Source organism: Staurois parvus, unplaced genomic scaffold, assembly GCF_062004578.1.
Source record: "Staurois parvus isolate SC_StPar_1 unplaced genomic scaffold, SC_StPar_1.0 ptg000063l, whole genome shotgun sequence".
Taxonomy (NCBI): domain Eukaryota; kingdom Metazoa; phylum Chordata; class Amphibia; order Anura; family Ranidae; genus Staurois; species Staurois parvus.
The window spans coordinates 238,730-494,755 of NW_028317859.1; the positions used below are offsets into that span (position 1 = coordinate 238,730).

The window sequence follows — 256,026 nt, forward strand, 5'->3', positions numbered from 1 at the left end:
ATTGGACTGTCCCTCTGTATCCAGAGCAGGGCTATGAGTCCTGTTCTGTTCTTGATGACATTAGGACTATAGATTGGTAGAGCGTGGGGATGCAGAAGCTGTGGCGACTGGGCTAGCTGCAAGGAGGAGCACAGGATAGGGTAAGTAAGTCTCCCTTTATTGTTCTCCAGGCATAAACAAGCAATCAACCCTTGTAGTGTGGGCAGAGCCCCACTGCAAGGCATATTTTTTTTTTTTTACTCTCTTGGAGTTGGGCTTTCATGATATTTCAATTTCAGTGGAGTTCACCTTTAATACCCAAAGTTAACAACTTTGAACAACTGCTTGCCGACAGCAGAACGTCTCTCATGCGCTGGGTTACATATTTAACACGTGACCCAGCTGTTCCGGGTTGGGGGAGTGCGAGCTCGCTGCCCCAGATGTGTTGTGATTAGTAATATCATTTAAGTAATCATCAATTAGATGATTGATGGCCGGGAACTGCTGATCGGCAAAGAGGATGACAGGACAGAGCTCTGTGATTGTAAACAACACAGAGCTCTGTCCTGCCAATGGGGGCGAGCCGGTTTTTGTTTCCCTGCAAGGCAGGGAATAAAAACTGGCACATCCCTTAGTAAAATCACAACACAGTAAATACACCAAGCATTATTAGGCACACAATTAACCCTTTGACTGCCCAAGTCAGTGTCATTAGTACTGTATCAGTGTATATTATTAGCACTGATCACGGCAGTATTGTCACTGGTTGTCACAAAGTATCAAACGTGTCAGATTGCCCACAGTCCCGCTACAAGTCGCTGATCACTGCCATTACTAGTATAAAAATAAATACAAATTCCAGTATATATACCATCGTATGTAGACGCTATAACTTTAGCGCAAAACAATCAGTATATACTTAACCAAAAATATGTAGCAGAATACATTTTGGCCTAAATTTATAAAGAAATGTGATTGTTTAAAACATTTTTTGGGGTATACTTTATTGCAGAAACTTTAAAATATCGTGTTTTTTGGGTTGTTTTTTTTTGGTCTTTTTTCATCTACATTATACAAAAAAAAAAATCCAGCGGTGATTAAAATACCACCAAAAGAAAGCTCTATTTGTGTGAAAAAATTATATAAATTTAATTTGGGTACAGCATTTCATGATCGCACAATTGTCAGTTAAAGTAGTGCAGTATCAAATAGCAAAAAATGGCCTGGTCAGGAACGGGGTAAAATGTCCTGGAGCTCAGGACATGCACACTAGAAAAGCCCAATCTTTTTTTTAACAGTCAGGGTATGGATTTACCTTACACAGAACAAACATTTCATTTCAGGTCAAGACCTTTCTGTTCATGGACAAGAAGAAAGAGAAACACCAAGCTTTTAGGCACAGGCAACATGTCCAAGAGCCACTATGTTTATTTTATAACCACATGGCAGCCACACAGTACATAACAATACACCTTCTTGCAACATCTAGAATATCTAGACTTGTAAAAAGACTTACACAATACTTATTTTTCATAGACTTTCTTAATGTGCATAAATTGTTAGATATAACATACTGCTTTGCGTACATTAAATGTAAGACATAACCATGCATATTAATAGCACAAGCATGAAGATATATTGATTCATATTTATATATAATCTTTTTTTTCCTATGCACACCATATAACATTTGTTTAAATACATACAAACCATAACATTTAATAAATCCAATGCTATAATAAATCCAACTGAGAAGAGCAAGTGCTTTTATTCTAGCCGTCCCTAACTTGAAATTCTTAGGACCCTACATGGTTATTTTACATCTGTAACAGTGTTGTTCTATGTAATGTGTGAGATAATCATCCTACTCTCCATCCTTTCTTGAAAATTATTCATAAGGCAAAGAGTGCTATAATCATAACAACCCTGCCTCTCAACCTTGCCCAATCAGAGAACGCTTTGCATTTATTCAGTGCTGAATGGCCAACCTTCAATGTTCACAATGCATCAGGCCGGCCACTCAGTACGGGACCCAGAAGCTAGTGGTGATCACTGGAGAAGTGGTGTCTGCTTCAGTGATTTCCAGCTTCCAAGGGCATCGGCCAGGTATGGTATAGGGGATTTACTAAAACTGAAGCACATAAGAGTCTGGTGCAGCTGTGCATGACAGTCAATCAGCTTGTAACTTCAGCTTGTTCAATTAAGCTTTGATAATAAAATCTGGAAGACGGTTGGTTTCTATGCAGAGCTGCACCAAATTTTGCTTGCTTCTGTTTTAGTAAATCTCCACCATAGTTACATTGGTCCAAGCTGGAAATGCAGCTATGTAAAAATATACCATGCCTGAAATTGTTCTTTAAAAAGTGTAAAATCATTACAGAATCTGAATATGAACTATAGAATAAAAGATTGTTCTGTCTAAATTAGTGCAATCTGTCAGTATAAACAAGGCTGTTATTGTGTTGATCCAGTACTAAGAAGGGCTAATAAAAGTGTTGTTCTCAATTAATACATGTGAAAAACTCTCTCCACTGTATATGTTAAGAATATATAGCTGAAAGGAGATACATGATGATTTTCACACCAGGGATCCATTTGTATGGTTTTATGAAATATTGAAGCTGCCCCTCGCCATAACATGTTCTATAGCTACAAAAGATACTAAAAGACCAGTGATGCCAATTTATTGCTGGTTTGTAAAAAAAATAGCATCAGGATTGGTGAGTTGCTTCTGCTGCAAAACCCTAGGTAATAAACATTGAAACCTATCCTACTAAACCCAAGTTGCCGTCCACCAACATGCCCTCAAAATAGAAACATGAGGGGGCTCAGCTATGGTAGGTGATGGCTTGAAAATCTGTATCTTGACATAAGTAGAAATTTACTCTTTAATCACTAAAAGGGTTTAAAACAGTGGCGGAACTACCAGGATCGTAAGGGTTGGACTTGCAAACGAGCCCTGGTGTCCCACCACTATGGAGGGGTCCCCAAGCAGTGTTGCCAGTAAAAAAGGACACTTCTCTGCTACCCGTAAGCTGTCGGCCAGCTCCACACTGAGCACGTGCGTGGCATGGGCTCAGAAGAGATAGGTTTGAGCGGTGGAGGGTAGTGGTCAGATGCCTAGTGACATTGACTTTACAACAAACCTGCATTTATCTGTAAGGAGGGGCTGGGGGGAGAGGAGGACCAAAGCCTGCAGGCAATTACAGGTCAGTGATTGTGTCACTGATGTAAGAGGCGAGTGGAGAACTTAAAGTAAGCGAGGACATGGATATAAAGGTCTCTCCTTATTTCAGTATCTCCACTCCACTCTTACATCAGTGAACCCCTTTACCTTAGTGTATTCACTCTGCAGACTCTGATGTATACTGTATATATAAATATATATATACACACACACACTATATGTTGTAGTCAGCCTGGGACAAGTTTGAGAGGGGTTTAATTGTGCAATTTGACTCTTCATATTTAAGGATCAACGCCAGTTGGTGAGTAGGGGAACAAAGGAGGGGAGCACAGCATGATCCCTGCACCACCAAATAGTCATTGCACCTTGTTTTATGGACTGCACTCACTCGCTTTATTGGATTATTAAGCACATGAACTGAATTTTACAGATAATGTGATATTTGATAGGAAATATATGTTAAAGAGTTAAGTCATGTTATTCCTAGGTTTTGTCCTTTTCAGACAGCAGATATGTGAGGAAAATTACAAATAGCACAAAGATTTAACCACCACTCTACATCACACCTTGAAAGAAGAACTGATGACAATTAGACCTTTCATGGCATGTAATTACAATGTGTGACAAAAACAAAGTGCCCAAAACTGGTTTTGCACAGAATTTTCAGACTTCAAGTTACCAACGGAATGACTGCAGAGGATCCATTTTGACTTTAGCTTTGTCTTACAAATACATTCACAATGAAGTGCCAGAACAAACACAGGGGTTATGAGTGCCAGAGAGAAAAAGCTTAGAATGGTTAGATAATGCAAAAACAGTGCTGGAAGGATATTAGATAATGTCCGTTTCTCGTTCTATACCCACATACTTCAGAGCATCCGCCTGGCTATATCTGAAAAGTAAAGTAGGCAAAAATTGATGTTAGGGTCTACAAACATGCAAGACACCCGATCCCATTTTAGTAGAATGGAAACTTTGGGGACTGCATACAATCAATGCTGGGGTAGTCTACACTCTATACTGCACTACACTGGTCCTAATGTAAAATGTGCCTACACAGAGCAGTCTTTTAATACCGAACGCACACAGCAAAATGAAGATATACAGCTTGGCTCAGGTAGAAAGGAGGATAGCTACTTTACATGTAGGAGTGGGGATGTGCCATCTTGGTGTATATTGGAAGAGGTAAGTACAGGTACCATGTGGCCTGTTTATGCCACTGAAATTGGTCATTAATCAGTTAAGTACTTTGAGTGTACAACCCCAATCCCCAAAAAATTGGGACGCTGTGTAAAATCTACATAAAAACAGAATGCAGTGATTTGAAAATCTCATAAACCCATATTTTTTCACAATAGAAAACATATCAAATGTTTAAACTGAGAAAATTTAACATTTTATGAAAAAATAAACACCTCAAAAAAGCTGGGACAGGGCAATTTTTTCACGGTGTAGCATCCCCTCTTCTTTTAACAACACTCTCTAAACGCCTCAGAACTGAGGAGACCTGTTGCTGGATTTTTGGGAGACGAATGTTGCCCCATTCTTGCCTGATATAGGATTCTAACTACTCAACAGTCCTGGATCTTTGTTGTATTTTTTGTTTCAAGATGCGGCAAATATTTTCAGTTAGTGAAAGGTCTCTTCTACTACACAGCCATGCTGTGGTCATAGATGCAGTATGCAGTTTAGCATTGTCCTGCTGAAATATCTAAGGCCTTCACTGAAAAAGACATTGTCTGGGTGGCAGCATATGCTGTTCTATATCTTTCAGTAATAATGGTGTCTTTCCAGATGTGCAAGCTCTCTATTCCATACATACTAATGCACCCCCATACCATCAGAGAATGCAAGCTTTTGAACTAAGCACTGATAACAGGGGGGTACAACTGGGGGAATCAATGGTGGAGAAGGATCTGGGAGTTCTAGTAGATCACAAGCTTAATAATGGCATGCAATGCCAAGCTGCAGTTTCTAAAGTGAGCAAATTCCTCTCTTGTATTAAAAGAGGTATAGACTCCAGAGAGAGATATCATATTACCCCTGTACAAATCATTAGTAATACCTCATCTGGAATATGCAGTTCAGTTTTGGGCACCAATTCACAAAAAGAACATTGGGGAACTGGAGAAAGTACAGAGAAAGGTAACCAAATTGATACGAGGCATGGAGGATCTCAGCTATAAGGAAAGATTAGAGGAACTGAATTTATTCTTTCTTGAGAAGAGTAGATTAAGGGGGGATATGATCAACATGTATAAATACATCAGTGGTTCATATAATGAACCCGGTGTAGAGCTATTCACCCTGAGGTGATCACAGAGGATAAGGGGGCACTCTTTACGTCTGGAGGAAAAGAAATTTAATCTCGAAACACGGAAAGGTTTCTTCACAGTGAGAGCTGTGAAAATGTGGAATAGACTCCATCAAGAGTTGGTTCTGGCCAGCTCAGTGGATTGCTTCAAAAAAGCCTGGATTGTTTCTTAGATACACAGAATATAACTGGATACTAACATTTATAGGTAAAGTTGATCCAGGGAATATCCGATTGCCTCTCAGAGGACCAGGAAGGAATTTTTTTCCCAGCATGGGCAAATTGCATTGTGCTTTGCTGGGGTTTTTTTTTTGCCTTCCTCTGGATCAACTGTGGGTATAGGATTATAATTTTTTTTTCTATGGTTGAACTGGATGGACTTTTGTCTTTTTTCAGCCAGAATAACTATGTAACTATGTAAGGTCCCTCTTCTCTTAAGCCTGGAGGACGTGGTGTCCATGGTTGCCAAAAAATGTCAAATTTTGATTCGTCTGACCATAGAACTGTTTTCCATTTTGCAACAGACCATTTTAAATTGAGCTTTGGCCCAGAGAAGATGGAGGCATTTCTGGATCATGTTCAGATATGGCTTCTTTCTTGCATGCTAGAGCTTAAGCTTGCATTTTTGGATGGCACGAAAAACTGTTTACAAAGAGTGACTTTTGGAAATATTCCTGAGCTCATGTAGTGATGCCCATCACAGAATCACGCCTCTTTGTAATGCAGTACCATTTGAGGACCTAAAGATCACAGTTATCCAATATTGATGTGGCCTTGTCTCTTGCACACACAGATTTCTCCAGATTCTCAGAATTTTTTGATATTATGTACTGTAGATGATGACATATTTAAAGTCTGCTATTCTTACATTGAGTAACATTATTTTGAAATTGTTCAACAATTTTTAGACGCAGATTTTCATTGGTGAATCTCTGCCCATCTTCACTTCGGAGACACTTTGACTCTCTAAGAAGCCCTTTGTATACATAATAATGTTACTGGCCTGTTGCCAATTAACCTAATTTTTTGCAAAATATTCATCCAGCTTTTCCAGGTTTGAGATTTGCAAATCATTGCATTCTGTTTTTATGTAGATTTTACACAGCGTCCCAACTCTTTTGGAATTGGATTTGTATGATGCTCGTGCCAAAAAAAAAAATTTACTTTGGGCATATTCCCTGTTCCTCTCCTTTCTGTGCTGCCCTCGGCTGCTTTTTCTGGCAAATCATAGCTGTCACTTTGACAGCTGGAACTTTCCCTGTATGACAGCAGTGGTTGCAGTCACTGAACTGTTCCAAACCGCATTCAGAAGGGATGTTCTTTGATCTGCATATGATGTCAGTTAAAGCAACCTTACAAGTAAGAAAAAGTCATGTAACATTTGAGTCTAATAACATCCTTAATAAACCCTAATCAGCCTATTTGACTTCTTCCTCCCTTTCTTCTGCTGATTTGTTAAAAACGGTTTTCCTCCCATATACTTCTTTGCAGTGTGTTAAAATGTGTTATGTTGCACCTTACAGTAAGGCAGCACACTAAAATGAATAGGCTGCCAATACAACAGTACCTCACCCCTTTTTCTATTGTGATGCACTGCAATGCGTGGTAGTGCGTTGCAGTCTACTACAATACAGATGTGTAGCTTTAGTGCATTGGGGTGCTATTCAAAAGTAATAGCACTGCAATGTGATAAGGTATGTCCACAAGGGGCTTATAGGTGCACAAATGGTCAAAAATTTATTTTTTACAACTGCTGCTTTTCTCTATTTCTCTTTGTATACATCATCATGTAATATTTTTGGGAATTTTCAATTTTTAGGAAGGTAGATACAGTATATACTACTTACTGTTACAGGAGAAAATTTATCCTCAAGCAGAAAAAAAATCAATATCTATACTGTCTATGCCAATCCTTTCTTGCCTAGACTATACATTGTAAAGTGGGCAATTAATCAGTAAATCAGATGAGCCTGTTCTATTTTATACATTTTCTTTTCTTGATATTATATTACAGAGATTTTTCAACCTCCCCTATTCACTACAGAGTGCAAAATGATTCATAACGTTATACCCTTAACAGGTCACCTTAGTATCAAACTTTCTTGGGATGCTGGTTTATAAAATAAACCAATCTTTCCAATTAACTCTGTAGCAATCATTTTATTAAAATTTAAGTTAACGTGCCTTATATCGCATGTTACAGTAAGGCAGCCCACTGAAATAATGTTTGTCCTTGAAATTGTCCGCTGACACACCTCCATCAGTCTGTGGATGTCTAATTTACCATAATCTGCTCCCTCCTCCCCCCAAGAAATATGACTGACAGCAACTAGAACCTATTGCTCCACTGTTTGCTCCATTGCTTTTTAAAAAGATTGTTAAAATAGGTCTTTTGAACTAGTATTTTTTTCTGACATGCAACTTGAAATGATCTCATTTTTGATGTTTATGAGAGCAGCCAAAACATGGAGGTAAAATCTGTAGCCTTTATTTGGCTCTCACCTGTAGTCAAAGAACAATTCTTCCCCAGCCTGGATTGCTCGTTTGGCAAATATTCCAATACGATGATCTCCATTTACCATGACCACTGTAAAAAAAAAACCATAATTTTTAGTATAAAATAAAATGTTTATATATGCACTCAAGTGGCATAAAGGATATAAAACTGCCTTTCAACCTAGGATAACTTGCACGCATTTATAATTACATATCACTTTTTGGGTATAGTGAAGTCCCATAAAATTATACTAGTCTAACAAAAAAGTAACAACTGTTGTCTACATGCATAGGAAGCCGGACAAGAAGGTGACTACAGCTCCATAATTGCACTTCACAATCCTACAATAAAAAGCATTTGTGGTTTGTAGCAAACAAAATGGTGCAAATGAGGAGGGAAACAATGTCTTTATTTTCTTTTATGAATGTTTTAATGTAGTGTGTAAGGGTGGTGTTAAACTACACATTTTGTACAAAGGATTTCAGCTTTAGAAGGTTAAAGGATAAGTTCACTTTCATTTTTAGGGTGGAACATGTTCCCGATCCTGCAGCCGCCACCTGCTGCTCCCCTCTCCCCCTGACAGAAGTACGAGAAGAAGTTCCCCGTACTAGCTGTCACTTTTCAAAAACACTTTTCCCATTGCAAAGATGACAAGTTTGCGTATTCAGTTAAGACACTTGCGTTTTTAACCCAAGTGAATTTCCCATATATACAGTTAGGCCCATATATATTTGGACACATTTGAGGGTATGTACATCCAAATTGGAAGAAGGGTTTAGGAATTACAGCTCTTAAGAATAGCCCCCCCACTTTTTTAATGGACCAAATCGGACAACTGAATATAATCATAAATAAAAGGTAATTTTTATTATTTTGTTGAGAATCCTTTACTGGCAATGTCTGCCTGAAGTCTGGAACCCATGGACATTACCAAAGACTAGGTTTCCTCCTTTCTGATGCTTTGCCAGGCTCTAACTGCAGCTATCTTCAGTTGTTCTATGTTTGTGGGTCTTTCTGCATTAAGTTTTGCCTTTAGCAAGTGACGTGCATGCTCAATTGGGTTGAGATCAGGTGATTGACTCGGCCATTGCAGAATATTCCACTTCTTTTCCTTCAAAAGCTCCTGGGTTACTTTTGCAGTATGTTTTGGATCATTGTCCATGTGTACTGTGAAGCGCCATCCAATCAACTTTGCTGCATTTAGCTGAAATTGTTGCTGACAGTATATCTCTAAACACTGCAGAATTCATCCTGCTGCTTCTGTCTTCTGTCACATCATCAATAAACACCAATAACCTAGTGCCACTGGAAGCCATGCATGTCCATGCCATCACACTGCCTCCACCATGTTTTACAGATGACGTTGTGTGCTTTGGAGCTGTTCCAAGCCTTCTCCACACTTTTTTCTTCCCGTCATTCTGGTACAGATTAATCTTAGTTTCCTCCGTCCAAAGAATGCTTTTCCAGAACTGGTCTGGCTTTTTAGATGTTTTAAGGCAAAGTCTAATCTGGCTTTTCTATTCTTCAGGCTTATGACTGGTTTGCACCTTGCGGTGAATCCTCTGTATTTGCTCTTGTGAAGTCTTCTCTTGATTGTAGACTTTGACAATGATACACCCACCTCCTGGAGAGTGTCCTTCACTTGTCTGGATGTTGTGAATGGGTTTTTCTTTACCATAGAGAGGATCCTGTGATCATCCACCACTGTTGTCTTCCATCGACGTCCAAGCCTTTTTATGTTGCTGAGCTCACCAGTGCGTTCTTCTTTCCTCAGAATGTACCAAACTGTTGATTTGGCCACTCCTAATGTTGCTGCTATCTCTCTGATGGATTTGTTTTGTTTTTGACGCCTTACAATGGCCTGTTTCACTTGCATATACAGCTCTTTCGAACGCATGCTGTAGGTTCACAGCAATAGATTCCAAATGCCACACTTAAAATCAACTCCAGACCACTTACCTGCTTAACTGATGAAGAAATAAGGAAGGAGTAGCCCTCACCTGGCCAAGAAACACCTTTTGATTCAACTGTCCCATTACTTTTGGTCCCTAGAAAAAAGGGGGATGGCTACTCTTAAGAGCTGTAATTCCTAAACTCTTCCTCCAATTTGCATGTATATACCCTCAAATTAAACCCGAGAGTGTGTAAGAACAAAAATAATAGGATTTTTGTATTCACTGTAAAATTCGTCTTCATTTAGGGAGAAATTGGATACAGTCAGTGTACACTGCTTCCTATGGGAGGACTGGACACTGGCAATTAAAAAATAATCATAGGCCAGTCTAGAATGACCCTTCCTCAACCCAGCATGCGGAAATTTGTAGCAAGCATTACCAAGAGCATCTACATAAAACACAGAGAAGTGTCCCTCAATGGACTCCAATAAAATTATTTTATAGCAAGCACAAAAATATTATTTTCACATCTCATCCACTGAGGAACACAAGAATTCAAATACATTCTGGAGGTCCAAAAGCAGTCCAGGCTAGGGGTGAGCAACACATCAACAAAAAAATTATGAGGACTACCTGCAGCCCAAGAGCCATCTTAAGGACTAGTGCCCAAATCTGCAACTGGATTTGACCGAGTTCCATACCAGATAGGGGAACCACCAACACATACAGAAGGAAGGCACATAGTTTCACTACCAAAGGGCAATGACTTTACATGGAGCTGAACACTGATCCTGAACTAACGAGCAGGTGATCAACCAAAACCAACCCGACCATGAAGACTGACAACCTAATGTGATCAGCAAGCACTGAGGACAAGCTCATAGAAGGAACAGGTCCTGAGAAGAAACTTTGATCAAAACAGATCCAGGTGAGGAAGATCAACCAGTCTGAAAAAGAAAGCATGACTGAACACCTGATCAAAGGACAAAAACTGTGTCTGGAAGAGACTGTCTAGCCAGACAAATAATTTTGCTAAGCAAGACTTGCAGGACAAATCCTGAACTAGCTAACACACAGCCTGCAAAGGGTATAAAAAGATTCCTGAGTACACCAGGGATCTCAGAGGTCCAATCCTACAAGTTCAAAGTGACTGAAGGGGTATGCACAAGGGGAAATGTTAGTTAGACCTCTGGCCAACATAGATTCAACCAGAAGACCTGCCAAAGGTGGGTTCCCACGATGGTGAAGGAGTCACTTGTTCTGAAAGGTCAAAAAGTAGCACTACAGAAAGGTTTCCAATAAGGGACTACCTGGTCCATAAAGACAACCAAACTGCACAGAAAGTAGACCTGCAATAGAAGAGGAGGAAGCTAAAATTAAAAAAAGAAAACTCTGGGAGGAGGCTTCCCCGGAGCACAGTGCTCCCACAAAAGAGCAGAAAGGGGTAGCCCTCTTTCATATGTTGAGGGGCCTGAGGTAAATAGTTTTTGGACCTTGGTGGCATGGAGCTAGGCTGGTTAACCCCATCCACACGTGACAGTTTACAATGCTGAAGCCTGACAAAGCCAGATTATGCAGGCATTACGTTCTTCGAGAAAAGATTGATCTACAAAACGGACTCTCTTTGAGTTGTTCAGCAGGATGTTGTGTGTAATATTTCAGTAGAATAATTAAAGCGGTATTAAACACAAAAGCAAAAATGTAATATATTACAGCTTACCAATCCTTAACTGTGGTGGCCGCATTAGTTTTCTCTTTATATGCTTTCACCTGGTGATCTGGGCAGTAACACGCCTACATTTTGGGTGAAGAAACAACAGAGATACCTTTGGACAGTAGCATTGTCAGCCTGAAGAAAGGGGACAGATGTACTAGCAGATTTTATAAGCAGTTACAGCAAATTTTGTTTTCTCCATTTAGGATAAAGGTTTTACGTAAATGAATAAAAGTTGACCATTGCAATCACCTCTGTCAGTGTTAAATGGTTTGTCTAAATCCTCTATTTGATAAATCTGCAGGACAGCTTTTTCTGTTGAAAAACAACAAAATTAGGTCAGCGAAAGTATTAATAGGGCATCCTTGCTCTTACAGGCCATCTAACAAAGGCATATACCGTTAGACATTCGAAACGCATTTGACACCGTAACATGGTCCTATCTGACATATGCTTTGCAACGTTGGGGTTTTGGCCCTCACTTTCTGAGCTGGGTTTCCGCTCTATAAGCCTATCCTCAAGCGTACTTGAAATATTCAGGATACAATATAAGTCTGACTATTTCCTAATCAGAAGGGGCAGGAGGCAAGTCTGCCCCCCTTTTTTTTGCCTTATCTACTGAACCTCTGGCACAGAAAATACGTTTTTATCCTGATATCGAATGTGTGGAATCAGCTACTTAAAATCACAAATTGGTGCCATTTGCGGACAGCATGCTTCAATTTGACATGGCCTCCCTCATGTCCACCCCTATCTTCTTCCAAGTTCCGCACCACCATGCATTATTTTCTGGTCTGGACTTCATACCCCCCCGGAACTTCAATCTTCATTTTCTTTTTATGTGGAAGCCTTATAGTTTGCCCTTTTTGGGTATCAATCTTCCCAAAGCATTTGACACCCTTTACCAGGCTTATTACCCACCAATGCTCTGCAAACTAACCTCTTTCTTCATTCAGTGACAGTCCTCTTTGTATCTCTTGGCTCAGAAGAGTGACCGTGGTCAAGATGACCTTGCTACCTAAAGTTCTATATCTTTTTCATGTCCTATAAGTGCCTAGTTCTGTGCATTTCACCAGTTATTATGCCTCATAGTTAGTTCACCTGACCAAATATCATGCTACATGGGAAACCCTGCTCTGGGTTGGTATTGAGGCAATGGATTGTGATCCACTCGCTATTGATAATATCCTACGACTTAATCCTCCTCTGAGCTTGTGCTTGGCAAATCTTATTACTCTCAGCTTTACGCATATGGGATTGCTTGAAATCTAGGTTTTTCCTTACGTCCCTCCACTGCCCAATGCTATCTTTTCTATGCCACCTGTTATTTTTCCCAGAAACTGAAACACCACATGCCTTCACTTCCAGGTCCACATTGCACCTTACTTGCTTATACAGTGCCTTGAAAAATGCCTTTTCAGATATTTTATTTGTAAAAAAATGTAAAACCATTTATCATTTTCCTTCCACTTCACAATTATGTGCCACTTTGTGTTGGTCTATCACATAGAATCTCAATAAAATACATCTACATTTTTGGTTGTAACATGACAAAATGTGAAAAATTTTAAGGGGTATGAATACTTTTTCAAAGCACTGTATCAATTTGCTGGCCCCACAGGGATTCTACCATTTACTACTCTTCAGCAGGATTGTAACCTTCACCGTTCAGAGCTATTTAGGTACCTTCAGGTCAAAACACTTACCTCTCTTTCTTAGAAACACAATCATCCCTAGACAACATTTTGCTTTTCAAAGGCATGTGCAGGAAAGACTTTCATTCCCCAGGCCTTATTTCCAGATTGTATATCCATATCATCAATAAGACCTACCCATATCCTCCATCATACATACATATGTAGGCAGCTGACCTCAATGTAACTCTGAAACCCAAGTACTGGAGGATATCTGGGAGGCCACCAAGTCCTGTTCCTAGACCGCGGCTCCTATCAAAAATTATTTCGAGGTAGTCTTGTGGTGGTATCTGGTCCCTGCACCGATCTCTAAATTTGTTCCCATCTATTTACCTACCTGTTTCAGGGGTTGTGGGAAGACAGACACAAACCTCCATATCTGGTGGACTTGTCTACTAGTATGCAAGTTTTGGACTGTGCAAAGTGCTTTAGATCCTTTCTACACTATTTGATAGATCCCCTGTCCCTGAGCCTACGGTACTGCTCCTTAACAGGAATGCTTATGAGCTTCCCAAAATGGCAGTTCAAACTTTTCTTGTAGGTCACTAAGACTGCTAGACAGACACTAGCAAAGGCCTGGAAAATTCCTAAGTTGTGTATTGTTGAAACAAAGAACAGGTTCAAGAAGGTCATGATTCACAGTAAAATAGAAATCACTTTATCAGACTGCCAACCTACACCAAATTGTGGCGTTCTTTGGTGTCCCACTTTCTATCCTCAGGACTCGACAAATCTCTGCTTGAGACCTGATCCAGTCTACTGAATGCTCACACTAGGTTGGAACTCATCTGGAATTCTTAAGCATATCACTGGGACCTCTATCCCCCCCACCTGTGTTTTCCCTGCTACCACAGTTTTTCTGTTTATGTTATGTTGATGTACTATACAATTAAGTATTACTGAGCATTTTGAATTAGCAATTTGCTCTGTGAACTTTTGTATTCAACCACACTTTATAACATTATTGGTTTAATGGTGGATGTTAGACCCTTGGCTTTCTAGTAAAAAAAACATTTTGAACAAGAAGAACAACATATTTACAGTCTAGATCAGCAGGTGAAAGTAAAGGAAAGAAAGCCTAAAAAAGAAAACTAATGCAGTCATCGCATCTAAGAAATGGTAAGCTGCAATATAAGAAATGTTTGCATTTGGGTTTAATAATATTTTAGGATTAAGCTCACCCTCTACATGTCTAGTAGTATTCCTGTTAATGTGAGTCATTGGAAGATCCTTAGTGGGTATATACCACAGTTTAACAAATCCCCTCTCAAAGGGGAATAGTTTCAGATAGGCCAATGACTTTTCAGACTGCTTCCAGTCTGCATGGAGGAATATTTCAAATAACAGGTGTAACAGAAAGGTCTTTGCAGCTGTAGATGCGGTGAAAGCCCCAAGGCTGGAGACAGAAGGCTGATCCTCAAAATGCAGGGTAATGTGTACTGCATCATTAAGGGCCAGATCTACCTCTTGTAATTTTGAGGCTACACTGTGGTGCCTCAATAACAGTCGGTTCACAGATAGACTATTGGGATTTTGAATCCGAGATGGTCACAGCGACCGGTGCCATTGCCTGTTTTAAGGCCTCAGGAAGTTCAAATATAGACTACACAGGATATGGCCCTGGCCCTCTGTGGTCATTATCCATGAGGAATTACGGTAAGTTAATTTGGCAACAAAGCCTTGAGTGATGGCAGTAGAGACATCTGATGACAAGGTATGGGATTCAGCCTCACCTAACATTGCTGAAGGAGACTCTTAGGTTGTAGAACCTATAACTACAGGACCACTGGATTTCAGATTGCTGGCATCAGTGCCTTCAGAACAATTAGGGAGAATGGGCTGGAGTCACCCAAAGCAGAGAGACCGTATCCTCTGTGTCTATGAACAGACATGTTGCGACCGTGTGGTGGTGATGCAATTAGGCAAAAAACATGACGTAAAGCCTCAGGTGCTCCCACACCACTGATGAGAGCTCAAGTTGACCAGGTCACTGAAGGCGGATAGTAAAAACATACCAGAGATAAGAGTTCCATGTGGTGCTTTGCAAAGTAGGCGTAGCAGGGGGAGACTACCGTGTTTCCCCGAAAATAAGACCTACCCCAAAAGTAAGCCCTAGTGGTACTTTTTGTCGTACCGCTAATATAAGCCCTCCCCTGAAAATAAGACCTACCTCCACCAGGGGAGAACTGACCATTCGGGCACTGCCTGCGGACCCGGGGTCACTGCAGGGCCCCATGAGAGGCTCAGTCCGTCCCTGTATGTGCTGCTTCTGAAATAAGCAGGCATTGAGGGGACGGACAGTGAGGCAGGCACTGCAGACACCTCTCCTCCTCAGAGTTTCAGCAGAGGGGCGGGTCCACATCCCTGCCACGGGTGCTGAAGACGGAGTGCTGAAGGGGCAGGCAGAGTATGCAGCAGGTAAGTATGTAATCACCTGTTCCTGGTGACAGCACTGCAGCTTCATGTAGGAGGAGGGGGGAGAAAGAAGGCAGAGAGAGAGAAGGCAGAGAGAGAGAGAGCAAAGAGAGAGGGCAGAGAGAGAAGGCAGAGAGAGAGGGGGGGGCAGAGAGAGAGAGCGCAGAGAGGGACAAGGCAGAGAGAGAGAAGGCAGAGAGAGAGAGAGAAGGCAGAGAGAGAGGGCAGAGAGAGAGGGCAGAGAGAGAGGGCAGAGAGAGAGGGCAGAGAGAGAGAGAGGGCAAAGAGAGAGGGCAGAGAGATAGGGCAGAGAGAGATATAAACATAAGACCTACTCGAAAATAAGCCCCAGTGCATTTTTTTAACCTAAAATTAATATAAGACAGTGTCTTATTTTCGGGGAAACACGGTAGTTTAAGGAGTAACTCCACTTTAAAAAAAAAACAAAAATATACAATCCCCTCTGGGTGATTAGCATACGCTTTAAGAATTTTAACATATTCTGCTGCAGATTCCTACCTGTTGCTGCTCTAAAAAAAATAGCTGTTCTTCGGATTCTGAATGTGAGTGACTGGCTCATTATGTTTAGTTAATGCTCTCACAGTGTTTTGATGAGCAAAGTTGCAATGTCTGCAACCCTTCAGAAGTAAATAAACCTTATGGAGTATCGCCTAAAAAGATAACATTTCTGTTACAAGGAGGGGCTAAAACCTGGAAAATCAGTGATTCAATCACACAAGCAAGACCTGAATTTTACAGAAATTTACAGTGCTGCAGACTGAAATAGAAAGGTAATTTTTAACAGCATTAAAGTACAACATGGCTTATGTGGCAATTGTATATGCTATTTTTTTGCTTTATTTTCCATGAAAATAGATTTAACCTTTGATGTTGCAATGTACTGAAGAATAGTGATTGAACTTAAAAGAACCTAAAAAATCAAATCAGGAAAAAAAAGATTAGGAAAACAAAATGGTTAGACTTTTGTCAGCAGAACTAAAGAAAAGACGTTCATGCTCCTAGGACTCTAGTACAAAAACTATAGGCATACTAGGTATATGAGGTATTATATTGAGCTGGCCTGTAATTCGGTTGCCAGTGTCTAGTCCTCCTGTAGACAGCAGTATAACCAGACTGTATCTGAATTTCTGTGTCCCTCAACAGCAGATAAAGGAATGTTTTATGCATACCCTATTTCACGTGGACAATGTGAAAAAACAAGCCCAGTCTGTCATGGTCAAAATAAGGATGGGGTGACTACTCTTCAATGGTGTCTAGGCAGTAATAAAGACTTAGCAGGGAATCCAACCCACATCCACTTAGTATAATTTAGTTTGTAGTCAAAATTTAAATATTGGAAACTATGCTTCCATTGTACTGTACTTGGAAGGAAAGCAATAGCTTTTCTACTCCCAGTATATAATACAAACCTTTAGCGTAGCAGTTAGGATTTACAGAGTGATTTGCAAAACGGATTTTATTCCCTTTTCTTGTGGCATCCACAACAAAATCTGTACAGGAGAGATTATAGGAAAACATAATCACATGCATTTTATTCAAAAGAGTAAACTGTTGAGGAATTTAGTGAAAATTGATAAACTAAAACTAAAAAGTTCAAAATAAATTAAACCAAGAGACTTTACACAAAGCAAACAAGAGAATATAGGTATTTGTTTTAGAAAAAGCTTTACGGCATTACCTGAAAGCAAAAATAAGTAGACAAAAAAGAATCTTAAAAACAGAGCCTTCATTACACAAAGAAAAAAACTTATAACTAAAACAAAGAAAATTCACCTAATCATTTCCTAAACTGCCCAAGAATAGTTAAAACAAGGAAGACCGAACAAGACAGAGAACACTGCTCCAGGTCAGCCAGCCACACACTGCCGCAAAAGCACTGAACAGGCGTTGGCCCAGATCAGAGCTGATTATGAATAAAAAATGGACGTCTGGACAGCCGCACTACTGTAGAAATCACCTTCACCTGGAAAATTGCCAAACGGTAAAAAAATCAAGGAAATGGCAGCGGAGTACCAGGATCTCCCTGCTCCTTCCACTGCTATCTCCTTAATTTTTTTTTACCGTTCTGCAATTTTCTAAATAACAGTTATCCAGCTGTCCGGACTTCCTTTTTACTAAATGAAGGAAAGAAATTAAATGGTAAACTCTCTAATTCCACATCCACCCCCAATCCTCAATATACTCACTATTTATAAACATGTAAATCACTTAAAGGGCATATCTATCTATCTATCTATCTATCTATCTATCTATCTATCTATCTATCTATCTATCTAGGATTATTCATACCACCTCTTCACTGATGCCAAGAGTAAGTGCAGCTTTCTGCATCATCCAGTTAGCAAAGAGATGAAGAGGTTGGAGTTTAGCAAAAAAGGCTGTCCTTACCTCTAACAGGACTCTTCTGCATTGATGAAATGTGGTCAAGGACCCTCCATCAACATGAGGAGCACAGCACAGGATTTTGCAGGTTTAATTAAACAGAATATTCTATAACTAGCATGGGCCAAAGCAACATTTGCAGCAACAATGCAAGTTTTCCCCCTTCTAGATTAGAATACATCTTACCATTGTTAAGATTGAACAAAAAGCTTGACATGTATTTATCATAGACCTTCCCTCTTCGATCCGCTTCATCCTGGGAAATCAGCTGAAATAATATAATATTATAGTATTTTTAGTCACTGTAGAGAAAACAGAATTTAGAATTTACCTGTAAAATCCTTTTCTTAGTGTAGAGCTCAGGGCACAGGACTTTAGTCATAAGCATGGGTTATATGCAGCTACTGGACACTGACAAAATAAAGATGCAGACACACTATCCTAAAAAGCCCCAGCAAACATTGATTTTCTACAAAGCAGTAGGAAGATCACCAAGAAGAGGGACCTGGGTCCAGTACTGTACCCCGAGAAGAGAGTTTTACAGATAGGTCAAAACTTCTATTTCTTTGATCGTACAGCACAGGACACAGGACTTCAGTGTTAACCATGGCATGTCCAAAAACAGAGGGTTGGACAACACAGAAAATAAACCTCTAACAGGCCCATGTAACAAAGGGAAAAAAGGGCTCAAAATTTAGAGAGAGCAACTTGAAGCTCCTTACACCATAAACTTGTAACAGAAAGATAGACTGATGAGAAGGAGTAGCAGCAGCAGCAGAGAGATAAACTCAATTAGTGCACACCACATTCCAAAAATGGGCGGGGAGAGGGCAGAAACTGAAACATGTTACATGTTGAACCCTAAATACAGGAGTGCACTTACTGTGCTTTATTGTAACCCAAAAACATCTGTCACAAAGCTGCTCCAGGCTTTGGAAGGATCCCGACAAAAATGCTCAGATCTACCCAGATGCCAGTTGACAGCTTGCTCAGGCTCTAAGAACATGGGGGGAGAAGCTGCAGCATCAAACCAATACTGCAGCAGGGAGGTGAGTATGTAGCCCACACTTCTCCTGTAATCGCTTCTCACCTGGCCGCTGCACTTAAACGGTCAGGTGGAACAAGTGCTGATCTGAGAGGATGTGCCTGTATATCCCCCCACTCCTCTGAGCCACACAGCAGTGCAATCCTGTAATTGCTGTGTTTCTCGGACACAGAGGATCACAGATCAGGAGATCCGCTCTCCGATTGGCCCTCCTGATCATGTGCCCCTTGATGACGTCGGTGTGACGAAACCGGTTGGGCGTAGCCTATTTGATGTGGATGTTAGAGAGCCTTGCTGGTCTGTGCTGTATGGGAGAGATCTGCGGTGAGCGTTAACTGTATCTCAACCCTTTTTTGCGATTGAAGCTGGTGTCTGTTGGACACCTTGTTTGTGAGTTTCCTTATACCTTTTTTATTAAAGAGATAAATGAAAAAAACGTATTGCACCATTATGTTCTCTTTTTTGTCCCTGAGTGTACTGCATGCTCTCATGGAGGTATGAGACAGAGTGGAGAAGTTCATCATAAGAGCTTGGGCTGCAAAGTTGTTTGGCTGTGATTATTATCTGGAAGTATCTGAAACATCACCATATCTATTTGGACATCGGGTTCATTGCTCCCAGAGCACAAGCGCTGTTGCTGGTTTATAATCTGACCAGCCATTAGCTCTGGTGAGTTCATTTAATCTCCTTTGGTGGTGGATTTCTCACAATTGGTTCAAGTCACTGAAGATATATATATTTTTTTGGACACTAATTTATGTTTGGACACTCTAATTTATTTAAAACACTAATGTTTTCTGGATGATGACATACACTTTTGTATAAGTTTGTTATTAGCGCATACCTTTTAATTTGGATTATTGTTGCCAAAATTTATTTTGGGTGGGATATGCTGCTGACACTTTGGTGTTTTTTGTAAGTGGCGCTTTTTTCTTCTTTTTTAATTTGATCCCTGGAGTAGTGTCTAAAATGACCAAACTCACACTTCCGGGCATAATGACGTCTCGTGGCCCTGTCTGATGCGTTTTGTCACGTGATCAGTGACTTAATCATAGAAAAAATAGTGCCAACATCAAGAGATGGTAATTTCAGAGTAATGGCATCCATTTTGCCTAGGCTCAAAATGTAGAGGCCAAACCAAATACAAACAAATACCTACTACTCTCTGAGCCATTTTCAAGAAGACCAAAAACGAATCAAGATCAAAAAGAAACAAAATTAGTTCACAGGTAACAAAAAACCCAAAAAGCAATCCCCAGGGGCAGAACCTTTATAAGTGACCCAGTAAAAAAGTATTTATAACTAATAATGAATAATAAATATAAGATAAAAATAGGGCCCATGATCATACTGCTTGAAATCGCCACTTCACATGACTATCATGAATATCCATTCTTTTACATACATATCTTCAAATAATCTACTTATTAATTCAGCAAATGCCAAAAAAACAACACTATAAATAATAATTTATTACCCATATAAAATGTATAAAAACACATAAATGTGAATAATGCCATCTATTGGCCAAAAAGTATATAACTCCCTCAGCACAAAAATTAATGACCCTAAAATAAATGTTCAGACCCTGAATAATTATAAATAAAAATCTTCCATAAAACAATTTAATCAAAATCTAGATTTAATCCCAAAGGAGCCAAAGTCTTCATAAAATAAATCCACTTTGCTTCTTTTTAATTCAGAACCTTAATTTTATCAGAACCCCTCCAATGTCTCATACTTCTCAATCCCCCAGAACTGAAGGCCAGTCGGATCCTTCTTATGGACCTGTCTAAAGTGCTCAGAGAGAAAGTGTTTTTATACCCAATAGATATGTTATAAATGCATTCTTGTATTCAGTTAAACAGTTTGAACAGGGCACATGCGTGGAGGTTGAAGATGGCGGTCGCACACTAATACCGCTGCGCTTCACTGTTCTCTCTTCCAGCTCCTCCAGAGCTCACGATAGCTCACTGATGCAGAGGAGCATCAGTTCCAGACTCAGTTTTGTCTATAGATCCCCATGGGCAAAATCGGGCATCAGAAGTACCCTCCAAGCAATTGAGGCCTACACATATGCATAAGTATAGTCGTGGGCCGCATCCCTGGCCTCGAGTGATCACGCAACCCCGATGGCAGAACTAGATGATCCGTCAGGTCGTGAAGCAGAGGTAATACACCACTCTACTTTGTCTCCCCCTTCCCCTATTCCATATCTCACGGCAGACATTCTAGATGATAAGTTACACCACCTTCTGCAAAGTCTGTCCCATACTATATATCTGTGGCAGTGAGGAAAATAGCACAGGAACTCAGAGGGGAGATAGCATTGGTGTAAGAATGTACAGACAATTTGATAATTTGGTGCAGTATGTACATGTACTGGAGGAAGATAACCACATTTTCAAACAACAGATGTCCCAGTTACAATCCCTTCAATATTTGGAGAATAGGGAGCGGAGACAAAATCTCCGCATACATGGCGTTCCAGAATCTGTAGAAGTTGATCTGCAAGATTATCTGAAGTCTGTTCACTGTATTGACCCCAGTGGTTCTGTACATAGATTGGCGAATGGACAGGGCCCACCGCTCTCTTGCCCCAAAACCACCACTGGGTGTGAGACCGAGACATTATTGTCTGGTTTCAGTACTATGATAGCAAGGAGTTTTTGCTGAATTCCACACGTAACACCGCCTTGATTGATTTCAGAGGGGGAAAATTCAAATCTATAGTGATCTATCCCCTATCACATGGTCTAAGAGACGTACACTTCGTCCACTTATTCTCCACCTACAGAAGCATCACATTATATACAGATGGGGCTTTCCATTCAGATTAACAGTAACCAAGGATGGTACTCAACATACAATCAAAGATCTTCAAGATGGAGAAGCGTTTCTGTGTAACCTAGGCCTACCTCTTTTCCCGCATGAAGCCTTACCACTACCCCTACCCAAACCTAGAGCAGCAAACACTACTTACAAGTTGCAGACACCGGTAAGATCCAAAAACAAGACACGTCATATATGTTTGAATTACTGCGACATGTGGGAATACAAGGGCCATTTTTTTAATGCTATTACGGCGCTGTATTCACGGCCTACTACACAGGGTAAGCTTCCCTATGCCACATCCGACACTTTTCCCATGCTCAACGAAACTAGACAGGGATGCCCTCTGTCCTCGCTCCTATTTGTGTTATGTCTTCAACCATTAGCAGTAGCAATTAGAGCACACCCTTACATAGCGGGAGTGACTGTTAAGGGAAAGGAATATAAACTCTCTCTTTTTGCAGATGACGTTCTATTGACTATAACTAAGCCTCACTTGTCACTACCCGCATTGCATAAACTTTTACAAACTTATAGTGATTTATCTGGCTATAAAATAAACACTTCCAAGACGGAAGCTATGCCCCTTATTATTTGATCCCAAGATCTCTCACTGCTCCAACAAAATTACTCATACCACTGGTGCATGTCATCTATTAAATACCTTGGTATCCATATAACCCCAACTTATGCTGAGTTGTTTGAAACTAACTACCCCCCACTGTTTCGGGAGATCTAGGCTCTAATAAATCAGTGGGATGCTTATAAGATATCTTTCCTGGGTAGAGTAAATGTGCTAAAGATGTCAATTTTGCCAAAGCTACTTTACCTTTTTGAGACTCTACCAATCGCGATCCCTCATGCTCAACTTCAAACTCTACGAGCATTTCTTAGATTTATTTGGCATGCCAGAAAGCCCAGAAAAGCGAGAACGGTTCTTTTGTCATCTAGAAATAATGGAGGCCTAGGGGTACCAGATATTACCAATTACTATTTAGCCACTCATTTGAGACAAACGCTATCATGGTTCACCCAAAAACCTCAGAACAGATGGGCGGAGATTGAATTAGGCTATATTTATCTGATCCATACATGTTCATTGCTACGCCCTTTTCATCATACATCAACTCTGTCTCCCCTCCCCTCATTGCTTGAATCTATGAAATTTACCCTCAAAGTTTGGTCAACTTGTGTGAAATCTCAGCAGTTACAGTCCGTGTGCTCTCCATTGTTAAATGTTTTATACAGAAACAATTGAATACTGTCTGTGATACTTTTTTTATTTGCACTAACATACAATTTTGAGGACAAGCTTTCGGGGTATGTCCCCTTCTTCAAAGTCCAAGCAGTACTAAACAAATCACAAAATTTCAGCAGAATGTTAGAAGGGATGAAAAAAAAAAAAAAGAAAGGCTAGAGATAAGATACAGCAAAAGGGAGGGGGAATACTACACTCACACAGAGGGAGTCAAGCTTGAGCTGGTAGTCATAATACACTAATACGGCTACAATCACCTCAAGCTTAAATGTTTTATATAATCCAGAGTTCCAAGATAGTCTGTCCTACCCACAGATGAGCCCTTGGGCAATTAATAGGATATTTCAACTCCATCATCTAACCAATCTGGTCTCCCGCAGGATTCGGTCATTTGCGGAGATTAGGGCCTGGAGATCAACAATACCGGTATCAGCCAGATACACTTATTTACAGTTCCATCATTTCTTCCATTCCTTGAATTACTCTTTAACGCTAGATCGCCCCACAGATTTCAAGAGGATAGTTATTAACCATTAGCCGCCCGGCCAATGGCCGTTTGGCGGCTTCAGATGTGTCTCTTCACTCCGGGTGCACGCCATTTGGCGTGCTCCCGCACATGCGCCGTTTGCACTAATGCAGAGTGGCGCAGCAGTGCGATCTGTCACTGGCCGTGCACCTCGGACACGGCCGATGACAGATCCGAGTACTGGCTCCCGTTGCTGGTACCATGTGACCTGCTGTGACCAATCACAGCAGGTCACATGACAGTTGTATACAATGGGTGGCTTCATTCATGATGCCATCCATTGTATACTAGTGCCTAGCTGTGAATGGTCACAGCTAATCACATGCACATGTCATGTGATTAGCTGTGACCAAATCACAGCTAAGCACAAAAAAAAAAAAAAAGCTGAATGAATCGATTTCATTCAGGTAAATGCTTGCTTATAGCAAAATAATTCCTTGCTATAAGCAAATTGTGTAAAAAAAAAAAAAGAAAAAAAAAGGTCACTTCCCCAAAGTAGTACAATGTTACTATGGTAACATTGTACTACTTTGGTCATAGTAAAATATGAAAAACAAATCTTAAAAAAAATAAAAAAAAGTAATAAAAAATTAAATATAATAAAAAAATTAAAAAAATTAAAAAAAAATGTATATATATTTTTTTTTCATACTGTCACCAGTCAGTGTCCCTGCTAACCGCCATGCCAGTTATATGATGACGCTGTACTGCACCGGTGACAGTATGTAAAAAAAAAAAAATAGTGAAAATAATTTTTTTAATTTTTTCATTTTCCGAAAAATTATGACAAAAAAATACAACTTCAAAAAACTCGCCATGCCTCTTATGAAGTACGTCGGACTGTCTACTCTGCAAAAAGGGGTCATTTGTGGGATATCTGTACTGTTCTGACATTCTTGGACCTCAAGAAATTAGATTGGCTGTCAGTACTTCAGGATTGATCAATATTCAGATCTATACCATAGTTTGTGAACTCTATAACCTTCCTACAAACTAAAAAATACATCCTAATTTGGGTTATTTTCACCAAAGACATGAAGCAGAATACATCTCGGCCTAAATTTATGAAGAACAATTATTTATTTATAAACTTTTATAACAGAAACAAAGAAAAATGTGTTTTTTTTTCAAAATTTTTGGTCTTTTTTTGTTAATTTAGCAAAAAATAAAAACCCCAGCGGTGATTAAATACCACCAAAAGAAAGCTCTAGTTGTGTGAAGAAAATGATAAAATTTTAATTTGGGTACAGTGTTGTATGACCGCGCAATTGTCATTCAAAGTGTGAGAGCGCTGAAACCTGAAAAATGGCCTGGGCAGGAAGGTGTAAAATTGCACGGTATTGAAACGGTTAAAGGTCCCTCCCAGCAACATCTTATCACCTCTTTATATAGACTACGTCTCAGTAAAGGTTCTCTTGTTGATAATCCTCACTGTTATATGAAGAGATGGGAGGATGAACTCCAATGCTCAATCTCTTTAAAATATTGGCAAGTGATTTGGGATTCTGTTGCCAAAACTTCCCGCTGTGTTGTGTATCAAGAAAACTTATATAAAATATTTATGCACTGGTACAAGACCCCTATAGTGCTTTATGCGATCACCCCAAATCTGTCTAACAAGTGCTGAAGGTGCAAGGGAGGAGTAGGTACCTTGGCACACATCTTTTGGTTTTCTCCACAGATTGCGGGTTATTGGGCTATGGTTAGAATGGTCTTGGAGCAAGTACTCAATGTTACCCTACCCCTAGACCATCTACACTATCTTTTGGGGCTACCCTTTAGGGGTATCCCTAAGCAATCTAAGAGGTTGGGAATACATATTCTGACGGCAGCTAGATGGGTGATACCACAACTCTGGAAATCAGTTGATATTCCTACACTAAATCATCTCTTAAGAGCGATCTCTGCAATCAGGGAAATGGAATACCTTACAGCTTTAGTGGGTGAACACTCAGGTCACTTTCACTCTATTTGGGCGCTATGGGATCATTCTCCCTTTGGTAGAAATCATTCCTCTCCCCCTCTCCCCCCCTTATATAGTCCAGACACCTTTCCAGGTAACGTGCGTTTGACAAATAATGTAGCCCAATGATGTGCAGGTTTATGTTGGTTTATGCCTTTGTATTGCGCAGTTTACCATGCTGTCTATTTACATTCATATTTCTTCTGTTTTTGTTTTCCTTTATATCTTTCATTGCAACATTTACACCCAACGTGTTGCTGTTTTAACTATGTTCTGAAAAAAAAATGGGCACTGGCCCTTAATAAAAATTTACAATATAAAAAATAAAAAGTTTGCACTTAGTGCGCCCAATGTATTGCATACCACAAGGGCACCTTATACAATATATAATACCCTCTCTGTCACATGTAATACAGTCCCTAATCTCAAATTGTGTGTTAGATTGTGTGTCAGATAACCAATATTTCTTAACATTTAACTTCCTAATATACTTATGCACATACAGTGCCTTGAAAAAGTATTCATACCCCTTGAAATTTTTCACATTATTGTCATGTTACAACCAAAAACTTAAATGTATTTTGTTGGGATTTTATGTGATAGACCAACACAAAGTGGCACATAATTGTGAAGTGGAAGGAAAATGATAAATGGTTTACAAAATTTTTTACAAACAAATATGTGAAAAGTGTGGCGTGCATTTGTATTCAGCCCCCCCGAGTCAATACTTTGAAGAACCACCTTTCACTGCAATTACAGCTGCAAGTCTTTTTGGGTATGTCTCTAGCAGCTTTGCACATCTAGAGAGGGAAATTTTTGGAGGGAAACAGCCATGTTTAGGGTCGTTGTCCTGTTGGAAGGTGAACCTCCGCCCCAGTCTCAAATCCTTTGCAGACTAACTGGTTTTCTTCTAAGATTGCCCTGTATTTGGCTCCATCCATCTTCCTGTCAACTCTGACCAGCTTCCCTGTCCCTGCTGAAGAAAATCATCCCCACAACATGATGCTGCCACCACCATGTTTCACGGTGGGGATGGTGTGTTCAGAGTGATGTGCAGTGTTACTTTTCTACCACACACAGCGTTTTGCTTTTAGGCCAAAAAGTAAAATTTTGGTCTCATCTGACCAGAGAACCTTCTTCCACGTTTGCTGTGTCCCCCACATGGCTTCTTGCAAACTGCAAATGGAACTTTGTTTCAACAATGGCTTTCTTCTTGCCACTCTTCCATAAAGGCCAGATTTGTAGCGTGCACTGTCAAGATCGCGGCGTCAGACCCCAGACCTTCTCACCAAACTCGTGACCGAAGGACTAGCCAATCTAAAACCGCGATGTGACGTGCGTAACAATGACACACCCAGCTGCACCCTGCACAACAATTTTCCAGCTAATGGACAACAGATCGATGTGCCGTGAGCCTGGGCGATTGTTACTGGGTCAGGTTAAATACGCAATTAACCCTTCGCACTGCCACCACCTCCTTTTTGTACAGAGAAAGAGGAAATTCGGCGTTATCAGCTATAACACTATAATATTTGAAATAATCGTCTGCATAACACGGTCATAACACAGGCCTGTTATACAGAGGGTTAAACAAACAGTAGTGTCTCTTTAGAGGCAGGAATTCGTGAGTTGCAATACAGAGCTATAGAAACAGTTCAACACTTTCAGAAAGAAAGATTTATTACTAAAAGGTCAAACAGGAGCAATAAAAATATTTACAGAACAAAGATGTAACTATATATATACATATACAAAGAACCATAGCACAGCAAAGAGGTATCAGAGAGAAGTGAAAGGGTTAAAGTACTTGCCAAAGTCCTGGGTTAGCAGATCCAAGTTTCAGAGCAGAAGGGTGCTTTGATCTCCCTATGTTACGATGGAAAAAATGGGAGAATTCTTCAACTTTTTTCTCTTAGGCCTGACAGTTTGTTTTAAAGTCCCCAGCAGGGGGGTGGCTCTGCAGTCAAGGGCCAATCTCCACTTAGGGTGTGGAAATATGGGTGGATGCCTCAACTAGAGCAGAAATCTCCCATAACTCATATTTGCCTATAACTTTTCATCTGCACAAGTGACATTCCACCCGCGGGTAGATAATCCTCAGACTTGTCTGCATAATAAAGTAGATATGAATTATGAAATTATATACTGCATGGTTCACAAGATCTATGTTTCTGCTTCCCTGAGTGTCCGAGACAAGGCGAGTGACCCATCAAACTGTTCGCCTGCTCATTGGCCATCTGACGATATGTCTGGTTTTTATGTAAGTCTCTCATATTCCAAGATATGAGACATAGGGGAAAACACGGTTTTAACAGAGGTTATCTGATTCTATCACCTACTCTGAGCTAGGTTTATGAGGTCGGAATCTCTTTCAACTCCTGAGAAAGCTTGCCTTATCTCTTAGGAGGTGTTACAATCGGCAGGTTCTGTGGACAAAGAGACTCCAACTCTCTTGGGGGCTTTTACAGTTCCTATGACTCTCCTGTGACATTCTTAACTCACACACATACTGGCCACATGTCGCTGGGCCTCTCAGGAAGGGAGGGGGAAGGAGAATGAGGGAAAAATATATGTCAGGATGGTTAATCCCTTCGCCAAGATGGAGGTTGAAGCCAAAATGGTTGAACCGTGTCCATCTCTGATGCACACGTTTGCGACATGCACGACTAATAGTTGTCCTGTGGACAGACTCTCCCACCTCAGCTGTGGATCTCTGCAGCTCCTCCAGAGTTACCATGGGCCTCTTGGCTGCTTCTCTGATTAAGACTCTCCTTGCCTGGCCTATCAGTTTAGGTGGATGGCCATGTCTTGGTAAGCTTGCAGTTGTGCCATACTCTTTCGATTTTTGGATGATGAATTGAACAGTGCTCCGTGAGATGTTCAAAGCTTGGGTTTTTTTTTTATATAACCTAACCCTGCTTTAAACTTCTCAACAAGTTTCTCCCTGACCTGTCTGGTGTTTTCCTTGGCCTTCATAATGCTGTTTGTTCACTAATGTTCTTTAACAAACCTCTGAGGGCTTCACAGAACAGCTGTATTTATACTGATTAAATTACACCCAGGTAATTTAGTTTAGTTAGGAGTGTCAGAGTAAAGGGGGCTGAATACAAATGCACGCCACACTTCAAAAAATGATGAAAACCATTTATCATTTTCCTTCCACTTCACAATTATGTGTCACTTTTTGTTGGTCTATCACATAAAATCACAATAAAATACATTTACATTTTTGGTTGTAACATGACAAAATGTGGAAAAATGGGTATGAATACTTTTCAAGGCACTGTAAATAAATATATTAGGAATGTTAAGAAATATTGGTTATCTAAAAACACAATCCCTGAGGAGTGGAGTTGGGAATAGGGACAGTGAAATAAAACATAGCGGACTTCACAATAAATCTATTTTTAACCCTCAGATTAATGATAAGAAATTTGTGAATGTTTTTTAAAAAATGGTGATCGGGGACCTTGAAAAATTATAAGTTAAAAAAGCTAAAGACCCTCATTTTATTACTGAAGGCATAAAGTTATTGGAAGAAAATAAAGATGTGATCATCAGGCTGATAAGGGTGGGGTGGGGTATTGTGGCCATGTCGAAAGATGACTACAAGGAAGTAATCAATTATGCTCTTTGGTTAAGAAAGGACAAAAAGGAGAAAATCTTGGACCAGAGGGAGGGTAAATATTTGGTTCCTTATAAACACTATACTGTCAAAAGTATTGGGACACCCCTCCAAATCATTGGATTCAGATGTTCCAATCACCTCCATGGCTACAGGTGTATAAAATCAAGCACCTAAGCATGCAGACTGCTTCTAAAAACATTTTTGAAAGAATGGGTGGCTCTCAGGAGCTCAGTGAATTCAAGTGTGGTACCACTATAGGTTGCCACCTGTGCAATAAATCCATCCATGACATTTCCTTGCTACTAAATATTCCATGGTCAACAGTTAGTGGTATTATAACAAAGTAGAAGCAACTGGGAACAACAGCCACTCAGCCACAAAGTGGTAGGCTGAGTAAAAGGAGCAGGGTCAGCGCATGCTGAAGCGCACAGAAGTTGCCAACTGTCTGCACAGTCAATAGCTAAAGACCTCCAAACTTTGTGTGGCCTTCAGATTAGCACAAACGGTGTGTAGAGAGCTTCATGGAATGGGTTTCCATAGCTGAGCATCTGCATCCAAGCCTTACATCAACAAGAGCAATGCAAAGTGTTGGATGCAGTGGAGTAAAGCACGGCACCACTGGACTCTAGAGCAGTGGAGACGTGTTCTCTGGAGTGATGAATCGTGCTTCCCTGGATAACAATCCGATGGATGTGTTTGGGTTTGGCGGTTGCCAGGAATATTTGCCTGACAGCATTGTGTCAAGTGTAAAATGTGGTGGAGGGGGTATTATGGTGTGGGGTTGTTTTTCAGGGGATGGGCTTGGCCCCCTAGTTCCAGTGAAGGGAACTCCTAAGGCGTCAGCATACCACGACATTTTGTACAATTTCATGCTCCAAGCTTTGTGGGAACAGTTTGGTGATGGCCCCTTCCTGATCCAACATGAATATGCACTAGTGCAAAAAGCACAAAAAGCAAGGTACATAAAAGACATGGAGGAGCGAGTTTGGGGTGGAGGAACTTGACTGGCTTGCACAGAGTCCTGACCTCAACCCAACAGAACACCTTTGGGATGAATTAGAGCGGAGACTGCGAGCCAGGCCTTCTCGTCCGACATCAGTGACCTCACAAATGTGCTTCTGGAAGCATAGTCAGACATTCCTAGAGGGTGTGGCCAGAACGTAACATTCCTTAACATTGGACTCCTGTGGTTGGTTGAACAGCATCCATCCCTTCACAAACATTCCCATAAACATACTCCTAAACCTTGTGGACAGTCTTCCCAGAAGAGCTGGAAGTTGTTAAAGCTGCAAAGGGTGGGCCAACTACAAATATTGAACCCTACGGACTAAGACTGAGATGCCATTAGAGTTCATGTATGTGTAAAGGCAGGAGTCCCAATGCTTTTGGCAATATACAGGTGAAACTCGAAAAATTAAAATATCGTGCAAAAGTTCATTTATTTCAGTAATGCAACTTAAAAGGTGAACCTAATATATGGGATAGACTCATTACATGCAAAGCAAGATAGTTCAAGCCGTGATTTGTCATAATTGTGATGATTATGGCTTACAGATCATGAAAACCCCAAATCCACAATCTCAGAAAATTAGAATATTGTGAAAAGCTGCAATATTCTAGGCTCAAAGTATCCCACTCTAATCAGCTAATTAAGCCATAACACCTGCAAAGGGTTCCTGAGCCTTTAAATGGTCTCTCAGTCTGGTTCAGTAGGAATGACAATCATGGGAAAGACTGCTGACCTGACAGTTGTGCAGAAAACCATCATTGACACCCTCCATAAGGAGGGAAAGCCTCAAAAAGTAATTGCAAAAGAAGTTGGATGTTCCCAAAGTGCTGTATCAAAGCACATTAATAGAATGTTATGTGGAAGGGAAAAGTGTGGAAGAAAAAAGGTGCACAAGCAGCAGGGATGACTGCAGCCTGGAGAGGATTGTCAGGAAAAGGCCATTCAAAAGTGCTGGGGACTTTCACAAGGAGTGGACTGAGGCTGGAGTCAGTGCATCAAGAGCCACCACACACAGACGGATCCTAGACATGGGCTTCAAATGTCTTATTCCTCTTGTCAAGCAGCTCCTGAACAACAAACAATGTCAGAAGCGTTTTACCTGGACTAAAGAAAAACAGACCTCTGTTGCTCAGTGGTCCAAAGTCCTCTTTTCTGATGAGAGCGACTTTTGCATCTCATTTGGAAACCAAGGACCCAGAGTATGGAGGAAGAATGGAGAGGCACACACTGGAAGATGCTTGAAGTCCAGTGTGAAGTTTCCACAGTCTATGTTGATTTGGGGAGCCATGTCACCTGCTGGTGTTAGTCCACTGTGCTTCATTAAGTCCAGGGTCAACGCAACTGTCTACCAGGAGATTTTGGAGCACTTCATACTTCCTTCCATAGACGAGCTTTATGGGGATGCTGACTTCATTTTCCAGCAGGACTTGGCACCTGCCCACACTGCCAAAAGCACCAAAACCTGGTTCAATGACTGTGGGATTACTGTGCTTGATTGGCCAGCAAACTCGCCTGACCTGAACCCCATAGAGAACCTTTGGGGCATTGCCAAGAGAAAGATGAGAGACATGAGACCGAACAATGCAGAAGAGCTGAATGCCGCTATTAAAGCATCCTGGTCTTTCATAACACCTCAGCAGTGCCACAGGCTGATAGCTTCCATGCCAAGCCGCATTGAGACAGTAATTGCTGCAAAAGGGGCCCAAACCAAGTACTGAGTACATATGCATGCTTATACTTTTCAGAGGTCCGATATTGTTCTATGTACAATCCTTGTTTTATTGATTGCATGTAATATTCTAATTTTCTGAGATTGTGGATTTGGGGTTTTCATGAGCTGTAAGCTATAATCATCACAATTATGACAAATCATGGCTTGAACTATCTTGATTTGTAATGAGTCTCTCATATATTAGTTTCACCTTTTAAGTTGCATTACTGAAATAAATGAACTTGTGCACGATATTCTAATTTTTTGAGTTTCACCTGTAGCGAAAGGTTCCCACCTTTTATATATTTCCTAAGATTCATTAGGATAAGGACCATCCCCCAGGACGTCCTATTGTAAATTGGATTGGTTCAGTTTGCTCTAGGATGAGTCAGTACATAAGTGAATTCTTACAGCCAGTGGTCCCCAAAACTAGTGCATATCTAACCTAGATTGTAAGCTCCAAGGAGCAGGGCCCTCCTATCCCTCTTGTATTGAACTGTATTGTTGCTGTATTGTCTCCCATTATATTGTAAAGCGCTGAGCAAACTGTTGGCGCTATATAAATCCTGTATAATAATAAGGGATAGCAAGCATTTATTGCAGCTTTTGAATCAGGTGGATGTCAGTGAGGATCTGATCATTGCTACGACAGATGTCGAGTCTTTATACACTATTATTGATCATTCTGAAGCAGTGGAAGCGGTTAGATGGGCACTTGACAGGGAAGCTGAGTTGTGTGGAAGACAGCAAAGATGTCTTGTGAAATGCCTTGGTTTCTCTCTGGGTCATAATTACTTTTGGTACGGGGGCACTATGATCAACAAATTAGAGGAATTGCCATTGGGGTTTATTTTGCCCCAAGTGTTGCTAATCTGTTAATGGCTAAATGGAAGGTGAAGTGATATTCACCAATAAACCCAGTCAGTTGATTCTATATCGCAGATTCATAGACAATATCGTACTGATATGGAAAGGTGACTGGAAGAGTTGGCAGTGTTTGTGGAGAAATTAAATAGGAATAATAAAAATATTGCATTATCCTGGGATGTCAGTACACATAAGATCACTTATCTAGAATTGGGGTTTTTAATGATTCTGAAGCAATTATCACCAAAACGTTTTTTAAACCCAATGCTTACATCCCTTATAATAATGGTCATCATAGTGCCAGGCTTAACAATATCCCTAAAGGACAGTTGCTGTGAGTCAAGAGAAATTGTTCTAACATTAGTGATTACACCCAGCAAGCTATTATTTTTGGAAAAAGGTTTATTAACAAGGGATATGAGGAGGAGGTGATCATGGATCATATAAAAAATGTGGGGCAAGTAGATAGGAAAGAGCTGATTGAGGACAAAAACAGGACTGACAGGAATGTTGATTTTTCTACGGCGATTGTTTTGGATTTTAATCACCAACACAAAAAGGTAGAAAAGATAATAAAAAAAACATTGGTCTATTCTGAAAGCTGACAAACTGTTAGGGAAAGCACTCCCAGAGGCCCCTAAATTTATTTATAGACATGCCCCTACTCTGAGAGATGAGGTTGTTAGATCAGTAGTGGACTCCCCTATGCATAATGTACCATTTTTTGCCCAAAAGGGTTTTCATGCTTGTGGTATATGCTACAGCTGTTGTAGGACTATAGGAAACCTGAAAAAGATTTTTTATTTCAGAAGTCACAAAAAAATAATTTGAGGTTAAGGACTGTATTACATGTGACACAGAGGGTGTTATATATTGTATAAAGTGCCCTTGCAATACATTGGGCACACTAACCGCAAACTGTTTACGAGAATACAAAAACACGTTTAGAGACAGAGTGTTTTTTATACCCAATAGAAATGTTATAAACACTTTAGACAGGTCCATAACAAGGATCCGACTGGCCTTCAGTTCTGGGGGATTGAGAAGTATATAAGACATTGGAGGGGTTCTGATAAAATTAAGGTCCTGAATCAAAAAGAAGCAAAGTGGATTTATCTTATTAAGAAACTGGCTCCTTTGGGTTTAAATCTAGATTTTGATTAAATTGTTTTATAGAAGACTTTCTTATAATTATTCAGGGTCTGAACATTTATTTTAGGGTCATTAATGTATTTTGTGCTGAGGGATTTGTATACTTTTTGGCCACTAGATGATATTTATTCTCATTTTAGTGGTTTTATGCATTTTTGTACGGTAAATAAATTATTTATTGTGTTGTTTTTTCTGGCATTTGCTGAAGTAATAAATTAGATTATATGTGGGTATGTATGTAAAAGAATGGATATTCATGATAGTCATGTGATGGGCCCCATTTTTATCTTATATTTTCTATTAGTTATAAATAACTTTTTACTGGGTCACGTTTAAAGGTTCTGTCCCTGGGGATTACTTTTCAGGTTTTTTAATACCTGTGAACTAATTTTGTTTCTTTTTGATCTTGATTAGTTTTTGGTCTTTTTGAAAGTGGCTCATAGAGTAATAAGTTGTTTATATTTAGTAAGACCTATACATTTTGAGCATAGGCAAAATGGCTGCTGTTACATCAATTGGGCGAGTGTAGGTGTGTGTATATATATATATATATATATATATATATATTTTTTTTTTTTTAAATCTCTAGATGTCAGCACCATTTTTTATGATTAAGTCACTGATCTTGTGACAAAACGCATCAGACGACAGAGCCACAAGACGTTATTACGTCCAGAAGTGTGAGGTTGGCCATTTTAGACACTACTCCAGGGATATGAATACTTGAGGGGCAATACACTATTGGAATGGAAATTTAAACAAGTAATCTATCTGGTGCACTGGATGTGTCAGGAATGGACTGGCCAGCAATAGTGGGACTCACCTGCCTTATGAGCTGCAGTACCAGGGCTGGCCAGCGGGTGCTCCCAGCAATCAGAGACTCAACCTTGCAGCCAGTCAAACACCTGGAACTGATTATACTGGTGTATTTAAGGGATGGCCAGACCTGCAGACTCTGCCTTGGTGTGTGTTTTTCCTGGGCCCTGTATCCTGTTCCTGCATCCTGTTCCTGTCTTGTCGCTGACCCTGCCTGATCTGACCTCTGCTGACTTCTCCTGCTCTGACCCCGGCTCGTTCCTGACCATCCCTCTGCCTGACCCTCTGTACAACTCTGCCCGCTACCTGCTGAACCTGGCTTGTGACCCCGACCATTCTCCGCTTGCTCCCCCTGTACCTACCTGCCCGATTGATATTGACCCGGCCTGCCTGACGACGCTTGCATTGTATGTACTGTTATCTGTGGGTGGTTGGTTTGGTTTGTTTGCACTGTGTTATGTTTTAGTATTGCACTGCGTTTATGTTTGTATTGTTAGTGTCAATAAATTATATTGTTTATAACATATCTGAAGCCTGCGTTTCCCTGCGTCAGTCACATACCTCTGGTCATACCCAGGAGCCCTGACATGATGTTACAAGTGCACCATACTTGTGTTTTTAATCTTCTTTTAAACACTTGCTTACCAGGCACGTATACCCCCTTCCTTACCAGACCAAATCGATCACGGAGATCACCGGGGCGTGCAGGAGAGAGCTTTCTGGGAGGACGTCATATGACGCCCTCCCAGAACTGACCGGCCGCAGTGCAGCCGTCATTCAGCTATCTGTGGTCAGCAACTAGCTAATAAATGATAAGGAGTTACTCTGATACTGCACCATGTGATCTTTATTTTTTACATTGATTTGGCTGGAGTCTTGCAGTCTTAAAGTGTCACTTACCTATTACAAGCCAATTGGAGGAATATTGGCAGTAGTTACACCCAGAGTGTCGGGAAAGTGTGATGGACCTTACCTTACCTTTGTGTGGGTCAATCCTTGAGGTAAGTGGTAGCATTGGAAGGTGATGGTTCACTTTGGTGTTGCACATCAGCAAATTTATATTGAGCACGCATGACATATGCATGTCACAAAACACGATATTTTGAAGAAAGAAATTTCTCACTGGATATTTTGGGACTCTTTTTGAATTTTGCATTTGTTTATATTAGTTTATTTGTATGAATTTACATGTGGTTTTTAAAGTATTTATAAGTCTATAGGGGGAATATAATTTACAGTGAAGGAAATAAGTATTTGATCCCCTGCTGATTTTGAATGGTTACCCACTCACAAAGAAATGATCAGTCTACAAATTGAATGGTAGGTGTATTGTAACACTGAGAGACAGAAAAGCAACAAAAATTCAAAAGAAATGCATGTCTAACAAATTATGCACGGATTTGCATGTTCATGAGGGAACTACGTATTTGATCCCCTATCATTCAGCTGGATTTCTGGCTACAAGGTGTCTTTCATACAAGTAACAAACTGAGATTAGAAGCTTAAAGGGAGTGCTGCTAATCTCATTTTGTTACCTGTATAAAAGACACCTGTCCACAGGAGCAATCAAACAATCAGATTCCAAACTCTCCACCATGACAAAGAGCTGTCCAAGGATGTCAGGGACAAGATTGTAGACCTACACAAGGCTGGACTGGGCTACCAAACTATCGCCAAGAAGCTTGGTGAGAAGGTGACAACAGTTGGTGCAATCATTCACAAATGGAAGAAACACAAAACAACTGTCAGTCTCCCTAGGTCTGGTGCACCATGCAAGGTCTTCACCTCGTGGAGTGTCAATGATCATGAGAATAGTGAGGAATCATCCCAGAACTACACGTGACGATCTTGTCAATGATCTCCAGGCAGCTGGGACCACAATCACCAAGAAAAGAATTGATAACACACTATGCTGGCAAGGACTGAAATCCTGCAGTGCTCGCAAGCTCCCTCTGCTCAAAAAAGCACATGTCCAGGCCCGTCTGAAGTTTGCCACTGAACATCTGAATGATGCAGAGGACGGCTGGTTGAAAGTGCTGTGGTCAGACGAGACCAAAATCGAGCTCTTTGGCATCAACTCAACTTGCTGTGTTTGGAGGAATTCTGCTTATGACCCCAAGAACACCATCCCAACTGTTAAACATGGTGGTGAAAACATTCTGCTTTGTGGGTGTTTTTCTGCTAAGGGGACAGGACAACTGCACTGCATCAAAAGGACGATGAACGGGGCAATGTACCATCAAACTGTGGGTGAGAACCTTCTTCCCTCAGCCAGGGCGTTGAAAATGGGTCGTGGATGGGTGTTCCAGCATGACAATGACCCAAAACACACAGCCAAGGCAACAAAGGAGTGGCTCAAGAAGAAGCACATTAAGGTCCTGGAGTGGCCTAGCCAGTCTCCAGACCTTAATCGGATTGAAAATCTGTGTAGGGAGCTGAAAGTTCAAGTTGTCAAACGTCAGCCACCAAACCTTAAAGACTTGGAGAGGATCTGCCAAGAGGAGTGGGACAAAATCCCTCCTGAGATGTGTGCAAACCTGGTGGCCAACTACAGGAAATGTCTGACTTCTGTGATTGCCAACAAGGGATTTGCCACCAAGTACTAAGTCATGTTTTGTGAAGGGGATCAAATACTTATTTCCCTCATGAACATGCAAATCAGTGCATAATTTGTTAGACATGCATTTCTTTTGAATTTTTTTGTTGCTATTCTGTCTCTCAGTGTATACCTACCATTCGATTTTTAGACTGATCATTTCTTTGTGAGTGGGCAAACATCCAAAATCAGCAGGGGATCAAATACTTATTTCCTTCACTGTATTAAGCTTTGTATATACAAGAGATGTTGGGATTCATTCCATTTTATCTATTTATATCACTAATTGTGTTTTCTGCATTTACATGAGTTTGTCATTTAAACAAGGGTATATGTGGAATTACACCCCAAAATACATTCTGCTAATTCTACTGAGTATGGGGATATCACACGTGTGAGACTTTTTTGGAGCCTAGCCACATACAGGAGCCTGACATTGAATGACCACTTTGAAAGCCTGAAGGTGCGTAACTTCATTTCACTTCCTCAGTACCTATCACAGTTTTGGACGCCCCAGATGACTCCTTTTTGGAAAATAGACACCTCAAGGAATTTAAAAAGAGGCATGGTGAGTATTTTGCAGATCTCATTTTTTCTCACAAGGTTTTGAAATATTAAAAAAAAAAAAAAAAAAGTTTTTGTTTTCTTTCTTCATTTTCCAAAAACTTGTGGCAACAAACGAGAAAAATACTCACCATGCTTCTTATCAAATTCCTTGGAGTGTCTACTTTGCAAAAAAGGGGTCATTTGGGGGGGTTTGGTGCTATCCTGGCATTTCAGGGCCTCCGAAACTGTGATAGGTAGTCAGAAAGTGTAATGAGGAAATAAAGTACTTTAAAAGCCTGAAAGTGCTTATTGGATTTTGGGGTCCTGTATGCGGCTAGACTGCCAAAATGTCTCTCACATGTGGTACCCCCATACCCGGGAGAAGTAGCAGAATATATTTTGGGGAGTAATTCCACATATACCCATGGCATGTGTGCGCAATAAATCATTTAAGTGACAATTTTGTGTAAAAAACCTGAACCACCTGAAGATCAAGCCTTTTCTGCCACTACTTGTTCACATGGAGAAAAAAAAAAAAAAACGGTATTTTTTGCTAGGAAATTAATTTAAACCCCTAAACATTTTTAAATCAAACACCGAAGTGAATAAAATGGTGGGTGCTGCAATTTTTTATGTCACAAAGTACTTGCGTGGCGATTTTTCAAACGCAATTTAAAAAAAACAAACACTTTCTTTACTTTTAATGTACAGAAACACAAGATATTGGCCAATTATTTGGTAAAATATAAAAGATGATGGTATGCCAAGTAAATAGATACCAAACATGACATGCTTTAAAACTGAGTATGCCCCGTGCAATGGTGATAAACTGCATACGTTTTTAATATCCATAGGCAACATTTTAAAAGCCTTTACAAGCTACCATTTTAGATTTACAGAGGAGGTCTACGGTTAGAATTACTGCCCTTGATCTGACGTTCACGGCGATACCTCACATGCATGATGACTCTCATATGCAGCAGAGTGCCAGTACTAGTGCCACGCTACCTTTTGGTGAACTGGCAATCACCAGCGGCCTAGTACATCCTGGTCTTTCACATACCAGCACTGCAGTGTCACTTGGTGACGTGGTGAGTCCCATAAGTGCAGTACAAGCTGGTGCGGTGGTGAGCACAAGTATTGTCCTGCAACCACCAAGAATTCGCACACAGGCCTGTAGAGCCCCTGGTGTCCTTCCGGATGTGCTTGCAAATCCCGATTGGCAGCCCACAAATTCTGCAGCACCCGTACTTGCTCCATTCACTGCCCAACCCGGAATCAGTAAGTTCGGATTTACAAGGGAAAAAGCTCCCCGGATGTCAAGACTACATGGGGAGTAGTGGAAAGATAGTTTGGGACTTGGTGTCATCCTTTTTCCATATGGGGTACCACTTATACGTGGACCATTTTTATTCAAGTGTGCCACTATTTAGACATTTGTACAATCTTGGAACTGGTGCATGTGGTACCGTGTGACCTAATGTGTGCCCACCATTAGAAGTGGATGGATGCAGGGCGGTTTATTCTAATGGTGGGCATACCACACACTTTTTCTGGCAGAGATTTCTTTTCTTTTTTTCATTCAGCCCACAGGCTGCATACAAAAAAAAAAAAGAAGAACATAGCATATATACCCAACAAGGACCAGCGACGTACTGGTACATCACTGGACTTTGAATGGTTATATCAGGATGATGTCTACAGCTGCAGGCATCATCCTGGTATTGTTTTTTTCAGCCGGCGATGGGCTTTCATGTGAAAGCAATCCTAGTGGCTAATTAGCTGCAGGATTGCTTTTACAAGCAGCGGGAGATGATGCCCCCCCTCCCCCGCTGCCTTTCACGGCCTTTTCAGGCAATCCCGTGCCATCGGGGGAACCTGAGAATGCAGCCAGTGCTTCTACCAGTTGACCATAGAGCTGATTGGAGACCATCTCTATAGTCTAAGAAATAGGAAGCTACGAGCATTTTATCACTTCATTTTCATAGGATATAAACATCACCATTTGTAAATAGGGAAAGCATCTGATCACACCGATCAGAGATTAGATAATATAAGGGCAGAGGAGATATCTAGAGTCTGATAGACCCTAGATTTCTCAAAAAAGAATATATGGCAATGCCCATTGAAGTTATAGGTGATATTTGCATTCTCTGCTATAGCATTAAAAGTGATAAAAAAAAAATGAAAGGGACAGTGTAAAAATAATAAAAAAAAAAAAAAAAAAAAAGCACCCTCGCCCCCCTGCGTGCGCACACCTATATTAACTGTTTAGTGTTTTGTGTAGGGTGGTGTACTAATGGGTTTTTGCCTATCCCGAAATTCTTCTTTAATCAGTCTTACTCTCAGACCACAGCAGAAAAGAACGAGTTAATTACAGCTTGCGCCCACATACAGTATAGTTCCCCAGAGAGTTAACAAATCTGGAAAGCTGCTGAAAGAGAGCAGCAGTGGCTATTGAGCACTAAGGAATCTCAACATATAAGAAGTAATCTTTTCTCAGTAGACATGTCTAATACCGAAGGACACTAGCAAAAAACTGAGGGTTGCTAGGAATGAGAGGGGTTATACTGTGGATGTCTCTGCAAAATTTTTTTTGCCATTGTCCAATCACCAGAAAGTACAGTAGCTAGTCTTAGCCATGGGTTATATGCAAAGTCCTGTACCCTTTACTGTACAATCAAGAAATACCTATTGATTCAGCGTACCTTTTGGAAAACCTACAGCTCAATTTAACCAGTTCCGCGCTGCCCTATAGCAGAAATACTGGTACAGGGCAGCACAGGTGCGCAAAATCACGTATATATACGTGATTTTGCTGTATCAGGTAGGGGGAACAAGCGCCCTACCTGTGCCGCCATTTGTGTGATCACCGAGTATCTCCAACGGAGGAGAGACCTGCATGTAAGCAATACAGATCTCTCCCCTGTCAGTCACAGCACAGTTTTTTATGGCTCTGCATACCAGAGCCATACAAAGCAGTGTGCTTACAGTGAAGCACACAGCCCCCATAGTGAAACAACACACAGTTAACCCTTTGATCACCCCAGAAGTTAAACCCCTTCATGCCTAGTGCCATTAGTACAGTGTCAGTGGTTTATATTAGGACCGATCACTGTATTGGTGTCATTGGGGATGTCAGTGACACCAAGTCACTTCCCCCTAGTATCAGAATGCCCGCCGCAGTCCCGCTATAAGTTGCTGATCACCGCCATTACTAGTTAAAAAAACTCCAATATATATACCACCATTTGTAGATGCTATAACTTTCAAGTAAACCAATAAATTTACACGTATTGAGTTTTTTTTGCAAAGCCATGTAGCAGAATACATTTTGGCCTAAATTTATGATGAAATTTGATTTTTTTACTGGACATGTTTAATAGCAAAAAGTCAAAAAAGTTTTTTTTTCTCAAAATTGTTGGCCTATTTTTATTTATAGTGCAAAAAATAAAACTGCACAGGTGGTCAAATACCAGCAAAAGAAAGCTCCATTTTTGTGGAAAAAAAGAACATAAATTTCATTTGGGTGCAGCGTTGCATGACAGTGCAATTGTTCATTAAAGTAATGCAGCGCCATATCGCAAAAAATGGCATGGTCAGGAAGGGGGGGAAATCCTCTGCAGGGCAAGTAGTTAAAGACACTGTTAAAATTTTTAGGGTTAAATTTTCCCCACAACATTCTAAATAAACAATGTTATTCCTTTAAACAGAGAGGTGAGCACTATCGAATACTTAGGTGCAGAGGTAAAACATTGTGATGGCCTGGAAATCTGCTGTTTTTTTTTCCTTTTAGAAGTGTTTTGATTAAGTAACTAAACGTGTATTATTATGTATTCTCTACAGCAAAAAGTGGGAAGCTAAGATTTTATCCAGTGACATTTTTTCTAGTGCAGGTTGAAAAGGTATAAATAAATCTAGTTGGTTGCTAGTTTTATTTGGTCTCTGGTGTCCGGGATGTGACACTTCTTGGGGATTTTTCCACAGCACAGTTTCAGAAGTTGAATCCTGTTATGGAGTCTATTAAGATCCATAAAAAAGACTGTATACGCTACATTAAACATGGCACAATTACATAACACATGTGGATTAAAGGAAATCTGTGAGCTGCCATTTTTGACCTCATCTTCTAAAAATGCTATTTACCTGGCTATTATACTAGTCCTTTTTTTTTTTCAAACTTCTCATGCTCCTGATCTACTAGAGCTAGCAGGGCAGCAAAAATCCAGATGACTGGCATACAGAGAAAGTATGGTGTGCTTTTAAGTGTATGTCAGGGAAAAAAAATGTGTTGAAAGCAGAAAAATGGGCATTTCAATTTGTGTATGGGGCTACATATTCGCAGATCAGTCAGGGTGCCCATGCTGACCTGTGCCCACAACCAAAAGCTCCTACAACAGGCACATGTGCATCAGAACACAATGGAAGAAGGTGGTCTAGACCAATGAATCATGTTTTCTTTTACATCATGTGGAGGATCGGGTGTGTATGCATCGCTTACATGGGGAACAGCACCGGGATGCCGTTTGAAAAGAAGGCAAAGTGGTCGAAGCAGTGTGATGCTTTAGGCAATGTTCTACTGGGAAATCTTGGGTGCTGCCATTTGTGTGGATGTTATTTTTATATGTACCACCTACCTAAACATTGTTGGTGACCAAGTACACCATATTCCTGATGGCAGTGGTATCTTTCAGCAGGATAATACACCCTGTCACAATGGTTCAAGAATGATTTGAGGAACACAACGTGTCTGAGGTGTTGATATGAGTTTTCTAGATCTTAATCCATTGAATATGTGTAGGATGTGCTGGAAAAATAAGTCCAATCCAAGGACACCCCACTTTGCAACTTACAGGACTTAAAGTGGAGCTATACTGGAGCTGTGATGTCCTGAATCTCCATTCAGCCCAGTGGGTTTGGATATCAACCCCCCAGCCATTCTAACTGGCCGGGTTGAGATTACATAATTCCCGTGCATATGTGAGAATTCAGTCACCTTGGCATTGCCATAATTGTACACTGAGCTGAATGCGTACAGCTCAGTGTACAGTGCAGAGAGGCAGGTAAGCACATAGTATGTGTCTTCTGCATTTTTCTTCATTAAAGTTTCATTAAAGATCTGCTACTGACACCTTGGTGTAAGATACTACAGCATACCTTTAAAGGCCTAGTGGCGTCCATGCCTCAACAGGTCAGGGCTGTTTTGGAGACAAAAGGGGGACCTACTCAATATCAGGTGGGTGGTCATAAAGTTATGTCTGATTGGTGTATAATGTACATCTCTTCTGTACATACACATTTCCCTATATTTTATCCCTTAACCCCTGCCCTCGTTGTCACACAAATATGCAGCTTCACAGAACTGGGCTTTTTCTCGTGGGGCCGCATATTTGCGCACCCGCCTTTGTGCTGGGAGCACGCCGCACAGCACAAATACCAGGGTTCTAACCCGGGACTCCCGATTCCGGGTCACATGATCGCTGTGATAGCCACTTAGGCACAATGTCAGAGCAGCTGCCCCTGCAAACATTTCTAAGTGAGGGAAAATGAACTACTTACCTCACCACAGTACTCAGAAATAAACTCATTCTTCTGGACAGACTCTTTGATGAAGGTGCCCCAACCAGCTACATCAGATGGGGCCAACAGCAAGTGCTAGAAGAAGAACAGACATTTAGTAATGTAAAGAGTGCACAAGGCAAACATAGCAAAATTTGAAGAAAAAAAAAAAGCCTCCTGAAACTTGACACAGAAGCAAAAGCAGAAAAACAAAGTAATTTTGTTTAAATCCAAACTGAGCTTTCTGTTTACAGCCTAATTTTACTTAACCACTTCAACCACAGAAAGTTTTCCACCCTTCCTGACCAGGCCATTTTTTGCTATTCAGCACTGCCCTATTTCAACTGGTAATTGTGCAGTCATGCAACGCTGTACCCAAACTAAATGTATGTCCTTTTTTTCACACAAAAAGAGCTTTCTTTTGGTGGTTAATAATCACCACTGGGTTTTTTATTTTTTGTGATATAAATGAAAAAAGACCACAAATTTTGAAAAACAATATTTTCTACTTCCTGTTATAAAAAATAACCAATAAACTCAAATTTCGTCATACATGTAGTACATGTCTTTGTTAAAAAAAAATTCCCAATACGTGTATATTAATTGGTTTGTGTGAAACTTATAGTGTCTACAAACTATGGTATACATAATTGAAATTTACGCAGCTTTTACTTACTGACTGCCTATCACATTTCTTAAGGTGCTAAAATGTCAGAGCAGTACAACCCCCTCCCAAATGATCCCTTATTGAAAAGTAGACACCCCAAGGAATTTGCTGAGAGGCATGTTGATTCCACGGAAGATTTTTTTTGCCATAAATTTTGGAAAATTAATATTTTTTTGTCACTTAAATGATATATTGCTCACACATGCCATGAGTATATGTGGAATAACACCCCAAAACACATTCTATTACTTCTCCTGATAATGGGGATACCACATGTGAGAGACTTTTTGGCAGCCTATTCCCTCATGCCACTTCCTCATTACCTAGCATAGTTTCGGAAGCCCTGAAATGCCAAGATAGTGCATACTCCCCGCCCCTCCAAATTACCCCCTTTTGGAAAGTAGACACCCCAAGGAATTTGATAAGAGGCATGGTGAGTTGTCAAGGTCCTACCTTTTCCCTGAGGTTTTGTTACTCCATGTGCTGGCGTCCATCTTGGATTCTGTAGTGCATGGTGGGAATCCTTTTATGCCTTCAGGTCTCTGAGGTCCATCCCCCAGAGGGGTGTGGCTGATGACATATAAGCCTGTGGCCCGCACATGCTCTTTGCACTTGTGTCTTGTTCTTCCTACAGCTCTGTGTATACGCTCGTGACTCTTCTAGTATCTGACTCGGCTTGTGATTAAGACCATTCTCTGTGTTTTCCTTCGATCTGACCTTCCGTTGCTGAACCCGGCCCGTGACCTGTGATTCTCTGTCTACTGTTCTGTACCGTTTAGTCCCGTTGTTGTCGACCCAGCTTGCCTGACTACGCTATTGTCATTCTCACCAGCTACACGCCATTGGCGGCGGCCATTACCGCAGCCGGGGTGTCTCGGGGGCCGCGACCTGGTTCCTGGCTGCATCAAGTCCATCCCCACCATCAGGGGCCCTGGTGAAGGGCAGCCTGGGACTTAGACTCCACGCCCTGAGGGACTTCGGTCTGTCGGTGGTGGTTGTCGTCAGCCAGTGCGTTACCCTGCCACTAGGCCTACCTGTCCGTTCCACAGCCCTGCCCTGACACGAGTACTTTGCAGATTCCATTTTTTGTCACAAGAAAAGAAAATATATATTTTAGTTTTCTTTCTTCTATTTTCCAAAAATAGAACAACAAATGAGACCTGCAAAATATGCACCATGTCCATTAGCAAATACCTTGGAGTGTCTACTATCCTGGCATTTCAGGGCCATCATTAGAAACTTATGCCACACATCACACACAATTCTAACCATTTGAAGAATAATCCTTTTCTGACACTTTTTATTTACATGAAAAAAAATAGTTTTTTTGCTAGAAACTTTGAACCCCCACACAGTATATACGTATATATTTTTAAAGCAGAAGCCCTACAAAATAAAATGGTGGGTTTTGCAATTTTTTTTTATGTCACACAGTATTTGCACAGCAATTTTTCAAATGCAAATATTTTTTGGAAAATATTCACTTTTTTTAATTTTAATGCACAAAAACACAATATATTGCCCAATCGTTTGGTATTTATTTACTCGGTGTAATATTTTTTATAATTTTTTTTTTTTTTGGTGATCAGTGTGATCAGATGCTTTCCCAATTTAAAAAGGGTGCTGTATCCAGCAAAACTGAAATGATGAAATGCTTGTTGTTTTCAGTTTCTTAGACCACAGAGATAATTGGAGCTATTCCGGTCTCTAATCAGCTCTAGGGCTGCGCTGGCTGCATTCTCATGTTTCTAGGTGGGACAGGAAAGCCGTAGGTGGTGGGAGATGTCCCTTCCTGCTGCTTGTAAAAGCAATCTAGCAGTTAATTAGCCGCTAGGATTGATTTTACATGAAAGCCGACCGCCAGCTGAAAAAAACAATACCAGGATTATGCCTGTAGCTGCAGGCATCATCCTAGTATAACCACTCAAAGTCAAGTGACATACCGTACGTTGCTGATCCTTGTTGGGCATATATGTAATGTAAACAATAATAAATGTGATAAACCAAATAACCAAAAATAATAGCGCAATCCTAAACCAAATCAATAAATAAATATATGGAGCTGCTGTATGGAGGGCGCTCTTATAGAGCCACCTCCTTCCTAATTGGCCCAATCAATAAAACACCTGAAGGTGTAATGTTGTTACTTAAGCATAATCCGATATATACACACCATTATGCTTAAGTAACAACATTACACCTTCAGGTGTTTTATTGATTGGGCCAATTAGGAAGGAGGTGGCTCTGTAAGAGCACCCTCCATACACTGCTTACCACTCCCTCAGAAGTCATTGGACAAAACGCGTTAGGGTGTGACTAACCGGTGACGTCACTACGCACGCTGATGCACGTGTCCGGACCACGTGATCGCACTATCGCCAACTTGAGTGCAGGAAGGCTGGTGAGACACTGGTTACAGAGCTTGCAGCTCTGAATAATAACAAACGCTGTTTGTATATTTGCTGATTGTGAGTGCGGTTTTTAAAGAGGGTTTTTTTACAATAAATTTGCTGGATGATATTGCACTATGGTGAGTATTTTTTTCATTCACGTGTGCTAATTGGATATGAGAGGATTTCCCTAAGTTGGAGCCTGTCTGGTGGAATGCTGGATATAAAATAATATGCTGATTTATCACCAGCACATGGTGAGCGTGCATTTTGATGGGGTGTTTTGTGCACTGGATATCACATTGGTGAAGGAGGATCTCATTACTTGATCCTCATTTATTGAGGATCATTGATATATGGACTTTTCTGAATGGACTATATGGGAACTTCCTATATAAGATTTAACACTGAATATTTTTGCACATATATGGTGGTGGATATATTTAGTTATTTATATATTTATTGATTTGGTTTAGGATTGCGCTATTATTTGTGGTTATTTGGTTTGTCACATTTATTATTTACAGTGTATTATTATTATTAATAGCAGCACCTAATGTTTTATTTCCATTATCTTACTTTATTGGCGTGATGATGTTGGTTTAAGAACTGTTTTTGAGTGTTATACTCATAAAACACTTTTAGGTGACTGACCTGATTGATTTTCATATATGTAATGTGTTCTTTTTTTTTATGAGAGTGTTATCACTGGAATGTATGAAGCGCATTATCGTCTCATATCTATGTCTGGTCATGGCAGCAGAGAACATGGGCATATAATGAATCAGGTCTATGGACCAATATGACCGCAATTCATTCTGTTTTGTATTGCCCATGTTGGGAGTAGGCCCAAAAAAGTTTAAAATTCGGAAACCGTGTTAGCTCTCTATGCGATTTGTTTGGCAGAGCTGAATTTGGGTGGGTGCTGTGGCCCACAAGAAGTTGATACAACTCTTCTGTGAAAAACAGCAGAGGGGCTGCTAACACCACGTTTTTGGGGACACTATACTAAGGGAGCACTAGTATAGTTTTGATCGTGATCAGTATATTGATTCGTGCAAACACAACACCAGTAATGGCGGTGATCAGAGACCTATAGCGTGATTGCGATAGTGTGCGGGCAGTCTAACGCTAGCTGACCCTGGCTGGGAGGGGTGCTAACTGACCATGACACACTATCTGATGTTGTTGGTGGCAGTAATACAGTGATTACTCTGCCCATCCTCTATTCAGAGATTTTCATTCATACAAACTGCAATATCATCTGCTGGAGGAGCTGGACGGAAAGGGCGGGCATAGTCAGGTACTCTAGATGAGTGCCCGTTAAAGCTCCCTTAGTACCATTAACCTCCACTGCACTGGAAGAGTGCGGCAGTGGGAATATTAACCCTTGCCGCACCAGGAGAGTGTGCTGGGGGATGGGGGGTGGGGGACATCAGACGAATATTTCTGCTATATAAGCAGTACAAGGGACACATCTCACTAAACATAAGCTACAGTGAGGAACAGAAGTATTTGAACACCCTGCGATTTTGCAAGTTCTCCCAGTTAGAAATCATGGAGGGGTCTGAAATTCACATTGTAGGTGCATTCCCACTCTGAGAGACAGAATTTAAAAAAAAAAAATTCAGGAAATCACATTGTATGATTTTTTAAAGAATTTATTTGGCTTGCACTGCTGAACATACAGTGGGGATCGAAAGTTTGGGCACCCCAGCTAAAAATTTGTATTAATGTGCATAAAGAAGCCAAGGAAAGATGGAAAAATCTCCAAAAGGCATCAAATTACAGATTAGACATTCTTATAATATGTCAACAAAAGTTAGATTTTATTTCCATCATTTACACTTTTAAAATAACAGAAAACAAAAAAATGGCATCTGCAAAAGTTTGGGCACCCTGCAGAGTTAATATCTTGTACTGCCCCCTTTGGCAAGTATCACAGCTTGTAAACGCTTTTTGTAGCCAGCCAAGAGTCTTTCAATTCTTGTTTGAGGTATCTTTGCCCATTCTTCCTTACAAAAGTCTTCCAGTTCTTTGAGATTTCTGGGCTGTCTGTCACGCACTGCTCTTTTAAGGTCTATCCATAGATTTCAATTATGTTGAGGTCAGGGGATTGTGAAGGCCATGGCAAAACCTTCAGTTTACGCCTCTTGATGTAATCCCCCGTGGATTTTGAGGTCTGTTTAGGATCATTATCCATTTGTAGAAGCCATCCTCTCTTTAACTTCAGCTTTTTCACAGATGGCATCAAGTTACCATCCAAAATTTGCTGAAATTTTATTGAATCCATTTTTCCTTCTACTCGTGAGATGTTCCCTGTGCCACTGGCTGCAACACAACCCCAAAGCATGATTGATCCAACCCCATGCTTAACAGTTGGACAGAGGTTCTTTTCATTCAATTCTGTGCCCCTTCTTCTCCAAACGTACCTTTGCTCATTCCGGTCAAAAAGTTCAATATTAACCTCATCGGTCCACAGAACTTGTTTCCAAAATGCATCAGGCTTGTCTATATGTTAATTTGGAAAGTTCAAACGATGATTTTTGTGGTGAGGACGTAGAGGAGGTTTTCTTCTGATGACTCTTCCATGAAGACCATATTTGTACGAGTATCTCTTTATAGTGGAATAGTGTACCACAACTCCAGTGTCTGCCAGATCTTTCTGGAGGGATCGTGCAGTCAAATGTGGGTTTTGAATTGTTTTTCTCACAATCCTGCGAGCTGTTCTGTCTGATATTTTTCTTGGTCTTCCAGATCTTGCTTTAACTTCCACTGTTCCTGATGACTGCCATTTCTTAATTACATTCCGAACAGAGGATATTGACATCTGAAAATGCTTTGATATCTTCTTATAGCCTTCTCCAGCTTTGTGAGCGTCAACTATTTTCAGTTTCAGTTTTCTAGACAACTGCTTAGAAGAACTCATGGTGCTGATTGTTGGGGCAAGGTCAGATGAGTCTGGGCATTTAAACCTTTGAGATTGACTTCACCTGGTCTTCCCAGACGATGATTGAGAACAATCCATGACACTGGCAGGTCTCAGCTTGGCAAAGGGGGCAGTGCATGCTATAAATTCTGCAGGGTGCCCAAACTTTTGCAGACACCATTTTTTTGTTTTCTGTTATTTTGAAAGTGTAAATGATGGAAATAAAATCTAACTTTTGTTGACATATTATAAGAATGTCTAATCTGTAATTTGATGCCTTTTGGAGATTTTTCCATCTTTCCTTGGCTTCTTTATGCACATTAATACAAATTTTTAGCTGGGGTGCCCAAACATTCGATCCCCACTGTAAGTATTTGAACACCTAAGAAACAGCAAGAATTCTGGCTCTCAAAGACCTGTTACTGTGCCTTTAAAAAGTCTACCTCTACTCCACTCATAAATCTAACTTAATAGCACCTGTCTGAGCTCTTAAGGGGCACCTGTTCACCCCACAGTCAGTCAGACGCCAACTACTACCATGGGCAAGACCAACGAGCTGTCAAAGACACCAGAGACAAAATTGTGGACCTCCACAAGGCTGGAAAGGGCTACGGGGCAATTGCCAAGCAGCTTGGTAAAAATAGATCAACTGTTGAAGCAATTGTTAGAAAATGGAAGAGGCTAAAGATGACTGTCAGTCTCCCTCAGACTGGGGCTCCATGCAAGATCTCACCTCGTGGGTATCACTGATGATAAGAAAGGTGAGAAATCAGCCCAGAACTACAAGGGAGGAAGAGAGCTGGGACCACAGTTTCAAAGGTCACTGTCGGTAGAACACTACGCCGTCATGGTTTCAAATCATGCATTACACGGAAGGTTCCCCTTCTCAAGTCATCACATGTCCAGGCCCGTCTGAAGTTTGCCAATGACCATCTGGATGATCCAGAGGAGGCATTGGAGAAAGTCATGTGGTCAGATGAGACCAAAGTAGAACTTTTTGTTCTAAACTTCACTCGTCGTGTTCGGAGGAAAAAAATGGATGGAGTTGCATCCCAAGAACACCATCCCTACTGTGAAGCATGGGGGTGGTAACATCATGCTTTGGGGGTACTTTTCTGCGAAGGGGACAGGATGACTGCACTGTCTTAAGGAGGATGAATGGGGCCATTTATTGTGAGATTTTGAGCAACAACCTGCTTCCCTCAGTCAGAGCATTGAAGATGGGTCGTGGTTGGGTCTTCTAACATGACAACGACCCGAAGCACACAGCCAGGATAACCAAGGAATGGCTCCGTAAGAAGCATATCAAGGTTCTGGAGTAGCCTAGCCAGTCTCCAGACCTAAATCCAATAGAACATCTTTGGAAGGAGCTGAAACTCCGTGTTGCTCAGCCACAGCCCCGAAACCTGACAGATCTAGAGGAGATCTGTGTGGAGGAGTGGGCCAAAATCCCTGTTGCAGTGTGTGCAAACCTGGTCAAGAACTACAGGAAACGTTTGACCTCTGTAATTGCAAACAAAGGCTTCTGTACCAAATATTAACACTGATTTTCTCAGGTGTTCAAATACTTATGTTCAGCATTGCAAGACAAATAAATTCTTTAAAAATCATACAATGTGATTTCCTGAATTTTTTTTTAATTCTGTCTCTCAGAGTGGTAATGCACCTACAATGTGAATTTCAGACCCCTCCATGATTTCTAAGTGGGAGAACTTGCAAAATCACAGGGTGTTCAAATACTTCTGTTCCTCACTGTATGTCCCTCGTGCTGATTCATTTTGTTTAACTAAACCTAGGGTTTGAACCAGCTACACACATGGGTTTATTTACTAAAGCTGAAGAGTGTAAAATCAGGCTCACTTCTGCATAGAAACCAATCAGCTTCCAGGTGTTATTGCAAAAGCTTAATTGAACAAGATGAGGTTAGAAGCCGATTGGTTTGTATGCAGTAGTGAGCCTGATTTTGCACTCTCCAGCTTTAGTAAATAAACCCCATAGTTACATAGTTGATAAGGTTGGATAAAGACCATACAATTCAACCTAATAGTGTGTGTGCTTGTGTCACTATAGTTTTTAATATCTCTGTACATTGTTTTCACTAAGAAACAAATCTAAAGGATTTTGAATTAATCTACATTCCCTGCTGACACCACCAGTTGCAGTGGAAGAGCGTTCTACATCTTCATCACTCTGACAGTAAAGAACCCTTTACACAGTGTAAGATTGAACTGCGTCTTGTCCACCTTCATTGTGTGGCCATGTGTCTTCTTTAGAGACCTAAAATTACATAGTTTCTTCTCAATTATATAGTTACCAAGTAAAGATTTGTATATTGTGATCATATCCCCTCTTAAGAGTCTCTTCTCAACGGAGAATACGTTTATTGTTTGTAGCCTTTCCTCATAACAGAGGTCCCCCCCATCATCTATCCCCCCCCCCCCCAGTTTTGATGCCCTTCTCTGTACACTCTCCAGTTCAAGGACATCCCTCCTGAGGACTAGTGCCCATAACTGGACCGCATACTCAAGATGTTGCTAAACCAATGCTCAGTACATCAAAACTAAAAGGTGTGCAAAGTCTTAGGCCCTGTGTTTGCACATTACTGCAATGCACAGTATTAATGGCATGCCAAAGTAAGTACAGCATGCTGCAGAGCACAGTAATGCATGAGATGTGTTGTTTTGCGCTATAGTAAAACAGTACAGGAGTGATTTTCTTACATTTTTTAAAATGAATAGGCTGCAGTAAGGCAAAGCATATTGCAAATTATGAGTTACCACAAAGCATTCCATCATTAATGACCCCTTGCAGTTAATTTTCTTTAGAAAGCACCCAGACCTTGAATAAAAAAACCTGTCCACTACAAGCATGCTTCAGAGAAGGACTCTTGCTCTCTGTGTGGCATCAGTAGCCTCCAACACAAACATTTCTGATTCAGAGCTAGAGATCTCCAATCAGCAGGCAACACCAGCTTTGCTGATCGAAGAGCTAGAGGTCTGATTCAGCAGGGGACATGTTGGACCTCTGCAGAATGTCTACTACTTCCACACATTGGTCTTCACTGCAGCATAGCAGCAGGTGAAAGGTTTTTCTACTCAAGCTGTGGCTGAGGAAAACAAATGGTAGAGTAGGGTTTCTCAACCTTTTGACCTTGGAGAACCCTTGTCAAAAAGTTTGAGATCTTGAGGAACCCCTGAAATAAGGTTCACATCTACTGCTCAAAGAACATTGATGTAATCAGCAAGCTGTTGATATAATACCAATTATTTTTATAAATAGCATTAAATAATAGAATCAATAATTAAACCTACCTAATACCTATTTAATGTGAAACTTGTGCTTGCTTTTTCTGCAAAGATGGGTTCAACTTAAGTTAAAGCTTTGCAGGAGGGTAGCAGGGCAGGATACAGGTGGTCAGGAGGGCACATTACGTGAGAGCAGGGCACATTACGTGAGAGCAGAACACATTATATGGGAGCTGGGCATATTACGTGGGGGCAGGTCACATTTCATGAGTAGGGCACATTACATGAGAGCAGGGCACATTACGTGAGAGCAGAACACATTATATGGGAGCTGGGCATATTACGTGGGGGCAGGTCACATTTCATGAGTAGGGCACATTAGATGGAAGCAGGACACATAACATGGGGCACAAAGCAGGGCACATGAAATGGGACACACAGCATGGCATATTACATTGGGGACATTACAGTACCATTTTCGGTCATATGCAGAACATAGCGTGATTAGTCCTCTTGTGGCACGCTGTTCCCTGCCGTCCCTCCTCCCCTCCTATCCATCCTATGTGATGTCACATACAAGCAACTTGGTTGGACAGGGGGAGAAGGACCAGTGTGAAATGTTACAGCTAGCACAGCCGTTTCTCTGCCTAGCTCTTCATGTGTTGGCAGGGGGATGCAATCTACCTGTCAGTTGCCTTTGACTGATGGGTACAACACTGCGGAACCACTGGGTAACCCTAAGATTCTGCAGAACTCCAGTTGAGAAACCCTGCTGTAGAGTATTACCCACCTTTTGTTTTGATGCAACTGGAATGTATTTAGCTAATTAAAAATGTAAATTCAGGTGGGTATTAACCCTTTGCTGCCACTAATGTGGCTCAAACATCAGGACACTGCAAGTGTTAAAATGCGCTAGAAGCCATGAGTTTGTTTTTACTTTTTTGCACATGGCTCCAGACTAGTTAGTAAAACAGATAAATAGGATGAAAAATGCAGCCCCTGATGTCCACTACAGATCCACCCAACGCATACGTGTTTTGTCATATTGCTTTCCTCTACTTACATGTTTCGTCACACTGGTTTTCTCAAGGATGCCAACACATACACAGGCAGGCAATGAGAGATAGGACGGTCCATGTGTTTTCATACAAGTTGGTTATTTTTATCAAGTCTTGATAAAGGAGGCCACAGCCACTTGCTCCACATCATTTCCAGCGGCTTTTGTGTCTGTACTGAGCAACACACACGCTCTGTGGACCTTCCTTGCATGCCAGTGTAAGGAGAGTGGCCACTTCAGCTTCATGAGCATTTCATCTACTCGGCCTGCTATTAACATCCTCTCTGGGCAACCCACAGAGTACCCAAGAGAACACATGAGGGCTCTCCCTTGGATTTATGATTATAGATGGGTTTTATACAAGGTTTACCCTTCGTGAGTGCATTGGATTATGCTTTTATTTGTGTTTATTAATAAATAGGGTTATCTGCACTAGGGTTGTGCTCTCTTTGTTTTATTTTGGTTTCACAGTGAACTTGTTCCAGCTGGTACTTAGAGATTTGAATTGACCCCAGTTTTTGGCAGATTGTTACCTTTGTAGCTAGATTAAAGAAACAGTGGACAGAAATTATATAATGTTTTGGATATTTTAAGTAATTTTTCAAACCAAAAATGCAGATTTTAATGTGTGAAAATTGGAAAATTTGCTTTGGCAGCAAAATCTATCAGTAACAAATGAAAATCAGACCTTGTGTTATAAATCAAGAATGATCCTAAACCCGTAAGATATCAATCATTTCATGTTTTAATAGCTATGCATATTGAAAAAGTTACACAAAAAATTACTTCAGGACTCACTGAAATAGCTTTATAACCTATTTTAGGTAGCCTAGCAATGCATTTTGATCCCAGATCCCAGCAACAAACCTTCTTTAGGCCCCGCTGGATACTGCAGTTCTTGCAGGACACAATCTTGGAGTCCCAATGCTCAGAGGCACCACAAGTGAGGCATAGATCAGGGTCACACTCACGGACAGCCAGATAACATGGACACTGTTTGGTATTACACTGTGTCTTACATCTGCATCCAGGGAAGCGGTTCTGACCTGTGGGGGAACACAGGAGGCTAACCCAAATATAAAAGACCAGTGATCAGACAAGGTGTCTCATACAAAATGCAGACTGTTTGCATGTTTGTACCAAAGTAATTAACATCAAAATATCTACCTCATATAAAAGAGCAAATGACAAACTAAAAATTCTTAAAGGGAACCTATATAGAAATATTTTAATGAAAGGGAAAACCTCAAAAGGGTTATTGCACGATACACTCTACTCTTGCCTTACTTAACAAGCACTTTGGTTGGGTACCTGCTATTGTTTTACCGTGTAAACAGCACACCTCCAGCTTCATCTAGTGGTTGTGAAAGTATTGACTGGAGAATCTGAAGCATTAACATGTAAGAGCAAACATTTTTATATTGTAACTACTTTTTTTTATTGTATGGAAGTTACAGAATGAAGACAAAAGTATGCTAGTAAACAGTAATAAGGAGTTACTCATGGAGAAAGAAAATAATGTAGTTTCCCATAGAGGTCATAACTTAACAATATGGGGGGAATTAAAGAGTTGCACAAGCACAATGCCTGCACAACTCTTCTAAACATAAAAACGCAGATGCTGCTCTTAAGGTACGAGTCCCTTTGTTAATTAGAATTGACAAGTTCTCTATTCTGTGGCTGTGGCAGATGCAGCACAGAGAGCTGGAGCTGCATTCTCTGATCTACAGTCAGGTCCATAAATATTGGGACATCAACACAATTCTAACATTTTTGGCTCTATACACCACCACAATGGATTTGAAATGAAACGAACAAGATGTGCTTTAACTGCAGACTGTCAGCTTTAATTTGAGGGTATTTGCATCCATATCAGGTGAACGGTGTAGGAATTACAACAGTTTGCATATGTGCCTCCCACTTATTAAGGAACCAAAAGTAATGGGACAGAATAATAATCATAAATCAAACTTTTGCTTTTTAATACTTGGTTGCAAATCCTTTGCAGTCAATTACAGCCTGAAGTCTGGAACACATAGACATCACCGGATGCTGGGTTTCATCCCTGGTGATGCTCTGCCAGGCCTCTACTGCAACTGTCTTCAGTTCCTGCTTGTTCTTGGGGCATTTTCCCTTCAGTTTTGTCTTCAGCAAGTGAAATGCATGCTCAATTGGATTCAGGTCAGGTGATTGACTTGGCCATTGCATAACATTCCACTTCTTTCCCTTAAAAAACTCTTTGGTTGCTTTTGCAGCATACTTTGGGTCATTGTCCATCTGCACTGTGAAGCGGCGTCCAATGAGTTCTGAAGCATTTGGTTGAATATGAGCAGATAATATTGCCCGAAACACTTCAGAATTCATCCTGCTGCATTTGTCAGCAGTCACATCATCAATAAATGCTTTGACACACATACACCTACCTCCTGGAGAGTGTTCTTGATCTGGCCAACTGTTGTGAAGGGTGTTTTCTTCACCAGGGAAAGAATTCTTCGGTCATCCACCACAGTTGTTTTCCGTGGTCTTCCGGGTCTTTTGGTGTTGCTGAGCTCACCGGTGCGTTCCTTCTTTTTAAGAATGTTCCAAACAGTTGTTTTGGCCACGCCTAATGTTTTTGCTATGTCTCTGATGGGTTTGTTTTGTTTTTTCAGCCTAATGATGGCTTGCTTCACTGATAGTGACAGCTCTTTGGATCTCATCTTGAGAGTTGACAGCAACAGATTTCAAATGCAAATAGCACACTTGAAATTAATTCTGGACCTTTTATCTGCTCATTGTAATTGGGATAATGAGGGAAAAACACACACCTGGCCTTGGAACAGCTGAGAAACCAATTGTCCCATTACTTTTGGTCCCTTAATAAGTGGGAGGCACATATGCAAACTGTTGTAATTCCTACACCGTTCACCTGATTTGGATGTAAATACCCTCAAATTAAAGCTGACAGTCTGCAGTTAAAGCACATCATGTTTGTTTCATTTCAAATCCATTGTGGTGGTGTATAGAGCCAAAAATGTTAGAATTGTGTCGATGTCCCAATATTTATGGACCTGACTGTATCTGTCCATTCCTGCAGGTGAGGTATGACCATCTGGTGAGGTGACTGGAGTGTGGTATTCACACTATTAATTCTATCTACACTATAGCAGCACTGCTATTGATCTGGTGGACTATTAGGGACTTTCATATGAGATACTTTTGGGACTATCATTTGGATTTTTGAGTAATGATCTAGCGCCTCCTGGAATCTATGGACTTTTTGATGTCGTTTGACACGTGCTTTATTATTAAGGGTGCAGCAGCCAACATCTCACAATTTTTTTTTATTAGATGGTTGGATGCTATACACATTTACTTTTATAGCTGAATATGTTATAATAGCTCGTGTTTCTCCAACGTGCAGTGTTCAGTGGTGTATATTATTGTTGTGTAATTGTGCAAACTATCATAAACTTATCTTAAGGTCTCCCCCTAAAGGGATTTTATTCATCACCCAAAAGCTCCTAACACAAGCATGTCCATAGTTTCTCAAACTGATAGGTGAGCTATCTAATTATAACCCATTTGACTATACAGGATGTGGGACCATAAGGAAAAAAAAAAAGGGGGTGGATGGCTGGTGACTCCTCTGTGGAGGGTCTCCTCGCCCTGTCAGATGTCACAAAAAGCCTATGATATATTATGATGGAGTTTTGATAATGTTAGAACAAACAACTGTAGATTTAAAGTGCAGCCAACAGATCCATGTAAACATGATTTATTCAACCTATCCTGGGAAGTGTGTACTAATTCCTGTGTTGCAGAAAACCTATAAAGATAAGAAAACCATTCAGGGCCGTTGGGAATGAGCAGATTTCCAATGTACCGGTAAACGCATTCTTGCAGCATTAACAATGTGCATGGCTAAGGATTTAAACTATTGCCTGTCTGGTAAAGAAGTGTGGTGCAGCAGATATTGCACAGGGGTGAAGTCTAAGTCATATGTAGTCACCTGAGCTACAACCCTATGCACTTTTTCCCTGAATTTTTTGAATGGCTGTACACTGCGACCAAGTATGCAGTAATGAACCACCAGCCTGGTGACATCACCAGCAGACTTTGGAGGTAGATAGAAACACTCTATGTAGAAAAGAAGGTGTCTTATACCACCAAGACCTCAGTTTATATCCACTCTCTTGAACATTGACAGAGAAGGAACCCTTGGTAGCCAATACATTTATAAGTTTCCCTTTCCACCTCTAAGAAACTGTATCCTAGGTCAGCACATGCCACATCCTCATTGGCTTTGTGTAAAACAAACATGCTTAAATAGAGAGTAAACATAACATGCCATTACATGGTAGTGAATGTGCAGAGAGAAGAGGGTCATTGAGATACTGTCTGATTTGTAAGTACGTCCACATCAGGATCTGGAAAGTATCTATGGGGGGAGACAAGTTACCCTCGACTTGTTTTATCCTTAGCTAATAATTTTGTGCTGGGCCAAAAGTCAACCAAAAAGTTGCTGTTAGTGCTAGGAGGGAATTCTGGGCTCTGGAGAGGCAGTGGTAGGAGTCCATGTTCTAAGTATCCATCAGCTCTTTGTCAGCTGTTGCATATTCCCCTATTTTACTTTTAATGTGGTCTGTGTTTTCCTAAAGATCATCAACCTAAGACTGCAGTCGAGATATAGACATACAGTAGGTAAGTCTCGCTGCAGCTCTTTATGAAGAGACAGGAGCAGATAGAATTGTGCAGTAAAATATGTGGCTCAATCTCTTCCGGAATTGCTGTATTAGTTAATGAGGTTGAAAAAAAGATACTAGTCTATCTAGTTCAACCAACAAGAAAACAATATTGAAAACCCCCATATACACAAATCCTATACCCACAGTTGATCCACAGGAAGGCAAAAAAACAAATAAAGCATGATCTACAGTCAGGTCCATAAATATTGGGACATCAACACAATTCTAACATTTTTGGCTCTATACACCACCACAATGGATTTGAAATGAAACGAACAAGATGTGTTTTAACTGCAGACTGTCAGCTTTAATTTCAGGGTATTTACATCCAAATCAGGAGAACGGTGTAGGAATTACAACAGTTTGCATATGTGCCTCCCACTTGTTAAGGGACCAAAAGTAATGGGACAGAATAATAATCATAAATCAAACTTTCACTTTTTAATACTTGGTTGCAAATCCTTTGCAGTCAATTACAGCATGAAGTCTGGAACGCATAGACATCACCAGATGCTGGGTTTCATCCCTGGTGATGCTCTGCCAGGCCTCTACTGCAACTGTCTTCAGTTCCTGCTTGTTCTTGGGGCATTTTCCCTTTAGTTTTGTCTTCAGCAAGTGAAATGCATGCTCAATCAGATTCAGGTCAGGTGATTGACTTGGCCATTGCATAACATTCCACTTCTTTCCCTTAAAAAACTCTTTGGTTGCTTTTGCAGTATGCTTTGGGTCATTGTCCATCTGCACTGTGAAGCGGCATCCAATGAGTTCTGAAGCATTTGGCTGAATATGGGCAGATAATATTGCCCGAAACACTTCAGAATTCATCCTGCTGCTTTTTTCAGCAGTCACATCATCAATAAATGCAAGAGAACCAGTTCCATTGGCAGCCATACATGCCCACGCCATGACACTACCACCACCATGCTTCACTGATGAGGTGGTATGCTTAGGATCATGAGCAGTTCCTTTCCTTCTCCATACTCTTCTCTTCCCATCACTCTGGTACAAGTTGATCTTGGTCTCATCTGTCCATAGGATGTTGTTCCAGAACTGTGAAGGCTTTTTTAGATGTCATTTGGCAAACTCTAATCTGGCCTTCCTGTTTTTGAGGCTCACCAATGGTTTACATCTTGTGGTGAACCCTCTGTATTTACTCTGATGAAGTCTTCTCTTGATTGTTGACTTTGACACACATACACCTACCTCCTGGAGAGTGTTCTTGATCTGGCCAACTGTTGTGAAGGGTGTTTTCTTCACCAGGGAAAGAATTCTTTGGTCATCCACCACAGTTGTTTTCCGTGGTCTTCCAGGTCTTTTGGTGTTGCTGAGCTCACCGGAGCGTTCCTTCTTTTTAAGAATGTTCAAAAAAGTTGTTTTGGCCATGCTTAATGTTTTTGCTATCTCTCTGATGGGTTTGTTTTGTTTTTTCAGCCTAATGATGGCTTGCTTCACTGATAGTGACAGCTCTTTGGATCTCATCTTGAGAGTTGACAGCAACAGATTCCAAATGCAAATAGCACACTTGAAATGAACTCTGGACCTTTAATCTGCTCATTGTAATTGGGATAATGAGGGAATACCACACACCTGGCCTTGGAACAGCTGAGAAGCCAACTGTCCCATTACTTTTGGTCCCTTAACAAGTGGGAGGCACATATGCAAACTGTTGTAATTCCTACACCATTCACCTGATTTGGATGTAAATACCCTGAAATTAAAGCTGACAGTCTGCAGTTAAAGCACATCTTGTTCGTTTCATTTCAAATCCATTGTGGTGGTGTATAGAGCCAAAAATGTTAGAATTGTGTTGATGTCCCAATATTTATGGACCTGACTGTATTTCACTTCAGTGGCGGGGAAAAAAAAAATCCTTCCTGATCCTCCAGGGGGCAATTGGATATTCCCTGAATCAACTACCCCTGGTGTTATTACATCTACACTCACCGGCGACTTTATTAGGTACACCTGTTCAATTGCTTGGTGACACAAATTGCTAATCAGACAATCACATGGTAGGAACTCAATGCATTTAGGCATGTAGACCTGGTGAAGACAACTTGCTAAAGTTCAAACCAAGCATCGAAATGGGGAAGAAAGGGTATTTAAGTGACTTTGAATGTGGCATGGTTGTTGGTGCCAGACGGGCTGGTCTGAGTATTTAAAAAACTGCTGATCTACTGGGATTTTCCCGCACAATCATCTCTAGGGTTTACAGAGAATGGTCCGAAAAAGAGAAAGTATCTAGTGAGTGGCCGTGTGGTGGTTACAAATCCCTTGCTGATGTCAGAGGAGAATGGGCGGACCGGTTGCTGTGAAATTCAGATGGTATTGAATTGGTATTGGTTGGTCAGAATTTGGTGTAAACAACATGAAAGCATAGATCCATCCTACCTTGTACCAACGGATCAGGCTGGTGGTGGTGGTGTAATGGTGTGGGGGATATTTTCTTGGCACTGGCAAAGTGTACCTAAAAAAGTGGCCAGTAAGTGTAATTATTACTATCTAGTTATGTTTTGTGCATTTAGGAATGCATCAAGGTCTTTTTTTTTTTAAATCTACATAGCTGGCCAGAACCAGCTCTTGAGGGAGTCTATTCCACATTTTCACTGCTCTTACTTTAAAGAAGCCTTTCCATTTTTTGAGGTTAAATCTATTCTCCTCCAGACGTAAAGAGTACTCCCTTGTCCTCTGTTATGACCCGAAAGTGAATAACTCCAAGTTCACTATATACACCACCTATGTACTTATACATGTTGATCATAGCCTCCCTTAATCTCCTCTTCTCAAGAGAAAATAAATTCAGTTCCACTAATCTTTCCTCATAGCTGAGCTCCTCTACCTCTTATCAGTTTGGTTGCCCTTCTCTGCCCTTTCTCCAGTTCCCCGATATCCTTTTTATGAACTGGTGCCCAAAAATGAACTACATATTCCAGATGAGGTCTTACGAATGATTTGTACCGGGGTAATATGATATCTCTCTCTCTGGAGTCTATACCTCTTTTAATAAAATATGATTATGCTCATTTTAGAAAACTGCAGCTTGGCATTGCATGCTATTATTAAATCTATGATCTAACAGAACACACAGATCCTTTTCCACCATTGACTCCCCCAGCTGTTCTCCTCCTAGTATGTAAAATGCATGCATGTTCTTCACTCCAAGTGCATAACTTTACATTTATCAACATTAAGCCTCATTTGCCACTTATTTGCCCAATTAAACAGTGTATTGAGGTTGGCTTGTAAGTTGGAGACATGCTGTAAGGGCATTATTCCACTGCATAGCTTGGTGTCATCTGCAAACACTGAAATGGTATTTTTTATCCAGACTCATAACTTATTCTAAGAGTAAGTTTCTTTTCACTCACTAGTCCTTTGGTATAGGGAGATTGCAGCAGGGAGCTGGCAGTTCTTTAGTGTGTTGCGGTGAGCCTGCTGCAGTCTTCCATGTCAAGAAAGGAGACTGCGTTCCAAAGAGAGAGCACATCTCCTGCAGCCTGTCACCATCTGGACCTTCTTCTTTCTTCAAGCAGGGGGAAGAAGTCTCTGAGCCTCCTTGGTCCTTTACTCTTATTTCAGCCTCACTACATCTTTCCAGGACTGGTAGGGAGCACTGCCAGGCTGGTAGCGGCAGACTTCTGTGGTCAAAGATGCTGTGTGTTGCTTACAGATTGGATCCAGTCAAGCAGCACTATATCTTGTGGTCATCAAGTCCCATGGCCAGGCGATGTAAAAACTTTTTTTCTTTTAATAACCGTGTGAAGTCTAGAATCCCTGACAGGTTTTATTGCTCTCTGTGTCTCTGCTAGCATTGCCTCTATTTGTATTTGTGAACACTGTCATTGGGACTGCAAGTGAGGGTATATTTTAAATTCTGAGATATCATCAGGACAGAAGTAAAGCTGAAATTGTACAAAAGGAACTTGCTCTGAACTGGTGACAATTATGAGATTCTTCTACAGTCAAAGCTCATGATGCCTTACAATTTCCACATTACAACTGCAGTTAGATCGATCAACAAATACGCTTTACATGGGCCCTTTTAATTGGATACAGATTCTTTTGATAATTTAGTCAGGTCCCTTTATTATATAGTTTTGGTAAATATAAAGTTGGCTGTACCAAGATTGTACAGTCAGAATGCAGTGTGTGAGGACCTGGGAGTTCCTTTCATTTCCTGTTGTCTACAGGACAGGAGGTAAAGGAAAATCTCCCCAATGGGAAACAGATGGCAAAAAAGACAGGATTTTAACTATCCTATCTCCTATGCAAAATATTAAGGACAAGTTTTGGCTTTAGATATGGAAAACACAATCTCCAGGCATAGTGACACTGTATTTAGGTTTCAAGACTGGATTAACAACACCAAACATTGTGGCAGCTATTGGAGTTTATGTGTATAAACTCTTTACCTGTAGCTCAGTACTTTCTGTATAAATCGTTATTCCCACAGGACATGAGCTATGTGTTATTAAACATCTCCCATCAGAATCAGACCTTTCTTAGAAACACATTATAAAGTTCCTATATTGTCAAAACCACTCAATGGCCATAAAATGTTTGTTTTCCTGATTTAGGTATTTATGCAGAAAAAGCATTATGGCCATTAGGTGGAGGCGATGATATAGGAACTACATATATTAGAGCAAAAACAGCGATTTTTGTTCTAAATGTCTGGATGTTTGTCACATCTGCACTAAGAACATTTTCTACATAGACTCCTAAGTGATGGTACCAGAAGTTCAGATATTATTGTATTTTATCATTTCTATAGTAGTTTCCATGTATTCTACAATCAAAAATCAAACCTGCCTACCATTTGTAAACCGCAAGAATGTGATTCTGATAAATCTTGTACATTAATGGTATGTTACTTACAGTCAGGATTGCACTGACAAAATTTTTCACAGAAGTTCTGTGTCATGATGCATGGACAAGTGCTATCACAAGGATGATCAGGATGGTCACAGGGCTGGTAGTTGTACACCTGATTGGCGGAATTGTCTATTAAAAAAAAATTGAGTTTCTTAGTTTTGAAACATTTTAATCACAAAATGTTAACATTTTTCTTCCATTCTGCATCTGTAGACAACAGAACACAAGTGGGAAAACTGCAGCGCTTGTCAGCTACTATGGTGTATTTAAATAAATTTATAATGTGAAACAATGTGTATAATTCCTATGGTTCGCTTACACTCATACACATACCCATATAAATGTGTGATAATTATTAATTGTATTAAATTAGTGTCGCGCTCCACTAAAATATATTAATTAGGTTGTGTGATAAAGTAACAATATTTCTGTGCATATAAAAAGATGCTTAAAATCTCAAATCATTTGTGTGCAATCTGTGCTCTAATTAAAAAGACTTTCATAAATAAAATATATTCGTGATCATTAATAAATTAATTAGAATAAAATATATTAGTGTCCCAAATTCAAATATATAAATATAAAAAATATATAAAAAATTTTAAAAAGTCCACTCCGTGATTACTTTCAGAATAATATTCCTTCTCCTCTATACATTTTTTATATGTATATATTTGAATTTGAGACACTAATATATTTTATTCTAATTAATTTATTAATGATCACTAATATATTTTATTTATGAAAGTCTTTTTAATTAGAGCACAGATTGCACACAAATGATTTGGGTTTTTAAGCATCTTTTTATATGCGCAGAAATATTGTTAATTTATCACACAACATAATTAATATATTATAGTGGAGAGCGACACTAATTTAATACAATTAATAAAGAACACAAGTGGGCCTTGTGTTAAAAAGTGTCCAGAAAAAGAATTTACTGCTTCCTCTCTCCTTCTCTAACAATTAGCTTTTCTCTTGCTTGCTCCTGGGTTAGTAATTACAGAGAGAAACTGGCTAGCTGTCAGGTTGGGGGGGTTGGGGGGGGGGGTTCTTTCAGAAGTCTTGCAACTTGTTAAACTACAACTAAGGTCGAAATATAATATCACAAATGTGATGTAGACTGCCTATTCCAAAGGGCCATGTCTCTGCTTTTCTAAATATCTCTGGGACATTTTGTAAAAATGTATTAACCTGGCAAATAGAACCATTGGATTGGCATTTCTTTTAATTGGGAAACAGAACTCTTACTACTGCCACCCTTGTCACCCTTGCTCCTGCTGTAGCTGCTTACATGTTTGTACCAATGCTATCCCTATCAGGGAGTAGCCACACCTAGTTCCACCTGTAGCTCCTAAGACCAACAGCACATTGTTTTAGCTGCAGGAGCTCTGGCATTTAGCAGGCAGGGTGCATGAGAAATTCAGCTTGCCATCTGCATTTATCATTCACTCCCCAAGCTTACCATCTACATGGCACTGAATCCCAAATGGGCACGTGTAAAAGATCTTTAAAGTTGAAGAAAATCCTAACTATAACTATTCATAAAAATGTACTCCCCACCCTCCTCTCCTACCTATCCTGCCCAACCTGTATAAAAAAAAGATGTGTGTACTTACTTATTTTTAATTTGCTCCAGTCCGTTAACCTGATCCTACAGGTCTGGCTCCCCTGAGCAGCTGCTGCAGGGGAAAGGAGGGAGCACAGACAACAGTGCACTCCCTTGCACAGAGCTGTAGAATAACATGACCAGACCAGAGTGGACTGAAAATAGGTGAGTACACAGATCTTTTTTTATACAAGTTAGGAGGAGGGAACATTTTTAAGAATAGTTATAGTTAGGATTTTCTTCCACTTTTTTTTTTTGACCAAGAAGGCGAAATGTTTTTATTAAATAAAAAACAGGAGATTACAGTTTAAAGCATTGAGTTGTACAAAAGTTGAACAGGAATGGTTACTAACAGCCAAACAAACTAAAAAGAGACAACCCCATGGTGGCAATATATGTAGAACACAGATCATAACACAGTAGTGGAGACCTGCACAAAAGATTAATTTGCCAGTGGCAGAAAATAATCAGCACATCCCCATATGAAGAAGATATGCCTTCCTCAGGGAGATAATAATTGGGAAAGATACATACATCTATATGGATGTTAATAAAAAAGCAAGTGTATGTCCAATATATGAAGTTAATCCAAACCTTCATTATCTAAGTACAGGTATCAGCAGATTGCAGCCAACGATCCCAAATGTTATTATATTTGACAGGGCAGCCTCTATTAACATATGTAATTTTCTTTAAAGGGAGGATGGTATGAATATCTGCCATCCACTTCTCTAGTGTAGGAGGAGGTGCCTGCATCCAATGGTGGGCTATCAATTTCCTGGCACTAAACAAAGTTTTATGTAAAAACGTAGCAAAATACCTATCAGCATCTGGATCAGGGAAAATTCCCAATAAACATGGTCTAGGATCCAAGGAAACAGTGGAGCCCATACGGTCATGCAAGAACTGGATCACCTGAATCCAAAATCCATTTATTCGCGGACAGTGCCAAAGCAGATGTGAGAACTTGCCCAGAGATATATGGCATTTGGGGCAATAAGAATCTCTATCACGGGAAAGTTGTCACTAAATTGAGATGTTAAAGCATGCCGTACCTGAAGGTAATGGAATAACATATAATTTGGAAGGGAGAACTCTTGTTTCAGAACCTCAACATTTTTTAACACCCCACTGGATAGTACATGAGAAATAAGGTATATACCTTTAGAGATCCACAGCCTGTGGTCAGAAATAGTTAGGAGTTCAGGCAATAACCGACTGGACCAAAGAGGAGTGTTTATATGGAACTGTGAGGCATTTATGTTAGAGTTGGAGAGGTCCCAGATCCTTTTATAATGGAAGGCCATCCCTTTGGTAGAGGACTGCGTAGCAGATCCCCGAATACCCCTGGTAATGTCACAGAATGGGTGTAGACTTGCTGGAATTTCTGGGTCATAGACTAAAGCATTACATTTCTTCCTTTCAGTTTTATCAATATGATAAATATGGGAAAGTTGGGCAGCTAGATAATACAGTTCAAGATCCGGTAGAGACGTACCCCCCAGGGTGGTTGGGCCAATTTATGTCGGCAGTTACCCCAGATAAAGGATGTCAGGATCATGTCCATAGTCTAAAAGGTACCTAAGTGAGATGATTTTCTTCTACTTTAAACGTACATTTCATCAACACCGTCAAAACCCTTGTCCAGAACCAATAGAAAAGCACAACGCCTTCCACCTTCACTGAATGGAAAGACAGATTTAACCAAATAGCCCAAAAGGAGAAGGCTCAAAGCGCAATGCACTCTAAACAAGTACACACCTACATGGACTATTTGATTACGGTTTAGATTCACTTCTCTTGGTCCCTGTCAAGCTGAATGAGGATATGTATATACACATACATACAGCATGCATACCGTTACACACCTGTGCCAGCATTGATGCTCCTTTTAGGATCCCCAAGTGTAATGAGAAGTGACTCGCAGGGAATCCCTCTGCCTTCTTTTGCCCTTTGGGGGCAAATTACTACAACACAACACATTTCTGGTGGTCCCTTCCTCCCCTACCTTGCCCTAGCCCAAGATCCCTCATGACACTTCTCTCTTCCTCCATTCCCTTTTCTTTAAGATTTTTTTAAAAAGAAACTTGCATCTGCTATGCCCCCCAGTAAACAACAAGAATATGAAAATTAAGATATAACCACTTGAAAGCATTACCAAAATAGTTTAATGTTGCTACAAATTTAATCTGAAAAAAAAGAAGATATTTTATAAAAGGAGAAGCAACTGAAGCAGAGCACTACAAACATATTACCAACCCAGTACTGAATTCTCTTTTGTTGAAACATATACTTTATGATACATTGGATTTAGTATGGGATACATACCTTTTTTAAGCTGAATCTTTCTGCAATGTGCAGCCCATAATCTAGATCAGAAATAAAAGAAAATCATGTAAACATTTATTAACTTTCATTCCCTATACTTACAGAACAGGTACTGCACTCATATTTGCCAGCCAAGGAGTTAAGTTAAATTTATTTATATAAATACCCATGGGGGTACATAAATAGATCACAGGAGGTAAAGACCAAGCAAAATCTGTCTATATATAAAAAAAACAGCAACCCAAAGAGAGGAGGTGGGAGGGAAGTTAACAATTATCCTAGAGCTAGGCTTCAAAGGAAACTGTACTGATAGAAAATTCCTCATCTTGGAGTACAGTACAGGACACAGGAAATGTACACTATATTGCCAAAAGTATTGGGACGCCTGCCTTTACACTTACATGAACTTTAATGGCTTCCCAGTCTTAGTCCGTAGGGTTCAATATTGAGTTGGCCCACCCTCTGCAGCTATAACAGCTTCAACTCTTCTGGGAAGGCTGTCTACAAGGTTTAGGAGTGTGTCTACAGGAATGTTTGACCATTCTTCCTGAAGCGCATTTGTGAGGTCAGGCACTGATGTCTGACGAAAAGGCCTGGCTCACAGTCTCCAATCTAATTCATCCCAAAGGTGTTTTATAAAGTTGAGGTCAAGACTCTGTGCAGGCCAGTAAAGTTCCTCCACCCCAAACTCGCTCATCCATGTCTTTATGGACTCTGCTTTGTGCACTGGTGCGCAGTCATGTTGGAACAGGAAGGGGCCATCCCTAAACTGTTCCCACAAAGTTGGGAGCATGAAATTGTCCAAAATGTCTTGATATGCTGATCTCTTAAAAGTTCCCTTCACTGGAACTAAGGGGCCAAGCCCAACCACTGAAAAACAACCCCACACCATAATCTTCTCTACACCAAACTTTACACTGTGCACAATGCAATCAGGCAAGTACCATTCTCCTGGCAACCGCCAAACCCAGACACATCCATCGGATTGCCAGATAGAGAAGCATGATTCGTTACTCCAGAGAACACATCTCCATTGCTTCAGAGTCCAGTGACGGCGTGTTTTACACTACTGCATTCGACACTTTGCATTGCACTTGGTGATGTAAGGCTTGGATGAAGCTGCTCAGCCATGGAAACCCATTCCATGAAGCTCTCTACTCACTGTTGTGTTAATCTGAAGGCCATATGAAGTTTGGAGGTCTTTAGCTATTGACTCTGCAGACGGTGACTTCTGTGCATGCACTGACCCAGCTCTGTTATTTTTTGTGGCCTCACACTTTGCGAGTTGCTGTTGCTCCCAGTTGCTTCCACTTTGTTATACTACCACTAACAGTTGACCGTGCAATATTTATTAGCACGGAAATTTCAAGGATTTCCTGCAGTTTTCCTGCCTCTGTAATTCTTACCTCCTTGATGCAGTACTTCTCATATTCCTGTATCCCTTTCTCATGTGTTGTTTGGCCTCTGTGCTCACTTATGGGTGTCACCTGCTATTCTGTGGGTTTATATATCCTTGAGCTTCTAACACTTCCTGGCCCGCTTTCCAGTTTGCTTGCCTATATAAGACTTGCTCAGTGTAGCCTGTGTTGCCTGAGAAACTTCCCAGTTCTCTGAGCTCCTGTTTGCCTACTATTGCCTGTATTCAGTGTCTGACTTCCCGTGTACCAAACCTGGCTTTGTCTACCGTCTGTGCTTGCCTGCCACCCATCCTGACCTTGGCTTGTTTCCTGGATTTCCTTCTGTCTTCTGCCATTTGTACTCTGCACATGTCAGTGGTCTCTTCATGGGTCCTCAGCTGAGCATACCTGGGGGCAGTGACCTGGTTCCAGCTTGCTGCAAGTCCATCCCCACCATCAGGGGACCTGGTGAAGAAGCAGGCTGGGGCTGAGACTCCATGCCCTGGGGAACCCCAAGTTGGTGATCTACAAGCGCTAACTATCACAGACACCTAACAATCCTATTCTTACAGTACAGGACACATGAGTAGCATGCATAGACTAAGGGGCGAGCAAAAAGATAGCAACACAGAACTGCCAACAGGCCAAAAAAGAAACACAAAGGTTAAAAAAACCTAAAACACTCAAACTGAAGCAATTTGAAGAATGCCCTGGAAATAGGTTGCTGATCAATCTAGCAATGCTGGAGTGGGAAGCAGAATGTTCTCTACGAGGACCTTGAAGTAGTACAAAGGTGGACTCAGCGGTGGGAATAGAGGTGACCAGGAAGGCAACCTAAAAATACAGCCATGCTGTTAATGCAAGTGGCTGAGAAAATAATGGAATAGAGGAGGCCTTAGAAAATGTTAGAAATTGGAAATTGTTGGAAAATTTTGCTTCGATCAATGCTGCAGCCAGTGAATTCTGGCAGTGAAGGAGTCTGATGTTGCTGTGACAGGAAGATAGGGATGTGTATATAAGATTCTTGTATGTTTACTGATGCCAGAAATCCCCATTATCTGAGAGAAGCAATGACAGATTTTGTTCATTCTATCTGGAAGTTTGGTACACAAAAGGGATTTGTTAGCAATGTTAAGTCCAGTACTGGGTGGATGGACTATTTGGCTCAGAAAGGGAAATTGTGTTCTCCTTGTACCCAAAGGCATTGGATTCTCCCTGGGTTAACATTCCACATTAATATTCGTATAGCCATTAATACTTTGCTTCAGAAAAGGTTAGAGGTTTTCCTTAATGCACAATCTACAGAGTTGCCTAGATTTGCTCCTGTGTAAATCTATTCCATGTTTTCACAAATCTTACAGAAAGGACCCTGTTTGTGAATGTTAAACTTAATATCCTCCAGGGGCAAAGAAAACACCCTTCCCTTTTATGAACAAAGTTTTCCTGAGTTTATTTTATGGACCTTTTATTTGTAAAAGGTGAATTTATCCCCTTTTAATCACCTCTTCAGAAACATGAACACATTCAGATCGGCAATGTGAACCACAAAAGATGTGTATCTCTATTGTGTATTAAACCATTCAAATAAATATTAATATGGTAACAATAATCAATCACTACAAATATATATATATATATATATATTTATATATATATATAAAACTTAAACCATTAAAAAAGGAGCTCAGCCACACATGGGGAAACTGGACATACAGTATCCATTAATCAATACCCCTTTACAGGATATGGCTCCAACAAAAGTTTATTGAATATTAAACGTGATTGCAATGTTAGCACTGGTAATGACTGGAACTGTTTTTCAACAAAGCTGCCAAAGTGAAATTTCTGAAAGTGAAAAAGTCCAAGAGGTAGTGGTAGAGAGGCACTGGACATGGATTTACACAGGTAATGAAAATGCAGACAAAGTTATTACTTGAGCCAAATTGGCCTGTATTCGGCAGATCACCACAAAGGAAGGGCCCTCAGGAGAGAAAAATTCAACTGCAACAGGTCAAGAGCAAAGTGAAATATATTTAGGAGTTCAAAGTCTTGACAACAAGGAGGTCAAACGACAGCCAATGTGTTTCTGGGGCCAAGCAATGCCCCTTCACCAGGGCTAGTACAGTGCCTTGAAAAAGTATTCATACTCCTTGAAATGTTTAAAATTTTCTTATGTTACAACCAAAAATGTAAATGTATTTTATTGGAATTTTATGTGATAGACCACCACAAAGTGGCACATAATTGTGAAGTTGAAGGAAAATTATAAATGGTTTTAAAATTTTTTACAAATAAATATCTGAAAAGTGTGGCATGCATTTGTATTCAGCCCCCTGGGTAAATACTTTGTAGAACCATCTTTCACTGCAGTTACCGCTGAAAGTCTTTTTGGGGATGTCTCTACCAGCTTTGCACATCTAAAGAGTGACGGTTTTCCCCCTTCTTCTTTGCAAAATAGCTCAAGCTCTGTCAGATTGGATGGAGAGTGTCTGTGAACAGCAATTTTCAAGTCTTGCCACAGATTCTTAATTGGATTTAGATCTGGACGTTGACTGGGCCATTCTAACACTTGAATATGCTTTGACCTAAACCATTCCATTGTAGCTCTGGCTGTATGTTTAGGGTCGTTGTCCTGCTGGAAGGTGAACCTCTGCCCCAGTCTCAAATCTTTTGCAGACTCTAACAGGTTTTCTTCTAAGATTGCCCTATATTTGGCTCCATCCATCTTCCCGTCAACTCTGAACAGCTTCCCTGTCCCTGCTGAAGAAAAGCATTCCCACAACATGATGCTCGCACCACCATGTTTCATGGTGCGGATGGTGTGTTCAGAGTGATGTGCAGTGTTACTTTTCCACCACACAAAGCGTTTTGCTTTCAGGTAAATAACTTAAATTTTGTTCTCCTCTGAACAGAGCACCTTTTTTCACATGTTTGCTGTACCCCCCAAATGGCTTCTCGCAAACTGCAAACGGGACTTCTTATGGCTTTCTTTCAACAATGGCTTTCTTCTTGTCACTCTTCCATAAAGGCCAGATTTGTGGAGTGCACAAATAATAGTTGTCCTGTGGACAGATTCTCCCACCTGAGCTGTGGATCTCTGCATCTCCTCCAGAGTTACCATGGGCCTCTTTGTTGCTTCTCTGATTAATGTTCTCCTTGCCCGGCCTGTCAGTTTAGGTGGATGGCCATGTCTTGGTAAGTTTGCATTTGTGCTATACTCTTTCCATTTTCGGATGATGGATTGAACAGTGCTTTGTGAGATGTTCAAAGTTTGGGATATTTTTTTTATACCCTAACCCTACTTTAAACTTCTCCACAACTGTATCCCTGACCTGTCTGGTGTGTTCCTTGGCCTTCGTGATGCTGTTTGTTCACTAATGTTCTTTAACAAACCTCTGAGGGCTTCACAGAACAGCTGTATTTATAATGAGATTAAATTACTCACAGGTGGACTCTATTTACTAATTAGGTGACTTCTAAAGGCAATTGGTTGCACTAGATTTTAGTTAGGGGTATCAGAGTAAAGGGGACCGAATACAAATGCACGTCACACTTTTCAGATATTTGTAAAACATTTTGAAAACCATTTATCATTTTCCTTCCACTTCACAGTTGTGTGCCACTTTGTGTTGGTCTATCGCATAAAATCTCAATAAAAAACATTTAAGTTTTTGGTTGTAACATAACAAAATGTGGAAAATTTCAAAGGGTATGAATACTTTTTCAAGGCACTGTATGTATGAATGTGAAATAGGGACCTTGTAAGCTCCCTGAGAGTAGGAACAGATGTGAATGCACAGTATATTGCTGCGTAAATTGTAATAAAGTACCTGTAATAAATAAATAATGGTAGAGTGTTAAATGGACTCAAAAGTACTGCTAAGCAGACTGATCTGCAGGTGTAAGATGTTATAAACAACACTCAATATTGGTGTTCACAGTAGAATTTGCCTATGCTACTGTGAACCCCAGCAATGACTGTTGTGTGTAATATCTTCTGCCTGCAAATCAGCACTGACATGGTGCTCACAAGGATTGGTTTATTAACAAAGACATATCAGTAAGCATTGTTACTGCACTACTTTTTTTAAAAGCATTTGTATAAAAAAAAATACAATAACTGCTAAATGTATAGCTGTCCCATTGCGTGCTATTAATTAGCCAATTTCTAAAAAATTACCAATTCCCCAAACAAGCTTATGTGATTTGATAAAAAAACATGTTTTAAGCATCTTTGTGAAAGATATAGATTGAAAAAGTCATCCACAAATCATTAACCATTAGCTCATTTTTGGCTGTATGTCTCTTGTATTTTCTAGCAAAATGGGGAATGTTATGTTTTACACAGTATAATATGTAAACATACAGTGGATATAAAAAGTCTACACACACCCCTGTTAAAATGTCAGGTTTCTGTGATGTTAAAAAATGAGACAAAGATAAATAATTTCAGAACTTTTTGCACCTTCAATGTGACCTATGAACTGTACAACTCAATTGAAAACAAACTGAAATCTTTTCGGGAGGGGAAGTAAATATAAAAAACTAAAATAATGTGGTTGCACATGTGTGCCCACCCTCTTATAAATGGGGATATGTAGCTGTGTTCAGAATTAAGCAATCACATTCAAAATCATGTTAAATAGGAGTCAGTACACACCTGCCATCATTTAAAGTGCCTGTGATTAACTCCAAATAAAGTTCAGCTGCTCTAGTAGGTCTTTCCTGACATTTTCTTAGTTGCCTCCTACAGCAATAGCCATGGTCCGCAGAGAGCTTCCAAAGCATCAGAGGGATCTCATTGTTAAAAGGTATCAGTCAGGAGAAGGTTACAAAAGAATTTCCAAGGCATTTGATATACCATGGAACACAATGAAGACAGTCATCATCAAGTGGAGTAAATATAGTGCAACAGTGACATTACCAAGAACTGGACGTCCCTCCAAAATGGATGAAAAGACGAGACGAAAACTGGTCTGGTAGGCTGCCAAGAGTCATACAGCAACATTAAAGGAGCTGCAGGAATATCTGGCAAGTACTGGCTGTGTAGTACATGTGACAACATTCTCCTGTATTCTTCAATGTCTGGGCTATGGGGTAGAGTGGCAAGACGGAAGCCTTTTCTTACAAAGAAAAACATCCAAGCCCAGTTAAATTTTGCAAAAACACATCTGAAGTCTCCCAAAAGCATGTGGGAAAATGTGTTATGGTCTGATGAAACCAAGGTTTAACTTTTTGGCCATTATTCCTAAAGATATGTTTAGCGCAAAAACAACACTGCACATCACCAAAAGAACACCATACCCAGAGTGAAGCATAGTGGTGGCAGCATCATGCTTTGGGGCTGTTTTTCTTCAGCTGGAACGGAGAGGGAATTATGAACAGTTCCAAATACCAGTCAATATTGGCACAAAACCTTCAGGCTTCTGCTTGAAAGATGAACATGAAGAGGAACGTCATTTTTCATCATGACAACGATCCAAAGCATACATCCAAATCAACAAAGGAATGGCTTCACCAGAAGAAGATCCAAATTTTGTAATGGCCCAGCCAGAGCCCAGACCTGAATATGATCGAAAATCTGTGGGGTGGTCTGAAAAGCGCAGTGTACAGGAGATGCCCTCGCAATCTGACAGATTTGAAGTGTTTTTGCAAGGAAGAGTGGGCAAATATTGCCAAGTCAAGATTTGCCATGCTGACAGACTCATACCCAAAAAGAGTGCTGTAATAAAATCAAAAGGTGCTTCAACCAAGTTGTACAGTTTATAGCTTACATAAGGTGGAAAAAGTTCTGAAATGATTTATCTTTGTCTCGTTTTTTTACATCACAGAAACCTGACATTTTAAGAGGGTTGTGTAGACTTTGTATATCCACTGTACATTACATGTGAGGACATAAATATAAATCCACCTCTACATTACCACAGTATGAAAATGACAAGCTGTACCTGTGTTTCCGTTTCTTCTTCTGAGCAGTGCTCAGTAGCTCTTTGGCAGGCACTTTCAGAATGAGTGAATCTTTAACAGCAAACTGAAAAACCTTAAAAAAAAAAAAATGTACAATTATATAACACTTCTCTTTTTGCAGCCTAAGTGCACAGCTAGTGCTTTCCTATCAAACAACCCAGCATGCACTGCACAATGAAACATGGAAGAACCCTTTATTAAAAAAGTAAAGTTTCTTTTTACAAAGGCACTGTCCTCTACACTATATTGCCAAAAGTATTGGGATACCTCCCAAATCATTGGATTCAGGTCTTCCAATCAGCTCCATGGCCAGAGGTGTATAAAATCAAGCACCTAGGTATGCAGACTGCTTCTACAAACATTTGTGAAAGAATGGGTCGCTCCCAGGAGCTCAGTGAATTAAAGCGTGGTACCGTGATATGTTGCCACCTGTGCAATAAGTCCATCCGGGAAATTTCCTTGCTACTAAAATATTCCAGTCAACTGTTAGTGGTATTATACCAAAGTCGAAGCAACTGGAAGCAACAACAACTCAGCCACAAAGTGGTAGGCCACGTAAAATGACAATGCAGGGTCAGCGCATGCTGATACGCACAGTGCACAGAAGTCGCCAACTGTCTGCAGAGTCAATAGCTAAAAACATCCAAACTTCGTGTGGCCTTCAGATTAGCACAACAACAGTGTATAGAGAGCTTCATGGAATAGGTTTCCATGACCGAGCAGCTGCTTCCAAGCCTTACATCACCAAGTGCAATGCAAAGCATCAGATGCAGTGGTGTAAAGCACGCCGTCACTGAACTCTGAAGCAATGGAGACGTGTTCTCTGGAGTGACGAATCATGCTTCTCTATCTGACAATTGGATGGATGTGTCTGGGTTTGGTGGTTGCCAGGAGAACAGTACTTGCCTGACTGCATTGTGCCAAGTGTAAAGTTTGGTGTAGGGAGGATTATGGTGTGGGGCTGTTTTTCAGGTGTTGGGCTTGGCCTCTTAGTTCCAGTAAAGGGAACTCTTAAGGTGTCAGCATACCAAGACATTTTGGACAATTTCATGTTCCCAACTTTGCAGGAAGAGTTTGGGGATGGCCCGTCCTTGTTCCATCATGACTGCACACCAGTGCACAAAGCAAGGTCCATAAGGACATGGATGAGTGAATTTGGGGTGGAGGAACTTGAATGACCTGCACAGAGACCTGACCTCAACCTGATAGAACACCTCGTCCGGCATCAGTGCCTGACCTCACAAATGTGCTTCAGGAAGAAAGGTCAAACATTCCCATAGACACACTCCTAAAGCTTGTGAACAGCCTTCCCAGAAGAGTTAAAGGTGTTATAGCTGAAAAGGGTGGGCCAACTCAATATTGAACAATATGGACTAAGACTGGGAAGCCATTAAAGTTCATGTGGGTATAAAGGCAGGAGTCCCAATACTTTTGGCAATATAGTGTATGTAGGCAAAGAATATACAATCTTGGATCCTGCCCACCCCCCCCACCCCCCCAAGTAAGAAGTTACAGATTAGCCGAGGCCTCCGTACCTGTTTGCATGTCTTTGTGCCCATGAGTTTAGCAATAGAACAGAAATTGTTGAAATAGGTTCCATGGAAAACCCTGAAGAGAGATTCCTCAGCTCCAGACCACTCCACTGGCTCACTAGGTTCTGAAACATCTGGCAACTCTCCACTCCCACTCCCCTGCCTCTGCCTAGTGGGTGTTTGGCATCGTGAATTACCCTCTGAAAAAAAGACAAGTGTACATCAAAAAATCAAATAAAAAAATTAATTTTGACTTGCCTATAATTTACATACCTTGGGATGCAGTACAGTAAAAAGGCTGGATATTTATTGGCCCTGGTTTATAGGCTGCTAGCTTCAGGTGACTGGACACTAGCAAAGCTTTGTTGGGCGCAATCCATTGAAAAACCTCTGTTGAAATACCCTATAACCCTACCCTACTCTGTGAGACCTCAGTTTTTTAGCAAGCAATGCAGAGTAACACAGGAACATAAGAGAGGGTAGCCAGTGACCTGCACTGTACTCCAAGATATGGAATTTATGGGTTATCAAAAAATTCCTTTTAACGTAATCATGCAGTACAGGACATAGACTGGATATTCATAGATCCTGGGACCTTGCAAAGCTTGGCAAAAGAGGCTTGATGTAGAATTCCCAGGAAACACTTCTGGTGGAGTGAGCACTTAAGAGTGCTGGAGGTGCTTTATTCTTTTGCATGTGAGCTGTTGAGATAAGTTGTATTATTCACCTAGCAATGGGGAATTTTACAGCAGTGTGTCCTATGGGAGGCACTGATGATAAATCAAGAGTGAGTCAGTCAGGAAGTGCTGATGAGACAGGTAAATGGGAATATGTAAATAAATAACTTGGATGTCTACTAATGTTGAGTATTCCCCTTGTCTCAGAAAGGCAATAACCAGCCATCTGGATTCCATGAGAAAGTTTGAAACATGAAGGAACTTGTTTAGAGATCTTACATCCAGAATAGGATAAGGGGAACAAGAGATGGTTCAGGGTGGTTTGCAAATCTGACCATCCTTGAGAAGATTGTGGTTGATTTGAGATAAGAAAATGAAGAGGGGGCTGAACTTTGAACTGTTCTTTTTCCCCTTAAAACCACCAATTGAACGCACAGGTCTAGGACGTCTGGGACACAGAGAAAGGCAAACTGTAAACAATTACCCCCCTGCTCTTTGGAGTGAGGGCACCCCATCATTGTGAAGAGGGTTTTTAAGTCAACCTGGAATTTTTTTTGGTCCAAGTCTTACGCCAAAAGGAAGAACTGAGTTTTGTCTTTAATGATAAAGCCCGAGGAAGGCAATGGGGCACTCTACTTTTTGAAGTGGTAGAAATCCCCTGAAAGGGGGTTTTGGAACCCTCCATTGTGGAAGAAGGACCTTTCCACCTGTGACATGTTTGATGAATTTTTCAACTAATAGATGTCCTCCTTCAAAGGGCATATGTGTGAGGCAACTTTTGAAAGCAACTTCAGCTGACCAGGCTTTTAGCCATACAATTCTGTGCTTACAGACAGAAATGGGAGCCATTCTGGAGATCTGTGCCATGACCTGTTCTAGGGCAGGAAGGCAGAATCCTGCTGATGTTCATTGACCTAGATCAATTGGCTGTAGTTTGGCAAACAAATATAGCAGCAATAGCCGCTTGCAGAGCGTTAAACAGAGTCTTTAAAGGATAAGTTCACCTTTTACCAAAAAATAATAAATACACATTTTTCTGCAGATAAAAAAAATGTGTATACAGCGGCCAGGAGAAGTATTTCTATGTGTTGGTTATCCTCTACTCCACCTTCATTGCCAACTTTGTATAAACTTATTGCCGATGTAAGACAGATGGAGTGTTTGACTGCTTCACATAGTGGTTCGTTTGCTGTATTTGAGATGATCTGGCTCCCGTGGGATAATTTCTCCTCCTCTATGCTGGCCCGAAATGTAAGACCCTGATTATTAACGCACTGTTATTATATGGCTCCATTGGTCTTGACTAAATGTAATCCTTGCCATCGATGTACTTGTACTCTGTTTTGCTTGTCTTTTTTGTTTTTCTCTCCTTTGTTTTCTGTAACATATGATTTCTTTGAAAACCAATAAAAATTGTTAATATTAAAAAAAAAAAAAAAAAAAGTGTATTTATTGTTTCTGGAGTCTGTAAAGCATTGCACCAGCAATTAGCAGATTGCTGGTGCCATGCAGGTCTCCTGCAAATCTGTCAGTGTATCTGTGTGCCCGTATACCTTGTACAGGCAAGCAAATACTTACTGACAGGAAGGCTCAATGAACTACCAAGGCGCTCCATGTGGTAGTTCATTGAGAACTACAAGCCAACAGCTGCAAAGGCTGCCAGAACTTGTAGTGTTCTCATTCAAAGAATGCTGTTTTTTTTACATTTTGACCGCTAGTGGGAGGGAGAAGATACCTCACTAGTAAACGAAGATGAGGGTGGGTGCAGAAGGCCCGTCTATTCGTAACATGTTACATGGTACACCCATATTTTATGTTATGAGAGGTGAACTTAACTTTAAAAGTTCTCAAATTTTCTGTCAGCAGAATCTTTAAATAAAGGAACATCTTCTAAATGTACACTAAAATGTTTGCTTAAGCCTTAGATGGCAGGGTCTACTACAGGTACAGACCACTTGAGTTCAGCAAAGATTCTCAGCAGGGTGAAAACCTTTTCAGGGTTAGCACAATCATCATAAATTACCTATTCTGCCTATCAGTTTATGAATGGGAAATGTCTTTTAAGACTTCAAAGAAAATCAAGTGCAACAATGCAGAGGCTTTTGCACACAGCAGATGTGAGCAAGCACATTGTGGGAAGCCATGCCATGAATTGTTTAGGAGCCTGGGGGTGAGAAATCTTCAGCAACATCCTGTAACACCCTCTATGGATCCTCTTTGTTTTCTAGAGGAGACACTTCACTTTCAACTTTCCACAAAGATCGAGAGGGTGCAGAAGGAGCTTGGTAAGTTCACCTTTTAACAAAAAAATAATAAATGCATTTTTTTTTAGCTTTAGACAGTCTTCTATAGGATAGTAGTTCAATTCATATATACTAATACTGTTACGCTGTGTCCTTCAGTAATCATAAATATAAAAGTACATATGAATTTTAACACTTGTATTTTTGAGTGCAGCTGTTATACATTTTTATGATTTATTTTTGGCACTGAACAGTTTTCTCTTTTTATATATAGGATATTAGTTGTGGAAGAGAGTCTGACAAAGGCTCTGCCTTGGTCAGATAGGATGCCCGTTGCGTGCCTCAGATAGAGGTACAATGAAATGCAGAGACCAGTATTAAAATAGAGGTCTGCCGCTTCTACGCTAAACCAGATCCCTTCCCCGTGGCTCAAGTAGAGGCATTCTTTCAAGATCTCCGACTTCCTGGGTCATCCGAGGCAGCACAGGTGGCACTCAACGCCGGTGTCACTGTACCAGAAGTGCTCCAAGCTATCAAATCTTTACGGTCCACCGCGGCCCCAGGTCCCGACGGCTTTTTCCGGTCTTTATTATAAGAAGTTCTCAGCCTTGTTGGCGCCCTTTTTGGCTGACTATTTTAATGCGTTACGACAGGGCTCCTTGCCCTCTCCAGATGCGCTTAGAGCGCATATCGCCATGATTCCTAAGACGACCGATGATGTAAAGGAACCGCAAGCCTTCCGGCCTATTTCTCTTCTGAATGAAGACCTGAAGATACTGGGCAAGATCCTTAGTTTTCGCATCAATAAATATTTGCGTAGCCTGGTCCACAGGGACCAGGTAGGGTTCGTCCCCGGGAGGCAGGCGGGTGATAACGTTCGTAAGGTGGTCCATCTTATACATTTTCTGCAACAGCGGAAAATCCCAGGATTCGTACTCTCTTTAGACATATATAAAGCCTTTGATTCTCTATCCTGGGAATATCTGCGGTTTGTACTGTCTCGTTGGGGTTTTGGGGATTCTATTCTTTCTTGGATTCTGGCCTTGTATTCTTCTCCTTCGGCCTCCGTTAAATACACTGGGTATTTTTCAGATCCCTTTCCTATTGGGCGAGGGACGAGACAGGGTTGCCCCCTGTCCCCAGCGCTCTTTGTCCTGGAGCTTGAGCCGCTGGCTTTAGCGCTTCGGACCGATTGCAATGTATCGGGGGTTCCTTACGCGGGACAGGAGTTCAAACTGAACCTTTTTGCAGACGATGCCCTCCTGACTCTTACTAACCCCCTGACGATGCTTCCTAATTTGCAACAGGTTCTTGAGCGCTTCTCCTTGATTTCGGGTCTCCGTATTAACTTGGATAAGGCTGTCGCCCTCAATATTACTTTGGCTTCAGATTTGGTTTCGCGCTTACAATCCCATTTCCCTTACAAATGGGCTTCCTCTTCTCTTGAATACTTAGGCATTCGCTTGACCGCCACTTATGACTCCTTGTTTGCTGCAAATTATTATCCATTGCTTAGCTCTCTATCCTCTCTTATGCATTCTTGGCAATTTCCGCACCTGTCTTGGATAGGACGGGTTAATTCGGTGAAAATGACCATCTTGTCGAAATTGTTGTATTATTTTCACACACTCCCGATGCAGGTTCCCCCTCATTTTCTTCGGTTGCTTCAGGCGAAGTTAATGCATTTTATCTGGGCCGATAAGCACCCCAGAGTATCCAAAAGTACGCTTTTTGCCCATAGACTTCAGGGTGGTCTTGGGGTGCTAATGTGACTAAGTATTATCAAGCGAGCCAGATTGCCCCGCTGTCTATGTTGCACGCCTCTTCCGACGTCCCCCTCTGGGTCCTGTTGGAACTACCTAATTGTGCCCCTATCGCACTGTCGACGCTTCTATGGCTTCCCCCTTCCCTGCGCCCTATGGCACGGAGTCCGATTTACTTCATGGCCTACAAGTCTGGGACTCGGTACGTTATTCTGGTGGCCTGATGTCACCTTTTCTGCCTTTGCTCCCAATTATTAACAACCCTCTTTTCCCACCGGGTTTAGATCACCCAGGGGCGTTTTCTTGGTGGGTGACTAATGGTTTTTCGCAGGTGCGACACTTTTTGATTTTTCGGTCCTTTCCCACCTGGAACTCTCTTCGGGAATCCCAGAATATCCCCCCGGCGGAATTCTTTCGATATCTTCAATTGCGACACTGGCTGCTCTCGCTGCGGGGTACTTCTGCTTTCCCGTACCAGAAATCTGCCTTTGAACAGCTTTGCCAACAGCATCCGTGCGCTCCGGGCCTTATATCCCTTCTTTATGCAGCTCTGAACAGACGCTCGTCGCATACTTCTCTTTCATATGTTGTTCAATGGGAGCGCGACCTGGGAGTGGCTGTGGATCCGGAGGACTGGAATAAGGCCTGGTCACTCATAGCTAAATGCTCATTTAATACGACCACACTGGAGGCAGCCTATAAGGTATGGCCGGTTGGCCCGGGCTAACCCTGCCTATAGTGATCAATGTTTTCGGGGTTGTGGCCATCGTGGTGATGTATTGCATATCTGGTGGTCATGCCCGAGACTGTTTCGTTTTTGGTCTCGTGTGTTTGTCCTCCTTTTCACCTTGTTCCATCTCTCCATACGCCGGGATGCTCGGTATGCTTTGCTTCATTGCCCCATACCGGGCCTCTTGGCTCACCAGCAGAAGTTGGCTTCCTATCTGTTTTTATCCACCACTAGAACAATTGCTCAGGCCTGGAAGAGTCAGTTTGTTCCTCTTCAGGGGGTGCGGGATCGTATGACCACTATGATGCTCAACGAACAGATGTCGAGTATCCGCAACGACTCCCAACTTAAATTTTTGAAAATATGGGAGCCGTGGTTGCAATATGCCTTTCCCTCACTCCCCCCAGCTAGTCTGGGGATGTAATGGCGTTCGGTATTGGCGCTCTTGGACCCCTGCTCTTTGCCCCCCCCTTTTTTTTCTCCTCTTTCTTCCTTTTTCTCTCTCTCTCTGTTTTTGGTGTGACTGGACAGCTGAATTTAGTTGTTATAGTCAGTTACATTAATGTTTTGTAACTTATGTGCCATTGATAGCCCCTGCGTGGGCGTACCTTTTGCCCTGTTGGCGTTACAGCACTGTTTTTCCTTTTTTTTTATTTTGCATTTTGTTTATCTGTGCAATTGATAGCCCCTGCGTGGGCATGTTTTATTGCCTCTGTGTTATACTGTTTAAAAAATTAATAAAAACCATTGAAATAGAAAATAGAGGTCTGCTTCAGTGCAATGGAAGCATCGTCAGTTTGAGTGTTTTGCAAGCCTTGGAAAGAGTGAATGTTTGCCTGAGCTTTTCCATGGTTGCCTTGAGCCTTGTTTTCACCATTGTTATTAGGGTATTCCCCTGTGGGATGTTCAAAAAGTAGGGTTCATAAATGAGGTAAGAGTAACCAGTAAGGAATACACAGTGACCCAGGTGTTGACCATCCTGTATCGGATTCTTCTTGGCAAAAAAGGTGGTAGGAAGTACCTATGATGTGATGTAACACCTAATTATCCACTAAGCTCTACATGATGGAATTTTTACTGCCAAGCTTGAAAAGTTTAACACTTGCTAAGTAAATAATTTTCAAACACAATTCATGGTTTCCTGATAGTTTTAACAAGGAAACAAACACTATTTAGGAAAGCTGTTATAAGTGAAGCTACAGTATTGGTCAAATACAAGGTAAACTTACTTACCTGTCTATGTCACCTATCCTTACTTAGGCTTCGGGCTTACCCCCAGAGAGGTTTTAGAGTCTGGGTTTCATAGGGATGGAGCACAGCCCTGGGCCTGTATAGCACACTGCAGCTAAATAAATGTGTTGCACTAGGTGCCAAAGTAAGGGCCCAACCAGGATCTAGTATCCAAAGCAGCACAACAGGCTGTCTCCACATCATATTGTCCGGATACAACTCCCAAGGTTTCAGTGAGATGGTACCAATCCAGATGCATTACTTCTATTGCTGTATCAGCAGGCACTGGAGAGCTGACTGAAGAATCCAAAGTAAGATAAACTAGTTAAGAACAGAATGATTCCTGTGTAAGAGAGAAGACATCCATCATCTAAGGGCACTAGCAAAAAACTAAAGCCTCACAGATGGAGTAGGGTTATAGAGGTACACCCAGGGGCATGTTCAGCAAAGCTTTGACAGTGTCCAATCACCTGGAGGAAGCAGCCTATACCCCAGTGTCTATAAATATCCAGCCTGTGTCCTATACTGTACAATGAAGATAAAAAGATTACTGTTACACAGCACAAATGTATTCAGTAATTATAGAGAGTGTACTTTACATTTACAATGACCTATTTACAAAAGACATATTTCTCATGTAAAGTTGATATTTCCCATAAATACACTATGCTATAAATAAAACCCAAAAATTGAGAGATGGAGAGAGAGAAGAGTTGGGTTAACAGCTCTATCTAGCTTGTATCTGTGATTCACCCTCTTTATTTCTCCTAGTGACAACTTCTCATGGGCAGCACAGTGACTAAATGGTTAGCACTTCCAGCTGGCAGTACTCGGGTCGTTGGTTCGAATCCCAGCCACAACACCACCTGCCTGGAGTTTGCATGTTCTCCCTGTGTCTGCATGGGTTTCCTCCGGGTACTCCGGTTTCCTCTCACACTCCAAAGACATGCTGGTAGGTGACTTGGTTCCTGTCCAAATTGGCCCTAGTATGTATATGAATGTAATTTAGGGACCTTAGATTGTACACCCCTTGAGGGTTAGGGACTGATGTGAATGTACAATATATATGTAAAGCGCTGCGTAAATTAACGGCGCTATATAAGTACCTGAAATAAATAAATAAATAATACTTCTCAAATTGAGAGAAATCAACAATTTTGCACTGTCACCAGAACAAGTATAAATGGGAAGTCTTACAATGGGGACACTTGTGGTGACAACTGTCTAAGAAAGGATTTCCCTCACTTTCTAGAGCAGTGTTCTTCAACTCCAGTCCTGACATACCTCAAGCCAGCCATGTTTTCAGGACTCTATTAACCTTTTTACAGATGATTTAATCAGCATTGCTGGCTATGTATTATTTAGAGCTAATTTATGAAAGACTTTTGGAAAACATAATCAGCTAGATGTGCTTGAGATCTGAGGTACTATAGTTTTATCTATTACCTTCACATTCGTTAAGTGTATGTCAGAGCAACTAAGAAAAAAAAACATTTTTATACTAACTTTAAAATCTTTTTCACTGAGCCAAATGATGGACACCGCTTGATGGTAGTAAAGCCTAATTCCAGATTTTGTGTTACTTCAAGCAGTTTGTTTGGGCCTTTACTAAGAAATGCAGCCACTGTCAGCGCTGTATAACTGTATGTACCATTAGCTACATACAGCACACAACACTGTGTTTCGGGAGCTTTACATGGACTTCCCTTCTGCTGCCGGAACAAAACTGAGTTGAGATGAGCACTACTTATTCATTAACAGGAAGCTTTGTATTTTTAATGATGAATATAAGCATTCCTCTGATTGGCGGAGGTGGAAAAGCAGGCAGATGACTTCAAGATCTTCACCTCAGCCAATCATAGGAAGCCTTGTAATCATTCATAAAAATATAAGGCTTACTGTGAATGGCTGAGCAGCTCTCAGCCCAACTTGATTTTGTTATGGTCAATACTGTTGCCGGGACACAGTCCAGCATACTGTATGTAGCTGATGCTACATACAGTTTATACAACACTGACAGCAGCTGCATTCCTTAGTGAAGGAGTTTTTTTGTCCAAAGTGAGCTTTGTTTTTAACCTAAAGAAGTTCCCCTTCAGACAAAAAATAAAAAAATGCACATTTTTTTGGAAGGTAAAAAAAATGTGCAATTATTATTTTTTGTTGCAGGATTCTGTAAAGCATTGCACCAGCGATCAGCAGATCTCAGGACTCTGTGAATGAATAACGTGGCCACGTGGGCGGAGCCCGCACAGCTGCTCTGTTTTTAAAAAACGGGCTGCAGCATTGGGAACATGTGACATGTTCCACCCTAAAAACGGGAAAGGCTGCTTTATGAGAGTATACCATCAAAGAAATGACCCGAATAGGTTCAAACAGGTGTCTTTGTAACACCAATAAAACTAGGCTTAAATCCCATGGTTGGAGTGGGGTTCTAACAGGGGGAGTAATTTGTACAAACTCTTGAATGAAAGTACGAATTAGAGAATTAGCAGCAAAAGGACACTGAAAAACAGACAAGGCAGACACCTGACCCGTGAAGGTGCTAAGGCCTAAATATTGTTCCACCCACAACTGAAATAACAAATAAGACTCACTGCAGGGTCTCACACCAGCATAAAAAGCCTTTCTATGTGCGATAATAAATTTTGCATGAAGCATCTTTACAGGTTTTAAGCATGGTTGGGATAACTAAATCCACAATGCCTCTGGCTTTTAGAACCTGGGTTTCAACAGCCAGACTATCAGAGCCAGTTTCTGAAAACCAGACTGAAAGATCAGTCACTGGGAAAACAGATCTGGCTGATCTAGCAGAGGTCAAGGAGCATCAATGAATAGGCAAACAAGGTCAGGCCACTACACTATGTGAGGCCCATCTACAGCAGAGACTGGAATGCCATTGTTTTTGATACTTTGAAGCAAATGAAGTAGTAGCTTTAATATAGAAAAGGCATAGATCAGGACATACTGATCCCAAGTCACATTATCTGAGTGAACTTGGAATGGATGACTGATTGGAAAAGGAGGTCCAATTAAATAAATACAGATGAGCCACTCGTTACACCAGAATGTTGATTGAAAGTCTGGATTCTTCCAGGGATCAACGACTCAGAGAGATGGCCCAGAACGTCACCCCAACCCTGCAGGCTGGTAACCATTGTGACAATATTCCATTGTAAATGAAAAAAAAAAAACTTACCAGGACTCTTTTGTAAAGTTCTGGAGTGGAAATGAGTAAAACCAATTGCTTCAACTCAATCCCAAAACTTAGGGAAGACTGGTGTCAGTATTGCAGTTGCTGAACCGGACGTCGTAGTTCAGTCAACTTCTCCTGGGGTACATAAACTTTGGCTTGAAAGGTATTCAGGAGAAGTCCCAAGTATTCCAAGTGACGAGATGAAATCAGAGCTGACTTCTCTATTTCATCTGGAAAGACCGTTCATACAGCAATAGGTCAACTAGATATCCTATGACTGGGGTACCTTTTAGACAAAGAAGGCTCAGAACTGGTGTGAAGATCTTTGTGAGCACTCTAAGGGCCAAGGTAAGAAAGAGCAACAAACTGATAGTGGTTGTTTCCCAACTCAAAGAAAACAAAGGTGACCAGCAAAGATAGGAATGTGTACCTATGCATTGCTTATGTCAATGAATGCTAAGAAATCTCCACAACAAAGGGAGTAAATAACTGACCAAAATGTTTCCATCCAAAACTTTTGAGGGCGTATGTTCAAATCCAGGATGAGACGAAAGCTTCCTTTGGGTTTCAAAACTGTAATCAGGTTTGAGTAAAAACCTTGAAACCATTCATTTGAAGGAAATGGAAACAATAATTCCCTGGCTCAACAATCCCGGAGTAACTGAAAGACTGTCTGTCTGATATTGTTGAGATACTGGAAGATGGGGGACTCTAAATTGTAACCCATGGAATCTGCCTCCCACTCCTAAGTATTAGCTATGCAAGCCTATCAGATCTCTAAGGCGGCCATTGGATGACCACAGGCAGATTTATCTGCAGGGTTTTTAAAAGTTGGTTTACCATGGGCATCTGAAAGTCCTCTGAAGACCGAAACCTGACTTGGAGAAAAGATAGGAATGTTTTGATGCAGGATATGAAGGTGTCAACCTGCTTAGTAGATTTTTATGTTTCCACATTTGGGTTAAGTGAGTACTCTCAGCCCTGTCATTTTTTTAATGATATCACCTATCAAAGAGCCAAAAAGTCTCCTGCAAAAGGTAGTCATAAGAAGCCCTTCTTACACTGTTACTCAGCCAACTCAGTTACTAAGCCAGATCACTCAAGACACCAAACCAAAGACAGGGATGACCAACACAATTAGTATTCACTACCAGATTGCACATAAAACGTGAAACTATGGTTATTTGGTCAACACAATCAATAAAGTGAGGATTAACACCAGCTGCGACTTGATCCTTGCTTAGCCATTTAGACCATACTTTCCTATAAAATCCATTTCTTGTAGTACATCATGGGACTAAGAGCAGGCTATAATCCAGATTATGTGAGTTATATGCCACCTATAGGTGAATGGACACTGGCCGACCAATCAGAGAAAAAGTTCTCCCCTATATAACCCCTCCCACACAGAAAGTACTTCAGTTTTGTAGCAAGCGATGACATTCCAGAAAGAGGAGAGGGACCTCTGCGTCCCGTGATGTACTTCAAGAAATGCATTTTACAGGTAAGTATGTAGAGAAAATCCAATTTTGTTTATGATACTTCACGGGACACAGAGCAGGCTATAATTATGACTATGTGGGATGTCCTAAAGCAATAAAAAAATCTGAGGGGTGGGTGACACCCTGGTAGAGTGCACTCTCACCCAAAAGGGTAGGACTTTATCCTTCAAACCATAGGCTTGAATAATAAACTAGCAGATCCAATGAGAAATAGCTGCTTTGGATGCCGCCTGCTCTTTCCTGGTCCCTTCAGGCAAAACAAAGAATCTTAAGAAGACCCTTGCAGCCCGTACCACATCTAGGGCATGCAAAGATCTTTCTCTTGCTGACTGTGGCCTAGGAAAAAAAGAAGGCAGTACAATGTCCTGATTTATATGAAAACTAGAAACCACCTTTGGCAAAAAAGATGGATGAGGCCACAATATCACCTTATCCTAATGCACAACCAAAAGCAGTTCTCTACAAGAAAGAGCTGCCAGCTCCGACACCCTCTAGAAGTGATTGCGACTCTGCTCCATAATAGCCTCAAATGGTGGTTTCTGTAATACTTCCAAGACCAAATTCAAGTCTCAAGGACACAGAGGCCATCTGACAGGAGAAACTGTTTGCATCAATCCTTGCAAAAAAAAAAAGTACGAACCAAAGAGTGAGACACGATCCAAAACCTGGCCCTTAACAGTATCAACAGCCAACTTCTTTTCCAGACCCAACTGGAGAAAAGACAAAATCCTACCAATCACATATTTCCATGGATGCCATTTCCGGACTTCGCACCAGGAAATATAAGCCTTCCAAGTTCTGTAATAAACGTTCCTAGAAACTAACTTTCTAGCATTCAACATCATGGGAATGACCGAATCTGACAATCCCCATCTCTCAGGATCTGGGTCTCAATAGCCATGCTGAAAAATTCAGAGAACATAAAGCTGAGTGCAATATTGGCCCCTCAGACAGCAGGTCTGGTCGGTTTGGCAGAGGTCATGGACCGTCCACTGCTAGATTCACTATGTCTGCGTACCAAACCTTCCTGGACCAGGCCAGGGCAATCTATATCACTGGAACTAACTCCTCTTGAATCCTGCGCAGGAAACACAGCAGCAGCTGAATGGGGGGGGGGGGTGTAAATTAGGGAAAACAGGTCCCAAGGTATACCAAGGGATCCACCCCTACTGCAAGAGGGTCTCGCATCCTGACCACAAGCCTGTCTAATTTGCTGTTGAACATGGAAGCCAACAGAGGCTGGCATTGGTGGTTACCAACATCCATACCACTGGCAGAAAGGATCTCCCTTTCTCCAATTTTGGGCTTTTAACCACCAATTCAAGCTCCACAGTACCCTGGGGGACAGAGACATGTGATAATCTAGTGCTGGAATCGTCTTGTTCCAAACAGACAGAATGTTCTTCTGCAAAGGTCTGTAGTGAAATTCTGCATAGGGAACTACCTCGAATGAGGACACCATTTTCCCCAGTACACTCATGCAGAGATGCAACGTAGGATAAATTCTGCTTCGTAAACTTTGAATCTGATCTCTGAGGGCAAGACTCTTTCCTGGTGGCAGAAACAACTTTGCCTGAACCATGTCTAGGGCAATCCTCAAATATTCCAGGCTCTGCACCAGCGCCAGGGCCACCTTCTCGAGGTTGAGCACCCAGCCCAAGTGTTCCAAGGTATGAACCGCAAGAGTCACATTCTGTCTCAAGCTTGGAATAGACTGACCCCTGAGCAGTAGGTCGTCCAGATAACCTAAGACCAATACTCCCCTGAGTTCTGAGCGGTCCTAACACTGGAGCAAGAATCTTTGTAAATACTCGAGGGGCTGTGGCCAATCCGAACGGTAGTGCCACGAATTGCAAATGGCAAGTTTCTACTGCAAAACGCAGAAACTTTTGATGAGAGAGAAATATCGGCACATGCAGGTATGCATCCTTGAGGTCTATGGACACCAGAAATTCTCCTTCTTGTAATGAAGCCTGCAATAAAGACTTTCTTTTTAATGGGTTTGCGGGCACATTTGATTTTAGAAAGTGGGGAGGAGGGAAGACCTGAAATTCCAGTCTGTTTCCCAGAGCAACCGTGGATATAATCCACTTGTTCTGGATCAGCTCTTCCCAGGCACCTAAACAATTTAAAAGTCTTCCCCCCACTCGAATGAGTGGGGGCATCCCCTCATAAAGAAATGGATTTTGAATCTGTCTTGGATTTTTGCACTCAGGGCTTTCTCTGACTCTGTCCCTGAGCTCTGTCTCTTGAGGCAGAACACTACGTGCCGCGAAACGACTGTCTGGCAGATGAGGGACCAGTAACCAAAGTGCCCGCTCCTCTAAAGTCAGGTGCTGGGATTTCCTCTTAAAGGATAGGATTGAACTTTTTTCCCCCTGAAATCTTCTGGATATACTTATCCAGATCTTCGCCAAACAGTCGTTCCCCATGAAAGGGAAAACCAGCAAATAACTTCTTGCACGGCAGTTCTGTCGACCAACTCTTTAACCACAAAATTCTACGCATGTGTACAAACCAGAGAGCCATGCGAGAAATCTGCTGAATTTAATCATTAAGGCCATCGACAGCAAAACATAAGGCACGTGCTAAGTCTACAAACTCTTCAGCAGAATCATCCCCCTAAAACGACAGTCTTATAACCAACTGTTTGACACGGTCAGTCAAACTCTGGCAAATGCCAATAGCCACCACTACCTGTTGTGTGACAGCCCCTGCCAGAGAAAAAGAGGCTTTAAGGAGTGATTCTAGCTTCTTGTCTGCTAGATCCTTAAATATCTGGACATTATCCACAGGACATGTCAAATACTTATTCAGGGAAAAAACAGCTAAATCAATTATAGGCATGTCCCACCTTTTAACAAAGCCTTCCTACATTGGATATAGAAGAGAAAATCTTCTAGGTGGGACAAAAACCCTGTCTGTGTGATCCCAGTCAGCATACATATTCTGTTCCAGGAGAGGAAACTGCCTGACCTACCTCAAGCTCTTCAACAACCTCCTCATCTTCCAGTTCCACCCATTTCTGCTCAAGAACCAATGGATCAAGAGACTGAGATCTCTCCTGTTTCTTTTCCCCTTGAGTCACACACGCATTCATCCCTGCAATTTTGTCCTCTAGCCAAGGATCCTGCCAAGGCTGATGCAAGATCGTCCTTCATTACATACGCTGAGGCAGACGCATCAGAAGTCGCTACAATGCCAGACAAATGCAACAGCTCAAATTGACATCTTGCCCCTGGCCTTTCAGGAGAAGTCACCACAGCAGAACTCCAACTAGGTTCCTCAGGACCTGGTGGTTGTGCATGTGCACTTGTGCCCCTTCCTGCTGTGCCTCCTCCACTCTGCTTTCTGGAAGACATTACTTCATTAGTAATCCCCCAGGCCCATGAAAGATGCTTAATCAAATAAGTCACAGAGCCCCAGGTACAGAAATGCACGTAGTGTGAGCCAGCACACTCAATGCAGCCAGCTGAAAGAGAGGAGCGGCAAATGCAGTCCTCCTGGCTGACTGGCATTCCCCCCCCCAGGGAGTTCTCACATGCCCAGTATAGCCTGCTCTGTGTCCTGGCTCTCATAGAAGAAAGCAGCAGCAGCCCATGTGTGTCCAGGTAGTCTCCTATATAAAAAACACATGGCCAACTTCCTCTTCTGGCCACTACTGAGCATGCGTCTGCCGTGCGCTCCTGACAAGTGCGCACACATATGCCATGCGGACTGCAGCCAGGCACCCAACAAATCCTCTAGCGACCCAGAACAATAGAACACCCTAAGCAGACACATGCAGTAAACAAAACTGCCTATAAGTGAGCTCCACCTAGTGGCCAGCCTTCAGACATGTAAGAAAAAAAGATTGCTCTATTTCAGAGATTCAGGTAAATTTACCAATCCCACTGTAGTCCCCTGAGTTCAGCCAGGGACCAACCTTCACCCATCATGGCGGGCTTTGTCATGCCGACCTTCAAGGACTTGGTTACCTTTGTTTACTGGGGTCCACTCCCTTGGACCTGTATAGCCCCCTGCCAGAAAATGCTTTGATCAGTCATCTACTGCACAGGGTTCCAATCTGCAGGGTCCAGCACTGTAAGGCTGCATTACAGGCAAAACCCAGAGGATTCCTCTCCTTATTCAGAGAGGATCGGGTACCAACCATTTTGGCTAACAGCTTTTAAAATGGATCTGATCAAAGTCCCTGATTCTCAATAGAACCGTTCTGGACCTCCAGGTATGCTCCAAGAGCACATGCAACACATCAATGACCTCTTACAGATACTGGCGAAAAAACTGAAGTACTTTCAGTGTGGGAGGGGTTATATAGGGGAGGACTTCCTCTCTAATTTGGTCAGCCAGTGTCCATTCACCTATAAGTGGCATATAACCCACATAGTCATGATTATAGCCTGCTCTGTGTCCCGTGATGTGTGATAAAGTGATAATGAGTCCTGAGGATCTCCAGCAGTCTTAGAAACACGAGGCATATCTGCATCAAATTCTACCGGGGAATGAGATGGCAGGTGTTTTTGAGCCATGCCTGCAGGAGGAGCTGAAAAGAAAAATAATCCTTAGTAAGATAAGGAGAGGAATGAACACCCAAGAAAAAAGAAAGCAAATAGTCGACAGCGGCAGGAAAACAAAGTAGAGATAATGCCAAATTTCTATCTGTGTTACAAGCAGTATTTTATAGCTGACATGGTTTGTCCCAGATGAGAACTGTGAGGAGAGCAGCCATCCATGTCTGTTATACAGCCACCACACAATTGTTACCCCAAACACTTGCAGAGCAAGGAAGGAAGTGGCCATAATACACATGTGCAGAATTAACTACTGCACCATTTTTGAAGTTCCAGCCACTGATTCTGCACTTAAAACCTGGTGGGAATTACAAAAACAGCAAATCAGACAACAATGCCCAGCTGTCCAGTAATACACAATGCACATCCCATTGTAAAAATATAGAGGAGGGTTGTCCAGTCCTCCAGTAGTCTAGAAACAGTGCTCAGGCTAAATAGACAATATGAAAGTGCTCTTTCTCTACAGCAGAGTTAACATGAGACAGCCACAGGTTCAATCTAAGCCACAACCACAGTTAACAGCACATACAGTTGTGTTCAAAATAGTAGCAGTCAGACATCACTAACCTGATCAATCACTGTTTTTGGTAGAAATTATATTTCTACATGGCAAATAATTTACTAGCAGGTGTAGTAGAGTAATAGAAATCCAAAAGACCCAACAGTCATGACATGCATGCTGCTGATTCTGTGTAATTGAATCACTAATTGAAAGGGGCATGTTCAAAATATTAGCAGTGTGGAGTTCTATTAGTGAGGTCATTCATTCTTTGAAAAACAGGTGGCAATTATTGCCCTTATTTAAGGAAGGAAGGCAGCAAATGTTGTACATGCTGGTTACAGTGCATTTCGCTCTGAAATTCTGAGGAAAATGGGTCATTCCAGACATTGTTCAGAAGAACAGTGGACCTTTATTAAAAAGTTGATTGGAGAGGGGAAAACATATAAAGAAGTGCAGAAAATGATAGGCTGCTCAGCTAAAATGATCGCAAATGCTTTAAAATGGCAACCAAAACCTGAAAGACATGGAAGAAACGCGCAACAATTTGTGGACTGATGAAAGTAAGATTGTTCTTTTTGGGTCTAGTGGCCGGAGACAGTTTGTCAGATGACCCCCAAACACTGAATTTGAACCACAGTACACTGTGAAGACAGTGAAACATGGTTGCGCAAGCATCATGATATGGGGATGTTTCTCATACTACGGTGTTGGGCCTAGTTATCGCATACCAGGAATCATGGATCAGTTTGAATACATCAGAATACTTGAAGAGGTCATGCTGCATTATGCTGAATAGGAAATTGCCTTGAAATGGGTGTTCCAACAAGACAACGACCCCAACCACACCAGTAAACGTGCAACATCTTGGTCCCAGACCAACAAGACTGAAGTTATGGAGTGGCCAGCCCAATCCCCGGATCTTAATCCAATAGAAAACTTGTGTGGTGATATCAAAAATTCAGTTTCTGAGGCAAAACCAAGAAATAGAGAAGAACTGTGGAATGTAGTCCAATCATCCTGGGTTGGAATACCTGTTCACAGGTGCCAAAAGTTGGTTGACTCCATGCAACAAAGTTCTCGGAAACAGCGGTTATACAACTAAATATTAATTAAGTGATTCAAAGGAAAGCAAAATCTTCAAACATTTTTCAGTTTATATAGTGAATGTTTGAGTTTGTAAAGAAGAATACAAACACTGCTATTTTTTTGAACAGTCTAATATTCACTTTTCTTCAATTTTTTTAGAGGAACAACATAAATTTGATATATTTTTCTTCATGTTTTGATTTGGAATAGAATGTGTAGTGTTCCCAATGCATTTGTGTGTATGGAAATAAAAGCTATTAGAATGATTTTGAGCTTTATTCACTTTTTTCAGCACACTGCTATTATTTTGAACACAACTGTACTTATAAGTGGAGAATTCAGGATCCAGGTCAGAAAAGCTGCTGCAGCCCAGGTATCAACACTCAGCATAGAATCCCAAGAAAAAAAACTGGCCTAACCTGAAGTTCTGTCCTTGCTGGAACATATCTGGGATGTCACTGCCAACAACAATACTGTTGGAGACAGAACACCATTATACAAATTGGGCACATTTTAGCTTGTTGGCTAGCTGGAGAGACTTCCAGTATTTACTTTATCTGGACTCAATCTACCAGTGCTCATTGGCTGGTTGTGGACACTTCTAGGAATATATGTATTGGGAGAGTCAATGGTCAAGAAAGATCTGGGTAATGATAGCAATGCCAGGCTGAAGTTTCTTAGGAAAGCAAAATACTTAAATTAAAAGAGGTATAGACTTCCGAGAGACATAATTTTTCCCCCATAAAAAGCTTTAGTATGACCACCTCATATTGGAATATGCAGAGCAGTTTGGATCTGAATTTACTCTCTCTTGAGAAGAGAATATAATAACCATGTAAATACATAAGTGGTTCATATAGTGAACTTGGAGCAGACATAACTCACTTTAATGGACAAGGGGCCAATCTTTACATCTGGAGGAAAAGAGATTTAAAAGAGAAGTATGCCCAAAGTGTTTTTGTCATACTTCTCTTATGGGTCACAGGAGTGCACTTACTTGTTCTCTCCTGTGACCCAGAATCAGCTATTAGCAGGCTAAAGACTGATGCTGCAACAGGGAGGTATGTAGGTTTATTTTTTTAGAATGCTACACTTCTCCTTCAGCCTACACATATGGAAAGTCTTCTTCACAGATTCGCAGAGAATAGACTCTCTCAGAAACCATCTCTTGCAAGTTCAGTACATTGCTTTAAAAATAGCTGGATGCATTCCTAAATGCACAAAATATAACTGGATACTAACATTCATAAGTAATGATACAGAAACTTTTTCCCTCCATTGAAGCAAATTGGACCATGCTTTAGAGAGATGTTTTTTGTCTTCCTCTGCATTAACTGTGAGTATAAGACTCTGTACATGGGGGGGTTCTATTTATTTATTTTATCTTTGGTTGAACAAGATAGACGAGTGTTTTTTCAACCTATGTAACTATAATATCAAGCATGAATCTACCAGCAGCTTTAATAGAAATTCTTCCAATTTAAGCAAAACACATCTGTTGTCCTGAGGACACTAAACATAACTGGCAAGGTGAGAGATGAATTAAGTTATAACCTTCATATAAAACCACAGTTTTTTTGTGTGCATAGTGTCCATATCATCTGTGCGCAGGTGTATAACCCTACCTTGCTTATTACCTTCAAGCTGTGCCTCACAATAGGTGATAGAGAAAATATACCATACGATATCTCTGTAAAGCATGAACATTTCCCAATGTTTCATCTCTTTATAATGCTACATGTACAGAAAAATATTTGTTGATTGGTCAGATATCCAGTAAGCACCTAACGTCCTGCTTGGGCTGATGACAGTGCATCTGCTGCACTGAAATTTCAATAACTGTTGTTAGCTCTGTTCAGTACTCCCCTGCTATTACAAAATACCTCCCCCTCTTCTCATCTCAACATTTTAAAAGGAAGTGTTCTGTTGTCCATAAGGGGAGAACTCAGGGCTGACAATTCTGCTTGGTATTTCAATGCAGCAGAGGCAGAGCTGTCTGTTAAAAACAGGAAATTAAGAGCTGGATTTCTGGCACATCAACATGTATTTTTCAGTACACGAGAAAATGTCCCTGTATTCCTGAGATGTAACAAATGTGTTTTCTTTACATTTTGCCTAGACACTTACATTTTTGCAGGATTTTTAATATTGTCACCCCCCCCTATTAAAACCACTCAAAACACATAATCTCTCCCTACTCCCAACAAGAGTTTACAGCAGATGGGCAGTGAGATCTGTATTTTTATGAGCAACTATGCATTACTGTATGAAATATCCATCATTAATCAATTCAGACCCTGAAATGACATTTATAACTATTCTGCATATAATTCTGACACACAGGAAGTCTTGTGCACTATCCCTGGAAGTGAGAACCAAGGGCAGTCCCAAGTCTGTGGACAACAATGCCAATGGGATGTTATTTATCTTATTACAGTTTTATTTAGCTATTGACACGTTTAACAACGTAGTTGTACACGTAGTTCAGCTATTTATGTACTATTTGAGAGCAACAAGAAGCCAAAAGGATGTCTCTATTTAAAAAAATGATTTCCTTTTCCAAAGAACCAAAAACATACAGTATACCGCATCATCTACACTACCATCATTTACCAGATAGGCCTTACATTGTCTATTAATATCCTCTACAACTTCCTCCATAATCTCTTCTCATGTGTAATCTCTTGGTCTCCACACTTTTCTCCTCACCGGAAGAGCTGGAAGCACATTCATTTCCAGTGTCTCGATCACTATCTCCTTCTTTGGCCTCTGCCGAGCCAGAAGTGGAGGCACCAGAGCTGGAAGTAGCATTGGTTGGATTTTTCCTTCGACGTCTCCCCAAGCACTTCAATCTTGGGTTGTTCATTACAGCATACTCTTTGGCACCCTCCTAAAAGATTGAAAGTTGAAAGCTAAACAAATTTACATTTATTGTCTACTATTGATAAATAACAAGAGAGATCTAGAGTGGTTGCTACCACATTATTTTCCATCCTCCACACTGGCTTCTGATCTCCACTAAAGCTCATGCTGCAAAGGAGTTACAATTTCATAAATCTCCCCCACCTCATGGAGGTTAAATGTAATACACCAGCGAGAAGCTCTATTAACTGAAAAACTGTTTACCTCAAGGATAAAGATCAGTCCTCAATCTAATTTTAGCTTGACACCATACTAAGCACGAATCCAGAATTGTGAGTAAGGACCACGCTAAATTCTTTCTCAACAAGAAAAAAAAGAATATAAAATGATAGGGTGGTAAAGGTAATGTAGGTTGGGGTGTGGAATTATTTTAGTCATGTAAAAGTGAAGGGGGTGAATTGCACCAACCCCAAACACTTGCAGGGTACAGACAGGATACATATTAAAGCTAAATGTGCATGTACTGTATATCCCTCGCTGTGAGCTTTTTCTTCACATTTCTTAGTGTCAGTTTTATTAAATCATCCTAAGTCCAAATAAACACTTGGCAAACTACTACAGTCGTTCCTGTATCTAGAAAGTTATTTGGCATTTTTTTAAATTATATTTAAAAAGGTCATAAAAAAGTAAGCACAGAATATATTCATTTTGCACACCATTTTGCAATCAACACTGTGATTAAAATGGTGTTACAACAACTCTCTACTAGTCACGGTGTACAACATGAATAAGATATCACCTATCTGAAGAACGGACCCTAGGCGGCCCCAAAATGTTACTTTTCTATGTGATCATACAAGAATAAAGCACTATGAAACAAGTTTGTTGGCGTACTGGTGAAATATCTATATAGGAGTAAGGGAACAAGTCTGATTTCACTGATCTGCCTTACAAAATATATCTGTCAAAATGATAGAATTCCACTTAAAATTTTATTTTTTTAGAGTGTTGCGGTAAGTTGAAAGTGCACCCACCAGCCACAAGAAACAGTGGTTTCCACATGGTTCAGTCTCAATCTTAATTTCTCGACTTCGTCTTCTGCACACATTAGGAGTTGCATGAAATGCTAAAAAATAAAACATAATTACCTGAATCTATTTCAAAAAGACACTTGAACTTGCCATTAGCAACCAATCAGTTCCCTCCTAAACCAGAATAGTTTTTCCTTTGTACTGTTTATTTTCACAGCTCAATATGACTCTACACAGACTTGATTCAATATCAGGACAAAAATTGGATTTTTTCTACATACTTACCTGTAAATTCCATTTCTTGGAGTACATCACAGGACTCAGAGCAGGCTATGGCCACATGACTATATGGGTTATAGGCCACCTATAGGTGAATGGACACTGTCCAACCAATCAGAGAGGAGGTCCTCCCCTATATAATCCCTTCTATACAATAAGTACCTCAGTTTTTGTAGCAAGCATTGACATTCCAGAAAGTGGGGTGGGACCTCTGTGTCCTGTGATGTACTCCAAAAAATGGATTTTACAGGTAAGTATGTAGAAAAAATCTAATTTTCTTTATCATATATCACAGGACACAGAGCAGGCTATTCATGACTATGTGGGATGTCTCAAAGTAATATGAAATTTGAGGGAAGGGTGACACCATGATAGCCACCGTCAATAATCCCTCAGGACCTACTCAGCCGTCCGTAAAACACTGAAGCCAAAGGCAAAATCCTCTGCACCTCTGACATCCACCTGGTAGAATCTTGTGAATGTGTGAACCAAAGACCATATAGCGGCCTTGTAAACCTGAGCCACCGACGCCTGATGACGGATTGCCTAAGATGCCCCCACACTCCAATGCCAATAAGATGCAGCGGCTCAGACTGCCCAGTCTCTTCTTGTCTCTCAGGAGAGGATATTACAGCAGACCTTCAGCTAGGTTCCTCAGGACCTGGCAGTAGTACATTAGTGCTCTTTCTTGCTGCACCTCCCCCACTTTGCTTTCTGGAAGACATCACTTCAGATAGCGCAAACCTGTGCACCTCCACTAGTAACACAGATCACCATGATACAGATATGCAAGTAGTGTGGTGAAAAAACACTCAATGCAAATGCTGCCTTATGAGCCACCTAGGGCATCTCCTGACTGACTAGTCCACGCTTCCCCCTCAGGGGAGTACTCATGTGCCCCTACTGAATAGCCCGCTCTGTGTCCCAGCCATAATTTAGAGCTTTGTTTTTTTCTCTTTCTTTACAGAGAGAAAAAAAGGAGATATCTTACCAGTCCCGCCGCAGGTCCCTGCCTTCTATCAGGTACCAACATTCACCCATCACAGGGAAATTGTCATACAGATCTTCAAGGATTCAGTCCCAATGCTGAGGGGCTACCACCTTGGACTCGTATAGCACCCTGCTGGAAGCGCCTTGGTCAGATTTAAAACTGCACAGGGTTCCACCTGCAACGCCGTAAGGCTGCATTACAAGCAACACTTCGAGGATTCTTATCCAGCGAGGCTCAGATACCATCCATTTTAGCTCATAGCCTTCCAAATGGATCCAATGAAAGTCCCCGATTCTCTAATGGAACCGTTCTGGACTTTCAGGTATGCTCCAAGAGCACAGCAACACTTTCAGTGACCATCCACCTTACAGACTTACAAACTGAGGTACTCCCTGTATAGGAGGGGTTATATAAGGGAGGACCTTCTCTGTGATTGGTTGGCTAGTGTCCATTCACTTATAGCTGAGCATTAACCCACATAGTCATGAATAGCCTGTTCTGTGTCCCGTGATGTACGATAAAGAAAATGCATTTTCTGTAAAATACAGACCAACAAGACAGCCAACTTGTGGGCTAATAGAAACCTGTCCAGAGATAATAAACAGGCTGCCACTGCTGACCTAAATGCTAGTTTACAGTCTTTCATCTGACCCCATAGACAGTATTGCATATTACTGGCTACATAATTGGTTCAAGGTCAGTAACTAAAAAAGAACTAAAGCCAAAATTAAGCACCTAGGACTTTAAGGAGGAGGAAAGCAATGGAAGCCTCTATATCTATCTCAGCTCAGGCTTCCTTTAATAAAATAACTGGGTAAGTCAAGACTTATGACTCATTAGAGAAAGCCAAGAGGTAAGGAAGAAGGATTGGGATAAACCAAAAATCCTGAAAGCAGTCAAAGCGATAGCACTAATCAAAATACAGTACATAAATGCTATCTTGGTTTAAAGTGTATGTAAACCCCAGCAATGAACATCTCTTATTTGCCCACTTTTGGTCTGTTTACATTTTTTTAACAAAATATTTCCAATGGTATTAAACACCTGTTGATCTTGTCAGCAATTCAGACCCATCCTGTGTCCCCTGCACACTACCTATGCCATCTCAAAGAGCCCTACTAGTTCTCATCTTTAACTGCAGCTTTTAAGTTACTACGATCTGAGAGAGAAAATGATTAAGTAGTTACTCAAAAGACACTGAGCAGGGCTGACATCATTCAGTCAACAAAAATGCTGTGTTATCAGACTTTTTTTTTTTTTATTCAGCCATGACATATGCTTTAAGCAACGTTGACTTTTGACGTAAAAAATAAAGTGGACCTGAACTCAAAAAGTGAATATTTGCTATGTTACCTAAAACATTTAGACATGTTAACTGTACCAAAGCAGTACACTGCATGATTTACCTTTTTGACTTGAATGCCTCCTGAAAAATAACTTAAAAAAATTCTGGTATGTAAGTGAGCCTAGACACTCCTAGTCCTACAGCCTCATAGCTGTACATTATATCTGCAGTGTGAAATGTAAGGCACTGTTCTCTGTGACTGCTATTCTCAGGAGAATTAGAATAATATTTGAAGGTGTCACTATTATGCTGCTCACGGTTATTCTTGCTTTAAAAAAAGTTGTATTTCAAGACCTACAAGGCATGCATCTTCTTCTTCTTCTACATCCATTATGTGGATCTGTGATTTTTTGTACCTCTCCTGCAATGTTCTGAATTTTATCCTGCCAAACATGGGATTGCCAGTAATAGGGGGGAGGGCTTTCGCCTCTAACAAGATGGCTGCCTCCACACAGAGACAGTGCAGAACAAGACGCGGTAAGTCAGTGATGAGGAAAAAAATCAGATGCAGGAGGACCAGCAATACTGGCGACTAGTCCTTTGTCCTCTGCCTTTATTTTTTTGGGCACAGCTTCTAAACTGTGTATTAATGCTTCCCAGTTTGGTAAGACAGGGAAAGGCCTTAATCCCCAGCTCCAGCAGCTCTTTACAGCTCTCCAACAGACTGTGGACAGCTGTGACAGACTGAGCTATTTTTTTTTTTAGCTAAGCCTCTGATGTCATCAACTGTGGAACACTTTTCATCTGACCGAATTTCACATCGGTCTGGATTGCAGCCCCCCTCCATGTTAAATGAAAATGCTGGGGACGTGTGTGGTTTAGCCATATACCATGTAATCAGAATTCATCTATGCTTATTTCAGATTGGGCCACAAAAGATCCCTTAGCAGTAGACAAAAAGCTCCCCCCCAAAAAAACAGAACAGGATAACTCACAAATAACTGTAGCAATAAATAAGCAAACTTACGGTGCAGGAAACAATCATATTTGAAACAGCGGCGACAGAAGAGGGTATGGAAAGAGTGCAGAGACTGCTCTCTAGGTACAGATTTGGCACTGGGGCCATCAATATTAGGGGTACATTGTGGTGGAAGAATGTTAGGGTCTGATGCAGCAGTCAGTTCCTTGTACCTGAAACAAAAGAGTGCATGCAAGTGTGTTAACACAAAAAAAAAACACTTTTTAATCAGAGTATAGCATCAAGTTAAGCTCCTGGGATATTGATCTGGTCAGTTAAGTAGCAGAGGGGGTTGTTAATCAGTTTCAGTTGCTTTGGTGTTAATGAAATTAACAACAGGTGCACTAGATGGGCAACAATGAGACGAGCCCCAAAACAGGAATGGTTTTACAGGTGGAGGCCACTGACATTTTTTCGCTACTCATCTTTTCTGACTGCTTTTTACTAGTTTTGCATTTGGCTAGGGTCCGTGTCACTACTGGTAGCATGAGGCGATACCTGGACTCTACAGAGGTTGCACAGGCAGTCCAACTCCCCCAGGATTGCACATCAATACATGCCATTGCTAGGTTTGCTGTGTCTCCCAACACAGTCTCAAACGCATGGAGGAGATTCCAAGAGACATGCAGTTACTCTAGAAGAGTTGGACAGGGCTGTAGAAGGTCCTTAACCTATCAGCAGGACCTGCATCTGCTAATTTCTGCAAGAAGGAACAGGATGAGCACTGCCAGAGCCCCACAAAATGACCTCCAGCAGGCCACTGGTGTGAAGGTCTCTAGACTTCATGAAGGTGACCTGAGGGCTCGACGTCCTCTAGTGGGCCCTGTGCTCACTGCCCGGCTCTATAGAGCAGGATTGGCATTTGCCATTGAACACCAGAATTGGAAGGTCCGCCACTTGCGCCCTGTGCTTTTCACAGGTGAGAGCAGGTTCACCTTGAGCACACGTGACAGATGGAAAAAGAGAAACCATGGAGAAAGTTATGCAGCCTGTAACATCATTCATAATGACCGTTTTGGTGGTGGGTCAGTGATGGTCTGTAAAGGCATATCCATGGAGGGACAATGGCACTCTGTCTGCCATTAGGTATCGGGATGAAATCCTTGGACCCATTGTCAGACCCTGCGCTGATGTAGTGGGTCCTGGGTTCCTCCTGGTGCACGACAATGCCTGGCCTCATGTGGCGAGAGTATGCAGGCAGTTCCTGGAGGATGAAGGAATTCATACTATTGAATGGCCCCCACGCTCGCCTGATCTAAATCCAATAGAACACCTCTGGGATATCATGTTTCGTTCCATCCGACGCTGCCGGGCTGCACCTCAGATTGTCCAGGAGCTTAGTGATGCCCTGGTCCAGATCTGAGAGGAACTACTCCAGGACACCATCCGTTGTCTCATTAGGAGCATGCCCTGATGTTGTCAGACATGCATACAAGCATTTGGGGGCAATACAAACTATTGAGCACCATTTTGAATTGTTGCAATGAAATTTCAGCACAATGCCCAAGCCTACAGCATTATTTTTTCACTTTGATTTTCGGAGTGTCTTTGAATTCAGTCCTCTGTAGGTTGATAATTTTTATTTCCATCAAAAGATGGGGCATGCTTACGTTCCTAACACATTAACCCAGTCCATATCAGTATAGATATCCAGCATATTTTTCCCCATTGAGATCTGATGTGTTTTCAAAGTGTTCCTTTAATTTTTTGAGCAGTGTATTTTTTTAAGCAGAGTCCCTAGAGAATAAAATGGGCGATACACATTTTTTTGTCATGTGGTATTTGCACAGTGGTTTTTCAAATGCAATTTTTTGCAAAAAATACACTTTAAAAACTTTTAATGCACAAAAACACAATATAATACCCACTTTCTGGGTAAAATATAAAATATGATGTATTTATACTGTATACTGTACTGTATACTGAGTAAATAGATAATCAACACGACACGCTTTATAATTGCATCCACCCGTGGAACAGTGCAAACTACGGCACCTACAAATCCCCATACGAGACACTTTAACCACGCTATAGCCGAATGAAGGCTACAGCACGGTCAACCAGTTCTGGGAGGGCGTCATATGATGTCCTCCCAGAACGCTGATCACATGGGGCCAATCACAGCGGCCTTTTACCACGTGATCAGCTGTGTCCAATCACAGCTAATCACTATGTAAAACACTTGCCAGTTATGGGCAGTACTTTCCTCAGGCTGTCAAAGCGTGAAGAAAGTACTGCTGATGACCAGCAAGTGTGAAAAGAGACATCTACACGGATAATCAGGGCACGGATTATCAGTGCAGCCCCAAAAATCCCCAGTAGTGCTGCCAATCTGTGCCCTGCAGTGCCGCCTATCAGTGCCCTTCAATTCTGCCTATTAGTGCCCATCAGTGCCACATTTCAGTGCAGCCTCATCATCAATGCTCACCAGTGTTGTCTCATCAGTGTTGCCAGCAGTATTTTTGAGCAGTGTACATATAACAATATCCAACAGCAGGCAGATATCTTCTGCTGATTAACCCATTTTAGAATAAAAAATTATCTCAAAGCTTACCAGTATGTGAATGCAGGTGCAGACCCAACAACTGCTTGATTGCATGTTTGCATTAGAAGCTTATTACTACTATAAATACACATGAGCGAAAGGCACTAGATATTAACTCAGAGGTTGAGAACAGCGACCATAACTTAAATCCTCAACCTCATGTCAGGCACAGGTACCACTGCTTCCCCTTTTGCTCTTAAAATGTCTAAATGGCGATGATCAGAAATGAAATAACTAGAATCGTAGAAGAATGATACAAAATCCCTTTTATCAACATAATCAGTTAGTTCTAGCTGACATCTTCCACTGTTTTTGTATACCACATTTGCCCACTGAAGACTCGATCACACCAGCAGATGCAGCAAAAACTAAGAAGACCACTTTGCAGGAGAAAACATCTAAAAGGGATATCCCTGTTGGGCAGAGGTCCCAAAGAACCACAGGGTACTGTGAAGGAGGCCTGATCAGAAATACACCTCAAATAAATGTTTTGACTAGGGACATTGATGCCAGAGGCTTTTGAAAAAGAATTGACAAGGCTGAAAACTATCCTTTAAGAGTTCTTAAGGTCAAGTTCTAATTGTAGGAAAGCCAGAATGCGAGGCACAGAGTACTTTCTAGGTTTGAAGTGCCTGTACTCACAGATCTTTCTGAAAGTGGCTTGCCTTGCTTTTAGCAAAGTAGAAATGACGGACTCAGAAACCGCTATGTCCCTTAAGTCCTGGGTTTCAACAGCCATGCTGTTAGAGCCAGTGACTGAAAAGAAGGGTGGAATAGAGGACCCTGAGACAACACAAGGTAGAATTCATACTGGAGAGAAGGTATAGATTAGCATAAACTGAGACAATGGATACAATGCTAGTGAATCCTTGGTCCTGGCTGCAAAGAGAGGTTAAACCTTGAGGCCAGGATATCCACATCCAGGGTCCCCCATCTCTGACATGTGAGATTGATGTTGGGGTGAAGGGTTCATTATTCTTAGTCCAGGCAGAGATGGCTGAGATAATCCACCTTCTAATTCTCCACTCCTGGGATGTGGACAGTAGTGATCACTGGGCAGTGTTTCTCCACCCGAGATAATCTGGCTTGCTGTCTTCAAGACTGCATGACTTCTGGTGCCCCCTTGGTGGATGATGTAGGCCACAGCCATGGTGCTGTCTAACTGCATCCTGATTGGGTGTCCTTGTAAACAAAAGGGGGTCCAGTGTTGCAGAGCCATCTTTATTGCTCTGAGCTTCAGGATGTTGGTGAGAAGCTTGGCTTCCACTAATGACCATGTTTCCAGAACTGTGAGGGCCTGGAACACACCTCCCCAGCCTGAATGACTGGCATCTGTTGCTCTGAGCTTCAGGATGTTGGTGAGAAGCTTGGCTTCCACTAATGACCATGTTTCCAGAACTGTGAGGGCCTGGAACACACCTCCCCAGCCTGAATGACTGGCATCTGTTGTTATTACTTTACAGTGAAATGAAGGAAGGACTTCCTAATTGTTAAGGCTAGGCTTGAGATCAAACAAGCAAGGAAATTCCTTGTTTGGCTGGGCAGGAGTGTGGGTAGGTCAAGAGAAGGCGCCTGCTTGTTCCACTCCAACAAGATATGTGTGTTAGAGAAGTCTAAAAAAAAAATGGGGGGAATGGAATAGCCTCGAAAAAAGTTACAATGAGACCCAGAACACTGATCTCATAGAAGGACGTCTCTTAGACCTCAAGTCCTGAGCATATGCTCTGAGAGAAAGCAGTTTATTCTCTGCAAGAAAGACCTTTGCTTGGGATGTGTCTAGGATTGGTCCCAAGTATTCCATGTGAAGAGAAGGTTAGAGAGTGGATTTTTGGAAGCAGATCACCCAAACTGAAAGCCTGAAGCATCTGAATTGTCCTGTGGACATTTGAAGATAGCTGAAAGGAGTCCTTTAAAACAAGCTTGTCTAGATAACCTGTGACCTGGATGCCCTGAGTTTTTAGAATGGCAAGAAGAGGTGCATGGACCTTTGTGAATACTCTGGGAGCAAAGATAGGCCAAATGGTAGTGCAACAAAATGATTGTCTCCTACTGTGAAAAACAGAAAGTGCTGCTCTCTCTCTTTTGGAAAGACAGGGTAAATAGGAAAGGTGGTGGTGTCTCTCTGTATGTGAGAAGTGATCTCAGATTGAGTGTGAAAGAGGACCTGGCTGATGGAGAGTGTGATGAGGCTGAAGTATTATGGGTGGAACTGCACATGGGGGTGCGTACTACAAAGGTAATCATTGGAGTTTGTTATAGGCCTCCCAGTGTTAATGAGAAGGTGGAGACTCAGTTCCTTGCACAGATCAAAAAGGGCTGCAAGGGCTGGGACAGTGATAATAATGGGGGATTTTAACTACCTGGAAATTCACTGGAGTAATGGTACTGCAAGAACAGTTAAAGGGCAAAAATGTTTAAACCTACTACAAGACAATTTTATGGTACAGTTCATGGAGGCCCCAACTAAGAATAATGCTCTGCTGGACCTGGTAACTGAAACCATGAAGAGCTTATTATGAATGTCCATATAAAAACATCTGGGTAGCAGTGACCATAACATGATTTAATTTATTGTTAGCTGTAAACAGCATGCACATACGGGAAAAATAAAAACGCTCAATTTTAAGAGAGCTAATTTTCCAAGGCTGGGAGCTGCTCTCCAAGACTTAGACTGGGAGGGAATATTGGCATCAATGAACACAACACAGAAAAGGGAGTTCTTCAAAAACACTGTATGTGAACACACTGCAAAATATATTCACATGGGCAACAAGTTTACAAGGCTAAAAATCAAACCTATGTGTCTTATGGCCAAAGTTAAAAAAGCTATAGACAATAAGAAAAGAGTTTTTTATTAAATATAAAAATGAAGGAACGCTATCATCGTTTAAACATTACAAAGGATGTAACAGAATATGCAAAAATTGAAAACGAATGACGGATTGCAAAAGATAGCAGGACCAACCCCACAAAATTCTTCAAATATATTAATAGTAAAAAGGTTCGGTCTGAGCATGTAGGCCCTTTACAAAATAATCTAGAGTGGGTAAATGGGGACAAAGAGAAGGCACATTTATTAAATACCTTCTTCAGCTCTGTGTATACAAAGAAGCATGGGAGAGCTCTTGTCCATAATGGGCATGGTATTGACACAGCTCCAGATGATCCACATTGGCTCACAATTGATATGATCCAAAAATATTTAGACAGAATAAAAGTGAATAAAGCACCTGGACCGGATGGCATAAACCCACGGGTCTTTAAAGAATTGAGCTCTGTAATTTCAAAGCCATTGTTTCTAATTTTTAGGGACTCTTTAATGACTGGCATAGTACCACTGGATTGGCATAAGGCCAATGTGGTGCCAATATTTAAAAAGGAGTCAAAATCTTTACCAAGTAATTGTAGACCTGTTAGTTTAATTTCTATAGTTGGGAAGATACTGGAGAGTTTAATAAAAGACCACATAGATGAGTTCTTGCTGGAAAAAAATAATTTTAAGCAACAGACAGCATGGATTTATGAAAGACAGAAGTTGTCAAACAAATCTGATTTCTTTTTATGAGGAGGTGAGCAAAACCTTGGACAGAAGGGTGGCTGTGGACATGGTATGCTTGGATTTTGAAAAAGCGTTTGACAGTTCCCCACACACGGCTAATGTGTAAGGTAAAGTCTACAAGCGGTATGTAAATGCATAGAAAACTTGCTAAAAGATTGTATTCAAAGAGTAGTGGTTAATGATTCATACTCTGAATGATCTAGGGTTGTCAGTAGTGTACCCCAAGGTTCAGTGTTGGGACCCTTACTTTTTAATATATTTATAAACAAAATAGGGTCTGGGATTAAAAATCCCATTTCAGTCTTTGCAGATGACACCAAGCTGTGCAGTGGAATAACGTCCTTACAGGATGTCTTCAACTTACAAGCTGACCTCAATGCACTGTTTAATTGGGCAACTATAACGCAAATTAAGTTTAATGTTGATAAATGTAAGGTTATTGTCAGGAAAGGGCTCACTGCTGGTGGTGCTGTGGCTCACCTGCTCTATGGGCTGCAGTACCAGGACTTACCAGCAAGTGCCTTTCAGCAGCCAGGATCTCATCTCCTGCAATCAAGCCATCACCTGAGGCTGATTGCAGGAGGTGTACTTAAACAGTAATCAGGCCTGTAACCAGTGCCTTTGTGTTTGTTTTCCCATGAGCCTTTGTTGTCCTGTATCTGTATCCTGACTCCTGTGATCTATTTGCTTAACTCCGACTGAACTCTGCCTGCACCGACCCAGCTCTCTCTTTGACTATCCGTTTGCCTACTCCTCTGTACCTGATCCGCCCGATTGATCCTGACCCGATTTGCCTGACCATTCTACCTCTCCAGCCCTGACTACGCTTTTATATCTGTACATATATATATATTGGGTGAAGGTTTGGTTATTTGGTTTTTGTTTGCACTGTGTGTTTTGTATACTGGTGTATCTCACAATAATTTACATTATCCACATCACTCCTGAAGCCTGATATTCCCTGTGTCAGTCCACACATCTCTGGTCATATCTGGATTACTGACATAACACCAAGGCCAGTCCTGACCAGAAGTGGCTGCACAGGGAAGCCATCTTGGCTTGCTGTTTTGAAGGATGCATCCTGAGGAGGTTGTGTACTTGTCTCGGCTAGTAACAGAGAACAGAGAATACTGCTATCAGATTCTGAAGGAGTGGGCCAGGGATCAGCTGCTAGAGTGCATGCGGGTTGCTCATTGTCTAGTTGATCAGGGCAGGGTGTTTTCTGAAGTGCAGCCATTGATTCAGGCTTGTGCTGAATTGGCTTTTTCCAGCACCCCTGAAAGCAGGGATGACTTTTCTCCGCCATACAGTACAGATCAAGTAGAATCACTGGTATGGTTGTTGGAGGATGATCCGGATTGCTTCTTTGAGCATTATTCAGCATGTTCACAACATGTGCTAGTTGATTGTATAAACGCAATGAAGTCTTTGGTCAGACAGGCTATGTGTAAGCTGAGCTTTGTTCAACCAGTACTACAGACATGGTCAGATTTGTTACACCCAGCCTCAGTCAGCTTGCAACAACCCAGTGCTGCTTCTAATCCATTTTCTCAAAGCTATCTTCCTCCATTTCCCACAGCACCCAGTTACAGCCCAGTATGCCCTGCTATCAACCACGTCAGTACCCTGTTCCCACTCGCTGCACCTATCCTGCCCCATAAAGAAGTCCTCTGTAGCAACTGCTCCCTTCTCTGTTCCATCCTTCAGCTCTTCTCTGTCTTCAGCTGCTCCCTGCATTTACAGCCCTGCATTCACTTGCATTCAGTAACTAAACACAAGAAGAGGCGAAAATTCTTTCCAACCAGTACCATCCTGCCAGTATCCAAATTCGGCCAACCTGCTGTTTGAGAACTCGCCTTCTGTTATCCAGCCTGAGGACCCGATGCCTGCCATCCAGCCTGATGACCCGATGCCTGCCATCCAGCCTGATGACCCGATGCCCGTTATCCAGCCTGATGACCCGATGCCCGTTATCTAGCCTGATGACCTGATGCCTGCTATCCAGCCTGATGACCCGATGCCCGCTATCCAGCCTGATGATCTGGTACCCACTACTCCGCCTGATGACCCAATGCCAATTATTCAGCCTTTTCACCCGATGCCTGCCATCCAGCCTGATGATCTGGTACCCACTACTCCGCCTGATGACCCAATGCCAATTATTCAGCCTGATGACCTGGTGCTCATTGTCGGGCCTGATGACCCGGTGCCCGTCGTCCGGCCTGATGACCCAATGCCCGTTGTCCAGCCTGATGACCAGATGCCCGCTATCCAGCCTGATGACCAGACGCCCGCTATCCAGCCTGAGGAAGCAATACTTGCAATTCGGCCTGATGAGCCGCTTCCCATTATCCAGCCTAATGATCCGGCGCACACTACTCCACCTGATGACCCAATGCTCGTTATTGAGCCTGATGACCCGGTGCCCGCTATCCAGCCTGATGACCCGATGCCTGTTATTCTGCCTGAGGAACCGATACCTGCCATTCGGCCTGATGACCCGCTGCCCGTTATCCAGCCTAATGATCCGGCGCCCATTACTCCGCCTGATGACACAATGCCAGTTATCCAGCCTGATGACCCGGTGCCCGCTATCCAGCCTTATGACCCGGTGCCCATTATTCGGCCTGAGGAACCGATACCTGCCATTCGGCCTGATGACCTGCTGCCCCTTATCCAGCCTAATGATCCGGCGCCTGCTACTCCGCCTGATGACCCAATGCCAGTTATTCAGAATGATGACCCGAAGCCTGCTATCGAGCCTGATGATCCAGTGCCCGTTGTTCAGCCTGATGATTCGGTGCCCGTTGTTCAGCCTGATGATTCGGTGCCCGTTGTTCAGCCTGATGACCCGGTGACCGTTGACCCAGTGCCTGCTACCCAGCCTGATGAACCAGTGCCCGCCATCCGGCTTGATAACCCAGTGCCCGAGGCCCGGCTTGCTGACCCTGTGCCCGCGGCTTGTCCTGCTAACCCGGTATCCAATGTCTAGCTTCATGTGCCTGTATCTGTTGCCCAGCCTGATGTGCCTCGGCCCGTTGCTCAGCCTGATGACCCTGTGCCTACTGCCCAGCTTGATGTGCCTCCGCCCGTTGCCCAGCCTGATGTGCCTCGGCCCGCTGGCCAGCCTGATGTGCCTTCGCCGGCTGGCCAGCCTAATGTGCCTCTGCCCGCTGCCCAGCCTGATGTGCCTCTGCCCGCTGCCCAGCCTGATGTGCCGCTGCCCGCTGCCCAGCCTGATGTGCCTCTGCCCGCTGTCCAGCCTGATATGCCTCTGCCCACTGCCCAGCTGGATGTGCCTCCGCACGCTGCCCAGCTTGATGTGCCTCCGCCCGATGCCCAGCTTGATGTGCCTCCGCCCGATGCCCAGTTTGATGACCCAGTGCTTGCTGCCCAGCCTGATGTCCAGCTAAACTGGCTGATACCTGATTCCCAGCCTGCCTCTGGAGATCCTGTGCCCAGCAACCTGCCTTCCTGTGTTCTGCTGCATAAAGATAAGTCTACCAGCAGGAAACCCAGCCAGTCGATTGACTCCGGCAGTGGGATATCCAGCCAGTTACCTGACTCGGGCGGTGGAACATTTTGCCCATTAAGGACTGTTCGGAGCGTCCTGAGGCAGCCTCTTAAAGGGGTACTGTCTGGAAAGGGCTCACTGCTGCTGGTGCTGTGGCTCACCTGCTCTATGGGCTGCAGTACTGGAACTTACCAGCAAGTGCCTTTCAGCAGCCAGGATCTCACCTCCTGCAATCAAGCCATCATCTGACTGTCCTTGAGCGGATATTGGTTGGTCTGAGAGAAGAAAGCGGTGAGGGGATAGAGTTTTGAATTCTATATTGTCCCACTTCGAAACCACTGATCAAACCTGCAGGTATGGGATGTCTGTGACCCAGAGAGAGGCAAACTGTAACAGACATAGTCCACTCTTGGGAGTGAGGGCGCCCCTTCAATGGGAAGAAGGCTTTTTGAGGATACTTGGCGAGCTTTGTGGGCCAAATCACACCAAAAGGCAGGGCTGAACTTAGGTTTAGAAGCTGAAATCTGAGTATAGCTACAGTGGATATAAAAAAAAAAAAAAATCTACAAACCCCTGTTAAAATGTCAGGTTTCTGTGATGTAAAAAAATTAGACCACGATAAATCATTTCAGAACTTTTTCCACCTTTCATGTAACCTATAAACTATACAACTCAGTTGAACAACAAACTGAAAACTTTTAGGTGGAGGGAAGCAAAAATAAAAAAAACTAAAATAATATTGTTGCATAAGTGTGCACACCCTTAAACAAATACTTTGTTGAAGCACCTTTTGTTTTTTTTACAGCAATCAGTCTTTTTGGGTATGAGTCTATCAGCATGGCACATCTTGACTTGGCAATATTTGTCCACTCTTCCTTGCAAAAACACTCCAAATCTGCCAGATTGCGAGGGCATCTCCTGTGCACAGCACTCTTTAGATCACACCACTGATTTTCGATCGGATTCAGCTCTGGGTGGGCTATTACAAAACTTTAATCTTCTTCTGGGGAAGCCATTCCTTTGCTGATTTGGATGTATACTTTGGGTCATTGTCAGTCGGAAAGATGAAGTTCCTTTTCATGTTCAGCTTTCTAGCAGAAGCCTGAAGGTTTTGTGCTATTGACTGGTATTTGGAACTGTTCATAATTCCCTCTACTTTGAAAAACAGCCCCAAAGCATGATGCTACCACCACTATGCTTCACTATGGGTATTGTTCTAGTGATGTGCAGTGTTGTTTTTGCACCAAAAATATCTTTTGGAATTATGGCCAAAAAGTTCAGTCTTGGTTTCATTAGACCATAACACATTTTCCCACATGCTTTTAGGGGACTTCAGATGTGTTTTTACAAAATTTAGCCGGGCTTGGATGTTTTTCTTTGTAAGAAAAGTCTTCTGCCTTGCCAGTCTACCCCATAGCCCAGACAAATAAAGAATACGGGAGATTGTTGTCACATGTACCACACAGCCAGTACTCGCAAGATATTCCTGCAGCTCCTTTAATGTTGCAGCCTACCAGACCAGTTGTCTTCTCGTCTTTTCATCCATTTTGGAGGGACGTCCAGTTCTTGGTAATGTCACTATTGTGCCATTTTTTCTCCACTTGATAATGACTGTCTTCACTGTGTTCCATGGTATATCTAATGCCTTGGAAATTCTTTTGTAACCTTCTCCTGACTGATACCTTTTAACAGATCCCTCTGATGCTTTGGAAGCTTTCTGCGGACCATGGCTTTTGCTGTAGGAAGCGAAACTGAACTTTATTTGGGGTTAATCAGAGCCACTTTAGATGGTGGCAGGTGTGTACTGACTCCTATTTAACATGATTTTGAATGTGATTGCTTAATTCTGAACACAGCTACATCCCCATTTATAAGAGGGTTTGCACACTTATGCAATGGCATTATTTTAGTTTTTTATGTTTACTTCCCCCCTGAAAGATTTTAATTTGTTGTTCAATAGAGCTGTAAAGTTCATAGGTCACATTAAAAGGTGGAAAAAGTTCTGAAATAATTTATCTTTGTCTCATTTTATTACATGCAGAAACCTGACAATTTAACAGGGGGGCCAAAAGCGCTGGCGGGGGACCCAGGAAGAAGAGGATCGGGCCTGCTCTGTGCAAAATCGTTGCACAGAGCAAGAAAGTATGACATGGTTTATTTTTTTTTTTAAAGCTGAACCTTTATAACCACTTTAAACTTCCCCATCAACAGAATGAAGGTACGGTGAGATGTTTATTTAAGATAGCATTATCAACTACAAGAATAGATCACTTATTAGTGTACTCTTTTTCATCTGGATAGAGCTCGGCAATTATTTTTGGGGGAGTGAAAATATTTTCTTGATTGACCCGGTAATCGTAAATTGCCCATTCTATTTGTTTTTGAACAGGGAATATCTTTTTAGATTTAGCAGGTCTCTTTTTGCCCAAAAAGACATGGAAAGGAGGAGAATCAAGTGCGGCACTGAAGAGGCTCTTGTGCACAGCAGAAGTGAGCATATTCAAATTGACAAGCATATTGCATGCAACTTCAGGTAAATACTGTAGGAGTCACTAAGAAATCCCCGAAGCCTCCTCTAACACTGCCTCTGGGTCCTTTTCATTCCCTTCTATGCCCACCACTTTTAGGCTGGGCGTATTGAGATCTGACTCAGGTAGATACAGTGGAGCTGGAGAAACCTGGAGAGGGCCTGGCGTTTTAAAGACCTGGACAGAGATGGTTGTATTAAACCTGTAAGTTTTCTGAACGAATTGTGACATAGTTGCAAAAAAATCTGCCTTTGTCAGGTACACTGCTTGTTGTATGCCTAAAACAGAACTAGAGTCAGAGACTGGTGTTAAAATGGGGTCCTGCTCCATTGTAAGGGAAGATTCATAACACTGAGGAAGGGTTTTGTGTGGATCTTCAACAGAGTGCTCATTCACGGCCGTTGCCCCTGAAAGCTGAAAGTCACTGAAGCAGACACTGCTACTCCAGTGATCTCCACTTGCTTCCTGGTCCTATGCTGAGTGGCTGGCCAGATGCATGGTGAACACTGGAGATTGGCTGTTCCAACACAGGTGCCATTCACAGAATGCTTTGCATTTTCTTAATGAATGCGAAGCATTCTCTGAACAAGGTGGAGAGTGTGACATCACCACCACAGCTCTCCAGCTCTGCGGCAGTCTACGGACTCCTGTGGCAGTGCTGGATAACATGCCCTAGCATTTTTAGTTTAAATGTACTTTTAACAGAAAGTTTTTGGAAGTCATAACAAAATATGACTAAGCATCATATATGGAAATAGAGAACACAACATTTCAAATTCAGCTTTAAAGCTGACCTCCAGGTTTTCTGTGACAGTTCATTTGGACCAAGAATACAATTTATTCAAGAATACAAAGCTGCCTATGAATGGCTGAGCGCTGCTCAGACTAATTCTGCATTGTTCCGGGAGTGAGACGTAAAGTCTCTGTCTCACAGCCAGAACCCAGCAGTGTATTGTATGGAGCTGAAGCTACAGTACATACAGTGCTTAGAGCCTGTGTAGCACTTAGTGAAAGGAATGGTTTGTTTGGATCAACTTTGTCCAAATGAACTATTTAAAGTCACAGAAAACCTGGAGATCAGCTTTAAAGAGGTCCAATCTTGTATGAGTAATGATGTGACAGGCGGTAACAACACGTACTAAATACTATAGCACCCTGGTGCCCAACATGCAGCTCAAGGGTTGCATGCAGCCCTTTGGTATATGATATGCAGCCCTCAGAGCTCAGCTAATAGCACTGACCTCTACTGTCCTCATGTAACATGTTCTCAGTTTCATATTATCTACTTCAGCATATCAAAAATTTAGCATATCCACACACACTCTCTGACCCTCATTTCCTGTTACGTCTGCAGTTTTTGACAGTTTTCTCAAGCATTACATATATTGAACATACTGTGCGGCCCTTTGGTGATGTCAAGGGCTGCATCTGAGGCCCCCTTTAGCTCATACGTTGACAACCACTGATATAGAGTATAATTATTTCTGCACAGGAGCCATTCAGACATAGTATACATGTCACATATCCAAAGATTTACCACTATGCTCCTGGCAATATGGAGATAGATGTCATCAGTAGACATTAACAAAAGAATAAATAAGCATGTCGCAGCAGGGGTTTAGTGTATCTAAACTCAAAAACAAAAATAGAATATAGTGCAGCTTACTAGTCCTTAGATGAGGTGGGTGTGTTAGTTTGTTTTAAGGCTTTTTGTCCTTTTATTTACACCTGGTAATCTTGCCAATAACACACTTCCTATTCTAGTGTGTCTACGCCAGCAATGGGCAAACTACGGCCCGGCGGACCTTTTAATCCGGCCCGTGGAGCTAGGCTCCCGCAAGGCCAGTGGTCGGCAAGCCGCGGCTCTTTACAAATTTAGATGCGGCTCTCCTGTGTGCCGGGCGCCCGCTCCCCTCCCTCCTCTCCTCCTCTCCCCTCCTCTCCTCTCGGATGGCCGCCCCCCCTCTCGGATGGCCGCCCCCCTCCCTCCTCTCGGACGTCAGGACTCTGCAGCTGTCAGGATGTAGGCGGGGCAGCCAGGATGTAGGCGGGGCAGCGTGACGAACTCCTCTCACAGTCCTCCCTGAAGACCAGAACGGCGCGGGAATACGAGAGGAACGCGCGGACCAAAGGTAAGTGAATTGACACAGGGGGGGGACTTACTATATGGGGGATGAATTACTATATGGGGGACTTACTATATGGGGGACTTACTATATGGGGAATGAATTACTATATGGAGGACTTACTATATGGGGAATGAATTACTATATGGGGGACTTACTATATGGGGAACTTACTATATGGGGAATGAATTACTATATGGAGGACTTACTATATGGGGAATGAATTACTATATGGGGGACTTACTATATGGGGAATGAATTACTATATGGAGGACTTACTATATGGGGAATGAATTACTATATGGGGGACTTACTATATGGGGGACTTACTATATGGGGAATGAATTACTATATGGAGGACTTACTATATGGGGAATGAATTACTATATGGGGGACTTACTATATGGGGAATGAATTACTATATGGGGGACTTACTATATGGGGGATGAATTAATATGGGGGATGAATTAATATGGGGGATGAATTACTATGTGGGGGATGAATTACTATGTGGGGGATGAATTACTATGTGGGGGATGAATTACTATATGGGGGATGAATTACTATAGGGGGGATGAATTACTATGGGGGACGAATTACTATATGGGGGACGAATTACTATATGGGGGATGAATTACTATATGGGGGATGAATTACTATATGGGGGATGAATTACTATGGGGGATGAATTACTATATGGGGGATGAATTACTATGGGGGATGAATTACTATATGGGGGATGAATTACTATATGGGGGATTAATTACTATATGGGGGATGAATTACTATGGGGGATGAATTACTATATGGGGGATTAATTACTATGCTTACTATGGGGGAATATTACTATACTTACTATGGATGACACATACACATCATTCATCTACTCTTGGTCCGGCCCCCGGGTCCAATATATGAACCCATTGCGGCCCTCAAGTCAAAAAGTTTGCCCACCCCTGGTCTACGCTCACTTCTCCACTCTATCTATGGGGGAAGCCATAGTTGTTACCCAGGCTGCTCTTCTGATTTGGACTACAAAACATTTTCCTACCTTCATCTATTTCATAGGGTTGTGGGAAATTGTAGTTTACAGACAACAACTAGCAAGAAATATAGCATTGTGATTTCAGTGCAATTCACAGGTAGTTACAAGGACACTGTATTTCTGTCAAGATCATCAGGTATGTATGTTCTGTACTTGCTGAAAATGATCTTAGCCTGATAAACTATGCAACCACAACATCTAAGGATTGGTAAGTTGCAATATATAAAATTTTTGCCTTTGGGTTTAGATCTCCTGTACATGTGTTACACACTGTTAATTAATCTATTGGACCTATATTAAAGTGTATTGATATCCTTATTTTGTTCTATAGTATATTTAAAGGTTAGAACCTCTATCAGGTTTTAATTGTTCTCCCTGTTGAGATGATTCACCCCCATTTTAATCTAAATTGTTACTAAACCCAGAACAGTAAAAACAGCCTGTATATGCATTAAAACATTCTCGTTATACTCACTGTGGAAACTAAGGGGTTAATCCTCAACATTGTGTAAAAAGGATATTTGAACCTCTCTGCACATGCTCAGTTTGGTGTGTATTGCTAGAGAGGTTGTTTTTTTTTCTTTGGAGAGTGCATGTGATCAGTGCAGGGTCAATCAGCACTTTCCAGACAGAGGTCCTGCATCCAGCTACAGAAGAATGAAAGCTCCTCCTACAAGCTGTAACCAGTACTCTGCTGGACACTGATAAAAGTCACAAGACTGCCCTAACTGCTGATGAGAAAAGATATTTAGCAGTTTAGATTTACTAAAATAGTTGCACTTCCATGTTCTGTGTACTGTGGGAGACGAGATACAGTGAATGTAGGGTCCTGGGTTTAGTAACACTTTAATTCTGATTTTTTTTCCCTCTGCGTAGAATACCTGGTTGATCCTGCCAGTCCTCTTATATGCAAAACACGGAAGTGGATCTGTACTTGCATGGTCAGTTTGCATCTCATGGATGCTGTGCAAGTGTACAGCATGACTGTATCCTACATAATGTGTTCTGCAGCCCACCAGCACAAACCAGCAGTTTATATTTACTAAAATAGTTGCATTTCCATGTTCTGTGTACTGTGGGAGACCTGATAGAGTGAATTCAGGGTCCTGGGTTTAGTAATACTTTAATGAGAAAGTGACAGGTGTGTTTAGAGCTGATCACAGAATTACTTGAGCTCTGAGAGATGGTCACATACAATATAACCTCATGATACCTACCTCTCCTTGACTTCCTCTGGAAAGCCTCTGTCTGGAAACACAGCCGAGATTGCGCTAAATATCAGATCACTGGGAAGGTGGGTTTTACAGATTTTCTTATTTCCTGAAAGTCACAAACATAAACAATGGAAAAAAACAATACAGGTAATAATACAGGCCATGTCAAAACCCACTGTCATTACTGAAAAGTCTTCTTACAGCAAGAAGCTGACAAAGGATGTTGAAACTGATGCTGCTCGAGAAAGTATTTAGAAAATAATTTAAAGACGTATGGCCAAAGCTCTTTTGGCCATACTTCTGGGGGTCACAGGAGTGCATTTAGTTCTGCACTTCTGTGACCCAGATTCAGAAAGACAGCCCAATCTCTGCAGGGATCCTTACAATATTGGGGTCTATGCAAATGCATGACTGGCAGCTGGCTCAGCCTCTCAGCACGCCACTGATAGCCGGAGCCAACTGTGAACACTGGAGGGGCGGAGCACAAAGCGGCAACTGACAGTCACCACTCTGTGCTCAGAGTGGACCAAAAAACTGAGCTATCAGTGCTCGATGTAGAGCCAGTGGGTGTCAGCTGCAGCTCAAAACGATGCTGCTGCCATCTACGGTTTGTTTTTTATGATTCCTGCACTTCTCTTTTAATAATTTTATTTGATCCTACAGGGTTTTTTTGTAATTCATTAACTAAAAAGAGAAAAGTTCCACATTCTGCTCTATACAACTTAAAGGGGATTTCTAATTACTTTTATAAAAAGATAGATGTTCCACATTCTTTTCCATCCATAGAAACATAAACCAGTAACAGGAGTAAAAAAAACAATTGGTCCATTGAGTGTGCATCCCCTATTTTTATGTAGTTATTTATTTTTTTTCTTGACCCCTTTTGTTGGAGTCTAGACCTATGTTTATTCCAATAATGTTTAAACACATTCACTATTTTATGACCCAGTAACAATGCTGGATGTTTGTTCCAAGAAACAACTACTCTTTGGGTAAAATAACCACAGCAAGTTATGTGATACAATTAAGTTTGTAATCATGCTTAGCGTTTGTTTTATGAAATAGGATACTTCTGAAACCAGAATATGAGATTGTTGATAATAGAGTGCAAATCAACTAACAAGATGTAAGAGATCTCAGTGACATCTCTTTTCAAGAGATACAAAGGCTTCAGGGGTGTAGACATTTTTGAAAAAACTACTAGTCCAGGAACTAAATCGGTGTCCCAATCTACTTGTCCCTTATGACAATCTACTTGTCCTGATAAAAACAAATACATTTTAACCAAAACCATATTTAAATCTGTTTTAAGTAATGTCTGGGGCTTGGGCTTTATGGCGATGTAAACATTTAATATTTTTAACATTGCACTGTTTATCTCCTCACCCCCCTGCCTGTCTCCAGCACCGGACCCGGGGACTAGCAGAAAGGAGAGAGACCTTACAGTGTAATGAGCACCGATTCGGTGCTTGTCAGGAAAGGGGAGTGTTGGGCTTATCCTTTATCGCTTTCGCTGCCAGAGCTGTTTTTACGTTTTTTTCACACGTTTAAAAAAATAATTTAAGACCTGAAGATTACATAAAACCCCCAGACAATACTGTATATAGTTTCTGAAATCAGAGATCCTAGAGAATAAAATAGCAGTAATCCCAATTTTTTATGTCACACAATATTATCACAAAGTAAAAAATACACTTAAGTTAATTTTAGGGCACAAAAAGCAATAAGTTATCCAATTTTTTTTTGTAAAATATAAAAGACGAGGTTGCATCGAGTAACTAGATATCAAACATGTCAAACCTTAAATTTGCGCGCGCTTGTGAAATGGCAACAAACTTTAGTACCCTATATTTTATATAGGTGATGCTTTTAAAGCACCTTATAGGTCATCAGTTTAGCATTACGCGGGAGGTCTGGTGCTATAATTATTGCTCCCATTCTGGCATGCACGGCGATATGTAACATGTGTATCTCAATTGTCGTTTTCATGTGTAGGCACCCCAGCACGTACTTTTACGTTTGTATGTGCGTACATATGTGGAGATGGGGGGGCCTTGAAAAATTTTGGGGGACAGTTATATGCTTGAGTGTAACTTAATTTTTTTTTTTTAAAATAAAAATAAAATTTTTGTTTTTGCTAAACTTTTTTTTTTTAATCACATAGGTGACAAAAAGTCCCCTATGTGATGATTTTTTGATGACAGCTTCTCTTTTATTGAGACATCCCAGGGTCTATCCCAGTGGACCCCTGTGCTCCACTGAAAGTAATGCAAATCGCACTGCATTACATTCTTTCCCGGCCTCGATGGCCGGGAATCTGTCAACGGGGACCCAGAAGTGACGTCACATCACTTCCGGGTCAGGGCAAGAAGGGGAGGGGAGTAGATGTGTCCACTGAACCAGTCCCGGCCCGAAGATGGGCAAGCGGAGCCTGGGACATATAGTGGGCAGGAGGGCAGAGCCTGGCAACATAATGGGCTGTGTGGAAGCAATGGGTGGCAGCGCTGCCGCCCGAATGCTTCCACCTGACAGGTGAGCCCTGCTGCTTGCCTGCAGCAGGGTTAAAAAGGTAAAAAAAAAAAAAAACTACCAGCCAAGCACCCGGAACTACATGTCCCAGGCATCAGGTGATATGAATTGAACATCCCTGAGCTTACTATCCTAGATAAAGCACGTCTTGGCTAATTGTCCTTTGCTGTTAGTACATGTACAGGGGTTGGACAAAATTGTGGAAAACACAAGGTCAAAGAACAAAAGTGTTACCTAATATGGTGTTGGACCGCCTCTGGCATCCAAAATGGCCTGAATTCTCCTGGGAATTGAAAAATATAAGTCTTGGATGGTGGATAATGGAATCTGATACCACTCTTCATACAAAAATCTTTCCAGTTCTCGCAAAGATGCCAGAGACGAAAAATGAGCCTGAACCATGTTCTCCAAAACTGACCATATTGGCTGTATGACATTGAAGTCCAGCAACTGCAGCTCCCAGGGAAGGTGCGAAATTTTGTCTGTATGCTCGTCAAACCAGGATTTGACAACACCAGCTATGTGAATCAAAGCATTATCGTCTTGGTAAATGGCACTATCTTTAGGAAACAATGTTTGCACCATGGAGTGCACATGGTCGGCCAAAACTTGTACATAGTCACTGGCAGTGACTCTACCTTTTAAGGCAATGATGGGGCTTGCAGAATACAAAGATATGGCTGCCCAAACCATGACTGTGCCACCACTATGCTTTACCGTTGGCATAAGACAGCCCTGGTAGTAAGATTGAGAAGGTGTTTGCTACACGTAAAGATGCCCAGTGGTTACGAACAGTATGAAGCTCGATTCATTGGACCATATTAAGTCTTCAATTGATTGATAACCCACGATTTATGGGTGTTGTACTACTCTCTCCTCTTCTGAACATTACTGGTTTGGCATTTGCAGCTTGCCCGTGAATGATTTACTTATGGAGTTCCCTCCACACAGTTTTTGTTGACATGGGTTTTGCAAGACTGAGATTGAGCTCTGCAGTCAGTTTTGCAGCAGTTGTTTTCTTATTCTGGTCACAATCCTGCGCACTGTCCTTTTGTCTCTTTCGGTTAGCTGACCATGTCAGCCACGCTTATGCTTATCAGACAAAGGTTTCCCAGGAACTGCATGTGCCATCATATCTTTTAATACTGTACCTTGTGACATGGAAAATAAATTGGCAAATTCAGTCACAGAGGCACCAGCTAAGTAGGCACCAACAATTTGCCCTCTTTGAAGCTCAGTAAGCTCTGACATGACTTCGTATTACTAGCAGAGCACGCAGTGAATGACGAAAGTGAGGCTTCCCACCTGTTAGCTAGGTGTTTCATCACACAGCGTAGGCAAAAGAATGTTACATCACTTTCGCTTTCAACGCAAAACATGACATTACTTTCACACCTGCAAATCATGTAGTGTTTCCATTTTTCTGTCCAACCAATGTAACTTCCCTTTGGTCATCATAAGGCTATTTCAGTTTCAGGAAGGTAAAGGCAAACTAAATCTCCCACTATTATCTCTCATCTTCAGCTACGTTCTATTATCATTATGATGGTACTTCACTATTGCTATTTGATATGCAGGGGATTTATCTCCTGTACTGTTATACAATTATTTGGCTTTACCTTGTGCTTTGCTTTGAACGGAGGTCTTCTCTTCTCCCTCTGCTCTGGGCTCTGCCTGACCCTTTGATACAGGGTGGCTTTCAAGGTTTGTCTGTGATTCACCTGCATAGTTTAAACAAACAAATGCAAGCATAACTGTTACTACAATAAAGATGTAAACCAAATACTAATTGTTTCTAATTTAATTATACACAGGGATAACAACCCTATATGTGAAACACTTGCTGGTATCCCCATGGATTCTACAGCCATACATACTGCATGTTAAAGAAAATGAAAATTAGAACCTGTGTGTCCTCTCTTCTCAGCATGGCATAAGAGAACAGATCTAAAAGCCGACAAAGCTTCTCTTCCATGAACGAAGAGCTTTCCATCATGTGCTTTACACATCAATTAAGAAAAATCTTGGTAGTCATTAACACAATGTTTTAAAAGTAAGCTTGTGCTTTATGCAGTGCAGTTCACAACAAGAAGGTACTGAGCCAAATAAACTGACTCTGTACCATGTCTTTGCTGTGATCATATCAAACAATGTACACAACGGCTAAGGTTAGTAACCGGCTTTCACTTTCCTCCCACACACCGATCGGTGTGGAGGAAAGCTTCCTGGATCACAGCCAGAACCAGTATAAATTAGTCCCAGTGTCAAACCAGTACTAGAAATATGATCATTCACCCCTCTACAGTATATTTCAGCTCCATCCTGTTTCTGATCTGACCAGTATATTAGTCCCTCACCTCCCTTACCCTGCTCATCTGTACATTAATTCCCTTCATTTTCATCCTTCCACTGTACGTGACCCACATATTCACTTCAGCTCTAGAAAATCTTACCCCCTTCAAGACCAGGCCATTTCTTGCTATTAGGCACTGCGCTACTTTAACTGGCAATTGCACGGTCATGCAACACTGTACCCACATGAAATTGATATAATTTTTCCCCCACAAATACAGCTTTCTTGGTGATAATTGATTACCACTTGGTTTTTTATTTTTTGTGATATAAATGAAAAAAGACCGAAAATTTAAAAAAACTATATTTTCTACATTCTGTTATAAAATATATGATAAAAACAGATGTAGTCATAAATTTAGGCCAAAATGTAATCTGCTGTATGTCTTTTGTAAAAAAAAAAAAAAAAAATACCACTAAGTGTATATTTCTTTTCCACCTGTATTTTTTTATTTTTTATTATATAAACGACCAAACATTTTGGAAAAAAAACATATCCAATGAAAAAAAAAAAATATATAAGTAATTTTGCATTTCTGGGTAGGGGGTGCGCGGCCCCTGCCCACGCTGCTATTCGCAGCCTCAGCTGTCAATCATGAAGTCCCGGCCGGTGCTTACTCACCCGGTCATCGCTGGGTATTACTGACAGGGGAGAGAACTGTATGTAAAATACAGTTCTCTCCCCGGTCAGTTCCTGCACACTGCATAGCAGAGCTATACAAAACAGTGTGCTTACAGTTGAAAGCACACACACAGCTTACTGTGAAACAGCACACAGTTAACCCTTTGATCGCCCCACATGTTAACCCCTTCCTGCCCAGTGCCATTTTGGTCTAAATTGGCCTAAATGTACCACCATTTGTAGACGCTATTGGGATTTTTTTTTTTTTAGCAAAGACATGTAGCAGAATACATTTTGGCCTAAATTTATGACAAAATTAGATTTTAAAATTTTTTTACTGGACATGTTTAATAGCAAAAAGTAAAAAAAAAACGCACAGGCGATCAAATACCACCGAAAGAAAGTTCTAAGGATGTAAATTTCATTTGGGTGCAGCGCTGCATGACTGCGCACTTGTCAGTTAAAGTAACGCAGCGCCGTAATGCAAAAAATGGCCTGCTCAGGAACAGGGGTAAATCCTCTGGAGGGCAAGTCATTAATTGTTTTTTGTGAAAGAAAGTTATAGCGTCTACAAATGATGGTATATATATTTTGGAATATTTATTTATTTTTATACTAATGGCAGTGATCAGCGACTTATAGTAGGACTGTGACAGTGTGGCGGGCAATTTGACACTAATTGATGCTGGGTAGGAACTGACTAAATGACACAAACTAATATAGTGATCAGTTCTAATACTATAAACTGTCACTGTAGTAATGATACTGGCTGGGGGTTAAAATTTAGGGGCAATCTAAGGGTTAACTGTATGCCTAACAATGTTTACTGTGTGTACTGTGTTCTGTTTTTACTAAGCAATGTGGTGTTTTTTTACTCCATGTTTTGCAGGGAGGAAAAACATGGCACATTGCTGCTGTCTGTAGAGAGCCCTCTGTTGTTTACTTACCTGGAAGAGCCGGATCATGGTCATGTACGTGATCTGGCACAGCGGGGTTGATCTGACAGAGTATATATGTGGTAGGCGGCCACCAAGGGGATGTTAACTTTTACATAAATGCAAAAAGTTTTCTACGCTCTCCTATGCCTCTGCTATAGCTGCTTTCTGACCACTGCTGTTTTGCTTACATTTCTAGAGAGCAGCTGTAGCAGCGTGAGTAAGCAGCATAAATGTTATGAATGGATGTTACTGCCGACTCGTAGCCCCCTCTGTGACGTTAACATATATAATTGGGTGAAAAAAAGCAGGTTTTCACAAAAAATATACTGACCCTCTTCTGCTATTCTCTTCCTCTTTCTGGTCATGGGCCCATCTGCTTTCACCTCCTCTCCTTTGTTTGCCACTGGGTCAACATTCACTTTTTCCCCTTCATCTGCATATTGAAGAAGAGCGTGTACCAATTCCAAGAAGATAGCATCATCTAAGACACCGGCACCTGTACATAGAAGTAAGTTAGCGCTCTCTCATAATTAAACAAAATCATATCTAACATATGAGTAGCAACCAATAAGCCATTACAGCAAAATTCGAAGGTATACAGATTAGTAAGACATTTGCCAGAAGTACTAACTAACAGGCTTGCTTGAAAAGGTAGTGTTGTCCATGCAGCTAATGAGATTAATATTGGTTAATTTACTAACACTTGATTAGTTGCCAAGAAAAACAAATTTGTATCAGTTTATATTGTTATCAAAAAAATTCAACACGTGATAACACAGAAGCATGATTTACAATGCCATAACACTGTATAATGCAGGGGTACTCAACCTGTGGCCCACAGGCCACATGTAGCCCTCGCAGCCCTCCAAACTCAAATTGAATGCAGGAGTTTCAGGGCTCTTTCACATGGGATGGATCCATTTAGCAGATACGCTTGCTCAGTGGGGAATCTCTCCGCTGAGCAAGATGACAGCTCTGTGTCCTCTCTCATCTTATCTGATCTGAAGGACAGAAGGGGAATTGGAAATGTCCGTTTACACCCGCGCTCCATAGAGGAGAATGGAGGTTACGATCGGATACACCTGAAAAACGGGCAGGCGGACCCGATCGGAACATTCGTGTGTAAGTTCCCTTAGTGCGCTTTCAGAATGTGCACTACACCCACAAGATATAATAGAAGTCTATAGCCAAGAGCAGCTAACCTGCTTGAAAGCTGCAGGAGCCCTGTGCTGCACAGTAAGGGGTTATTTAAATTTGCAGTTTGGGGGGGCTATAAAACCCCATAGTTGAAACATGTTTTTAAAATTCTTATTCAAATCAGAAAACAAAAATAAGTGACTCACTGCCATGGAAGACATTGGGGAAAATTTCTTAAAACTGGAGCAGCTGTGCATGGCAACCTATTCGCTTCTATCTTCAGCTTGTTCAGGTAAGGTGCTTTCACACTTCTCCTTTGCAGAAACCAAAGTAAAATTGCATATGCATTTTGCTGCATTTTTACCATGTTTCTGGTGCATTTTGCACCTACGAAAAAAAAATGCGACAAAAAAAATGTACCAAAAACGTAACCGTGGGTACGTTTTTGCTGCATTTTTCATTCATTTCAGCCTTGGTTCACACTGATGAACTGCGATTTCTATGTGCTTTCAAGAGCAATTCTGAAGCGATTCTGTAGCCATTCTGGAGTGATTCTGATGCGATGATAAACAGCTCTGATTTCTGTTCTGTCTAATTTTGTGACATTAGAAATAGGTGTATCCCGCACTGAAATCGCATTGCATTTGAACACCTATGTGTTTTCACTGCTGTTTCCATTCAAGTCTATGGGTCTCAAAAACACACCGCATTTCACCAAACACGCACAGGACCCTTTTGGAAATCTAATCGCATTTGGAATGTATAGGTGTGAATATTTTCCGTAGATAGCCATGTTATCTCCCTTGACATGAGAATCTATGCATTCTGGAATGCATAAGATTCACTTCAGCATAAACAAGGGCTCAATGGGGCGGTGCGTTTTGGTGTGTTTTTTTACCGCAACAAATATGCAGCAAGCAGGACTTTGAAAATCGCAACGGACCCACAACTGACCAGCATGAAGAGTCCAAAAGGATTCAATAGTCGTGCATTTTTCTTATGCCTTTTTTAACACAAAAACGGAAGAAAAATGGATCAGTGTGAAAGCATACTTATGCTTTTTAAATGAAAGGCAGAAGTTGATTGGTTACCATGCACAGCTGCTCCATATTCTGGCTGACCCAGTTTTGATAAAGTCCTCTCAATGTTCTTTTAGTTCCTTTGAAATACTTATAAAATAAATCCAAGAGAACAAGGCACATTATAAACAAGAATTAGTTATAGGGTTGTTCCACTAAACAGAGGATAGCATGGTATGAGGCACTAAGACAAATACACTGTCCAAATAGTGGAACATTTTAATACTATAAATACTGTAAATACCTGCATACAAATTATGTAGCTATGTGAACGATGATTTATTTTCTACATTATATGCTTTTCGCAAACTAAACTAGCTGCCTTTTGTTGAAGGGAAAAAAGGCTTGCAAACCTGTTTTAGCTGAGTTGTTGTGTCCTGTAGGAAAGGAATGCCCACACCGAAAGACAAGTTCTCGGTCACGTAAGCTTGGACTTGATGCTATTGCAGATGTCAAATCCATTTCTATGATTGGGTGAAAATTAAAGGCTGCGTAAGTAAACAGCAACAGTGGCAATCTGCAAACAAAATGAACAATCTACATGCTCTACAACCAACCTTCTTCACCATGCACCTTCCCGTCATAATTATTGATGAGCTCTTCAATGAAGGTTTCATCCTCCTCTTTGACCTCATCTCCCATGTAGGGGATGTTACACAGAACAGTTTCATCCTCCACCTCCAGACAGAAAGACAAGTAAAGACACACTAAAACACAAATCTAAATTTAGTACATAAATTTCCTTAAAGAACATTGATAGAAGGATTGGGGAGATTGTGACTTTGTCACTGCAAAGACATGCTGGTAGGTAAATTTGATCATGTCTAAATTGGCCCTTGTATGTGTATAGATGAATGTGAGTTAGGGACTACAGATTGTATGTTCCTTGAGGGCAGGGACCGATGTGAATGTGTAATAAATCTAAAGCACTGTGTAAATTGACAGCACTATATAAGTACCTGTAATAAAAAAACAATGTTGACCTCTGCGGTCTGGCTCAGGTGATTTAGTCAGCCGATAGTGATATATCAGACATAGGCTAGTTTGTTAATCCAGTAACTCCTGAAAAGCCTAGGGTGCTGAAAAGAAGACACTATGGGGTTGATTTGCTAAAACTGGAGGAGTACAAAATCCTGGTGCAGTTCTGCATAGAAGCCAAACAGCTTCTAGGCTTTTTTGTTAAAAGAGAAGTATGGGGGAAAAAAATTTCTTTAAAATCATACTTGCCTAGGTAGATGAGGGATCGGTCCGATGGTGCATCTGTCTGCCGCCGGCTCTAAGGGTGAGAACGTAGTGATCACATATGGCCACGATCCTTCCCCAGCATGGACTGGCTCTGTGACCTCAGCCGACAGCAGACTTCAGCCCGCTGTCAGCTGAAAACAGGTCACAGGAGTGCAGAATGAACTGCACTCCTGTGACCCACAAAGAGAAGTACAGCCAAAAGGGCTTTGGCTGTACTTTTCCTTTAAAGCTTATTTGTATAAGCTGAAGTTAGAAGCTGATTGGCTACCATGCACACCTGCACCAGATTTTGCACTCTACAATTTTAGTAAGTCAACCTCATTAATAATAATAACAACAACTAATATTGCCTTCACCTACAGGTGAAACTCGAAAAATTAGAATATCGTGCAAGAGTGCATTTATTTCAGTAATGCAACTTAAAAGGTGAAACTAATATATGAGATAGACTCATTACATGCAAAGCAAGATAGTTCAAGCCGTGATTTGTCATTGTGATGATTATGGCTTACAGCTCATGAAAACCCCAAATCCACAATCTCAGAAAATTAGAATATTACATGCAATCAATAAAACAAGGATTGTACATAGAACAATATCGGACCTCTGAAAAGTATAAGCATGCATATGTACTCAGTACTTGGTTTGGGACCCTTTTGCAGCAATTACTGCCACAATGAGGCATGGCATGGAAGCTATCAGCCTGTGGCACTGCCAGGGGCGGACTGACCATTTGGAAACTCAGGCACTGCCCGAGGGCCCGGGGTCAGTAGGGGGCCCCATGAGATGCCCCTGTTACCTTTTTCATAGGCTTTTTTGAGTTTGGGCAAGGGCACAGGGGCCCAATGATCCCCTATTGCCTGGGGGCCCCATGAGTTGTCAGTCCACCCCTGGGCACTGCTGAGGTGTTATGGAAGACCAGGATGCTTCAGTAGCGGCCTTCAGCTCTTCTGCATTGTTCGGTCTCATGTCTCTCATCTTTCTCTTGGCAATGCCCCATAGATTATCTATGGGCTTCAGGTCAGGCGAGTTTGCTGGCCAATCAAGCACAGTAATCCCACGGTCATTGAACCAGATTTTGATGCTTTTGGCAGTGCGGGCAGGTGCCAAGTCCTGCTGGAAAATGAAGTCCCCATAATCCCCATAAAGCTCGTCTGCGGAAGGAAGCATGAAGTGCTCCAAAATCTCCTGGTAGACGGCTGCATTGACCCTGGACTTAATGAAGCACAGTGGACCAACACCAGCAGATGACATGGCTCCCCAAATCAACACAGACTGTGGAAACTTCACACTGGACTTCAAGCATCTTCCAGTGTGTGCCTCTCCATTCTTCCTCCATACTCTGGGTCCTTGGTTTCCAAATGAGATGCAAAAGTTGCTCTCATCAGAAAAGAGGACTTTGGACCACTGAGCAACAGACCAGGTCTGTTTTTCTTTAGCCCAGGTAAGATGCTTCTGATGTTGTTTTTTTTTGTTCAGGAGTGGCTTGACAAGAGGAATACGACATTTGAAGCCCTTGTCCAGGATCCGTCTGTGTGTGGTGGCTCTTAATGCACTGACTCCAGCCTCAGTCCACTCCTTGTGAAAGTCCCCAACACTTTTGAATGGCCTTTTCCTGACAATCCTCTCCAGGCTGCGGTCATTCCTGCTGCTTGTGCACCTTTTTCTTCCACACTTTTCCCTTCCACATAACTTTCTATTAATGTGCTTTAATACAGCACTTTGGGAACATCCAACTTCTTTTGCCATCACCTTTTGAGGCTTTCCCTCCTTATGGAGGGTGTCAATGATGGTTTTCTGCACAACTGTCAGGTCAGCAGTCTTTCCCATGATTGTGATTCCTACTGAACCAGACTGTGGGACTCAGGAACCCTTTGCAGGTGTTATGGCTTAATTAGCTGATTAGGGTGGGACACTTTGAGCCTAGAATATTGCACCTTTTCACAATATTCTAATTTTCTGAGATTGTGGATATGGGGTTTTCATGAGCTGTAAGCCATAATCATCACAATTATGACAAATCATGGCTTGATCTATCTTGCTTTGCATGTAATGAGTCTATCTCATATGTCAGTTTCACCGTTTAAGTTGAATTACTGAAATAAATGAACTTTTGCACGACATTCTAATTTTTCGAGTTTCACCTGTATATTGGGTTCTCCATATTTCTGGGAACATCCAACACAAATCCATACATGGAATGTGAGACTGATGTTAAACATCTCCTCACTCACTTTAAAGAAGCGGATTAGTGATCAACCCCTTACTTATGTCTTAATATACTGTAATGTTCATGGGCTGTACCTCCTGGTGTGTAGTTCCCTCAGTTTGAGTGCCAGATTTTTTAGGATAAGCCAGCAGGCCATCAGAACAAAGCCATGGATTTGAGTTATTTACATGTGACATTAAAGCAAACCTAAACCCAAGAGCAAAGATTGATAGTATCTCAGCTTACTTGTCCTTGGGTGTGGTGGTTGCATTAGTTTTTTTTTGTCGCACTTTTTTTTCTTTATTTGAACCTTGTAATGCTGCCATTACCACACTTCCTGTCCAAAGGTGTCAACCATACTGAGCAGTGTTGACACCCTAGCACAAGAAGTGTGTCAGGCCTACATAACACTGTTTTATGGAAAAGAGAGGGAAATGTTATGTAGTCCTAACAGGGGAGGTGTTTTGTAGTCCACACAGATAGCAACAATGCTGACTTATAATAGTCCAGAGGCAGGGAGCACAAGAATGTATCTGCTCAAAAGATTTCTGGCTGGAGAAACAGCTATTTTTTTCACTTGTAGAACAAACAGAAAAAAACTTACATTAGTATATTAGACAAACTAAAAGGAAGCAAATCAAAGAAATATTGTTAGCATTTACATACACTTTAATGTAGGTTTAGTCTATTTATAAAATGGAGGAGTTGGGCTATATTGAAGAGGATAAAGGGGAAGTATTTAAGGAAATTTGGAGAAAGTGGCGTGAATTTAAAACATCAAAAAGATATTTACAAATAAGAGGTGATACAATAGTAGACATGAGGAATTAAAACAGCTTAAAGGAATTTAGAGAAATAATATTGTTTACAGGAGGGGAAAGAGAAGTTTAAGATTGCTATGGACAAGGGGTTTTCTAGGGGGAGGGTAGGTTTTTTGGGGGGAAGAAGAGGGGATGTGTTTGAATAATAATGTTGATATTTATGTATTTATGTTTTTTGTTATATATGTTGTCAAATTTTTTATATAAAGGAAAATTAATAATAAAAGAGATAATAATAATAATAAAAAAAATGTAGGTCTAGTCGGTCAACCACATCTTAATAATCCTGTACCAATCTAGCACTGTCCCATCTGCAGCACCACTGTTCCCTCTCTCTGGTCTCACAGGCGGCTATGAGAGCAGCAGGAGACTTTGGCTCATGCTGCTGTCAATCAAATCCTGTGAGGAGGGAGCAGGGGGGGCATTGTTGAGCTGCGCTGTGTGCATCTATAGACACACACAGTCCCGCTTGGGAGCACGCCCACACAGGTGCCCCCTGGGAACAGGACTTGCACTGTGAGAGCACTCGTAAGAAGAGGGAGCAGACAGCGCTGGCAGGGATTTCAGAAGAGGAGGATCATGGCCTCAGAATAGGTAAGTATAACATTTTGTTTTTAATTTTAAATTAAAAAAATGCCTTTACAATCATATTAATCTAGTTATAAAATGAAGAAAACAACAATCTTGTAACAAGTGTATCTTTGTTAAAGTGGTTCTAAAGGCTCAAGGTTTTTTACCTTCATGCATTCTAGGCATGAAGGAAAAAATCCTTCTGTGTGTAGCAGCTCCCCCTAACACTTACCTGAGCACCCTCTTGATCCAGCTATGTCGGCGAGAGCCTCGGTTCTCTGGGGATTCTCACTCCTGATTGGCTGAGGCAGCAACGGGAGCCATTGGCTCATGCTGTTGTCAATTACAGCCAGTGAGACAATCAGGGGAGGGTAGGGCCAAGTAGTGGCTCTGTGTGTGAATAAGCAAAGCCATGGCTCTGAAGCGCACCTACTCGGGTACCCCCATAGCAAACTGGGGGCATCCAGCAGGAGAAAGGGGCTAGGACACCGGCAGGGGGCCCGAAATGAGGAGGATCCGGACTGCTCTGTGCAAAACCACAGCACAGAGCAGGTAGGTGTAGACATATTTGTTATTCTTAAGAAAAAAAAAAAACCAAGACCTTAGTATCACTTTAAGGTATAAAGCCCCACTATTTTCTACTGTTAAATCACAGATTTGAATGCACAACTGAATGAACTGAGGCAAAGAGCAAACTGATGGATTCATATACATAATGTAATTGATAAATAACATTTAACGAAGTCAACAAAACAACAAAACATTTAGATATATTTGAGAGAGAGATGATATTATATAGGATCATCCCTGAGTATTTGAAACTAAGCAGACTGAAGGACTGACTGGATGGCTCATAACATATTTACACACATGACAATAAAGTTAAAGTTATACAACATACCATGAAATTTTGCTGCAGAGGTGACCAAGAGTACATAATGGGAACAAGTGCCACAGTGTTCAGAGACCTTGTGGATACAGTCTGAACAGCAAATCCAGGAAAGCTACTTTCTACAGTGCACTAAAAAAAAGAAAAAAGTACTCAGTTACCTTTACATGAACTACCTGTGTTATAATAGGAAGGACTAACAGTAGGAGTAAGCACGAGAACATCAAACTTACTACAATTAAAGTGACTATAGTGAAATCATATAATTAAAGCGGAACTTAACTCTCTCAGTCAACAGTGATTATTTTTAATACTTATCCACTTGCCCTCCTCAGGATTTACTCCACTTCCTGACCAGGCCATTTTTTGTGTTACGGTGCTGCGTTACTTTGACTGACAATTGCGCGGATATGCAACGCTGCACCCAAATGAAATTTACGTCCTTTTTTCCCCCACAAATTTAGTTTTCTTTCGGTGGTATTTGATCGCCTGTGCATTTTTAAATTTTTTTTGTGCTATAAAAAAAATGACCGACAATTTTGAGAAAAAAAACAATATTTTTGCCTTTTTGCTATTAAACATGTCCAGTAAAAAAATTTTTAAAAGATCAAATTTCGTTATAAAGTTAGGCCACAATGTATACTGCTACATGTCTTTGCTAAAAAAAAAAAAAAAAATCCCAATACGTGTAAATTAATTGGTTTACGTGAAAGGTATAGCGCTTACAAATGGTGGTATAGATACAGGAATTTTTTTTTTTTTTTTTTTACTAGTAATGGCAGCGATCAGCGACTTTTAGAGGGACTGCGGAGGGTATTCTGACACTGGGGGAAACTGACTTGGTGTCACTGACATCCCCAGAGACACCAATACAGTGATCAGTGCGAAAAAAAACACTGACACTGTACTAATGGCACTGGGCAGGAAGGGGTTAACATGAGGGGTGATCAAAGGGTTAACTGTGAGTTGGGGGTGTTTTACTGGGGGACGGTGTATTGGTGCTTCACTGTAAGGACACTGCTCTGGATGGTTGTACTGTGCACAGCCATCCAGAGCAGTGTGCCCGAGCCGACAGGGGTGAGGACTGTTAGTAAACAAAGCAGCCCTCCCCCCGTCGGAGATCCTCAGTAATCACTGGGCGGTGGCAGGTAATCACCGGCCGAGACACGGTGATTGACAGCCACAGCCGCGAATGGCGGCACGGGCAGGGCACGTGCTCCCTACTCGGAAATGCAAAATCACTTATATATTGATTTGAAATATTGAAATATAATGATTTTGCGCACCCCTGCCACCCTGTAGCAGTATATCTGCTATAGGGCGGAAGGGAAGCAGTTATGCTGTAAATTGATAGGAAAGTATATTATATTTACTTGTTTAAAACGTTTTTGTTTGCATTTCTTCAGTTACTTCCTGGTTTCCATGCCTAGGTAAATTATGTCATACATCCTAGAAGTCTTTAGGAGGGGAAGTGGGGAGGAATGGTTTTCTCAGCTAAGCACATCCCCCTGCATGCATGCCTGAGTTAGGGGTAGATGGATTCCAGAAAGTAAATGCTACATGAATCATCTGCTCTTACTTAAGATGGCCATGGCCAGAAATGCTAGGGGTGCTTTTCAAAATGATTTCTCAGAAAAATAAAGATTGGAGACATGGATGGATGGGTGAGTTTGCTTTGAATAATAACAATTAATTAAACAGCATTTTCATTTTCTGGTGCTCAGATTCAGCGTAATTCCACTTTGAAACATGAGTGAGTCCTTTTTCACATTGGCGTACTTAAGTGTATGCCCATGCAAGAGCCACACAGGTATGCACAGATGTTCAGAATCCCCTGCAGGTGCAGTTAGTCCCATCCATGTCAGTTAGGACGCAATGACTGCATGGACACAGACACTGCTTCCAATAGGACAGTTGTGCAGGTGCAGGTCCCCAAACGCAGACAGCCTGAGTTCGGGGATGTACACCCAACTGATGAGCTCTTCTCTTTAGGCTACGTTCACACTAGCGTTGTGTGCAGGCGGCAGAGAGGTATTTGGGAAGCGTTTTTACCGCTTCCCAATGCCTCTGACAATTCTGCACATTGCAGCACATGGTGCTGTTCTAACGGGAGCGTTAGCATCACGGCAAAACGGAAGCCTCTGGTCGAGTCAGGAGGCGTTGAAGCTTCCTATTCTAGTCTATGGTGCTGCTCCCGGCCGGCGTTTGCGGTGTGGTTGCGGGGCATTTGCGGAGCGGTAACACCATTCAAACTTCATTATAGGTGTTTGTGGGGCGTTTTTAACGCTTGGCAAACGCCTAGCAACCGCCACTAAACCGTGCATGCGGCGTTTGCCGAGCATTAAAAAGCGCTCCGCAAACGCCGGACCAACGCTTGCCAACCGCTATAGGGGCGTTTGGCAAGCGTTGGTAAAACAGTCAAGTGTGAACGAGCCCTAACACTCCTATCTTCTTGTACTGCTTTTCCCTCCCTCTCCCTGAGCTCCGCTGTGCAGGAGACTGCAACAGGATGATGGCAAGCCAAATTCAGGCGCTTACGTTGCTTGCATTTAAAAAAAAAAAAAAAAAAAAACTATATTTAGCAAATGTAATTGTCAATACAGTGCTGCAATAATTTTGTCTTTTATATCTGCCTGGAGTTAAAGTGTAACTAAAGGCAAAACTGTTTTTTTAGTTTTGGATAGAGTGAAGAGGGAACCCCTCACTTTGAAGGGATTTCCTCTGACTTCCTATTTTGGTTATTGGTCAGGAAGTGAAAGAAAATTTCCCAAAAGGGACACAAAGAGCAAAAGTAAATCCTGGTATAACCCTTCCTTAGAGCCCGTTAACATATATGAGGATTAGATGCGGTTTGAACCGCATCCAATCCGCATAAGATGTGCAATATCATTGCTTCCTATGGTGCCTGTTCACATATGTCCGGTGCACAGCCAATGCAGATACAGTGTGGATTTCAGTGTGGTTTTAAAAAGAGTCATCCAATTTCTGAGCAGTGGCTTCGGGTTCAGGTGTGGATTACAGGCTGCTGACTTCTATGGGAGCAGTTCCTAAACCGCATATGTGTGAAGAGGATAAGATCCTGAGCTAATCCTGATGTGAACCGTTGAACAGCTACTATGTCAATTAGTTGTGAAACTTGATCTTCAATATGCACCGCATGTGTGTGAATCCGCTCTTAAAAATGTTTTGCATTTAGGTCTACTTTAACCACTTGCCCTCCAGAGGCTTTACCCCCCTTAATGACCAGGCCTCTTTTTGCTACTCGGCGCTGCACTAATTCAACTCATAATTGAGCAGTCATGCAATGCTGTACCAAACCAAATGTACACAAATAGAGCTTTCTTTCGGTGGTATTTGATCACCTGTGCGCTTTTTATTTTTCGCGCTATAAACAAAAAAAGACTGAAAAGTTTGAAGAAAAACAATATTTTTTTACGTTCGGCTATAAAAAATATATAGTAAACTCAAACTTGGTTATAAATTTAGGCCAAAATTTATTTTGCTACATGTTTTTGGTAAAAAAAAAAATCCCAATAAATGTATATGGATTGCTTTGTGTGACAGTTACAGCATCTACAAACTAGGGTATAGATACTGCAATCTACGCCTTTTTTTGTAATACAGCGCTGCGCTAGTTTAACTGACAATAGCGCGTTCATGCAATACAGTACATAAATTAAATGTACGTCTTTTTTTCACACAAGTAGAGCTTTCTTTTGGTGGTATTTGATCACCTGTGCGCTTTTTATTTTTGGCGCCGCTATAAACAAAAAGTTTTGAGGAAATTTGTTTTTTAAAAAAACAATATTTTCTAATTTCTGTCAACAAATATCCCAAAAAACTAAAATTTTGTCATAAATTCTGCTACATGTTTTTGGTTTAAAAAATCCCAATAAATGTATATTTATTGCTTTGTGTGAAAGTTATAGCATCTACAAACTATGGTATAGATAATGGAATTTACACAGCTTTTACTTTCTGACTGCCCATCACATTTCTTGAGGTGCTAAAATACCAGGACAGTACAAACACCCCCAAATGAACCCTTTTCGGAAAGTAGACACCCTAAGCTATCTGTTGAGAGGCATATTGAGTCCATGGAAGACTTATTTTTTTTCCACAAGTTTGTGGAAAATGACAAAAACATTTCTTTTTTACACAAAGTTGTCATTTAAATGATATATTTCTTACACAAGCCATGTGGAATTACACCCCAAAATAAATTTTGCTACTTCTACCGAGTATGGGGATACCACATGTGTGAGACTTTTTGGGAGCCTAGCCACATACAGGAGCCTGAAATCCAATGACCACTTTGAAAGCCTGAAGGTGTGTAACTTCCTCACTATCTATCACAGTTTCGAAGGCCCTGAAATGCCAGGATATCAACAACCCCCCACCCCCAAATGACCCCTTTTTGAAAAGTAGACACCCCAAGGAATTTAAAAAGAGGCATGGTGAGTATTTTGCAGATCTAATTTTTTCCTCACAAGGTTTTGAAATATAAAAAAAGAAAAGAAAAAATATGTCTGGTTTTTTTATTAATTTTCCAAAAACTTGTAGCAACAAACGAGATCTGCAAACTACTCACCATGCTTCTTATCAAATTCCTTGGGGTGTCTACTTTCCAAAAATGGGTCATTTGGGGGGGGGGGGGGGTTGGTGCTATCCTGGCATTTCAGAGCCTCCAAAACTGTGATAGGTAGTCAGGAAGTGTGATGAGACTGCCAAAACGTCTCTCACATGTGGTACCCCCATACTCAGAAGAAGTAACAGAAAGTATTTTGGGGAGCAATTCAACATATATCCATGGCATGTGTGCGCAATATATCATTTAAGTGACAATTTTATGTAAAAAAAAAAAAAAAAGTTTTGTCATTTTTCAAAAACTTGTGGTAAAAAAATAAATTCTTCTATTGATTCAATATGCCTCTCAGCAAATAGTTTGATGTGTCTACTTTCCAAAAAGGGGTCGTTTTGGGGGGTGGGGGCATTTTATGCCCAGCATTATAAGTTTATGCCACACATCACTCACTCTTCTAACCACCTGAAGACCAAGCCTTCTCTGACACTTTTTGTTCCCATGAAAAAAAATCTGTATTTTTTGCTAGGAAATTAATTTAAACCCCCAACTATTATATATTTTTTTAAAGCAAACACCCTAGTAAATAAAATGGTGGGTGCTGCAATTTTTTATGTCACATAATATTCGCACAGCGATTTTTCAAACGCAATTTAAAAAACACAAAAACACTTTTTTTACTTTTATTGCACAAAAACACAATATATTGGCCAATTATTTGGTAAAATTAAAAGATGATGGTATGCAGAGTAAATAGATACCAAACATGACATGCTTTAAAACTGCGCATGCCCCGTGCAATGGCAACAAACTGCATACGTTCGCCAGCTGACACAAATTATACTAGGATCATGCCTGCAGCTGTAGGCATCATCCTGGTAAAACCATTCAAAGTCCAGTGATATACCAGTACGTCGCTGGTCCTTGTTGGGTATACATGCTATGTTCTTTTGGTTTTTTTTTTTGTATGTATCCTGTAGGCTGAGAATGAAAAAAAAGAGAAGAAATCTCTGCCAAAAAAGTGTGTGGTCTGCCCACCATTAGAATATACTGCCCTGCATCCACACACTTCTAATGGTGGGCACACATTAGGTCATGCGGTGCCACATGCGCCAGTTCCAAGATTGTATAAATGTCTAAATCAGGCATGTCCAAAGTCCGGCCCGCGGGCCATTTACGGCCCGGGGGTCGGTTTAATACGGCCCTCCAACAGCCCTCCCTGCTCTGTGCAATGTGGCCCTCCCACGGCCCTCCCTTCTATGGCAGACAGTCTTCTGCTTGAGAGCAGAGGGCAGTGCGCATGCCTGACTGTGGCGCGTTCTCCCTGGTCTGTGTAAATGTGGCTGTCGCATGGCCCTCCCTTCTGTGGCAGACAGTCTTCTGCTTGAGAGCAGTGCGCATGCGTGATTGCGCCGCGCTGGGAGCGACAGAGGGCGGTGACGTCAGGGCCGGTCTTCCAGCGTGAAGTGCGTTTCTCTTCCCCTCCTGCCTGCCGAGCAGAGACTTCAGCTCCAGCTACCTTTTTCACCCTTCACATTAGTGCAGGTAAGTTTTTTTTAAATTTATTTTCAATACATTGTGAAAACTCAACTGTCAGTTGATCTTAATGTTATAAAATGAAAAGTATGTCGTTTGCAATTAACTTGGCATAAAATAATTTATTTGCATTTAATTGTAATGGTTCAAAGAATGTTCAGAAAAATGTTCGGCCCTCCACCATGTTCACTTCATCCAATCTGGCCCTCTTTGAAAAAAGTTTGGACACCCCTGGTCTAAATAGTGGCACGCTTGAAGAAAAATTGTCCACATATAAGTGGTACCCCATATGGAAAAAGGATGACACCAAGTCCCAAACTATCTTGCCACTGCTCCCCATGTAGTCTGGGCATCCGGGGAGCTCCACGTGATCCGGGGAGCTCCATCTTTTCCCTCGTAAATCCGAAACTTATAAGTATAGCCTGTTGCCCTCTCACAGGTCTACATCTTGACCCCATATCTGGCACGCTTGCTGGGAAGAGATTATTTAAATGCAAGACGGCCAGATAAATTAATGAGGGATTCATCAACGCAGATTTTTTGCTGGGGAGTATAGACATCTGTAAATTTTTGGTTAAGGTGATTTACGAGGGGCTGAATTTTGTGGAGCTGGTCAAATTCAGGGTCACCCCGAGGATGACAGTGTATTGTCATTGAAATGCATAAAATACATTATATTCTCATATCTATGCCTGTCCATGGCAGCAGAGAACACGGGCATATGATGAATTGGGTCTGTGGACCAATACAACCGCAGTTTTTTTTTTTTTTCAATGCCCATGTTGAGGGTTATACTCCAAAAAAATATAAATTTGAAAATGTAATGGGTTTCCATGCGAATAGTCTGGCAAGGTTTGAATATGGGTTGGCGGCGATAAATTGTTGCTTTGATCCACAATCAATGCATACAGATCTTCCATGAAAAACAGCTCCAAAAAATCAAGGGGAGGAGTTAAATTTGCTACTTTCACCTGAATTCCGGGTTGAGCAGTGAATGGGGGAAGTACGGGTGCTGCAGAATTTGTGGGTTGCCAATCAGAAGGATACTAAGAGCTCTATGGGCCTGTGTGCGAATTCTTGGTGGTTGCGGGACAATACTTGTGCTCGCTACCATACCAGCTTGTACTGCACTTATGGGACTCGCTACATCACCAAGTCATACTGCAGTGCTGGTGGTATTATTATTATTATACAGGATTTATATAGCGCCAACAGTTTGCTCAGCGCTGTACAATATAAAGGGAGACAATACAGCAACAATACAGTTCAATACAAGAGGGTTAGGAGGGCATGATCTTGGGAGCTTACAATCTAAGAGGTATGTGAAAGACCAGGATGCACTAGACCGCTGGTGCTCGCCAGTTCACCAAAAGGTAGCGTGGCACTAGTACTGGCACTCTGCTGCATATGAGAGTCATCAAACTTTACTGGCAAGTGCTAAAAGAGATCAGGCCTGATTCTGCGAATACTGCGGTTTTGTGTGCAATTTATCAAGTGACAGTGACCTACTGACACTGCACTTGCTGAAGAAGAAGAAGGGGGGGGGTAAGCGTAGGGGCTAAATGCAGGTGCTGGCAGGTGCCGGGGCTGATCCCGCTAACGCCGCATTTTGGGGGAAGCTATACTAATGTGAACGCTGGTATAGTGCTGGTAAGATAATGATCTGTTCAGACACTATACTAGCAATACAGTAAAGGTTTATTGTGTATAAGCGTCTTCCTGGCAATCAAGGGGTTACAAGTGATTACTGGTGTACTGATGGGCAATCTGACACCATCTGGGAGGGGCATGAAAACCACGGAAGTGCGAATCAAGTATATATATATATATATATGATTTTGCGCACCTGTGCCGCCCTGTAGCAGTATTTCTGCTATAGGGCGGTCAGGAAGCGGTTACATAAGCGGCTTGTGTTATGGCGCTGTGTTACTTTAACTGACAATTGCGCGGTCATGCAATGCTGCACCAAAATTATATTTACATCCTTTTTCCCCACGAATTGGGCTTTTGGTGGTTTTTGATTGCCTGTGCGTTTTTTATTTTTTGCGCTATAAAAAAAAAGCCCGACAATTTTGGGGAAAAAAAACAATATTTTCAACTTTTTGCTATAAAACATGTCCAGTAAAAAAAAAATCAAATTTCATCATAAATTTCAGCTAAAATGCATTCTGCGACATGTCTTTGCTAAAGAACAGTCCCAATATGTGTAAATTAATTGGTTTACGTGAAAGTTATAGTGTTCACAAATGGCGGTATACAGTTGTGACCAAAATTATTCAACCCCCAATGCTGTAAAGGGGTTTAGGGACTATAGTGTACATTTGGAATTGTATTCAGAATCAAATCCTACAAGGACGTTGTAACTACCCAAATGCAACTAAAATGACATCAATTGTTTATGTAATACAGTAGTAAATGGTTCTTATGTGGTTTCTTCATTGCCACAATTATTCAACCCCTTAAAGACTACCACTCTGAAGAACAGAGGTTCATACAGGTGCTTTCCATCAGGTATTGAAAACACCTGTGGATGTCACCGAGCAGCAATCAAGCATAATAAGCACCAATTAGGCAGCTTTAAAATGACTGTGATACTCAGCTCCTTCTAGACATTTACTGGTGTGGTTACAAACATGGTGAAGGCAAGAGAATGGTCCAGGAAGACAAGAGAAGAGGTGATTTCTCTTCACAGGAAGGGCAATGGCTATAAGAAGATTGCAAAGATGTTAAACATACCAAGAGACACCTTAGGAAGCATCATTCGCAAATTCAAGGCAAAGGGCACTGTTGAAACGCTACCTGGTCGTGGCAGAAAGAAGATGCTGACTTCGACTGCTGTGCGCTACCTGAAGCGTAGAGTGGAGAGAAGTCCCCGTGTGACTGCTGAGGAACTGAGAAAAGATTTGTCAGATGTGGGTACAGAAGTTTCAGCCCAGACAATAAGACGCACACTGCGTAATGAAGGCCTCCGTGCCAGAACTCCCAGGCGTACCCCCTTGCTGTCTCCAAAGAATAAGAAGAGTCGACTGCAGTATGCCAAAAGCCATGTGGACAAACCACAAAAGTTGTGGGATAGTGTTCTGTGGACTGATGAAACAAAATTAGAACTGTTTGGGCCCATGGATCAACGCTATGTTTGGAGGAGGAAGAACAAGGCCTATGATGAAAAGAACACCTTGCCTACTGTGAAGCATGGTGGAGGGTCAATCATGCTTTGGGGCTGTTTTGCTTCTGCAGGTACAGGGAAGCTTCAGCGTGTGCAAGGTACCATGAATTCTCTTCAGTACCAGGAGATATTGGATGGAAACGTGATGCAGTCCGTCACACACCTGAGGCTTGGGAGACGTTGGACCTTTCAACAGGACAATGATCCCAAGCATACCTCCAAGTCCACTAGAGCATGGTTGCAGAGGAAAGGCTGGAACATTTTGGAGTGGCCATCGCAGTCACCAGACTTAAATCCGATTGAGAACCTCTGGTGGGACTTAAAGAAAGCAGTTGCAGTGCGCAAGCCTAAGAATGTGACTGAACTGGAGGCCTTTGCCCATGAAGAATGGGCGAAGATACCCGTAGATCGCTGCAAGACACTTGTGTCAAGCTATGCTTCACGTTTAAAAGCTGTTATAACTGTAAAAGGATGCTGTACTAAGTACTAAGATTGAATGTCACTTGGGGGTTGAATAAAACTGATAATGCTGTGAGCACAGAAAAGACATTTGTGGTTATTTCATTATAACTGTTATGTTATATTTGTCTGACCTACAAGTGCCTCTTTAATGTAAATGTAAGCAAGATGACTGAATGATCAAAAGCAATGTCAAACTGGCCAAAACACTCAATTTCAGTGGGGGTTGAATAATTTTGGTCACAACTGTATATACTGAATTTTTTTTTTATACTAATAATAGTGGCGAATAGCGACTTATGGCGGCAATCAGCGACTTATGGCGGGACTGCGGCGGACATTCTGATACTGGGGGGGAACTGACTTGGGGTCACTGATATCCCCAGTGACACCAATATAGTGATCAGTACAAAAAAAAAAAAAAAAACACTGACACTGTACTAATGGCACTGGAGAGGAAGGGGTTAACTTCTGGAGACAAAGTGTTAACTATGTGAGGGGAGTGTTTTACTAGGGAGCGGGGGGGGGGGGGGGGTACTGCTCTGTTACACACTGTCCAGCACAGTGTGCTGAAAGCTTACAGGGAGGAAAGCTCCATTGAAAACAATGCAGCCTTCCTCTCTGTCAGTGATTGCCGGCAATCACCGAGTAATCACCGGCCAGGACCCGGTGATTGACACCCGCGGTCGGTGCTGCGGGTAGGGCGGAATGCAGGATCATGTTTATATACGTGATCCTGTGCACCGGGGCCGCCTTGTAGCAGTATATTTACTGAGGGCAGTCCCCTAGTGGTTCAAAAACAAAAAACACATTTCCTTGAAACAAACAAGAGACCAAAACAGCACAAAACCAAAGAAAACAAAAGACTAACCTGTATAAAAATGAAATATGTTTTTACCTTTTTTAGAAATGGGTGCCCACTTGAAGGCTTCATCACCTGAACTGGTTGCACTCTTAGTTTCTTCCAGTCTTCGTTTAAAATGTTTGTTCGGTCGTTAGCTTTTGCCAAATTTTCCACATACAAGGCCTGTAATATGGTAAGGCATTACTGTGTTATCAACACTGAAAATGTACATCAACAGGTATGCATGCATTCAAATCAAGCCATATTGTAGCACTTTGTTTTTAATTCTGGAGGAATAGGCTGAATACAGCATGCTGTACCATAGTACCATGTTTCTGCACACCACTCCAAGGATTTTCCCTCAGTGTGCTGTATCCAAATTCCAGCTGCCATATGGAGCAATGTAGATGCACTTACCAGAAATATTGCTCACTGAAATATGACTCACATTGTCAGTGGCACCATGGTCAAGTTGTTTTTGGTAATATGATCATTATGGAATGGTATGGTATGTGATAGTACAACAGATTCTTAATGGTCCGTTGCAACCTGAGGCACATGTCCATGTGGTGAACCCACTGGCTTGTTATAACTGCTGGGAACTTTCCAGATTCATCAACCTATAGTTATTACAAAGTGGTCTTTAGGTATATGGAGAAAAGTCGACTGATGATCTGTGCTTAATTAGCTTCAATGGAGAGCAGGAGAGACATTAGGGGTACAAAAGACCCTTGAAATGCCTCATAAAAGAGAAGCTGTCACTTCCAATGTGCTGTAAACCAGAGCTTTTTTCAGCTGGAAAGTGCAGAACTCTGTTACACCACTTCTGGCACTATCCTACTCACTACTGTCACATTTAAACACAAACGTCCAGCTTCTGTGTGTACAAGTGACAGCCCTCCTGTCCCACTCAGCTCCACAGTATCTTCACTGCCCTGGCTTCCCCCTCTATCTCTCCCCAGCACTCTGTAGCCTCTCGCTCTAGTGCTGACTGCAGAAAGACCTCTGAGGTGGAGGCGCAGGAAGTGTTGACAGGAAGAGAGCTCAATGACTATCCTCAGAGATCCCGCCAGGAGGGATGTAAATTTTTTATTTATTAAAAATCTTACAAACAGCATAATAAAAACATATTTACATATATACACACGATATATATATATACACAGGTGAAACTTGAAAAATTTGAATATTGTGCAAAAGTTCATTTATTTCAGTAATGCAACTTAAAAGGTGAAACTAATATATGAGATAGACTCATTACATGCAAAGCAAGATAGTTCAAGCCGTGATTTGTCATAATTGTGATGATTATGGCTTACAGCTCATAAAAACCCCAAATCCACAATCTCAGAAAATTTGAATATTGTGAAAAGGTGCAATATTCTCGGCTCAAAGTGTCCCACTCTAATCTGCTAATTAAGCCATAACTCCTGCAAAGGGTTCCTGAGCCTTTAAATGGTCTCTCAGTCTGGTTCAGTGGGAATCGCAATCATGGGAAAGACTAAAGACCGGACAGTTGTGCAGAAAACCATCATTGACACCCTGCATAAGGAGGGAAAGCCTCAAAAGGTAATTGCAAATGAAGTTGGATGTTCCCAAAGTTCTGTATCAAAGCACATTAATAGAAAGTTATGTAGAAGGGAAAAGTGTGGAAGAAAAAGGTGCACAAGCAGCAGGAATGACCGCAGCCTGGAGAGGATTGTCAGAAAAAGGCCATTCAAAGTGTTGGAGACTTTCACAAGGAGTGGACTGAGGCTGGAGTCAGTGCATCAAGAGCCACCACACACAGACGGATCCTGGACAAGGGCTTCAAATGTCGTATTCCTCTTGTCAAGCCGCTCCTGAACAAACAACGTCAGAAGCATCTTACCTGGGCTAAAGAAAAACAGACCTGGTCTGTTGTTCAGTGGTCCAAAGTCCTCTTTTCTGATCAGAGCAACTCATCTCATTTGGAAACCAAGTCTGTGTTGATTTGGGTAGCGATGTCATCTGCTGGTGTTGGTCCACTGTGCTTCATTAAGTCCAGCGTCAACGCAGCCGTCTACCAGGAGATTTTGGAGCACTTCATGCTTCCTTCCGCAGTTGAGCTTTATGGGGATGCTGACTTCATTTTCCAGAAGGACTTTGCACCTGCCCACACTGCCAAAAGCACCAAAACCTGGCTCAATGACCGTGGGATTACTGTGCTTGATTAGCCAGCAAACTCACCTAACCTGAAGCCCATAGAGAATCTATGGGGCATTGCCAAGAGAAAGATGAGAGACATGAGACCGAGCAATGCAGAAGAGCTGAAGGCCACTATTGAAGCATCCTGGTCTTCCATAACACCTCAGCAGTGCCACAGGCTGATAGCTTTGACGCCACACCGCATTGAGGCAGCAATTGCTGCAAAAGGTGCCCAAACTAAGTACTGAGTACATATGCATGCTTATACTTTTCCGAGGTCCGATATTGTTTTATTTACAATCATTGTTTTATTGATTGCATGTAATATTCTAATTTTCTGAGATTGTGGATTTGGGGTTTTCATGAGCTGTAAGCCATAATCATCACAATTATGACAAATCACGGCTTGAACTATCTTGCGTTGCATGTAATGAGTCTATCTCATATATTAGTTTCACCTTTTAAGTTACATTACTGAAATAAATGAACTTTTGCACGATATTCAAATTTTTTGAGTTTCACCTGTATATATATATATATATATATATATATATATATATATATATATATATATATATATATTTATATATATATACACACATATACAGTGGGGATTGAAAGTTTGGGCACCCCAGCTAAAAATTTGTATTAATGTGCATAAAGGAGCCAAGGAAAGATGGAAAAATCTCCAAAAGGCATTAAATTACAGATTAGACATTCTTATAATATGTCAACAAAAGTTAGATTTTATTTCCATCATTTACACTTTCAAAATAACAGAAAACAAAAAAATGGTGTCTGCAAAAGTTTGGGCACCCTGCAGAGTTAATATCTTGTACTGCCTCCTTTGGTAAGTATCACAGCTTGTAAACGTTTTTTGTAGCCAGCCAAGAGTCTTTCAATTCTTGTTTGAGGTATCTTTGCCCATTCTTCCTTACAAAAGTCTTCCCTTTCTTTGAGATTTCTGGGCTGTCTGTCACGCACTACTCTTTTAAGGTCTATCCATAGATTTTCAATTATGTTGAGGTCAGGAGATTGTGAAGGCCATGGCAAAACCTTCAGTTTACACCTCTTGATGTAATCCCCCGTGGATTTCGAGGTGTGTTTAGGATCATTATCCATTTGTAGAAGCCATCCTCTCTTTAACTTCAGCTTTTTCACAGATGGCATCAAGTTACCATCCACAATTTACTGAAATTTTATTGAATCCATTTTTCCTTCTACTCGTGAGATGTTCCCTGTGCCACTAGCTGCAACACAACCCCAAAGCATGATTGATTCAACCCCATGCTTAACAGTTGGACAGAGGTTCTTTTCATTAAATCCTGTTCCCCTTCTTCTCCAAACGTACCTTTGCTCATTCCGGCCAAAAAGTTCAATTTTAACCTCATCGGTCCACAGAACTTGTTTCCAAAATGCATCAGGCTTGTCTATATGTTCATTTGCAAAGTTCAAACGATGATTTGTGTGGTGAGGACGTAGAAGAGGTTTTCTTCTGATGACTCTTCCATGAAGACCATATTTGTACAAGTATCTATTTATAGTGGAATAGTGTACCACAACTCCAGTGTCTGCCAGATCTTTCTGGAGGGATCGTGCAGTCAAACGTGGGTTTTCAATTGTTTTTCTCACAATCCTGCGAGCTGTTCTGTCTGATATTTTTCTTGGTCTTCCAGATGTTGCTTCAACTTCCACTGTTCCTGATGACTGCCATTTCTTAATTACATTCCGAACAGAGGATATTGACATCTGAAAACGCTTTGCTATCTTCTTATAGCCTTCTCCAGCTTTGTGAGCGTCAACTATTTTCAGTTTCAGTTTTCTAGACAACTGCTTAGAAGAATCCATGGTGCTGATTGTTGGGGCAAGGTCAGATGAGTCTGGGCATTTAAAACCTTTGAGATTGACATCACCTGGTCTTCCCAGATGATGATTGAGAACAATCCATGACACTGGCAGGTCTCAGCTTTGCAAAGGGGGCAGTGCATGCTATAAATTCTGCAGGGTGCCCAAACTTTTGCAGACGCCATTTTTTTGTTTTCTGTTATTTTGAAAGTGTAAATGATGGAAATAAAATCTAACTTTTGTTGACATATTATAAGAATGTCTAATCTGTAATTTGATGCCTTTTGGAGATTTTTCCATCTTTCCTTGGCTTCTTTATGCACATTAATACAAATTTTTAGCTGGGGTGCCCAAACTTTCGATCCCCACTGTATATACACATATATATATATATATATATATATATATAGATATATCTATACATACATACATATACACACACACACACACACACACAGTTGTGTTCAAAATAATAGCAGTCAGACATCGCTAACCTGATCAATCACTGTTTTTGGTTGAAATGATATTTCTACATGGTAAATAATTTACTAGCAGGTGTAGTAGAGTAATAGAAATCCAACAGACCCAACAGTCATAACATGCATGCTGCTGATTCTGTGTAAATGAATCACTAATTGAAACGGGCATGTTCAAAATAATAGCAGTGTGGAGTTCTATTAGTGAGGTCATTCATTCTTTGAAAAACAGGTGGCAATTTTTGCCCTTATTTAAGGAAGGAAGGCAGTAAATGTTGTACATGCTGGTTACAGTGCATTTCACTCTGAAATTCTGAGGAAAATGGGTCGTTCCAGACATTGTTCAGAAGAACAGCGGACCTTGATTAAAAAGTTGATTGGAGAGGGGAAAACATATAAAGAAGTGCAGAAAATAATAGGCTGCTCAGCTAAAATGATCGCAAATGCTTTAAAATGGCAACCAAAACCTGAAAGACGTGGAAGAAAGCGAAAAACTACAATTCGAATGGATAGAAGAATAGCCAAAATGGCAAGGACTCAGCCAACAATCAGCTCCAGGAAGATCAAAGAAGGTCTAAACTTACCTGTGAGTACTGTTACAATTAGAAGACGCCTATGTGAAGCCAAGCTATCTGCAGAAGAAGCCCCCGCAAAGTCCCACTGTTGAAAAAAAGATGTGCTGAAGAGGTTACAATTTCCCAAGGAGCACATTGACTGGCCTAAAGAGAAATGGCGCAACATTTTGTGGACTGATGAAAGTAAGATTGTTCTTTTTGGGTCTAGTGGCCGGAGACAGTTTGTCAGATGACCCCCAAACACTGAATTCAAGCCACAGTACACTGTGAAGACAGTGAAGCATGGTTGCGCAAGCATCATGATATGGGGATGTTTCTCATACTACGGTGTTGGGCCTATTTATCGCATACCAGGGATCATGGATCAGTTTGAATACATCAGAATACTTGAAGAGGTCATGCTGTCTTATGCTGAAGAAGAAATGCCCTTGAAATGGGTGTTCCAACAAGACAACGACCCCAAACACACAAGTAAACGTGCAACATCTTGGTTCCAGACCAACAAAATTGGCGTTATGGAGTGGCCAGCCCAATCTCTGGATCTTAATCCAATAGAAAACTTGTGGGGTGACATCAAAAATGCAGTTTCTGAGGCAAAACCAAGAAATAGAGAAGAACTGTGGAATGTAGTCCAATCATCCTGGGCTGGAATACCTGTTCACAGGTGCCAGAAGTTGGTTGACTCCATGCAACACAGATGTACAGCAGTTCTCAGAAACAGTGCTTATACAACTAAATATTAAGTGATTCAAAGGAAAGCAAAATCTTCAAACATTTTTTAGTTTATATAGTGAATGTTTGAGTTTGTAAAAAAGAATACAAACACTGCTATTTTTTTGAACAGTCTAATATTCACTTTTCTTCAATTTTTTTTAGAAGAACAACACAAATTTGATATATTTTTCTTCATGTTTTGATTTGGAATAGAATGTGTACTGTTCCCAATGCATTTGTGTGTATGGAAATAAAAGCTATTAGAAGGATTTTGAGCTTTATTCACTTTTTTCAACACACTGTTATTATTTTGAACACAACTGTATATATATATATATATATATATATATATATATAAACAAAAATAGCTTATTTCAACATAGAAAACTGCTTTTTTTTGCCAGGAAAAACCATAAACATAACTAATCATATTTTAATATTATTATTCTCATATATCTTTAAATTGTATCTCAACACACCCTAACTCCACCTAAACACACCTTCAGGCTAAGAAACGATTAAACATTTATCCCATGCACACAGCCTTTTTTTAAAAATCTGCTCTTACAAAAATCTAGGGGACCTGAAAGGACAGAAAGAGAAGCTGCACACCCAGAGACTGACAGCAGTTACGGGGACCTGATATTCCTCCATGCTTTTTTCCAGGCCTCCGGCCGCCACTTGTCCTTCTCAAGATCCCAAATTTTCCCAACCTCACCACCTCAACAGGAAGGACTTTTTTGGGAATGGAAACCTGACAGCGTGCATTCCACGTGTAGTAATGGACAACTAAGCTAACTAGAAAAAAGTGCCTTGAATTCTAAATCCTGGTGAGTTTGAAAGGCTCCGTAAGATCATTCTGCATAACTCAAGCAGGAAAGGGATACCCAGAGCCCCACCCACCCGCTTATAGACTTCTATATTGAAGGGGCACTGAAGCAAGAAATGGTCCATCCTCTCCTCCACCCCACCACACTCCACACTTGGGCAACCACGGTTCTCCACAGAGCGATGCTTCAGGATGCCCTTGACAGAGTCTGCCATGGAATGAGAGCCAGGCCAAATCCCAAAACGTTAAAGGGATTCTCTCCAGATTCATCAAACGCAGACCCTCCCTCATAACAGGGTCTGGGCAATCCCTCAAGACCAGTGGCTCGCTAAAGACAGATTCAACAAAACTCCTCTCCAGGGCCTTCCTAGAAAGAGACTTAATTTCCTCTGCCGTCAACATAAGCCGGGAGCTTACCATGTCAGACCCTCAGGCTTTTCACTGGCCCATCATTCTCATAGCTCTGCAGAAAAGGCCTACACCAGGACTGAAAAATACCCACCCAGACAGTTTCTCTGCCAGCATCCTACCAAAATTATGTTTCAAAAACATCAGAGAAAAGAAAACCACTGGGTTGACCATTCCTGGGCCACCAATCCACCTGGGAAGGTAGGTTACAGACCTCTTAATGAGGTTCAATTTGTTTCCCCATAACAGCTGGAAGAACCAACTGTAGATCTTCACATAGAGAGACAATGGCAAAACACAGACAAAGCTGACATACAGAAATAACAGGATCAGGTAAGTTTTAATCAGGTCAATCCTTTCCTTGTAAGAAAGTTTCCAATCCTTCAGGCTGGCAACCTTGGCATCAGTATCTTTTAGCCTGCTTACCCAATTTTCAAAGCCGTAATCGCCAGGACCAAATTTGATGCTTAAAACTTTAATTTCCTGCCAGGGCTCTGGGAAGGTGTCCGGTAGCTCAAAGGGAGCTCAATGACTATCCTCAGAGATCCCGCCAGGAGGGATCTAACCTCCAGCAGTGTATTCCAAAGGATCTGTAGAAGGGTGTGAAGGTGGCAGTGTGCCAAGGTGTTAGGATGGCTGAGAGGTGCAGAAGCAGGGTGAGTGTGCAGGAGGGTGGTGGGCACTGAGGCTCTATGTCTGCAGTTAGCATCAGTTACTGTCTCTATGAAAGCCACTACCCAATGGCTGTGCAGTGATGGAGCATTGAATTAGGGCTCATTCACACCATATAACTTTATGCTATCTGCATTCCTCTTTCTGCACTCCTGAAGCCTTTACATAGTGCAGTTCTGAACTCTGTATGTAACACACTCCAGAACCCTGCACTCTGTACATAATGCACAACTGAACCCTGAACTCTGCACCCTGTACATCAGCGGTTCTCAACCTGGGGGTCGCGACCCCTTTGGGGGTCGAACGACCATTTCCCAGGGGTCGCCTAAGACCATCGGAAAACACATATTTCCGATGGTCTTAGGAACCGAGACACCGCTGCAGTCTCCGGCGATGTGTGGGCGGGATGATACGCTGCTGTCACCCGGCCACACCTCTAAGATCGCTCAGCAGCTCCGCCTCCTCGCCGCTGATTGGCCACCGGAACTGTAGCTCAGGAGAGGCACACAGGCGGCCAATCACCGGCGAGGAGGTGGAGCTTGGAGAGGAGGAGCCAAGCGGCAGCGCGCGGACATCAAAGAAGACCGAGGGAGCGAGTGAAGAGGAGAGCGGCCAGAGAAGGAAGACAGCTGACAGGTAAGTGAGAGAGCGAGCCCAGGCTGGAGCAGGGGTCAGCAAGGTAAGTATCATTGGTGTCAGTGGGAGGAATAGTGCCCCATCATTTGTGTCACTAATACCAACGATGGGGCACTATTCCTCCCCCCACTGACACCAACGATGGGGCACTATTCCTCCCCTCACTGACACCAACGATGGGGCACTATTCCTCCCCTCACTGACACCAACGATGGGGCACTATTCCTCCCCCCACTGACACCAACGATGGGGCACTATTCCTCCCCCCACTGACACCAACGATGGGGCACTATTCCTCCCCCCACTGACACCAACGATGTGGCACTATTCCTCCCCCCACTGACACCAACGATGTGGCACTATTCCTCCCCCCACTGACACCAACGATGTGGCACTATTCCTCCCCCCCACTGACACCAGTGATGGGGCACTACTCCCCCCACTGACACCAGTGATGGGGCACTACTCCCCCCACTGACACCAATGATGGGGCACTACTCCCCCCACTGACACCAACGATGGGGCACTATTCCTCCCCCCACTGACACCAACGATGGGGCACTATTCCTCCCCCCACTGACACCAACGATGGGGCACTATTCCTCCCCCCACTGACACCAACGATGGGGCACTATTCCTCCCCCCACTGACACCAACGATGGGGCACTATTCCTCCCCCCACTGACACCAACGATGGGGCAGTATTCCTCCCCCCACTGACACCAACGATGGGGCAGTATTCCTCCCCCCACTGACACCAACGATGGGGCAGTATTCCTCCCCCCACTGACACCAACGATGGGGCAGTATTCCTCCCCCCACTGACACCAACGATGGGGCAGTATTCCTCCCCCCACTGACACCAACGATGGGGCAGTATTCCTCCCCCCACTGACACCAACGATGGGGCAGTATTCCTCCCCCCACTGACACCAACGATGGGGCACTATTCTTCCCCCCACTGACACCAACGATGGGGCACTATTTCCCCCCCCCCCCTGACCCCAATGATGGGGCACTATTCTCCCCTCCACCACACTGACATCAATGATGGGGCACTATTCCTCCCACTGACACCAATGATGGGGCACTATTCCTCCCCCCACTGACACCAACGATGGGACACTATTTCCCCCCCCCCCTGACCCCAACGATGGGGCACTATTCTCCCCTCCACCACACTGACACCAATGATGGGGCACTATTCCTCCCACTGACACCAATGATGTGGCACTATTCCTCCCACTGACACCAGTGATGGGGCACTACTCCCCCCACTGACACCAGTGATGGGGCACTACTCCCCCCACTGACACCAGTGATGGGGCACTACTCCCCCCACTGACACCAGTGATGGGGCACTACTCCCCCCACTGACACCAATGATGGGGCACTACTCCCTCCACTGACACCAATGATGGGGCACTACTCCCCCCACTGACACCAATGATGGGGCACTACTCCCCCCACTGACACCAATGATGGGGCACTATTCCTCCCACTGACACCAATGATGTGGCACTATTCCTCCCACTGACACCAGTGATGGAGCACTACTCCTCCCACTGACACCAGTGATGGAGCACTACTCCTCCCACTGACACCAGTGATGGGGCACTACTCCCCCCACTGACACCAACGATGGGGCACTACTCCTCCCACTGACACCAACGATGGGGCACTACTCCTCCCACTGACACCAACGATGGGGCACTACTCCTCCCACTGACACCAACGATGGGGCACTACTCCTCCCACTGACACCAACGATGGGGCACTACTCCTCCCACTGACACCAACGATGGGGCACTACTCCTCCCACTGACACCAACGATGGGGCACTACTCCTCCCACTGACACCAACGATGGGGCACTACTCCTCCCACTGACACCAACGATGGGGCACTACTCCTCCCACTGACACCAACGATGGGGCACTACTCCTCCCACTGACACCAACGATGGGGCACTACTCCTCCCACTGACACCAACGATGGGGCACTACTCCTCCCACTGACACCAACGATGGGGCACTACTCCTCCCACTGACACCAACGATGGGGCACTACTCCTCCCACTGACACCAACGATGGGGCACTACTCCTCCCACTGACACCAACGATGGGGCACTACTCCTCCCACTGACACCAACGATGGGGCACTACTCCTCCCACTGACACCAACGATGGGGCACTACTCCTCCCACTGACACCAACGATGGGGCACTACTCCTCCCACTGACACCAACGATGGGGCACTACTCCTCCCACTGACACCAACGATGGGGCACTACTCCTCCCACTGACACCAACGATGGGGCACTACTCCTCCCACTGACACCAACGATGGGGCACTACTCCTCCCACTGACACCAACGATGGGGCACTACTCCTCCCACTGACACCAACGATGGGGCACTACTCCTCCCACTGACACCAAAGATGGGGCACTATTCATCCCACTGACATCAGTGACGGGGCACTATTCCTCCCACTGATACCAACAATGGGGCAGTATTCCTCCCCCCACTGACACCAACGATGGGGCAGTATTCCTCCCCCCACTGACACCAACGATGGGGCAGTATTCCTCCCCCCACTGACACCAACGATGGGGCAGTATTCCTCCCCCCACTGACACCAACGATGGGGCAGTATTCCTCCCCCCACTGACACCAACGATGGGGCACTATTCTTCCCCCCACTGACACCAACGATGGGGCACTATTCCCCCCCCCCCCCTGACCCCAATGATGGGGCACTATTCTCCCCTCCACCACACTGACATCAATGATGGGGCACTATTCCTCCCACTGACACCAATGATGGGGCACTATTCCTCCCCCCACTGACACCAACGATGGGACACTATTTCCCCCCCCCCTGACCCCAACGATGGGGCACTATTCTCCCCTCCACCACACTGACACCAATGATGGGGCACTATTCCTCCCACTGACACCAATGATGTGGCACTATTCCTCCCACTGACACCAGTGATGGGGCACTACTCCCCCCACTGACACCAGTGATGGGGCACTACTCCCCCCACTGACACCAGTGATGGGGCACTACTCCCCCCACTGACACCAGTGATGGGGCACTACTCCCCCCACTGACACCAGTGATGGGGCACTACTCCCCCCACTGACACCAATGATGGGGCACTACTCCCTCCACTGACACCAATGATGGGGCACTACTCCCCCCACTGACACCAATGATGGGGCACTACTCCCCCCACTGACACCAATGATGGGGCACTATTCCTCCCACTGACACCAATGATGTGGCACTATTCCTCCCACTGACACCAGTGATGGAGCACTATTCCTCCCACTGATACCAACAATGGGGCAGTATTCCTCCCCCCACTGACACCAACGATGGGGCAGTATTCCTCCCCCCACTGACACCAACGATGGGGCAGTATTCCTCCCCCCACTGACACCAACGATGGGGCAGTATTCCTCCCCCCACTGACACCAACGATGGGGCAGTATTCCTCCCCCCACTGACACCAACGATGGGGCACTATTCTTCCCCCCACTGACACCAACGATGGGGCACTATTCCCCCCCCCCCCTGACCCCAATGATGGGGCACTATTCTCCCCTCCACCACACTGACATCAATGATGGGGCACTATTCCTCCCACTGACACCAATGATGGGGCACTATTCCTCCCCCCACTGACACCAACGATGGGACACTATTTCCCCCCCCCCCTGACCCCAACGATGGGGCACTATTCTCCCCTCCACCACACTGACACCAATGATGGGGCACTATTCCTCCCACTGACACCAATGATGTGGCACTATTCCTCCCACTGACACCAGTGATGGGGCACTACTCCCCCCACTGACACCAGTGATGGGGCACTACTCCCCCCACTGACACCAGTGATGGGGCACTACTCCCCCCACTGACACCAGTGATGGGGCACTACTCCCCCCACTGACACCAATGATGGGGCACTACTCCCTCCACTGACACCAATGATGGGGCACTACTCCCCCCACTGACACCAATGATGGGGCACTACTCCCCCCACTGACACCAATGATGGGGCACTATTCCTCCCACTGACACCAATGATGTGGCACTATTCCTCCCACTGACACCAGTGATGGAGCACTACTCCTCCCACTGACACCAGTGATGGGGCACTACTCCCCCCACTGACACCAACGATGGGGCACTACTCCTCCCACTGACACCAACGATGGGGCACTACTCCTCCCACTGACACCAACGATGGGGCACTACTCCTCCCACTGACACCAACGATGGGGCACTACTCCTCCCACTGACACCAACGATGGGGCACTACTCCTCCCACTGACACCAACGATGGGGCACTACTCCTCCCACTGACACCAACGATGGGGCACTACTCCTCCCACTGACACCAACGATGGGGCACTACTCCTCCCACTGACACCAACGATGGGGCACTACTCCTCCCACTGACACCAACGATGGGGCACTACTCCTCCCACTGACACCAACGATGGGGCACTACTCCTCCCACTGACACCAACGATGGGGCACTACTCCTCCCACTGACACCAACGATGGGGCACTACTCCTCCCACTGACACCAACGATGGGGCACTACTCCTCCCACTGACACCAACGATGGGGCACTACTCCTCCCACTGACACCAACGATGGGGCACTACTCCTCCCACTGACACCAACGATGGGGCACTACTCCTCCCACTGACACCAACGATGGGGCACTACTCCTCCCACTGACACCAACGATGGGGCACTACTCCTCCCACTGACACCAACGATGGGGCACTACTCCTCCCACTGACACCAACGATGGGGCACTACTCCTCCCACTGACACCAACGATGGGGCACTACTCCTCCCACTGACACCAACGATGGGGCACTACTCCTCCCACTGACACCAACGATGGGGCACTACTCCTCCCACTGACACCAACGATGGGGCACTACTCCTCCCACTGACACCAAAGATGGGGCACTATTCATCCCACTGACATCAGTGACGGGGCACTATTCCTCCCACTGATACCAACAATGGGGCACTATTCATCCCACTGACATCAGTGATGGGGCACTACTCCTTCCACTGACACCAATGACATGGCACTACTCCTCCCACTGCAAAATTACAGTTATGAAGTAGCAATGAAAATAATTTTATGGTTGGGGGTCACCACAACATGAGGAACTGTATTAAGGGGTCGCGGCATTAGAAAGGTTGAGAACCACTGCTGTACATAATACACACCTGAACCCTGCACTCTGTACGTAACACAGTCCTGAACCCTACACTCTTATTTATTTCCTCTTGTTCTCTATTCCTCTCTCCTTTCCTTTCCCCTCCTCTTCTTTTTTTGCGCTTCTCTCCCTAGCCTCATGAGGACAAGCCTAAATTTTGCGCTGTGCCCATAACTCCTCTCTTTTTTCCCCCCCCTTTTTCTTTTGGCCTACATTGGTCACCTATGGACCGTCCTAAAGCATTTCCCTTGCTATTGAGTGAAGATGGCCCTACGGCAGAGCTTACAAATCTCAGATGCCAGGTCTCCATGGCGACTAGAAATTGTGTCCTGGCGCTTGAGCTTTTGTCAGTGACAGGTGCCCCATCTGCCATTACAGGGCGGGTTGCGGGGTGGGTTTTGGCCCTCTGGACACAAAAGATCACTGCTTGGCACTGCCATCATTACGGGGAATGTGATTAGCAGCAGGGATGAGGACGATCTGGGGATGGAGACAGAATAGATCGGTGCGCAAGCTGCTGACATGCCGGGAGTGAGCGGCCAAGCAAAGTGCAGTCCAGCTTGGGATCCCTGGTGGCCCGTCATCCCCGCAGCTGCTGCCACCCTCGCCCGGGGGATTGCTGGAAATAGCCTGGCTCAGGAACGTGGGGGCTCTGGAGTCAGTGGTTTCCTGACACTAGAGCTCTGCTGGCTGGAGGAGAGGCTGAACCGTAAAGATGAGGTAATCCCCTGCCTGCTGGCATGTCTGGTCCAGGCACACACTGAATACAGCAGAATAGTTTTTTTTGGATGCAGAATTTATAGGTCTTTGTTTTATATTTTTTTTAATCTTTTCCTTTTTTTATTGCTTTATCATATTCTATATTTTTCCATAGTAGGCTTGTTGAGCCTCGTAGTCCTCCAGACTTTTTATTGCATTTTCCTTGTGCAGCAAGGAAGTGGACACCGTAAATCAGGGCTCAACAAATCAAAAGTGCCAGGTCACCACGGCAACCAGAAACCGTGTCCTGCACCTGGGCCCCCGCCAGTCCACACTGCCCTGCACTCCTTCACCCCACATCCTCGGCCATCCCTTCTCTCCTGCCCCACAGAGTGGAGTCCAGCTCAATGCCCTGGGACCCCCAGGGTTCAGGCAGAGCCCCCTGTTGCTCATCTCTCCCGGTCAAAGAATTCCCCCCGAACTCCCCGCACAGCCTCACGAAAGTCCCTCCGTCCCCCCTTCCCCAAGGAAAACACAGGCCCAACCGGAGTAGCACCACATGCAGGCTGGAGTCATCAAGTCTCGCCACCTGTGAACAGCTCCACCTCCAGCATGGCGCAGACCCACCCCACTGACCACAACAACCAGGCGGACACAGGCTAAGCTACCCCTCCTGGCACCAGATCCTTTCTACTGACACCATCTGGAGGAGCCGCTGCTGGACAGGCGAGAGCTAGGAGGACTGGTGTTTCCCAAGGTGTGACAGTGCCCCCCCCACCTATCCCGCTGGCCCCCTCCTGTGACGCTGCCTCCCTCCCATGACAATTCCCCCTCCTATCCTGCTACCCCCCTCCTGTGACGCTGCTCCCCTTCTATGAAATTTCTCCCTCCTGTCCACTGCCTGCCCCTTATCCCACTGCCGTCCCACTGCCCCCCCCCCCCCATGTCCCCCTCTCGTGATGCTTCCCCTCTCTTGTCCTGCTGCCCCCCCCCCCCCTCCCCCTCCATCTGGCTCCTAACTTTTTTAACTGGCTTCTAGATTCATAACAAATTTGTTAAGCCCTGCTCTACTGTTTACACCTGTTAGTCACTGGCCATCATCCTAGGCCTTTATGGAGACCACTACGACACACCTTCTGAAAGAAACTGCATGAGTTCTTGTTTACTCTTACATTCCCCAGCTTAGGGTTTAATTGATTGATGTGCCTCATTTCCATTTGGTGTTTTTGTTTTCATTGTGCACTCCCATTTTTATGTAATTTTTATATGTATACCCTCTTGTTTTAATGATATTGAGCCGTTTTGGATTGCTTTTGGGAATTGATCTTTACATCTATGTTTTCTTTGGTAAGCAAAACTGATATTTAAAGCCTCCCCCTCATGACATATGGACAATTTTGGGAACTGAAGCATGTCACCACTTCAGTGCGCACGCAATTTTAATGCTTGACATGGTTGGTATCTATTTACTCAACCCAACGCAATGCAACCTCATCATATTACCAAAACATGGGTAATGTAGCTGCCATCAATTAAAAAATGTCCTTTTTTTTTTTCTTAAAATGGTACATTTTCTCAGTTTAAACATTTGATATATTTCTTATTGTGAATAAAATATGGGTTTATGAGATCTGCAAATCATTGTATTCTGTTTTTAAGTGGATTTTACACAGCATCGACACGTTTTTGGGAACTGGAGTTGTAGAAGCCTCTCTTCTGGGACAAGGAATATGATTTCCTGTTGGAGGAGCTGCACTAGAGCAGCAGAATGTCCCGTAATCCTGTGAAATGGAGGCAGAGATCAAAATTCCTACTTATAGCCACTGGATACCGTGTTCTGGACCCAAAGAAGGAAATGCCACCCAGGAGTGTGCCAAAAGGTGTCCTCCATAGAAAAGGGCATATGCCAACAGTGTCTTGCCCAAAGAATCCACAGATCAATTTAGGGCCCCCACATGTGCACCAACAAAAGGCCTCATGCTGATATTAGAAATACAATATCCCCTACCACAGCAATGTAGACATGAACTCCAATTGCAATAGGGATAGCACTGTAAATTTGCAACAAGGCCCCAAAAGAGTACCCTTTAGCCTAGAAGTTATGTCCACACACTGAATCTCCCCATGTACCAATACATTCTCCTCAGTATTCAGAGCTGGGCAAAGGAATGCTGGGGAAACCTCAGAGATGGATTCTGGAGGAGAGGACAAAGAGGTCTGCTTGTGACCCTGACAATCAGAATCAGCACTGATAAGTGAGACCATACCAACAAGGGTTACTCACAACTCAGCTACAGATCAGGAGGGGTTAATGGTCAACTAGGTTACCTTAGCTCACCCTTTAAAAAGCATTAAGGGAGATAGTACCAACAAGGGTCACTTGTAAACCAACTGCAGAGCAGGAGTAATAAATGATCATACTGTATGCAACTAGGTCACCCTAGGCCCACCATATGACCATTATGCAGATGAGGCAGTACCAGCAAGGGTTATTCACTGGTCAGAACGAACCACTGCTACTAAAGGCTCAGAGGCAGACAAGGCTGCAGGCAAATCAGAGTATGATCCTGCAGTGAAGGATGTTGAGGTATACTTATGTCCTCTGCGGTAAGAGTAAGCAACAAACACTGAGATTTGGCCCATAAATTCTGCTTTACTGCGATGAAATCCTACTGGGTTAACCCCCGAAAAGGGGCCACACTTGACAGAGCCAAGGAGGACATTAGGCAACAACTCAAGCAGGGGACAACGTTCCAGGCTATAGGTGTGAAATTCTTGAGAAGGAACACTACAGGCTGTCACAGAACTGTTAGTGGATCAAGAGCCAAAGAGCTGAGAGATTGCTTCCACTATGTTTCTGATCCGACATACTGCACTGCAGAAAGTGAACAACTTAGCTGAGTATACCAGGTAAAAACTGTGGTTACTTACAAACTAGCTCCTGACAGCAGAAGTGGTTCAAATTGCTAGAGGTGACAGATCACTGTAGGTGGCAGCAAGGACTAATTGAAGTCGAATCGCATGTCTCTTGCTAATATGAGCAATAGTGGAACAAATTGCACAGTCCACCTAGTGATGCTGCACTCAATCCTACCTTTCCTGGGGAAAAAAAAGGGATAATAATAGTAATCAACATTGCTAATAAAGTAGCTTCCAAAGCTTTGCCTACATTGGCAAACAAAAGGACATTACCAGTATACCCCATCCATTCCCCAGCATGCCTCAGTTTTGTAGCACGCAAAAGTAGACCGGGATCAAAAGAATAGAAGGGAGGGGGCTGTATCCCTTAGGGCCCATTTACTCCAGCAAACCACACTGAATGTATGGCCGCTTATTTGTACTTGGAGACTACGTCAATCCCACAGACCTTTTTTCAGTCTACACCACAGAAACACTGTGGTGTGAATTAACACAATTGGAAACAACATATTTCTTTGTCTATGCTTTGGAGCTGTGCTGGTAATAGCGAACAGAGTAGCTCCAATTCATCTGGTGTGAACAGGCTTTGAACTCCAAGAAAATAATTTTATACTAAGTCAAAAAATTGAAATTCTGACTTACCAGTAAATTCCTTACCTTGAAGTACAGTACAGTAAAGAACACAGGACTGGTATTCATAGACCACTGATTATATGCAGATTAATTCAGGGGATTGGACACTGGCAAATGTGTTTGCCCAAGGTGACACAGGAGGTCAAATTGAGGGAATGAGGTGAGCAACTTACTGTAGAAAGATGCAGATAAGGAACTGTGAGGCAAGGGATTTCTGGAGAAGGATAGAAAAGGCAGTAGCTTGTCCCTTGAGGGTAATCTGGGCCAGGTGCTTATTCCCTAGGGTTAAACCGCCTTTCCTCGGGACCATGCAAAGACCATGCAAAGAGGGCCTTCCATGTCTGATGGTAATTTTTGTGGGAATGGATTTCCTTGCTCTGGGTAAAGTGGGAATGACAGAGTCAGAGATACCCCTATCTTTTAGGATTTGGGTTAAAGCAGCCATTCCATTTAAGCCAGTGGGAAGTAGGATGGAACAGGGGCCTTGGACTAGAAAGTTTGTCTTGTTTGGAAGAGGACAAGGCTTGTCCACCAGAAGTCTGAGTATGCCTGTGTACCAAATTTTTCTTCACTAGTTCGGTACAATGAGACTTGCTGTAACCCTTTCCTCTATTACGCAGTCAAGGGAGGGAAGGTATAAACTAGTTGGAATGGAGTACAGGGAATCCCCACAGCATCCAATGAGTAGGCTTGAGGATACCTGGTCTTGGCTTTAAATTTGTTATGCTTGTTGTTGAACCCGGAGGCCAGGATGTCCACATCTGGTTTTCCTCACCTTTGAAAGAGATTTTGAAAGATCTCTTGGTGCAGAGAGGTCATTCTGGAAATTTAAAAGTATGAGAGGCCTTCAATTTAAACCGGGACTTTTAATTTTAAAGGTATAAAAAGGAATGTCAGTGTGGTGATACTACATGCAGTAGGAAGTGGTAAGTGTGTCCTATTACTGATAGGCGGCACACATGTCGCAGGCCAGTCAGGAGACTGGTAATCAAGATGACTGAAAACAGTGCTAGTGCATGCATGGAACAGTGTGTGGTGATGAAATTTTTGTGAAGACGCGGATATCTACAGAAAACTTCAAGCACAGTATGGTGATAAGTTTCTCAGCCACAGTAAGACATTTGAATGGTGTAAACATTTCAAAGATGGCCATATGTCTTTCAGTGACAATCCCAGCTGTGGTAGTTCCCGGCCCAAAGCAGTCATTCCTGTGAACATTAGTGCGTGGAACACCTGATCCTGGGTAATTAACGCATAACCTGTCCTAAAATTGCACAAGAGACAAATCTTTCTGTGGGAACAGTGAACACAATAACGAAGTGAAGCAGGTTATCCTAGGATGGTTCAGGCGTACTACAAATCTTTCTATGCTGAAGCTTTCCAGGCATTAGTTAAACGCTGGGATAAGTGTATAAATGTAGCAGGGGAGTATGTCGAAAAATAAATGCAGTTTCCACTCCTTGAAATTTGTTCTTTTTCTAGCTCTATTATATAAATTTAAAAGTCTCGGTTTTAAGTGAGCGCCCCTCGTATAGTATCCACTAGTCTGTCAACACAATAGAGTAGAGCTACATGCATGAGCTTCAGTTGTAGGAGGACAGAGAAATAAACTTAGACCAGACAGTTAAAGGATAAGTTCATCTTTCGTAACATGTTACACTCATATTCAGAGTGCAGCCCAACCTGACGATCCTCATTATGACAGCTAACGGGGGATCTTCTCCTCCCCACTAGCAGTCACGATTTTTAAAAAATGCAGTGGTGCGGGGCTCCGCCCTCCCAGCAGCATCACTCATTCACAGTATAATGTCAACTTGAAGTTTTCAATGAACTACCATGGTGCTCCACAGCGCAGTGGTAGTTCACTGAGCCTTCCTGTCAGTGGGTATCTGCTAGCCCATATGGGATGTACGAGCAAGTAGATATACCGACAGATAAGGGGAGAGACCTGCATGGCACCAGCAATCTGCTGATCGCTGGTGCAATGCTTTAGAGGCTCCGGTAACAAAAAATAATAAATAAATGCACATTTTTTTACCTATGGTAAAAGGAGAACTTATCCTTTAAGGTCTGGCATATAGATATGGTAATTATGGCAGGTTGCAGGGCAGGACCTGCAATTAAGAATAAGTCTAAAAAAGTTAAGACGAGGAATGAGAAAAAGTAGAAAAAAAGTTTACTTCTGTTAATGCAGGGAGAAAACACAGGTTCTTTTACACTAGCAAAAAAATTCAGGGATTCTGGGAGTGGGAGGAATTATACTTGGCTGCCCTTACAGCTTTGTTTGCCAGTGTCCAGTCTCCTGAAGGCAGCAGCATAGCCCAATGCATCTGAATAAACATATGTTATAAAATCATTTGTGATCAGTAGATTATTTTAAAAGATCACTGACCCCAGCTGCAGTATTGGCCTGCATTCTCTTTAGCTGTAGAAGACGCATATACTCCAGTCGAGCTCTCTTCTTCCAGTACAGGAGAGACTTGGTATATTGGGGGCTGGGGGGCTCCATCATCCTGAAGAACAAGAACACAAGTTACAAATATTGCACTGGATCCCAAAGCAACCAAATGACCAGTATGCTATATTTTTTGTTTCACTTGATAATTTGTGACAGTTGCAAACAAACTGATTGGTTAGGCTGCATTCACATCTGAGCAGAGTGATTTTCAGGTGTTTTTATTTGCAAATGCTTTAGATGTGTATTACATGCATTTTACATGTGTATTCAAGCTTCAGGTGTTTTTGTTTTTCCCAATGGAAACCACAAGGGGAAGGAGACTAGTGCTTACAGACTGAAACATTTCTGAAATACTCCTGGAAAAACTCTCAAAATGCTTGACTTGAGCATCTAAATGTATTCTCATTGCAGACTATAGGGCCAAAAGCCCAAATCTGCCCCAAAATTAGCTCATGTAGGTCTTCGAGTGTCAGGTATTGAGCGACAGGTACCAAAGAACGCAAATGTGAACAGCCACCATTAAATTACATATGATTTTGTTTGTGGAGAATTTTGGAGCTTTGAGCTTCAAGCTACAAAACACTTAGGTGTGAATAGAGCCAGGTCAAATTATTTTCTTTCAATTTTGTTTACAGTAATAAGGTCTACTGCAATATTCATTGGTTGGGCTACTAACACTCAACCATCTGTAAATCCATCCTTCGGAATCTCTTAGACCAGTGTTTCTCACCCTTTTTCTAATCACGGCACCCTTGAAAAGTATTTTCAGGCTTGAGGCACCCCAGTATAAGGTCTGGTTCACATTACTGTGTGTTGGAAATGCATGAAGAATCATGCACATTCCCGACATGCAAACAAATAAGCTGCTCTTTAGTAGACACACAGGGGTGCCATTAATTCCTAATAGTACCCCCATGCATTGGCAAATGTGGTGCGTTTCAGTGCGCCATGATTTTAAAAGATGATTCAGGGACTTCTTTCCCTGCGGTTTGTGGGTAGTGAAGCCCATTACCCTACACACAGCTGCAAAGATATGAACCAAGGGCTTTTTCCACATGTAAAGTTGGGGGATGGTAAAGCCACACAGTTGAGCTGCGTTTTTACTATGCCCAACTGCTCCCCTTTTAGCTTCAGAGGTCGTACACACACTGTGTGCATGACAGGAAGTATATCTCTATGTGAATGGGGCTGTGCTGTAACTGCCCCACAACTGTGTGCATTGCACGCGGCACAGTGATGTGTCATTTAGAGGGTTCACTGCCTGTCAAATGCCTCTGAAACAGAATCTGAGCATGGGTTGCTTTTCAAAGGAGCAGCAATCCTTGCCACTCTAGTGAACAAAACCTAAAAAAAAAAAACTGTTCCAATCATACAGGATTAGGGTTCAAGATTAAAAGTACTGTAAGTACACACATGCATATAAACATACACATACATACACAAAAGTTTTCAGCAGTACAGTACTTGCACTTGCTGCCGGATACCATACTTGAGGGGGAGACAGGGAGTTCAGAACCCTGGAAGACACCTCCCTTTTCCTCGGCTCTACACATAACTGTGCTGACTGAGCTCCCAATGTGCCGATATTCAACAGAGGAGCAGAAGCTCAGTTGAATCTGAATGCCTTTCTGTACCAGGATGCTGCGGCACCCCTGACGACCTCAGCCAGAACCATGGTTAAGGAAAGCTGTGTTAGTTACATTTAACTGCTACTACTCAAAGGTTACTTTATTATTTTTCTACAGACTTTTGTCTGTATCTCTGAAACTATTTAAGGTGTTTATTTCCTTAAAATATTAATTTAAGCAATGTGTTATTTTAAAGTGGTTTTAAACCTCAGCCATGAAATCTATAGAGTTTACTTATCTCTCTCCAAAGCTCTAAGTGGCATTTCTCTCTGGTGCTTTGTTCCTCTGTTATAAGGACATGTCACTTCTGAGACGTTTTTCCAACATACGAGATAAATTTGTGTGAGGGAAGGGGGGAGCTCAGCAGACAACTTGTCTATTCAGAACATAGCTCCTATGTGCTGTGTGAAAGGGGTGTGTGTGTCCCTTTCTTCCAATCAGCTTTCACAGAGCTCTAACTGCAGCTCCCTGCCAGCTCCTCTGGGATACTGAGAAATGCAGAAGGATTTTACCTAAAATCAGCACGTTTAAAGGGATGTAGAAAAGAGAAGACTGCAAATAAACAAGTAAAACTTATATTCTGTGTATCAGCTGAGGCTATTCACTTCACTGGGTATATGAGAGGGTTTACAACCACTTTACTTACCTTACAAAAGTTATTAAAGTGTTACTAAACCCACAACAGTAAAATCACTCTGTATATGCAGTAAAGCATGCTTGTTATACTCACTGTGGAACCTAAGGGGTTAATCCTCTGCATTGTGTAAAAAGGCTACTTGATCCTGTCTTCTCTGCCCCTCCTCTTGTTCAAATGTCCACGTTGATAAGACAGACTGAACCGTAGCCGTTCTGCACGTGCTCAGTTTAGTGTGTACTGATAGAGAGGTTTTTTTTTTTTCTTGGGAGAGTGCATGTGATCAGCACAGGGCCAATCAGCACTGTCCAGACAGACGTCAGGGGTTTTGCATCCTCCTAGAGCAGAAAGGAAACTCCTCCTACAAGTTTTAACCACTGCTCTGCTGAAGTCACAAGACTGCTCTAACTGCTGATGAGAAAAGGTATTTAGCAGTTTATATTTACTAAAATAATTGCACTTCCATGTTCTGTGTACTGTGGGAGACCAGATACAGTGAATGTAGGGTCGTGGGTTTAGTAACACTTTAATTCTGATTTTTTTTCCCTCTGCTTAGAATACCTGGTTGATCCTGCCAGTCCTCTTATATGCAAAGCACGGAAGTGGATCTGTACTTGCATGGTCAGTTTGCATCTCATGGATGCTGTGCAAGTGTACAGCATGACTGTATCTTCCATAATGTGTTCTGCAGCACAACCCTGTACTGTACTATTGATTGACAGTGACTTCCAGACCTAACCTCATTGTCAAACTGAAGAAAATATAGTCATGCCCAATGTTAGCTCCATGTTGAAATCTGCAGAGGAATTGCAGTCAAGTGAGCAGCGGGAGAATGTTGTAAGAAGGTATAAAAACAGCAATTTAATGATTTCATAAAATTTGATTTAATGTAGCCCCTTTAATTACATGCTGTTGTGTCATTTTTATGCATTGTGGCATCACAACTATTTTAAAGTGGATGTACACCCTAGCTTGACATTTAGCTCACTAATACACAGAGTATCATAAATACTTGCCATTTTCTAATTCAATTTTTTACACCTCAGCAGAGCCAAAGAGCTGAGAGATTGCTTCTACTATGTTTCTGATCTGACATGCTGCACTGCATAAAAGGAACAACTAAGCTGAGTATACCAGGTAAAAACTGTGGGTACTTACAAATCAGCTTCTGAGAGCATGGATGAAAGAGAAAAGATTGCAACAAAGGATTGTTTGAATGGTGGTTAAAGAACCTCAATCAATCATCAGACAAATTCAAGCTGACCTTCAGGCACAGGGTACAACTATGTCAGCTTGCACTATACGTTGTCATCTGAGTGAAAAGGCGCTATGGTAGGAGACCCAGGAGGACCCCACTGCTGACACAGGAACATAAAGAAGCCAGACTGGAGTTTGCCAAAACTTACCAGAGGAAGCCAAAATCCTTTTGGGAGAATGGGCTGTGGACAGACAAAACAAAATTACAGCTTTTTGGTAAAGCCCATCATTCTACTGTTTTCAGAAAAATAAATGAGGCCTTTAGAGAAAGAAAATACAGTCCCTACAGTCAAACATGGTGAAGGTTCACTGATGTTTTGGGGTCGCTTTGCTGTTTCAGGCACTGGATGTCTTGACCGTGTGCATGGCATTATGAAATCTGAAGACTACCAAAGAATTCTGGGGTGCAATCTAGGGCCCAGTGTCAGAAAGGGTCAGTACTGTGAGAGTAAGGTAACATATGGGTCAGTACTGTGAAAGTGAGAGGACACATAGGACAGTATTGTAAGAATGAGAGAACATATGGATCAGTATTGTAAAAGTGAAACAGCATATGGGTCAGTACTTTGAGAGAGTGAGATTACATATGGGTCAATACTGTAAGACTGAAAAAATATATAGCTCAGTACTGCGAAAGTGACAGAACCTATGCGTCAAGACTGAAAGAGCATATCAGTCAATACTATGGGAATGAGAGACTGTATACAAGGACTGTATGAGTGAGAGAAAATATGGGTCAGCGCTGTGAAAATGAGAGAAAACATGGGTCAGTACTGTAAGAGTAAGAACATAGAGATCAGTGCTGTGAGACTAACTAAACATATGGGTCAGTACCACAAGACTGAAAAAGAATATGGACCTGTACTGTAAGAGTGAGATAACATATAGGTCAATACTGTGAGAACGAGAGTACATATGGGTTAGTACTGTTAGACAGCAATGAGTCACTACAGTGAGATTTGGAAAACATATGGGTCAGTACTGTAAGAATGAGAGAACATGTGGGTCAGTACTGTATGAAAGAAAAAAGTGTGTAGGTCAGTACTGTGAAAGTGGGAGACAATATGGGTCAGCATTGAAAGAATGAGAGAGCATATGGATCAGGACTCTGCAAGTGAGAAAACATATGGGTCTGTACTAGAAGGTCTCATGCATACTGGACATTGTAAAAATGCCAGTAACATTAGCTGTAGACTGCTGCGTTAAAAACAAGAGTTTTGTTGCGTGTTTTAGCATTAGCTTTTTTTCAGCTTTTTTTAGTATTTTTTAGCATAACTATACTGCCACAAAAGCTGGAAGCTCAAAAAAACACTCAAATGCCGGATAGTTGTGTATTTTAGCTTTTTTCAGAGTTAGAGTATTTACAGCTAAAAAATCTTGAAACCATTAGTTCTGGGTTTTTTCCAGCCAGAAAACGCCACTGCTAAAAAAGGCTGATTAAAGCCTGTGTGTGCATGGACACATAGGATAACAAGCTGGGGAGTTTACTGGCTGTAGAAAAAAATGCCAGAAGCCAAAAACAGCAGCTGTAAAAAAGCCCAGTGTGCATGAGGCCTAAGAGAACATATGGGTCAGTACTGTAAAAGTGAGATATCACATTGGTCAGTATTTTGAGAACAAGAGAACATAAATACAGTACTGTAAGAAACCATAAGAAGCAGTACTGTTCGAGAACATATGATTCAGTACTGTGAGACTAAGAAAGCATTAGGGTGAGAGTAAGAGAACATATGGTTTAGCACTGTGAAAGTGAGAGAACATGTAGGACAGTACTGTGAAAGTGAGAGAACAAGTGGGACAGTACTGTGAGAATGAGATAACATATAGGTCATTAATGTGAGATTGAGAAAACATATGAGTCAGAACTGTTAGAGAGCATATGGGTCAGTACTCTGAGACTCAGAAAAAACATGGGTCAGTACGGTAAGAGTGAGAGAGTACAGTCATGGCCGAAATTGTTGGCACCCTTGATATTTTTCCTGAAAATCAAGTATTTCACACAAAAAAGGTATTGCATTAACACATGTTTTGCTATACACATGTTTATTCCCTTTGTATGTATTGGAACAAATATAAAACAGAGGCAGAAAAGCAAATATGACATAATGTCACACAAAACCCCAAAAATGGGCTGGACAAAAGTATTGGCACCCTTAACTTAATATTTGGTTGCACACCCTTTGGAAAACATAACTGAAATCAGTCGCTTCCTATAACCATCAATAAGCTTCTGACACCTCTCACCCGGAATTTTGGACCACTCTTCCTTTGCAAACAGCTCCAGGTCTCTCTTATTGGAAGGACACCTTTTCCCAACAGCAATTTTAAGATCTCTCCACAGGTGTTCAATGGGATTTAGATCTGGGCTCATTGCTGGCCACTTCAGAACTCTCCAGCGCTTCTTTGCCATCCATTTCTGAGTGCTTTTTGACGTATGTTTGGGGTCATTGTCCTGCTGGAAGACCCAGGATCTTGGACGCAAACCCAGCTTTCTGACACTGGGCCCTACAGTGCGACCCAAAATCCTTTGGTAATCCTCAGATTTCATGATGCCTTGCACACAGTCAAGGCACCCAGTGCCAGAGGCAGCAAAACAACCCCAAAACATCATTGAACCTCCACCATATTTTACCGTAGGTACTGTGTTTTGTTCTTTGTAGGCCTCATTCCGTTTTCGGTAAACAGTAGAATGATGTGCTTTACCGAAAAGCTCTATCTTGGTCTCATCTGTCCACAAGACGTTTTCCCAGAAGGCTTTTGGCTTACTCAAGTACATTTTGGCAAACTGTAGTCTTGCTTTTTTATGTCTCTGTGTCAGCAGTGGGGTCCTCCTGGGTCTCCTGCCATAGCGTTTCATTTCATTTAAATGTCGACGGATAGTTCGCGCTGACACTGATGCTCCCTGAGCCTGCAGGACAGCTTGAATGTCTTTGGAACATGTTTGGGGCTGCTTATCCACCATCCGGACTATTCTGCGTTGCAATCTTTCATCAATTTTCCTCATCCGTCCACGACCAGGGAGATTAGCTACAGTGCCATGGGTTGCAAACTTCTTGATAATGTTGCGCACTGTGGACAAAGGCAAATCTAGTTCTCTGGAGATGGACTTGTAACCTTGAGATTGTTGATATTTTGCCACAATTTTGGTTCTCAGGTCCTCAGACAGTTCTCGTCTCCTCTTTCTGTTGTCCATGCTTAGTGTGGCACAGACAGACACACAATGCAAAGGTTAAGTGAACGTCTCTCCTTTTTATCTGCTTTCAGGTGTGATTTCTATATTGCCCACACCTGTTACTTGCCCCAGGTGAGTTTACAGGAGCATCACATGCTTGTAACATTCTTATTTATCCGCAGTTGTGAAAGGGTGCCAATACTTTTGTCCAGCCCATTTTTGGAGGTTTGTGTGACATTATGTCGAATTTGCTTTCTTTCCTCCCTTTTTTTGTTTTGTCCCAATACACACAAAGGGAATAAACATGTGTATAGCAAAACATGTGTTAATGCAATACGTTTCGTGAGAAATACATGATTTCCTGGAGAAATATCAAGGGTGCCAACAATTTCGGCCATGACTGTATATGGGGAAGTACTGTGATGTATGAGAGCATACGGGTCAGTACTATGAGAATGAGAAAAGTACTGGTCTGTACTGTAATTCTGGTTGAACATATGGGTCAGTAGTGTAGGTGTGGGAGAACATATGGGTTCGTACTGTAAGAGTGAAAAATATATGGATCAGAACTAGAACATATACAGTTGCAAGAAAAAGTATGTGAACCCCTTGGGATTACGTGGAGTTTTGCATGAATTGGGCATAAAATGTGCTCTGAACGTCATCTAAGTCACAACAATAGAAGAACACAGTCTGCTGAACATAATACTATACAAACATTAGATGTTGCCATGGTTTAATTGCACATAACATGTAAACATTCACAGTGCAGGGAGGAAAAAGTATGTGAACCTTTGGACTTAATACCTGGTTGACCCTCCTTTGGCAGCAATAACCTCAACCAAACGTTTCCTGTAGTTACAGATCAGACCTGCACAACGATCCGGAGTAATTTTGGACCACTCCTCTTCACAAAACTGTTTCAATGTAGCAATATTCTTGGGATGTCTGGTGTGAATCGCTCTCTTAAGGTCATGCCACAGCATTTCAATCGGGTTGAGGTCAGGACTCTGACTGGGCCACTCCAGAAGGTGTATTCTGTGCTGTTGCAGCCATTGTTTTGTTGATTTACTTGTATGCTTTGGGTCATTGTCCTGTTGCATCACCCATCCTCTGCGGAGCTTCAGTTGGCGGACAGATGGTCGTACGTTTTCCTGCAAAATGTCTTGATAAACTCTGGAATTCATTTTCCCATCAATGACAACAATCCGTCCAGGCCCTGAGGCAGCAAAGCAGCCCCAAACCATGATGCTTCCTCCGCCATGTTTTACAGTGGGGATGAGGTTTTGATGTTGGTGTGCTGTGCCTTTTTTTCTCCACACATAGTGTTGTGTGTTCTTCCCAAACAACTCAATCTTGGTTTCATCTGTCCACAGTATATTTTGCCAGTAGTGCTGTGGAACATCCAGGTGCTCTTTTGCAAACTTCAAACATGCTGCAATATTCTTTTTGGACAGCAATGGCTTCCTCCGTGGTGTACTCCCATGTACTCCATTCTTGTTTAATGTTTTCCTTATTGTAGATGTGTCAACAAAAATGTTAGCATGTGCCAGACATTTCTGTAGGTCTTTAGCTGACACTCTGGGATTCTTTTTTACTCATGCAGCATTCTGCACTGTGCTCTTGCAGTCATTTTTACAGGACGACCACGCCTAGGGAGAGTAGCAACAGTGCTAAACTTTCTCCATTTGTAGACAGTCTGTCTTACCGTGGACACATGAACATCAAGGCTTTTGGAGATACTTTTGTAACCCTTTCCAGCTTCATGCAAGTCAACAATTCTTGATCGTCGGTCTTCTGAGAGCTCTTTTCTGAGAGGCATGGTTCACATCAGACAGTGCTTCTTGAAACCAGTAAACCCAAAACAGGTGTGTGTTTTTTAAGGGCAGGACAGCTGTCAGCAACACATCCAATATCATCACACTGATTGGAGTCAAGGTTGGCTCACTCCTGGCTCCAATTAGCTCTGGGAGAAGTCATTAAGCTAGAGCCTCACATACTTTTTGCTCCCTGCACTGTGAATGTTTACATGTTATGTGCAATTAAACCATGGCAACATCTAACGTTTGTGTAGTATTATGTTCAGCAGACTGTGTTCTTCTATTGTTGTGACTTAGATGACGTTCAGAGCACATTTTATGCCCAATTCATGCAAAACTCCATGTAATCCCAAGGGGTTCACATACTTTTTCTTGCAACTGTAGGTCATAACTGTAATAGTGAGAGAAAATACGAGTCAGTACTTTGGGGGTGAGAGAACATATACTGTACAGTACTGTGCAAAAGGTTATAGGCAGATGTGAAGAATTGCTGTAAAGTAAGAATGCTTTCAAAAATATATATTTCATTTTTTATTTCTATTCATTTACAAAATGGAAAGCAAATGAACAGAAGAGTAATCCAAATCAAATCAATATTTGGTGTGACCTTTTCTGTGCGAATTCCACACTGCATCAGAATCACACCCCGTTCATGGGAACCGCTGAGGGTGTGTATGCTAAGTTAACAACACCCCGAAATCGGTACGCAAAACACGGTGCGACGTGCAGAATCAGATCAAAGGTGTGAATACCCATGCGATCCGATTCTAGTGCAGACCAAAAAAAAGGTCCTGCACCATTAGAGCCATACAAAATGTATGGCTCCAATTGCACCGCAAACAATTTGCATGTGATTTGCACAGGAATGCGGTGCGGTTCCTGTGTGAATCACATGTGATGTACTGAACAGCATACAGTATATGTGAACCCGGGCTTACACAGTTTTTGAAGGAACTCTGCAGTTAAGTTGTTTTAAACATCTTGGAGAACTAAGCACAGATCTTCTGTGGATGTAGGCTGCCTCAAATCCTTTTGTATCTTCTTGTCATCCCAGACAGACTCCATGATGGTGAGATCAGGACTCCTTTATGATGAAGATAGTTCTTAACCACTTGTTGTTCGCCCACAGTACAATTACTTCGGGTGGGCGGCACATGTAGGCTGGATTACTTACATGTACGCCATCCAGACTGCAAAGGTTTAGGAGCGGGCTGTGGCTTCCCCCCATATTGCAGCTCCTGGTACCAAGCCGCTTTGAGTGGCCTGGGGATCACATGATCACAATTTTAACAAAGCTGTTAAGAATTAATCTCATTCATAACAGCACTGCTCAATTTACCAGTGAGCTGTGATGGGCCCACAGCTATCACATGGTACCTGGCTCAATCACAGCACCCTGTACCATGTGAACTGTAGCCAATCACAGATCACTAGTAATCACAGCTATTATGAATGAGACTCATGCATGACAATTCAAAGCATTGCTTTTACAATTATGCAAAAGTGTACAAAAAAAACCTTGATTACCCCACCCAGAGTAGTAAAGTGTTACTATGGTGACACTGAACTGTTCGGATGAAAGTATGTAAAAAATAAAAAAACAATTTAGTTTCTTTATTTTTAACATACTGTCACCAGTCAGTGTCCCTGATCGCCATCACACAGTCATATGATTACACTGTACTGCTCTGGTGACAGTATGTGAAAAAAAAAAAACAAAAAAAAACACATTTTATTTAATTTGTTAATTTTCCAAAAAAGTGTGACAAAAAAAAAAAAATCACAACTTCAAAAAACTCACCATGCCACTTACTAAATACCTCAGATTACTTTCCAAAAAGGGTCATTTGGGGGGCATTTGTACTATCCTAGCAATTTAGGAGGGCCTCAAGAAATTAGATCAGCCGTCGGTGCACCAGGATTGATCAGTTTCCAAATGTATATACAGTGAAGGAAGTATTTGATCCCCTGCTGATTTTGCCCACTTACAAAGAAATGATCAGTCAAAAATTGAATGGTAGGTGTATTGTAACACTGAGAAACAGAATAGCAACACAAAATTCAAAAGAAAGGCATGTCTAACAAATTATGCACTGATTTGCATAAAAATATATAAAGACTCAGCGAGCGCTTAATAAAAAAGCAGCTATTGCACTAAAAGGAAAACCATATGCCTTCAAGAAATAAATAAGATAATTGTGGAGCGCTAAAACGTATGTCATAAATAAATCAGTATATGAAACCAATATATAAAATAAATCCAGAGGGTGTCCTATTAGTAATTCAAATATGTGCATTGAAGGGAATGCTCTGGTAATGTAAAAAGTTCAAATGGATATAATCACAGTTCAGATAAACATCAATGCTTTCAATGATTGTGACCAAGGTAACTCTGTTATTCCCAGTAGTATACGATTCAGTATTCCGGTAAAGTGCGGGATATAGGTAAAATGCACACTCACCAGATGCGCATATATAAAGCGTGTTGTATATAGTATAGCTGGTTGAGGCGGCTGACCCATGTCCTGACTTTTATGGCGAACCGCAGGTTTGAACGCAAAAAATAAAACACCCAGTGACGATTAAATACCACCAAAAGAAAGCTCTATTTGTGTGAAAAAAAAGCGCTTAATCCCCCAGAGTTTCCTTGGTGACCATCCCAGTGCCTGGAAGAGGTTGATCCAAACATCTCTTAAAGGGAACCTTTGGCTTATCACCATCCAGTAATCCAGATGAAGGCCACCTAACTCTAAACTGATTTGCATGTTCATGAGGAAAATAAGTATTTGACCCCCCTTCACAATACATGATTTAGTACTTGGTGGCAAATCCCTTATTGGCAATCACAGAATTCAGACGTTTCCTGGAGTTGGCCACTAGGTTTGCACACATCTCAGGAGGGATTTTGGCCAACTCCTCTTGGCAGATCCTCTCCAAGTAATTAAGATTTGGTGGCTGATGTTTGGCAACTCGAACTTTCAGCTCCCTCCACAGATTTTCAATTGGATTAAGGTCTGAAGACTGGCTAGGCCACTCCAGAATTTTAATGTGCTTCTTCTTGAGCCACTCCTTTGTTGCCTTGGCCGTGTGTTTTGGATCATTGTCATGCTGGAACACCCATCCACAACCCATTTTCAAAAGCCCTGGCTGAGGGAAGAATGTTCTCACCCAGGATTTGACGGTACATTGCCCCGTCCATTGTCCCTTTGATGTAGTGCAGTTGTCCTGTCCCCTTAGCAGAAAAACACCCCCAAAGCAGAATGTTTCCACCACCATGTTTGACAGTTGTAATGGTGTTCTTGGGGTCATAGGCAGCATTCCTCCTCCTCCAAACACGGCGAGTTGAGTTGATGCCAAAGAGCTCGATTTGGGTCTCATCTGACCACAACACTTTCAACCAGTTATCCTCTGCATCATTCAGATTTTCAGTGCCAAACTTCAGACGGGCCTGGACATGTGCTTTCTTGAGTAGAGGGACCTTACGGGCACTGCAGGATTTCAGCCCTTGTCAGCGTAGTGTGTTACCAACTGTTCTCTTGGTGACTGTGATCCCAACTGCCTGGAGATCAATGACAAGAACCTCACGTGTAGTTCTGGGATGATTCCTCACTGTTCTCATGATCACGGACACTCCACAAGGTGAGATCTCGCATGGTGTACCAGACCTAGGGAGACTGACAGTTGTTTTGTGTTTCTTCCATTTGCGAATGATTGCACCAACTGTTGTCACCTTCTCACCAAGCTGTTTGGCAATACTTTGTTAGCCCAGTCCAGCCTTGTGTAGGTCTACAATCTTGTTCCTGACATCCTTGGACAGTTCTTTGGTCTTTGCAATGGTGGAGAGTTTGGAATCTGATTGTTTGATTGCTCCTGTGGACAGGTGTCTTTTATACAGGTAACAAAATGAAATTAGCAGCACCCCCTTTAAGAGACTGCTTCTAATCTCAGCTTGTTACCTGTAAAAAAAACACCTGGTAGCCAGAAATCCTGCTGAATGATAGGGGATCAAATACTTATTTCCCTTATGAACATGCAAATTGATTTTTAGACTGAACATCTCTTTGTGAGTGGGGAAACATTCAAAATCAGCAGGGGATCAAATACTTATTTCCTTCACTGTACAATAGTTTGTAGAAGCTATAACTTTCACACATACCAATTAATATACACTCATTGGAATTTTTTTTCACCAAAGACATGTAGCAGAATACATTTTGGCCTACATTTATGAAGACTTTTCACTTTTTGTTTATATACTTTGATCATTTAAAAAAAAAAAAAACAAAAAAAAACAAATACCACCAAAAGAAAGTTGTATTTGTGTGAAAAAAAATCATTTAAATTTCATTTGCGTACAGTGTTACATGACTGCACAATTGCTAGTCAAAGTAACACAGTGTCGAATAGTAAAAGGTGGACTGGTCATAAGGAGGGTAAAAATTGGCTTTAGCAGGAGGCAGTTTGTTCTTGAAGGGCTGGAGAGCAGTACAACAATGAGTGTCTGCTGGTAACAGTGAAGCATGGTGGAGGTTCCTTGCATGTTTGGGGATGCATTTCTGCAAATGGAGTTGGAGATTTGGTCAGGATCAACGGCGTCCTCAATGCTGAGAAATACAGGCAGATACTTATCCATCATGCCATGTCATCAGGGAGGCGTGTGATTGGCCCCAAATTTATTCAGCAGCAGGACAATGACCCCAAACATACAGCCAATGTCATTAAGGGCTCGTTCACATCATGGTGCAGAGATGTCTGTTTTTCTGCACATGTTCTGCAAAGGCACAACAAAATAAATTGTTCTCTATGTGCCCTGTTCACACCACAATAATGCAATGTGTATAAAACTCATTGAAGTGTGCATGGAAATGGATGTAAACTGATGTCTCTGCAAGTGAAATCTGTGCATCAGTTTCCCTGCACATCTGCTGTGAACAAGGCCCAAGAACAAACTTCAGTGTAAAGAAGAAAAAGGAGTCCTGGAAGTGATGGTTACGTTCCCACGGAGCTCTGATCTAATCATCATGGAGTCTGTCTGGGATGACATGAACAGACGGAAGGATTGGAGGCAGCCTACATCTACAGAAGATCTGTGCTTAGTTCTCCAAGATGTTAGAAACAACCTACCTGCCGAATTCTTTAAAAAACTAAGTGCAAGTGTACCTAAAAGAATTGATGCTGGTTTGAAGGCAAATGGTGGTCACACCAAATATTGATTTGATTTAGATTTCTCTTCTGTTCATTTACTTTCCATTCTGTTAAATAATAAAAATAAACTATTAATACTTCTTATCCTGAAAGCATTCTTAATTTACAGCATTTTTTTCACACCTGCCCAAGACCTTTGCACAGTGGTGTAGGTTAGTGCTGCCTGATGGAGAGAACACATGGGTCAGTACTGTCAGGCTGAGAGAACATACAGATCAGCACTGCAAAAGTGATAGAAAAATAGGTCAGTACTGTGAGGCTGAGAAAACATACAGGTCAGCACTGCAAAAGTGATAGAACATATAGGTCAGTACTGTGAGGCTATGAGAATCAGATAACAGGGAATCAGAGAAGCGGAGTTCCACCTGAAAAAAACAAAAAGTCAGCATCTACAAAAACTGTAGCTGCTGACTTTTAAAATACAGCCACTCACCTGTCCCTTGGTCCAGCTGTGTCCTCACCACTGCTGGTTTCACCGGCCATCTTATCTCCCTAGTGCCGACATCTTCAATGTGGGCACCCAGCTGTGACAGCTTGTGGTTTCACAGCCAGGTGCCCACTGCGCATGTGCGAGAAGCGCTGCGCTTTGTGAATGGCCCCGTAGTCTTCTGGGACCTGTCACGTGTCCCAGAAGACTACGGGAGCGGGTATCTGTCAAATTCAGGGTACCCCCTTTACCCCCGCTCCTCACAGGTGCCAATCTTTAATGGGGAGCAGGGGACAAAGGCTTAAAGCAGAACTCCGCTTTACATAGCAAAAACTATCTTTAGGTAGATTTTTACTCCAAATATAGTTTAATAAAATAAATTTGATAAAAATCCGATTTAAATTAAAAAAATATGTTTTTTTTTAAAATCATCGATTTTTTTATCCACCCGGTTTGATCCCCTGTAGATTTTGTAAGTTTGCCCACTTACAAAGAACTGAACGGTGTATAATTTTTATCATAGGTGTACTTTAAATGATAGAGAGAAAATATCAACCAAAAATCCAGAAAAAAAACACGATACAAATATTATAAATTAAGTTGCAGTTCAGTGATTAAAAAAAGTATTTGATCTCCAAGCAAAACATGACTTAGTACTTGGTGGAGAAACCCTTGTTGCCAAGCACAGATTTAAGACCTTTTTTGTAGTTGGTTACAGGGATTTTGGTCCACTCTTCTTTACAGATCTTCTTTAAATCCTTAAGGTTTCTTGGCTGTTGTTTGGCAACTTGAAGTTTCATCTCCCTCCATAAATTTTCTATAGGATTAAGAACTGGAGACTGGCTAGACCACTCCATGACCTTAATGTGCTTCCTCTTGAGCCACTCCTTTGTTGCCTTGGTGGTATGTTTTGGGTCATTGTCATGCTGGAAGACCCATCCACGACCCATCTTCAGTGTTCTGGCTGAGGGAAGAAGGTTCTCAACCAAGATTTTACAATACATGGCCCCATCCATTGGCCCCTCAAGTTGGCCTGTACCTTTAGCAGAGAAACAGCCCCAAAGCATAATGTTTCCACCTCTGTGCTTGACTGTAGGGATAGTGTTCTTAGGGTCATCGTAAGCATTTTTCTTCCTCCAAATACGGCGAGTTAATGCCAAAGAGCTCAATTTTCGTCTCATCTGTCCACAGCACTTTCTTCCAATCCTTCTCTGTCTGAATCATGTATAAGGTCATTGGCAAACTTCAGACGGGCCTGTACATGTGCCTTCTTGAGGAGGGGGACCTTGCAGACACTGCAGGATTTCAATTTTTGGTGGTGTGTTGTGTTATCAATGGTTTGTTAGGAGACTGTGGTCCCAACTGCCTTGAGATCATTCACAAGCTTATCCCATGTAGTTCTGGGTTGATCCCTCACTTTTCTCATGATCATCCTTGCCCCATGAGGCGAAATCTTGCAAAGAGCTCCAGATGGAGGGCGATTGATGGTTATTTTGTATTTCTTCCATTTGTGAATAATCGCTCCAACAGTTGTCTCCTTCTCACCAAGCTTCTTGCTGATGGTCTTGTAACCCATTCAAGCCTTGTGCAGGTGTACAATCTTGTCCCTGACGTCCTTTGACAGATATTTGGTTTTGCTCATGGTGGTGCCCAAGAAAGAGATTCTGTGGACTAATCTGTGTACCACATTAACACATAGCCAGTCTGTGGGAGCCAGCATTATTGTTGGTTGGTAGAGGATCAAATACCTATTTTACTCACTGATCTGCAATTCAATTTATAACATTTGTATTGTGGTTTTTTTTGGATTTTTGGTTGATATTCTGTCTTTATCATTTAACTACTTCCTGTCCGGACACTTTTACCCCCGTCCTGTCCAGGGCAATTTTCAGCTTTCAGCGCGATCACACTTTGAATGACAATTGAGCAGTCATGCAACACTGTACCCATATGCATTTTTTACCATTTTTTGAGACAGATAAAGCTTTATTTTGGTGGTATTTATTCACCGCTGGGATTTAAATTTTTTCTGCTATGTAAATGAAAAAGTCCAAAAATTTAGAAAAAAGTGTTTTTCTTATACAAATTTTGAAAATAAATAATATTTCATCATAAATCTTGGCCAAAACGTATTCCGTTATCTTTTTAGTAAAAAAAAAAGAAACTAATTAGTTTATAACCAAAAATTATAAGTTTTAAACATTTTCTTTTACATTTTTATTTTATTTTTTTATATTATTTATGATTTTTTTTTTTTTTACATACTTTCACCCTAGCAGGGTGACACTGTACTACTTGTGGGGGGTGATGAAGGTTTTTTTTTTTTTTTTTTACACTGATTGCTTTTACACCCATATAGGATGTAAAAGCAATCATTTCTCTTTCTCTCTGTCTGCATTCTTGCAGCCATTGAGAACTGAGTGAGCTGTGATTGGTCACAGCTTGTCACATGGTACAAGGCTGTTGTGAATAGCCTTGTAGGATGTGACCTCTGTGATCATTCACAGATTTCACACGTAGTAAGCAATGATGTTACTACTTTGCATGTGGTCACTGATTGGCCAATCAGTGATCACATGATCGGGACCACAGTGTTTCACTGTGTCCGGAGGACCGGATCGCGGTGCTGCGTGCTCCCAGGGAGCGCGCACAAGCAGGGTGCGGGGAGGCCGTTTATAAACGGCCACCCGACCCTGCAGTGCCACCGCCTGGCCGTTTATATACAACGGCCAGACGGGAGGTGGTTAAAATACGCCTATGATAAAAATTTATAGACCTTTCATTTCTTTGTAAATTGGCAAACTTAAAAAATCTGCAGGGCATCAAATAATTATTTTCCTCACTGTATATATAAAATTAAAAACCGTAAATAAAGGCGTTATTGTATTGGGGTTGTCATGGACACTGGTTGCAGGGACCTTCTCTGCCCACATTCACTCTCTTATTTGTTATTGTCATACTTCCCTTTCTGTGACAGTTCTGAAGGACTATTTTCTTATATCTACCCTAAATACTATTCATGGTTTGTTTTATTTGAAATTATACATGTTCATTAAAAGGAGCTGGTCACATTAGTCTCTGTTCCATGTACTCCTATGTAGGTTCTGTCTGGTTGGGCTCACTGACTAATCAAGGCTGGACTGGGTGCCTGGCTGTCGAATAGCTTGTTGTTAATTAGATCACTGTTAGTTGTTGGCTGTACTGTTTACCATTTGCACTTTTTAGGATAATGTGATCAAGCTCTTACCTAATCGGTGTGGGATGTTTATCTGTCCTTTTTCTGGAGTGTATAAAAACTTTTGTTCAATAAACGTTTTTCTGTTCAGTAAAAGAGTTCCAGTTTTGGCATCTAAGCTAGTTTCGTCTAGTCTTTGGTTCAATGCCCAGCTACAGTATCTCACAAAAGTGAGTACACCCCTCCCATTTTTGTAAATATTTTATTAAATCTTTTCATTTGACAACACAGAAGAAATGACACTTTGCTACAATGTAAAGTAGTGAGTGCACAGCTTGTATAACAGTGTAAATTTGATGTCCCCTCAAAATAACTCAACGCACAGCCATTAATGTCTAAACTGCCGGCAACAAAAATGAGTACACCCCTAAGTGAAAATGTCCAAATTGGGCTCTGTTAGCCATTTTCCCTCCCCGGTGTCAAATGACTTGTTAAGGTTACAGGGTCTCAGGTGTGAATGGGGAGCAGGTGTGTTAAATTTGGTGTTATCGCTCTCACTCTCTCATACTGCTCACTGGAAGTTCAACATGGCACCTCATGGCAAAGAACAATCGGAGGATCTGAAAAAAAGAATTGTTGCTCTACGTAAAGATGGCCTAGGCTATAAGAAGATTGCCAAGACCTTGAAATTGAGCTGCAACACGGTGGCCAAGACCTTACAGCGGTTTAACAGGACAGATTACACTCAGAACCGGCCTCGCCATGGTCGACCAAAGAAGTTGAGTGCACATGCTCAGCATCATATCCAGAGGTTGTCTTTGGGAAATAGACGTATGAGTGCTGCCAGCATTGCTGCAGAGGTTGAAAAGGTGGGGGGGGTCAGCCTGTCAGTGTTCAGTCCATATGCCGCACACTGCATCAAATTGGTCTGCATGGCTGTCGTCCCAGAAGGAAGCCTCTTATAAAGATAATGCACAAGAAAGCACGCAAACAGTCTGCTGAAGACAAGCAAACTAAGGACATGGATTACCGGAACCATGTCCTGTGGTCTGATGAGACAAAAATAAACTTATTTGGTTCAGATGGTGTCAAGCATGTGTGGCGGCAACCAGGTGAGGAGTACAAAGACAAGTCTTGCCTACAGTCAAGCATGGTGGTGGGAGTGTCATGGTCTGGGGCTGCATGAATGCTGCCGGCACTGCGGAGCTACAGTTCATTGAGGGAACCATGAATGCCAACATGTACTGTGACATACTGAAACAGAGCATGATCCCCTCCCTTCGGTGACTGGGCTGCAGGGCCAGTATTCCAACATGATAACGACCCCAAACACACCTCCAAGACAACCACTGCCTTGCTAAAGAAGCTGAGGCTAAAGGTGATGGACTGGCCAAGCAGTTCTCCAGACCTAAACCCTATTGAGCATCTGTGGGGCATTCTCAAATGGAAGGTGGAAGAGTGCAAGGTCTCTAACATCCACCAGCTCTGTGATGTCGTCATGGAGGAGTGGAAGAGGACTCCAGTGGCAACCTGTGAAGCTCTGGTGAACTCCATGCCCAAGAGGGTTAAGGCAGTTCTGGAAAATAATGGTGGCCACACAAAATATTGACACTTTGGGCCCAATTTGGACATTTTCACTTAGGGGTGTACTCACTTTTGTTGCCAGCAGTTTAGACATTAATGGCTGTGTGTTGAGTTATTTTGAGGGGACAGCAAATTTAAACTGTTATACAAGCTGTACACTCACTAGTTTACATTTTAGCAAAGTGTCATTTCTTCAGCGTTGTCACATGAAAAGATAGAATAAAATATTTACAAAAATGGGAGGGGTGTACTCACTTCTGTGAGATACTGTTTAACAGTCCTGTGTCCAAGCAGCAAGGAAGCAGTTATCTGACGGAGTCATCCAATCGGGGTGACAGGCGTTCCGTCACAGAGGGCATTTTTGCATTGAAATCAATGGCACGTGATTTTGCACTGAAGTCAATAGGCCGCGATTTTGCACTGAAGTCAATAGGATGCGCTATTGCATGGAAGGCAATGGGACGTGATTTTGCATTGAAATTAGTTATCATTATTGGCACCTTTTTTTTTTCATCAGCAAATAGCAGATAACCCTAATTTCGGCTGATAATTTTCGGTGGCCGATATATCAGTGCATCATTAGTTAGCACTATTGATATTGTTGTAAGACTTGCGTAGTACATTTGGAAGTGGATAGTACTGTGGATGTTTACTGTTCTATGTGGAGAGATTAGCTGAACTAAATGTATTCTTGCTTTAGAAGAGAGGATATGATCTCCATGTACAAATACTTAAGTGGTCCATATAGTGAACTTAGTGCAGAGTTATTCACTTAAAGGTCATCAAAAAGCACAAGAGGGCACTCCTTATGTCTGAAGTGTGGAATATGTAGAAAATGTGAAAAAAACTAGTTCTGGCCAGCTCAGTAGATTGTTTTCAAAACTAGTGGTGCACCAAAATGAAAATTCTGGTGCTGAAACCGAAAATTCATGATGCACTTGGCCATAAACCGAAACGTCTGCGTATGTGGGGGGGGGGGGGGGGGGGCTCAATTTTTTTTTTTAATTTTAATGTGTGTTTTATTTATTTATTTTAACTTTTTATTGCTATCACATAGGGAACCAATAGTCCCCTATGTGATAGCATGTAAGTGACAGGTCCTCTTTGTAGGAAGGAGGGGGTCAGGGGGGCAGTGTGTGCAAGGAGGAGGCAGGAGAGGAGCAGTATGCAGTGAGGGAGCAGTGTATACAGACAGGCCCCTTCACTGGCCACCGCTAACTGTCACTGTGTTTGAATGCAATTACCGTCTTTTTCTTCACTATAGCTCTGAGAAGGAGTTGTCATTCGCCCTGCCCCCCATCTTCAGTACACACAGCCACCCCAAAAACCCCCAACCGAATATGTTTCTTTTTTCCTTCCTCTGGATCAACTGTATATGGTTATCTGCTATTCTATTTGTTTGTATTGGTTGAAGTAGATGAACTTTTGTCTCTGTTCAACCTGGCAGAAGAGAAAGGAGGGTGCCAGGTTAGTGTGAGTTAAAAACATGAAAAGTTTATTTGCGGAAGACCTACATCTAAAACTCCTTCACTCTGCATGCAGGATAGGATGGTAGGTAGAGGAGTGGGACAGCAGTTCATTTGGATAGACAGATCGATGTAGGCTGCATGACCTGAAGGGGAGACACTCATGGACTCGGCAGCATTCGTTCAAAAGTTTCCGCCGAGTGGTGGGGGGATGTGGCAGGTGCTGTGACAGATGCTGTGAATGGCGGGTGGGTGGACTGCAACACATTTCAGAAGCTTTGCCTCCTTTGTCAAGCAGGCCCACCCATACAGCAAAGAGGTATATAAGAGCTGTCAGATCCCGGATAGGCAATAGGGAGAGGACATTGGCGGAGTGAGAGAGCTGAGAGGGCTGCAGTGAAAGTGTACAGTGGACAAAGAGAGCTGAGAAAAATTCTCATGAGTGAAAAAGTGAAGGGGGGGGGGGAGGGATGTAGTGAGGGAGAGTAAAACCAAAGGATCAGAAACAAAGAGAATAAAATGTAAAAATGAAAAATTATAAAATTAAAAGATGGAATAAGTAAAAAACACATGCAGCTACATGATGGGATCCACCATAAACAAAGGAGACTGAAAAATGCACTGGCTTTTTGGGAAACTAAGTTCGGCTTCGTCATCTGGTCATTGTCATCTGTCATCTGTTTTCCCATGTCAAGGTTATAGTCGTGGACGCAGAAGGGCTTCTCAACAACCCCAGCTGCCATGGCAATTTGCATGGTCTTGTCTGCATGAACGGAAGACAGGACAAAAAATTCCCATTTGTCCTTCCACTTCACTGCAAGCAATTCCTCATTTTTCAAGCAGACTTTTTCCCCCTTTCTAAGATGGGCATTTACAAGCCGTTGGGGGGAACCCCGGCAATTAGGTTGCACGGTGCCACATGCGTCAATTCCAAGATTGGACACATGTCTAAATAGTGGCACGCTTAAATAAATTTGTCCACGTATAAGTGGTAACCCATATGAAAAAAGGATGACACCAAGTCTCAAACTATCTTGCCACTGCTCCCCATGTAGTCTGGGCATCCGGGGGGCTTCACATGACTATCTTTTCCCTCATAAATCCGATACTTGTATTTATAGCTTTTTACCCTCTCACAGGTCTTATATATCTTGACCCCATATCTGGCACGCTTGATGGGGAGAAATGTGTGTAAAGATTTTACTGTTTTATTGTTAACCATTGCTGTTTTCTTTGCAGGAATGCCATTCAGCTGCAGCACTGACCTGTTTATTCTGACAGCAACAGGGTCTTGCTCTCAGAATATACATAAGTAAGGTGTGTGCAGCGCTGTTGGTTGAGATTTTTCATCCGCAGTTAAAAAAAGAGCATATATTCCGAAACATGGGGGCCTGGGGTGGCCAGCGGGTGGATGGCCCTTTTGCTTGGGCATATATATTTTATAATATTTTTTGGCACATATTTCAATAATAAAGTTGTTTTATTGAGTTACTGTTTAATTGTTTAACCAAACAAAAAATGAATTATTGTCGTCCCAGTTGAAAGTGGTATATGTTAGTATATTAGCCCCAAGGAGGTTTTTACAGCTGCCCCTAAAAAGTGAATGTGACACTTGCAAGTGAATTAGTGGTGAATAGATAGACGCTGTACTCAGATGGAATATGTAGCATAAAGTATAAAATTACAGGTACACACCTTATAAACCCAATATAATATCTGAATAATGAATATTGTGAATAGATGCCAATAAAATGAATTTCAAACAATTCATAAACCAAAACACAAATAAAATATATATATATATATATATATATATATATATAAAATTGTGTTTGGTTTATGAATTGTTTGAAATTCATATTATTGGCATTTATTCACAATATTCAATATTTCATTATTCAGATATTATATATTATAATATATATATAGTGACTGAATAGTCCTAATTTTATAAAACGTCCTTATGTTTCCACCAAGTGTTGGATGAATTCAAATTGTGACAGTCCTTCTTAGACCTCAAGATTTGGTGACATTGAAATCCATGTGTCCACACCTCAGTGCAAAAAGCAAACAAATGGATCACTCACCAGACCTATATGATCTCATTACAGTGGTCATATATCACATTATGTGTTATAAATCAGGATAATCTCTGGAGGTTCCTTCACATATAATCACCAACATCCACACTTCAAGGTTAGATAGCCAGAGGGACTGGTGTATAGTTTCCAATAAATTTCCTAAACGATAGTTGAAGGGATTTGGATAGATAATTCTGGCTGTCTATGCAATAATACTCAAAAGGAATCACAATAATAAAACCGTTCTAAGTGTAGTATTTAATATGCCAACACTAAGAATACTAACAAACTGAATACACTCACATTATACAGTGCCTAAGAAGCCAGCACAATTTGGGACAAATGAGTTAACCATTTTTGTTGTAAAACACATTGGATGGGAACAAACCCACAAAAATTAGCTTTCTTTGTCATCCTTTACCCCTATGTGTTTATAACATTTAGTGGTGATTTTCAAACCTCCCTGATCTTATCTGGTGGACTCCAAGTTGAGAGATCATTTATTTCATCTAGGCCTCTATGTCATCTAGTTTACCCCTTTACTCTATATTGTCACCTCAATGGCCCACAGATGACAGGTCATATAATATATTCTTCTATTCAAAGCTGGAACCAAAATTTGCCCCTTTAATAATAGGGGTAATTAGAGCTTATTCCCTATCCCCTTGACTAAATTTGGTGGTCTCTCAGTTGAGGGGCCACCTTTTTGAGTTAACATAGACATTTATGCAACTTAGCCCTATTCCCCTATCTGTTTACACCAAAGGTAGTCACCCTCTGGTGAAAGGTCACTTATTATAGGTCCTCTTAGTCATCCCATTTGAAAATACCCTGTCCTTTTAAGAAGAGCCTTAGGAAATACTTAGCCTGCGGTTTTTAAGTTTACATTTTGCATTTTATGTTTACTTTCCATTTTTAATAAAAACTATTTTTATTTTATATATATTTTAGTCATCAATATCCATTATAATTATGTTTATTAAATTTAGGATCCTATATAGATGAAAACGAAGTATTCAGAATTGATCCTTTAAATAAGGGGTTAATCTGTTAGTATGTGTACCTATTTAATACTATTGGTTTAATATATTTATATGTTTTTTTTCACTCCTATCAATTAACCAACTTATTTGATGTAGTAATGCATGTATAAGTTCAGTTTGTATTGTTAAACTGTAAGGTTTTAACATTATGAAGCCAAAGTTAACATTTTTTTGCAGCAGCATGTTGAGCCTGTCACTGCTCAGCCCTAGTGGCCATGTTTCCGGAGCCATCCAATCATGATATGACTAATTAATGGTTTTGTCCAATCAAAAAAAGGATCTCCCTATATATACTTAGCCTGGACGTGGAGGGCGTCACTTCCTGAAGATGCCGCCAGGCAAAAACGTACGTCGAAGAATAACATGATACCGACATATCCGGGCTCCGGTGACGTCACGTCCGGCCGGGACAGAGGCTTGCAATGAACGTCGGCCATCCTAATCTTGATATACAGGCAATACATGCTGGTGCCGGCTTCTTAGGCACTGTATCATGTGAGTGTATTCAGTTTGTTAGTATTCCTAGTGTTGGCATATTAAATACTACATTTAAAACAGTTTTATTGTTGTGATTCCTTTCGAGTATTATGGCCAGGATTATCTATCCGAATCCCTTCAACTATCATTTGGGGAATTTATTGGAACCTATACACCAGTCCCTCTGGCTATCTAACCTTGAAGTGCAGGTGTTGGTGATTATACATGGAGGAACCTCCAGAGATTATCCTGATTTATAACACATAATGCCATATATTCCATCTGAATACAGCGCCTATCTATTCACCACTAATTCACAGTTTTATTGTTAACCATTGCTGTTTGCTTGCAGGACTGCCAATCAGCTGCAGCACCAACTTGTATATTCTGACAGCAACAGGGTCTTGCTCTCAGAATATACATAAGTCAGTGTGGGCAACGCTGTTGGATGAGATTTTTCATCCGCAGTTAAAAAAAAGAGCATATATATACCCACGCATGGGGGCCTGGGGTGGCCAGCGGGTGGATGGCCCTTATGCTTCAGCATATATATTTTATAATATTTTTGGCACATATTTCAATACAAAAGTTGTTTTATTGATTTACTATTTTATTGTTAAATTGCTGATTTCTTTGTAGGAATGCCATTCAGCTGCAGCACCGACCTGTTTATTCTGAGGAGCAACAAGGTCTTGCTCTCAGAATATACATGAATAAGTGTGTACAGCGCTGTTGGATGAGACTTTTCATACGCAGTTTAAAAAAAAGAGCATATATACACCTTAGATGGTGTGCCCCTTGAGGGTTAAGGACTGATGTGAATGTACAAAATATATGTAAAGAGCTGTGTAAATTGATGGCGCTATACAGTACATTTAAAAATAAATAAAATAATATATGCCGAAGCATGAGAGCCGAGGGTGTCCAGTGTGTGGATGGCCCCTTTGCTTCGGTATATATTATAAGAAAAAAAAAAATTTTTGCAGAGATTTCTTCATCCATATCGACCGATGTCAATAGAGGAGTCTGTTAGGTTCTTTTTTTTTTTCATTCAGCCCATGGGCTGAACGACATAAAAAGAACATTTCATGTATGCCCACCATTAGAAGTGGGTGGATGCAGGGTATATTCTAATGGTGGGCATACCACACACTTTTTCTAGCACAGATTTCTTCTCTGATTTTCATTCAGCCCACAGGGTGCATACAAAAAAAAAAACATAGCATATATACCCAACAAGGACTAGCGACGTGCTGGCACATCACTGGACTTTGTGTAGCAGCTGCAGGCATCATCCTGGTATAGTTTTTTTCAGCTGATGATTGGCTTTCATGTAAAAGCAATCCTAATGGCTAATTAGATGCAGGATTGCTTTTACAAGCAGCGGGGGAAGATGCCCCCCTTCCCCACTGCCTTCCATGGCCTTCTCGGGCAGTCCCGTGCCATCAGGGGAATCTGAGAATGCATCCGGTGTTTCTGCCAGCTGACCATAGAGCTGATTGGAGACCGGAATCATCCCTATAGTCTAAGAAATCAGTTTCTCAGGATATAAACAGCGCTATTTTTAAATTGAGAAAGCATCTGATCACACCGATCTTGGTGAGATAAGATGATCTAGGGGCAGAGGAGATATCTAGAGTCTAATAGACCCCAGATTCCTCAAAAAAGAATACCTGTCAATGCCCATTGCAGTCTCAGGGGATATTTACATTCCCTGTGATAGCATTAAAAGTGATAAAAAAAATTGAAAGGGACAGTGTAAAAATAATTAAAAAAATCAAAATAACTACATAAAAAAAAAAAAAAACCACCATCGCCCTCCCTGCGCACACCTGCATGCAAGAGCGTTGACCCTGTGCCAGTATGTAAACAGCGGTTGCACCATGCTGCGAAAGTCAGACCACGGGCAGTAATTCTAGCACTAGACCTCCTCTGTAAATCTAAAAAAGTAGCTTGTAAATGTATGTAGTTTGTAGCCATTGCACAGGGCATGCACAGTTTTAAAGCATGTCATGTTTGGTATCTATTTACTCAGCATACCATCATCTTTTATATGTTACCAAATAAATGGCCAATATATTGTGTTTTTGTGCATTAAATGTATGTAAAAAGTGTATTTTTTTCAAAAAATTTGCCTTTGAAAAATTGCTGCGCGAGTACTATGTGACATAAAAAATTGCAGCGCCCACCATTTCATTTACTAGGGTGTCTGATTTAAAAAATATATAATGTTTTAAGGTTCAAAGTAATTTCCTAGCAAAAAATACAGATTTTTTTCATGTGAACAAAAAAAGTGTCAGAAAATGCTTGGTCTTCGGGTGGTTAGAAGAGTGAGTGATGTGTGGCATAAACTTCTAATGCTGGACAAAAAATGCCCCCCCCCCAGATGACCCCTTTTTGGAAGGTAGACACCCCAAACTATGTGTTGAGAGGCATGTTGAGTCAATAGAAGAATTTATTTTTTTACCGCAAGTTTTTGGAAAATGAGAAAAAAAAATTATTTATTGCTCACCCATGCCATGGGTATATGTGGAATTATTCCCCAAAATACATTCTGCTACTTCTCCAGAGTATGGGGATACCACATGTGAGATTTTTTCGCAGTCTAGCCGCATACAGGACCCCAAAATCCAATAAGCACCTTCAGGATGCCAGGATAGCACCAAACCCCTTTTTGAAAAGTAGACACCCCAAGGAATTTGATAAGAAGTATGGTGAGTATTTTGCAGATATAATATATTTTTTCTTTTCTTTTTTTATATTTCAAAAGCTTGTGAGATAAAATGAGATCTGCAAAATACTCACCATGCCTCTTTTTAAATTCCTTAGGGTGTCTACGTTCCAAAAAGGGGTCATTTGGGGGGGTTGGTGCTATCCTGGCATTTCAGGGCCTCCGGAACTGTGATAGGTAGTGAGGAAGTTACGCACCTTCAGGCTTTCAAAGTGGTCATTGGATTTCAGGCTGCACATATACCCATGGTTTGTGTGAGCAATATATCATTTAAAGTGACAACTTTGTGTAAAAAAAAAAAAAAATGTTTTTGTCATTTACCAAAGACTTGTGGAAAAAAAATAAATCTTCCATGGACTCAATATGCCTCTCAGCAGATAGCTTTGGGTGTCTACTTTCCGAAAAGGGGTCATTTGGGGGTGTTTGTACTGTCCTGGTATTTTAGCACCTAGCACACCATAGTTTGTAGATGATATAACTTTCACACAAAGTAATCAATATACACGTATTAGGATTTTTTTTACCAAAAACATGTAGCAGAATACATTTTGGCCTAAATTTATGATGAAATTTGAGTTTTTTGGATATTTTTGATGACAGAAATGAGAAAATATTGTTTTTTTCCCAAAATATTTGGTCTTTTTCTTTTTATAGCACAAAAAAAAAAAAAACCCCAGATGTGATCAAATACTAGTGGTGCACTGAAATGAAAATTCTGGTGCTGAAACCGAATATTCAAAATGCACTTGGCCGAAAACCAAAATGCGCAGGTTTTAAAATGAACATATATTTTTTGGAAAAAAAAACTGATTAAAAAAAACAAAATAAAAAAATATATACCCCAAATTGTTTGTAAAATATGAAAGAGGATGTTATGGCGAGTAAATAGATACCCAACATGTCACGCTTTAAAATTGAGCACGCTTGTGGAATGGCGTGAAACTGCAGTAGTTAAAAATCTCCATGGGTGATGCTTTAAAGAGTTCTACAGGTTAGCAGTGTAAAGTTACAGAGGTGGTCTAGTGCGAGAATTATTGCTCTTGCTCTGACATTTGTGGCGATACCTCACGTGTGTGGTTTGAACACCATTTACATATGTGTGCATGGCCTACGTATGCATTCACCACAACGTCTATGCACGGGGGGACAGGGGGCACTTTAAACTTTTTTTTTTTCATTTATTTAATTTTTTTTGCAATGTTCCTTTTAAAAAAATTGTAATCACTTTTATTCTTATGCATGCATCCCTTGTGATAAACATACTTAGTGACAGGTCCTCTTTATAGAGAGATATGGGGTCAAGAAGACCCCACATCTCTCCTCTGCAATGTGAAGCATTGGATCAAAAAAAAAAAAAAGAAAAAAGCATTGATCTAGAAAAAAAACTCTGGAACGGGAAGTGACATCACTCCAGTCCTCCAAGGGCATAGAGAGTGGCGCCCATCTTTCCTTCACTCATCTCTATTCCCAGTGCCGGGATCGATGGTTTCTCAAGTAAGGCTGAGAACTACAGAGCGGCGGCCGGTGGCGGCAGCGAGGGGCGGGGTTTTTTCGGAACCTGTATCGGTGCTTTATTTCATTTCGGCCGATGGCCGAAAGGGGTGTTTTCGATGCATCCCTATAAAATACCACCAAAAGAAAGCTCTACTTGGGTGAAAAAAAGGACATACATTTCATTTGTGTACAGTATTGCATGACCACGCAACTGTCAGTGAAACTAGCGCAGCAAAAAATGGCGTAAATTGCAGTATCTATACCATAGTTTGTAGACGCTATAACTTTCACACAAAGCAATCAATATACACTTATTGGGATTTATTTTACCAAAGACATGTAGCAGAATACATTTTGGCCTAAATTTATGACTAACTTTGAGTTTACTATATATTTTATATAGCCGAAAGTAGAAAATACTGGGTTTTTTCCAAATTTTCGCTATCAAATACCACCAAACGAAAGCTCTATTTCTGTAAAAAAAAGGACACAAATTTAATTTGGGTACAGCATTGCATGACCGCGCAATTATCAGTTGAAATAGTGCAGTTGGAGGGCAAGTGGTTAAATAGGGAATAGCAGAAATACCTGGGGTTCCATTGCAAAACTTTGCAGACAGCAGATTTTATTTACTACTGCACCATAATGTTATGAATGTAATTCACAAAGGATGGATATGCTTTCAAATATATCTTCTAACTTCCCTTATATATATTAATCAATACCCTTACACAAAAGCACATATTGCTTAACAATCCATAAAAGTATATATTTTTGTATGCAAGTCTCCCTTCTGACTTATTAGCACAATGTACACCCAGCAACACAGCACTGCACTATGTACACCCAGCAACACAGCACTGCACTATGTACACCCAGCAACACAGCACTGCACTATGTACACCCAGGAACACAGCATGATGTACACCCAGCAACACAGCACTGTACTATGTACACCCAACAGCACAGCGCTATATGCACCCAGCAACGCAGCACCATACTACGTACACCCAGCAACGCAGCACCATACTACGTACACCCAGCAACACAGCACTGTACTATATACAACCTGCAGCTCAGCACTATGTACACCCAGCAACACAGCATGATGTACACCCAGCAACACAGCACTGTACTATATACACCCTGCAGCTCAGCGCTATGTACACCCAGCAACACAGCACTGTACTACAGTATATACACCCTGCAGCTTAGCACTATGTACACCCAGCAACACAGCACTGTAATATATACACCCAGCAACACAGCACTGTACTATGCACACCCAGCGTCACAACACGATGTACACCCAGAAACACAGCACTGCACTATGTACACCCAGCAACACAGCACTGCATTATGTACACCCAGCAACACTGCACTATGTACACCCAGCAACACTGCACTATGTACACCCAGCAGCACAGCACTGCACTATGTACACCCAGCAACACAGCACTGCACTATGTACACCCAGCAACACAGCACTGCACTATGTACACCCAGCAACACAGCACTGCACTATGTACACCCAGCAACACAGCACGGTGTACACCCAGCAACACAGCACGGTGTACACCCAGCAACACAGCACGGTGTACACCCAGCAACACAGCACTGTATTATGTACACCCAGCAACACAGCACTGTATTATGTACACCCAGCAACACAGCACTGCACGATGTACACCCAGCAACACAGCACAATGTACACCCAGCAACACAGCACAATGTACACCCAGCAACACTGCACTATGTACACCCAGCAACACTGCACTATGTACACCCAGCAACACTGCACTATGTACACCCAGCAACACAGCACTGCACTATGTACACCCAGCAACACAGCACTGCACTATGTACACCCAGCAACACAGCACGGTGTACACCCAGCAACACAGCACGGTGTACACCCAGCAACACAGCACGGTGTACACCCAGCAACACAGCACGATGTACACCCAGCAACACAGCACTGTATTATGTACACCCAGCAACACAGCACTGTATTATGTACACCAAGCAGCACAGCACTATGTACACCCAGCAGCACAGCACTGCACTATGTACACCCAGCAGCACAGCACTGCACTATGTACACCCAGCAGCACAGCACTGCACTATGTACACCCAGCAGCACAGCACTGCACTATGTACACCCAGCAGCACAGCACTGCACGATGTACACCCAGCAACACAGCACTGCACGATGTACACCCAGCAACACAGCACAATGTACACCCAGCAACACAGCACTGCACTATGTACACCCAGCAACACAGCACTGTACTATGTACACCCAGCAGCACAGCACTGTACTATGTACACCCAGCAGCACAGCACTGTACGATGTACACCCAGCAACACAGCACTGCACGATGTACACCCAGCAACACAGCACTGCACGATGTACACCCAGCAACACAGCACAATGTACACCCAGCAACACAGCACAATGTACACCCAGCAACACAGCACAATGTACACCCAGCAACACAGCACAATGTACACCCAGCAACACAGCACAATGTACACCCAGCAACACAGCACTGTACTATGCACACCCAGCAACACAGCACTGTACTATGCACACCCAGCAACACAGCACTGTACTATGCACACCCAGCAACACAGCACTGTACTATGCACACCCAGCAACACAGCACTGTACTATGCACACCCAGCAACACAGCACTGTACTATGCACACCCAGCAACACAGCACTGTACTATGCACACCCAGCAACACAGCACTGCACTATGCACACCCAGCAACACAGCACTGTACTATGCACACCCAGCAACACAGCACTGTACTATGCACACCCAGCAGCACAGCACTGCACGATGTACACCCAGCAGCACAGCACTGCACGATGTACACCCAGCAGCACAGCACTGCACGATGTACACCCAGCAGCACAGCACTGCACGATGTACACCCAGCAGCACAGCACTGCACGATGTACACCCAGCAGCACAGCACTGCACGATGTACACCCAGCAGCACAGCACTGCACGATGTACACCCAGCAACACAGCACTGCACGATGTACACCCAGCAACACAGCACTGCACGATGTACACCCAGCAATATGCAGACCCAGCAGTAGAGCATTGCACTATTTACCCCCCAGCAGCACAGCACTATATACAGCCACTAGGTAGGCACTATGGAGCCCCTAAAATGTCTCTCTTCTAATGTGCCCGTACAAGGTACCCCTTTAGCAGTTTGTAAAGCCCAGTACTCTCCCCAGCATAACATTCCAGGTAAACACATCTACACAATGGTTTACTTGCTTACAGCATATGATGACTATTCAATTATGTAGATGGCATTTCCCCTCAGTCTTCTACACCTGCTCTTCCCCCCTGTCACTTCCATTCCTCGTAGATCCTGTAGCACAGTACCTTAGGCTTCAAGTCCCCTTGTCACCTGCCTGTCAGGATACTGCGTAATGTTTAGAATTCACTCCTTCCTCCTCTGAGCTCCAAGCCTCCTTCTGGCAGTCTCTGCTTCCGCGTTTCAAACCTCTTCTTCATTCTGTTTTGTGGTGCATTCCAAGCCTCGTTCTCATTTGCAAGCTTCTGTCAGTCACATGGTTAGAAATGTGTGACCTAGAAACCCTGCTTTTTGTATGATAACAGATTGGTGTTATAATGTACACATCATTTACACCAGGGCAAGGTTATCAAGTTTGGCTTCACATGTGTGTGGAAGTGTAATGCTGCGCGGTACCCAGGGTTGCCAACCGTTAGTAAATTTATGGATAGTTCATAAGAATCAGTCATTTTGAAAACTAAGTATCAGGCTTATGATTTGTCATGCTGTGTTGACTTTTGTAGGTGTCAGTCAAATGACTTGTGGGCATTGTCAGTGTTTTTAGTTTGTGTTTATACTGTTTAACCACTTGTCTTCCTGAGGATTAACACCCCCCCCCAACCTGGCCATTATTTGTGTTACAGCACTGCGTTACATTAACTGACAATTGCGTGGTCATGCAACACTGCGCCCAAATTATATTTACATTCTTTTTTTTCCCATAAATAGAGCTTTCTTTTGTTATTTGATCGCCTCTGCGTTTTTTATTGTTTACGCTATAAACAAAAAAAGACTGACAATTTTGAGAAAAAACTATATTTTTTACTTTTTGCTATTAAAGCCAATAAAAATATTTTAAAAATCAAATTTCATCATAAACTTAGGCCAAAATGTATTTTGGCCTAAAACAAATCCCAATACATGTAAATTAATTGGTTTACGTGAAAGTTATAGCGTTCACAAATAGCGGTATATATACTGGAATTTTTTTTCCCTTAGTAATGGCAGCGATCAGCGACTTACAGCTGGACTGCGGGGGTATTCTGACACTGGGGGGGACTGATTAGGTATCTCTGACATCCCCAGTGACACCAATACAGTGATCAGTGCTAATAACTGACAGGATACTAATGGCACTGGGCAGGAAGGTGTTAACATGTGGGGTCATCAAAGGGTTAACTGTGTGCTGTTTCACAGTATGCTGTGATGGTGCTATGCAGAGCCATACAAAGCATTGTGCAGGAGCTGACAGGGGAGAGATCTGTATTGTTTACATACAGTTCTCTCCCCTGTTGGTAATACTCGGCAATCACCGGGTGCCAGGGAGTAATCACCTCCTGGGACCAGGTGGTTGACAGCTGAGGCCACAAGCCCCGAACTACCCAGAACTGCAAAATCACACACATATATATATATATATATATATATATATATATATATATATACATACACATACACACACATGATTTTGTGCACCCCTGCTAGCCTGTAGCAGTATTTCTGCTATAGGGCGGAGGGGAAGGGGTAAAATATTGATTGTCTTAGTTTATAATGTAAGTTTTCAAGTTGTCAGTACAAAATGTGCTTCATCAGTAAATTTCCCATGTTTTGTAAGTAACAAATGCTGCAGGAGGTTGGCAACACTGGCGGTAATGTGTGCTCTGTTAATGCACTGAATAATGTGTATGTGTACTATTTTTTGTAGCAAGGTTTGTTGGGGTGTCAGTAGGAATAAGAGCCCCTACAACGCCCACATGCATAGTTTTGTACATTGTGTTATTGTGCACACTAAAGCATTTATTACTGCAATGCAATAGTGTGAATCGTCTGGTTTTCTGGTCATCACCGCTCAGTTGTCTTCAAATTTACAGTTAGAGGTCTTGTTCACACGGAGTGTACTATTAAAAAGGTTTTGAGAACCACAATTGGGCTCAGGGTTGAATGTCTGCTGCTGCTCCTAATTTTGAGATATGGATTGCGTGCACGCCAGAAAATAATTACGCGGACAACTGTCCAGTACAACCACTTTCACATCATCTCTGTTTATTGCAGGGCAGTGCTTAACCTTTTATACAAGGAAAACAATAGGGTATACGTCACTATTACCTAAATACAGTCACATTCTAAAAGGCACATTTTGCTTGGCTGAAATATGGGAGAAGTGCAGAAACTTGAAGCTTGCTTCTCGCCCGTTATCTCTTCACTCCCCCTCACATACTCAAGGCCTAAGTAAAATCCTCTCAGTTCGAAGGGAGGGGTTGAGAACATCACTCTGAACAAACAAGTTAAGGAGGACTGCAAAGCCCAGCAGACATAATATATACGCACAACACATATATTTGGAAATATGAAAAAAATATAAAAGTATAAAAGTAAATATATATATAAAATGTATATTTTAAACAGGAAACTGAATAGACATTTTACCAAATCCATCACAGTCCCCCTTTAAAATGACTATTTTACTCTGTCCCTATAAAGCCTAGCTCATCTGTCCTTATGTACCTTGGAACTCTTTTATGCTGTACGTTAGACAGGTGATGACTATTTCATCACCCTCCTTGCCACAGACTTTGTACATAAGGAAGTCAGATGCTATCCCTACAAAATTGTTAACAGTTTTTATGGGGATTAAAAACTCAAAACCAGCTTTTACCTGGTCCCTGGCTTTGAATTCATCAGGGACCCCCCTTGGGACCCCTATGGCATCTATGTACACATGAGGGTCAAAACGTCCGGAGAGAGCTGTCCGCTTCCTCCTGCGACTTGATGCTGAGTCAGTTTGTGTGTGTGTGTTTGTGTGTCAAAAATATCTTAGACCACATGCACTGCCATCTCGGGCCTGGGCACGGGTTTACATCACAGTAATCAAATGAGAAGGTAGCCACATGTGTGTTGGATGAATTGTACCAAAATACAGTGATGTCACCTATTTCGGTGATAGCCATCTGTTGAGCCTCTGTCAGACTCATTAGAAAAAGGATATACAACACAATCATCGTGGTGCAGACAGAGTCTTATCTTCAGGAGATAGGACTTTCTTGCAGTGGGAGGCGTGTATCCAAGTGTTCTTCCCCTCCAGCTTGACAGAAGTGGCTATGGTCAGCAGAACTTGGAATGGTCCTTCGAATCGGGGATCAAGTGAATTTTTCCTCGTGAATTTCTTCACCAACACCCTGTCTCCTGGCTGAAGACTATGAGTTCCCGAGTCTGCCTCTGGATCTGGAATGGAGGAAAACACTCGAGAATGGATATTGGTTAATTCTCTAGACAGAAGTGTGACATAGCTAGTTAACACATCAGATTGTAACTGCAACTGCTGTGGAAAGTAACAGCCAAGTCCAGGGGCTGAACCAAACAAAATCTCATAAGGGGACAGGGCATGTTTCCCCCCGGAGGGTGTGTCTGACACTAAACAGAGCAATGGGCAAACTGTCTGGCCAAAAATATAAAAATTCTTCCTGCGCCAAGGAAACTACTACAGGATCTACCCTGCTGCTGTGCAATGTGATAAAACACAAACAATAACTGATATAAATAAATAGCGCAAACATAGACCTCTAAATACAATCAATATATAAAGTGCGTACTAATATATCATAAATCATATTAATAGGGAAAATCCATCATAATAGTAAACACCAAAAGTTCGTGAGATATATAAAAAATATTTCCAGATGATACCGAAATCATGAGCTACTCCAAAGGCGTACCTTGAGTCTGTGTAAATATTGGCTCTTTTACCTTCTGCCATCTTACACGCTGTAGTGAGGGCTTGAAGCTCTGCTTCCTAGGCAGATAAAGTTGGTGGTAATGCTCCTGCTTGTAGAATTTCAAATTCCGAGGTCTCAGCATAACCTGTGTGGTACTTGCCTCCTTCATCTGCATATCTGGAGCCATCCACAAAAAGTGTGTAGTCAGGGTTTCCCAGAGGAATTTCACTCACTGTAGGGAGATGTGTGGTTTCCATTCGCATCATTTCAAGGCAGTCATGTGGAGTAGTGCAGGGGTCTCCTTCTTCACCTTCGCCTTCTTCTCCCCCCTCGAAAAATGGCAGAAGGGTGGCCGGGTTGAGGGTGAGACACCTTTGGAGGGTCACATTGTCAGGAATGAGGACGGTGATTTGCAACTGTAGATGTCTGGCCGTGGACAGGTGTCGGGGTTGTACCTGATTCAGGATGGCAGCAATGTCATGCGGTGCCAGAAGAAGCAGGGGGTGTGCTAAAACAAGGTCTGAAGTTTTGTCCAACAGTGCTTGAGCAGCAAAGACAGCTCTTAGACATGAAGGACCACCCCTAGCTACAGGGTCCAAATGGCAAGAATAGTGCCCAATGGGTCTGGTCTGCCCTCCATGTACTTGAGCCAGGACCCACGTGGCGTGTCCTTGCTATTCTGACACAAATAGTTTGAAAGGTTTCTCATAATCTGGAAGTCACAAGGCAGGAGCGGTGGATATTGCTTGCTTCAGCAGAATAAAATTGTCCAGGGCCTCGCTTGACAAAGTAAATGGCACAGACTTGAGAGCATCATAGAGTGGTTGCATAAGGACCGATGCATCAGGGATCCATGCCCTGCAGTAGGATATGAGTCCAAGAAAGGCATGCAGTTATTTAGCTGCTTTAGGTTGGGGAATATACTGGATTACAGCTACACGGTCCAGTGTAATATGTCTTGTGCCCTTGGAAATGCAGTGGCCCAAAAAGGTGACTTTCTTGGAACACCATTGTAGTTTGTCTTTGTTGGCCTTGCAGCCTTGTTCGGCCAAGTACCGGAGCAGCTTTTCAGATGCTTCTGCTGCTAAGGGCAGGGTGTCGGTACACAGCAAAGAGTCATTGACGTATTAGAGCAGGGTCACAGTGGGATTCTCTGCCTGCCACGTGCTTAAGATCCCTGCTATTGCCTGAGCAAATTGACTGGGTGAATTTTGGGTTCCTTGTGGCACAACTGTTCAGATGTACTACCGGTTCTCATGGGTGAAGACGAAAAGGTACTGGCTATCTTGGGCAAGAGGCACACTGAAGAAGGTATTGGCCAGGTCCACCACTGTGAAATACTCAGCCTGTCAGAGCCTGGGATTGAACCTGGTCCTTCTGCAGTGAGAGGCAATGTCTCTTCTCACTGAGCTATCTGGAATGCTGGACAGCTCCCTTGACAATTCTTGGATAATCCTGCCTTGTGCCTTGATTACTCTTGAACCTTGAACTCCTTGCTCCTCCCATGAACTTCCTTATAAAAGCCATGTCCATGCACTTCCTCCTTGCCAGATTATTGTGGATAGGCAACAGGGAGAGATTCAGGCTCTGCAGAGGCAACTACTGAACCGTGATGATCCTAGCTCACATATGCCCCAGCCCCAACCATCTAAGGTTAATGGAGACTGCCGCCAATACAGGGGTTTCCTTAATCAATGTCGTGTATATTTCCAAATGTACCCTGCTGCGTTTCCTTCAGAGAAAAAGAAGGTAATGTTTATTATTGGGCTTCTGACTGGGGAAGCTTTAGCTTGGGCCTCCCCTTATATAGAGCAAAACCATGGCATTCTAAATAATTTTGATACCTTTTTGACCGCGATGAATCAGGTTTTTGATGATCCCAACTGTTGTGCTTCTGCCGAAGCAAAATTACATAGTCTAAGGCAGGGTAGACGCTCAGTCGCTGAATACACAGCCGAGTTCAGAAGTTGGGTTGCAGATACCACTTGGAACCTTGCAGCACAAAAGAGCCAGTTCCGCCAAGGGCTTTCTGAACAGGTAAAGGATGAGCTTGCCAGAGGTGATACTCCTAATGATCTTGAGGAATTCATCCAATTGTGTATCCGAATCGATCAAAGACTTACAGAAAGGAGAAGGGAGAAGCTGGGAATACTTGGAAGTAATAGGGGCATGCATCTCTCTGCTAGTCCTTTTGTTCAGCAGGATTCAAGAGTCTCTCTGGGTTCTAACACTCCTGAGCCTATGCAGGTTGATGCAATCAAGAGATCCATCTCCATTCAGGAGAAAGAAAGAAGACGTTCAGAGAATTTATGTCTATATTGTGGGGATTCTGGTCATTATGCAATTAATTGTCCTAACAAGGTTAAAAGAACTATTACTGTGACTGATATGATTGAGCCTGAACACATAAACTCCATAAGCCAGTCTGTCTCCCCGCTGATTCCTGAAGAGAATAAGGTGAAATCCCTGCTTTCTCATTTTGTTATCCCCATTAAACTGGTATCTGAGGGCCGTGAAGTTTCCTGCTCTGCTATGCTGGATTCCGGGGCTGGGGGAAACTTTATGGATATGGAGTTTGCTCACAACCATGGTATTCAAGCCAGAAACACATTTACCCCTATTGATATGGAGACAGTAGATGGGTCACCTTTATCTTCAGGACCTGTTACCCATAAAACGGTTCCCCTGGTACTGCTGTTTGAGGCTGACCATAGTGAGACTATCACCTTTCAGCTGATTACATCACCCAAGTTTCCCATCATCCTGGGCATTCCTTGGTTCTCCACTCACAATCCTTCCATCAATTGGGGAGCTCGGACTATAGATTTTAAGTCCCCCCACTGTGAAAAACATTGCAAAAAACCTTGCCGACCAAGTTGATCACCAACCAAGGAAGCGCAAGGTGACATAGTGGCTACCCAGTCATATGACAACTTGCCCACACATTACCATGAGTTCCGGGATGTCTGTGACAAGAAGAATGCAGATCAATTACCCCCTCATCGCCCATATGATTGCCCCATTGAGCTGCTCCCAGGGGCAGAAATACCTTTCGGTCGCCTTTTCAATCTGTCGGAACCCGAATTAAAAGTACTCAGGGTGTGGATCAATGAGAACTTGGAGAAGGGCTTTATTAGACACTCAACTTCTCCTGCGGGGGCAGCCCTGTTCTTCGTTGAAGGAAAGAAAGGACTCCACCTTGCGTCCATGCATTGACTACAGAGACATGAATAAGATCACTATTTAAAAACCGCTATCCATTACCCTTGATCTCTGAAATGTTGGAAAGACTTCGTTCTGCCAAGATCTTTACCAAGCTTGACCTACGAGGGGCATATAACCTTGTCCGCATTCGTCAAGGAGACGAATGGAAGACTGCCTTCAGAACCAGGTATGGGCATTTCGAATCCTTGGTGATGCCGTTTGGACTTTGCAACGCCCCTGCAACGTTTCAGCATTTTATCAACAATGTTTTTCGTGATCTGTTGGACCAATTTGTAATTGTCTATCTGGATGATATTCTTATTTTTTCTGATAATTGGGAAGAGCACCGCAAACAGTTTGCATGGTCTTTGAAAGATTAAGGCAAAATAGACTTTACATCAAAGTGGAGAAATGTGAGTTTGAACAAACCCAGATCCAGTTCTTAGGCTATATCATTTCTCCAGAAGGAGTGAGCATGGATCCCGAGAAAATCAAAGCAGTGATAGATTGGTCAGCACCAGGAAATGTTAAGGAGATTCAATGTTTCATCGGGTTTGCCAATTTCTACAGAAAATTCATAAGAAACTTTTCTAAAGTAATAGCTCCAATCACACAGCTGACAAAAAAAGGGGTACCCTTCGTATGGACTTCTGAGGCACAGGCTGCATTTGAAAAGCTGAAGACTCTTTTCACTTCTGCACCAATTTTGGTACATCCCGACCCTGAACTACCATTTATAGTGGAAGTGGATGCTTCCAATTCTGCCGTGGGAGCGATCCTGTCTCAGCGAAGTGGTGAAAAGATGCAGCTTCATCCTTGTGCCTACTTTTCCTGTTTGATGTCCTCAGCCGAAAGAAATTATGACATTGGGAATAAAGCGCTACTGGCAATTAAGGAAGCCTTTTCTGAATGGAGGCATCTGCTAGAAGGGGCCAATCATCCTGTAACTGTTCTCACTGACCATAAAAATCTGGAATTCATTTGCTCGGCCAAGAGATTGTCTTCCAGACAAGCACGCTGGTCTTTATTCTTTTCAAGATTCAATTTTGTTATATCATATCGACCTGGATCGAGGAATGGTAAGGCCGATGCCTTATCAAGGATGCTGTCTGAGCCTCCCCAGGAGGACAATTCCGAATGTTCAATCCTATTGCAAAAGAACTTCCTGGGGGCCACACGTGCAAAGACATTCTTGAGCCTCCTCAAAGAGGGGTATGAGAATGATCCACTTCTCAGGGATCCTCCTAGGGACATAAACCTTGAGTACAAGAACGGCTTTTGGACTCTAGCTCATCGTCTCTATGTACCTGAGTCTGCTCGGGTGGAAGTCCTCAAATTAGTTCATGACTCCAAACTGGCAGGACACTTTGGGATTTCAAAGACTGATGACCTTCTGTCACGTTCCTTCTGGTGGCCCAGTTACAAGAAGGATATCAAACGCTACGTGGCCTCTTGTCTGACGTGCGCACGTCATAAGACACCCCGAGCTTCTCCTTTGGGGTTACTCCAGCCACTTCCTGTTCCATCGAGACCTTGGGGGTCAATTTCTATGGACTTTGTGGTCGAATTGCCTCCCTCAAAAGAAATGACTACTATCTTGGTAGTCGTCGACCACCTTACTAAAATGGCTCATTTTATACCTGTCAAGGGGGTACCTTCTGCCGAACAAACTGCAGAGTTGATTATTCGAGATGTTTTTAAATTACATGGAATTCCTGATGATGTGGTATCTGACAGAGGAGTACAGTTTACATCAAAATTTTGGAAAAGTTTTTGTTTAGCCTTAGGGGTAACTGTTAACCTGTCCTCTGCTTTTCATCCACAGTCTAATGGTCAAACAGAGAGGAGCAATCAAACTTTGGAACAGTACCTTCCGTGTTTTGTCAGCTATCTTCAGGATGACTGGGTGGACTATTTACCTACGGCAGAGTTTGCCTATAACAATGCTAAACATAGCTCCACCTCCCAAAGCCCTTTTTTCCTCAATATGGGGTATCATCCAGTTTTTATTCTGGATCTCCCTATCACAATTCAAATTCCTGCTGTTGCCAACAGATTAACTACCTTGCAGGAGACTCAAGCAAAGTTGATCGAGACCTTGGGGGAGGCTCAGGAATGTTATAAAAGGGCTGCCGACAGTCATCGCAGATCACTTCCTACCTTTCATGTGGGTGACAAGGTTTGGCTATCTACTAAAAATCTGAAGGTTCATGTTCCATCTGCAAAGTTGGGCCAAAAGTTTGTGGGACCTTTCCAGATTTCTGCTCAGATTAACCCAGTCACCTTTCGCTTAAAACTTCCTGACAGTATGAGGATTCACCCTGTTTTTCATGTATCACTTTTCAAACCATTTCATGAAGATCCTTTCTCTGGAAGAATTCTTCCTCCTCCTCCTTCTGTTGAGGTACAGGGTGAAGAAGAATATGTGGTAGAGAATATTCTTGACTCTAGGATGTTTAGAGGAAAATTGCCGTATCTTGTCCAATGGGAAGTATATGGGCAAGAGGAAAATTCTTGGGAGCCTGAGGAAACGTCTATGCTCCTAGACTGACAAGAGAATTTCACCAGAGGTTTCCTCACAAGCCTGGTCCTAAGATGTCCAGGGGACGTCCTGTGAGGAGGGGAGTACTGTCAGAGCCTGGGATCAAACCTGGTCCTTCTGCAGTGAGAGTGTCTCTTCTCACTGAGCTATCTGGAATGCTGGACAGCTCCCTTGACAATTCTTGGATAAACCTGCCTTGTGCCTTGATTACTCTTGAACCTTGAACTCCTTGCTCCTCCCATGAACTTCCTTATAAAAGCCATGTCCATGCACTTCCTCCTTGCCAGATTATTGTGCCTTTCCAGCCAATATCCCGCTACTGTTCCTGCTGCTGTCTACACCTCCGCTACTGACCTTTGGCTTGTTCCTGACCACGATTTTGTCTCATCTTAACGTACTACGATTGATCTGCTACCAATTGTGACCGACCCTTGGCTTGTGACTGACTCTGCTTTCGTCTGATCCCTAACCTGTTGATCCGCTATCGGTTCCCAGTCTGCTCATTCCCTGCTGGGGTGATCCTGAGATCTGCGACCTGGTATTAACACACAGCCCAATCCATCTCCACCATTAGGAGCTCTGGTGAAAACCGGTTAATACTTAGACCCCGCACCTCAGGTGAGCCTGCGTCATTCCCAGGGGGATCCGCTGGTGTACCTATCCTGCTGATCTCAGGTAAGCCTTTTACTGCTATAGCAACTGGTCTCTGAACCTGACCTTATATCGTGACACAGCCTCTGGAGATACACCTGATAATAAGGTACATGGATTTGGCACAATTGGGGTATCCAACACCGTGGCTTCGTTAAATGCTCGCAGATCCTGCACCATTCTGTACCTGTCTGGTTTCCCCTTTGGTGCATTCTTCTTGACAGGAAATAGGGGTGTGTTACTGTCAGGGATCGCTGCGGCGCCTCTCCCAGCGCACGCGCACTAGCGGCGGCTCACGCCGGGACACAAGCACCAGGTCCCGGCGGGCCGCAGCTGACAGGACGCCGCGCATGCGCAGTAGGAGCCGCGGGCGCGCCTCGGGCGGCCAATGACAGCCCGGGGGTGCGTCCTGGACGGCCAATGACAGTGCAGGGCGCAATATTTAAAGATGCCCTGCACTGTCACAGATTGCCGCAAGGTCTATCTGTGATCCTGAGTTCCTGTACCTGAATATTGACCCTGATTGCTCTGACTACGCTGCCTTCTCCTGTGTTTGACCCGGATTGTCTTGACTACGCTGCCTTCTCCTGTGTTTGACCCGGATTGCCCTGACTACTCTGCCTTCTCCTCTCCTGACCCCCGGCTTGTTTGACCTATCTGCGGACTGACTTATCCTGCTGACCCTGCGTGTGACCTGACTACTCTCCGCCTGCCGATTCTGTACCTCGCTTACCCCACGGGACCACTGTTCGTGACCCATCCTGCTAGATCCCGCCATCCTCCTCACATCTGGCTCTCCCGGTACCTATATATCCCCGGAGGTTCCCTCTGCCACTGGTGGGCGTGCTCAGAGGTCGTGACCTGGTCCTGGTCTGTTACAAGTCCATCCCCACCATCAGGGGCCCTGGTGAAAGCACGGACCGGGACTTAGACTCCACGCTTTGGGTAGGTCTGTCAAGTGGGCAGCCGGAGGCACCACCTGGCGGATCATAACAGTACTTTGCGGCCATGACAGAGCCAGGAAGAGGACCGGCGTCCCTAGAGGATATATGCCAGCACCTGGCAACTCTGACCCAGGCCGTCCAGAATTTTCACAGCCGCTGCACCCGTCTTGAGGACCGCATGGAGACGTTGGCCACCCTGACTCCCCCTGCTCAGAGTCCCCCAACTGCGGAATCACCTGCTACCCCAGCATCCTGAGCAGTTACCGCACCCCTAGCTCCTGAACCCCGCGTTCCCCTGCCGGAACGATTCCGTGGAGACCGAAGCCGCTTCCGGGCCTTCCGGAACGCATGCACCTTGTTTTTTGATTTACAGCTCCGCACGTTCACCACCGAGACCGTCAAGGTGGGGTTTATAGTCTCTCTCCTTCAGGATGAGCCCCAGGATTGGGCTCACCGTCTGATGGAGAAGCACGACCCCCATCTTGATTCCGTGACCGAGTTTTTCAAGCCATGGATGTTTTATATGATGACCCTCAGTGGGCTGCTTCCGCAGAGGCTACCCTATACTCTCTATGGCAAGGCTGCCGGGCAGCCGAAGAATATGCGTCCGATTTTAGGCGTTGGATGGGAGAAACCAGATGGAACGATGCGGCATTATGTCACCAGTTCCGCATCGGGCTGTCTGAGTCGCTAAAAGATGAGTTAGCACGAGTAGGCCTACCTGACTCCCTTGAGAAACTGATAGAGTTGGCCATCCAAATTGACCGCAGACTGAGGGAACACCGGCTGGAAAGGAGCAGCCAGGGTCAAAGGATGGCATGGATTCCACCGAGAGAAGCAGCTCCAGCCCCAGGGAACCATACCCGGAGCACGGAACCAGGGGACACCTCGGAACCCATGCAACTGGGACTGGCCCGTTCCACTTTATCGGTCGAGGAATGTCAGAGGAGACGATCGCAGAACCTATGTCTGTACTGCGGGGAAGCTGATCACCAGGTGCGCTCCTGTCCTGCAAAAATTAGTAAGTCCGCTTCCTGTTTTTTTCCTTTACCTGCAGAAAGGGGTGATCAATCTAGTTACCTGGCAATACCTGTGTCTTTACAGCTCCCCAGAGGAACCTTGTCGGTGACCGCAATCATTGATTCGGGAGCATGTAGTTGTTTCATCGATCTTACTTTTGCTTACCGGCAAAAGATCCCTCTCCAGACCAAAGAAAGGGGGTTTAACATCTTCTTGGCAGACGGGTCTAGCATAAAATCAGGGGTGGTGGATCAGGAGACACCTCCTATTTTTACCACGATGGCAGACCATCACCAAGAGTTCCTCCGTCTGGATGCCATCGCATCCCCCCTTTTTCCAATCATTCTGGGGCTCCCTTGGCTGCGGACCCATAACCCCCAGATTGATTGGGAGAAGGGAACAGTTCAATTTCAGTTACCATACTGTCTGAGTCACTGCCACGTCACAGGGTCCGTGGCTCCCTAGTTTCTTCTGTGCATGGATGGAGATACAGATCTATCTCAGGTTATTCCTCCGGCCTACCACGACTTCCTAGACGTATTCAGTAAGCGAGGAGCAGACATTCTTCCCCCGCACCGTTCATACGATTGCCCCATAGACCTCCTACCCGGGTCTGAAATCTCGTTCGGTCGTATTTTTCCTTTATCGGAACTAGAGTCAGGAGTACTGAGGGAGTATATTGATGAAAATCTTTGGAAGGGATTTATTCGCCCGTCCACATCCCCAGCCGGGGCCGGGTTGTTCTTTGTTGAAAAAAAAGACAAATCGTTATGGCCCTGCATAGACTACCGTGATCTGAATAAGATCACGGTAAAAAAAATCGCTATCCATTACCTCTGGGTCCCGAGCTCCTCCAGAGATTGAGGTCAGCGATGATTTTTACTAAATTAGACCTGCGGGGGGCATATAACCTTGTTCGTATCAGAGAGGGGGATGAATGGAAAATGGCTTTTCGTACGAGATTCGGTCATTTTGAGTATTTGGTGATGCCGTTGGGGCTCTGTAACGCACCGGCCACCTTCCAACATTTTATCAATGACGTTTTTTGTGATTTCCTCGATGTCTTCGTGGTTGTCTATTTGGATGATATCTTAATTTTCTCTCCCTCACTGGAGGTTCATCGAAATCACGTATTACGGGTGTTGGAACGTTTACGCCAACACGAGCTATACGCCAAGGCAGAAAAATGCTGTTTCGAATAGCGTAAAATCACGTTCTTGGGACTGGTCCTCTCTCCCGCGGGGGTCGCGATGGATCCCCAGAAAGTCACGGCGATCTTAGATTGGCCAATACCCGCCGATAAGAGGGGGGTACAGCGTTTCATCGGGTTCTCAAACTTTTATAGAAAGTTTGTCAGGAACTTCTCCGGTCTGGTCTCCCCAATCACGCAACTGACTAAACAAGGGATCCACTTTAAGTGGACTCCCGAAGCTCAGACTGCGTTCGAAACGCTCAAGAAATTGTTCACCTCTGCTCCCATTCTCTGCCATCCGGATTCTTCTCTCCCATACGTTTTGGAAGTGGACGCCTCCGAAAACGCGGTAGGAGCGGTCCTGTCCCAAAGGAATGGTACCAAGGAGCTACTGCATCCTGTGGCGTTCTTCTCCAGGAAGCTGACACCGGTGGAGCGAAATTATGACATTGGAGATCGGGAACTCCTGGCTATTAAGTCCGCTCTAGAAGAATGGAGGTATCTACTGGAAGGAGCCACACACCCAATCCTAATATTCACGGATCATAAAAACCTCGAATATTTAAGAACGGCAAAACGACTGAGACCACGCCAGGCGAGATGGGCTCTTTTCTTTTCTCGGTTTGTCTTTCATATAACGTACCGACCTGGTTCTAAGAATACGAAACCAGACGCTCTGTCCCGCATGTTTGAGGACCCCGACGATACAGCGTTACCTGACACAATCTTACCTTCCGGGAGCTTCCTCGTTCTTCAAACGGAACTTCACTCCAGACTTATCGACGCTTCCGTAGGACTACCAGTCCCGCCTGGGTCGCCCCTCCAGAACCGCGAGTGTCTGCTTTGGAAGGAAGATCGGATCATGGTACCAGAAGGAGTTCAAACTTTGGTCCTGGGGTACTGCCACGACCATCCGATGGCGGGTCACTTCGGGGTTATGAAAACTCAGGAACTACTGCAGCGCTCGTTCTGGTGGCCAAACATGATCAAGGACTGCAAGCGCTACGTCCAGACCTGTCCCACCTGCCAAAGGAACAATCCCTCCAGAAGCAGGGCCTGGGGATTGTTGCGTCCGTTGCCAATACCCAAACGGGCCTGGCAAATGATAGCCATGGATTTCGTAGTCTAACTCCCACCATCTCAAGGCTACACTGCAATAATGGTGATCGTAGATCGCTTTTCGAAGATGGCCCATTTCATGCCCCTGGAAAGGACACCATCGGCGCCGGAGACTGCACGGATTTTCATTAAAGAAGTAGTGAGGCTACATGGGGTTCCCGAAGATATAGTGTCGGATCGGGGAGTCCAGTTCACATCAAGGTTCTGGATAGCCTTATGTGAAGCGTTGGGAATCAAGCTGTCACTTTCATCCGCTTACCATCCTCAGACCAACGGGCAAACGGAAAGGACCAACCAAACGTTAGAACAGTACCTAAGATGCCACACATCCTACCTACAGGACGACTGGCTAACACTGTTGCCTTCCGCGGAATTTGCCTACAATAACTCGAACCACTCAGCTACGGGACAATCCCCGTTCTTTACCAATTATGGATTTCATCCTACATTTCTCCCTGATCTGATGCCCGAAAATCCGGTACCTGCATCTCAAGATGTCTTGAATTTCTTGTCTGTCAATAACAAGACAATTCAGGAGGCCAACGCAAAAGCCCAAGAAGACAGTAAAAAGGCGTTCGACAGGAAAAGAAGAGGAGAGTTGTTGCTCCAACCGGGGGATCAGGTTTGGCTGGCTACGACCAACTTGAAGATGCTATGTCCTTCAAGGAAGCTAGGACCGAAGTACATTGGCCCGTTCCAAATTAAACGGGTAATCACCAAGGTGGCCTACGAACTCGAGCTTCCAGAAACCTTCAAGATACACCCTGTGTTCCATGTGTCTCTCCTGAAACCATCCAGACCGGATCCCTTCCCGGATCGTGAATCCAGACCTCCCGAGGCAGTCACCATAGGTGAACAGGAAGAGTATGAAGTAGAAACTATTCTCAGTTGCCGAAAGAGGGGGGGCCAGACGCAGTTCCTGATAAAATGGAAGGGTTATGGCCCTGAGGAGAACTCATGGGAACCCATCCAGAATGTTCACGCCCCCAGGCTCATCCGGGAATTCTTTTGTAGCCATGCGCGGTGGAGAGATCAGTGGGGCTCCCGGAGGGTGCCCGTGGGGGGGGGCAATGTCAGGGATCGCTGCGGCGCCTCTCCCAGCGCACACGCACTAGCGGCGGCTCATGCCGGGACACAAGCACCAGGTCCCGGCGGGCCGCAGCTGACAGGATGCCACGCATTCGCAGTAGGAGCCGCGGGCCAATGACATCCCGGGGGCGCATTCTGGACGGCCAATGACAGTGCAGGGCGCAGTATTTAAAGATGCCCTGCACTGTCACAGATTGCCGCAAAGTCTGTCTGTGATCCTGAGTTCCTGTACCTGAATATTGACCCTGATTGCCCTGACTATGCTGCCTTCTCCTGTGTTTGACCCGGATTGTCCTGACTACGCTGCCTTCTCCTGTGTTTGACCCGGATTGCCCTGACTAATCTGGTAAGAAAATGTATTCACATGACTTTTAAAAACACTTACAAGATAGTTATGTATAAAAGCTCATCTGTGTGTGAGGTCTTGGGCCACTCGTCTTCTTCCCTGCAAGGACCACTGGAAGGGACTGGGTTGCCTCTGGTGTAGGAGGAAGTTCAGAAGTCCACGCTGAGGCAGCGTGGAACGCAAGCAGACATGACATCACCAGAAGAGGGAGGAGGGCCAAGAGGCACACAGACACTGTCAGGCTACGCGCTCGGAGCCTCTAGCTCCTTCCATTGGCCTACCAGCATATTGGAAAACTGTGATATTTATACTAAACCTGTGTGATGACATGGGTGGGACTACAGATCCCAGCCACAGTAATAAAAGTTAATTACACAGTTTATTCCTATCTCACAGAAACAGAGGATATACTTATGTTTTAAATATAGTGGTACTATACAGATAAAATAAGGGTGAATAACATAATAAAATATAACAAATATATAAAATGTATATTAAATTATTAAATCATATTAGCATATCCATCAGTCATGTAAACACAAAATAATTAAAGAAGGGAAAAAGCCATGTTGGCTATTACTATGGATGTCTTGGCATATGTGCATATGGTACTAACTATGAATGTAAAGAGAGCACTAATCTGGAATGGTTGACTAGGGGCTCCCTAGGATCCAAATTCCATAGGGAAAGTTAAGGAAAAGGAAAAAAGGGGAAGGGAGACTGTAAGGCCCTGATTTACTAAGACTTGAGTCTACCAGCAGACTCTGAACATTCAGGCAGACTCAATGAAATCAATCAAGACCTGTCAGTCTTCTGAGAGGAGTCTAGCAATCTCATTGATGAACGTCTACTTTACTATTAGTAAATGTGGAATCGCGTCTGGCACATTTTTAGGTGCAATACCGGATGTGTTCGCTAGATGGCGCACAAGCGTGGGCTTTGTGCCCTTGGCATTTTCCTGTTTGCATAAGAGAATACTTAGAATGTAACATAAAAAGTACACCTATATTATAATTTTTTTGTTTTTTTTTGTTTTGCTATTTCTCCAAAATGATCAGACAACTAATGCATTTACTAATGAATATCAAACTTTCTATTTTCAAATGTTAAACATTTTCACACTTATATCTCAAATAATTTGGAATGTCTAGTTCTAAGTTCCCAATATAATGATATAGCTTCCTTCTCTTTAATCATGGAACTATTCTATGTTAAGGTATTAATGCGCATGGGTTATACACATCACACATCTGGGGGTATGCTGGCAGCTATGGGTTAGTCATCCAGCTCCATCCATCCATCAGGGTGGGTGCCAAAATGGTAAGGGGAGGAATTAGCTCAGCCACAGGAGCCAGAAAGGTGCTTAATAGTGTAATACACATGTCCCAAGGGTGGTTTACCTTTCACGAGTTCATGCACTACTGTTAATAAACCCCACCTGCCATTCATAGGCACTCTCTGAGTGAGTACTCTGACACGAAGGACATTCCATTATTCAGGAATGATTATATGAACTTTTTTTTTAGCACCATTTTCCAGTTTACATCACCATTAATGGGCAGCACAGTGGCTTAATGGTTAGCACATCTGCCTTGCAGTAAATGGGTCATGGGTTCGATTCATGACCATGGCAGCTCCTGCGTGGAGTTTGCATGTTCTCCCTGTGCTTGCATGGGTTTCCTCTGAGTACTCCAGCTTCCTCCCACACTCCAAAGACATGCTGGTAGGTGTATTGATTCCTGTCCAAATTGGCCCTAGTGTATGAATGTGAGTTAGGGACCTTAGATTGTACACCCCTTGAGGGTTAGGGACTGATTTGAATGTGCAATATATGTGTAAAGCACTGCATAAATTGACAGCACTATAAAAGTATCTAAAATAAATAAATTATTGCACTTTTTGGATTTTACATGCGTTGATGATTGATAACATGCATTTATAGCACTGCACTATTATTTTAACATATTTATATTCTGGGACTGTTGCCAATACCCTGAGTGCTAGCTGCTACCTTCATATCTATACCTATATTTATATTGATCTTGTGTAATACCATTTTAGTGGTCTATATAATTTTACCAGCGCTCACTTTATCATTATTTTTAAACAATATATCTATTCTACATTGCAGCTCAAAGTCTGTCTCCTACAGTGGCTTAGTGGTTAGAACTCAGAACTTACAGCACTTGGCTCATGGGTACTAATCCCAGTCATGGCTGCATCTCAGTTTGCATGCTTTCTCTGCACGGGTGTGTTTCTGCCAACACTCCAAAGACATGCTGTTAGGTTAATTGGGCCTAGTATATGTAAAAAAACATCAATATTTTAAAAAAACAAAAAATCGGTCGTTCAATCGACTGACGTTACCACCAACAGCAAAAAAATCTTCTGATTTTCGTCCCGTCTATGGCCGGCATTTTTACTTCTGTCCCTTGCAGAGAGCTCCGCTATTATATTTTACATGAAAAGTATTGCAGTTGCAACATTGTATCCATTTCGGATAAAGATGTTTTTATTCGGAAACAGATACATTGTTGCAACCGCAAGACTTTTCATGTAAAATATAATAGCGGACTGGAATTCTTCTTTTTCCCAACTTTACCAATAGAAAAAAAAATGTGCCAAAACCCGGCCAATTAACCCAATAATGATGCAAAAATTGGCAGATTTTTTTTTTCAGCCGATTTTCGACCCATCTATGGCCTGCATTAGATTGTAAGCTCCTTGACATTTGTGAATGCCCAAAATATGGAGATCCATTTCCAGGGTTCTGTCAGTGCCAGGAATAATGATCAATTAATTAAGATTTTGGCTACTGACTAGAAAGTGGAAAGGGAGTGAATCTTACCTGCGTCCTTTTCTTCTGGCAAGTTTGAAATTTTCAATTTTCCTTCTGTTTATATTTCATTACAACTTTATTTTCTCTAAGGCTGCGTTCACACTAACTTTGTCAGCAGGCATCAGACAGGCATTTGGGAAGCATTTTTTACGCTTTTCAAACGCCTATGAAAATTCTGCACATGGCAGCACACAGCGCTGTTCACACTGAAGCATTAGCATTGCATCACGGCAAAACTGGCGCCTCCTGTCGAGTCAGGAGGAGTTGAAGCCTCGCATTCAAGTCTATGGTGCCGCTCCTCAAATGCCTGGCAGACGTTTGCGGTGTGGTTGCGAGGCATTTTCGGAGCGTCAATACCATTTAACTTCATTACAGGCATTTGTGGTGCAGTTTTAACGCTTGGTAAATGCTTATCACAGGGGTCCTCAAACTACGGCCCGCCGAGCACATTCATCCGGCCCACCGGCAGGGGACACTAAGTACAGGGGTGAGCAGGGGGCTGCTGTCTCTTATTTGGCTCCTGTCCCAGTCCCACGACGATCCAGTCCAGGATGCTCCTTCACTCCGGCTCCCTCACTCGATGTCCGCGCTGCCGCTTGGCTCCGCCTCCTCACCGGTGATTGGGCGCCAGTACTGTAGCTCAGGAAAGGCACACAGGCAGCCAATCACCGGCGAGGAGGCGGAGCCGAACGGCCCTGTGAAAATCAAGGGAGGGAGAGGCCGAAGTGAAGGAAGGAGGACAGCTGACCGCCCGGTAAGTGTGCCGTGCAGATGGTGCTGCTGCAACCAGGTATGCTGGCTGCAGCAGCACCATGATGGAACAGGGGTCGGCTAGTTAAGTGTCATTGCTGTCAGTGGGAGGAATAGTGCCCCATCATTGGTGTCAGTGATAATAATGGGGCATTATTCCTCCCACTGACACCAACGATGGGACACTATCCCTCCCACTGACACCAACGATGGGACACTATCCCTCCCACTGACACCAACGATGGGGCACTATCCCTCCCACTGACACCAACGATGGGGCACTATTCCTCCCACTGACGCCAACGATGGGGCACTATTCCTCCCACTAACACAAACGATGAGGCACTATTTCTCCCACTGACGCCAACGATGGGGCATGATTCTTCCCACTGACGCCAACGATGGGGCACTATTCCTCCCACTGACGCCAACGATGGGGCACTATTCCTCCCACTGACGCCAACGATGGAGCACTATTTCTCCCACTGACGCCAACGATGGGGCACTATTCCTCCCACTGACGCCAACGATGGGGCACTATTCCTCCCACTGACGCCAACGATGGGGCACTATTCCTCCCACTGACGCCAACGATGGGGCACTATTCCTCCCACTGACGCCAACGATGGGGCACTATTCCTCCCACTGACGCCAATGATGGGGCACTATTCCTCCCACTGACGCCAATGGTGTGGCACTATTCCTCCCACTGACGCCAATGGTGTGGCACTATTCCTCCCACTGACACCAATGGTTGGGCACTATTCCTCCCACTGACACCAATCATAAGACACTATGCCTCCCACTGACACCAATGATGGGACACTATTTCGCTCCATAAGACACACTTGGGGGGACATGTCTGTGCGTCTTATAGAGCGGCCGGCCCAGTATTCCCGCCGCCGTTGTATGTCCGCAGTCTCTGAACAAATGCGGACACAGTACAGGAGATGACCATAGTTTTTTTTTAAAACTATAGTCCGGCCCTCCAACGGTCTGAGGGACAGTGAACTGGCCTCCTGATTAAAAAGTTTGAGGACCCCTGGCTTATCAGATGCCTCAAAACTGCACATAGGGCGTTTGGGGAGCATTTGAGGAGCATAAAAACCGCTTCCCAAACACCTGTCAAATGCTATAGGGGCGTTTGGCAAGAGTTAGAAATAAAGTCAAGTGTGAACGAGCCCTTAAACCTCTCTCCTTATACAACTTGACCCCCTCCCCCACCCCCCTGTCATCACCTGTTCCAGCTGCAAATCTATGTATCACCGCCCCACTCTTTTTATTTAACTATTAATTTATTGATCTTGTTAATATGTCTCATTTCCTATCACCTACAGCTCAGATCTCACATTATTATAGGATTCCTGATTGTATCTCAGCACTAGTCTGATTGAATTCACAATTCCTGGTCAGTCCCATTCCCTGACCTATAATAACCTTTAGGGCCAATTCACACTACATGTGTTTCAGTTGCTTTTTTTGCATCGCACAGAAAGAAGGTTGTCAATGTCATAGTTCACATCAGCGCTTGCAGTTCCAGTGTGTTGCAGGTGCTGCCAAAAAAGTCAAACAGGCTGCATTGTTTATGCATAGAACTGTACTGGAACGCAGTAAAACGCCCTGGAACGCACTAAAATGCACATGTCCCTAATTACATTTTAGAAAAAGAGAGGGGAAAAAAATTAACTGGAATGCATAAAAAATGCACTGGAACACACCAAAAATACATCCAAAATGCAGTGGAACACACAAAAAACGCATCCAAAATGCAGTGGAACACATCAAAAATGCATCCAAAATGCTCTGGAACACGCTAAACATGCATCAAAAAAGTGCATGCAAAAATGCATTTGGAACACATCTAGACTGTTTCTATAGTGTGAACTGGCCCTTAGGACTTGTTCACACCATTTGTGGTGCAGAAACGCATGCAAGAGCACGCATTGTCCAGCACAGCAAAGAAATGCAATGCCCTCTGCAGATGTGCGCAGGTACCATGATGAAAACTTAATTGCACCTCCACATGTCTAGTAAACACAGATGCATTCACAGGCTCCAAAACGCATGGCACCACACTACTGTGCGGTTAGGTGCAACACACTTTTATAATAACATGCCAGCAGTATTTTTGCATGTTCCCACACGTTAGGCAGCCCATTGAAATTAATGAGCTGAGGAAAAAAAAAAGTAAAAAATGCCCATTCACACAGGTCCTCTGGCCTGTACAGCATGAATGAGTGGGTTGTTCATGTGGCTGGAGCCACCTGTTACACTATGGGGACACAGCAGCTATATGAACACAGGTTGTCATCTGACAGGTGTGAAGGTGTGGGGAAGTGGCCCTAAATGCTCACTGTCTGTGTCCAGGGCTGTACACCTGCACTTATATGCTTGTCAAATTATAACCTGCAGCATTTCCATTGTGTAACATAGGTTGCCTGCAAACGGCAATAGCCACAAAAACAAACCACTGATTCCCATGCTACAGGCCACATCACCCATTTGAATGAGCCCCAAGACCTCAATTACACACAGTTTATTTATGAACTCAGTTTTATCATTTAGATTTCACAGGAATATGGTTGGGATTATGTCAATTAATAATGTTTTTAGTGTATTTTTACCATAAATATAATTTGGATATTTTCTCTGGTGGTGGGGGCTGTCAGGTATGCCCCATGATATCTAACAGTGGCCCTAGGTGTATGCTTGTGTCTTTGTCACCTATATAGTTAGGAAGAACCTTGAACCTCTGCTATGTACCTCAATGGATCTAGGAATTGGACATGTTTTCAACTGAAAATACAATTATTAGTAATGTTTCCCCGGCAAATGAGGATCAGCTCCTCGGTGGAGAACAGCGATCTCGCCATGTCCAGATGTGGTCTGGAATTCCACAAAAGAACAATTCACAAAACTAAAAAATAGACTTGCAATTTACCACTAAACTCTCCTAACTACACTCCCATCCACTCACACTCCCCACTACCACTTCTGGGTGTGTGCAAACATCTTGGTGCAATAGGGGGCTTTTGGTTTGTTAGTTTGGACATACTTGAACATGTGCGCTCTAACAAGGAAGATTTGGGCATATTATATAGCTAGCAAAAATAAATGTTAGGGATGCTAGTACATTTCAGATACTTATAAAGTGCTGTCAATCTACACAGCGCTTTACATATATGTGGTAAATTCACATCAGTCCCTAACAGGGGCAGACTGCCAACTCATAGGGCCCTCGGGCAATAGGGGATCATGGGGCCCCTGTGTCCTTGCCCAAACTCAAAAAAGCCTATGAGAAAGGTACCAGGGGCATCTCATGGGGCCCCCTACTGACCCTGGGCCTTTGGGCAGTGTCCAAGTTTCCAAATGGTCAGTCCGCCCCTGGTCCCTAACCCTCAAGGGGCATACTATCTAAAGGCCCTAACTTACATTCATATAGTAGGGCCAATTTTGACAGGATCCAATTAACCTACCAGCATGTCTTTAGAGTGTGGGAGGAAACACAGGCACAGGGAGAACATACAAACTCCAGGCAGGAGGTACCATGGTTGGGATTTGAACCAATGACCCTAGTACTGCCAGGTGGAAGTGCTAACCATTTAGCCACTGTGCTACATTCAACTAGAACATATAATAATCCCCCAAAAATACATAGTCCAAATGTTTATTGATCAAATACACATTCCACATTTATTTGGACAGCAACAACAAGTAGGTACATTCAATATCTTGGTGAAAAAAAAAAAAGCAGGACTGATGTTGCTAAAATAGAACGGTCCTACTCATAAGAGCTTACAATCTAAAAGACTATACTTCTAATGAACTGTGCTTTCACAGGTTACAGCAGGAAACAAACGGTTAATATAAATCACTTAGGCTTATCCACAAAACAAGCTGCAGATCAAAAAATCAATATAAAAATGCATACATGCCAAAATAACACCTCCCACCTCCCCAAATCCCCCTCACATACATTTCTCATCATGTTTGTCTGAAAACTGCATTTCATTCTAAATAAAGCAAACTTGGAAGAGCGGAGCAATGGACATGTGTTAGGATTACAACGCAAAGATAATAAACACACAATCATTGTACAATAACACACAAACACACCTTAGAAGGAAGAACATGCAAAACATTTACAGCCCACATCCAAACACAGCGTGAGTGTGGCCTGGGGCAATTCACCACAATATCTCTTCCTCCCCAAACCACCACAGAGAAGGACTTGCAAAGATAATGTGGCCTGTACAAGGCAAAAATCAGCAACTACTGCATCTCTTTATATAAGGTAGGCCACACCCACCACTGTCATTCATTTGGTCAGAGAAAGGGTTTCCACCTGATGAATCCTCTTCCCACCTGCGTTAACCCTTGGTATACAGGCCCCACAAATTAGAGTCAGAAAGAAAGCCACAGTGAAGTGTACCTGTGCAGCATACAACAGAACATTGAACATGGATGTAAAAGGGAACCCTAATGGCAATATTTCTTGGCCCTATGGGCACAATTCACTCCAGATTATCGCATGAGTTAAGGCAGTCACATGACCACATCTCGCATGCAATACTGAAAATGTCAATTCACTTTTGCTAGTAAGCGGCATTTCCCATAAGTTGGAAAAACACTCAGGAAATCAAACATAAAAAGGCCTTACACCCCGGTCACATCAAAGCCGATTTAGAAATTGTGCGACATACAGTGAAGATGCTGATTTCCTTGCGATTTGCAAGACATCTGACACAGATATCTATGCAAATCACCACAAAAGTAGTATATGTACTACTTTAGAAATCAGTGTCGGAAACGCACCCATGTGACTGCTCTAATAGCAGACAATAGGGTGCGACTTTGCATACGATTTGCAAGTCGCATGTCATGCAAATCGTGTGCCAAGTCGCATCCAGGGTGCATGATTTCAGGTGCGATTTGGGAATTGAAATTGTACCTGATATCGGATCTAATGAATGTGGATGTGAGTGTCTTAACCTAAGCGATTTGCTGCAGCACAATTTCAAACATCATTCTTGTCTACCTTTTTCAGCATTTTGTAGCGATTTCATATATAGACTACAATAGAAGCCGCAATGCAAAACACAATTGAAAATTCAATAACTCATTGGTAAATCTACAGAAAATATGGTAAAATTGCCAACAAAAAGCACAATTTTGAATCGCATCTAGTGTGAACCAAGCAGGCAATTCAACAAAGGAAATAAATCTTTGAAGGCATGCTGTATCTGCATGCTCGGATAAGGGTCTGTTATGGATTTTGGGGGGGGGGGGGGGACTCCATGCCATTATTTTATAAATTTTTTTTTTAATCCTCTTCTCTCTCGCTCACTCTTCTCATGGTTTGACAAACTTTCCCAAAAGGGGGTGGAGTGCAAACCAGCATTATCAAATCAATCATTAGTCCAGGCCCTTATCTCATCCCATCGTTTGACATTCACATAAGGTACAACTTTAAAGGTGTTTGAACAGACAAGGCCTCATTCTAATTCACATTCTAGTGATCATTTAAACGGAAAGCAAAGATGCTGCCACCAGCACATGTATGTTAGTTACACAGAGATCATCCAAATTCATTGCCATGGTTGGGATTCAAACCGACAACCCTAGCGTTATGAGATAGCAGTGCTAACCACTACTCCACGGAGCTGTTGAATACTAATCCTGCCTGTATTTCTGTGGTGTGAATCAATCCTAGGTCCCTGGGCAAGGTCAGTGTAACTAGCCAGATATCTCAAATGTGACACAAATGTTGTGCTATGTTGCCAATTCTGATGTATGTTGGTTCTATGTATCCAAATACAAAGGATTGCAATACTAATACAGGCGTACCTTGGTTTACCAACGCCTTGGTTAACAGAATTCTTGGTTTACGAATGAAAATCCATGGAAAATAATGCCTTGGTTTACACAATTGTTAATATTTTTTTTTCGTAATACAAAGTGTATGTCAGCGCTGATTTTCAAATGGAAATGCCAGCCTTTTTTTTTTCTTCACTATAGTTCACAAGCTTAGAAGTCACTTTCCCCGAAGTTACAGAAAACTTTGTATCTTTTAATAAACTCAAAGTAAACATTGTTTCCTTTAGGGATATAAAGTCCAAGAAAACTTTCTCTTTTAGCTGGGGGAAGTGACAGGTGAATTTCTGAGCTATAGTGAAGAAAAAAAAGGGAGAATTACATTTAAAAACCATCACCATAATAAATAATAAAACAGCGTGGGGTCCCCCCTCCCATCCACACCAAGCCCTTCTGGTCTGGTATGTATCTTAAGGGATAACTCCACACCAAAATGTAAACAAAAAACTGCGTGGGGTCCCCCCTCCCATCCATACCAAGCCCTTCAGGTCTGGTATGGATATTAAGGGGGAACTCCACGTCGAAATTAAAGAAAAAAACAGCATGGGGTTCCCCCTAAAATCCATACCAGACCCTTATCCGAGCATACAGCCCGGCAGGTCAAGAAAGGGGGGGGGAGACGAGCGAGCGCCCCCTCCTGAACCATACCAGGCCACACGCCCTCAACATGGGGGGGTGCTTTGGGGCAGGGGGGGCTCCCCACCCAAAGCACCTTGTCCCCATGTTGATGGGGACAAGGGCCTCTTCCCCACAACCCTGGCCGGTGGTTGTGTGGGTCTGCAGGCGGGGGGCTTATCAGAATCTGGAAGCCCCCTTTAACAAGGGGGCCCCCAGATCCTGCCCTCCCCCACATGCTTGAGTCTGAGGTACAGGGTACCGCTACGAATTCTCAAAAAAAAGCAAAAGTGTAGTGTAAAAAAACACAGTACAGGGTCTTTGACAAGTCCTTTAATAAAACAATGTCCCCCGAAGTAGATCCAATGTCAATCATGGCGACCCGAAAAAAGAAAAAAAAAAAAAAAGCTCCACTCTAGACAAAGGCTAGCTGCCTTATGCAGTGAGTCTCTCTCTGACAGTTCTTATATAGGTAAGGGGCGGGGCCAGCCGGGGACATCATCCGAGTGACCCCGCCCCATGTCACATGTTTGCTGGCCCCGGCTGGCCCCGCCCCTTACCTTTATAGGAACTGTCAGACTGTCTCCTGCATAAAGCTGGTTAGCCTCAGTGGAGAGACAGGGTGACAGTTCTTAAATAGGTAAGTGGCGGGGCCAGCTGGGGACATCATCCGAGTAACCCCGCCCCATGTGACATCATTGATATCACATGGGGTGGGATCACATGCTTGATGTCCCCAGGTTGGCCCGCCCCTTACCTATTTAAGAATATTTTGCGGCCCTGGCTGGCCTCGCCCCTTACCTATATAAGAACTGCCACCCTGTCTCTCCACAGAGACTAACCAGCATTACGCAGGAGACAGGGTGACAGGTCTTATATAGGTAAGGGGCGGGGCCAGCCAGGGACATCATCCAAGTGACCCCGTCCCATGTGACATCATTGATGTCACATGGGGTGGGATCACATGCTTGATGTCCCCAGCTGGCCCCGCCCCTTACCTATTTAAGAATCTTTTTGCGGCTACACCTGGCCCCACCCCTTACCTATATAAGAACTGCCACCCTGTCTCTCCACAGAGACTAACCAGCGTTACGCAGGAGACAGGGTGACAGGTCTTATATAGGTAAGGGGTGGGGCCAGCTGGGAACATCATCCGAGTGACCCCGCCCCATGTCACATGCTTGATGTCCCCGGCTGGCCCCGCCCCTTACCTATATAAGAACTGTCAGTCTGTCTCCTGCATAACGCTGGTTAGCTTCTGACGGGTGCGTAACTTTTTTTTTTTTCTTTTTTCGGAGTCACCGTCGTGACATCGTGACTGACGTTGGATCTACTTCGGGGGATATTGTTTTATTAAAGGACTTGTCAAAGACCGAGTACTGTGTTTTTTTACATTACTCTTTTGCTTTTTTTGTGAATTAGTAGCGGTACCATGCCGGGATCTGGGGGCCCCCTTGTTAAAGGGGGCTTCCAGATTCTGATAAGCCACCCGCCCGCAGTCTCCCACAACCACTGGCCAGGGTTGTGGGGAAGAGGCCCTTGTCCCCATCAACATGGGGACAAGGTGCTTTGGGGGGCCCCCCTGCCCCAAAGCACCCCCCCATGTTGAGGGCATGTGGCCTGGTATGGTTCAGGAGGGGGGGCGCTCGCTCTCCTCCCCCCCTTTCCTGACCTGCCGGGCTGCATGCTCGGATAAGGGTCTGGTATGGATTTTAGGGGGAACCCCACGCTTTTTTTTCTTTAAATTCGGCGTGGAGTTCCCCCTTAATATCCATACCAGACCTGAAGGGCTTGGAATGGATGGGAGGGGGGACCCCACGCATTTTTTTTTATTATTAATAGTAATTACTTCTGTCCCTGCAGAGAGCTGCGCTATTATATTTGACATTAAAAAGTATAGAGGTTACAACATTGTATCTATTTGTATCCATTTCAGATATACCGTATTTATTCGAGTATAACGCGCACACGTGTATAATGCGCACCCCTGATTTTCGATTAAAAATCGGTATAAAATTTTGTTTCACTTTTCCTCGGCTCAGACCAAGCATTGTAATTAACAAACGTTGTTGAACACGTGCGGCCATGATAAAAATCATTTATTGACAAGGTAAACACAATACCGACATAAAATCTTTCTCTTGATTCCCTGAGTTGCCATCTAACGGGTACCAGTATATCAATAAATAATATGAAGAACACTACACTGAATATGATTATAAAATGAAGAACACAGCAAAACAGCAATGCTTACCGTAACGTGTGGGCGAGGAAAGGAAATGAAGAAGCGACCATACGAAATGAAGAGGCACAGGGGACGTTTTTTCTTCTTCTTCTTTCTTTCTACAGTGAGCGCATGTGCCCTCAATGGACCGGCCGCCACTGCGTCACCCCACCAGTGCATCTCGCCAGTTCGGGCCGCCCACTGTACGCGACAAGGGGACGTAGAAAAAAAAAACGATCCCCTGTTTTCGCCGCCCCTTAAAGGGGCGGGGCCGGCACAGGGGACGTTTTTTTTTTCTTCGCGTACAGTGAGCGCCTGCGCCCTCAATGGATCGGCCGCCACACACCAACCCTCGTTTATAACGCGCACCCAAACTTTGATTTCTTTTTTTGGTTTAAAATTTTGCGCGTTATACTCGAATAAATACGGGTAGATGTTTTATTCGAGTACATATAGATACAATGTTGCAACCTCTATACTTTTTAATGTCAAATATAATAGCGCAGCTCTCTGCAGGGACAGAAGTAATTACTTCGCTATTATATTTGCCAGCCATAGACGAGCGAAAATCGGCCGATTTTTTTCCGTTGGTGGTAACGTCAGCCGATTGAACAACTGATTTTTCATTTTTTTAAAAAAATAAAAACGGATGGTTTTTGCCCCATCTATGGCCTGCATTTTTCTTTTTCTTCTTTTTTTTGAAGGTCACGGCTTATGTGCAGATTTTTTATCGATAAAAGATCGGCCGATTTGCCGATCATTGCCGTGAAAATCGGGCGAACTGCAAAATCGGCCGATTTTTATCCACATTTACCGATAACAAAATGTGTCTAAATCCCAAAAAACGGCCGACCAATTAACCCACTAAGAGCCCGAAAATCGGCTGATTTTTTTTTTGCCCAAAAAATCGGCCTATTTTAGACCCATCTAAAGCTGGCCATAGATGGATCTAAAATCGGCTGATTTTCGGGCCGTTAGTGGGTTAATTGGTCGGCTGTTTTTTGGGATTTTGGCACATTTTTTTTATCGGTAAATTTGGAAAAAAATCGTCCGATTTTGCCGATCATTGCCGCGAAAATTGGCCTATCGGCAAAATCGGCAGATTTTTTTCCAAATTTACTGACAAAAAAAATGTGCCAAAATCCCAAAAAACGGCCGACCAAGTATCACACTAACGGAAGAGGCCCTTGTCCCCATCAACATGGGGACAAGGTGCTTTGGGGGGGAGCCCCCCTGTACCAAAGCACCCATGTTGAGGGCATGTGGCCTGGTATGGTTCAAGAGGGGGGACACTCGCTCGTCTCCCCCCTTTGCTGACCTGCCGGGCTGCATGCTCAGGTAAGGGTCTGGTATGGATTTTTGGGGGAACTCCACGTTGTTTTTTATTTAATTTCGCGTGGAGTTCCCCCTTAATATCCATACCAGACCTGAAGGGCTTGGTATGGATGGGAGGGGGGACCCCACGCCATTTTTTGTTTACATTTTGGTGTGGAGTTACCCCTTAAGATACATACCAGACCCGAAGGGCTTGGTGTGGATGGGAGGGGGGACCCCACACTGTTTTTTATTTATTATGGTGCTGGTTTTTAAATGTAATTCTCCTTTTTTTTTTTCTTCCCTATAGCTCAGACATTCACCTGTCACTTCCCCCAGCTAAAAGAGAAAGTTTTCTCCCTAATTTATCCCTAAAGGAAACAATGTTTACTTTGAGTTTATTAAAAGATACAAAGTTTTCTGTAACTTCGGGGAAAGTGACTTCTAAGCTTGTGAACTATAGTGAAGAAAAAAAAAAGGCTGGCATTTGCATTTGAAAATCAGTGCTGACATACACTTTGTATTGCGAATAAAAATTATTAACAATTGTGTAAACCGAGGCATTATTTTCCATGGATTTTCATTCGAAAACCAAAAATTCCATTAACCGAGGCGTTGGTAAACGGAGGTACGCCTGCATTAGTACTGCAATTCTTTGTATTGGGATACATAGAACCAACATAGCACAACATTTGTGTCACATTGGAGACAGGGACGGACTGACCATTTGGAAACTTGGGCACTGCCCGAGGGGCCAGAGTCAGTAGGGGGCCCCATGAGATGCCCCTGGTACCTATTTCATAGGCTTTTTTGAGCTTGGGCAAGGACACAGGGGCCCCATGATCCCCCTATTGCCCAGGGGCCCCATGAGTTGTCAGTCCGCCCCTGATTGGAGATATCTGGCTAGTTACATTGACCTTGCCCAGGGACCTAGGATTGATTCACACCACAGAAATACAGGCAGGCATAGTGTTCAACAGCTCCATGGATTAGTGGTTAGCCCTGCTGCCTCTTGAATCCCAACCATGACAATGAATTTGGAGGATCTCTGTGTGACTACTCTCACATACATATGCTGGTGGCAGCATCTTTGCTTTCTGTCTAAATGATCTCCAGAATCTGAATTAGAATGAGGCCTTGTCTATTCAAACACCTTTAAAGTTGTACCTTATGTGAATGTCAAACGATGGGATGAGATAAGGGCCTGGACTAATGATTGATTTGATAATGCTGGTTTGCACTCCACCCCCTTTTGGGAAAGTTTGTCAAACCATGAGAAGAGTGAGCGAGAGAGAAAAGGATTAAAAAAAATTAATAAAATAATGGCATGGAGTCCCCCCCCCCCAAATCCATAACAGACCCTTATCTGAGCATGTAGATACCGCATGCCTTCAAAGATTTATTTCCTTTGTTGAATTGCCTGCTTGGTTCACACTAGATGCGATTTAAAATTGTACTTTTTGTTGGCAATTTCACCATATTTTCTGTAGATTTACCAATGAGTTATTGAATTTTCAATTGTGTTTTGCACTGCGGTTTCTATTGTAGTCTATAGATGAAATTGCTACAAAATGCTGAAAAGGGTAGACAAGAACGACGTTTGAAATTGTGCTGCAGCAAATCGCTTAGGTTAAGACACTCACATCCACATTCATTAGATCCAATATCAGGTACAATTTCAATTCCCAAATCGTACCTGAAATCGTGCACCCTGGATGCAACTTGGCACGAGATTTGTATGGCATGCGACTTGCAAATCGTATGCCAAGTCGCACCCTATTGTCTGCTATTAGAGCAGTCACATGGGTGCGTTTCCGACACTGATTTCTAAAGTAGTACATATACTACTTTTGTGGTGATTTGCATAGATATCTGTGTCAGATGTCTTGCAAATCGCAAGGAAATCGGCATCTTCACTGTACGTCGCACAATTTCTAAATCAGCTTTGAAGTGACCGGAGTGTAAGGCCTTTTTATGTTTGATTTCCTGAGTGTTTTTCCAATTTATGGGAAATGCAGCATACTAGCAAAAGTGAATTGACATTTTCAGTACTGCATCCGAGAATTGGTCATGTGACTGCCTTAACTCATGCGATAATCTGGAGTGAATTGTGCCCATAGGGCCAAGAAATATTGCCAATAGGGTTCCCTTTTACATCCATGTTCAATGTTCTGTTGTATGCTGCACAGGTACACTTCACTGTGGCTTTCTTTCTGACTCTGATTTGTGGGACCTGTATACCAAGGGTTAACGCAGGTGGGAAGAGGATTAATCAGATGCAAACACTTTCTCTGACCAAATGAATGACAGTGGTGGGTGTGGCCTACCTTATATAAAGAGATGCAGTAGTTGTTGATTTTTTAGCCTTGTACAGGCCACATTATTTCTGCAAGTCCTTCTCTGTGGTGGTTTGGGGAGGAAGAGATATTGTGGTGAATTGCCCCAGGCCACACTCACGCTGTGTTTGGATGTGGGCTGTAAATGTTTTGCATGTTCTTCCTTCTAAGGTGTGTTTGTGTGTTATTGTACAATGATTATGTGTTTATTATCTTTGCGTTGTAATCCTAACACATGTCCATTGCTCTGCTCTTCCAAGTTTTGTTTATTTAGAATGAAATGCAGTTTTCAGACACATTGTCAAGGTCCTACCTTTTCCCGGAGGTTATGTTACTCCATGTGCTGACGTCCATCTTGGATTCTGCTGTGCATGATGGGAGTCCTTTTATGCCTTCAGGTTTCTGTGGTCCATCCCCCAGAGGGGTGTGGCTGATGACATATAAGCCTGTGGCCCGCACATGCTCTTTGCACTTGTGTCTTGGTGTTGCTATTACTCTGTTCTGACTCTCGTGTCTCTCCTGGTATCTGATTCGGCTTGTCTTGACTATTCTTTGTATTCTCCTTTGATCTGACCCTCTGTTGCTGAACCCGGCTTGTGACCTGTGATTCTCGTCTGCTGTCCTGTACTGTTCTGTCCTGTTGTTGTTGACCCCGGCTTGTCTGACTACTCTTTTGTCTCTTCCACCAGCTACACGCCATTGGCGGCGGCCATTACCGCAGCTGAGGTGTCTCGGGGGCCGCGACCTGGTTCCTGGCTGCGTCAAGTCCATCCCCACCATCAGGGGCCCTGGTGAAGGGCAGCCTGGGACTTAGACTCCGCGCCCTGAGGGACTTCGGTCTGTGGGTGGTGGTTGTCGTCAGCCAGTGCGTTACATTGTTAGGCCTGCCTGTCCGTTCCTCAGCTCCTGCCCTGACACACATGATGAGAAATGTATGTGTAGGGGATTTGGGGAGGTGGGAGGTGTTATTTTGGCATGTATGCATTTTTATATTGATTTTTTGATCTGCAGCTTGTTTTGTGGATAAGCCTAAGTGATTTATATTAACCGTTTGTTTCCTGCTGTAACCTGTGAAAGCACAGTTCATTAGAAGTATAGTCTTTTAGATTGTAAGCTCTTATGAGCAGGACCGTTCTATTTTAGCAACATAAATCCTGCTTTTTTTTTTTCACCAAGATATTGAATGTACCTTTTTGTTGTTGCTGTCCAAATAAATGTGGAATGTGTATTTGATCAATAAACATTTGGACTATGTATTTTTGGGGGATTATTTCATGTTCTAGTTGAATGTAGCACAGTGGCTAAATGGTTAGCACTTCCACCTGGCAGTACTAGGGTCGTTGGTTCAAATCCCAACCATGGCACCTCCTGCCTGGAGTTTGCATGTTGTGCCTGTGTTTCCTCGAGGTACTCTGGTTTCCTCCCACACTCTAAAGACATGCTGGTAGGTTAATTGGATCCTAGTATATGTATGAATGTAAGTTAGGACCCTTAGATAGTACACCCCTTGAGGGTTAGGGACTGATGTGAATTTACCACATATATATGTTCAGCGCTATATAAGTATCTGAATTAAATGTCCTAACACTTATTTTTGCTAGCTATATAATATGCCCAAATCTTCCTTGTTAGAGTGCACATATGCAAGTATGTCCAAACTAACAAACCAAAAGCCCCCTATTGCACCAAGACCATGTTATGTACCAAGGAATAGGTCGTGTTCAATGTCCAGCTAACTATTCTTTTTCTACAATCCTATTAACAGTAATAAATTGGGCCCCCAATTTATTGACTTTGGGCCTTTACCGGCAAGTATATATTTGTCAATGTCATATACGCATTAGAGCTGAAAGCATACATTCACCAATGCCAAATCCACAATAGAACTGCAAACATATATTTGCAAATGTTATATACACAATGGAGCCGCAAGTAAAATTGCTATGGTGCACAAATAAACGCCAAGACGGCTGTTGGAGGCGCTAGAGCAGCTGTCATACCGGAAATACTTCATGATGTTTGGCGGAAGGATGTTTGCACATACCCGGAAGTGGTAGTGGGGAGTGTTAGTGGATGGAAGTGTAGTTAGGAGAGTTTAGTGGTAATTTGCAAGACTATTTTTTAGTTTTGTGAATTGTTCTTTTGTGGAATTCCAGACCACATCTGGACATGGCGAGATCGCTGTCTCCACCAAGGAGCTGATACTCATTTGCTGGGGAAACATTACTAATAATTGTATTTTCAGTTGAAAACATGTCCAATTCCTAGATCCATTGAAGTACATAGCAGAGGTTCAAGGTTCTTTCTAACTATACAGGTGGCACAGACACAAGCATACACCCAGGGCCACTGTTAGATATCACGGGGCCCCGTACAGCATACCTGACAGACCCCCACCGCCAGAGAAAATATCCAATTTATATTTATGGTAAAAATACACTAAAAACATTATTAATTGACATAATCCCAACCATATTCCTGTGAAATCTAAATTATAAAACTGTACTGAGTTCATAAATAAAGCTGTGTGTAATTGAGGTCTTGGGGCTCATTCACATGGGTGCTGTGGCCTGTAGAGTGGGAATCAGCGGTTTGTTTTTGTGGCTGTTGCCGTTTGCAGGCAACCTATGTTACACTATGGAAATGCTGCAGGTCATAATTTGACAAGCATATGGGTGCAGGTGTACAGCCCTGAACACCGACAGTGAGCATTCAGGGCCACTTCCCCACGCCTTCACACCTGTCAGATGACAACCTGTGTTCATATAGCTGCTGTGTCCCCATAGTGTAACAGGTGGCTCCAGCCACATGAACAACTCCCTCATTCATGCTGTACAGGCCAGAGGACCTGTGTGAATGGGCATTTTTTACTTTTTTTTTCCTCAGCTCATTAATTTCAATGGGCTGCCTAACGTGTGGGAACATGCAAAAATACTGCTGGCATGTTATTGTAAAAGTGTGTTGCACCTAACCGCACAGTAGTGTGGTGCCATGCGTTTTGGTGGCTGTGAATGCATCTGTGTTTACTAGACATGTGGAGGTGCAATTAAGTTTTCATCATGGTACCTGCACACATCTGCAGAGGGCATTGCATTTCTTTGCTGTGCTGGACAATGCGTGCTCTTGCATGCGTTTCTGCACCACAAAGGGTGTGAACAAATCCTAAGGGCCAGTTCACACTATAGAAACAGTCTAGATGTGTTCCAGATGCGTTTTTGCATGCACTTTTTTGATGCATGTTTAGCATGTTCCAGAGCATTTTGGATGCGTTTTTGATGTGTTCCACTGCATTTTGGATGCGTTTTTGTGTGTTCCAGTGCATTTTGGATGTATTTTGGTGTGTTCCAGTGCAGTTTGGATGCATTTTTGACGTGTTCCAGTGCATTTTTTATGCATTCCAGGTAATTTTTTTAATGCACTTTTTTGATGCATGTTTAGCATGTTCCAGAGCATTTTGGATGCATTTTTGATGTGTTCCACTGCATTATGGATGCATTTTTGTGTGTTCCAGTGCATTTTGGATGTATTTTTGGTGTGTTCCAGTGCAGTTTGGATGCATTTTTGACGTGTTCCAGTGCATTTTTTATGCATTCCAGTTAATTTTTTTCCCCTCTCTTTTTCTAGAATTTAATTAGGGATATGTGCATTTTAGTGCGTTCCAGGGCGTTTTACCATGTTCCAGTACAGTTCTATGCATAAACAATGCAGCCTGTTTGACTTTTTTGGCAGCACCTGCAACACACTGGAACTGCAAGCACTGATGTGAACTATGACATTGACAACCATATAACCTTCCTTCTGTGCGTTTTGGATGCAAAAAAAGCAACTGAAACACATGTAGTGTGAATTGGCCCTAAAGGTTATTATAGGTCAGGGAACGGGACTGACCAGGAATTGTGAATTCAATCAGACTAGTGCTGAGATACAATCAGGAATCATAGAATAATGCTAGATCTGAGCTGTAGGTGATAGGAAATGAGACATATTAACAAGATTAATAAATTAATAGTTAAATAAAAAGAGTGGGGCGGGGATCCATAGATTTGCAGATGGAACAGGTGATGACAGGGGGGTGGGGGTCAAGTTGTATAAGGAGAGAGGTTTAAGCACTCGTTCACACTTGACTTTATTTCTAACTCTAGCCAAATGCCCCTATAGCGTTTGACAGGTGTTTGGGAAGCGTTTTTTACGCTCCTCAAATGCTCCCCAAACGCCCTATGTGCAGTTTTGAGACGTGATAAGCATTTACCAAGCATTAAAACTGCACTACAAATGCCTGTAATGAAGTTAAATGGTATTGACGCTCCGAAAATGCCTCGCAACCACACCGCAAACGTCTGCCAGGCATTTGAGGAGCGGCACCATAGACTTGAATGGGAGGCTTCAACTCCTCCTGACTTGACAGGAGGCGCCAGTTTTGCCGTGATGCAATGCTAATGCTTCAGTGTGAACAGTGCTGTGTGCTGCCATGTGCAGAATTTTCATAGGCGTTTGAAAAGCGTAAAAAATGCTTCCCAAATGCCTGTCTGATGCCTGCTGACAAAGCTAGTGTGAACTCAGCCTTAGAGAAAATAAAATGAAATATAAACAGAAGGAAAATTGAAAATTTCAAACTTGTCAGAAGAAAAGGACGCAGGTAAGATTCACTCCCTTTCTACTTTCTAGTCAGTAGCCAAAATCTTAATTAATTGATCTATATTCCTGGCACTGACAGAACCCTGGAAGTTGATCTCCATATTTTGGGCATTCACAAATGTCAAGGAGCTTACAATCTAATGCAGGCCATAGATAAATTGGCCAATTTTTGCACCGTTAGTGGGTTAATTGGTCGGCTGTTTAATCGGGGTTTTGGCACATTTTTTAAAGTTGGGAAGAAGAAGAATTCCAGTCCGCTATTATATTTTACATGAAAAGTCTTGCGGTTGCAACAATGTATCTATTTGTATCCGAATAAAAACATCTTTATCCGAAATGGATACAATGTTGCAACCGCAATATTTTTCATGTAAAATATAATAGCGGAGCTCTCTGCAAGGGACAGAAGTAAAAATGGCGGCCATAGACGGGACAAAAATCAGATGAGTTTTTTGCTGTTGGTGGTAACGTCGGCCGATTAAACGACCAATTTTTTTATATATACTAAGCCCAATTAACCTAACAGCATGTCTTTGGAGTGTTGGCAGAAACACACCCGTGCAGAGAAAGCATGCAAACTGAGATGCAGCCATGACTGGGATTAGAATTCATGACCCACGTGCTGTAAGTTCTGAGTTCTAACCACTAAGCCACTGTAGGAGACAGACTTTGAGCTGCAATGTAGAATAGTTATATTGTTTAAAAATAATGATAAAGCGAGCGCTGGTAAAATTATATAGACTACTAAAATGGTATTACACAAGATCAATATAAATATAGGTATAGATATGAAGGTAGCAGCTAGCACTCAGGGTCTTGGCAACAGTCCCAGAATAGAAATATGTTAAAATAATAGTGCAGTGCTATAAATGCATGTTATCAATCATCAACGCATGTAAAATCCAAAAAGTGCAATCATTTATTTTAGATACTTTTATAGTGCTGTCAATTTATGCAGTGCTTTACACATATATTGCACATTCAAATCAGTCCCTAACCCTCAAGGGGTGTACAATCTAAGGTCCCTAACTCACATTCATACACTAGGGCCAATTTGGACAGGAATCAATACACCTACCAGCATGTCTTTGGAGTGTGGGAGGAAACTGGAGTACTTGGAGGAAACCCATGCAAGCACAGGGAAAACATGCAAACTCCATGCAGGAGGTGCCATGGTCATGAATCGAACCCATGACCCATTTACTGCAAGGCAGATGTGCTAACCATTAAGCCACTCTGCTGCCCATTAATGATGATGTAAACTGGTAAATGGTGCTAAAAAAAAGTTTATATAATCATTCCTGAATAATGGAATGTCCTTCGTGTCAGAGTACCAAATCAGAGAGTGCCTATAAATGGCACGTGTGGTTTATCCGTGATGAACAGTAGTGCATGAACTCGTGAAAGGTAAACCACCCTTGGGACATGTGTATTACACTATTAAGCACCTTTCTGGCTCCTGTGGCTGAGCTAATTCCTCAGGGCTATAGTGTCTATAACATAAAAGACAAGCAAAACAAAATTTAGTAAAGTACACTAATCATCTAATGAGCCAAGAACCCAGCTCGTGACCCAATACAAAGAATCAGCGAATTGGGGCCACAGTAAGATTCAATCTACAAAGCCCACCATGTGAAAGAGATGATATATATCTTCTATTCCACCTATTCCACTGAATCACGAATTCCGTGAACCCTAAGGTTGTTTCTCTGTCTCGTTATCAAGATCCTCCAGTTTCCTATTAATTTCAATAAAGTGCACATTATATCGACTTGCATGGTGTTGTAGTTCACTTATGTCTGCATCATGTCTCCCCACCGTCTGGTCCACCTCCATCAGCCTGTCCGAAACACCCCTGAGTTCCTCTTTGAGGTCTGTTACCACCTCCGCTAGGACCTTTTTGATGTCTGCTGCTATGGATTGCAGATCTGACATCTTGGGCACTTGTTTAATAATGGACAGCATTGCTTCTGTGTCCCCTTTGCTAGAACGCGTCCCGGAGCCGTTAGGCAAGACTGGGGCTTCATCAGCCTCCCCGCTTGTGTGAGGAGGCGAAGGCCCCTGTGTCTCCTTGGACTGGGTATGAAAAATCTCCAGGAGATTTTTGCCCAAGCGGGAGTGCGGAGTGTTAGTGAAAAACAGGGACCTGCCTACCTTGCCCATCGTGCAATCAGTGTCCCGAAAAAGCAGCAGAAACTCTCTGGCGAACAAGGAGCTCAGGTGTTAAGCCGCCATCTCCCCTGCGCGCCAGGCCACGCCCCTCATATTATGTAGCTTTATCCCTGTTTATAAATAAACCTAACCCTTGTTGTAAGAATTAGTTGTCTTTCTTGGAATCAAGACACTCCAAGCAGAGCACATTTTTACAGCCTATAGTTCTACTTTAATGATACATAAACCACTACACTGTGTCACGTACCTGATGGGAGACTGAGTTGACGAGGTCGGCCGCACTTGTGTCCCTAGCCCTGACCCCACTGAGGTTGGAACAGGGGGAGTCTAGGGACCAGGGGGACAAGAGCACCAGGAGTTGTTGCTTGTGGCTCTTGCAGATGATGGCCTTGGTAGACTGAGTATCCACTGATTTAGGGCACAGTAGCAATAGAGCAGGCAGGTTCTGTGGATTACTGGATGTGCAGCAGAGCAAGGTAGGTAGCCAGGAACAGGACTGGAGTAGGGTCAGACAAGCCAGGGTCATAAACAGTCGGGCAACGCAGTACTGAAACAGAAGAGAAAGCCAAGGTCAGGAGCAGAGCCGAAGTCAGGAACCAGGAGCAGGAGAGGAATTGGAGTCGGGTCAGGAACAAGCCGGGTCAGCAACAAAGGGAATGTCAGGAACTAGCAGGACACGGGGAAAGCTGAAGACCAGTCAACACTGAATCAGCACTGAGGTGCTCTTTAAATAGCCCGCCCAGCGCCGACAGGCACGCCTGGGTCCTAGTGCCTGCCCGGCGCCGTCATCATTGACAGGTGCACCTGGGTCCTAGTGCCTGCCTGGCTGAATGCCTTGTCAGAATCCTGCGCATGCGCAGATTCATGTGCTGCGGCGATCTTCTCGTTCTCTGATATTGCCCCCCCTATGGGCAGCCTCCGGATGCCCACTAGGGCTCGTTTCTCAGGATGACGACGGAGGTAGGCTTGAAGTATCCGTGGGGCATGGACATTAGTAGATGGTTCCCAGGAGTTATCCTCTGGTCCATAACCCTTCCATTTAATGAGGAACTGGGTTTGTCCACCCCTCTTCCTACAGTTCAAGATCAACTTCAACTTCGTATTCCTCTTCACCCTCAACTAGCAGAGGAGCAGGTGCCTCTGGATTCCGGTTGGGAAACTCACTTGGGATATGCAGTTTTAACAGGGAGCAGTGGAATACCGGATGAACCTTCATGCTAGCAGGTAATTCTGATTCGAAGGCCACTAAGTTCACCTTTTTTTTCATGGAAAATGGTCCCAAGTACCTTGGCCCAAGCTTCCTTGATGTACAACTCAATTTCAAATTAGCCGTGGCTAGCTAAACCTTATCCCCTTGATTTAGTTTCAAGTTGCCCCTTTTCTTCCAATCAAAGCATTTCTTGTTGCTCGCCTGAGCTTCCGAAATTGTTCTCTGCAATACTTCACCGTTCCTTCTGAGGAACTCCATTCTCTCTTGAACTGCCAGAACAGCGGCTTCTACTGGCATTTCCGAAAGAAAGGAGGGGTGGTACCCGCGAAAAAAGGAGATTGTTTGGTGGCAGAGTGGGTGGAATTATTGTAAGCAAATTCTGCTAATGGGAGGAGTGCCGTTGTCCGGGATCGCCGCGGCACTGGTCCCGGCGCAAGCGCAGTACGCTGGCTCGCACTGGTGTTTGGGCGCTAGGTCCGGGCCAGCCGCGGCGACAGAGCTCGTGCATGCGCACTGGAGTCCGCGGGTGCGCGCCTGGCACCAATGACAGGGCTGTCACTGGTTGCCGTATGGTCTTTCTGATATCCTGTTCCTAAACCTGTGTACTCGTGATTGTTGCTGACCCAGACTGCTCTGACCTTGCTGATTCTCCTGTCCCGACCCTTGGCTTGCCTAACCTCTCTCCTGGATGCCCCCTTATGGATCTGATCTTTTGTTGCTGACCTGGCGTGTGACCCGACCATTCTCTGCCCGCTGCTTTGTACCGCACCGACCCCACGGCTACCGACTCGGCTTGTCTGACCTTGCACCTGCTCCTCCATCCATCCGTCCATCCCGTCGGGTTATCCCTGCCTCCTCACATCAAGCTCTCACCCAGCAGGAACCTCTGGCGAGCTCCTTTACCACTGGTGGGTATACCCGGGGGCCGCGACCTGGTCTCGGTTCGCTCCAAGTCCATCCCCACCATCAGGGGCCCTGGTGAACAAGTGAACCGGGACTTAGACTCCGTGCTCTGGGGAAGCCTGACCAGTTGGCTGCTAGAGGCTCCGCCAGGTGGTTCCTTACAGCCGCCCAGTCATCCTGTGCGTAAGAGGAGAAGCAACGGAGATATTGCTCTAGAGTCTGGTTTGTCATTTCCGTCTGTCTATTAGTTTGAGGATGATAAGCTGAAGAGAAGCGTAGCTCGATCTCTAATGCCTCACACAGAGCCTTCCAGAATTTAGATGTGAACTGCACTCCTCGGTCAGACACAATATTCCGAGGAACGCCATGTAGTCTTACGATTTCTTTGAAAGCAGAGGCAGTTTCTGTGGCAGAAGGAGTCCCTTTCAAGGGGATGAAATAAGCCATTTTAGACAGTCGATCGACTACTACAAAAATAGTGGTGAAGTTTTCAGATGGGGGCAGTTCGACAATAAAATCCATAGAGATCATACTCCAAGGCTTTTCCGGTATAGGCAGAGATTCTAACAGGCCCCAGGTCTTGCTTTTATCAGATTTGTTCCTCAGGCAGATGGTGCAAGATCTCACATAGTCCTGGCAATGCTTCACTGCGTTTGGCCACCAGAAGGAGCAAGAGACCAGATCTGAAGTCTTATGAATTCGAAAGTGCCCTGCTAAAGGATGGTCATGACATCTCCGAAGAACAAGGGTTCAAAGTTCTTCAGGCACGAAGATTTGATCCTTGTGAAAGTACAAACCGTCTTTTAGTTGTAGATGAATATTTATGGGAGGTGGATAGTTATCCACAACTTCCCTGATCTGCGTTAGAAGGTCTGTCTGAAGGAGTAAGAAGTTTTTGGCAGGTGAGATCGTATCGGGTTCAGGCTGCTCAATTGGGTTGGGAAACATACGGGACAGAGCATCAGGTTCTCCATTTTTAGATCCTGGATGGTACATCAGATGGAAAACGAAGCGAGAAAAGAATAGTGCGCATCTTGCTTGTTGAGTTCTGAGGCGCTTAGCCGTTTTCAGATACTCCAAGTTCTTATGGTCGGTATAGATAAGAATAGGATGGGATGCCCCTTCTGGTAGGTAATGCCACTCTTCCAATGCTGCCTTGATGGCTAATAGCTCTCTGTCCCCCACATCATAGTTCCTTTCTGAGATACTCAATTTCCAGGAGAAAAAAGCGACGGGGTAAAGAAGGGATTTGAGCTCCTGTCTTTGCGACAATATGGCATCTACCGCATTTTCAGATGCGTCCACCTCAAGGACGAAGACTAAAGTAGGGTGTGGGTGCTTCAGGATGGGTGCGGATGTGAACATGGTTTTCAGTTGTTCAAAGGCTGTTTGAACCTCAGGAGTCCACTTGAAGGGAACATGCTGCCTGGTGAGCTGTGTCACCGGCGCGGTGATTCCCGAGAAATTCTTGATGAATTTTCTATAAAAATTTGCAAATCCAACAAAGCGTTGCACTGCTTTCCTGTCACCTGGGATGGGCCATTCTAAGACAACGGACAGCTTTTGGGGATCCATAGAGATGCCCTCAGGAGTGATCACAAGACCGAGAAACTGGATGGATTGTCTTTCGAATTCACACTTCTCTGCTTTTGCATAGAGATGATGTTAGCGTAGACAATTCAGAGTTTTCTTTACATGCTCCCGGTGATTTTCCATGGAACTAGAGAATACCAGGATGTCATCCAGGTAAACGATTAGGAATAGATCTAGGTAGTCCTGAAATATATCATTTACCAGGTGCTGGAAAGTTGCGGGGGGATTACAGAGCCCAAAAGGCATCACCAGATATTCAAAGTGCCCGAACCAGGTTCGGAAGGCTGTCTTCCATTCGTCACCTTCCCGGATTCTTACTAAGTTGTAAGCTCCCCTCAGATCCAACTTGGAGAAAAAGCGTGCTCCTCGTAGCCTTTGGAATAGTTCAGGAATTAGCGGCAGGGGATAACGGTTCTTGACTGTTATTTTGTTTAAATCTCGGTAGTCTACACAGGGTCTCAGGGTGTGGTCCTTTTTTTCAACAAAGAAGATACTGGCTTCTGCTGGTGATGTAGAGGGCCGGATGAACCCTTTTTCTAAACTTTCATCTATGTACCCCCGGAGGGTCTCTAATTCAACTTCAGACAAGGGGTAAATCCTCCTGAATGGAATCTCGGTGCTGGGCAGGAGCTCAATTGGACAGTCATAAGGACGGTGAGGAGGAAGGGTGTTGGCACTCTTCTTATTGAACACATCCAAGTACTCATGATATGCCACCGGAATGAGTTTCATGGTCTCCGGCTCCGAGTGGATACTGAGGAGAGGGGTTGTCATTCTTGCCCCTTTTGGGGTACAATGGATCAGGCAATATTCAGAGGGGAAGGAGACCTCTCCAGACAACCAATTGATGGTTGGATTATGTGCTTTTAGCCAAGGCATGTGTTAGGAATGGACTGGCCAGCAATGGTGGGACTCACCTGCCTTTTGATCTGCAGTACCAGGGCTGGCCAGCGGGTGCTCCCAGCAATCAGAGACTCAACCTTTCAGCCAGCTAACACCTGGAACTGATGATGCTGGGGTATTTAAGGGATGGCCAGACTTGCAGACTCTGCCTTGGTGTTGTGTTTGTCCTGGGCCCTGTATCTGTCCTGCATCCTGTTTCTGTTCCTTTGCTGACTTCTCCTGCTCTGATCCTGGCTTGTGACCCTGACCATTCCTCTGTCTGACCCTCTGTACTATGCTGCTTGCTACCTGCTGAACCTGGCCTGTGACCCCGACTATTCTCCGCTTGCTCCCCCTGTACCTACCTGCCCAATTGATATTGACCCGGCCTGCCTGACGACGCTTGCTTGTATATACTGTTATCTGTGGGTGGTTTGGTTTGGTTTGTTTGCACTGTATTATGTTTTAGTATTGCACTGCGTTTATGTTTGTACTGTTAGTGTTAATAAATTATATTGTTTATAACATATCTGAGGTCTGCGTTTCCCTGCTTCAGTCACACACCTCTGGTCATACCTGGGAGCCCTGACATTACACCAAGGCCAATCCTGACCAGAAGTGGCTGCACAGGGAAGCCATCTTGGCTTGTTGATGGGAAGGATGGATCTAGATGAGGTTGAGTATTTATCTCTGCTAGTGCTTGATGACAGAGAGTATGCTTATCAGACTCTGAAGGAGTATACCCGGGATGAACTACTAGAATGTATACGGCTCGCTCATGTTCTGGTAGATCAGGGCACAGTTTTCTCTATGGTGCAGCCATTGATTCAGGTTTGTGTTGAGTTGGTTTCATCTGGTTTCCCCGAATGCAGGGATGAATTTTTGCCACCATTTAGTGCAGACCAGGTAGAGTCCCTGGTGTGGTTATTAGAGGATGATGTGGGTTACTTTCTGGAGCGTTATTCCACATGTTCACCACAGACACTGAGAGATTGTATAAACGCAGTGCAGTCATTGACCAGACAGACTTTGTGTAAGCTCAGCTTTGTTCAACCCCTACTGCAGACATGGACAGATTTGTTGCACCCAGCCTCAGTCAGCTTACAAAGACCCAGTCCTGCTTCTAACTCTACTCCTGTATTCCCACCAGCTCCTCCAGTTACAGCCCAGTATACTTGGCTATCTACCGCATGTCAGTACCCTGTTCCCACTCGCTGCACCTATCCTGCCTTTAACCCTGTAAAAAAGCCCTCTGTAGCAACTGCTCCCTCTCCTGTTCCATCCTCCAGTTCTTCTCTGTCTCCAGCTGCTCCATTCGTTTGCAGACCTGCGTTTACTTGCAGTGCTCCAGTAGTTAAAACCAGAAAAAAGCGAAAATTCTTTCCAACCAATACCATCCTGCCAGTATCCAAACCGGTGAGCCTGCCTTCCGTGGTTCAGACTGATGCCTGTACGCAGCCTGAAGCCTCTACGCGGCCTGAAGCCTCTACGCGGCCTGAAGCCTCTCCTCAGCCTGAAGCCTCTCCTCAGCCTGATGCCTGTACTCGGCCTGATGCCTGTACTCGGCCTGATGCCTGTACTCGGCCTGATGCCTGTACTCGGCCTGAAGCCTCTACGCGGCCTGAAGCCTCTCCTCAGCCTGAAGCCTCTACGCGGCCTGATGCCTGTACTCGGCCTGATGCCTGTACTCGGCCTGATGCCTCTACTCGGCCTGATGCCTCTACTCGGCCTGAAGCCTCTACTCGGCCTGAAGCCTCTACTCGGCCTGAAGCCTCTACTCGGCCTGAAGCCTCTACTCGGCCTGAAGCCTCTACTCGGCCTGATGCCTCTACTCGGCCTGATGCCTGCATTCAGCCTGATGCCGCTACTCAGCAGGATGAACTGATCCAGCCCGACGATCCTATTAGGCCAGTTGACTCGATGCCCGCTGTTGATCCAGATGATCCGGTACCTGATCCAGTGCCCGCTGTCATGCCAATTGACTCAGAGCCCGCTGTCATACCTGGTGACCCGGTGCCCACTGCCTTGCCAGATGACGCGGTGCCCGCTGGCAAGCCAAATGACCTGATGCCTGGTGACCCAGTGCCCGCTGTCATACCTGGTGACCCGATGCCCGCTGTCGAGCCAGACGATCCAATGCCTGGTGACGCGGTGCCCACTGCCTTGCCAGATGACCTGATGCCTGGCGACCCAGTGCCCGCTGTCATACCTGGTGACCCGATGCCCGCTGTCGAGCCAGACAATCCGGTACCTGATGCCCCGGTGCTCACTGTCGTGCCTGTTGACTCGGAGCCCACTGCCTTGCCAGATGACGCGGTGCCCGCTGTCGAGCCAAATGACCTGATGCCTGGTGACCCAGTGCCCGCTGTCCAGTCAGACGATCCAATGTCTGACCCAGTGCCCGCGGTCATACCAGTTGACTCGGAGCCCACTGCCTTGCCAGATGACGCGGTGCCCGCTGACAAGCCAAATGACCTGATGCCTGGTGACCCAGTGCCCGCTGTCATACCTGGTGACCCGATGCCCGCTGTCGAGCCAGACAATCCGGTACCTGATGCCCCGGTGCTCACTGTCGTGCCTGTTGACTCGGAGCCCACTGCCTTGCCAGATGACGCGGTGCCCGCTGTCGAGCCAAATGACCTGATGCCTGGTGACCCAGTGCCCGCTGTCCAGTCAGACGATCCAATGTCTGACCCAGTGCCCGCGGTCATACCAGTTGACTCGGAGCCCACTGCCTTGCCAGATGACGCGGTGCCCGCTGTCGAGCCAAATGACCTGATGCCTGGTGACCCGATGCCCGCTGTCCAGCCAGACGATCCAATGTCTGACCCAGTGCCAGCGGTCATCCCAGTTGACTCGGAGCCCACTGTTGTGCCTGGTGACTCGGTGCCCGCCGCCCCGCCTGGGGGCCCGAGACCTGTCGTTCCGCCTAAGGGCCCGAGACCTGTCGCTCCGCCTGGGGGTCCGGCACCTGCCACTCCGCTTGAGGGCCCGAGACCTGTCGCTCCATCTGGGGGTCCGGCGCCCGCCGCTCCGCCTGAGGGCCCGAGACCTGTCGCTCCACCTGGGGGTCCGGCGCCCGCCGCTCCGCCTGAGGGCCCGAGACCTGTCGCTCCACCTGGGGGTCCGGCGCCCGCCGCTCCGCCTGAGGGCCCGAGACCTGTCGCTCCTCCTGGGGGTCCGGCGCCTGCCGCTCCGCCTGAGGGCCCGAGACCTGTCGCTCCACCTGGGGGTCCGGCGCCCGCCGCTCCGCCTGAGGGCCCGAGACCTGTCGCTCCAGCTGGGGGTCCGGCGCCCGCCGCTCCGCCTAAGGGCCCGAGACCTATCGCTCCATCTGGGGTCCGGCGCCCGCCGCTCCGCCTGAGGGCCCGAGACCTGTCGCTCCGCCTGGGGGTCCGGCGCCCGCCGCTCCGCCTGGGGGCCCGAGACCTGTCGCTCCGCCTGGGGGTCCGGCGCCCGCCGCTCCGCCTGAGGGCCCGAGACCTGTCGCTCCAGCTGGGGGTCCGGCGCCCGCCGCTCCGCCTGAGGGCCCGAGACCTATCGCTCCATCTGGGGGTCCGGCGCCCGCCGCTCCGCCTGAGGGCCCGAGACCTGTCGCTCCGCCTGGGGGTCCGGCGCCCGCCGCTCCGCCTGGGGGCCCGATGCCTGTCGCCCCGCCTGGGGGCCCGATGCCTGTCGCCCCGCCTGGGGGCCCGATGCCTGTCGCCCCGCCTGGGGGCCCGGTGCCTGTCGCCCCGCCTGGGGGCCCGGTGCCTGTCGCCCCGCCTGGGGGTCCGGTGCCTGTCGCCCCGACCGGGGGCCCGGTGCCTGCTGCTCCGCCCGGGGGCCCGGTGCCTGCTGCCCCGCCCGGGGGCCCGGTGCCTGCTGCCCCGCCCGGGGGCCCGGTGCCTGCTGCTCCGCCCGGGGGCCCGGTGCCTGCTGCTCCGCCCGGGGGCCCGGTGCCTGCTGCCCCGCCCGGGGGCCCGGTGCCTGCTGCCCCGCCCGGGGGCCCGGTGCCTGCTGCTCCGTCCGGGGGCCCGGTGCCTGCTGCCCCGCCCGGGGGCCCGGTGCCTGCTGCTCCGTCCGGGGGCCCGGTGCCTGCTGCTCCGTCCGGGGGCCCGGTGCCTGCTGCCCCGCCCGGGGGCCCGGTGCCTGTCGCCCCGCCCGGGGGCCCGGTGCCTGTCGCCCCGCCCGGGGGCCCGGTGCCTGCCGCCCCGCCCGGGGGCCCGGTGCCTGCCGCCCCGCCCGGGGGCCCGGTGCCTGCCGCCCCGCCCGGGGGCCCGGTGCCTGCCGCCCCGCCCGGGGGCCCGGTGCCTGCCGCCCCGCCCGGGGGCCCGGTGCCTGCCGCCCCGCCCGGGGGCCCGGTGCCTGCCGCTCCGCCTGGTGGCCCGCTGCCTGCTGCTTCGCCTGGTTGCCCGATGTGCCTCTGCCCGGAGTCCTGCCCGATGTGCCTCTGCCCGGAATCCTGCCCGATGTGCCTCTGCCCGGAGTCCTGCCCGATGTGCCTCTGCCTGGAGTCCTGCCCGATGTGCCTCTGCCCGGTGTGCCTCTGCCCGGAGTCCTGCCCGATGTGCCTCTGCCCGGAGTCCTGCCCGATGTGCCTCTGCCCGGTGTGCCTCTGCTTGATGTGCCTCTGCTCGATGTGCCTCTGCCCGGAGTCCAGCCCGGTGTGCCGCTGCCCGGAGTCCTGCCCGGTGTGCCAGTCTTTGATATCCCGCCAGTTGCCAGACCCGGGCGGTGGAACATTTTGCCCAGCTAGGACTGTTTGGAGCGTCCTGAGGCCGCTCCTTGAGGGGGGGGTACTGTTAGGAATGGACTGGCCAGCAATGGTGGGACTCACCTGCCTTTTGATCTGCAGTACCAGGGCTGGCCAGCGGGTGCTCCCAGCAATCAGAGACTCAACCTTTCAGCCAGCTAACACCTGGAACTGATGATGCTGGGGTATTTAAGGGATGGCCAGACTTGCAGACTCTGCCTTGGTGTTGTGTTTGTCCTGGGCCCTGTATCTGTCCTGCATCCTGTTTCTGTTCCTTTGCTGACTTCTCCTGCTCTGATCCTGGCTTGTGACCCTGACCATTCCTCTGTCTGACCCTCTGTACTATGCTGCTTGCTACCTGCTGAACCTGGCCTGTGACCCCGACTATTCTCCGCTTGCTCCCCCTGTACCTACCTGCCCAATTGATATTGACCCGGCCTGCCTGACGACGCTTGCTTGTATATACTGTTATCTGTGGGTGGTTTGGTTTGGTTTGTTTGCACTGTATTATGTTTTAGTATTGCACTGCGTTTATGTTTGTACTGTTAGTGTTAATAAATTATATTGTTTATAACATATCTGAGGTCTGCGTTTCCCTGCTTCAGTCACACACCTCTGGTCATACCTGGGAGCCCTGACAGCATGTCAAGAATAACTGGAAACATCGGAGAGGTAATGATGTCTAGGCGTAAGAATTCCTGGTGTCCAGACGAAGAGCAACAGAAGATTGGTATAGTTTCCTGTGTTACTGGGCCAGAACTGATACCAGACCCGTCTGCCAAATGAACTACAAGCCTTTGTGCCTTGGTGCGGAGCGGGATCAGATTCTGAGCAGCAAAATGAGCATCCATGAAGCAGCTGCAAGCACCTGAGTCTATGATGGTCGGGACCGTGATTGTCCTCTCGGCCAGTTGCAGTTGCAGAAGGAAGGAGAGGTGCGTTCGACTAGTTCCTGGAGGGTGCATCATGTAGACACAGTTGGGAGAGGGTTTACGAGGTTTTATTGGACAGGTGGCCACGAAATGACCTGCATCGCCACAGTAGAGACAGAGACTGGATTTCTGTCGATGAAGACGTTCTGCTGTGGCGAGCGGTGGTCTCCAAAAGCTCTAGTGGAATTAACGGGCCTTTCTGATGGAGCAGTACTTGTAGAGGGCCCAACTTCCGAGCATATCAGAATCCTCCCGTTAGTCCTTTCTTCCTGTCTTTCCCGAATCCTACGGTCGATATGGATTGATAGGTCTATCAGACTCTCCAATCTGGTCGGTACCCCCACTCGGGCCAGCTCATTCTTTAGGATATCTGAAAGACCCAGACAGAACTGATAGCGGAGAGCCGACTCGTTCCACAGAGTATCCGAACTCCAGATGCGGAAATCGGCAACATATTCTTCTACGGGCCTCTGCCCTTGCTGCAGCTTATTAAGCATAGATTCCACGGTTTGCCGCCGGAAGGGGTCAGCATAGATCTGAGCCATTGCTGTGAAAAAGGAGTCCACTAAGGTTAGGATCGGATCTTGTCGTTCACGGAGATTGAATGCCCAGGACTGGGGTTAATTTCTGAGAAGGGAGATGATAAATCCCACCTTGATATTTGATGAAGAGAAGGTCCTGGGAAGCAACGAGAAGTACAACTCGCAGGAATTCCGAAAGGTCCTGAACTTCCGGCCGTCTCCAGAAAAGAACTCAGGTGTAGGCATCCGGGGTTCCGGAGGGGCAGAATTTTCGAGGTTCATACTGGCCTCTGTCTGAGTAGCTGTATCAGAGGTTGCCGTGAGGTCTGTGTCTGTGCGGGCCTTAGAGTCGGCTAGCAATTTATTTTCCAGGTGTTCCAAGTCCTTCTGCAGACCATGTATCACGTGGAACAAGGTAGTGACTGATTGGTGGATGTCCCCCAGTCGAGAGGCCTCCCTTTCAGACTCCATCAATGGCTGACTGGTACTGTCATGTACCTGATGGGAGACTGAGTTGACGAGGTCAGCCTCACTTGTGTCCCTAGCCCTGACCCCACTGAGGTTGGAACAAGGGGAGTCTAGGGACCAGGGGGACAAGAGCGCCAGGAGTTGTTGCTTGTGGCTCTTGCAGATGATGGCCTTGGTAGTCTGAGTATCCACTGATTTAGGGCACAGTAGCAATAGAGCAGGCAGGTTCTGTGACATCATTGGTGGGGTCACACAAGTGATATCACCGAGTGGCCACGCCCCTTACATATTTAAGAACTGTCAAACTACCAGCGCAAGCAGAGGCTGGAAGCCATTCTTGTGTGCGAAACATTTTTTTTTCTTTATTTTTTTTCATGTCGGTGGCAGCGGCGGGCATCGTGATTGACGTTGTATCTACTGCAGGGGACATTCTTTGAGTTTTTTATTTTAATAAAGGACTTGTCAAAGATCATGTCCTGTCTTTTTTTCACACTACACTTTTTGTTTTTTGTGAATGTGTAGGGGTACCATGTACCCCATACTCATTCACATAGGGGGTGCGGGATCTGGGGCCCCCTTTGTTAAAGGGGGCTTGCAGATTCCAATAAGCCCTCTGCCTGCAGACCCCTGCAACCACAGCCCAGGGCTATGGGGAAGAGGCCCTTGTCTCCATCAACTTTTGGTGCTTTGTGGGGGGGGGGGGGGTGACCTGCCGGGCTGCATTCTCGGATAAGGGTCGGGTATGGATTTTTTTTTCTACAAAATTTGGCGTGGGAGTTCTACTCAAAATCCATACCAGTCCTGAAGGACTTGGTATGGATAGGAAGGGGGACCCCACGTTGTTTTTTTTATTTATTATGGTGGTGGTTTTTAAATGTAATTAGCACTTTTTTTTCTTCACTATAGCTCAGAAATTCAGCTGCCTCTTTCCCCCAGCTAAAAGGTAAAAGAAACAATGTTTACTTTTAGTTTGTTTCCCGAGATAAAGGAAGCAAAGTTTCCTGTAACTCTGGGGAAAGTGACAGCTAATCTTGTGAGCTATAGTGAAGAAAAAAAAAGCTGGCAATTGCATTTAAAAATAAACCCTGACATACACTTCATATTGCAAAAAAAATTAGTAAAAAAATGCGTAAACCGAGGCATTATCTTCAATCGTTAACCAAAAATTACGTTACCCGAGGCATACGTAAACCGAGAAATATATAAACATATGAAACAAAACGAGCACAAGGTATAAAGCTGCTACCCTCTGAAAAGTCTGATAAAATAGGGATGCAGCGCTAAAAAGTGAAAATATGTGCAAGCACCTATAAGCGTAAAGGTGAAAAACACGTGAATCGTCCAAATGTGACATAAACACAGTAAATGCAATCCAATACTAAATTTATTATAGTCATGTGACTATGGTGATGACTATAAAGTCCTCAGAAGTGATAATCCAAATCCGTGAATTCTGTGACTTGAGTGCTAACAGAATGGTAATATAAATGCATTAACTAGAAGCGCAATCTTTGTGCACATTAGCGTAAATGGTATAACCCGTCATGGTCATCTGGATGTGGACAGGACCAATGCAATCATCTGGCACACATCAGCATACAAGTAGATTAGCGGATCCTACACACACTCTCCAAGGACATCTCCTTACATGTACATTACCAAATGGACAGGGACCCTCAAGCCATCCACCCTGGGAGGCTCGTTGAATGACATGCCAAGAAGGTATTTGATAGTGCAGTATTTTATTAATAAAGTGGGTAATTCATGTAGATAAAAAGCACTCACATCTGGCTGCAAAAAGCAAATATCAAAATTTCCAAAGATGGCTACTGGGCTTCCTGACGGCCTCGGCGGCGTGACATATACAGCTGTATAGTTATGGTACTAAAAACATTATTCCAAACAAATTCCTGTTCAATCTAAATGATAAAACTGTACTGAGTTAATAAATAAAGCTGTGTGTGTAATTGAGGTCTTGGGGTTTATTCATATGGGTGCTGTGATATGTATGGTTTGTGAACACTGCAAGTCCTAATTAACAGGCATATGGGTGTAGGTGTACAGCCCTGAACACAGACAGTGAGCATTCAGGGCCACTTCCCCACACCTGTCAGATGAAAACCTGTGTTCATACAGCTGCTGTGTCCCTATAGTGTACCAGGTGGCTCAAGTCACATGAACAACCCACTCATTCATGCTGTGCAGGCCGGAGGACCTGTGTGAATGTGGCATTTATTACTTTTTTTTCCTCAGACCTTTAATTTCAATGGGCTGCCTAACATGTGGGAAAATGCAAAAATACTGCAGGCATATTATTTTAAAAGTGTGTTGCACCTAACCGCACAGTAGTGTGGTGCCATGCGTTTTGGTGGCTGTGAATACATCTGTGTTTACTAGACGCGTCGAAGTGCAATCAAGTTTTCATCATGGTACCTGCACACATCTGCAAAGGGCATTGTATTTCTTTGCTGTGCAGGAAAATGCGTGTTCTTGCATGCATTTCTGCACCACAAATGGTGTGAATAAGTCCTAAGGGCCAGTTCACACTATAGAAACACAGTCTAGATGTGTTCCAGATGCGTTTTTGCATGCACTTTTTGATGTATGTTTAGCGTGTTCCAGTGCATTTTGAATGCGTTTTTGATGTGTTCCAGTACATTTTTTTATGCCTTCCAGTTAATTTTTCTTCAATTTAGTTAGGGATATGTGCATTTTAGTGCGTTCCAGGGTGTTTTACCGCGTTCCAGTACAGTTCTATGCATAAACAATGCAGCCTGTTAGACTCTTTTTGCAGCATCTGCAACGCACTGGAACTGCAAGCACTGATGTGAACTATAACATTGACAACCATATAACCTTCTTTCTGTGCGTTTTGGATGCAGAAAAAGCAACTGAAACACATGTAGCGTGAACTGGCCCTAAAGGTTATTATAGGTAAGGGAATGGGACTGACCAGGAATTGTTAATTCAATCAGACTAATGGTGAGATATAATGAGGAATCTTATAATAATGCTAGATCTGAGCTGTAGGTGATAGTAAACGCGACACATTAACTTGATCAGTAAATAAATAGTTAAATAAAAGTTGGGTGGTGATACATAGATTTGCAGATGGATCAGGTGGTGAGAGGGGAGTGGGGGAGGGGGTCAGGTTGTATAAGGAGAGAGGTTTAAGAGGAGAGAAACAAGGTTGCAATCAAATATAAACAGAAGGAAAATTGAAAGTTTCAAACTTGTCAGAAGAACAGGACGCAGGTAAGATTCACTCACTCTCTAATAGCCAAAATCTTAATTGATTGATCAATATTCCTGGCACTGACAGAACCCTGGAAATTGACCTCCTTATTTTGGGCATTCACAATAGTCTGTAATGTCAATCACACATTCTAAGGCCAGAAACTCAGACATATGCTAGGCCCAATTAACCGAACAGCATGTCTTTGAAGTGTTGGCTGAAAAACACCCGTACAGAGAAAGCATGCAAACTCCAGACAGGTGCAGCCATGACTGGGATTAGAACTCATGACCCAAGTGCTGCAAGCTATGAGTGCTAACCGCTAAGCCACTGTAACAGACAGAGTTTGAGTGGGAATGTAGAATAGTTACATGACTGAAGAAAATGAAGATATATAATTATATTGGGAAATTAGAACAAGACATTCAAATTATTTGAGAATTAAGTTTGAAAATGTTTGACATTTGAAAATAGGATGTATGACTTTGTAACATTCATTAGGAAATGCATTAGTTGGCCAATCATTTTTGGAGAAAAAAAAAAAAGGCAAGAACATCATTACTAGATTCAACAATCACAGCAAATACAGAGAAAAAGCTATTAAAAAAACACAGTGGAGTTTTCTTAGCTGGCATACAAATAAACACAAATGGGACAAAGCATGCGCTTGTGCCCCACCTAGCGTCCATATCCGTCATTTCTCCTAGAAATTCGCCTACGCTGCTTTCATATTTATGAAGAGAACCGTGTCTATAAGATAGACGCTCTTCAATCAGCTAGCTAGACGCTTTTCGGAACACTGAAAGGTCTTAATTGATTGAATTGCATCTGCCTGAATGTTCAGCGTCTGCTGTTAGACTCTATTCTTAGTAAATCAGGGCCTAAGTGTTAATCCAAGCAGAACAAATCTTGTCAAGATTCTCTGGGCAGTTCTGCCTTTCATAGGTTAATTTATACAGTGGTGGTACCCTGTCAATACTGGCATACCAAGTAGATAAGGTGAGAAGACTGGGGAGTTTCCAGTGTCGTATCTTGCATAGAACGCCACATTGAATAGAAACAATTTTTCATATCAATGACCACATGTTCCATTACTCCCAGTAGTAAGAATAAGGGGACCAAAAGCAAGGCAACTTCAAAGATCTCATTAAGAACCTCAACCACTGACACCCAATATGGTTGCATCAGGGGACAGTTCCATACCATATGTATGAAGGTACTCAGAGGCACCACAATGGATAAATGCTAGTGAGTCGATGAGGGGTATAATAAGCTATGTGAAGGAATTCAGTTGGATAAATCTATCCTTTGCTGATATCATGTTTGTGACGTATGTAGAGAGACAGTCATCCCTGTCCTCTTCAGTAATATCAGGTAGGTCAGTTTGCCTTCTTTGGAAAGACCATTGCAAACTAGGAGCATGAACAAATTAAAGTCTCAAATAGAGTAAGGAGAGTGGTTTTCTTTAACAAAGGGTGTTATTGACAAATGAAATTGAATGCAAAAATACTGAGCCAAATATTGAAAACATCAGAAAAGTATGTACAGAGTAATACAAAGTACAGCATTCAATCGTGGCAAAATATTAGAAAGTGCAATATACGTATTACGGTTGCAAAAGGCTGAAACTGAGTGCAGAAACAGTTCACGAACACATATTTCAAATGTAAACATAGAAGGCAGTAACAGCTTAAGAAAATTAGGAAAAAAATCCCAGGGCAACATACCCTACCATATAGGAAAAAAAATATATACGGTGTGTTAAGCTCAAAATATTTTTGGGATTTTTGTAGAAGGGCCGTCCGGATCTCATCTTTGGAAAGCAAAGAATCATTCATAACCCAATGGGTGTATTGAGGTTTACAGAGGAAAGAGCTGTAGGAAACAAGAAGTGGGTCGTGATCCGACCAAGGGAACGTCAGTGTGGTAGCTGAAAGGACGGTGAGAAGACTATTACAATGCATAAAGACATGATCAATTCAATCCTAGACTGGGATTTATGCAGGTGTGAATTATATATATAATCTTTCCCCAGAGGGTGGAGTTCCCTCCAAAGATCCACTAGGCCATGTTCAGTAAGAAGTTGGCGAAAGCAGTTAGCAGCTGTAGATGATGTGGAGTCATCAACTGGATATTTATCCAACTTAGGGTTCAAGACTAGAGTCACTCGCCAACAGGAGCATGGTGGGTTGCTAAAAGCGAACATATGTGAGACAGAAAAGGGACCTGGGTTTACATTTGGAGCATAATAATAGGTCAATAACGTGATTTCAGTATCTTGGAGGGTGTCTGGAAGCAGTAAATATCTACCATCAGGGTCAGCTATTTGTTTTTTACAAATAAAGGGGGTAGATTTGTGGAATGCAATCAATACCCCTCTTTGCTTCGTGGGGTCATTGGCTTGAAACACAAGAGGGTAGCAGGCATTAACATATTTAGGATATGAGGTAGCCAAAACATGGGTTTCCTGTAGGCAAGCTACGTGAACTCTGTTTCCGGAGGTAGCAGAAAACTTTCACTTGTTTCTGTGGGGAATTCAAACCCTGGACGTTAAGAGTGTTGTGGGCTTTTGAATTATGTCTCAAAAATATGACTTTATCAAGACATAATATTATATGACAAACAGCTCAGTATAGCCGGATGCTAAGAGTTAATTTTGTCTTGGTTGAACCCTCAAGGATTCTAGTTAAGAAATGGATAGAATGGGGGAAGTGAGTCTTTTCCAAGACAATAAGACTGTTTGGACTGTCAACAAGGACTATTTGTATATTGAGGTTGAGAAGAATGCATATACAGAAAGTCAAACAGATGGCCAGATAGGACTTCGACTTTCAAACATTTTAACAATAATGAGACGGGAACTCAACTGGTTGAAAGCTTACCCAAAACTTGCAGAGTGTGATAAACCAACAGAACTCTCAAACTATCACAATATACTATTGTCCACCAAGGGTGAAAGCATTAACAGTTGTTTACCATGATTCCAATACAAGAGCCAGGCAAACAGAGAGTTTTTTTCCTACACATAGAAAATGTTGGTTCTAAAACAAAGAAGTGAAATTCAGGACATTTAAGTCTAAGAATTGACTGTATATAATTACAAAGATATATTACAAAAACATATTATAAATAAGATGTTATAGATTTTACACACCACTAAATATTCAGCAATGGGAACTATATATCACTAACTTGAGTATTGAGATGATGGAAAGTAAGATGTATTATAAACTAGCATTAGTTACATGTCTTATCAGGAAACAAACAGGATGGTATTTCAAGAAGGAATAACTGAATATACACCTATATTCCATGGTCCCTATTTAGAATATTATAGGTATGATCACTTCTATATCTGGAAAAAGCCGTATATTTAATTCCTGAAATTGCCTTAAGATTCCACCCAAGGTATGAGTCATCTCAAATACTCAAATTGTTCTATGATACATGACCGCCACCTGGCGGGCAGGTGAGAAATAGCTTATGTACACACATTTCTCAACTAGCCAATCCAGAAGCCTGGTGGGAAGGTATCTTAGAACAATGGATTAGTGGATATAAAAGCCCTTGTACCTTCAAGAAAAAACCTCATCAAGAAAAACCTCATCAAGAAAACCTCATCAAGAAAAAACCTCATCAAGAAAAGACCTCATCAAAAGAAGACCCTGACATCTGAAGATCTCTGCTGAATAACTACTCTTCCATACTTTCAAACTTCCTAAAACTTTAACTAAATTTCTAAACCTCTAACCTTATAACTTCCTACATTCTCCCCTACTGAATATCTATCACTTGCCCTATAATATCAGTCTAAAGGCGTTCCACTGCCAGCTAAATCCACGGGAGAGTTGCCTAGTCTGAATGCCGGGTGCGGTGAGATTGTTTATTTGATTTTGTATTACCTATTTTCTCTGTTGTGTGGAATCATAAAATTACCTTAGTGTATCACAACAAATTTGGGTAGTTAGATATATGTAGAGAGATCCTGTTTTACTGTTAAAAAATTGTTTGTTGCCATATTATAATTTTTTTTTCATATTTCATAATTTATTGAATATTAATAATAAGAGTATAAAATATCAAGGGCTAGCTTCTTGCAATCCTATGGCCACGGCTTGTGAGAATATAACCTTTGAGATACTCGAAATTATTAATTATTAATAAATTTAATAAATAATCAGATCATTTAAAAATGGTAAGATTGATGTAATTAGTCAGAGACCTTATTATTGTGTCTTACATTGGTAGGATATATTTTTGATTGTGTGTACCAATATTCATTTATCACCAGTCTTTTGCGTTTTGTGTTAATATATATATAATTTTTGTACATAAATAAATTTTTATATTTATCTATTATAAGGCAAATTTTGTGTGTATGGTACGAAATCATATTGGCTAAAAGAATTCAAGGTATAATAATAAGTGGTGATCAAATTATCAAGGTGTCCAAATTATTGGTTTACTAAATATTTGCCGTATTTTAACGGCTGGAGGCACTGTAATATTTCATCTAAGGGAAAGGGACACGCCCTTTATAAATAATATATATCCTTACATAAACCACCACAAGAGATAGCCAGTTAAGTGCCATCGTGCAATGGAGAATCATTAGTTTCCACATCACCCTTCAAGACCAGAAAGAAGAAAAAAGAAAGCGAGAAAAAGAACAGAGTGAAAAGGAAAAAGAAAAGTAAAGACAAATCAAGGATAAGCCTAATATGGCTCCTAACACAAAGTAAGCACAAGTGCAACAAATAGTGAGCACAAAAGCACAAAAAGGCTGGCTGTTTGGGAAGACAATCACATTATCAAAAGCCAGATGTGGGGGCGCAGGTATCCACCTGAACAGCGAGGCAACGTAAGTATTTATATGTATTAAACAGAAAAATATCCAAACATGGGCTCATTAATCAAAAGACAAGACATAAACAAATGGTAACATCAAGCAAGGTTGCATCTGCTTGAAAGGACCAGGACACAAGAGGGGCCTGGGTATGCTTTTTGGATAACTTACAGAGGAACCCAAGAGGGTGCCTAACCGTGCGCCTGGCACGGTAATTAAAGATAGAGTTCCCAGCAGGTGAGGCCAGAATTCCAATACTTTCAAATGTAGATAATGGGTGAAAAAAAAACACACAGTATGAGGGTATAAACAGTTCGAAGTACAGGCATAACAGCCTGACAGAGGGCCGAGGTATAGGCCTCAAGCAAAAAATAGGAAAAAGGGTACATAAAACAAAAAGAAAAAAGTTATACTCAGCCAGGGGCAACTTCAGTGAAGCGTTGAGCTTGCAAGGATTGTAGAGCCTGAGAACTTCAGAGTATTGGGATAATTTGCGATGGAGTGCATTTTGAGATTGATGGGATTGTGATGATCTAGAAGGCTTGGTTGATGAAGAAGGCAATTCTTGAGATGGAGGAAGATCAAATTGGAGATCTTGAAAATGGTGGCGAAGTTCCTCCGGGTTGGCAGCGTTGTATTGGCGTTGCTGGTAAATGAAGGAAAGTTTAAACGGGAATCCTCATTTATATTTACTGCCCCGAGATTGCAGAATCCGGAGGTATAGTTTTAATGTCCGCCATTCAGAAATGGTGATTGGCGAGATATCAGCAAATAGTTGGAGCAAAGTACCTTGAAAGGAGAGATCTTGATGACCATGCCTGTAACAGGCACTCTTTTGTACGATAGTAATGGAACTTCATGATAACATCCCGTGGTCGACCATCTGGGCATCTGGTCAATGTATGTGATCCAATTCCAGACACTCTGGTGGAATCTCGAGTGCCAATTCCTGAAAAAAAGGCAATAGCTGTGCCCTGCAGGTCAATGATCATCTCCGGTAAATATCAGAGTCGCAGGTTGTCTCTCCAGGCTTGATTTTCAGCATCTTCCAATTTATTGTGGCGCTGAGTTATAGCAGCCTCGTGATTGTCCACTTCTAGCTCATGGCTCTCATGAACAGTGGTAGCCTGGTCCATGCGGCTTTCTAACTGATTGGTATGATGCCCTAATTCCCTGAGGCCTTTAGCGAGGTCCAAGGAGAGCTTGCGTGAAGCCGCTGCAATATCCTCTCTGACTATGGATATTAATTTCTGTAGCATAGCTTCAGAGGAGGGCTCTGTAGGGCTTACCAGTTCCTAAGGAAATTGCTGCAAGCTGTCTTCCTGTGAGCCAGGGTTGCCTGTAGAGAGCTGGAGGATCCTGCACCATCTTGGACTGTCGGGCTGGGAAGGAAGGCTTCGGCTGAGGCTGGAGCTTGGTCTTCTGTTTCTGGTATCTGTGCATTCCAGCTAGGAGCCCAGGGATGTGGGGAGCTCCGGAGGGTGAGGGGAGCACGGCCGAGAGGGCAGGGAGCCCACAATGTCACGCGGGATGTTCAGATGGCAAGGAACGGGAGGATCAGGCGGTCATTTCCACGGCTCCGCGCATGCACCTCTGGAGAGTGGTTTTCTTTTTACACTAAATTAAGAAGATGCTCCATAGGATCCAGCTCCAAAGTAATGTGAAGAGGGAATTGAGCTGTAAGTGCATGCCCGACCTTCAGAAATTTGAAAAACATTGCTGGAAAGGGCATATTTGGATTCGAGGTCTTGAAATCTCTCATAGCAGTCTCTGGCCTCCCCAATCCTTGAGTAGCCCTGAATTGTAGGTCAGGCACCAAATGTAAATGAGGAAGGGAGGGATTACCCCACAGTGGAATATGTCAGGAGAAAGTACCCTCATATTGATAGATCATCCGGGTCTGGTTCTAGACTCTGATGGTAGTACGCATAAGACTCTAAAAAGAAAGGTGGGGCCATGGTCCCCTGAACACTCAGGTACTAAGAGCAGCTTTAGAGCCCAAAATAGCAGCTTCTAAATTCACCACTGGATTATGAGAGAACCAACACCATACTGACACCAACATCCCCGCCCAGTAATACAATTGAAAATTAGGCATTGCCAACCCACCACTGCAGCTGCAAGGCAGTCCTGGTTAGCAGGGGCACTCTTCTACTTGTATGAGCGCATACAAAAAAAAGAGTAATCTTGTCTAGTTTAAAAAAAAAAGGATTTAGGAATAGGTATTGGAATATTCCTAAAGAAGTATAGGAATTTTGGCAGAAAAATAATTTTAATGAAATGTATTCTTCTCACAAGGGAAGGGACTTCCACAAAACACACCTGAGATTTCAGTTTGTTTTTCAATTGAGTTGTACAGTTTATAGGTCACATTAAAGGTGGAAAAAGTTCTGAAATTATTTATCTTTGTCTGCATGAGTTGGTTAAAAAGGGGTTGTAAAGTATGTGCAAAGTATTGTCTGTATTGAGGCCACTGCAACCCTTACTACCAAATACAATGGATATAAAAAGTCTACTCACCCCTGTTTAAAATGTCAGGTTTCTGTGATGTAAAAAGAGACAAAGATAAATAATTTCAGAACTTTTTCCACCTTGACCTATACACTGTACAACTCAATTGAAAAGCACATCTTTTAGGGGGATGAAGTAAACATAAAATAATAAAATAATTCTTTCCCTTGTGAGAAGAATACATTTCATTAAAATTATTTTTCTGCCAAAATTCCTATACTTCTTTAGCAATATTCCAATACCTATTCCTAAATCCTTTTTTTTAAAACATTTTAACAGGGGTGTGTAGACTTTTTATATCCACTGTGAGTTCACCAACCCACCGAAGTTGTATATTCATCATTACTTTGGGACATGAGGGATAAAGAGGAAAATGCAGCAAGCCGGATGCGTTTTGATGATAAAGAAGGATGTCACTGGTGCATAGGGAGAGCTTCTCCTCTAGTGGGCCAACTATAATATCTTTCATAATGGGATCTTCCCTAATGAGGATTGCAAAGGATTCCAATGTCAAAGCTAACAAACCTGGGGAGAGGGGACAGCCTGTTTTGTTGTTCCCCTGTGTAAAGGGAACAGATCAGACAAGTTACCATTGGTGTGCATGTGGGTCATGATAAATTTAGGACCCAGTCCGAACTTACCAAGTACCGCCCAGAGGTAGCCCCCATCCATGATATTGAAAGCTTTTTCAGCATCTAAGAAGAGCACACCAGGGTGGTTTGCAGCAGCCTAAGGCAGGTGAATAAACGACCTACAGATATTGATGTCATTGCCTCTACCCGGCCATGCAGTTGTAACAAGAGCCAAGCTCAGATACACTTTAGTTCTGCTTTAACTCCCCGGTCACATTGCATGCCATTCGACTTGCAAATCATATGCCAAGTCACACCCTATTGTCTGCAATTAGAGTGGTCACATCAAGTCAGAACCACACAGATTTCTAAAGTAGTACATGCATTTTTGGTGTGATTTGCATAGACATCTGTGTCACATGTCTTG

At 43.1% G+C, this 256,026-nt stretch overlaps 1 protein-coding gene across 6 annotated transcripts; it reads right to left on the reverse strand.

Moving 5' to 3' along the window:
* Positions 1-1,369: 1,369 nt before the first annotated feature.
* EZH1 (enhancer of zeste 1 polycomb repressive complex 2 subunit) lies at positions 1,370-194,821 on the reverse strand. Of its 6 annotated transcripts, none has more exons than XM_089668768.1 (23): positions 194,702-194,804; positions 166,763-166,795; positions 163,029-163,149; positions 142,856-142,984; positions 132,227-132,346; positions 127,038-127,158; positions 126,834-126,944; positions 124,596-124,760; positions 121,972-122,073; positions 117,827-117,929; positions 101,302-101,465; positions 97,723-97,814; positions 96,536-96,716; positions 76,333-76,529; positions 74,779-74,870; positions 67,434-67,474; positions 63,500-63,625; positions 54,762-54,940; positions 43,607-43,702; positions 18,285-18,366; positions 17,126-17,206; positions 7,983-8,067; positions 1,370-4,058 (listed from the first exon to the last, which is right to left on the reverse strand). In XM_089668768.1, exons 3-23 carry the CDS (start codon positions 163,146-163,148, stop codon positions 3,998-4,000), a joined length of 2,448 nt encoding a protein of 815 aa, XP_089524894.1. In that variant the 5' UTR covers position 163,149; positions 166,763-166,795; positions 194,702-194,804; the 3' UTR covers positions 1,370-3,997. The 6 variants fall into 6 exon arrangements, 5 of the variants coding, with proteins under 5 accessions (XP_089524894.1, XP_089524891.1, XP_089524896.1 ...); XM_089668765.1 differs by having other exon boundaries at positions 194,595-194,772; XM_089668770.1 differs by lacking the exon at positions 166,763-166,795 and having other exon boundaries at positions 194,702-194,821.
* Positions 194,822-256,026: the final 61,205 nt, after the last annotated feature.

Coding starts and splice junctions, on each gene's coding strand:
- EZH1 (XM_089668765.1), bottom strand. Junction 101,466..117,826: donor CCAGAGGAAGTCAAGGAGAG/GTAGGTATCATG, acceptor CTTTTGTTTCAG/GTACAAGGAACTGACTGCTG. Junction 97,815..101,301: donor ATATGATTGTTTCCTGCACC/GTAAGTTTGCTT, acceptor TTTATTTTTTAG/CATTTCATGCAACTCCTAAT.